At 37.9% G+C, this 284,015-nt stretch overlaps 3 protein-coding genes across 8 annotated transcripts; 1 reads left to right on the top strand and 2 right to left on the bottom strand.

Moving 5' to 3' along the window:
- Window positions 1-13,038: 13,038 nt before the first annotated feature.
- Window positions 13,039-22,543, bottom strand: LOC127658547 (vesicle-trafficking protein SEC22a-like). 2 transcript variants are annotated; one of them, XM_052147893.1, is made up of 7 exons: window positions 22,366-22,543; window positions 21,558-21,762; window positions 20,309-20,472; window positions 19,157-19,336; window positions 17,136-17,254; window positions 16,712-16,777; window positions 13,039-14,788 (listed from the first exon to the last, which is right to left on the bottom strand). In XM_052147893.1, the coding sequence occupies exons 2-7, from the start codon at window positions 21,737-21,739 to the stop codon at window positions 14,588-14,590; spliced, it is 912 nt and encodes a 303-aa protein (XP_052003853.1). In that variant the 5' UTR covers window positions 21,740-21,762; window positions 22,366-22,543; the 3' UTR covers window positions 13,039-14,587. The 2 variants fall into 2 exon arrangements, with proteins under 2 accessions (XP_052003853.1, XP_052003854.1); XM_052147894.1 differs by having other exon boundaries at window positions 19,163-19,336.
- A 7,448-nt stretch (window positions 22,544-29,991) lies between these two features.
- LOC127658541 (protein disulfide-isomerase A5-like) lies at window positions 29,992-89,592 on the bottom strand. Its single transcript, XM_052147883.1, has 17 exons — window positions 89,520-89,592; window positions 83,993-84,119; window positions 80,172-80,259; window positions 71,496-71,579; window positions 71,319-71,364; window positions 67,477-67,569; window positions 66,809-66,869; window positions 63,714-63,781; window positions 59,443-59,534; window positions 55,847-55,918; window positions 53,879-54,015; window positions 50,638-50,708; window positions 45,474-45,637; window positions 44,048-44,178; window positions 40,526-40,596; window positions 33,987-34,121; window positions 29,992-32,840 (listed from the first exon to the last, which is right to left on the bottom strand). Exons 1-17 carry the CDS (start codon window positions 89,583-89,585, stop codon window positions 32,760-32,762), a joined length of 1,587 nt encoding a protein of 528 aa, XP_052003843.1. The 5' UTR covers window positions 89,586-89,592; the 3' UTR covers window positions 29,992-32,759.
- An 8,838-nt stretch (window positions 89,593-98,430) lies between these two features.
- On the top strand, window positions 98,431-280,991 carry LOC127658534 (semaphorin-5B-like). 5 transcript variants are annotated; one of them, XM_052147866.1, is made up of 23 exons: window positions 98,446-98,541; window positions 126,922-126,993; window positions 176,693-176,933; window positions 192,382-192,481; window positions 192,953-192,998; window positions 213,953-214,015; window positions 216,411-216,509; window positions 216,907-217,120; window positions 234,984-235,269; window positions 244,134-244,269; window positions 244,655-244,862; window positions 245,389-245,596; window positions 256,328-256,445; window positions 256,684-256,865; window positions 258,506-258,649; window positions 259,526-259,673; window positions 261,405-261,630; window positions 263,662-263,874; window positions 266,205-266,375; window positions 270,260-270,394; window positions 272,412-272,456; window positions 275,129-275,334; window positions 277,872-280,990. In XM_052147866.1, exons 3-23 carry the CDS (start codon window positions 176,747-176,749, stop codon window positions 278,046-278,048), a joined length of 3,312 nt encoding a protein of 1,103 aa, XP_052003826.1. In that variant the 5' UTR covers window positions 98,446-98,541; window positions 126,922-126,993; window positions 176,693-176,746; the 3' UTR covers window positions 278,049-280,990. The 5 variants fall into 5 exon arrangements, with proteins under 5 accessions (XP_052003829.1, XP_052003826.1, XP_052003827.1 ...); XM_052147867.1 differs by having other exon boundaries at window positions 126,922-126,997; XM_052147869.1 differs by lacking the exon at window positions 126,922-126,993 and having other exon boundaries at window positions 98,431-98,541.
- Window positions 280,992-284,015: the final 3,024 nt, after the last annotated feature.

Below are 284,015 nucleotides of genomic sequence, written 5' to 3'. Positions count from 1 at the left end.
TGTTTTTGGTATCCTGTGAAATGCACTACAATGTAATTCCAAGCTGACAATGGATTTGCAGAAAGGGAAATAGCAAACGAGTGTTTCAGAACAGCCACAGTCGTTTAAAGCTTGGCAAACACATGTGCAAACATTGATTTGCGCATTATGTTTAGGGTGCATGGATGAGTTTGGTCCCTCTATGGCAGGATTATTTAATGCCGGTCCTGTAGGGAAACCTTCCTGCATAGTGTAGTTCCAACCCTGATTCAACACACCTTCCTGTAATATTCAAGTAATTATTAAGACCTATAATAGCTGGTTCAGGTGGGATTGTTAAGGGTTGAAGCTAAACTCAGCAGAATTTTGACCTTTCAGAACTGTAGTTGAAATGCCTTGCTCCAGGGAAATGTTTTCTGTTATACCATATTCTTTGCCATTTTTGCAATGCAGCTCGACCAGCTTTCCATTCTCGCGCAATTCGGTCTGATGGTCCGACACAATGAATGTCCATTTTCTCCAATGAGGCCTATATATATATATATATATATATATATATATATAATACAGTGAAGAAAATAAGTATTTGAACACCCTGCTATTTTGCAAGTTCTCCCACTTAGAAATCATGGAGGGGTCTGAAATTGTCATCGTAGGTGCATGTCCACTGTGAGAGACATAATCTAAAAAAAAAATCCAGAAATCACAATGTATGATTTTTTAACTATTTATTTGTATGATACAGCTGCAAATAAGTATTTGAACACCTGAGAAAATCAATGTTAATATTTGGTACAGTAGCCTTTGTTTGCAATTACAGAGGTCAAACGTTTCCTGTAGTTTTTCACCAGGTTTGCACACACTGCAGGAGGGATTTTGGCCCACTCCTCCACACAGATCTTCTCTAGATCAGTCAGGTTTCTGGGCTGTTGCTGAGAAACACGGAGTTTGAGCTCCCTCCAAAGATTCTCTATTGGGTTTAGGTCTGGAGACTGGCTAGGCCACGCCAGAACCTTGATATGCTTCTTACAGAGCCACTCCTTGGTTATCCTGGATGTGTGCTTCGGGTCATTGTCATGTTGGAAGACCAAGCCTCGACCCATCTTCAATGCTCTAACTGAGGGAAGGAGGTTGTTCCCCAAAATCTCGCAATACATTGTCCCGGTCATCCTCTCCTTAATACAGTGCAGTCGCCCTGTCCCATGTGCAGAAAAACACCCCTAAAGCATGATGCTACCACCCCCATGCTTCACAGTAGGGATGGTGTTCTTGGGATGGTACTCATCATTCTTCTTCCTCCAAACACGGTTAGTGGAATTATGACCAAAAAGTTCTATTTTGGTCTCACCTGACCACATAACTTTCTCCCATGACTCCTCTGGATCATCCAAATGGTCATTGGCAAACTTAAGACGGGCCTTGACATGTGCTGGTTTAAGCAGGGGAACCTTCCGTGCCATGCATGATTTCAAACCATGACGTCTTAGTGTATTACCAACAGTAACCTTGGAAACGGTGGTCCCAGCTCTTTTCAGGTCATTGACCAGCTCCTCCCGTGTAGTTCTGGGCTGATTTCTCAACTTTCTTAGGATCATTGAGACCCCACGAGGTGAGATCTTGCATGGGCCCCCAGTCCGAGGGAGATTGACAGTCATGTTTAGCTTCTTCCATTTTCTAATGATTGCTCCAACAGTGGACCTTTTTTCACCAAGCTGCTTGGCAATTTCCCCGTAGCCCTTTCCAGCCTTGTGGAGGTGTACAATTTTGTCTCTAGTGTCTTTGGACAGCTCTTTGGTCTTGGCCATGTTAGTAGTTGGATTCTTACTGATTGTATGGGGTGGACAGGTGTCTTTATGCAGCTAACGACCTCAAACAGGTGCATTTAATTTAGGATAATAAATGGAGTGGAGGTGGACATTTTAAAGGCAGACTAACAGGTCTTTGAGGGTCAGAATTCTAGCTGATAGACAGGTGTTCAAATACTTATTTGCAGCTGTATCATGCAAATAAATAGTTAAAAAATCATACATTGTGATTTCTGGATTTTTTTTTTTAGATTATGTCTCTCACAGTGGACATGCATCTACGATGACAATTTCAGACCCCTCCATGATTTCCAAGTGGGAGAACTTGCAAAATAGCAGGGTGTTCAAATACTTATTTTCCTCACTGTATATATACAAAACTCCAAAATAAAAATATATACAAAACAAAACTCTTGGAGTATGGCTATATATATATATATATATAGCCATACTCCAAGAGTTTTGTTTTAATTATTGTTTCAGATCTTCAGTGTAATAATGGAACATTCAGATAGGATTACAATATAATGTGTAATCAGCATTTTCCAAGCCTGTCTCAAACATATGCTATCAAACATTAAACTCAACTATTTGTTCCTGTTATCATTTCTCAAATCTTGGACCCAGTTGGGCTTCCAGATTCACCACAGACTTTACTTTCCCCAGCGCTATTTTCTTGCCAATGATTTTAAAATAAAACCTGGTTGAATGTTTATGTTATTCATGTCACGATATATACATGTTTTTTTTTTTTTTTTGCTAGGTGAGGTAGGTGCACTATGAATCCCTAAGTTATAATATCCCTATATTCCTTGTCATCCAAATGAAGAAAATACTGAGGTAAAAGATTTATACTTATTACCATGTTGAGTACTGATGCTTATTATTCGAGTGGTTGAAATTTACGATTCACTAGAGCTACTTCTTGGGTTGTCTTTGCTTATATGCCATGTCAAAACTCAATGCCTTTTTTTTTTTTTACATCCAAATAAACCACTACAATATTTAACTTGTTCTGAATTCAATTAGTTATAATTTTTACTGTACTAAAATGTATCTTTTTTTATTCTGAAATAAGATATTTATGCAATAAGGCACTCAAGGCCATGCTGTATTGTAAATATCGTCACGGCCAAATGGCTTTATGCACTACTTGAAGCGAATGAACCAAACCAACCAGCTCCAAGGGGAATCACAACATTTATCAAATTTGATTTGAAGCAAAAAAATATTAGAAAATTTGATTGCAAAATATTTTTATATATAAGGACCAGTAAGTTTGAGGGTGAAGGGAGAGGACTCCACAGTATGTCATAGGAGTGGGTGGTCACAATTGGGCATGTTTTGCGGGCTTTGTTGGCCGTGGTTGTCTGATTGGTAAACCTTTCTCTGCTGGACCATGGGTAATGTAGTTGTTCACCAGGAATCAATTCTACTATCAAACACGATTATTAAACAAAAATAAAAGTTGAAATTACGCAGACTGATGGCTACAACGGAAGTATATAACATTGATAAACAACCTCAGTGCTCATGGTAGATCTGCCTTTAAAAGTTTATAAGTTACAAGTATTTTATAAGATTACAAGTATGATTTTTACTTCCGGAACCTGCTGTTGCGCTCAAATGGCACAGCCTCGAGTGCCTCATTGCTTTTATAAAATGGCCACCACATACTAAAAATATTAAGGACAACAATGTTCATTAAAATGTTATATTTTCTAAGTGAAATCATTACACTTAATCCTATCACCAGAAAATAAAGTCCCTGACAGTAAACAGAACAGTCAACAAAACAGAATAACTGTCAGCTATGCACAGTTTGCAGTAATCGACTATAATGGCGTTGTAATATATGTATATTGAATTGCGATTTTTCTTTACTTATTTTTATTACTGCTTTTATGTAGGCTACATACCGAGTTGTGATTGTAGTTAACGAATTATAACCGCCTTTACGTTGCAAAAATAGTAACAGATAGCGAGTTATACAGTAGGCCTATGTTTAATATATATATATATAATTATATAAATGTATATAATATATAAGTTAATTACATTATTACGATGTATAAGTGATGATTTTATAGTACACGAGATTATTAACCCAAAAATGGTGATGTTGGGAAGACTGTTAGCCTCTGTTTCCAGGCGATATCCCTTACCATTGCTTCCATAAACATTTTATTTATTTCATTTAATTATCCTATTGCCTCTTGGTGCAGCGTAAATTCAGTGATGTTGCTTTAAATGTCCAGAGGGTGGCAGCAATGCGCTTTCAATTTTCGCCATTAGTTATTCAATTCATTCCTTACCTCATTGTGCTTGATTCTCGAGCTTGCACTGCTTTTCATTGTTCTGACAGATCATTATAGTCAAAGGCATTTATAACCAAAGACATTTTTTTTTCCTTACACATTTTGTCAGCTGCTTATTTGACCATAAAGACAGCTGTCCTCACACAATCATTTGGACAAAAATCTTTTGTATTAATTATATTTTTTAATATATTTTTTTATGTCTTGTTAAAAGCAATGTAGTAGGGGGAAGAAAAGAAACCCCATAGTGAGCCTGTCTGGCCACCCAAGCATGTTATAATTCGCATAATTTCAGTACACTTTCCCCACTGCCAAACCTGACCTTTTTTTGTTATCTTCTAAAATGTGCCCATGAAATACCCCATGAGGTAAGAGAACCGTTTGATTGCACTCGAATTTAGTCACAGCATGTGTCCGATCCGGTCAGTTTGACTCAAGTATAGCGGTTTTATGAAGCATTAAAGAAAGGGCATTGTGCTGGGCGTGAGAATGGCATCTAATTGACATTAGAACAGCCTTAAAGGCCAAATGGTTTGGGTTTGATCCAGCAGTCAAAAGGTTAGCAAGACCTGAGGCGACTCACAATATAACACAAATCAAAGGAACAAAAACTCAACATAATTTCTCACCCTGACATACATCACACTGTACTATGTAGCGATACATTTAGATCAGCAGTGAACAAAATCACAAGCTGGAAAAAATAACCAATTATAAAAGAGATGTCGGAAATGTACAGACTTGGACTTTTTCTCCACTACCTAAAGTACAAATAGGCCTAAATGGGCTGTGAATTTCGCATATACACACACAAGCATACAATGCCTCCCCTGGAACATTAGATTTATTATGGTCATGCTTCTCTGAGCACAACAAATGACTTTAATAACCAACATCATCATCACTAACACCGTCTTAATCAGCATGGTTGCAACGCTTCCGATTTGAGAATAGAATGCACCAAAAAAATACTGTACAAACTATAGATTATATCCCCTAAACCTAACCCCTAAACTTTACAAGCTGTTTTCCTCATGGGTACCGACAAAATGTCCCCACAACATCAAAAATTTCGGGTTTTACTATCCTTATGGTGACATTTGGTCCCCACAAAGTGATAAATACATGCTCACACACATACTCAAACAATCATATTTCAAAACATGATCATTTTCTGCACTCATTCTGACCCTCTTTCAGAAACGCTCTGTTTTGGTGCTGCTTCTCCTTTAAGACTTGAGATTGAACGCCCACTGTTGTGGAGGCAGTCAGATGCAAATGACAACAATAATGTGACATCACAATGTTGAGGAAGTAGAGAATGTCTTTTTGGCAGCTTGGTTTCAACAAATGCTCTTTTTGCTGCGAGGTGGAGGTTTTGAATTACAGTATGTCTTGTAGCACAATAAACTCTTACATGTCAAAAGATAAAGGAAAGTTTTATTCCACATGTCATGACTCCTTTAACTTTTTCATATACATCAGGAAGACCGGGGCTAGTTGTCACTCTTTGTAATGTACACCACTAATTATTTCTCAGAGTTCAAGTAAAGATATTGTAAAGGACCCTATATCTCCCTATCTCTGAAATGGGCCATCACCTTTACCTCCAGCCATAGAGGGCGGTGTGGTCATGGAACACTTGAGAGGTTTTTGCAAAAAGGGGACTGTGAAACTATAGCTTTAAAAAAGGTTTCTTTCTACCTCTTAGCTCCTGGCTGATGAAGGGCACAAGCTCTTACTGTAGCATCTACGGTGAGATGTGTAATATTTGTTTGTTTACTTTCATTTAGCTCTTACGGTGTTTCTGAGAATAAAATTCTTTAAACATCAGTACTTGAGAGTAATCCGCATCTGTTCAGCCGGGAATGCTACAATAAGAGCTTGTGCCCCATTGATTGGTGTCAATTTCCTTTAGAGCATTTTTCAGTTCGTTCTTGGCTCCTACAAAGTTGGTGCCTTGGTCGCATTTGATTTGGCGCACTGCTCCTCGTAATGCAACAAAACAGCGCAGGCCATTGATGAAGGCATCTGTAGACATGTCATTTAGCATTTCTATATGAATAGCTCTGGAGCTGAAACATGTGAAGATGAGGCTGTACCTTTTATGTTCCTTCCGTCCCTGTTTAGTGACAAAGGGACCAAAGCAGTCCATACCGCAGTACGTGAATGGTGGGGATGGATTTGTACGCTCTGAGGGAAGGTCTGCCATTCTTTGTTCTTCTGTTGGTCTCCTGAGCTTACGACATGTCACACAGTGACGCACATGGGATGCTACTGCTCGGCTCATTCCTGGAATCCAGTAGCCTTGTGATCTGATCTCATTTACTGTGAGGCCCTTTCCTTGGTGCTTGACATTATCATGACATTGAGAGATTATCATCTTTGTTATGTTGTGATCTTTGGGCATGACAACTGGGTGTTTGACTGAACTGGGTAAGAGCGCATCGCAAAGTCTTCCTCCCACCTTGAGTACTCCTTCCTGATCCAGGAAGGCATCAAGATGATACAGCTTGCTGCGAGGTGACAGCTGGGTCCCCTTTCTCAACTTGATCTCCCCTGGATAAGTGTTTCTTTGCAAGTCCTTAATGATGATGCGTTCAGCATCTTCTCGTTCAGCTACCGTACTGTGACTGCTGAACTTATCCCCTTTGGCTCGGCGAATGAGGCGAGCCACAGCTTGGACAGCTGCAGAAAATGAAGACAGCTTTGTCAAGCGGTCTGAGAGGCACTGATGCTTGACTTCTGTTGTTTCTGCACTCAGTGTCTGAGCCTGTCTCACTTCAGGATCTCCAATTGCTAGTGCTGTTATGTCAATATCCGCAACAGGAGGTATATCCTTCTTCCATAAGAATTCTGGCCCTGTCAACCAATTGGATGTAAGAATCTCACCAGCATTTAAACCTCTTGATGCGTGGTCAGCAGGGTTTTCATTGGTGGGAACATATCTCCACTGTTGAGAAGTAGTGCTGAGATGTACAGGTGAAACTCGAAAAATTAGAATATCGTGCAAAAGTTCATTAATTTCAGTAATTCAACTTAAAAGGTGAAACAAATATATTATATAGACTCATTATAAGCAAAGTAAGATATTTCAAGCCTTTATTTGATATAATTTTGATGATTATGGCTTACAGCTTATGAAACCCCAAATTCAGAATCTCAGAAAATTTGAATATTGTGAAAAGGTTCAGTATTGTAGGCTCAAAGTGTCACACTCTAATCAGCTAAACACCTGCAAAGGGTTCCTGAGCCTTTAAATGGTCTCTCAGTCTGGTTCAGTTGAATTCACAATCATGGGGAAGACTGCTGACCTGACAGTTGTGCAGAAAACCATCATTGACACCCTCCACAAGGAGGGAAAGCCTCAAAAGGTAATTGCAAAAGAAGTTGGATGTTCTCAAAGTGCTGTATCAAAGCACATTAATATAAAGTTAAGTGGAAGGGAAAAGTGTGGAAGAAAAAGGTGCACAAGCAACAGGGATGACCGTAGCCTGGAGAGGATTGTCAGGAAAAGGCCATTCAAATGTGTGGGGAGCTTCACAAGGAGTGGACTGAGGCTGCAGTTACTGCATCAAGAGCCACCACACACAGACGGGTCCAGGACATGGGCTTCAAATGTCAAACGTCTTACCTGGGCTAAAGAAAAAAGAACTGGTCTGTTGCTCAGTGGTCCAAAGTCCTCTTTTCTGATGAGAGCAAATTTTGCATCTCATTTGGAAACCAAGGTCCCAGAGTCTGGAGGAAGAATGGAGAGGCACACAATCCAAGATGCTTGAAGTCCAGTGTGAAGTTTCCACAGTCTGTGTTGGTTTGGGGAGCCATGTCATCGGCTGGTGTTGGTCCACTGTGCTTTATTAAGTCCAGAGTCAACGCAGCCATCTACCGGGACATTTTAGAGCACTTCATGCTTCCTTCAGCAGACAAGCTTTATGGAGATGCTGACTTCATTTTCCAGCAGGACTTGGCACCTGCCCACACTGCCAAAAGTACCAAAACCTGGTTCAATGACCATGGTATTACTGTGCTTGATTGGCCAGGAAACTCGCCTGACCTGAACCCCATAGAGAATCTATGGGGCATTGCCAAGAGAAAGATGAGAGACATGAGACCAAACAATGCAGAAGAGCTGAAGGCCGCTATTGAAGCATCTTGGTCTTCCATAACACCTCAGCAGTGCCGCATTGAGGCAGTAATTAATGCAAAAGGGGCCCAAACCAAGTACCGAGTACATATGCATGATTATACTTTTCAGAGGGCCGACATTTCTGTATTTAAAATCCTTTTTTTTTATTGATTTCATGTAATATTCTAATTTTCTGAGATTCTGAATTTGGGGTTTTCATAAGCTGTAAGCCATAATCATCAAAATTATATCAAATAAAGGCTTGAAATATCTTACTTTGCTTGTAATGAGTCTATATAATATATTATTTTCACCTTTTAAGTTGAATTACTGAAATTAATGAACTTTTGCACGATATTCTAATTTTTCGAGTTTCACCTGTATCTTCTGCACTCTGTTCACTACGAACGTGTGAAAGCGGCGTGCTTCATTGTTAATGTATCCCAAAACCACTTGGGAGTCGGTCCAGAAGTGCTCTTCTATGTCTGCATATTCCAGCTCCTGTTTAAGCATATTGCTCATGGCAACTGAGACGACAGCAGCTGTGAGTTCGAGCCTAGGAATAGTCTGAACCTTAATGGGAGCAACTCTAGATTTACCTACAACCAGAGCACAATGAATGTTTCCTTCTTCGTTGGTTAGTCTCAAATAGGAACACTGGCCATATCCGCTGTTGCTGGCATCAGAGAAGTGATGAAGTTCTCTTTTGATGACCTTTCCAAAGTTTGCAGGCACATAGCAGCGGGGTATACTGATTTTTTCCAAGTTCTCAAGATCAGCTTTCCAATGTTCCCAACTTGGCTGTAATTCTTTGAGAAGGGGGTCATCCCAGCCTGTTCCGTTTCTGCACATTTCCTGAAGCACTAATTTTCCACTGAGCAGGAAAGGAGCAATAAAGCCCAGTGGATCATACAGAGATGCAACTATGGATAGTATGCCACGGCGTGTTGCTGGCTGGTCTTTGAGGTCAACAGAGAATCTAAATCTGTCAAGATCAACATGCCAGTGAATCCCTAAAGCTCTTTCTACAGGTGTTTCATCGAAGTTGAGGTCAAGAGCTTTTACTTCAATGGCTCGTTCAGAAATTGGAATGCTATCCAGGACAACTCTGTCATTTGAAATAAACTTGTGTAGTCTAAGACCACCTGAGGCACACAGTTGTCGAGCTTCTCTTGCTACCTGAACAGCTTCTTCTGTGCTGGCTACACTGGTGACACTGTCATCTACATAAAAGTCTGTTGTGATGAATTTTGAGCCAAGAGGATACATACACTCATTCTCCTTAGCAAGGTGTTTCAGACCATAGTTGGCGCATCCAGGTGATGAGGTTGCACCAAAAAGATGGACCTTCATGCGGTAATCTTGAGGGTGTAAAGCGAAGTCGCCATTTTTCCACCAGAGAAAAAGAAGATAGTTTCGATCTGCTTCTTCCACATGAAATTGGTGAAACATCTTTTCAACGTCGCACATAAGGGCAACGGGATGTTGTCTGAATCTTAAAAGAACACCAGCCAGCTTATTCATTAAATCTGGACCTTGGAGCAAGTGATCATTGAGGCTGGTTCCCTGGTACTTGGCGGAGCAGTCAAAGACAACACGGAGCTTGTCTGGCTTCTTAGGATGATACACCCCATGGTGAGGGATGTACCACTTCTCTCCATCCTTTCCTTCATCAGGCACTTCTTCCGCGTCACCTCTCTGAATGACCTCTTCCATAAAACTCACATAGTGTTCCTTATACCTTTTATCTTTCAGCAATTTCCTTTTAAGATGATTGAGCCTTACAATGGCAAGCTGCTTATTGTTAAGGAAGTGAGGTCTCTCTTTGAAGGGAAGAGGCATCTCGTAATGCCCCTGGTCATTCCTTTTTATGCCTTGCTGCAGTTTGGTCAAGAAGAGGATGTCATCCTGTGACACAGTTTTATTATCTTCACCAGCGTCTTTTAAGTCAGACTCCAATACCTTAATAAAATCTGCTGGAGTTACTGGAGGGAGCTCTTTAATGCTGACTCTATGACAGATGGTGTTGAAGCTTTGTGATTCATGGTGTGAAGACAAGCGACCAACAATGCTCCATCCTAGGTCTGTATGGATTGCATAAGGTTCATCTTCTCCACCTAATATCACCTGTTTTGATGCCAAAGCCTTTGGACAGCTGTAGCCTATCAGGAGACCAACCTCACAATCCTGCAGAGGTGGAATTTTGTCCACTATTGTAGAGAGATGCTTCCAGTGTCGTGCTGTGTCACAAGTAGGGATGTGAGTGCGGTTCACTGGAATGGAGTCCTTAGTATAGGCAGGGGGCAGGTTGAGGACAACAGAGGAGCTGTATCCTCTTACTTTGAGACCTGACACCCTTTCACTCGGCATGACAATATCCTTTGCAGTCATGGTTGTCAACTTCAATCTCACAGGACACGAGTCAGCTTGTAGCTTGTTGCTTAGCTCTCGATTGACAAACACAGTATCATTCTGGGTGTCAAGGAGTGCATAAACAAGTTTTTCAGAGCCTGGATTCCTCTCGGTTGATACCCACACTGGCACGATCATTGAAGTATTGGTGGATGGCTCACCATTATGTACTTTGAGACGTAGTAGTAGTTGTCTCTGTGTCATCTTGGTTTGAGACTAGTGCAGAGTTTATTTTCTTTCTGTAATTTTCATCATGTAGACACGTTGGATGTCTACCACTACAGGTGTCACAGGATAGACGGTGACTGCAGTCTTTTGCTCTGTGGCCTAGTTTCATGCAACCATAGCAGAGTTTGCTCTCCTTCACATATTTCCGTTTCTCTTCTAATGATTTTGCCACAAATTTAGTACAATTGTGAATCATATGCTTGATGTCTTTGCAGAAGAGACATATTTTAAAATTTCCTTTATTTGGCTTTTGTTTGTTGTCGTAATTTTGTTTGATTTCCGTAGCTGTTTGGATGTGAAAGACGTTAGCTCTGTTCCTTTTGCCGTCCTTAAGGTTCCATTTTTCCGAAGTGGGGTCAGAAGCACGAAGAGCGTTGAAGGAGGTGACTGGATTACAAGTAATCTCTGCTTCCATTGACATGAAGGTCACAAAATCTATAAGCTTTGGAAAGTCATGACTCTCAATCAGTGTCTGCGTGACCTGATGGTTCCACCGTGCTGCTGCCCAATCTGGTAATTTGAGTACCAGTTTCTGATTTTCATCACAATCATTTAGTATTTCAAGTCCCTTGACATGAGGCATAGCTTGATGACATGCATTCAAGAAATCAGAGAATACTCTGAAACCTTCAGAATCTTTAGGCTGAATCTTAGGCCATTTGGCTAGTTTTTCTCTAAATGCCTGCTGTATGACAAATGGCTGTCCATACCATTGGTTCAGTTTGTTCCATGCATCATTATAGGCCTCATCATCAGTCCTGTAGAAGATGCCATCAAGAGACTTACGAGCTGGTCCACCAACATACCTTTTTAAATAGTGCAGCTTGTCAGAAGAAGAAATGGCCTTTCCACCAATGAGCGACACAAATGCAGCCTTCCACTCAATGAACTGGATAGGATCACCATTGAACACAGGTAGTTCTGTTGTAGGCAGCCTGTTCAGGGCTATGCTATCTTGGACAGCTTGAGCAAGATACGATATATCAGATTTTGGCAGTGAGGATGTTGCTGTGATGTTGGTAGGACATTGGATGGGAAATGGAAGCACATGCTGCTGAGCCGTTATGCTTACATCCTGCTTTTCCCCTGTATTCGTGTCTGAATAATGAATGCTGAATTCCTGAGCCATTTCTTGATCATAGGCCTGCAGTCTGGCTCTAGCTGCTTTTAGATCCTTCTCTGCCTTTAGTTTTTCCAATTCACACCTTCGAGCTTCAATTTCTTGTACAATTGAGTATTCAGCTTCTTTGGCTGCTAATTCAGCTGCTGCATCTGCCCGCTTGGCTGCAATGGACATAGCTGTAGACCTTGATAATGTTGTGCGTGAAACTGTGGATCTGTAGACAGAGCAAGCATAATCGTGATGGAGTAACTCACGAAGGCTGTGTTTTACATTTTCTTGGTCAAAGTCCTCAAGGCATGCCATTCTTTCAAAAATGATCTTCGAAATATCTTTCGTCACAGCTTCACAAGTATCAATTCTGCGTCTTGTGTCACTGGATGGAGCGAGGTAATCTCTAATTTCTAGGTAGATGTGCATGACATCATCTCTTCCCTTCTCAAGTGCATTAATAAGTGCTACCAGTTGGCACTCACTAACGTCTGTTTTTAGCTCTTCCCTTGTGTTGCGAGCCCGGTCCTTCCATTGTTCGTACAACTGAATCAATCTGTTCTCCTTTTTCAGGGCCTCCTCCTTTTTATATGCACGCATCTTCTCTGTGGGGTTCCGTTGTCGACCAGAACGGTGAAGCTCCACCTCTTCCATTCCATTATGAGGCGCCTCCACCTGCTGGTCTTGGTCGTTATTTTCAGAAGCATCCATTTTCTTTACAGGAGTGCCACAGATTAGATAATCACATCAAGTCCTTTGATTGTCATTAGACAGCTTTCAGATGTGTGATAGGACAGATGAGGTGAAGCGGTTGTTCCTCTGGGTGAAGCTCTTACTAGTCTAGTGGTCGGACGATATGGGTTTTTCATTGGCCAATAACAATATCTAGAGAGCAGGATGGCTGATATAATTGCTGATAGACAATGCATTTTAACAGCAGCAAATAAGATGTACCCAAACAAAATAAGTGAACCTTATGCAATATTTACTCAAATTTGCATAAACTTTAAAAGAAGAATCACTGAAACTGAAAATCTTTATTATCCATTGACATATCTATTGGTAGATTTTGGAACCGACACAAAGGAAAGTTAACCATTTTAATCAGCCAAGCAAACAATGTTATCAGCAGATGCAGATAATTGCAAAATGGCAAGATATCAGCTTATTAATTAGCCTGGCCGATATATCGGTTTATCACTAATATTAACCTTAAAAGTCTTGGCAACCCCCAAAAAATAAATAAAATAAAAACTTACTGAATATTTCACCATAAAAAAAAATATATCTAATGTTCCAAATTACCAAAAATGTCTCTGTGCTGTTTGTTCTGTTAATGTGAATATAAAGGTGTGGTGTGCTTTTAAAGAAGCAGGCACATTCATACAAATTCAAGATTTTTACTGTCAGTTTCAAAAATGAAACACACACTGGGCCAAATAGTAGCATACTACAGCTGAGCGAGAGAGAGAGTTTCTGAGGTGTCTGACATGCTCTATTTGCATTGCAAAGATGCATAGTTAAATATTTTATCATCCCTGACACAGTTTGAAATATAAGAATGTGTGTACATCTTGTGAGGAACTTATTTGGCCCATAATCTATCAATTTGAACAAGCTGTTATTTCCACTGTGAAAACCTGTGTAAACCTGCATTACCACCCAGGGTTGCATTTCCCAAAAGCATCGTAAGCCTAAGTAGATCGTAGAAACCATTGGCAGCAATAACTTCTACGATCAACTTAAGCTTTTGGGAAACGCTGCCCTGGTGTATAGAAACAGAACACCACAAGACTCATTAATTCTTACATACTGTTGCAGGTTTATCAAAATTCTACTCTACAGTGAACAGACCCATTGACAATAGGCAGCTGATACTCATTGTGGCAAAAAAGGAGTCTGTATACTAGTGTGATTTCATTTCCCTAAGAAACTGTGTGTATTAATTTGCAGGTAGCACACCTGCAGGCAGCATGGACAAGACTGTTTTGCTTTCAGGCAGAGACAGCTGACTAATGACCATGACAATACAATGACTCTGAACTGAGCCATATGTGTGAAAACATATGGCAAAATAAAGCCATCAATGCTTGTTTGTGTGAGTTTAAGACAGATGGAAATCCAACGCTGTTGATTTCCAAGTACCAGTATATAGGTAGCTTTAAAAAAATTAAAAATAAAACGTGTCATATGCATTGGCTTTAACAATCAAAATGGAGCAAAAAAATTGTACATCGTGTAAAAAAAAAAAAAAAAGACATCTTAAGTCCTGATGTCAATTTAAACACAAATATCATATTACATTTGAACATCTAAATTATTTGCTAATGATTTGCTTCAATATTTCATACATTAATCTAATCATGTGAACTTATAAAGTCACTGTTATGATCTTTTGCTTTGACAAGAACATACGTTTTTCATCATTGACTTGAAATGGGTGCGAAACCATGAAAACGAACAATATCAAAACTCAGCAATCAATCTGAAACCCTGCTTCAAAATCCATAGTACTATTTTCCTCAATGGGATTGGGACAGAGTTAGGTTGTGGATAAAAGTGTAAAACTGTTTGGCTGTGTTGTGTGGTCTTGAAACAGTTCATGTGGTCAAACGTTGTAGTCAGGTGCTTTGCCCTGTGGTCGCCTCAGGTGGATCTGCAGTGTAAAGAACGCTCCCACCGTAACGTGAAAGAGGATCTGCCATATGTTACGGAGTTCATACAGATACATGTTACACAGGCAGATCATGGCAAAGGCCAGGGATGACTTGATGTTCCTCCATACAGAGAAGTAGGCAAACATATAACACTACATACAGAAAGAGAAAAAAAAAGAGGAAAGCCGTTGCATAATTATAGCAATAGAAATAATAAAACTAAACATAAGCAACGAAATAGATTTTTACATTTAACGAAGTAAACGTGAGTGGTGCTTGCCCATACAAAACTTTCATGCCACTAAGATTCTAGAGAGTTGTGGTTGTCAAAATGTTGCTACTGTATAGGAACTTCTGACCAATAACACTGTGACTTTTGCAGTCAATGTTTTTTCATTATTTTATAGAGACTGCTCAAAGGTTAGTTTCTGTCAGAATAACTATTTGAGCGGATCATAACTACTAAACAGTTGCATTTATAGAAATATCATGAATTTTTAAAGATTATTAATTTCCATGAACTTTCAAGGCCTGGAAACCACCATGTTTTCATTTGCTGATGGGTCAATGACGTGATGCTGAGTTTTATTTATTTTTTGTCTGGATCTAAAAAGTTATATTAAATACAAATTGTATATTTTATATTCTATAAAAGTTATTTATAAACACATAAAAATACATTGCACACAAAACATTTATAAAAAAAAAAAAAAAAAAAAAGAATCTGCAGCAATTTATTTTTCCAGTTATGTTTTAAAATATGTCTACTAAATAAAAGTAAAAAAAAAATAGAAATATATTATTGATTTAGTGTTCATTAACATGTATTGGCGGTGCAGGGATAGTATTTTAATACTTGTTATATGACGGTTAGACCACTTAAAGGGATAGTTCACCTAAAAATGAAAATTCTCCCATCATTTACTCACCCTTTCTTTCTTCTGCTGAATAATAATAAAAAAAGACCCTTTTAGTATAAATACTCCTCCCTGCCCTGTTAGTGGCGATATGCATGAAGAATGGGAACTGCCAAGACAAAATTAGTATGTGAAAGTGTAAGTAGAGATTATAGTACAAAATTATTTAAATATTGATCTGTTTCTCACCCACACTTATCACATTGCTTCTGAAGACTTGGATTTACCACTGGAGTCATATGGATTACTTTTATGCTGCCTTATGTGCTTTTTGAGCTTCAAGCTTTTGGTACCCATTCACTTGCATCGTATGGATTTACAGAGCTGAAATATTCTTCTAAAAATCTTTGTTTGTGTTCAGCAGAAGAAAGTAAGTCATACAAATCTGGGATGGTATGGGAGTAAATGAGAGGATTTTTTTGCATTAACTATTCCTCCGAAAATCCTATTAAGTTTTCAAAATTTTATGAAACCAAGATGGACACAAAAAATACATTTCTGAGAACTTAAAATTTTTTAAACAAGATTTAAAAAGATTTTTCATTTTTATCACTTTATACAATCTTATGTCAAAGGTTTTACATGACTGTGGAAACTCTGGGCGAATTATGATCGAAAATGATCATCCCTATTGCCCTACTCACTCTGAACAACAGAGCTTTTAACGTGGATACTCTGAAGGGAGCATGGCATTACTGTATGATATGTCTAGATATGGCTCGGTTCCCTCCTTCAATGTTGTCTATGGGATTTTCTTTGCCTCTTTATCATCTGTTCGGCAAAACTAATGCATAAGTCTGACTGCTTAGAAAAGTATAATGATATCATTCTTATCTTAACTCAAATCATGTATTTATAAAGCACATAAAAAACAAAAAAAAAACAAAAAAAAACAACAGAAGTTGAACCAAAATCATCTGCTAGTCACAGCTTTGTAGGACCAGTTACATGCTTAAGTTTAATTAAAACAAAGTTTATGACCAATAACAGTAGTGGGGCTTACATCAACAATATAAACTTGTTTTTCAAATTTTCCTGATTTTTGTTTTACAAGACAGTGGTAAATGTGTGATATATTAGCATTGGTTGGTGAGACACAGAGCAGAGGAAATGAAGGCTGGCAGGCTGAGAGTAACTCACAATCTGACTGCAGCTTACCTGATACAAACAGGCCGCAGTCCCCAGGAAAAAAGCAATTACGTAATTAAAGTCTTCATTGTCTTTCTGCAGATGGAGCAGAAAAAGAGGAAAGACAGGGTGCTGTGTTAAGGAGTGCACAAATTATAATAAGAAGCCCTGCATTATAACGGACAATGAATTACAAAGAGAGACAGAATGTAATGACACTTATCAGAGCAATATACAAAGCAATGCAAAACAACCCATTACATCTGCAGTAAGTGCACAGTCTGACAAAATTATTCACGAGTTGTAGCTACTATCCATCAGTTCTAACTTAATACATTACAATGGCTCTGTTACAATTAAAAGTAATGTTCAGTCCGATGTGTTAATCAATAAAGCACAAAATAAATAATGCTGGGCAATGCCAGCATTACTATTAGTGAATGACTGAGCTAACCTGTAATATGCTTTCTATCGCATGGACTCCCCGCAGCAAATTGAGAGTGCCGCACAGGACACTTAGGACGCAGGCGACGATACCTGGCAGTGTAACCGGCTCCAGCATTTGATTAGGAGCTGCAGGGATAAAAGAAAGGTACAGTCAAACAGCAGCAAAATTACTATAACATGGTGCGTGCCCATGCAGAACTCCATGCCACAACGCTATGGTGAGGATGACTGCTAAAGAAATGCTTTTCAGTTGCTAGGGTGTTCAGAGTGTTTTTTTAGTGGGTTGCTTACAAGTACAAGTCAAAATAGCCACCCCAAAGTCTGTATGATATTCTGGTGCCTAGATATGGCTCAGTCGGGTCCCTCCTTCATTGCAAGTTTATAGGATTTATATGCCTGCCAGGAAATCGAAAGTCCAATCACTTGTATCAAATGTAATGGCACCAGAAATATCTTTTTTTTATTAAGGGGCAATTTATGTCACTGGATTTGATTTTAAGGGGCTTTTTTTTGTTTTTACCTTTGAGGACATGTTTTATTTCCCTAACCATTTAAATCTGTCTAATCCGTTGATTTAAATTTGATCAATTAATTAAATACAAACTCTCAAGATTAGGAATGTATTAACTCTTACCCCAATAATTCAATCAACGTCAACTCATATTGTCTGCCATAATTTGTATAACAAGGACTATAATAGAATATTAAAGGAATAGTTCACCAAAAAATGTACACTCATTTACTCACCCTTATGCGATCCCAGATGTGAATAACTTTCTTTCATTTGCTGAACTCAAATGAAGATTTTTAGAAGAATATTTCAGCTCTCTAGGTCCATTCAATGCAAGTGAATGGGTGCCAAAATTTTGAAGCTACAAAAATCACATAAATCGGCATACAAGTAATCCATTAGACTCCAGTGGTTAAATCCATGACTTCAGAAGAGATATGATAGGTGTGGGTGAGAAACAGGTCAGTATTTAAGTAAATTCTTAGTAGAAATTCTCCAAACTACTCTTTCAAACTTCACATTCTTTTTTGGGATTCGTAAAACATTTGGCACCCATTCACTTGTATTGTGTGGACCTACTGAGCTGAAATATTCTTCTAAAAATCATAATTTGTGTTCCGCACAAGAAAGTCATATACATCTGGGATGGCATGAGGGTGAATAAATGATGATAAACTACCCCTTTAAGAACTAGATCGGATGTTACAAATACAAAAACAGAAGAATTAATTACAATGGAATGTTTTGCCCTCACATTTTGAACTTCTGGGGCATTTCTGATAAGATTTTTTGCCCAGAGCCCCCTTTATTTCATATCTTGAATACCCACCTCTCCAGAACCAGCTGTATGATTTGAGTATCATTCACTTCAATCATACAAACGGTGCGAGACGAGTTACCTGTCAAAATGTAATACTTACAATGAGGGGTTTGTTCAAATTCCCAGCGTGAAGTATGAGCAATAATAAGCACCACTAATTATATGCCTGCTATCTATAGAGCTAAAGCGTTTGTTTTTAATATTTTATTTTTTTCTAAAGGGCGAGTGCCAATTTAATTAAGCATGCCATTAACTTTGAGTCAAACATCTGAATTATTTAGTTTAGAAATGTTTACACATGCACCTTCACTTCAATGGGCAAACAAGCTCCTACACAAGCACAACAGTCAATAAATCCATGAAGGGGGAAATAATGACAGCTACAAAGACTTTTATGCTGTGCTTACATACAAGAAAACAATACCTGTACACAAGTACCTGATCAAAAGTAAACACTGAATGTTGTGAGTTCTTTCAACAAACCTCAAAAGAGGCAAGCAAGTTTCATTTTTTTTTGGGCCAGACACAAACCTGTGGAAATACCACTGTTCAAGGTATCAGGATCATGGGTGCTAAATGCTGTGCCACAAGCTCTCTGATGGACAACAACTTGAACTAGAATGAATACCACTTTCAAGATGTTCTACCTCTTCAACACAAGGAAGTGTACATGTCATGGTCAGAGTGTGTTCCTTACCTATACCTTTATATTTAGACTGCTTGTTTTGTGAGAAGCCGTTGATCGATCCAATGTCCTCCGGGGAGAGCTGATAAGGAGGCCGGAGCTTAATCTCAGTCTGCATGTCAGCCAGATTAATCTTGGTGGAGAGGGAACGTGGGCTATTGTAACGTTGCTTGGTTTTCCGGATGAAGTTATCTGTCAAAATCACAGAAATGGCAGGCAAACTAAATGAATCGTAATTTCTGGGCCTGCTTTGACTGAGGTTTTGTGTAAGCAAGCAGGATTCTGAACAAAATGTTGAGCTGCCTTGCTGTCTCCTATCTACATAAGCGGTTACTTTATAAGACTTCATCTAGACACTCTAGCACTCGAAAAGTGCACAGGAGGCACGACAAACACTCATCATTGAATTAGAGTTTGATGATAGCAGGTTGCCAAGATAACAAAACTATACACATATAAGAACAAAAAAATACAAATATAGGATAGTACAGTGCCATCTTTATTTATTTAGTGCAAAATCTTGAATGGAATATTTAACCAAGCTTGCCCCAATGGACATTGGGTATTGTCTTTTTTGCAAAGGGCAAATATAATGCTGCCTTAGAACATTTTGCCTAAATTCTATGGCAGTATAATTATGCAGCCTAATGCTTGGAACAGCCTTTGCATCGGGCGCATGCCAATGTTGCTTAAAACATAATTTACGCCAGTATGCATGCACAGATGTGAGTGCTTGGGCAACGGACGGCCTAGTTGAGCAAGCATAACGCATGTTCTTGAGTTCCTGTGGCAGTAACAAACCATAGTACTCGAGTAGGCGATAGAGTTATCTATAAAAGTCTGTGCCATTAAACTAGATGTGTCATTATTCAGGTAGTTGCTATAAAATATTTACTTACTCTGCAATATTCTATTCAAATAATTGCCCTGGCATGACTGTAATTTACTTAAATAATAAAACTCACCATAGAAGCAGACAGTTCACACTAATGTCTGCTATAGCACCCCTTGCAGCAATGTTAAGAATGCAATGCATACTTGCATTGTGTTATGAATTGCGTTCAGACGCACCTTGGAACGCAATGCATGAAATCGAATTGGCGTAGATAGAAGCATACTTGCGAAAAGTATGATTCGGCTTTAAGACTACAGACAAAATCTCACCAAACTCAATGAAGGAGAAAGGCCTCAAAGCACTGTTGATCCTCTTGGTGTCATATGTGACAATGAACTCTCTCTGAAGCTCATCAAGGAAGCTGAAGGCCAGGACATTGGGATAGTTCTCTGTGCAGACCATCAAATACCCGACTCCAAGAGAGCTTGTGAAACTGTGGAAAGCAAGACAATTCATAATTTACATTATGGCAATCACATCAATAATCCAATAAGCGCCAGTTTCTCATGAATACAATTTATGTCTGATGAAAAAAATTATTATATTTATCATATAATATTATTACTTTTCACCGATGTCTTAGCCAAAACTGAAAACCGGGACATTTGCCACTTAGGACAGAGTCTGTGAAAGCTTGCAGCATTGAACCTCAAAATTTCATTTGACTCCACGACCAAATTGTTTAAAATAGCCCTTCACACTCTGTTTAACACATACTCTCTGGATCTGTATGTTTACTAAGTTCCTTTTGAAGAGATTTCGATTTCTCTTTGAGGACAGTTTATTAACTCGCCTCTGAAAACTGGAAACTTTGTCATTGTCTCTCCATGTTAATGTCTGTTTGCAGAGATGAAACAATCAATCGAGAGAAGTTGTTTCTGCCAGCTTCTGAAGTTGGGAGTGATGAATAGGCGCAGTCTGGTAAGCCAGGCTATGAAATGGTCACCCCAGGGTCTCTTAATGCAATGCATTTGAATTAAACTTCACTTAAGGGAACTTTACATTTGACTCTATGCATTATGACATGCACTATATTCCATACAAAACTATCCTATAGCTGTAAAAGACTTGTAATATAGCACAAGTCAAATGGACAACTTTTATCGTTTTTTATTTTTGGAGTTTGACATCCAGGTCACTGTATGCTTTCATTCTGCAGAAAAGAGCAGTGTAAACATTCTGCCTGACATCTCCTTTTGTATAGCACAGAAGTCATATGGGTTTGGAACAACATGATGGTGAGTAAATGAGGACAGAATTTGTTTAATTATATTGAAGTTATTAAAGGGAAAGAGCAAAAAGCATGGTTCATGATGTCTGATTGCATTAGCGATTCAAAATTTGTGTGTTTCAAATAAAAATGCAGCTGTTCACCTGCTTTGCTCACAGCAGACCAGCAGAATCAAAATACCTTCACTGCATTGTTGCACTACAAATACTGAATTTTGTTTTCAGTAGTATTGTGTAACATTGCCACATTTGTCCATATACCCTTAGGTCCATACAATGATAACTCACTTGATGTTATACAGGCTAGATCTGAGTGAGCAGCGATCTGGAAACAGGCTGAGTTTTTTGGATAGACCCTTGAGATGTTTCTTAGTCTCCTGAAGTCCTTTATCCTGTTCATGGTCCGTGGAGGCAGAGAGAGGCAGACCGTCCCTCACTCTCACCACAGAGGCAAACAGAACCATAGACATGCTATACAAAGCTCAATGGATACCTGAATGACAAAAGAATATCAATCGATTAATTACTTATAATACCAGTTCTTACCACTCAGTGTTTAGTGCTTTCAAAATAGCCCTTGATTCAGTAAAACCTAATGTTTTTTTAAACATTTTATAAATATCACCAAGACCAATTTCTAGTTGATGAAATAATTTAGAGCCAAGCATATCTAAAATACATTTTCTATGAGATAAGGTTTATTAATTTCCATGAGAATTTTAAAAGGAAAAACAAAAATGGAAATTAAAAATCAAGCATGTGACACTATTTTAAATATCTAAGCTCTCCTCATTCAATTCTATTACAATAAACTCTTTACAGACTAATATTCTCACGATATCTGCAGCAGTTAGCTAAGCTAATAACATTAGCACATTTGCTGACAGCAAACCATCACATCGGTGGATTATCTTATTCACAGACCAAAAGCAAATATGTATTTATAGCGGTTTATAAGTTTGATTAAACGTGGAATCCCTGAAACTATTGTAATAATAAGCAATGATGTGGAGAAGATACCACTGCTGCTACCTTAGCAAGCCCTTCAGCTTAGCTTTAAATGAATGTATGCATCACCATTGCTTGCTGTACATACCTACTACTGACATGAGCCCGTTTAAAAGATACTGAGACATAATAATCCTTTCGTGTTACTTTGCAAATATACTGTTATATTTAGCAAATGGCATCGCTGTGCTCTTCCTGCAGATCTAATAATGGGTTTGCTTAAGTTCGACACAGTTTCGGCTCAATTCGACTTCGCGTCGTATCAGTTCGGCTCAGAATCGGCTGTGTGAGTCTCGGTGACGGAGGTGACGTGCCTAGAGGAAATGCTGGCGGTCACTTTAAATTGAGCGTCATCAAACAACCAATTTTACATACGTCAATCAAATATTTTTTATAATACACGTTGAACTTTCTCTTACATATCAGTAATGAAGAAGTGCATGGTAAACCTGTTAAATTAGTTTATCAAATGATTACATTCACAAAATAAAATTAGCACATAAAGCCTTGGCATATGAATGCTATTTTGCATTATAGGCCATATAATTTATATAGAAATCCTTTATCACAAAAACTAAAGATGCTGTTTATTTCAAAATCTGGAGAAAAGCTTCAGAAAAGTGTCAACATTTGTACATTGTGTTTTAGGTTATGAAGATTGCACAAATTGCACATTAATAATTAACATATTTAACCGTTTTCATGCCATTAAATGGCTTCTTCTCTTGTCCAAAGGAAATAACATTTCATACTAAAAACCAATGATAATGGTTTGAATCCACATGCTTTAAAAAATTATACTGTTTTTGCAGAAATCAAGCTCCTTAGTTGTTTTTATATAGTTTTATAATGCATTTGTGATTGGAATTGAATAATTCAATTCCAATCACAAATTTGAATAATTCAAATTTAGCTTATATATGCCTTGGCTAAAAATACAGGAATAGAAAAATATACATAGGGAGGGAGAAAAGAAATAAAACTGCAATTGAGAGACAAAAATTGAGACCATTTAATTTTACACCTTGCTTAACAACCACAGCCTTGAAATTTAAGCACAGAAACCACAAAATTCACAAACATCACAATTTTCTAGCTCTTTCTGTGTCAAGCACAGTAATGCGTTGACACACCATGATTCTTGATAAATGAATCTTCAACTTCATCCATCACTCACAGCTCTGAATACCATGTTTTACAAGGATGAAACTGAGAGCTCTTCAGATTAAAGTGACCTCCTGGCAACATGCACTTCACAGCAGCACGAGCCATGCATTAAAGTCTAATGTCCATGGCATAGACAGTTTGATGAATAACTGGCAGTCTAAATCTATGTTTTTAGTGGAGGATTGCCAGGGTGACTAGTTTGTGGATGCTATCATTCATACTGACAGGATATAGTCGGCTGACTCAAGCATTGGTTGTACCTCTGAAAGGAGCTGCAGGAGCATATGGAGGTGAAAAAATGGAGTGGGTTGGGTACAGGGGATAAAGACATTTTATTTTAATAAAATAAACATTCAATAAATGTTCTTTCTAAATTTCTGGGTACAAGCTGCAGGATATATCTGGTGTCAGGTAACACATTTATATTTAGTATCCTGATATCATTTTAAGATTTCAGACATGCACATATTTTGGTGGCATTGACTTGTCCAAAGGAATTTGAAATAACATGAAGGGCCCACATATGAATAAAAAAAAATCGACCAACAGTGGGTTAGGTACAGGGTAATAAAGACGTCACTCTCTAGGAAATGCTGCCTGTTCAATTTGTCATTCCTCCCTTAAGCACTCCTGTTATGACTGATCCCATATTCTCGGTAATATCAATTTTACAGATGAATGAAACTAACAGCAGAATTATCATGCATTTGAAGGGTCACTAAACTCACCGCACAGGGGTGTAAAAAAAAAAGAATAACAAAGGAAAAATGTCCAGTTCTTTTCATCAAATCCAATAAATGCTCAAAGGCACAATTTTTACTGCCGAGAAAACATTTTTTTTTTCCACTTTTACTACCACGTCTATGAAACAAGGAGAAAATGAGTTTGTATGGATTTCTTGCAAGTGCCACACATCATTTTGATTACTGCTTTCAGAGCATGAGTGGAGGCGAGTCTTTATTTCTCCAGTAAAGATAATGGGTGTGTATTTATGCCATTGACTTCTGATACTGCAAAATTTATCCCACTGACTTGAATTATTGAATATTTCCCTGGGCACTTTATTTTCCATCAAAAGGTGAAACAATGCTCTGCAGAAATGCAAGTGTTTCTGTAGCTCAACTGGTAGAAACTCTAAGGCTTAGAAACACTAAGTTTGGTTCCTAGGGAATGCATGCACTGACAAAAAAATCTATAGTTGAACACATGTCGCTTCAAATAAAAGCATCTGCTAAATGCATTAATGTAAATGTAAAACAACAAACCTTGAATCTTGTCCAACCCTGGTCAGTCTCAAATAAATAAATCAATAATCAAGCAATTTCCGTATCAACGCGAGTAGCATATCTTATCTCCGCCTAGCACTTATTCTGTGCTGGTTTGCCCTGCCGAGCAATGAATCTGCGAAGGGCTAGTAAAAAGGTATCCATGTCCATTGAATTGGGGAGGTCCAAATGAACTGCACGTGTCGTTAAACACTTAAAAATCACCCCCAACTTTTATCATTACGTCTGCCAATCTTAGCAATGAATGGCCTGAAGCAATCAACACCTATTGAGAAGAAAGGTGGGCAGAAGACACGTAGGCGAGCCGATGGCAAATCTGCCATTTGAGGAACTTTAGGCTGTGCTCTCCATCTATGACACTCTTGGCAGTGAAGTCGGTAATCCACCTGAAGTTGGTAATGGCCTGTCAACCCCTAAAGATCCAATAATGAAGCATATTAGGAATATATCATGAATTCAACAAATAGTCTCTCAGAGCAAGGATGTAACAGACGTTCGTCATTGACTTTGATTAAAAGTACTGAAGCAGGGTGATGAGAGTTGAGTACAATGGGGTGAATCTCAAAACCACTAATCTGCAGCAACTGCCATAGCCTTCCACCTACTCTAATAAGACCTGTTGTTTGATCCACCTCTGGAGCTAGATCACTAATTCTACTACTGAAAGGAACTGATTGACCTGCCGTAAGAGAAGAGAGCTCTTCTAGGAAGCTCTGCGCTTAGCAAGCTCTACAGAGTGTAGCTTCCGCTTCACAGTAACTGTTAGTCAGCCGAGTCCGATTTGGCTCTGCCGCCCCATGACGTTGGTGACGTACAGCTTTGACTAGTTCTTTCCATGAAGCGAACTGATTTGCATCTGGAATATCAGTCTGTGGCGACACAGATGCTAAACTACAGAATGTCAGACTTTTAAGATAATTGGATTTAGGTAGCAGTGTGTGGTCTTATCTGAACATTTTGAAAGGAAGGATGGACTTTTCCTCCATCTACTGGGTTTAGTAAGCTCTAGAAACATCTTAACACATGTCAAATCATCAGCCGGATTGTTTAGGGAGTCGACATAATCGCCATGATCGTATTTCTAAAACACGAGTGCCGACAAATACCTTAAACCGGCATGAATCTGACTATAACCATTCTAGAACAGTTGTAGAATCCGTCCATGTGTGGTCTGTTGTAAGATAGATGACAATTCTGTCTGGATCAATCTCGCCAGCTGTGCTCCAGCTAGTGCTGCACACAACTCCAAGCATAAATGGTCTGCACTTATATAGGGCTTTTTTAACCTTAGTGGTTTTCAAAGCGCTTTACACTGTGAACACATTCACCCATTCACACACACCAATGACGGCAGAGCTGCCATGCAAGGTGCAAGCCTGCCATTGGGAGCAACTTGGGGTTCAGTGTCTTGCCCAAGGACACTTCGGCATGTGGAGTTGTGTGGGCCAGGAATCGAACCACCAACCCTGCGATTATGCATGGCATGGTCTGTTGACGTTTAGGGGCCATTTTCGATCTGGCCATGATGAATGAAACATTAGTGACCCTCTCGTGAGTTGTAGAGAGGTATGCTACTGCTCCATATGCCCTCTTTGACGCATCACAGGAAAACATGAAGGTGTTGTTCAATCCCTGATTTATCCATCACTTCAGGGACATAGCAACGTAGGATCAATACCACACTGGGATGAAGTAATTAGCTCTCCCATTCGTTCCAAGACTCACGCAGATCTGCAGAGAGATGTGAATCATACCAGTCTCTTCTCTTAGAGCATAACTGCTATATTAGAATCTTGGCCCTAGTCATGCAAGGCATGATAAAACCCAAAGGGTCGTATTGACTCGCAAGTACTCTATAAACTGCACGCATTGTCATTGTTGAATGCTTGAAAGGTCGGCACCTGTAACCTATAGTATCTGTCCCACAATTCCAACAAAATGCTAGTGTGGGTTCTCAAGTGTCACCCCCATTGTGTTCTAACCATAGTTCCATGTACTGGGATCTAACATCTGGTGGTAACAAAATCATCCATTCTAGTCTTAGCTGCTGCAGCTGGAGGGAGACTCTCCAGGCAATTATCAACAATTGAAATTATAGACATAGGATTTGACTGACTGGATGAGATCAGGAGTTCTGTGTGGATGCTCTTTGATGTGCTCTGTAATGCATAGATGGCACAGCAAGGGCAACTGGTTGTTCCGAACAACAGCACCTGCCATTCGTATATTTTCGTTGGGATCTCTTGTTGCAAATCCTGCCATAAAAATCTTAATAAGGGTCTGTCTTCAGGTAACAGGCGAACCCAATGAAACATACCTCTGATGTCTCCACTGATTGCAACTTGGTGTTTTGGAAATCGCAAAAGGACCCCAAGGAGGGACGGTCCAAGGTTTGGTCCTGGCAAGAGCTGCTCATTGAGGGAAGTACCCTTGTATACGAAGGAACAATTGAACACTATACGTGCCTTCTCGTTATGGTAGACAAGATGATGTGGTAGATCCCAAGATTCATCTGATTCATTAGCAGTTTCAGCTGTGATCTCTTTCACATTTCCTGCTTGATTAGTTTAACTATCTCCCCTTGATATGTGGCTGCCCTTTGCGGCTGATCTATGAGTCTCTTTTCCGTACTACAGAGATTAGCTAGCACTGAATCCTGAGGAGCTCTCAGTTTGGGGGAATCTGTAGAGTAGACCGTAAGATAGGTGTGGCATAACGATGAACTCCATCGACTAGCACCCTACAGGTTTTGCTCTCTAGGATCTTAATAGACTCTTGGTCCTGTCTAGAATGAGTCAACAGCTGAACCAAGCAGTAACTAAACCAAGCAGTAACATGGACAGAACATTCTTGGATGACTGCAGTGAAATTCATCTTAAGTGGGCATATCTGCGTTGAAGAGCTTAGACTGGGTAGCTATGCTCTGCTAGATCTAAACCATCAGCAGTGAAGGCATTCTGGATTCTGTATCTGACTCTTATAGTACACCTCGAAAGTGACAACTGAGCCAGCGAGAAACGTGATATCAGGACAGATAGTACCTAATGCTAGAGTTTCTTCTTTACCTTTTAGCTGAAGCTGTCGTGCAGCAGCAGGTAACAGCATGGTACACTCTGTGCCATCATCCAGTATTGCAAAGGTCTCAATTGTTATGTCTTTATTGTGCAGGAGCACAGGTAGAACTTTCAATAACACTCGACTTGAGGGAATTGAAGGTGTAAGATAGATCCGACTGTTCAATGCATTGGTTGGTTTAACTTTGTCTCGCTGTTTAGCGACTCCATGAAGGACTTGAAGATGTATCGCTCCACAGATTCCACATGGTTTCTTTAGAGTACAATCCTCTGGACAGTGGGAACGGCTGCATTTCTAGCATCAATCTCCCTCTGCTATTCATTGCATGAGGCTGTCTGTAGATTGACATTTCATTTCTTTGCATTGCATTATGTAATGCTCTTTGCTGCGGCAGAACAAACAATGCACTTTGGATTTTCTTAGTTTTTTTGGGCAATTTAGCATTCTGGGGTTCAACACCATGATTGACTGAAGTACCTTGTCCTTTAGGTCGAGTTGGAGCCTTCCCATAAATCGAGTTGGAAGCTCTCTCCTTCTGATAACATTCAACTAGTCTACTGGATAGACCCTGTTGTTGCGCTTTACCTTGCAGCCAACCAGAAAAGTCTTGAAGGTTATACGGGTTGAGGCTGGAGACATTCAACTTGCCTTGCAGCTGTAAGAACTCAGTAAAATGATCTCTGAGATACTTCGGGAGTTTGCCAAGTAGGCTGTCTACATGTGAACAACAATTGAGCTCAATGTCTGATGATTTGATGTAACATTCATGTACATAGTATGGTACACAATAAGTTACATGCCACAGTTTAATATTTGGGTTAAGGGATTTTGAAAAACATCTAACCACAAATATGAGCAATAGTAATACAGATACTACAGCCTTGATCATCTTAAAATTTTGCAAGAAGTATTATGTTCACTTAGGAGGTGAAGGATAACAATATTTTTGAGAAATTTCATTCAGCTTTTAGAGAAAACCATAATACAGAAACTGGTCTTCTTAGCGTGACTAATTGATGGAGAGTGCTCCATTTTAGTGTTGCTTGATTTAACTGCAGCATTTGATACAGTTGATCATTCAGTTTTGATTAATACATTGAAGAGATGAGTGGGAATATCTGGGGTGGGTTTAGACTAGTTTGTTTCCTATTTGTTGAATAGTTAATTTGTAGTATCTGTTGGAGATGAGATGTCCTCCTCTTCAACATTAAATTGTGTTGTTCCGCAAGGATCCCTACTAGGGCCAATATTGTTTTCTTTGTATATGTTACCTCTTGGTTCTGTGATTCGCAAATACTACATACATTTGCAATACTATGACCTACAGTTATTCTTGTAATTGAATTCCAATGATCTGTCTAGTTTAAATGTTTTTCATGAGTGTTTATCAGATATAAAAAAATTGATCCCGAATATTCAGTAGGTGGTGAGAAATTCGGCCATCTAATTTGACACAAATTTTTATTTTGAATACCACGTCAGTTAGTTCAATCATGTTTTTATCAGTTAAGGAACATTTCCTAGTTGAGACAGGTTTTGAGTTTTAAGGATACAGAGAAGCTTATTCATGCTTTTATTTAGTCTCACCTAGATTATTGAAATGCACTGTTTAAACTTTAAATCAAAGCACTTTAGCATGACTACGATCAGTGCAAAATGCTGCGGCCAGACTTTTGACACAAACTAGGTCTTTTATTCTTATTACTTTAGTTTTAGCTTCTTTGCATTGGTTTCATTTTAGGGTTGATTTCAAGATTTTATTAATTACATTTAAGGCATTACATGGTTAGTTAGCAGAACTTTTAAGACCATATGAAACAGTTAGATCTTTTTGTCATGAACTGTTGACTGTTCCAAGGTCCAGATATAAAGGAAAAGATGATAGAGCTTTTGTAGTGAAGGCTCCACAATTATGGTACAGCTTGGCCTGGAACATTATATCTGCTGAATCGGTGTCTGTTTTTAGATCTTGTAAAATTGAATTTACTACTTAATAAAACACAAGGTAAAAACTAAAATTTACAAAGTGTATTTCTATTTTATGTTTTGCAAAGCACTTTGAGCTGAATTGCTAAAAGGTGCTATATAAATTTTGTTATTATTATTATTACTACGCTTGCAAATAGGATGCAATATTTGCATAATGTTAGTTGTGTGCTCTGAATAATTTTGACAATGGTTCTTGGAAATGTATGCCTTTATTTTGCATTGTGCTCATCAATGCATCAAAACTTTACATATGGCTGGGCACAAAAAAATAACAAATAAAATAAAAATAAAAATCAACAAAAGTGAAAGTGATTTCTTGGCATCATTGTGGTAGCTCCCACAATCCATGGACCTTTGGGATTAGACAAAGCAGAATTTCCTATAATAGAATAAATCAGTGAAACCACATGAAGGCCCCTGACCACTCATCTATTGATGGAAATGCCAATGCACAAATGAACCATGTCTCTACAGCAGTGGCAGGTAGTGAGACAAATCTGTACAAGTGTTCATTTAAATGTTGTTTTGGACCATTGCTTATCACGGATTAGATTGTACCCTTTCCCTTAATGGGAACGTTTTACATTTGGCTATGTGATATGAAATGTGATCCCTTAAAGGGATAGTTTACCCCCCCCCAAAAAAAACAATAATTCGGTCATCATTTACCCACCTTCATGTCTGACTTCCACTGAACACAAAAGAAAATGTTACGCAGCAGTGAGTGACAGCCTCAGTCACCATTATTGCATCTTTTTCCTTACAATGAAAGTGAATGATGACTGAGACTGTCAGTCCCTAACATTCTACTTTGCGTTCCACTGAAGAAAAAGTCATATGGGTTCAAAATAACATGAGGGTGAGTAAATGATATCAGAATTTTCAATAGTGACTAAACTATCCGTTAAAACTTTAAACCATCATCTTGCATATACTTGACATCTATGCCTTAGAGTTCCTTGGCTCATCATGTTTTATTCAGTACTTCTTGCCACAAATTTTGCAAGGCAATGTAAACAGAATAAAAGCTTCAATGATTTTTGTGTTCCATCTCCCAAAGACACATGTAAACATTTCATAATTTGGTGATGTGAATAGTGAACACCCATCAGAACTGCAATTACAATGTGCGTGAGCTCTCTTCAATTGTGTTTCGGCATCCCTGAGAAACTCATTTATAATGAAATGGACCAATTCTCTGAATTATACAACAAAAGTTCAGCTACAAGACCATTAAATATGTATAGTGCCTAGAGCAGGGGGTTTTCTACACAGTATTTCAGTTGCCACAGAGATAATGGTAAAGGTTTTGGTATCAGGAATAATGCCAACACCTGGTTTGGAGGCATCCAGCAAAACTGTTAAATAAGCATCATTCAAATATACCTTAAAGGAATAGTTCCACCAAAATTTTAATTCTGTTGTACTCACCATCATGTTCCAAGCACATATACATTTCTTCCTTCTGTGGCACACAAAAGTAGATTTTGAGCAAACTGTAGGGACTGACAGCCATAGTCACCATTCACTTTTATTGCACATTTTTCATACAATAATAGTGAATGGTGACTAAAGCTAACATTCTGCCTAACATCTTGTTTTTTATAAAGTATAGTTAACGATAACAGCATTTAAAATGTTTGAGTGGTCTATCACTTTGAATAAGCCATCTCCATCCAGCATAAATGGAGGTACTATGTCTGATGAGTTATGCTGTATGGTTCCCATTATCACTTATAGTTCCAATTCCAGGGCTTATAACACGGTGTCTTAATCATGTGCGATGCGACAAGTTTCCAGTGGCAAACAATTGGTTTGTACGCTCTGTATGGTAAAATGCTAGTTCGTTTGTGATTGTGTCACGTTGGGCTAAATAAAATCACAGCCAATCAGAACATTGGCATAAGACGTTTAATATGCATTTATGTGGAGAACGATTTTAGAACAATGAGATTTTACTATGGCCGTGCCGAACGATTGACAAAATGTCTTGTTGTTCGGTGCCGGTTGCAGCAGTTGAGGATAAAATCTCTGATTCAAACTACTTTTATGGCTTTATAGCATTGCATCTGTCTAGGACTAGGCATAAAGAGTGTTAAATGCGTATTAAATATCTAGAATGGTGTTGTAATTCAGGAATGGGAGGATACAGCAGAAGTCATAGACTATATTACCAGACTACACATACAAACCAGACAAGAATTTGGTGCATGATTTTCAACATACGTGGAACATTCATTTACAAAAGAACACAAAAGGAACCAGAATTGCAGTCGTCGTTTTTGGAAACATAAATATTTTGATCTAAAATGTTTTGTTTTTTTTGGCATTTTCCTGGTTTGTAATTTTATTCTGTCACAACCTAAAATGAAACATAAGACAAGGAAAAGAAAAACTACTTGCTTGAATACATGTTCTTGTATTTTCTCTGCTGTATTTTGGCCCTACTATTTGCCCATAATATTGTCAAAGATGCACTGCACGGTTTGGACAACACAGTTATCCAAATATTTAAGGCCACAAAGTTGAGCAACAACAACTTTCTCCAAAATAAAATACAAAAATATTTGCAGATACAACTGAACATATGATCCCTCCTCACTGGAAACGGAATGATGACAATGCATCCTGGCAATAACTGGCTTTCTCCACAAAGACCAGCCACCCAACACATGTACGGGCCCCTAGGGCATGAGGGCCCAGTATTGCATAGATTTCACATGTAGATTTCAGTAACTGAAGTCACAGTATTTGGACAATTTCACAAAACAAAAAAATATGCAAAGTCATAAATGGTCAGATGGTTGTACAGTGGTATTCCAAACATAAGGGCACAGCTGTATAAAAAAAAAAATAATAAAAATAGCCTTTTTAGCTGAGGTTTTCAAGTCAGTGCTGGGATGTTCCTGCCCAAGTCACAGTGCAATGATAGGCTCCTCCCACGTACAAGACCATACCCCCACAATTAGAGCTCCTCCTTCCGTTTGCCAACTTTCTCCTGGTCTCGGCCCCTGAGATTTCGCATGAAGCCTGTGAAACCAGCTTCCTGCAGGGTGTTAAGTGTATGCAATGAGAAATTACTTGCATAACAGTTCACCAATTATTTTTTTTTACAGTGGCACTAAAATGTATTTGGACACTTAAGGCACACTTAAAGGGGTTCACCCGAAAATGAAAATTCTCTCATCATTTACTCACCCTCATGCCAATCTAGATGTGTATGATTTCCTTTCCTCTGCAGAACACAAATGAAGATTTTTAAGAAGACTATTTCAGCTCTGTAGGTCCAAACAATGCAAGTGAATGGTGACCAGAACTCAGAAGGTTTAAAAAGGAAAAAGGCAGCATAAAAGTAATTCATATGACTCCAGTGGTTTAATCAATGTCTTCTGAAGCGATATAATAGGTGTGGGTGAGAAACAGATCAATATTTAATTCATTTTTATTTTTACTATCAATCTCTACATTTGACCAGCCCCAATCTATAGCTGGCTGAATGCGAAAGTGTAGATTTTCAGTAAAAATAACTTAAATATTGATCCGTATCTCACCTAAACCTATCATATCTCTTCTGAAGACATGGATTTAACCACTGGAGTTTTATGGATTACTTTTATGCTGCATTTATGTCCCTTTTGGACCTTCAAAGTTCTGGTCACCTTTGACTTACATTGTATTGCCCTACAGAGCTGAGATATTCTTCTAAAAATGTTTGTGTTCTGCTGAAGAGAGTCATACAAATCTGAGATAATATGAGGGGAACAAATTATGAGACCATTTTCATTTTTGGGTGAACTATCTCTTTAAACATCCATGAAAGTCATTGGATTACATAATACATCAAAGCCAGTGGTATTTGCAAACATGATGATAGACTTTTTCTAACTAATTTGCCTTAATTAATTACTTTTGAAATTAATGTTACACCCAACAGGTTGCAAAATATATTGTACTATATCTATGAAGTCAGTTCCCCTCAAGTTTACACAGGTGTCCAAACAGAGTAACTACAGGTGTTGTTCAGTAGGTTTGATGACCAGAAAGAGTCCAAATATATATTCTATATAAAAAAATATGTTTTGTTTGAAAAGTGTGCTTGTGCTATCTTTAAAATAAATGCAAGTGAATTCAATAAGTGTCCCAACAGGGCCACTGTTTTACATAGAGATACTTTTCATGAAATAACACTTACACCTCTTTCTCCATTATACTTCTCACTGAATTTGCCATAGTTGTAATAGTTGAATGTTGGGTAGCCTTCAACCCCTTCCTGTTTACACAACTCATGGTTCTGTCCCTTTGTGCAGTCGACTGCAACATATGCGATCTGAAATAAATGAAAGAATGATTCATTTGACATGAAACTCAGCTATTTCATAGACAAACAACCATTAAAAATACTGAGATAATACAGGTGGTAATTTGATATGTATGATGCAGTATGGTGCAGTCAGTTTGTATAAAAAAAAAAAAAAAACATCCCATATTCGTGCACCATGGTATTTAAATGGTACTTCAAAGAAAACCATTGTAAATGTCCAAAACATGGTAACAGGTACTTGTTTTGTTAAAGTGCCCATCCATCCCTGTCCATCTGGATGTGGTGAGGAATTATGCTTTCTGATCGTAACCATGTTGTTTATGCTCCTAAACTCCTATTAAGACAGCCAAGCTCTGGGGAAGATTTACTCTCCCAAGAGAAAGCTGTATATATATGAACGAATCAAGCACAGTACAACTCCTTTGAGATGTATTGTATAGTGTTGGATGAATAGAGCGATACTGCAAATCTCTATTGGGGTGGTTTACAGAGACTTAATACATTACTCAATAATCCACAAGACTGCATGGCAGTGTATTTGAATCTTCCTAATGACTATTGTCTTTTGTGTATAAAACTTCCTCTGATATGGCAAAAGAATCAAAAAGTGACAATGGCAATGTAACAGTTCGGGAAAGGACGATGCAGGAACCGGAGTAACAAACAACAACACTTTAATTGACACAAACGCTGAACTGAAAACATAATGACACATCATCGAACGCACACAGAGAAGCCACGTACGTCTCTCTCACTCTCCCTCTCTCTCTCTTTCTTTCTTCCTCCCTGGCATCTACAGCTCTTCCCTCATCTCTCTCATGCTGATTAGGCAACTCAGCACCAGGACGTGCATCCTCAGGACCCGGCTATACCCATACCGACCAGTCCTGTTACACTGAGCCAGGCAGTTTTAAGCACCAAAGTTTTTCTTTGCCCTTTTTGGAGTAAACTTTTTCATGTGTGAAAACATAACTTTGAAATCTAACAGCTTTGTCACCGATTGAGATGTTTCACTCGCTGCATCACTGTGTCCTGAATTTAGCCTGCTTTTTTTCTCTATGGTAAATGAAAAATGAGTAATACGTCGCTGTCGAGGGAGGCCATTGAAAGCAGGGAAGGACAGAGAGAGAGGGGAGAAAAAAACAAAAAGAAATCGCATACACCACAGCATAAAAACAAGAACAGAGATTTATATCATGCCTGATATTGCATGGTGGCAGTTAGGGAAACATAAACAAATGAACCATAAATGTCTCTTGGCGGATGGGATATTTCACTCATTTTGCTTTTAGTTCTGCTACAAAGAAGATGCTGTCAAGGTGTAACAATTGTATTTAAGCCCCGTTTACCTGTGTTCATTGCAGTATATCATTCAAAGATGAAAATGAATCGCCCTGTCTCCTCACGGCGAACGGTTTGACGGGATACTATCACATCAGTTCAGTCAAATTCTAGTTACAGGAATAAATCTAGTGAAATGATCATGTGGTATTCTCACTCTTGAGATATGAAATCAGAACTGACCCTATTTCACTTCAAATGTAAATTCCTAGTTTTAGTGTAATTCATTGGTGTGCGCTATTCCTAAAAAAAAAAAAAAGATGTTTGTCTTCATAATCTTTTATCTAAAATTAATAACTTGCTCCACTCTGAAACTACTTTCCTTTTCTGCTTATTTCCCTCATCTTACTTTTCAACCCCTTCAACCACCTGGCTTCTGCTATGTAACGAACACGTTCACACAGGAAATCGATATGCTGCTTTCAAAAATACATGTACCCTGAAATTTCCCACATTCTCCCGAATTACTGCCAAGCGGCATCCCCTATCAGACATTTTTGCATCAAACATGCATCAATTCAGATATTTTCCTGTGGTGTTACTGACAGCGCTTTGTGAGAGCAATCTCTGAGACATGGGTTCTGGTCCCTTGGAAACCAGAAATCAATTGTGTACACACCGCAACACGGGTTTGGGAACCAGGAAATAATCCCGTTCACATAAAGAATGGTAAGCATGATTCAGAGGTAAAATTTTTACTTCAAAATGACATATTTATCTCACTGACGGTTAGGTTTAGGATTGGCCGTATGGATAATAAAATATGATTCCTGTTGACTGGATTTCATTATTTACAACTAAAAGTACAGCTCGCTTTTGGCGCCACCCAGAGAATATTTCACCTCAACACTTCCAGCTTCGGCCACTCGGGGCAGTTTGAATTCTGGTAAGGACAGACCGACTTCAGCAGCAGAACTTTTGACCTTCTATTACCCAATTCACAATCTGATCAGTCTGATGCATCACCCACTTTACATGATTCAATCAGTCCCACTAAATGTTTCCCCCCCTCAAATATCCCTGATGTTGCTGATGTAGGCCTCTACAATTAATCAGAAGTGATCTTCAGAGATTACAGGGTTTCACTGGAGGTTGACATGAATCTGACTTGATTATTCAGTCTTCCACTACACTGAAAGGAGAAAATGGAAAGGAAAGAGATTGTTTATTCAAAGATTGCCGGCCAGATCTGGTATTGATCCTCATGTGTTGGTGGAATACCCTGTTGGCACTTGACTGATCTTTCTATAACCTCACCAATAAGTGGATGTAAGCAACACAAGAAGCATGGCCTGTGAGGATACTCTGGATCTTGTGCTTACAGAGGGTGGTTTATGAGATGGATGGGGTTAAAAAAGTAATTCACAAAGGCACCCTGGATCTTTCTCAGAGAGTAATTATCAACCTTACAGAGAAAGAGACCAAGTCGGTGCACAAATGAAATTAAACAGCCAGCAAGCTCATGCATATTGCAGAAGAGACGGAAATACTTATTTTTTCTTTGTATTTGGTGGTATTAAAATGATATTTCACTATTACTTAATTTAGTCACACTTTTGTTGCTAGGCAGAATTGTAGTCTCAGTCATCCTTCAATGTCATTGTATGAAAAAGCAGCAATGAATGTGAATGGTGACTGAATGGTGACTGACTAACTAAAAAAAAGAAAAGGTCATACGAGTTTGGAACAACATGAGGAGGACTAAACGATGACAGAATTTCAATTGTTGGGTGAACTAAGCCTTAAGAGGTAAACCTGATAAGAACAACTGAACCAATACATGGCTTCACAACATTAGCCATTGCATGTTTCACTATTGGGGCATCTTCCATGTCACTGATTCTTGAGATAAGGGACACAACAAGTTTTAAAATCGCAGTTTTTATTTTTTAACTCCCAGTTATTTGAAATGGATATAATTTATTTGTAGACAAAGGTCTCAGCTAAAGTACCATGTTAGGGAGCAGGTTTTTATAAAAACGTTTTTTTTTTTCTGAAAATGGGCATATATTCACTTCATAACTTACATCTTACTGTAATTTGTGACAGCTTTGTCAGACACACTAAAAAGCCATTTTAATTTGATCCATCCAACAACAGTGTAAAGTCTTTATCTAATAATGGTGTTCAGTAGGAGTTAAGTGATAAAATAATTTTTTTTTTCTGTTTTCACACTATTCTGAAAATTCTGTTGACAAAATGTAATATTTTTCCATCTTAACCATGTGCTGTACACTGGAGACATTTCATTTTTTTCCTCAGTTAAAGCTGCCTCTATAACCTAATCTAAAATGCCAAAATTATTCCACAATTCTCAACAGAAATTATCACAATGGGATGACGGTGTTGACATGTTGAGCGCAGAGATAACTATGTGTCCTACTGTTGCAGCCACCATGAGCAGGAAGTGGGAAATGGGTACTCAGAGTTTAGCTGACCATGACATTGTCTGATTTACTCAGGATACATTTTGTTTTACAAAATATCTGATGGAATTGACACAAAGTGAGGAAACAACTTTAATAGGCAGTTTTTTTTAATGGACAATATCATTTAAAGTTTACTTTATGTATTGTTTGATATCTTACAGATCCCTACCTTTCATTTGATATTTATATTTATGAATTTGTTGCATTTTTAAAAACTTTGTTTGGCAGTTTAACATTGTGACATCTTGAGGACAGGTTAAATTGCATGAGCTTCCAAGTATAGAGCATGAATTTAAAAAAACTCCAATGAAATTATTTAAAAATATATGTAATGAATGCCCTGATAATACACATTTTCTTTAGATTTAACTTTAAATTGTATTATTTAACTTTAATTTGTATTATTATGAATTTCTTTGACTTGTTTATGTAGGGCATGTTTTGGCCCCAATCTTAAAACTCACAACAAAATTGTTAATTATTGGGCAGAGGCAATGGAGTGCAAAGACGCTTTACATTAAGAATGAAAGAAATTTTGTTCTAAGCCCTGCACTGGTAGAAGGTCATTTACCATGTTTACTAATCCACCAAACAGAACAGAAATGAGCACTAATGAGAACAGAGGATCAACAGTGGAACCAGAGGGAGAATATTGTGAAACCAGGACCACAAACCTTTTTTTATGATCTAAACAAAGCATGATGTACTGTATATTCCTTGTTTGAGTGTGTCAGTCAAATCACTTTTTCTTTTTTTTTTTTTACATATCAAAACAGCAAGACCTGATTCTTACAAACTTGATCCAAATCATATTTGTGCATAGTTTGAAATGCAATTAAAATCAGATTATTTGGAAATCCAAACGATCAGAAAGAGTGTTTCATATTTGGGAAATAACGTTCTATACAAAGCCCAGTTGGTGCCTACAGAAGCCTGAACTCCATCATTTTCTAACCACTTAAGATATTATACATGTGGGTAAAATAGCTATGAATATGGATTAAAAATTTATGTTTTGAAGTGGCCGAACATTTGGAGAAACCAGCAGATGGAGCTTTTCGAACAGAACTTTCATTTTTCAGACAAGCAATAGCTGGTTTTAATAATATCTTTAAGGGCGTTAGCAAAATCCAGCAAAAAAAAAAAAAAAAAAAAGAAAAGGTCTCTGGCTCCATTCTGATCTTGGCAAGGTGATTTTCCAAATGCTGTTAATCTGTTTAAGCGATTATGCATGCATTTAAACCAAAGAGCTATTGGGAGAGTAAAGCAGGCTGACGTTGTGCCTGATGAATTTTAGACATTCGCAAACAACAATTCGACATCTCTGTTTTGCGGCTAGTGATAAATGCCTGCAGTTAAAGAAGACAAGTGCAAGTCAAGTGTTTTAACGGGGCCTCTGAGGATTCAAAAGAGAAACAGCTATTTTCAGAAGGTTATTTGGAACAGTGAAAGTTTCAGAGAAAGGTTAAAATTTATATTTGAGAGGGAGTGAAGGATGAACATGTTATTACTCTGGAAGAGAGATGTGTCAGAAGTACGGCGAGAAAAAGTAGAAACATCGGCACCCGTTAAAGTGAAAGCACAGTGCAAATTTAAAAGTTACACTGATGAAACAAATTGCCAAGGCAACATCATTTGCTACACGCTACTATATATAGACTCTGACTTAAGCTGACTTTCTCGATGAACAACTGCTTTACATGTCATTCAGAGGCAGCTCTACTTAAAAAGAAAAAAACAAGACAATTATCTAGAAATCCCCAGAGAAAAATAGATAGATTTGGAAAGTGGTAAAGGCTTGAATCAGACAACCAAAGCCAACATCAACAGAGAGCACAGAGACTGTGACAGTAAATATCTTGCAAATGTTCTGGAGGCGGAAAAAAAAATATTACAAGAACATCCTCAGTTCAACACAAGTTAAGCTCTATTGACAGCATTTGCGGCATAATGTTGATAACCACAAGAAATAATTTCGAGTCATCCCTTCCTTTTTTACAAACACCAAAAACGAGGTTACAGTGAGGCACTTACAATGGAAGTGAATGGAGCCAATTTTTGGAGGATTTAAAATGGCAGAAACGTGATGCTTTTTATTTTTATAAAAGAACTTACAAGAATAATTCTGTTTTAACTTGTGTATTATTTGAGCAGTAAAGTTGTTTAAACCATCGCTTTTATGTTCATTTTAAGGTTTTAGGCTTGAGAGCGTTGTGTCATCATGGAAACAATGTTGTAAAATGGATTAAATGTACACAGAAGAGGTAAGTAATTGTATTACACTAAAACAATGTGAATATGAATATTGATCACATCTTGGTTTTGTTGCTCTAATTTTGTTGAGTATTTTAACATTTACGGACTGGGCCCAATTCTCTTCTATTTTAAGATTTTTGCAGGTTTTTTTTAAAGAAAAAGTGTGATGAGTTAAAAATTGTTTTGTAGTAAACAACATTTTCCCACAGATGATGTAAATTAAGCTTAACTTATATTGAACCCAAAATATTGCTTTACATTCTGGTTTGTCTGAAAACTGTCTATATGAGCGATAGCTTCATTGTGCTTGAAAGAACCAGGAAGTCACAATTTGAGAATGTTTGTTTTCTAGAAAGACATCTCCATAATGGGCTTGGGCTTTACCTTGCGGTCCTCTTTAAATAGCTCGGCTGCTGTCGTGAGATGAGGGACAGCGTTCTTGCAATGAGGGCACCCTGGAGAAAACAGTAATATATGATTATTCATCAAGCTGTCTCACCTCATAATACCCACAACAAAATGCAAGAGTTGATATAATCACAGCATGCACAAATGGATAAATATCCATTGATATGGATCAGGTGGTAGAACGGGTTGGCGGTTCGATTCCTGACCCACATGACTCCACATGCCGAAGTGTCCTTGGGCAAGACACTGAACTCCAAGTTGCTCCCAATGTCAGGCTAGCGCCTTGCATGGCAGCTCTGCCGTCATTGGTGTGTGAGTGTGTGTGTGAATGGGTAAATGAGTCACGGTGTAAAGCGCTTTGAAAACTGCTAAGGTTAAAATAAGCGCTATATAAGTGCAGACCATTTAAAGCCAAATAGCAGGAAACAATGACTGAATTCTACAAAATACAAAGATATTTCTAACACAACAATACCTTTTGACAAACAACACACACATATCCCATCACTGCCAGTCAATAACAGGTTTAAAAGGCATGGGAAAGGACCAAATTAATCTAAACAGTGAGTCAAATGTCGCTTTATTCTTCTTATAGACAGACCAACTGGGTTTTTCTGAGGCAATGTATGACCATCAAACTCTGCAGAAGATGATGGCATCGGTGTCTTCAAAACTCCTAAATGTTTATTTGCAACATGTTCTTGCAAGGTGGTTTTGATACAATTCATTCTTATGAATTATGCAAGAAATCTGCTGATAAATGCTTGTAAAGACACGGCTTCCATCGAATAAACAGCTACCTAAAACTAAAAACCTGCCAAATGCTACACAACCGTTTCCTTTATTGCGCTAGTTTAGGTTGTCATGCAACCTTGTTTGCACACTGCGAGATTTTAAATTGAAGTAATGCCAGAAATTAATGATAGATAATGGCGCAGTCCTAATGAGCAGGGCAGCAAACAAAGGGATGTTTGTGTAAGGAACAAGGCTTCCAATTTAAGAAGCACAAGGATCATTATAAATAATGGAGCATAAAGTTGCGCACCCTCCTTTTGGCTCATGTTGCCATTATATGGCGAGTAGAAAGGCTGGGCAGACCTCCAGACTCGTGCAAGGTCAATGTGAATCTGTCATAGTGCCCAGTCAGATACTCTAATCAAGAACTCCAATTGTGTGTAAAAGAAGTTCTTAAAATAACAGCAAATAATCATTTTTCATTTTAAGAAAGAAGAAATTTTGTCTCAAGAGGATTTATCGGCTGGTGTGTCAAGCCCAACTCTGCGGCGCCGAATAATGTTTCCTCCAATTAATTTTAGTTCATGCCGAGCAAAACATTGCATTGATCAGATCCAATATTATAATCATTTATTTATTTTCACATTTATAAGATTAAATTATTTGCCTTTTCCTTGTATATTTTTGAGTCTGCCTTCTATGCCGTTTTCTGTCTGTGCGAAAGCAAGATCAAGGAACATTGCTGTCAAACAGTGAAGATGTTTAAAATCGCACTGGAGGTGTCTAGATTTGACACTGACATTAGGGATTGGTGGCTTATGAGAACTGAAGTCCTTAAGTCAGCTTGATACCCTCTGCTAAGAACATCTTGTTTCAGCTATTAAGCTCACTTTAGAGCAATACCACTATTATTAGGGTAGCTAGGTGTTAAATAAATCTTCAGCATGCAAAGACCCTGCTGTATAATTAACAAAGTTGCTTTTACAGTGGTGAGAGCTGCTCACTTTCCTGCTAATGTAATGGTGCCTTTCATCAGAAAGCATTATGGGAATGAGATAAAATAAAAAATTGTCAACAAAAATTCAGTTGTCGAATAGTCGTTTGATCTCATTTAACGTAACATGAGATCACATTAAACTGTAATGATGCCATGCGAGAGCAGCACTGCAGATCGCGCCTGACTGAGGAGAGGAAAGATTATACAGATCACAGTACAGATCTAAACCTTTCATACAGCTTCAGCTGATGTAGATCACAAAGTATGAGGGAATTATAAAAATTTAAAAAATTAAAAAATAAGTACATTCAGAAGCACTCTCGTTGTGGAATAAGCGGAGCTCTTTAAAGGAAACACCCCGGCGTTACATCTTAAATGCAGTTATATTTAATGTGTTACAGCTTTATTAATGTTCAATAATACAGAAGCAGATTAACTATATATAGCTATAAACTCTGAAACTGGCATTTCTCTGTGTGGTCAGTGCCTCTTCTATGAGTCACATGAAGTGTCCCAATCTGAGGGGGAGAGATTTAAACTGCACCCAGCTGAAGCACACTCTGTCATATGGACGCTCATCCCTCGAGCGCGGACGATTAATGCAGCTAGATTATAACGTGATGACTTGTGACTTATTGAATCATAATATATGTCACTGTGCATTTCTTCTCGTGAAGACAATTGGCAATAAGCAGCTTTATCAATAAGAGAGAGTTTGATTTTTAGTGAGTTAAAGATGGATTGAAGTGAACAGAAAGGTGAGAAAGGTAGTGTTCACCCCATTATACACTGCAACAATATACATTTATGATTTGATTTTGTTTTGGTTGTTTTCCAATATATATAAAATTAAACTCTTTAAAACAACCTACATTTAATTTAGCAGATTTTCTGAAAGTAGAAAAATAATAATATTAAAAATGCAAATATTTTAAAATATCAAAAAATCCTTTAAAAAAAAGCTGCATTCACCTGAAAAGTAACATATAAGATATTTAGACTTGCTTTTAGAGAATAGATCTTGAATATAAGTATATTTTGTCTTTACTGCACTCACAGAAATATAACCATGTCAAAACAATACACGAATATATACAAAATACACTTACTGTGTATTTAAGATACATTCACTTAAAGCAAGTCTAAATATCTTAAATGTTGCTTCTCAAGTGAATGTATTTAGTTTTTTTTTAGACAATTTTAAATGGAAAACAAGAGAAGAAAAACTTGATAACAATAGGATTTTTTTGTAGTGAATTTCTTTACTGAATTAAAGTTAATAAAAATAATTTTTTATTTTTCCCCATTAATTCAGTGAATGTCATTTAGAGGTATTTTTAAAAGATGATTTTGTCCTCTTTATTAGTTAGTAAGCACATTTAATCCAACCTTTTAAATCGGGCCACAAGCTGACTAATTGGTTAAGAGCTAATAATCCATCTTTGCAATAATCGGCAAATAGCGTTTTGAGAGAACGTGGCAGGCTTCACTTGTCTTCACAGTGTGATCACACAAATTCCCTCAAAAGGATCAGAACAGTAAGGCTTAGACAGGGAGAACAGAGTGTGATCAAATTACAGCTGAATGAGCATCCAGGGTAGCTCTACACCACTTGGATTCCCACACACAGACAATAATGGTGCTCTAGGAAGCAACACATTTTGATTTATTTCCCTGTAATTTTCTAGAAAGACTGAGAAATGACTGGATCCATCTGTTGAGACAGACAGTACAGCTGACGTATTGTCTAATAACAAACAGCTTACATGGAGCATAGAACATGACCAAGGCATGTTTCTTCTTTTTCAGAGATTCCCTGAAATCTTCAGCTCCCAAGTGGCTCACGCTGGACGGTATCTCCTCCCACGACTTCTCTGGAGGAGGTGGGGCCTGGGGACTGAAGGTGAGAGAGAAAAAGAGAGAGACTCACAGCGATTAAACACGTGATGCTGAGGTCCCCACAATTTAAGTTCACATTTAAACATTTCTGAATTTCATTGCATAATTAAAATATCCAACCAAGTGGCGTCTGGATTTTTCTCAGAACTAACTTCACTTTTTTGCAATTCATTTTCAACAACCAGTCATTTGAATGTTTCTATGAAGTCGGTTTTCCTTAAGATCACACAAATGTCCTTGAACAGTAACATACTGGATGTGTAGGTCATCACATTATATATGGACATGTTACACTGAACGAGTTGGCCAGAACATTTCCAAATACTTTGACTGCCTCAACTTAAACTTGTGTTTGTGAAATGTTTCGCAAAAAAAGTGTGTGCGCAATTTTCTTTAAAATTAATTGCAGCTCATTTTTACATTTTGTTATCGAATACCACAGCAAAAAATATGAAAATAAACAATCCTTTGTTTAAAAGGTAAATGTTAATATTTATATTAACAAATTAAAACAATGCAGCCTTCAAGGATTTCTCAAAACTACTGTAAATATTGTTGTTTGATTAACACAGCAAGACATAATGCACAGATCAAATAATTGGACAAACAATCAGTTTTTGTCCTGTCTGTTTCCTGCCGTTGAAGTGTTATTTCATGCATTAATCCCGCATTGCAGAAATACCATTTTGTTTTGCATTTTTTGGTGTCATTTTGCCACTTATTTAAAGAGACAGTAAAAAGACGACAGCAAAAGTTAGGGGCGAAGAGAGGGAAACGGGATTGATGATATAAAGACAACTCACGAAAACAAGGGTCAACATTATGAAGCACATGTGCACAATGAAAGACCACAGCCCAAACGGAAATTAAAGCAATAATTCTGTGAGTCCACTTTACCTTGTGCCAAAAATACCCCAACCCGAGGTAAAATCACTATAACGCACAGCCTCAAATGGCTTATTGCTTTTATCAAATCACAGCAATATAAAAAAAAAGATACCAATCTTCAGTAAATGTAAAGGTGCACTCAGAATATTTTTCAATATTTTTTTCAAATAATTAATGTTTCAAAGTTTAATATAATGTACATTCACTTAAGACACACTCCAGTCCAATCAGAATGAAAGAATACAGAAATGAGAAGCACAAACCAATTTTGACAAATTGTACAAATTGAGAAATATAAATAAATCCCAGGATTCAATAAATCCAGACACACCGACGGTTTGTCCTTGACAGACAGACAAACAAACAAACATCAGTATAGAGAAGACTGATAGAGAGCTAACTCACTTCTGCAGCCACTCGATGATCTTGTCTTTGCTGCGGAGCTGTGGAAGTGTGTACTTCTCTTCTCCCTTTTCAAAGTACTTCACTGTTGGGAATCCTGAGATTTTAAAGCGCTCTCCTATGGACTTGTGAATGGTGGTGTCCATTGCTGCCAATACACCTGGGCTCTGAATGCATACACATAAACATAAATGTAAGGCTCTGTTTACGTTCAGCATAAAATGTGTAATGTGTAGGCTCATCTCAAAACAACTTAAAATAACAGACCCAAGACTTTTTGTGGATCCAAGGCCAACTGTTATCAATGTGGCTGATTTACTGAGTAGAGATATAAATTTTTTGAGGATAAGATTGCATTTCTGAAATGTTAAATACCATCATAAGTTTGGACACACATGACTAAATTTATGTTTCTCATGATCTTAAAGGAATATTCTGGGTTCAAAGCTTAAATCGACTACACAATAAATAATTTTGAATTGACTTAGAACATTTAGAGTCAAGGTTACAGTGTGGTACTTAAAATGGAAGTAAATGAGGCCAATTTTATCAATTTACTTGAGCAGTAAAGTTGCTGTTTTTGCGGGATTATAGGGTTTCCAGCAAATACAGATTGGCCTCATTCACTTCCATTGCAAGTGCCTCACTGTAACCCAGATTTTTTACTTTATTTTAAGAAAAAGCGTAACAGATCAAAATGGATTTTTGTGGTAATCAATATTTTGCCACAAATGTTGTCGAATTAGTTCAACTTGTATTGAACCCAGAATATTCCTTAACCTCTAAAAGCTACTACTTAAATGCTTTAAAATTTAGTTTTGTAAGCAAATATAACTTGTCCCTGCATTTTAATTTGCTAAGAAATAAAATGACAATTTAGAATTTTAGAACTAAAATTGTATTTATTTATTTATTTTAAATGGATGAGTTAGAGCAAATAGTGAAGGAAAAGCAGCCAACAAGTGCCCAGCATTCCCTTAGATTGAATGTATCCTTCAACATGGTTTAAAAAGCATCGCAGGTGGACACCTCATGAAGTCAGTTAATCGTGTATTGTTCGGGAAACACCTATTTTTAGCATTCTGTTATGTGCCATTAGTGGTACATTAATCACACGTATCATCCTTTATAACAAAAATGCAGTCTGCAATACAGCAGCCAATATGTCTCTGGCCTTTTTTTCTATTTATTTTTTAAGAGATTATTGAGTAGAATAAACAGCTTGAAAAAAGCTGGATTTTCTTTTTAAATGGGACTTAATTTAAGTGGAAGTAAACCATAAAAAGGTCAGGAGCAGAGAAAACATCTGCAGGAGCAGGTAGGTGGCTGGGAACAGGAGGTGAAAATCAGTCCCGCACAGACGTCTAGTGCCTCGCCAATTAGAGATGCTCATTTTTAACCCAATCACTCTCCAAAAACTTTCTAGCAATTATGAAACTCATTAAGAGTTTCAAATGTCCCTGCACCGCTTAATTAAAACCTTGAGGCTGCATTAATTGGAGAACAAAACGAGTTGCCATTTTAATATTGATCGAGTACTATGTTTGAGAAGACCTCCTGCAGGTGGAGGAGATGAGATGTGTAATTATTAAACTCTCAGGAGAGGAGATCAGGGACGCAGACATAAAGTGTCTCTATGTCACATTCTAACTTCGTATTTAAAAAACGCTTTCTGTATATTCACAACCTAACTTAAACCTCTAATGCACGATTCCCACAACAGTGGAGAGATCTTTAAAGGCCATTTACCTACTCAGGGTGTGATGTTACATCCAAACCACATGGGTGATTACCTTTGACACTCATTCATAATTCTATATGACTGTCATCATTATATACCATTGTATAGTTTATGACAACACACACTGGCGGCCAGAAGTTTGGAATAGTTTCGGAAGGAAATTGTTACTTTAATTCACCAAAGTGGCATTCAACTGATCACAAAGTATAGTCAGGACAAAAAAAAAAAAAGAAGAAATTTGATCAAGTCTAGACAGGCCCCATTTCCAGCAGCCATCACTCCAACACCTTATCCTTGAGTAATCATGCTAAATTGCAAATTTGGTACTAGAAAGTAACATGCCATTATATCAAACACAGTTGAAAGCTATTTGATTCATTAAATGAAGCTTAACATTGTCTTTGTGTTTATTTTGAGTTGCCACAATATGCAATAGACTGGCATGTCTTAAGGTCAATATTAGGTCAAAAATGCCAAAACCTTTCTCTAGAAACTCACCAGTCAATCAATATTTTGAGGAATGAAGGCTATACAATGCTTGAAATTACTAAAAACTGATGATGTCATACAAAGGTGTACATACTACTGTCTTCAAAGGCAAAGGACAACTGGCTCTAACAAGGACAGAAAGAGATGTGGAAGGCCAGATGTACAACTAAACAAGAGGATAAGTACATCAGAGTCTCTAGTTTGAGAAATAGACGCCTCACACTTCCTCAGCTGACAGCTTCATTGAATTCTACCCGCTCAACAGCAGTTTCATTTACAACGAAAAACAAAAAGAAAAGGTTAAAGTTGGCAAGGAAACAGATATTGGACAACAGATTATTGGAAAAGACTGTTATGGATCTTAACCCCATTGAGATTTTGTGGGATCAGTTAGCTGTAAGGTGCGTAAGAAGTGCCTGACAAGACAGCCACATCTATGTCAAGTGCTACAGGAAGTGTGGGGTGAAATGTCACCTGAGTATCTGGACAAACTGACAGCTAGAATGCCACGGATCTGCAAAGCTGTCATTGCTGCACGTGATGAGAACTCTTTTTTTCAAATTGTAATAGTAATTTTTTACATTATTAATGTATATACATTGTGATCAGTTGAATGCCACTTTGGTGAATTAAAGTAACAATTTTTTCCATAAGAGCAAACTCTGCACATTATTACAAACATTTGACCGTCAATATAAATTTCAAGTTAGCACTACTCGAGCACCAAAATACCTCTAGAATATCTTTCTAAATCTTTTATTCCAGACTGTCCAGACAGCATGATCTTCGCTAACATACAAATTGCCATTTGCAATTTACAACTCGGGGGAGATTGGGAATGATTATATAAACATTAAAGGGATATTTCAATAAAACAATACAAATTCTGTCATCATTTACTATCCATCATGTTGTTCCAAACCTGTATAACTTTCTTCCAAACAACACAAAAGCAGATGTGAATGGTGACCAAGGCTAACATTCTGCCAAACATCCTCTTTTGAATTCCATGGAAGAAGAAAAAAAGTAGGTTTGGAACAACATGTGGGTGAGTAAATGATGACAATTTTCATTTATGGGTGAACTATCCCTTTAAAATATTTTTCCCTTTATGAATGAATAGTTCATGCATCAGATGGTAAAAGACATTCAATTAATCATTAAAGTTGTAGAGACAACATGCAGTCTGCATCTGCAAAGTATTTTGATTAAATGAAAGTGTAATTATTTGGCACAGCTGTGTTTTCACAATTATATAGCTGCAGAATGGATTGTCATTATGACCGTTTCCTCAGCTTACACTCAATTAATTCCCTCTATTTGTACACATCTGTCAGTGGGAAACCTTAAAGCTATGATGAGAATCTTGGTCATTATCCCAAACAAAAGATTTGTGTTCGAGTTTGTGGGCACCAACTCCTCAGGTGGTAAATAATCTATGAACAGACATCTATCACTGACCCTGTATCTGTGAGCCTATTAGAAGTGTATGTGTAAGAGTAAATCGACCAGCACTTCACAACCAATACACAAATGCATCTCATTAAAGTAATGCCACCACATTTCAAGGGCACAATTGAGACATAAGCATGGCCACTTGAATTTCTCCAGCATCCACTTACAAAATGTCACGTTCATAATGTCCTACATTTTTTTATGCACATTTTAATACCCTTTTCCCAACTCTCAGCAAGATGCAAATTGTAAATTCTTTAAAGAAAAATCTTGCCATGCAGGCCCCCCTCATTCAAATGTGTTGGGGCCGTGAGCAAACAGAATGAGAAAAATAAATGACTTCAGCTCTCTCAAGGGAGAAGGTGTGAGGACTAGAGGATGTATTAGATAATGCATAACGTGCTGTTTTTGAACTCTGGGAAGAGCATCACTCCAAGCGGCTCCAAGCTGAAGGCAACAGGGACAGCAGAGGAAAAGGGATGAGATAATTACTCCAACTATGAGGCTCTGGTGACTTTGTTGGCCTGCAGCTCTGGACCAGAGAGGAGAGCTAACACAGCGGACACACCCATAAAAGGAGAACCAAACCACTTATTCACACAACATGGTCAGAGTTTTTTGTGAATTGTATGGAAGAAGTCTCATATTGTAACTCTTCAGGGCCAAACACATAACATATCATTTAGAACTGGAAATATTGGATCATAAGTTGCAGTAGTGTCAAGCGTTATTTTCGGATTTGCCCCAGGGTGATTTTAAATTGTCTCGAGTGATGGACAATTACAATTTGCTTATTTTTATCAAGGCAATTCCACAGACATTTTACAAGGAATGCCTCAGAGTGACAATTTCACACTTGGAACCATTTCATTATGGTGAAGTGTGTATTATTTGTAAAAAAATACTTTCTCCTCTGCCAACGTAATATGCAGAGACAACTTTAATTATTTCATTGGCAGATTGATTTCCCCAAATAGTGTGAAAACTGTGGCTCTGTGGTGCCCTTAAAGTGTTCATGACATGTTTTTGTTTTTTTACTATTATTTTAATATGTTCCTTGAGGTTCACTTATAATTTCAGTAAAGGTTTTGCATATTTATTTGTAAAATGTGATAATTTTCCCCATCATTCTGAACCTCTTTCAGAAACACTCGGTTTTGGTACTACTTCTCCTTTAAAACTCGACAGTAAATGCCCACTGTTATGATCATCTATCTTCTCTTGACTGACCTGTTCTCCTCTAGCCATCTTTATGCTCACTGTTACTGGGTGGGACTATGGAAGTTATAAGGTAAAACTTTGTGTCTATTTTGCAATGTTTAAAACCCTTCTGCAGAATTACTCAGATTCCTCAGAATCAGTTCACAAAATGCCATCTGGGCCTGGATGTTAGATTTATGTGAAACACATCTAACATATGAAATATACAGTACGAGTATTATAAAATTCACATTTTTCAGAGTGAAGTAAGAGGGAACTCACATCTGGGTCTTCGTTGAGGATCTCCGCAGCTTCATCATACTCTGGCTTCATCTTCTTACAGTGGCCACACCCTGAGAACCATAGCAACAAAACAAGGAAGGTCAGGCATAGAAAATAATAATTTAAATAATTCAAAACATAAATACTTCAAATACTATAAGCAAATCCTGCTCGAAACACTGCTAATTTGTACGCTCACTCCAAGTTCAGTCAGTCAGTCAGTCCTGAAACTTGATAAACTTGATAGGCTGGGGATCATTAAATCTTTGCTGGTGATGGTCATACAATTTTTTTTTTATTAATGATTATCATATGATTTAATGATAAAGTATTAACTTTTCTATTTATTAAAAAAAAAAAATCTGGATTTTTCTCCCCTTTTCCCCCAATTTGGAATGTCCAACTCCCAATGTGCACTAGGTTCTCGTGGTGGCGTAGTGACTCGCCTCAATCCGGATGGCAGAGGACGAATCTCAGTTACCTCTCTTTCCTGCATCGGAAAGAGAGACATGACATTTCAGGCCATTCTTTAGATGGAAATATGTGATTGCAATTAAAGCTCACATTGATCGATCAGTTAGCTCAAATAGAAATAAAAAAAAAAAAAATGAATAAAGATTAGATCCAATTATTGCGATCAAGTGATTATGTACAGTGATGATTCCTGTAAACAGCTGTACTTTTTGATTTCCACTGGTCAGGGTGGTTGTTGTCAGCTGGTCAGACTCCAAGTCTAGCAGGTCTACCAGCTTAACAAGATGAACCCCAGCTTGGCCATGGTAGAAAACCAGTTAGACCAGCCAAACAAGCTTAATGAAGTTAAAACCAGCATACCACCTAAGGCTGGTTTAACTTGTTTTTTGGTATTATGTTTTAGATTGACACTGTATGAAAACAGTTTTTCAACTCAATATCCTGGTGTCGGTGACTAAAATAATCAGAAACAACATTCATCTGCGACAGCATGTAATGAGAAAGTGTCCAAAGAGTTTCTAATTCTACACTTGTTACATAATCAAAATGGCTGTTTCAGTAAAAATACGCCAGAGATAACTAAGCCAAGTGTAGATTCATTATGTATTTATTAGGGTGGCTTGACAAAGCCAACAATGTTATTCTAAAGACATGGTTTTAGTTTTTTTTTTTTTTAATCCCTACACCATGACTAAAATTTCTGACTGTAAGATGAAAGCTTTCAGTCTACATCCACCAAACTTCAAACACTGGATGCTATGACTTTGGCAACTGATCAGAATCATGGTTTTTCCACAGCAGACAAAAACTCCCCAAAATCCAATAGACTAACTTAAATAGAATGTTCAAATGGGCCAAGACCTTAAAATTTTTCAAAAATGCAAAATGTAAACAAGGCCTTTAATCTGCTTTAACAGGAGAACAGCAGTTACATAAATAATCAAACCAATCTGTCTGGCACCAACAATCATCTATGCAATTGCCTAATGAGCCAATCATTTGGTAGCAGTGCAGTGGATAAAAACATACAGATACAGGTTTGGAGCTTCAGTTAATATTCACATAAACCATCAGAATGGGGGAAAAAATTGTATCTCAATGATTTGGACCGTGGCATGATTGTTGGTGCCAGATGGGCTGGTTTGAGTATTTCTGTAACTGCTGATCTACTGGGATTTTCACACACAACAGTCTCGAATTTACTCCAAATGGTGCCAAAAACAAAAAAACATCCAGTGAGCAGCAGTTCTGTGGATGGAAATGCCTTGTTGATGAGAGAGGTCCACAGAGAATGGCCAGACTGGTTCAAACTGACAAAGTATATGGTATCTCAGATAACTGATCTGTACAATTGTGATTAGAAGAACATCATCTCAGAATGATATTCTGAGATGCAGGTTGGCACAGTTTTGGGACCTACACAAAATTAGGCAGGTGGTTTTAATGTAGCTGATCTGTGTAAAAACGCAAGTCCCAAGATACTGAAATACTACTGACACCCTTGTATCAACCAATCTGTGTAAGATAGATTCATTTGAGAATAAAATTGACAAAAAAACATCAAACAGCGCACATTGTATGATACAAGTGCAGTTCATATAAGATAAACAGATGGACAAAATGTTCTCAGTGTTTCTTGAAAAGTTTCTTTGCTGCTTTAGAAAATCCATTTGTAACTTTGTCTGCTCTTACAAATAGTACAGTGATCGTCATACCATGGCATTGATTTATTATTACAATTTCAAGTACCATGGTATTTACATAAAAACTTCAAAGAATACCACAGCTCTATCATGGTGCATGACCAAATAACATGGAGTTAGCATGGCAAGGGGCCGTTCACACAATAGCTCTTGCATTTAGTCAACGCTATTTTTTTTACCTTCATACATTTTCACCAGATGGACAATTTCAGACGCAACGGAGCGTTCCGTGCCATGTTAAGTCAGAATTAGTTATAGATCAGTGGATCAGTCATTATAAAATAATGGACCAATCAGATGAATGTAGGGGCGGATAAGCACCTTTAGTTTGATTGTGTACTGTACATTAGCAATGGTATGTAGGACTTAAAAACATACCCTTCTGTCAATTCCGCTATGATCCATCTAGCTGTGTTTAAGGCAAAAACATCCAGTGTGAACAGTCTGCTACCATGTTCCAAAACACCAAGGTGATCTAGTGACTGTGATTTTGCCAAGGATGATGTGTTCTTGGGTCCTTTGTTGGTTCTAGAATAAAATTCCTCTCAAACAAACCTAGGCCTAACCTAATCATTAACTACCCCGAAAATCAGAGGTACATTTGTGTTGTTCAAGTTCCAACCCAAGCTTTAAGCCTTCTGTACATAGGCGTAGAAATTGCATCTCCAATATTTGTCCTTGTTTTACTACGATCTCTGATCAAGTTTGTTTGCTGGCTACCATGGCAGCAGTCTTGTTTGCCTGCAAACTTGTTCAAATCTGGCACAGGCACAGGCCAAAACATAAACAGAAATTCCGGCCTGTAATGGACACTTCAAAGTAGAATATTCTGGCTGTAGCATTGTTATTGGAGAAGCCAGTAGTTCAACTTAGCATGTTTCCTAATTCTCTAATGACATATTATGGTAATTTTATGATTTAGTCCAGTAAAAATATTACATATAGCACCTTATACCTTAACCCAAATTCTAAAATCTGATCGGTTAATAGGAATGTTGTTCCAGGACCAACAAAGATGTTCATCCTTGAACATGTCCTACATGTGTTGTGTTGCTGCTACTCACAGGGAGCATAGAACATGACCAGGACTGAAGGATGCTCCTCCAGGAAGGTATCAAAGGACTCATCCGTCAGATGGAAGACGGCTGAGTCTGACTCTGACCAGGGCACCTCTGGAGTTTTAGGCTGTGGAGGCTGGGGACTGCCACAACATATTAAAACTTCTCCATTAGTCTTTACATCTTTGTTGTCTTAGAATTTCATGCACAGTCTGAAACAGCTTCAGTATATGACTCAAAGCTTTCCAATGGCTAAAGCAAGATACCAAAGCTTCGAGTTGGACAATGCCCGTTCATATTCACACCACTGGTTTCAGCTCACTGCATCTGGTGGAGAACGGTCACACCCGTATGAGTGAAGAGAGCTGCTTTGAGCCAGAGAAAAAAATGGGCTCAAACTCAGACTGCAGGCCCATGAACAGCCCACAATTTGTTCATAGACAGTCTGACGTATAATGCACACAAAAATGGCTGCATGAATTGGCCAGTTACAATCTGATTGGCTTGAAATTTCCAGAAGCCAGGAGGCATAATATTTTACCAGTCCACCAAGAAACAAAGTCATTTTTATGAAGTAACGTGCAGCTAAATTTGAAGATGAAAAAAAAAAAAAAAACTGGATTTGCCAACGTTTGCAATTAGTGGCATCAAATCTTTGATAGAAAGCAGAAGCATACATTCCACTTTCTGAGCTATGTACAGTGTGAGAAATAATCCATACTTTTTACTTTTGGACAGATTAATTTTTATCCAAAAATCTGTAAACATTTGTTTACAGCCATTTGCAGATTGAAATTGCCTCCATAATATTTGAGTTTATTCCACACTGGTCTCTTATCAATTTAAGATTTACCATTTTTCTAAATGGTACATAAAAGTAAAAACACAAAATGTGATTTGTCTCTTTACAAGATGGTCAAAAAAATCTCTTCCTGTCAACTAGACCAGGCTTTATGCCTGTAGTAAAACTACCAACAATCAAATATATTGTCAAAGTTATTAATTCAAAACCTTATCAATACAAATATTACCAAGTACATTGCAAGGCTTGGTACATAACTATAACATTTTATTTTGGTCTAAACAACAATCAACTGTTGTTCTGCCCCAGACTTTTAAAATAAAGCACTAGCAGTGTCAGTGAAAAACTTGATTTTGTGATATTGGAGGACTGCCACAATAACACTGCATGGCTGTAAATTACATGTGGCATTGCATGCACAGTCCTAGTAATGAAACCACAACAACGTCTACATAGACTGTACAGAACAGTATATTTCTTTCAATCTGTTGGTTGCTGTTAAAAAGAGAGCTTAAAGCCTCATCACATCTCTGTTAGGAGACACAGAGGATTGTTTGCATCCAGTGTTTTACAGCACATATCATCTTGAAAGAGGTGTAGTTCACCCAAAATAGAAATTTCTGTCATAATTTATTTAACTTTGTGTCACTTCAAACCTGTATGCTGATATTTTTCCATGGAACACAAAATGAGAAATAATTCAAGAATATTTATGCAGTTCTTGCCATACAATGACAGTTCATAGTGACCAGGTCTGTCAAAAAGCCAAATAAAAGTAGTCAATTTGACTTGTCCACTATATTCCAACTCTACAGAAGTCATGCGCTTTGCTTTGTGTGAGATTCGGACCAAATTAGAAGATTATTCAATAATAATCTTTACCAGAGCCGAAGATCCCGCCTATGCCGCATTATGTCCAGAATTTCAAAATTATGCAATTTTTGTCCTTATTTGTAGCTTTATAGCCCCTGTTCATGATGATAAACTATGCATGATTCTTCAAAAGTTGCTCTTTTTGCATTCACTGAAAAATTACAGCATATGTTTGTAAGAATGAATGAAAAGAGAGTTTTTGAGGTTGTGCATGTCTGTTTGCCATAAGGAATGAAAATGCATCTACAAATGTTGAGGTTTTAAATAAGTGCAACTTATTGGGAGATTCAATTACTCACTTTTTCAACCAGTCAGCGATGTCTTTGGAGGTGGCTCCATAATTCTCGTAATTATGCAAGAACTTTCCCTTTCTTTCAGAAAAAAAAAAAGAACAGAAAAGACAAAATTACGTTAATCTTAAACTGTCTGTGGAAATGTAAATCTCATAATTTGTGCAACAATTATAATACAGTATGTTAAAATAGACATGATTTTAGAAATGCATTTTAAAAGCTGTGGCCTTGTGATTTGTGCACGTGCTTCAGACACGTTGAGCTGTGGTGCTCGTATGGTTGACGCAGGTTTGATTCTGGCCCATGTCGTCTCCCAATCCTATTCCCATTCTGTCTCCTCATGATTTCCTGTCCTCTCTCAACATTCACTATTGAAAAGTGGCTACATTCCCCACAAGTTATTAAAACAGAAGGCTTATGTTAAAGCTGTTAGTATTGATTTTTAAAAATGTACTTCATATCTTCTTGCTCTACAGCTTAGCATGCTAAATGGGATATGACGATGTTAATTCACGCTTATTTTCCCAACACAAATTGCACCAGGCAGCTTAGGATATTTGTACTGACACACCAAAGCACTGAATTACAAACAACCTCCAAGACCGCTGTTCGCCTCTTGCCATCCAAGATAAACATTTTAAATGAGCGTTGGACTCAAAGCTAATTAAGCCATTTGGCCCAGGGCTCTGAACGCAATCAAAGACCCCAGCTAACAGCCTTTGTGCTCTTTGCTAATCCATACAACCACAAGTAGACAAGATCACTAATACACAGAAATGTGTATTTATTCAGCTTTGTGCAGGAGACAGCTTCATGCACTGGAAACTTCATCAGTTTTTAACTGATCTGCTCATATTCTGTGACTGAAAGTAATCTGCTGCAAGTGAGAGAGCTAAGCTGACACGCTGCCAATGGACAGCCATTTGTAACTGTCACTAATCAGTACGGATCCACAATTGTTGTGGCAACCTAACCCAAAAATAAATAAATAAATAAATCATGCCCATCAAACAGAATAATTACTTTAGTGGCAGACTGCAGCTTGATATTCAAGTCTGAGAAAGTCATGCAGAACTTTCACATTTGACCTTTAACATCCATACAGGGTGATCAGGGTAAGGTTTCAAGAGTTTTGTCAGTACATACTTCACTTTACATAGTCACGGCATGTTGACATCAGGAATACTGAAGATATTCTTTGAATTCATGTGCATGTATACGGTTCTTCAGTGTTGCACGAGATGCATATGGAAGTCTTAACATTATTAATTTAAACTAGAATCAATCTAGAGTAGAATCTAGAATTAATTGAATAGAAATTAATGTTGAATTTACAAATGCAATGAACCCCAAATAGGTGAGTTCAAATGGTGCCAGTCCAAGCTGTTATCTGGACAGCTCACCTATATGCTTTTACATTAAATCAGTGCTTATTATTTTTTTTCTCCCAATTTGGAATGCCCAATTCCCAATGTGCTATAAAGTCCTCGTGGTCACATAGTGATTCGCCTCAATCCGGGTGGCTGAGGACGAATCCCAGTTGCCTCCGCGTCTGAGACCGGCAACCAGCGCATCTTATCACGTGGCTTGTTGAGCGCGTTGCCATGAAGACATAGCGCTTGTGGAGGCTTCACGCCATCCAACGCTCAACTCATGCATGTTTAGAGGGAAGATTGTGTGCAAGATGAAGGAGGAGGAGGCAGGGAATAAAGCTATTTTGCCTAATTCAGACAGATCATGGCAGAATTGTGCACTGACCCATTAAACAAAAATCGCAATGTTTTTACACTCCATTCATAGTCTGATACTGGAGACTTTACACACCAATGGGACCTTCAGTAATTCATATGCAAATACAACTTTTCTTTTCATTGTTATTTATTGTTTGGCACCTAGATCTCAATCACCACGTCCTTGCGGTCACCTTTGTGGGCTACTGAAATATAAACTAGTTCAAGGGAGTATTGATGAGGCGGAGTGCTGTAAAATATTTTTTGGGTGAAGGGCTGTATTTAATTAACCTTTCAGTAATTAATTCAGAAATGATGGAGATATTAGCACTGAAGAGAGGCTGAATATGCACAGCGCCATTCACAAATCTAAATGAGCAGGCAAAATACTTTGGACTGATTGGACCACACAAAGAAGGCAGATTAAAATTTGATTATAAAATGAAAAGCCTATGATAAATCATTCATTTTGCTAGGGCTACTAGTGCAATAGCATTAATATATCAACTGTGAATAAGATGGACACAGTGGCCCTTAATTGGACTGGAGAGTAAGTAGGCACCCTTCTGATACATCCTTCCTAGTCCGAGTTGCCTTCAAACCATGTGTGTTCATGATTGTGCATCCCATAAAAAAAATCTTAAAATAATTTTATAATAGAGAGTAGGAGTGGACACTTCATATTGTACAAAAGGACTATCCCATTGCCATGTCATTTTGACCGACCACTGTGTTAGTGAAGAATTTCAATTTAAATGGTAATGACGCATGGCATATCATATAATGCAGAACTTGCTTATTTTTAATACAGCAAAAGCAAAATAGTGGAGAGAAGTGTAAGCTGTGACAGTTTTTCACATTGTCCTCTAGGAAAGGAGAAATGAGAAGGATATAATTAATACACTTAATTATATTTCAGGATGTCCGTTATGAATTGAAATTAGCAAACAGCATCTATAGGGTAAAATAAATATGATTTCTCAAAAGAAAAAGTTGTTCAGTGATCCAACTTGCCCCTTTTAATGGGGTAAGCTCTGACATGTCATTGGGGAATATATGAACTCACTGACGTCCTGGAGCTGCACGTGCATTTGATATATTTACTTATTAAACACAGCCTTTTGTGATTCACAGAGCTATCGCATGTTTTCAAGTGGCTTTGAATAAAATGCACGAGTCATATGAACTACTTTAATTGTGTTTATATGGGTCTTTTATGTAATTTTTTTGAGCTTGACAGTAACGAACATGACTAACAGACAGCATCGGATTTGGATTGGGCTTGTCGGACCGATACCCGATCTCAGACTCCATAGTCTACGCTTTAAGCTAAATCCTCCCCACACAAAATAAACAGCCAAACCAAAAATGTAAATACTCACCAGGGAAGAAGGTGAATGGAAGGACGAGCCCCCACTTGTGACACTCAAATGGTGTCCCATAGCGTTCATAAAAGCAGCATGTCATTCCCCTCAGGGAAGCATGTTTACTTACATAACTGGTTATATGTAATTATATGTATTTATTTATTATATGTAAAAATTAACCAAGAATAATACATTCTTTAAAGATATTGTTCATTGTTAGTTCATGTTAGCTATTGCATTAATATATTAATACCCTTATAAAGGTTTCCTAAATAATTTAATCATGTACAATTTAATATTAGAGTCTTATTTTTTTCACATTATTCACATTTTCTTTTTTGAACAAGATTTTTTATTTAGGATAACATTTTCCTAAACCAGCTAGGAAAATGTTTCATAATCAGAATATTTTTTTTTACCCCACTCAATTTAGCCCATTTTATACAATTCTTCAAATGGTGTCCTTGTTTTGTGTGTTAGAGTTAAGAATCAAGGCAAAACTCACTCAAAGTAGCAGAAGGTTGGGTAGCCCTTGACGCTGAACTCCTGTTTGAGTCCGTCAAACTCCGCTGGGTGCACGTTCATCCCCGCCAGCACCTACGCCAAAGGCAATGGATTAAACTCAATACAAAAATCCCAGTCTACTAACTAAAACACAGGAAAATTAAGATGAATGGCCACATCAGTGTGTAAGCTGAAAGCTCATCGCTAGAGATGGCATTCAGCGAAGTGGGACAGGGTAAACACCCAGCTCTCGGATGAAATTGCGTAGTTTTACCTGACGTATAAATCCCATCCCGACAACAATTTCAACTCACCTTGATTTTGGGTTAATTAATTTAAAGGTATATTTACTTACCCTCATGTCTATTCAAACTTGTTTGACTTTTTTTCTCCCTTGTGGAACACAAAAGTTAAAGTTTTGAAGAATATCCTGGCCACTCTTTTAATAAAGTGAATGAGGACTGGGACTGTAAAACTTTATAAAAAAAAAAAAATAATAAAAAAAAGCAACATTAAAATCATCAAGGGTCCATATGACTTGTGTGCTATATTCCAAGTCTTCTGAATCCAAAAGTCAGGATTCACTAAACATCCTGACATCTACCCCTAGGCTCTGCTCCTTCAATAATTCAATAAATTCAGTTTGCAAACCTGGTCAAATCTGGGAAACGTGTTGGTTCATGTTATTTATTTTAAAGTCCAATAAAGTTTTTCACTGCAAGTATTGTTGTATTCCTCTGCTCCAAATATTCATTCACAAATCTGATTGACTTGGTTCCTGAGTTAAACTTACTGACTCAAGTCGCAGCGGTTAACTGCTCACTGGAGGGGAAAATGATCAGTGAATAATGACTTCAATTTCAGAATGCTCCTCACAAAATCGGTATCAAATTACTACAGAAGACTTGTATGATAAGAGGTATGACCCAATTTGATGTTGTTTTTATGTCATTTTGTAGCTTGCCAGCCCTAGTCTTCATTCACTTTCATTACATGGAAAAAGTGGACAGGGCTTTCTTCAATCTTTTCTGTTCCATGGAAAAAAGAAAGCCAAACCTGTTTCAACCAACATGAGGGCAAATAAATGACGACAGAATTTTCATTTTGGGGAAACTATTCCTGCAGACACCTTTTACTTGGTGCTTAACCCTCTGGGGTCGACGGATGCGCCAGTGCGTCCTGCTGGATCGGCATTACAGTGGAAACAACATAAAATTCTCCGTCATTTTGGGGCATACAGATAAGTTAAGACATCATTAGAGACTATAAAGGGTCTACCTTCATTTGTGTACACTCACAATAACAACACAACCTTGTGCTTTTGTAAAATAAAGAAAATAAAAAGGGTGAGCTGTCAGCAGTCTCTGGGTTTGAGAGCATATATCTGAAAAACATCTCAAAAAAATTCCTGAAACTCCGCAAATACTTCTCACACAAACATGAAACATAGGTCTAACGAAAGCTTAAAATGTCTACTTTTAAATAAAACAATTCAAATTTAAAACAAATATTCTCCTGCAATGTAATATGTATGAAACAAAGTGATGTACAGTTTCTCCTGGCTCAGCTAATTATCTCTAATGTGATCACACCCACAGGCAGAGGGCGCCATTCATACGCTAATGTGCTGAGACGATCAATGCAAATGGTAAACGCCCCCGACAGTGCCATAAAAACAAAGTACATTCATTTTTCTGCATGTTTGAAAGACAGCACGATACACAAGTGAGAAAACTCCTGTATAGTGACAGAGTTAACATGTCTCCTCAGGTGTGAATTACAATCAATATTCATGAAAGTTCACGCCTCCTCGCATATGACCTTTCTAACATTAAGTGTCTCTATATTGTTTTGTATGAATGAGTGATCAGGATGGCTTTCACATCATTTTGTAGCAAAAACTCTAGGCTACAAGATCCAGTTCTCAAAAGACTTGTGGACAAATATTTAGTATGTGTTATATGACCTTATTTCAGTGACTTAAAAATTTAGTTTTTTCAAAAACCATGAATAAACGCTATTTTCTCAAAAATACAAACATGTACACACGTACACACATGTTGATCACATATTATTGTAGCCCAGTTTGTGCTGAATACAGTGTTATCAGACTTTAGCCATTAATGTGTTTTTAAGCAACTGATAAAAGCACAAATGTCAAGGCATGTCAAAACTTCTCCAGGGCCCAAAACACCCTCAGACCCCAGAGGGTTAAAAACATCTCAAAAGTAACTTCATCCATTCCAATAGTTTATCACACTGCTAACAGGAAAAAAAAGAGCATATGGCCTTATTTCAAACAGCACAGTTATGACAGTCCATTTTTGATGATGAATTCCAAAATAAATGCATATTATCTGAGTGTGTCACAAATTGTCTCCAGCACCTTCCGTCAGATTGGTGAAAAATGTGCAGACGAACTCTGCTTACCGGCGATTCCCTCCCAAATCCATCAACGTTACTGCAGCATTATCAGCTTCTCCCACACATACGTGGAAATTCAGAACAGAGGATGCAGCAAATCTACTCATGTCACGTCCATACCAGCATGTAATCTATTCATTATGCAAATCACTACATTAACAGATTATTTACTAGCCCTTGGTGGTGCCCACTCATCAGTCCAAGGTTAGACAAAGAAATACTGCTTAAAGGGATAGATCACGCAAAAGTTCAAATTAATTTACTCCCAGATATGCATGAAGTGTACGACTTACTTTCTTTTGCATAACACAAATTATGATTTTCAGAAGAATATTCTGCTCTGAAGGTCCAATAATGTAAGTGAATAGTGGCCAGAACTCAGAATCTTCAGAAATCGCATAAGGTTAGCATAAAAGTAATCCATAAGACTCTAGTTGTTAATCCATGCCTTCAGAATCAATGTGATAAGTGTGGGTGAGAAACCGATCAATGATTAAGTCCTTTTTTCTTATAAATGTATACCTTTGGCCGGCCCGACCAGTAAGTGGCACTATGCATGTAGAATGCAAAGAATGTGGAAGTGAAAGTGAATATTTATAGTAAAAAAAAAAAAAGGACTTAAATATTGACTGTTTCTCATACACACCTTTTTATATCATTTCTAAAAACACATATTTAACCACTGGAGGCCTATGGATTACTACCACTGGAAGTTGTTTACTTGTCCTTTATGCATTTATGCTGATTTTTTAAGATGTTTCAAGTTCTGGCCACCATTCTCTTGCATTGGATCTGCAAAGCTGAAAAAATCTTTGTGTTCTGAGAGGAAATTGATGGGTGAGTAATTGATGAGATAATTTTCATTTTTGGGTGAACTATCCCTTTAAACAGAAGAAGCAGTTCTTCATCTCGCTGTATGTGAGGAAACAAAAGCAAGAAAAAAATTTCTTCCAGTGGCATGATCTGTCTATAATGATGATTTCAAATACCTTTCCAGTTGTTTGTTATGACTGGATAAGGATTTTCAAGATTGATTTAAATTTAGACCAATTTGCTAATCATTCAGGCCAATTTGTGAACTATTCACTCACAAATGGGTGAAAATGTGTCTCCCTCAACACTAATTCAATATCTAGTCAGTGAAATATTTTAGAGCAGAGCACAACAAGAACTAGAAATTTGTATGACTTTTCCCAAGCCTGGAAAACAACTTTAAAATGACCAGATATTTCCAGCTTTTCCATGACCATGGGAGCCCTGAATATGAGAACCTTTCTGTGGTTCCAGCTGTGTGATACTGACTGATGTTCTTTTTATTTTTGTATCTTCCATTTTGACAACACATCCTCTTTGAAATTCACAAAGGGGTTTTTACAGACTTTTGATTTTTATTTCAACAGTTTCAGTTCGAATGAAAGTCAAGCAAGGATCTGTGTGCGTGTACTTCAGTGAACACTGAGATTGGAGAGAGAAAAAACGAAGGTCTGAGAGTGAAAAATGTGCAGTGAAGAACAGTGTCTCGCAACAGTGTGCATAGAGATATTGAGCTGAGCTGGCATATAATCTATATTTGACCACAGACTTCAACAGCAGGAAGCACATCCAATAACTGTACTATGAAATCAGCAAAGTGCTTTTAAGCAAAATTGCTTCTCGCTCTAATGAGGGGAACTAAATGTTCTGTCAAAAAGGGACATCAATAGTTTTGCAAAACATCCCACCTGTTAAGTAATTCACCAAGTGTACCAGATACAGAAACAACACACATTGTTGAGATATGGACTGAAATTAAAACATGGAAATAAGAGAATCAATAGGCCATGTGAACACCTCAGACATGCTACTTACATATTTCCCTTTTGTCTCAGTGGCAGCTTGCTGAAAAATGGGCTGCATCCTTTTACACACGCCACACCCTGCATATAAGAGAGATCAATGTCAGAATGTCAATTACCTGTTGCTTTGCAAAGATTTTCTGAGTGCATTTGGTGCATTTCTATGGTTAGAGTGTTTTGGGGGTTTACTGGCCCAAGTCCCTATATGGCTTGGAACCCTGTGTAGGGTTAGGGGTTTGTTCAAACTTAAACAGTGTTGTTTACCTTAGCTAGCACCACTAATAAATAAACATGTCTGCAGGTTGAGTTTAACCCAAGAAACATAGATTCTATTCAGTTAAAACTGTCTGAAAACTGAGTTGGGATATGCAAGTAGTCTGACAGGACTGCCAGGAGGTTCCATGTTTCTGTACAAGATTTCTAAACAAGACTTCATCTGATTCCTGATCTATGGGACTGATTATTGTTGTTCCTCCGAGCACTACATAAGGAACCATGACAAAGATGAATGAGAGATTGAGAGATGCATGCGATAGACTTTCAGAATTTAAACCCTTGCTCATGTCACAATGAAAGAAGTTGGACCTTTAAAGGAGACCTATTATGCCCCTTTTTACAAGATGTAATATAAGTCTCAGGTGTCCTCAGAATGTGTCTGTGAAGTTTCAGCTAAAAATGCCCCACGGATCATTTATTATACCATGTTATAAATGCCTCTTTTTGGGTGGAATCAAAAACACGCTTATTTTGTTCGAGTCTCTTTAAATGCAAATGAGCTGCTGCTCCTCGCCCCCTTTCCTGAAGAGGGCTGTGCCTGCACAGCTCCTTGAGATGTTTCTACAACTTGATTGGAGTCCACCTGTGGTAAATTCAGTTGATTGGACAGGATTTGGAAAGGCACACACATCTATATAAGTTCCCACAGTTAACAGTGCATGTCAGAGAACAAACCAAGCCATGAAGTCCAAGGAATTGTCTATAGACCTCCAAGACAGGATTTTATCGAGGCACAGATCTGGGGAAAGGTACAGAAACATTTCTGCAGCATTGAAGGTCCCAATGAGCACAGTGGCCTCCATCATCCGTAAATGGAAGAAGTTTGGAACCACCAGGACTCTTCCTAGAGCTGGCTGCCCAGCCAAACTGAGCGATCGGGGGAGAAGGGCCTTAGTCGGGGAGGTGACCAAGAACCTGATGGTCCCTCTGACAGAGCTCCAGCGCTTCTCTGAGGAGAGAGGAGAACAACCATCTCTGCAGCACTCCACCAATCAAGCCTGTATGGTAGAGTGGCCAGACGGAAGCCACTCCTCAGTAAAAGGCACATGATAGCCCTCCTGGAGTTTGCCAAAAGGTACCTGAAGGACTTTCAGACCACGAGAAACAAAATTCTCTGGTCTGATGAAACAAAGATTTAACTCTTTGGCTTGAATAGCAAGCGTCATGTCTGGAGGAAACCAGGCACCGCTCATCACCTGGCCAATACCATCCCTACAGTGAAGTATGGTGGTTGCAGCATCATGCTGTGGGGATGTTTTTCAGCGGCAGGGACTGGGAGACTAGTCAGGATCGAGGGAAAGATGAATGCAGCAATGTACAGTTACATCATTGATGAAAACCTGCTCCAGAGCGCTCTGGACCTCAGACTGGGGTGAAGGTTCATCTTCCAACAGGACAACGACCCCGACCCTAAGCACACAGGCAAGATAAAGGTGTGGCTGCGGGACTAATCTGTGAATGTCCTTGAGTGGCCCACCCAGAGCCCAGACTTGAACCTGATTGAATATCTCTGGAGAGATCTGATAATGGCTATGCACCAATGCTCTCCATCCAACCTGATGGAGCTTGAGAGGTCCTGCAAAGAAGAATGAGAGAAACTGCCCAAAAATAGGTGTGCCAAGCTTGTAGCATCATACTCAAAAAGACTTGAGGCTGTAAAGGCTGTAAATTGGTGCCAAAGGTGCTTCAACAAAGTATTGAGCAAAGGCTGTGAATACTTATGTACATGTCATTTCTTTTTTATTTTAATTTTTAAGATTTCAAACAAACTTCTTTCACCTTGTCATTATGGGGTATTGTTTGTAGATTTAGGAAAATAATTAATTTAATCTATTGCTGTTACATAACAAAATGTGGAAAAAGTGAACCGCTGTGAATACTTTCCGGATACACTGTATATATGTATGTATATCTGGTCTCCGTGAATACAATCAGAGACAATGGTAACTTTAGCTGCATTAGCCATGGAGTCAGCTAACAAGCACATTCAGAAAGGCAATTTGGAAATATTCACAAAATATAAAGTGCGATACTTACATCTTCAGGATATAAAGCTGGAACGTGAACAGTTGGTACTGATCCATGCTTTAGAATCAACTTTTTTGGAAATCCTGGTTTATATTGACACTCATTCACAAAGCAATCCAGTGTAAAATGATTTGCACAAACTTATACACATTTTTGTATGTTTTGGGGCACATTTCCTTCAAAAACTAAATTTGTCCACTTCGTCTTCAGTGGCTCTGATGCCAGGAGTGCATGAAGACACTTATGTTCACTTTTACAGCCAACAATAGAACACTTATGAAGCTTACGAATCTGAGACATTTCACACACAGTTCTTCTCCCTGTATCTGGTCCAGCGTGGAAAACAATGCGGACTGTGTGTAGATCACACAGGGGAGGATCTATGATAATAGGGTGGAGTCAGTCACCAGTCGTGGGCGAGGCCTGCTCAAACTTTACGTCACTTTAGAGCAGAAATGAAAACCATTAATTTGAACACACTGTTTTTGATTAATAGAAATATAAGAAAGAGGAGTGGGTGGACTTTTAACATTGTAATGTGGTTGTGTAAACACACTGCCGACTCACATTATGTACAAACACCATGTAAAAGTGAATTTTGCATAATAGGTCCCCTTTAAATTACATCATACCCCTACTGCATTCACATCCGTAATTGATTCGGATGCACACGACCATACAAAATGTACTTGCTAGGACCTTCATCCAAAGAAATTAATGTACAACAGGTTTCATATGACACATTTTATATGATTGCACATGGTTTACATCATATAAAGTATCGAGAGGCTGAAGATGACTCACATGGGGCGTAAAACATCATGAGGATGGGGCGCTCCTCTCTTTTCAGTAGCTTTCTGAAGTCCTATGGGCCAACAGCACAATTAAATTTGTATAGATAAAATATAAAGCTTGTTTGTTGCTGCTGCATTGTTATGCAGCTGTACGGCAGCAATGAGTCAAATACTCTAAGAGTTGAGTGGGGATAACCATATCCCTAATTTTACCCTGCTTTACTATTAAGATTTTATTACAATACTTTATAACTGTATTATAGCAAAAAAATGCAATACCATGATGTGTTTTTTTTTTTTTATTGAAATCAGCATATAACAAATACTACTGTGATGTATAAATACTTTACAACAATATACTAATTTTTGTTAATAAAGTTATGTCATGAAAATAATGTCACAATGCAAAAACCCTAAACAGTTAAGCAAAATATCTTTCTTTTGATTTGGGGTGAAATATGAACAAAACATCACGAGATTTACACTTTTTTCCTCTGTACAGCACAGGATGTCTGAAAACTTGTGGATTTGCAGGTAGGTTTAGTCTCTGGAGTCAGAAGAATAGGCCGGCTTTTCTCAGCTACACGCTTTTGTTCAATGTGAAGTTCCCACACCTGATAAATACTCAGAGCAGAAAGATGATCTTCACTGCACTGATCTTTAGAGAGTGATACTCACCTTCTCTGTCTCGATGTGAACAATGTCTTTAGCCTCAGGGTTCTCCTCCCACAGGGGGGCACCAACAGGGTCTTTTAGAAATGCCACCATGGACTAAAAACAGTGAAACAATTGATGAAGAATTAGAGAAACATTGCAAAGATTTCATTAAAGAATATCTGTACTGTAAATTTGTCAACTTTTACAGAGATACACTGCCACTACTGTATCTATTACAAATGAATAGAAATCATCATGTGATTAGAGATATGGATCTAATAGTACTAGGATAACAGGTTTTCAGATGTACTTTGGTACTAGTACTAAAATAAAATACCACTCTTTCTACAGTAGGGCATTTACATTTATGCATTTGGCTTTTTTTCTAAGCAATTTACAGTGCATTCAAGGTATACATTTTAATTTGATCTATATATCATTGTTTTAGCAATAAATGTGTTCCCTGGGAATTAACCCTTCGCTAAGCTCCACCCCCCTTGTTTATGTTCGCTCGCTCTGACAAGCTCTGCAGAACTCCCCATAGGAATGAATAGGAGATTTCCGTGAATGACATGGTTTTTGCCAAAATATTCTCAAACAGAATGATTATTAATCTTAGGTGGTTTGAAATGAAGAGTCACATTGTAAGGCAGATTTATCTGTCATTTTTTGAACCACAAATCGTTAAATTACACATTAATTTGATTGAAACTGCAGAGACTATGAATCAGAATAAAGAAAAAGGATTATCAGTCACTTGAATAGAAAAAAGCATCATTTGATAGCTATTACATGCTATTTTCGTGGATTTTTTTCATTAACTTGAATACTTTGGTACATGGGAAAAAAATGGAAAAGCAATGTTTACTTCATTGAGAAATGCTTAAAGGTACATGTCATTTAAAGTTTAAATAGTTGATACAAAATTGAAAATTCTTCATTATTTTTCACCCTAATACCATCCCAGTGGTGTAGGACTTTCTATCTCCTGCAGAACACAAACAAAAAATGTTAGAAGAATAAGTCGGCTCTGTAGGTACATAAAAATAAGTAATTCACATGACTCCATTAGTTTAATCCATGTCTTCTGAAGCGCTCTAATCTGTTTTGGGTGAGAACAGATCAAATTAAACTCCTCTTTCACTGTACATCTTGGCTTTGCAGTCTCTAGGCACAATCATGATTTCAAGCTCAATTACACTTCCTAGTGCCTGACACATGCGCAAAGCGCTAGATGGTGCTAGGAAGAGTAATCGAGCTTGAAATCATATTTGCCAAGGGAACTGCTGATGTCAAGATTTAGAGTTATATTTTGGTCTGTTCTTATCAAAAAATCAACTGGATCACTTCAGAAGACATGGATTACACCACTGGAGTCGTGCGGATTACTTTTATGCTACCTCTATGTGCTTTTTGGAGATTCAAAGTTTTGGTCCCCATTCACTTGCATTGTATGGACCTACAGGAGCTGAAATATTCTTATACAAATATTTGTTTGTGTTCTGCAGAGGAAAGTCATTCATTCACATCTAGGATTGCATGAGGGGGAGTAAATGATATTGAGAGAATTTTCATTTTTGGGTGAACAATTCCTTAAACTCTTTTTAAATAAAGGAGTATGTACTGTACATTAGCATATTTGTTTTTGCTGTGGTTTCAGAATTAGTATCAAGAATTGTGAATTTGCACTGCTATTGGTATACGCTACTGAAATTTTGTTATTGTGACAAATGACAATCCTACACTAAATTATTTCAAACTTACTATAAGCACGAGCAAGTGTAACTCTAAACAGAGAGCAAAGAGAATTATCCCCAATGAAAACTCTGTTGCACACCTTTATCTCTTGCACAATTCCACTAATTTATCTACTAATCTATCAATCCTTAGTAAGGAACTAAGCACTCGCCTGACATTAAGAGCTTCTAGGCTTTACTTCAAAACCAGGGGAAAATGAAGAGCAATATGTGACTTAACAGCAGGTGCATTTAATAAGAGCGCTCCATTTTTTCCACACCAGTGGTGCCAGTGAACATGTCTCATCACTGACTCATCATCCAGCAGAGCTCAGCTCATTCATTTTTAACATATTCACATTAGAGCTACCCTCTTTGCAGAGCCATTCATCAACGCCTCGTCAGATTTGGATGTAAGTGAGCTGAGAAGCAAATGGAGAATGAGGTAGGTGTGAGAAACCAATGAGTGACATGTCTGATTCGTATACTCAAGTTCCAAGGGCTTCTGACTCTGGTGCTTGACGTTGAGTAGTATGAAGTAACAGTCATGGGAAAACAGTGGATAATGAGCAAGTAAATAACAACACAGAGCGAAGCATTCACTAACAGACAGCAATACGTTCTGTTGTGAAACAACCTGAAATAATTGTTCAGTGGTGAACACGCAAGCTACTGTGAACAAGCTTCTTACACATGATCGTGTAAGGGATGTCAAGATTTTCAATGCAAAATGACCTCAATTTCGCTTTGCTTCACACCAAAACAAATCATATGCCTTCTTTGGGTTTTGAATATGATGCACAAGCCACATGGACTACTTTAATGATACTTTTATATACTGGGCTCTATACTGGGACCAACTTTATTTTCCCTTTATATGCTCCCTCTAGGCTCGATTTTTGAGAAATTTGGGATTCAGTATCACCTGTATGCGGATGATTCTCAAATTTACTTACCACTGAAACATGGCCATAGATGTGCCATTCAGTCTCTTCGTGCATGTTTGGCCGAAGTTAAGTGTTGGCTTTCGGATAACTTTCTCCAATTAAATGAGGATAAGACCGAGATGATTTTATTTGGAAATAAGGGCTGTGTGGATGATGACTGCCTGGGGTTGTTTCCTGGGAAAAAATTGGCTAGCGTGAGGAACCTTGGTGTCATTTTTGACTCTGAGCTTAAATTTGACCGGCAAATCAATGCTGTCGTTAAGAACAGTTTTTTCCATCTTAGATCAGTTTCTAAATTGAAATCTATCCTTTCTTTTGACGATATGGAGAAGGTTGTTCATGCCTTTGTGTCATCCCATTTGGATTATTGTAATGTATTGTATCTGGGTGTGAGTCAGGCTTCTCTCTTTCAGCTTGCAGCTCGTTCAGAATTCAGCTGCCAGACTTTTAACGGGCACTAAGAAGAGAGAGCACATTACTCGGTTTTAATTAAATTACATTGGTTACCCATACGATACAGAATCCAATACAAAGCTTTGTTGTATGTTTTTAAGTCTCTGCATGGCCTAGCACCTGAGTATGTTACTGATTTAATCAGCCGCTGTCAATCAAGTAGATCTCTGCGCTCTAACGATCAATTGCTTCTCATGGTTCCGCGATCATGTTTAAGATGTAAAGGTGATCGGGCATTCTCTGTTGCAGCTCCTAGGCTCTGGAATGACCTTCCTCTGTCTGTAAAAACGTGTCCTTCATTGGGTGCTTTTCAGAGTGCGCTTAAAACTTACTTGTTCACTTTAGCTTTTGATAATGCTTTGTAAGTTTTTTTGTCATATGTTTGCATTGTTTTTATGTTTTTGTTTTTACTTTTATACCTTCTGTACAGCACTTTGGTTCCACTTGTGGTTTTGAAAGTGCTCTATAAATAAAGTTGAGTTGAGTTGAGTTGAGTTTTGGGTCTTTTCTTTTTAAGCTAAATCTTATGCCACTGCTAGCAGATGACAGAATACAAAGCAACATAAATTCACTGTTTGACAAGGCACAAAATCCGAATGTTATGTACTGAAATTGCCAAACCAAAATCCATGTCTAACAAAGAAATATTGATGAACTGAATTCTGAAAGACACTGTGATTTTTGCCAAAATATAACTCTTATCAAAATGCAATTTTCTGAGAAATACCTTAAATGTGGCTGGTCTGTTGTATTCTGTGTGGAAGTTCCCATCCCTGAAAGCAACACAATAATGAGAGATAAATGTTTGAGCATGCTGTAGGCTTGCAGTTCTCAACAACAATTCAATAAGACCTTCAACAACCATCCTTACATTGATTTCAAAAGAGAGAGAGATTGTTCTTACTTATAATGGAGGATCTCCACTCCTTTGGTTTTCGAGCTAGGATCTACCTTTACTTTTTTACAGAGTTTGCGGCCTTCTGAATCTCTGAAAAATATATATCATATTTTTTGTTAGAAGATTCTGAAATATTCAATCACACAAAATAATCACATAAATATTAAAACCTCTAAAACAATCAGTCATGGCAAAAATCATGGTTGGGCAATTCAGAATTTAAAAATAGTCTCCCTTTCTTTTCCAGATATGTAACTGGAATTGACAAGGACTCACAGGAGGCCGAATTGGATTTTGTTCTGGAATTAAATGAAGAGGAATTTACTGAATTGCATTTAAGAGCATTCGGAGTAATAAAGTGCTCTTCCACCATTGCCCATAAAATGTATGTCAATTCATTCAATAAAATGAGATATATTTCAATTGAATAATTTGGTAAACCTTTACAATAAGGTTCCTTTTGTTAACATTAGTTAATGCATTAGGTATCATGAACAATTAACAATATATTTTTACAGCATTAATTAATATTAATGTTAATTATTAAAAATACAATTGTTCAGTTCATTGTTAGTTCATAGTGCATTAACTAATGTTAACTAAAACAACTTTTGATTATAAAAATGTATAAGTTTTAATTAACATTAACTATGACTAAAAAAAATGCTGTTGAAGTATTGTCCATTGTTAGCTAATGTACCTAATGTTAACAAATGGAACCTTATTGAAAAGTGTTACCAATAATTAAAAAATCGATGGCCTATCATTAATTAATAAGAGTTAATGTTTCTGTAAATTCCCCATATGTTGTGTGTATGATAACATGTTTATGGGTAATTCAATCTAAATAAAATCTAAAATATTATTCAAAAATATACTTAAGGCAGATTTTCTTCCTCAAATTCAAATTTCAATTCTTCATCCGGTTTGCCACCTCAAATCAAATTTAGGATTTAAGTTCTAATTCACGTTTCAATTTGGAATGGCACACAACCCTGGTCAAAATGCAAACTCCAGAACAAAATACACCAACCGTGTTCTATATGGTCTGCAAGTAAAATCAATTAATTTGATTTAATTTGTGCAAACGCTGAGGCAAAAGCAAACATTAAGTCATAGCAAATTATTCTCAACAAGGATTATAATCATGTTATTCTATTATAAAACGACTCCTCAAGGGGCATTTGTCATGCAAATTGATGCAGCCAAAAACTTCAAGTGATAAAATTAATGTCCTAAGACATTAAATAAATAGCTGTAGCAGCAAAACATGACAGCTCATGGAAAGCGACAGATGACCACTGCAATAAGCTAATGTAAGGGCCATGTTTTAGATTTGGCAAACTCTGTCATTCTCTTCCTTGAGGACAATATGTTCAGTTGCCTTTTCTTCAGTGTATTATACATAAACTATTTCGTTAATTCAGAGCAACAAGCAGGGTCCAAAAATAACTTTATACCACACCTGTCAATGTCGGGTGAATAGACAAAATGTATCAGACATGAATCTTTGTTACGACCATGAAAATGTATTTTCATTATTTTTTTTATTCTAAGAATGTCCCTATGAATGTCCCTTGCGTATTAGTGACAAATAGCGCTGTTGTTTTTTTGCTAATTTATATACAAGTCTCATACAAACTGCATTGTCACAAAAACGTGAAGACAAATTGTGATTTTTCTCATCATATTTTAATTTTGGTGTCCTAATGTAAAGAATATTTCACATTTTGGTAGAGACATCGCCTGTCTGTTTACTTGTGAACATGCATGCGTAATAAGCCCTGTTGACTCATGCAGCGTGATGATCTCATTGATGATCAAAAGATCTCCTTCATTTGGAATGAGAGCTGGCGACATGAGAAACAGCGACTGTTGGCAACTAGCAGTGTGTGAATGCAGCAATTTGAGATAAGTTTAACTTTCTGTAAATGAGGAGCGACTTTTGGCATTCACTACCAATAAGAGTGAAGACAGTGTCAGTGGAACAAAATCTAAAGTTTTGGTGTGATTTCACCACATATAATAAAAAATTATGCATGGAAAAGAAATTGTCAGCAGTCTGAGTGAGTTTGATTCATACATTGATTCATACTTCATCTTGTTGATGATATGATGCAATAAGCGCCATAGCAGCTTAAATAAAAAAACTCTCTCCACCACAATGTACAATTTTCGCAAACAAAATGTGAATTCCTTGTCAAATTATAATGATATCTTAGCTTTACCTGCAATATGTCTCATCTGTGATCAGATTTTCAAAAGATATGGCCAGATGTGCGGTCCACCAAAACATTGCGTGCCCAAATATTAGGCAAATTGTATTCCTCAGGATTAATGTTATTGTTGAACAAACACAATGCTCCCAGTCCAATCCAAAATGTCATTGAACCTCAAACCTGAATGTTTAACAAAGAAAAAGTGAGTTTTGTCTTTCTCAGGGGAATGTTTAAGTGTACAAAATTATTAGGCAACTATATTACAAAGATAATTTCTCCCAACTCAATTGCTTTCTCTCAATATTTAAGAGAAGGTACAACAAATAAGTAACACAAAATTACAATTAAATATAATTTTTGGCCTTTCAAAAATATTCAGTTACCAATATAGCCACCCTTCTTTCAATAACTGCCATGAGCCTTCCATCCATGGAGTCTGTCAGTTTCTTGATCTCTTCACGATCAACTTTCGCTGAAGCAGCAACCACAGCCTCCCAAATTCTGTACAAAGTGGTGTATTGTCTTCCCTCACTGTAAATCTCATGTTTGAGAAGGGCCCACAAGTTCTCAGTAGGATTTAAGTCAGGTGAGGAAGGGGGCCCATGTCATTATTTGGGCATCTTTGAGGCCCTTGCTGGCTGGCCAAGCAGTGGAGTACTTGGATGTATGTGATGGAGCATTGTCCTGCATAAAGATCATGACCTTCTTGAATGCGGAGGACTTCTTCCTGTACCACTGCTTGAAGAAAGTACTTTCCAGAAACTGGCAGTAGGTTTGAGAGTTGAGGTTCAGTCCATCTTCAACTCGAAAAGGTCCAACTACCTCATCCTTAATGATAGCAGCCCATACCAGTACACCTCCTCCACCTTGCTGGCACCTGACTCGAAGTGGTGCCCGGTGTCTATTAGTGATCCAGCCACGGGCCCATCTGGTCCATCAAGAGTAACTCTCATTTCATCGGTCCATAAAATCTTTGAAAAATCTTCATGCATTTCTTTGCCCAATTTTGATGCTTCAACTTCTGAATATATTCAGTGATGGTTGTTTCATACAGTTATATTTGGAATCCATAAATATTATAATTTGTAAACAAATATTAATATTATAATAGTGATATATATACATAGTAATATCTCAGTCATATATACCTTTAACTTTTAAACCCTCATGCTTTTATTTTGACATTCTAAACTCTCCAGGAAATCCTGTAAATATGTCTGTTTGTAGGCAAGTTCACAGTAGTTTAATTAGCTTCTTATTCAAATTCTGGTAAAATATACCTCCAGTGTTTTTCTAAATGCATATTATAAGTGAAGTGTACTATTGAGCATCTACATCTGAGATGTTCGTGAGTAGCGCTCAAATATTGTACACCGTGGAAGGCTAAAAATAGCCACGAGTGTGGTGGCTTTGAATAAAATGCACGAGTCATATGAACTACTTTGTGTTTTTATGGTTCTTTTATGTCATTTTTTGAGCTTGACAGTAACGAACATGACTAACACACAGTATCGTATTTGGATCAGTCTCGTCAGGCCAATACCCGATCCGTCTAAAAGCTTCAGTATCAGAGTCGATACCGATCCAGGTATCGGATCAGTTCATCCCTATTCTGGAATATGGTAGCATTGGAGGATAATGGGTTCCTTGTAGTTTCACGTTTAATTGTTCTCAAGTCTTTTGCAGTTAATTTGAGCCTTTTCTTCTCCATGCGTTTTTTGTGCCCCAGTTGACAATTCGCAACAAATCTTTTGAATGTCCGGTGGTCACACCTCAATAGTTTAGCAATATCAAGAGTGTGCATCCGTCTGAAAGGCAATTTACAATATTTGACTTTTCAGTTAAATCTCTTTTTTGGCCCATTTTGCCTGAAGTATTGAAGCTGCCTAATAATTATGCCCACCTTGATATGAGGTGTTAGTCACTTTCACCGCACCCTCCCCCATTACACAAATAAATACCACCTGAAAATGATTGAATCCAATAAGCATTCAAATTTATATGGTTTGGAGCTGGCAAATGTGCAAGGAAATAATGATACTATCAGAATACTCACTTGCCTAATAATTGGGCATGCAGTGTAATATAGAGTGACAGCAGTAGGAATGCCCACTAGCCACAAACAATACAGAGACTAGTGAGATTAAGCAATACTGTCACTGCATGTGTGAACGGGACAATAGCTGGACCAGCCAGAATATTTTTTCCTGTGATTTGAGCTGAAGCGGCACAAAATATGGTACCAAATTTATTTGCTCATAATCTTGGGCAACTGTTCTGGAGATTTTGGTCTTTCCCCCTTCAAATAGATAGGAGCAGTACTTATATGATTAGAAAATAGCTGCCTGGAGGTGTTACGAATATTAACCCTGAACGGTCTTTGAAATCACTAACATCAGCAAGGTTCTTACAATTTAATATACAATTAGAATTAATTCTTGCACCTCTTAATACTTACACTCTATCTTCACACTTACACTTCTCTTCATATACAGAACTTGAGAACAGAAAGAGCTCATGATTACCTGATTCCTGTCACTGTACATACGCCCACATCCCACCACGGGAGCCAGATCTCTCTATTGTAATGGTTCCCTTCTCTTGAGAGATAATGAGCATGGAGATGTATTACATAAGGACGAATAGGAGCAGAGAGGACTCAGAAGAGTACTAAAGCCCCATTCTAATGGAAATTCAAAGAGAAGGAATTCAACTATGCTTCTGACAGCACCCCTCCCATCCCTCAAAGGTAGACGAGACGGCATCATTAACGTTATGCATACCCCACATGGTGCCTTCATGGGTGGACCAAGAGAGATGAGGTGGAGAGCAGAGCTCATTCTGTCAGGTAGGAAACTCAATTAGCCATTCTGACACAGGATCACATATTGGCAACTCTCCGAGTACACATAGGTAGACATGCACCTATTATAGCTTCCTCAGCCACTACGACAGGACTCTACACTCCTAATGAGAGGAATGTTCATTGTCTTCAAGTGTCGTAAGCCATTCTAGAGCAAGGTAGAGGATAATGGGTCAAGTCACCAGTTTAACTTGTATAGGGGTCATAAGGGCTCAAAATCAACATCAGATTTTCACGGTATGATAACAGTCTCAGAAAATATCACGGTTTCACTGTATAACACAATTACTATTATCAGTGAAAACAGAAGGGTTATTTATTTATTTTTTGAGCAAACACTTTATTATAATTGAAACTTGAAACCATTTATTTTATTGATGTATAAAAAAAAAAAGTCTCCCTTTTGAGAATAAAATAAATAGAAAAAATAAGAAAGCAAACAGAATTATAATAAACAGAATTATAAACATGATAAAAAATAGCATGTAAAAATAACATGTTATATAACTAAAGCATGTTAGTTTACATGTTAGCATAGCATGTTAAATTAAATGAAAAATAACATCAGCTGTATGAGCTTTTAAAGTAATGTCCAATGATTATTAACAGTTAACATATACTGTAGATGCGCGACAGCGAGGGCAGACTGCTGCTGTCTGTACCTTTATCTCACTGGTTCTCAACTGGTTTTGCTTCAGGAAACAAGCCTTGACCTGCCATAGATTAAACATAACCTGCATTTAATGTATCCTGGGTTGCATTTACATTTATGTTGTATAGTTTTGTTCGTGGTTTTCCCAGTTCTAGGACATGCATCAAGTGACGATATTTTTGTTGTTGATGTCAAAATCTACAGGAAGTTTTAAAAATTGAAGAGCATATTTACTTATATGGGCCCATTATTATCCCGTTTGTTGCCTAATATTACATATTTAAGCACATATTACACAGACGGAAAGGCTCCTCATTACCATGCTAGTCTTAAATAATAGTAATAATAATAATAATAATAATAATAAATAAATGTATTTATGAAAAATAAAATACTAGCTGAAACACATCTTGAAAAGTTAACTACAAATGACACTGTTGATAAAAAATGAGGTCTAATAGATTCTACCTTTAGATTATTTCATATGAAACTATAACCATCCATCCATCCATCCATCTTAAACCGCTTATCCGAAGTCGGGTCGTGGGGGCAGCTGCTCCAGCAGGGGGCCCCAAACTTCCCTATCCCGAGCCACATTTACCAGCTTTGACTGGGGGACCCCGAGGCATTCCCAGGCCAGTGTGGAGATGTAAACTCTCCACCTAATCCTGGGTCTTCCGAGGCCTCCTCCCAGCTGGACGTGCCTGAAGCAACTCCCTAGGGAGGCGGCCAGGGGGCATCCTTACCAGATGCCCAAACCACATCAACTGACTCCTTTCGACGCAAAGGAGCAGCGGCTCTACTCCGAGCTCCTCACGGATGACTGAGCTCCTCACCCTATCTCTAAGGGAGAAGCCCGCCACCCTTCTGAGGAAGCCCATTTCGGCCGCTTGTACTCGCGACCTAGTTCTTTCGGTCATGACTGAAACTATAACATTTTGTCAAAATATAACATGCAAAATCCTGAAACAATTTTGTAAAGGTGATGTGTAATTTTTATTTATTTTTGGCGCATAGCACAGTGTTGCTCTTTTCCTCATGCTGTTTGGCATGTCAGGGCTGCTACTATTTGAGAGGTTTGAATTGACAATCTCCGTAACACTTTAACCTAGAAAAGTCTCACTAGAATTGAAATTGGTCACATCAGTTTTGATGTCTGCGCTCCGCAATATCGAGGGAAGCCCAGTTGTTGAACGCGCACGCCAGAGAGAAGAGCAGATCATTAGCGCGAGCTCGTTACACTATAAATAGTCGATCACTTGTGCGGCCACTGAAATATCTTGAATGGGAGAAGTTACCATGGCATTGTTATTTCCCTGCTGTCTGCGACCCAGTCCGAATAGGCCAGTTGAGAAACACTGCTTTAAAAATCACACTCATGTCAGACCCCCTCCCCTCGCTTCTCTCTGATATCTACTGCATGTGTGGGTGTGGCGCAAGTTGACGAGTCTGATAGACAGTCGAGAAGGAAAGGAGATGCGCACGCGCATGTGAGAATCTCTGTCCGGTTGCATTTTTTTCTCAATACCATAGATAAGCAAATGTACATGGTATGATAACCGTCAATTTTCAAACCGTGGTATACTGTGAAACCGGTATACCGCTGCAACCCTAATGACGATCAGCCTATAAACCCACCCACGTTGAGGCTGCACTAAACTGCAGTGGAAAAGAAAGCTCAGAAAAGTAAAGCGAGTCGAGCCGAGCCATAACGTGCAGTGGAAAAGTGCCAAAAGAGTCTTTCTATAAAGCAAGAAAGATAAATGCACAAGAGCAAAAAAGCATGAGAGAAAAAGCAAGAAAACACAAGAGAGCAAGCAAGAAAGTAAGAAATAGAGAAAGAATTAAAAAATTAAAGAAATATAGCTACCAAAATTCAGCGGGAGAAAGACGGTCATCTCGGAATTCACCCCCGAAAATACGGAATTTCACCTGATGACGTTCATGTGGGGTTCAAAATTTTAAAATTAGTAGTATTTCACAAGGGAACCCCTCTGGCTTAGGAAAATAAATTTGACTTGGCTACACAACAGCTTAGATTTTCTATTGCCTGCCACATACAAGCCACATCGCAGTAATCACCCAGTCAAAAACAAATAATTGAGAGGCAAGCATTGGCTGATAATAATTTCTGTGATATCTATCCTCAAAGCACAGGCAGAGGATGCAGAGCAAGGACAGGTGCATTTTGATGCAATGCCACAGTGTAAGCCAGTAAGAAAACCAAAGATCTCCATAGACATTGAGGGTGATAGCATCAAGGGTTTCTTTTATGAAACATAGGCCCACTTGGCCCACCCGGTCACAGTGAAGATGAAGAAGGATAGATATTACTATTCCTAAACACCAAAAGATACACTAAAGATGCTATTGTTCCAATTGGTAGTCTCATTCATTCTTGAGAACAACAACAAAAATAGATAAGTTTTTACATTTACATTCATTTTTAACAGTGCAACATTAATAAAAGGCAGTCCATTATTATTAAAATAATTGAAAATAAATATAATAGTAAAAACAAAATGTATGCAGTACCTCTTAAAGAAGTAAAGTTAAAGTTTCCTCATAGGCAGTTTTTTTTTTTCAGCCTTGGCTAGACACTCAAATGAAGTTTAATACCAGTATGAAGTGGTATTTTTGCTCAGTTGTATATATTCCATTGGATGTAAATCCTGTACTCTATATTAAGAGTCGTATTATTAGACAAGCTTTATTCTGAAACATCCTCTCAAGATAACTATATTAATGCATAGTTGGCACATTGGTCAAGAACTGTGTTTAATCACAAGGTACATAATATATAATTAGAAAACCATTGAAAATTAAGCAATACCAAGAAAGTTGGTTGTGAAGTCGATTGCCTCATCCTCAAAGTAGACAGAGTACATTTACACACTAGCGGTGACTTGCTCAAATATTCAAGGACTATATAATGGATTGAGACTCACCCACAGTTGACCCAGGCGATGGTACCCTGACCTTTCACAGCCTGAGCAACATCTGACAGCAGCTTCAGATGAGCATCTCCAGATGTAGCTGAGGACACAAAGAACACACACATATGAAATCCGCTCATACAGACAATGCTTGGCCAAGTCTTTTTACATGAGAGCTGTGTCACTCAGCATGTTCACATGTACATATTTTCGTCAGTCTGAATCAATTCAATCTGACTGCAGAGAACAACTTTATAGTTTATACAATATGTACCCAATAAATGTAAATGTAAAAAAAATTATTCTAATTATTCTACTTCTACTTCAGAGTGGTGAGTGGCGTAGTGGGCAAAAGCACATAACCGGTACTCAGAAGGTCGCTGGATCGATCCCCACAGCCACCACCATTATCCTTGAGCAAGGCACTTAACTCCAGGTTGCTCGAGGGGGATTGTCCCTGTAATAAGTGCACTGTAAGTCGATTTGGATAAAAGCATCTGGCAAATGCAAAAATGTAAATAAAATGTTCGGATTTGTGGAGGTGGCTTTAAAATGGAATACATAGAAAATAAGTGAATGGCCAACTAAATTGCCTTCATCAGCCAAATAAAAAAAAGACGCAGTTCATTCAAGATTGACTACAAAGACTTTTACTAATTAATCTTACAGTTCATACAAAATAATTTTGTTTAAACATTGGCCCCAAACACGTACTTCATTGACTAATTCAAACCATGACTTGTACTGCACATAAATTACTAATATTGGCCTTATATTCATTCTGCTAAGCCAGAGGGGAACTGGCCCCAAAGTGAGCCTTGTTTCTTCCAAGGATATTTTTTCTCCATTAACCACAATCTTATGGAGTTTTTTTGTTCCTTGCCAAAGTCCCCTTTGGCTTGCTCAATTGGGGTCTAAATGCAAATATTATTTAGGCACAATATATCACACTCACATTTTTATCAAACCACACAATGATTACTCTAAGACAGTACAGCTTTATTTTCTGTTATACCATAATTTTCTGTAAAGCTGCTTTGAAACTATGTCTGTTGTAAAAAAAATGTAACGCACCATAATAAGAAAGATTCCTGAGAAATGCAAGCTTGTAGTACCACCTGTTTACTCCAGAGGACAGTAAGTAAAATTTCAGCTGTATGAGCAACGCACAGTTTATATAGTGAAGAAAACACTTCAGTAGGAAGAACAACGCAAACGTACGTTACATTCTTAATCAAATTAATTACATGGTGTCCAGATTAAAAATAAGGGATCTCAAGATGTGTTTAAAGATAGAGTATTAAACTATATTTAACTTGAAACAGTGAAATAAATTGTATGTTTATGATGCGACGCACCCGAGACACTACACAAGCATGTCTGATGCAGGTGTAGATTGACGGGCTTAAACAAGCTCTCATAATAAATCTCCAACTGATTGACAAATTCACTTGTGAAATGGATTGCTGTGAACTGTATGCCAATGATTGTCTTATGATCAATAATATGGTAGTAAACAATACATCGTATTCTAAAGCCGCTTTTTGTATTGTCTTATCAATTATGAACTCTTCTGCTAAAAGAATGTAATGCATTTTAATTATCTGAATATATATATATATATATATATATATATATATATATATATATATATATATATATATATATTTATATTTAAAGATAACTATGTATAATTATATATTGACATATGTATAATCTTTATATATTGAATTATTGTTATATGAGGGGCTTTCTCAGCAAATATTTGTATACACGATTAATCGCGATTAATTAATAGCGACACCATGTCATTAATTCTATAAAAAAAATTTATCGATTGACAGCCCTAATATGTAGAAATATTGATGATTTATGTGTCACTTGATTCATCAATATGATTAATAATTTTCCATTTATATAAAAGTGTCACTAGAAATATGCCAGACATTCAACAAGGACGCAATTAATGCATACAAAAAAATGTATGTCCATTTTTCTATTCCTCTAATTAATTGCCTACAGCCCATTTGCACTACCAAATTCTTATGAATGAGCTGTTTTGTTTATATCGCTGGTGCTTGTGGGAAATGGACTACATAATAGTACGCTGACAGTGCAATAACCGGAGAAGAACCTCCAGATTAAATTGCACCTGACCCAGTCAATTAACAATTTGCATGCAAATTTTTGCCAAACCCACTTGCATCTAGACGTAGCGCATACTTGCACGAAAATACCAAAACTTAATGGACATGCCCACTAATTTAGTGATCATACTGCACGGTAAGCGCTCTTAAAATAGGGCCCTGCATTTCAAAATGACACTAAACAACAAAGAATGACATTGATTCTATTACATATTTCCATCAGTCTTTTTTGAATAATTCTATTAAATCAAAGGTTTTATGATTTATATGAAATGAGTTGATCTGAGACTTAAGCCAATATCACACTCCAGCTCATTTGATTGATATGAAAGGTGTTTTACTAACTTGAGTTACATAAAAAGCCATCTGCTCTAGAGCTGTATATCAATGTTGGGTCAAACTGAAAAGGCTAAAATCATCAATTCCAAACAAACAAATATAATAAAAAAATGTGAAGTGAATGTTGTTCTTAATTTTTACAAGTTCTACAGCCTTACTAAGACAATAGCTGTTGGTGGTAATCATGTTGATGATGAAAGTATTAAGCAAAAACTCAGATCAGAACACGCTGTGAAAGTACCAAGTGTGAAAACAACCAGAATGTTCCACAAGGTTCCAGATTTATAAATTTCTGACAGTCTGGGGTTTCCTACCACATAATATTCCAAGAGGCTGCAGTGGAGTATGCAGATTTTGAATCCATATTCTGATTTTAATTTACTCATATTGGTGAAGATCAGAGGGACAATAATTTCAGGGAACATTTAAATTTTCTGATGTGACAAATAATGTGAGGCAACACAATTACAGCCAATTTGATAATTTTCGATATTTAATATACAGTTTTTGGGGCAGATTTCAGGGCAAATGAGATTTCACAGGGGGCAGAATAATCCAGCACAATGGCACATAAAAAAATATGGGAAAAACAAAAACATCCTGTCACTTGTAAGTGGTTAGCACAAAGGTTGTGATACATGCAAGATATCCATTTTTTAGTTTAACATGCCACCATTGATTAGGACATGGTGTACAGGAACTATCACAACTATTGCACTGAGGACGCTTCTAATAGGAAAGAAATCAGGGAGAGCATGCAAACTGTGCGCTGGACTGCTTCACTGGATAATTAGAGCTAGTCTGCCATCAATCAAATGCAATGTTCGATACATAGTCTGATCCAATGACCTCCCATGGTCAAAATTGGTTGTGAATTATGAAACAAATAAATCTGAACAACTAGGCCATGAGAGGCTCTTCCCATCCATTGTGGGAGGTGTAGATTGTTTATGGACCGTTCAACCATACCATACCCGTATATAGTGCGTTTGCTTGCTGGCTCAGCTAATAACAGTGAGGAGTTATGCAAATGAATTTGCGGTGTAATGTAAAGGGGTTGATTTTCCTAATGGCTGTGAGAGACGCGTTGCTTAGATTTTAGGGTGTTGCAGTTTTTATGTGCTTTTGTACATAGCCATAAAATGTATATTATCACAGCCAATAAGCATAGCATGTAGCTTAAATATTCCAAGAGGCTGCTGTGGTGTATGCGGAAGTGGAATATCCAAAGATGCCAACATAATGAATGTTTTCATGATGTCGCTGTATCTTTCAGCTGCTAAAGTTGTAACGCATTTATTCCATTGGTAACACAATAGTCCTGAGATAACAGAGAGAGAGACTAACCTGACTTAGTGTAGAGGACAAGAACATTAGTCCTGGTCCTGAGAAGTTTCTTAAAATCCTTGTGGTCATTGACTTTCTCTATGAGTGGAGACACCTTCACTGCCTGCAGGGTGGACAACACTGCAACCTGTGAAGGAGAGAGAGAGAGAGAGAGAGAGAGAGAGAAAGAGAGAAAGAGAGACTGATATTCAAATTTTTCACTGTCAAGGCCAAATATATCATGTGGTTTAAGACAACATCGCCAAATGAGGAACAATATAAATTCTGTGCTTTTGTGAAATCACAACAGTGTTTCCAACCGTGATAAAATAGTGAAGTAAAGATAACGGCTATTACAGAGCCAGCGTATCATATAAATAGTTACATCACAGCAATATGCCCCTTTCTCACTCTTCTACTGATCGGTACATCAATTGGAAAGGAGCACAGCGACGTCAGGTTGCAAATCTATGGTAGACATTGTTTGGCCAAAAAACAGGAAATAAACTTCAAAAGTGCCAAACATGGCCTTTTTGTAAGCATCAAATTAATACATTTTGAATGTAATAATTTATAATAATTTTTTTAATGAATTAAATATAGATAATTTATTATTTGTTAATTAATAATTGTATTAATTTAACAATTTGTGTTTTGTTTACATTTTATATATATATATATATTTATTATTATTTTTTAATTGTATCATATAAAACAAAATAAGAAATAATGACTTAATGATAACTTCATAAATTAAAAATAAACAATGATATTAACTGTAATAAATTAATAATGCATTACTTAATGTATTAATAACTTTATAAATTGAACAATGAGTATTAAAATTTTACAACTGTGTAATTTTAAAATTAAAATAAGAAATAATTAATGAATGATAATTTTTTTATATATTAAAAATAAATAAATTACTAAATTAAACAGAGGTATATTAAACAAATGTGATTTTTTTTTAATTATTATTATTATTATTATTTTATATGTTCAATGGCTGCAATATGCACTACTTACTATATGTATTGCACTATCATCATAGTGGCTGCAACACATATCTAACAAAAGTGGCCTTATAGTTTCTGAAATTGTACTCTTATGTGAGGCTTATGTGTTGCCCTGCAGTGGGAGAAAATGCTCTCTCTCGCTCGCTCTGTTACACTCTCAATCACTCTTCCCAGCAGAGACATGCGATTTGGAGTTTGGATGGAGCTGAGGAGATAAGGCGACAACAGATAAAGCTGCTGTCATTTAAAGAAGAGGAAAATAAAGAGCAGACAGGCCATGACACACAAAAAGAGACAGTGACCCGGCTCTTATCATCTCCCAGTCACATGCTCGATGGGCAAAGACCACAATGAGGGGAAATGATGTTGTCTTATGTTCTAGATAAGACAGTTTAAATGTTATTATTTGCACAATAATCTAAAAATATATTTTGCCCATCTGGATATCTTCTGATAGCTGATTGAAAAGTTTTGTGATAGTCTTTAGAGTTCTACATTTTGTATACGAGGCATTGCAGCAGAATTTAAAAAAGTAGAGATGGTAATGCACACATAAATGAAGGGTTACGTGTAGGACCACTAGCATATGCAAACAAAATTTCTAAAATAATGAATGTTTTAAAACATGTTTCCCCGAACACACCGCCCATCCACCATTGGTCAAAATACAGATAGCACTGTCTCAAACTAACACCACTGGTTGAGCCAATTTTGCTATCTTGGAGGGCCAACGGTGGAGAAACAGGGAGAACATTCTCTCTCTGAAATGATTGTGAAAGTATTGTGGCAGTGTGAAGATGACAGTCAGGCCTTATTAAAGTACTGAAAGGCTTGTGGGACCTGAGAATCACACCTCCTCTTACTTTAGCCATGGTGATAGAGACTGTGATGCATACACTGTGATGTACTATAAGAGCAATGCCAGAGCAACTCACTGAAATGTTTGAGGGGATCATATTTGTGAAGTCTTAAGTTTTCTTTACAAAATCTAAAAAACATTCCCTGCCTCTGGCGTCTGACGATCGCATAACTCTGAGTAGGGCATCAATTTGGCAAGTGCAGGCCCTGCTTCTCCCCATTCATTTTAAAATTACCTTAGAACCTATAAAAGTATAAAACTACACAGTCAGATAGGACAAAGAAGAATACAAAAGACATTATAAAGGAGGCGTTGTTGGTATTTTTTTCTTAAACAACCCATCTAGAAAACTAAAATCTACAGTTCAATCACAGAGATAACCGTAGCTTTCAAACTTCATTCAGAGACAAAAGAGATAGTGTTCAATGTCTAGTCACATCAGGTTTCGGACCCTATTTGGTGCACCACCTATTCTTCAAACATTCTGTCCAGAGCTAATAGTCGACCAATAGAACAAGCCCATTACTCTCTGGCAATCATCATGTCCTGTACCTGTTACAAAGACTTCCATTTGGCTTTCAATGAGCAGTAGTCTTCAACATGGGCATTATCCTACCAATGACGCCACTTTCACAAAACTGTCACTGTTATTATCATCCGCCGAACAGCAACGGGAGACAGGCTTGATCGTTTCCTGTCGATCAATGCAAAGTGAATAGAACAGGTTGGAAAAACCACATGCTGTGCGTGGCACTATTTCATCTGCTGAGCTGCTATGGCTCTAAAGAGTGAGAAGAACATGCAGGGAAGGAACAGGATTACGGAGGAACATATTTTCTGAACATTCCTAGCTCAGTCTGTTTGTTGCTGCTTTCTTTCTAAATCTATTTCTTCTTTCCCTAAAAACTTACTACTCAAAATTAAGAAAATCAACACCACAAACTGTGATTTCAAAGAAAAATGTGACACTCCAAAGTGCTACAAGACATTTGGAGACAGAGTAGAGCACTGTTGGCAAACTTTATTGCAGGTTATGTAATGCAGTACATCAAAATCTATTAAATTATCATGTTTTCATTTCATCAGGACAACAGCTGACATTAAAGGTTATAGTTCACCAAAAAATTAAAAGGTTAGATAAGGTTCCCACACCTTTTGACCAATGAATTTCCATGATAGTTCCATTACTTTTTTCAATTGTTCAGGATGATGGATAAGGATTTTCTTTTTTTTTATATATATAATTTTAGAGAGATTGCACTCATAAAGAGCCATTTCTATCCAATGAAATTTTTAGAACAGAGAACAACTAGGACAAATATATTCACTATATAAATGTAAATAACTTTTTGAGATTTAACAAATTTCCATTACTTTTTCAAGCCTGGAAATCCCTAAAATAAAATTTGTGAATAATCACTTAAATTTCTGTCTGCTTTGGTGAACTATTCCTTTAACAATAGATCATTAGGACCATTCAGAATTCCTCTCCTTCAATCACTTGTGTTGGAATAAAAGGGATATTTCACCCAAAAATGTAATTAATGCATTATTTACTGACACTCAATCCATGTCTTTTGATTGAACTGGTTCTCACCTACACCTATCATATAGCTTCTGAAGACATGGATTAAACGACTGAAGTCGTATGGATTAATTTTATGCTACCTTTATGTCCTATTTGGAGCTTCAAAGTTCTGGCCACCATTTAATTGCTTTAAATGGACCTACAGAACTGAGATGTTCCTCTTAAAATTTTTGTTTTTGTTATGTAGAAGAAAGAATGTCATACACACCTGGGATGGCATGAGAGTGAATAAATGATGAAAGAATTTTCTTTTTTGGATGAACTATCCCTTTAGTACAAAACCCCCTAACCAAAGAGTTTGATGTCCAGTATTTTGTCTTTGAATGTCAATGATAGGTAGTGGTCCTCAAATTAATCTTCCACTCAAGAACACCCTTTTTTTATTTGACCCTGCTGACATGTTTGGCACAATATGGGTAACATTATAACACAAATATTATCTTTCATATGCAAAGCAAAAACACTGCTCGGCAGTAGTAGTCATTTAGCATGTGCATTGCTCCCGACATCACAAATCTGCTTTATAAATAGCATCTCATTTCCACTTTTAGAGCCTCACTGATTCATCAAAAACAGAAGCGCTTTTAGTCAAACACCCTCCTTCATCCTTCTGAGCCAAACAACGCAGGGGGCTTCGGCTCTGCAAAGCTGACGTTGGTTATTCACAAATACAAGGAAATGAGTCTACGACAGAATGCTGAATGAAGCAGTGAATCTTTTGGTTAAATTATTATTTCTGTCATCTACTCACACTCATGTTGTTTCAGACACATATGACGTTCTTTTTTCTGCAGAACACATCAGGAGATGTAAGGCAGAATGAAATTTTAAGTCACCATTCACTTACATTGCATGAAGAAAAATGCCTTGAAGGTGAATGGTGACTGAGGCTTTCATTCTGCTCAACATTTCCTTTTGTTGACCATGCAAATTATTTGGGAATGGAACAATATGATGGGTGGCCTACAGAGTGGAGTAGGTTGAGTCATTAAAAGTTTACTGTACAAGGTGCACAGATATGCCACCAATGCAAACTCCATGCACAGTGCTGGACCAGGCAATGGTTGTTGTGGGACAGAGCACTTTGCAGGGGTGACTCTAATCAAGATTAAGAGCTTTATAAACTGCTCTGACAAGCGGGAGTGTTTGAGGGAGCACAGATAGCAGAGAGCGGTTTCACTTCCCCCGCCCAACCACCACAAACTCCTTACAGTTCAGGAGAGTACCTTTGTTTGCGGTGGCAGGCGCAAAACAGGATGTGAAACAGGAAAGCTCCTGCATAATGAGATTTGCCTGACATGGCGGCTCAGCTAATAGAGTATTATGTTGAGGACATATTTATTCACAAAGATTTTGTGAATTCATGGAACAGGGTTGATGCACTTTAAATAGCAGCTAATGAAGTGAGGTTAATTAACTACTGACTATTGCAAGCTTATTTCTGTCATGCTAAGCACAGAAAAAAACATTTGAACTCTGATCAAGGTTAAAAACCACACCAATTCCAAAGTGCAAGATATATATTTATAAAAAAGAGAAGCACAATGTTATCAGATGCAAGGTTTGATATCTTTTTGAGTTGAGTCCATCAGTGATGCTGGAACCTGTCAACCACTTGCGCATTCTGTACTGCAGTGTAAATACGACTGCTACTATAATTCAAGAGCACCTCTAACATGGCACACTCATTGACACCAAAATGCACTAAATAAGTGGCATGCAACATTTCAACGGAGCATTCACGAAGACACATTTCCTGCCATAGGATTGAATCAGTTTTGACATTTTGGCAATGCATATGTGAAGTATACAGTTGCATTATATGCATGATCCAGCCAAAAAAAAACAAGACATGAGAACTATGATGAATGAGACTGAATGATCCGATTGATCTTCAGTGTATCTCGCTCCCTCTCTTTCTGCCTCTTCTGCTGTCAACTTTGAGCTACTGCAGCAAGAGAGATAGACGATCAATCCCTTTTCTTTCGTTTTCGTCTTACGTATAATGCAGAATACCGTCCCGATACGCCACATTCATATTAATGATTGTATATACCCATGAGTTTATTTAAAAATACTCACCAACGACAAGAACAAGAACATTTCGCTATGTCTCAAACGTCTCCCGTGTCGGTTCCAAGAAGCCATGATGCCGCTGCCACGTCTGGCCACGCAAGCGCAATCCATATTCCTCAAAACCCCTGGAGAACGCAATGCATCTTAGGAAATGTAGTTTCTTAGGAAATGTAGTTTTTGGGGAGCGACATGGCTCGCCGTCATATACACCTTTTAATTTTGCATTCGAATATGTTGGACCTCAAGCTCAAGCTAATAATATTTTTCAACAATGTTGAACCGTGGTAAGAAGACACTTCTGATAATATCTCTGAACTAAACAAATAGACTAAGCCACGATCTGTCCGTGTGTTACAGTGATTTTACCAAGTAAGTGAGGTTTTGGGCGTGGCAAAACTGCAACAGCAAAATAATACAAAACGTTAAAACAATAAATAGTCACATTTATTATTATATGATTAGAATTAACAACTCGTACACCACATAAAATGGTGCAGTAGTTTAAGGGATAGTTCACCCAAAAATGAATATTATCTAATCATTTACTCAACCTCATGCCATCTGTCTATGACTTTCTTTCTTCAGAACACAAATTAAGATTTTTAGAAGAATATATCTGCTCTGTAAGTCCATTCAATGTAAGTGATGGGGTGCCAAAATGTTGACACTCCAAAAAGTACATAAAAGCAGCATAAAAGTAACACATACAACTCCAGTGATTTAATCCATGACTTCAGAATTGATAGGACAGGTGTGGGTGAGAAACAGATCAATATTTAAGTCCAGTAGGTGGCGATGTGCATGAAGAATGTGAATCACCAAAAACAGAAGAAGAATAAAGTGAAAGTTAAAGTGGAGATTGACTGAGCAGGGAGGAGCATTAGTAAAAAAGGAATTAAATATTGATCTGTTTCTCACCACATCTATCATATTGCTTCTGAAGGCATGGATTAAACCACTGGAGGCACATGGATTAGACTACTTTTATGCTGATTTATGTGATTTGTGGAGCTTATATATTTTAGCACCAATTCACTTTCATTGTATGGACCAAAAGAGCTGAGAAATCATTCTAAAAATCTTCATTTGTATTCTGCTGAAGAAAGAAAGTCATACACATCCCGGATGGCATACGGGTGACTAAATGATGAGAGAATTGTCATTTTTGGGTGAATTATTCCTTTGAATCCTGATGTGGCCCCTGTACCAAACCACTGCTCTACGCCCACTATTGTGCAGGACATAACACACCAAGTGACCCTGCTTTTTTAGTGGGTTTTTATTTTTTTTATACAAATTTTTTGCATTTCATGCATTGTTTTGAACATGTTTTATGCACAACAATAACACTATGTCTGCATTAAGAGAAATTTAGACCCTACACATAAACTGATTTTAATGTAGTTGTTTCATACATTATGATATTGAAAATAACTTTCATCTGTTCATTTCTGTAATCATGACACCCTTTTATTTTTATTTTTTTAAATCAGATTCATTTAGTGTTTACAGTATCATAGATAAGTGATGTATTTTAAAAGTTGTCAATCACAAACACCTATAAAATACATATATTTTTGATTCTTTCTGGCAAACAGCCATGAAAAGGAATGTAAATTAGCATATGTGTGCTAAATTTTTAAATAGCAGCATAGAGTTTTTATTATAAAGGGGAATTGCTTTTGCAACCAGGTACTCAATACTCACTACTCATGAATACTTTTAAATGTAAAAACTATTTTACTCTTACTTGAGTCGATTTTAGGGCAGGTACTTTTACTCTACTCAAACTAGAATTTTTTATGATGTAACAGTACTTTTACTTGAGTATTAGTTTTCAGTATTACATTTACATTTACGCATTTGGCAGACGCTTTTATCCAAAGCGACTTAGTGCACTTATTACAGGGACAATCCCCCAGAGCAACCTGAGTTAAGTGCCTTGCTCAAGGACACAATGATGTGGCCATGGGGATCGAACCAGCAACCTTCTGATTAATAGTTATGTGCTTTAGCCCACTACACCACCACCACTCCTAGTATTATTTCCACCCCTGACTACATCACAATTCCAGTGGGTCAGAAGTTAAAACTACACTAAGTTTACTGTGCCTTTAATCAGCTTAGAAAATTCCAGAAAATTATGTCAAGCCTTTAGACAGTTAGCCAATTAGCTTCTGAAAGGAGGCATACCTGTGGATATATTTTAAGGCCTACCTTCAAACTTAGTGTCTCTTTGTTTGATATCATGGGAAATAGGTCTGAAATGATTAGTCAATGTTATCGACAAAAAATTTGGACACACATTTTCATTGTCGAATAGTCAATTTATCTAATTTAACGTAACATGAGATCACATTAAATTCTAATGATGATGGGTGAGGAGAGGATGAATTACACAGCTCACAATCCAGATGCACTCTAAACTTTCCAAACAGCTTCAGCTTGTGTAGATCGCAACATATGAGGGAATTATAATGTAAAAACACAAAATAAGTACAGAAGCACTCTCGTTGTGTAATATGTGGAGCTGGAGCTGCCTCTCCGTTGAATTAAAACTTGCATGTTGAGAGTCTTTAAAGGAAACACCCCGGTGTTAAATCTTAAATGCAGTTATATTTAATGTGTTATGGCTTTATTAAAGTTTAAATAATATGGAATCAGATCATGTAAAAAACTATAAACTCAGAAACTTGCATTTCTCTGTGCGGTCAGTGCCTCTTCTATGAGTTGCACAAATGTCCCTATCTAAGGGGGAGAGATTGAAACTGCACCCAACTGAGACATACTCTGTCGCAGGGATGCTCGTCCCTCGAGCGTGAACGCTTAACGCAGCTAGATTATGTGATGGCTCACATTTATTATGATTCAGTAAGTTGCGTCACTGTGCATTTCTTATCGTGAAGAAAATTGCCAATACGCAGCTTTATTAAGAGAGAGTTTGTAATTTTGGGAGTTAAAGATGGATTGAAGTGAACAGAAATTTGAGACAGGGTAGTCTTCGCTCCGTTATACATTGCAACAAAATGCGTTTTTTTATTTACTTTTGCTTGTTTTCCAATATAAATATCTAAAACTAATTTAAAACTATGTACATTTTCTTTAACAGCTATACTGCAGAAGAAAAAAATATGAGAATGTTGAATATATTAAAAATACAAATATTTTAAAATATCTAAAAATCCTTTAAAAATAGATCTGAGAAGCAGCATTTAGACTTGCTTTTAGTGAATAGATCTTGAATACATAAATATTTTTTCTTTACTGCACTCGCACAAGTATAACCAAGTGAAAAAACACTTGTATACAAAATACACTAAGATATATTTAAGACACATTCTCTTAAAGCAAGTCTAAATATATTATGTTGCTTCTAAAGTAAATGTATCTTGTTTTATTGATTTTTAGACAATTTAAAATGGAAAACAAGACAAAAACCCTTGATACCAATAGGATTTTTGCAGTGAATTTCTTTACGGAATTAAACTTAAAAGTATTTTTTTTTCCCTTTAATTCAGTGAATGTCATTTAGAGGTATTTTTGAAAGATGATTTTGTCCTTATTGTTGTTAAACAAGTTTAAAACAACCTTAAGTCGGAGCTGATTAATCTTTGCAATAATAGCTGAATAGTCGAATAATAGTTCTAATAAGTCATTAGATTAATCGATTATCAATATAATCATTAGTTGTAGTCCTAATGTGAAAAATCAAAAGGAATAAAAAAGGGCAAGGCTTGCAAGCCGAAGAACACCATCCCAACCATGAAGCATGGGGGTGGCAGCATCATGTTGTGGGGGTGGTTTGCTGCAGGAGGCACTGGTGCACTTCACAAAATAGATGACATCATGAAGGAGAATTGTGGATATAAAAGCAACATCAAGACATCAGCCAGGAAGTTAAAGCTTGGCTGCAAAAGGGTCTTCCAAATGGACAATGACCCAAAGCATAAGTAATGAGCCAACTGATAGATAGCTGTGCAATGTGTATAAACCTCACTCTTCTGACCTCAAGAAGTGCATTAGCGAGTGATGCTAGAGGCTGTAGCCTTTAGCCTCCTTGTTAGCATACCTGCCTCCCATGCCAGAGACACAGGTTCAAGTCCCGTCCAGAGCACGTAGAACAGGAGCATCACACCTACCTCTAAAGTCGTGGCAAAATGGCTTAAGGACAACTGACAAAGCGTGTGCGAGCAATGAGGCCTACAATCCTGACTAAAAAAGTAAAAAGTAGTTCTGTCTGGAGGAATGGGCCAAAATTCCAGCAACTTATTGTGAGAAGCTTGTGGAAGGCTACCCATTGTAACATAGCTGCTGGCACTGGCAGTGATGAAGACGTAAAGATGGAGAACCCAAGTGCAGTTTATTTACATGCATGAAAACCCTAACTCAATACATGAACATGGCTTGACTTAAACAACTACATTCACATTCAATACTTGACAATGGCAAACATGAGGCTTAAATACATGACATGGGAGAACAAGACAAACAAGTTAACCAATGAACAGACAGAACTATAAACAAGATAAGACTAATAAACTTAAACCAATGACAAACTAGAACTGATAAGGAGTAAAGACTATAAACACAAGAACATGGGACAGAAACAGGGAAAACATGACATGGACTGGAACTAAACTTTTCAAAATAAGATAGCATACACATTAAATATTACATATCACAAAGTTCTGTAGGGAGCTGGGGGGGGGCTCCGCGGTCATCTACATTGGCAGAGACCCATAGACGACCTCTGTGGTCATGTACATGAGCAGACGTTAACTCCCCCACGGTGAATGTGGAATGGTCAGCAGGATGGGGTCGATATATTGAGCGAGAGTGAGGGTACGCTTACCGCCTGGCATCAGAGAAGAGATGGGCTCAATAATTCCAAATTGGAAACGGTCCTTGTGGGCCAACTCATTAAAATACACCTGGCTGGCCAGATCACAGAAGTTCTCTACTCAATCCTCCAGGGGACGTTACCCCTGACGTAAGCAGAGAAGCTGAACTGCTGGGATCATTTTGGGGTGGTCAAGTAGCTCCTGGCACTGGCAAGACATGAAGATGGAGAACCCAAGTGCAGTTTATTTACATACATGAAAACCCTAACTCAATACATAAACTAAAAAAATTATATATTTGCCATAACCATGGCTTGACACAAACAACTACATTCACATTAAATACTTGACAATGGCAAACATGAGGCTTAAATACATGACATGGGAGAACAAGACAAACAAGTTAACCAATGAACAGACAGAACTAGTAACAAGATAACAAGACTAATAAACTTAAACCAATGACAATCTAGAACTGATAAGGAGTAACAAGACAATAAAACAATGAACACAACACACATGAACATGGAGGGAAACAAGAGTCACATGACATGAACAGGAACTAAACTTTTCAAAATAAAGACATGAAATACATGAACACACACATTAAACATTACACCCATTTTCCCATTATGTCAAGCAAAGAGGCACTGAGTTTTAGTTAGTTAGGCCTTAAAATACATCCACAGGTACACTGTGCACCTCTTATCAGAAGCTAATTGGCTAACTGTCTAAAGGCTTGACATCATTTTCTGACATTTTCCAAGCTGCTTAAAGGCACAGTTAACAAAGTGTATGTAAATGTCTGACCTTCTGACCCACTGGAATTGGGATATAGTTCATTAAATGTGAAATTACTTCTGTCATGTATAAAATAGATGTTCTAAACGACTTGCAAAAACTATAGTTTACTAATATTAAATATGTGGAGTGGTTAAAAAATTTGTTTTCAATTATTTAACCTAAGTGTATGTAAACTTCTGACTTCAACTGTGCATGTAGTGCCACCACCTGGATGTGACAGTGGTCCCTACACTCTTTTGAATTTGTTGGGTCAGAAGTCACTGTTTTTTTTGCAACCTTTATTTACACAATAGACCATGTTTGATAGGTTGGACAGGCTATTTATAAATCTTTACACTAATGAAAATGAAACTGTAGCTACTCAATAAATATTCTTTGCTGTTTCAAAATACACTTTAGTAGTTGCAATATTGCTTACTTTGTTCTTATAACTAACTATCTCTATAGTGAATATGTCAGTATCGGGCACTTTAGTTTGCTACTTCGCTCCCAAGATTCTAATATTCTTCACTAACAAATAAGTACCATGGTTGGTAATACCATAATATTATTTAACATATAATCACACACACACACACACACACACACACATATATATATATATATACACACACACACACACACACACACACACACACACACACACACACACACAACCCCAATTCTGAAAAAGTTTATATATTTGCTTATAAAAACAAAAAGGAGTGATTTGTAAATTATATTCACCTTTTGCTATATTGAAAGCATTATGACTAAACATTATATGATGTTTTACCCTGTGAATTTCATTGTGTTTTTTTAATATACATTGATTCCAATTCAGATGATCGCAACACTCTCCAAAAAAGTTGGGAATGTCGAGTGTTTACCACTGTGAAACAACAACATTTCTTCAACACATATTACGCATTTATGCACTGAAGACACAAGTTTGTGAAGTTTAAAAAGTGGAATTTTCCCACATTCATCCATTATGCAGGTCTTCATCTGTACAATTATATTGGGTCTTCATTGCCATATTGTGCACTTCCTAATGCACCTCAAATTCTCAACTGGAGATGGTCAGGACTGCAGGCAGGGCTGCTCCAAAATTCATACATATCTGTCTGCATTAATGGTGCCCTTATAGATGTGCAAGTTACCCATGCCATGGGTTCTGACACACCCCTGACCCATACAGACACTGCTTTTTGGACCTGATGCTGATAACAGCTCGGATGGTCCTTTTCATCTTTGGCCCGGATAACACAATGGCTGTGTTTTTCAAAATCTATTTGAAATGTGGACTCATCGGACCTAAAAACACGGTTCCAATGTTCTACTTTTCATCTAAGATGAGACCGAGCCAGGAGAAGTCTGCAACGCTTCTGGACAGTGTTGATGTATTGCTTCTGCTTTGCATAGTAAAGTCTTAACTTGCACCTGTGGATGCAGCGGCGAGTGGTGTTGACAAACAAAGGTTTACTATAGTAATCCCAAGCCCATGTTCATGTTCATGATATCCATTACAGGTGAATTATATTTTTTAAGACCGCGACATCTGGGGGATCAGAGATCACACGCATTCGTGATTTGTATGAGATTTTTTTTACCAGATTCCTTGTATCTTTTAACTATATTGTGCACTGTAGAGGGTGAAATGGCCAAAATAGAAAGATGCCCGGGGTCCCTGCTCATCTGCGTGACCATGCCTTAGGCATGCTGCATGGAGGCATGAAGACTGCAGATGTGGCCAGGGCAATAAATAGCAATGTCCATACTGTGAGACGCCGAAGACAGAAAAATATATAATTGTGCCGCCATATTAATTTATTTCATTATAAAAATAAAATGTAATAATAAATTTTTTTTTAGAAATTGGATCAAATAATAAAGAAAAGAGATGGAAAAATAGATTCAATACTATATGATGCAAACATGGGGTGATGGGGTAATGCAAACCACATATACACTCACCTAAAGGATTGTTAGGAACACCATACTAATACTGTGTTTGCCCCCCTTTCGCATTCAGAACTGCCTTAATTCTACATGGCATTGATTCAACAAGGTGCTGAAAGCATTCTTTAGAAATGTTGGCCCATATTGATAGGATAGCATCTTGCAGTTGATGGAGATTTGTGGGATGCACATCCAGGGCACGAAACTCTCGTTCCACCACATCCCAAAGATGCTCTATTGGGTTGAGATCTGGTGACTGTGGGGGCCATTTTAGTACAGTGAACTCATTGTCATGTTCAAGAAACCAATTTGAAATGATTCGAGCTTTGTGACATGGTGCATTATCCTGCTGGAAGTAGCCATCAGAGGATGGGTACATGGTGGCCATAAAGGGATGGACATGGTCAGAAACAATGCTCAGGTAGGCCGTTCAGGTTGGCTTCACAAATGCTTTGCTGCATACCTCGGTTGTAACGAGTGGTTATTTCAGGCAAAGTTGCTCTTCTATCAGCTTGAATCAGTCGGCCCATTCTCCTCTGACCTCTAGCATCAACAAGGCATTTTCGCCCACAGGACTGCCGCATACTGGATGTTTTTCCCTTTTCACACCATTCTATGTAAACCCTAGAAATGGTTGTGCGTGAAAATCCCAGTAACTGAGCAGATTGTGAAATACTCAGACCGGCCCGTCTGGCACCAACAACCATGCCACGCTCAAAATTGCTTAAATCACCTTTCTTTCCCATTCTGACATTCAGTTTGGAGTTCAGGAGATTGTCTTGACCAGGACCACACCCCTAAATGCATTAAAGCAACTGCCATGTGATTGGTTGATTAGATAATTGCATTAATGAGAAGTTGAACAGGTGTTCCTAATAATCCTTTAGGTGAGTGTATATATATAATAAGGAATGATTGTTTCAAAACTTTTGACACACACTCACACACACTGTGTGTATGTGTATATATAATATAATATTGTCATATTTGGAAACATTGTGATATCCAACTTCAAACAGTTAATTAATTGCCATGGTACCTTACAAACTCCAGGAACAGACTATCCAGGCTGGCTATAGGGGTGTTGCTGACTGTCGAGACAATGTCGTATTGATCATTTGAAATAGTTTACTAGAAAAGTTTCTGGTATAGAAATGTATTTATGAAGTAAAAAGGAGCCTCATCGGCTATTGCAGCATTTGAGCCAACTATTTGAGGTGGCGCTTTAGTACAGTGTTTGCACCCCTATTCGTTTGAATTTCAGCTGCCTTCTGTAGTATCCTCCTCTTTCCAGCACAGCGCAGTAAAGCAGCTGCAGGTCGATCGCTGAAGTCATTCACAGAAAAGGGATACTGCACAGGAGAGATACACAAAGCGGAGACTGCGGTTTATGCGTTACGTTTTATATACAACAGTTTACTCCTGCGGAAGGACATCAAAAGGTAAAAACAAAATTCTAAATGCAATTGTCGGAGCCACCTGTGCGTCTAGTTATTATGATAGAATCCGCCCGAATGTTCTTTGATATTGTGAAGTACTTTTAGAACTTTTGTTGTCCAAAGTTATGTGGCCAAATCATAAAATACTTTGGCAATTCGTAGCTCAGACTGGAGATGTGATTTGGCAAGTGTGATGCCCGTGAGTCCATCATTTTGGTGTATATATTATTCATTCATATATTTCAGCGATTTACTGGGTTTGTGTGATTCACTCAATTTCGTTAAGACATTTTGAGAAAATAAAAATATAGGTTCTAGTTTCAATTTTATTCACTTTGCTTTTATAGACCAAATGGTTGGCACTTATAATATAACTGATTTATAAGAGCATTTTCTCTCTAAATTGTGATAACATGACCGGTACTGGGAGTGTTGTATTTTACAGTCTAAGAAACGTAAATAATATATAGTCGGTGTGAATATGCTATATGAACAGAGTAGGCTACTCAGTACAGTAGACTGGATTTCTACATTTCTTTATCCTGACTTGGATTTACTCGCAGCTCACGTTCTGTCCAGGATCCGAGGAATTTTGCTTAAGGATTGAAATATTCACAATCGCAAACTACCAATCAAATACTGTTTCACTCTCCAGTTTAATCGTGTTGCATACTGGGATTTATGTCTAGAAGGTCAATTTTGCTTTCGACCAAAAACCATCGTTTGCAGAGGGTTTGTGAAAAAAAAAAAAAAAAACTCAAAGAACGTGGAAGGAACGATTTAACGTTATCTAAGCGACAAATAACCTTGTGTTTTTGCGAAACTTTATTTCACAGAAAAGTAGCCAATCAAAAGAAAAGATAGCAATTAAAAATTGATAGGCCTATAGCCTATATATAATTTATTTTTTTATAGATTTTAGTTTAATAAGACAGCTAATTATAGTGAATGTATGTCAATATATATGACGGTCATATTCAGCGAATTAAAGAAAAGTGTTGTTTTCTGTTATTCTATTACATATGCACACATCAGCAGACAGTTCTCTGATATTTTAGGACACGTTGTAGCTAAGACCTTTAATATTGGTCAAAACATATTATTTATATGACTCACTTGATAACACTTCGTGAATAATAAGCTGCTAGACAGTTTTATCTCGTTCATTTGCCGCCTTTTACATATTTTCAAAAAGTTATAATCTGTGCCGTGTTTTTGTTAGACACATCGGTTTGTTACTCAACTGTCTATCCTGCAGTTTAAAAATCTGTCCGTTTTGAAGCTTGATCATGCTAGTTTTCTTTTGCCACGATGCGTTTGAATCGAAATGATGACATTTGATGTTTGTGCAGATCAATTTTGCTTGTGCAGGTGCACAAAACACAGACTGCAGCGCTGGTTCAATAACGGTAGGGGGCAGTGTCGAGTCTTGTAGCCGCTGTACAATGACAAAAGCAATGGCTCATGTTAGGCCAGAAAAGCCAATGCAAGAAAATGTTCCTGTTGGTCTAACACAGTTTAAATCAGGGTTTCTCGATCCTGGAGAGCTGCCTTCCTGTAGAGTTTAGCTATAACTCTGAACAAACATGCTTGACGCAGCTAATCATTGTAATTTGGTTCACTTTAAATGTACAGTCTATAGGTGTGTTGGAGTATGGTTGGAACTAACCCATGCAGGGTTATCATTCCTTTTTCATAAAAACTTTGATTAAAATTAAATTTAAACCTTGATTTGACATTGTTGGCTCAGTAGGCATAATTGATTGTTCACTTTGATGTCAAAGTGAACAAGCTTTAGTAGATCAGTATGTGTAAGTTTATACGCTCTCCTAGGGCAGCACCACACTTTGGCATACAGTATACCTTTACGACTGATCATAGTTTGGAAAATGCTTTACCTTGTCTATTGCTGCTTCATTACTGGCAAAGTAGACTTGAAAGTAAAATAATTATGGATCCAGGTGCAGTATTCGCTAAAGAAACATGCATTGGTCCGGTGGGAAACATGGATAGAGCTTGCTTTGAAATTGCTTTGAATTTTGTATAGACCCAATTTCTTCCTTGATTAAGGTAAAGTTAAAAATAAAACTATAATCTTTTATCTCCTATTATTTTAACCTGAGACCTCATTGTCTTTTATTTAATGTGAGAGTTAATTAGGTCTGCTGAATGATGTGTAGCTTTAGTGTCCTCGGGGCGGCTCTGAGATATATTTCCTATGGCTTAACCATTCACTTATTCTAGCCTGGCACCGTCCATCCACTTAATCTTATTCAAACACCACTCACCGTGATGCACCGATCAGCTACAACATTAAAACCCACCTGCCTTATATTATTTAGGTCCCCATCGTGCTGCTAAAACAGTGCCAACCTGCCTCTAAGAATTGCATTCCTAGATGCTGTTCTTCTCAGCTCAATTTTACAGCGTGGTTATCTAAGTTACCGTATACTTTGTCAGATTCAAACCAGTCTGGCTATTCTCTGTTGACCTCTCTCATCATCCAGGCATTTCCGTCTACAGAGCTGCTGCTCACTGGATGTTTTTTGTTTTTGGCATTCTGAGTAAATCCTAGAGACTGTTGTGTGTGAATATCCCAGGAGGTCAGCAGTTACAGAAATACTCTAACCAGCCCATCTGGCACCAACAATCATGCAACAGTCCAAATCACTGAGATCACATTTTTCCACATTCTGATGGTTGATGTGAATGTTAACTGAAGCTCTTGACCCATGTCTGCATGATATTATGCACTGCTGCCACATAACTGGCTGATTAGATAATCACAAGGATGATTGTGGTGACAATTGTGGTGAGAAAAGTAGAATTTCAGAATGATATTCTGAGATAAAGGTTTGAGCTGTTTTGGCTGTACAAGGGGGGCACAATATTAGGCAGGTGGTTTTAATGTTGTGGCTGATCTTTATATTTACCTTGATGCCTCTTGGAACAGCATATATATGTTGAATTTGTTTAGCCAAGACTCTCTTGAAGTGCAATCACGCACATGACTCAAGCATGTCTATTGTTTATTAATGATGTTGATGGTTCCCATAGGTGCATGTTTTCAGCATCAAGTCCAAGAGAAGAAAAAAGAAAATCTAAAGGGGGTCCTTATAGTCATATTATGACTCACTCGCAAGGGCCTGACACTCCACAGTAGATTGTCATCATTCATGTGGGATGAAGGATTTTAAGTCCGGATCTATTGTGTTTGTTTACGACCGCCTGAGGCTACTTGTGAACGTCTCTCTCAACCAAAGAGTTCATTTGTTTACAGGTCCACTAAAGGCTTTTGTGAATGAGTATTAATATTCATATAGCCCCCCCCACCACCACCACCATTACTGCTTGTGCCGGTTGATTAATTTGTTTTCGTAGTGCATGAGGCCTCTTTTCACATGTAAAGTAGGTTTTCTTCTATAATGATGTTATGAGATCTTGTCAGTTTAAAACAAGTCTGCGCAGTAAAGACTCTTTGAAAGCGCTCATTAAGTACTCTCAAGTCCATGTCTGGGCATCGGCTACAAGCATCCATAGTGATTGACTTCTATAGAAACAAAACCTGATAACAAAAGGGGATCAGATCAATTGCATCTGATATCAGCATAAATAATTTTTAATTTTTGTTAACCGAGTAGCCCTTATCAAAGATTCTGTGGTGCAAATATTTAAGATGTGCCATCTGAATTATTTCTGATGCTGAGCCATCGTTTGAGAGCGGACAGGGTAAATAAAAGTTTAATGGGACAGAACTTGATCTGTCTGGCAGTAGATATGACTGTGGGGAATAGAGTGACAATGCCAAGTGTACTTCTGCCCTTTAGCAGGTTTAGTGATGTAACTGAGCTTAAAGACAAGTCATAGACTCTAGGTGTAAAGCCAGCAAACTTGGAAAAAGTTCCCTTTGAGGTTTCTGTCTGCTGATAATACAGTTTTAAACCTTAAAGAGACAGTTCACCCAAAAATAATTTGCTCACCCTCTTGTTCTATATGGATTTTTTAATTCCATGGAACACAATAGGAGATGTTAGGCAGTGTGTTAATCTCAGCCACCGTTTACATTGATAATATTTTCCATACATTGAAAGAGAATAAAGACTGAGGCTGTCATTGAACTTGTGCTTCTGTGTTCCATCATACAAGTATTGAACAACATGAGAGTGAGTAATGACAGAATTTAAATTTTCTAGTGAACTATCCCTTTAATTTTGCACTATGTAAAAGCATTTTAATATATTTTCACTTCGTAGGGCACCCAAATATTGCCTTGATTAATTATCCAAATTATATAATCCATAATAGCTAAATTGCTAATGTTACAGCTAATGTGCATGCGTGCCTGACTGTCTAAGTAAAGTAAGTTAAAGACCCATCCATGAGTCAACATTCGGTTTCTACAAAACCCTCTTTCTTATCACTTTTTAACATTTGGGGGAGAAACGGCATGGTTAGCTCTTTCATGTGAATCTTGATCCATGAAAACGTCAGTCTAGCAGTCAGTCCTTTGTGTTTCAAAGCACTTTAGAAAAGTGTAAGGTAACTGAGTGGGTCCCAGCCCTGCTCGCAGCTCGTAAACTAACCTGTCTGACCTGACACTTTGCTCAAGTCTTTTTACCACATTTACAGACAGGTTCACAGACAGCCTTTTCTCTGAGGGATAGCTCACCCAAAAATGAAAATTCTGTCATAATTTCTTCACCCATACATTGTTCCAAATAGGGCTGAAACATTAGCACGTTATCGACAACGGCGACAATAAAAAAAAATGTTGACAAAAATGTTCATTATCGAATAGTCGTTTGATCTCATTTAGCGTAACATGAGATCACATTAAACTCAAACGATGGTGCACGAGTGCAGCACTGCAGATCGCGGCTGACTGAGGAGAGGAAGAATTACACAGATCACAGTCCAGATGCACTCTAAACTTTCCAAACAGCTTCAGCTTATGTAGATTGCAAAGTACAAGGGAATTATACAAAAATAACTAAAGTCAATACAGAAGCACTCTCGTGGAATAAGTGGAGTCGGAGCTCTTTAAAGGAAACACCCCTGTGTTACATCTTAAATGCAGTTTTAATGCGTTATAGCTTTATTAAAGTTAAAATAATATGGTAGCAGGTCATGTAATAAACTACAAACTCTGAAACTGGCATTTCTCTGTGCAATCAGTGCCTCTTCTTTGAGTTGTGCGAATGCCCTGATCTAAGGAGGAGAGATTGAAACTGCACCCGGCTGATGCACAGTCGTGGGGACGCATTTACAGGGTCTTTAAAAGGGAAGGATCTTGTGATGTTCTCTATTTTGATGCCTTGATTGGTGTGAATTGCCTCTTAATGAATACCTTCATTACTATTCTTGCTATCAAGGGGTAGAACAGAAGGAGTTTGGTGGTTGTTGGCTTCTTCACAAGAATACTGTAGGAACGTCCTTCTAGCTTTTGTTTGTCAAGGGGGAAGGGATATGTGGTGGGATGAATTAAATGTAGTATTCCAAAATGGGGGCGGGTAATCTTTCTTTTCATTCAGTTTTGACAAACCATGGGTGCACATTGTTTTCAAATGTACAACTGCCCATCTGAATGTCTGAAACCTGGTGTAGATGGATGGCTGCACACTACTGTGATATGTAATCTGTGATATGGCTGAGCTACTTACTGTCTGCAGCCCTAATTGATATTCGATGTGATTGAAGGCACTCAAATTGGGTCTTGTCAACAAGGTTTTTTTTTAGAATGTCTTACAGAGAGATGACAGCTGAAATAATGAAACAAATAATTAAGCCCTGGAACCGACAATTATGTCTTATGTTGTCATGGAGATGTTTCTACACAAATGAAGCGAAACACATTGCTCACTCTTGTGGCTTCTAATTAAATGAATGCTATACTTTGTTAATCGTACTGTTTCCACAATTGAAAAATGACTGCCTTAGCAGGCTGAAAGTTCTTGTCAACTTCTGAAGTGACTCAAACGGATGGCAAAATGTCTTTAATAAATATAAAAGTGTCTAGGTACTGTATGTTTCTTTTCTAATTCATTGGTTGTATGTTTCTTCAAGATCTCACTTGTTTGTTTGTCATTTGTCATAGTGAATAGTGTCTTGTGGTGCTTGTCATTTAATATTTGTAAAGCTGGTTTTCTCCACCCTGCATTCAAAGGAAGGATGCAGTTGTGTTTAAGCAGACGTGAAGGCATGCATCTTTCCTTCGGTATTGTTCACTCGGAGGCTTCAATAAGGAGACGGGGAAAAGGGTTGGGACCAAAATGCTCCCACAGTTGATTTGCCCATTGTGGGGGAGGAACACTATTCCCATTGATGGTGTTGTTGGTGAAGCCCCCAAAAGCTGGAAAAAAGGGGGCCCATTCAATGCAATGGGTGACCTTGCACAGCTATGGGAGATGGGTGTTAGTGCTTTTGTAGAGCATGGTGGGAACATTGTCCCCGTTCTAGTGATTTAATACCCCAGATCCAAGACACTTTGCTATCTCTGGTGTTTATATCACAAGTGTAAAAGAGAATTCCGTTGAGTTCTATCATAGAGAGACACAAACTCATTCCTCTCTGGCAGAAAAAGGTGAATGACTATTTTGTGGTCATAAGATCTGTGCTGCCTTATAGATAGTCCAGCATCAGTGTCTGGGAGTATGCTATTTATGTAAATTTGTTAGTTGCGTGACATAGGCTGGGTGATTTAATCGTATATCGACGATATCTTACAAAGAACTGATGTCGATTGCGACACTCAGTTGACTGACGATTAACGACTATCTGGAAATGGCAAAACCATGGATCTGGGAAGTCGGCAAATATATTAATCGGTAGCCCTGGTTGTGAAACTAACACCTACCACCACCAAATGCGATGAGGCTGAATCCAGTTCAGAAGCTCCTTGTCCAAATGTATTTCAAGTGCAGTTAATTTTGCTCATCTACCCACAACAGGCAGGCGACCTGACCTAACATGCATTGTGAACGTAACTCTGTAGGATAAGTAATCTATATCTTTGTATTAAAGAAACAAAGATGAAAGTAAGAAATCATAAAATAATACAAGACACGTTCACCTTGAACCTGATGTAGTTTTCTTTTCTTTAGGCAGCATTAACTGTATAAACAAAACGCAATGCAAACAAAAATTAGATAAGAACACACATGTAGCAGCATTATATTGGGAACACAAGGAATTGATTAGGCTTTATTATTATTATCTTTACATTTATAATTGTCTTTATTTATTAATCCGTTGGCTATTTGTAATTTTCCACCTGTTGTCGTTGATGGATATTGCGTGATGGCAATTGCAGCCTTTGGAGATGGTGAATGTTTAGATATGGGGAGGTGGTTATATATAAGATTGATTTTTTTTTTTTAAATTTTTTTTTTTTGATCACTTCGTTATTTTAATTGCTTTTTTCGTTTAGTTCAAAGAGCAATTTGAATTTAGAAATGTCTTTTTGTTTATGTTTTTCATGTTTAAATAAATTACTAAAATTTTTAAAGCAAAATCAATAAAAGAAAAATCAAATCACCGACCCTCGGCTCTCACGTGTTGTAGAGATGAGGCAAGAGAGCGGGATCAAAGTGCAGCTATACTTTAATTGACAATGACAAGGTGAGGATACACAGAAGATGATGACTTGGGCTACAAAACAAGACAGTCATTAAGTTTACATAAACTATGCAACAACAAACAAGAACTGACAATGATGGAACTGAACAAGGTATAAAAACACAAGGTGCTGATGAGGGAATGGAGAGCAGGTGGCTGTAATGAGGAACAGATGGCAGTGATGAGAGCAGTACATTCTGGGAAAGCGTAGTCCGGGGGAAACGGAAGACAAGGGACGAAAACTATTTCAAAATAAGAGTCCTTGGAAACACGTTGACAGTGACCGTGATATTGGCAGGGCGGTTGACTATATAATCATATAACACAATATTTTTTTATTATAACATTTTTTGCATATCACCCTAGACAGTTGTTTTTTTTTTTTTTTTTTTTTTTTCTTCGCTTTTCCAGTAAGAAGCTGTGGTTTTATATTGTATAATATTGCACACTATGAGCTAAGGTAATAATAATACACGCTCCCCTAGAGTGTCTATCTTTCTCTGTCCTATGTACCATTGAGAAGTCTGATTCATTTATTGAATCGTTTCATACAGATGTTCATTTACATGAACTGGTTGAAAACAGAACTGGCTGAAAACAGACCAATCACACTCTTTGGCAACAATGGGTTGTAAGTTCTACTACTGAAATTGGTCTGTAATTACCAAAATGTGATTCACTGCACCCAGTGGCTGAAGCTGTAAGTTTTGTTGAATGTGTGGGCACATGTGAGCTCCAGTATCTGGATGAGATGTCTACAATATTGCTCTAAAAACAAGTTATATTTTAGATGTTACATTTAGCCTACTAGATTCTGCATATATTTAAAATAACACCCCCTTAAATCCCTTCAATGTACTTTAGTTAGCTACTCTTTATTAGAAGCTTGTAGTGTGGTTAATTACTTTTAGCTTGATTTCAGTTTATTTACTTTAAATTATGATTTGCTTGTAGCTTGGAAAGCAACAGATCCAAAGAAGCTTCACCAACACTGTTCAGCATATCTCGTTGGCTGCACCACTTAGAAATAATAAAGAATCCGAGTAGATCTACGAGCAACAAGATTATGCTACTGTTATTGTCTGCCATTGACAAAGTCAATGCTCAACGCTTTACTATGAGAGTGCTGAGATGCAAGGGAAACAATGTTTAACTAGACTAGAGATTCAAATTGAGTTATTGACTTTTCTAGTTCAGTTAATGTCTAATTGAAATATGTGAATCTTTTCATACTGCGTATAAAATTACACATGTGGATTGACCACTGTCACTCATTGTTGATGACAATCCATTGAGAATCTTAAATCAGTTGTGCCAACACTGGATTATTTTTTTATCACAACCTCTAAAAGCAACAGAGAAATCAATTTCATTCAGCTTGGCTCAATAAAAAGAGAGGTTATTTAGTTTCACAATTCTTTCATCTTCTGGCAGACAGTCATTTTCAGAACTGTATGAACTCTGTTATTGAATTTTGATAGGTAATTTGAAAAGGGCATAATAGGCCTGAGCGTTTCCAAAATGTGGATGTGAATGGAATGCCTTTCTGATTCAGAATGACCATGTAAATGCTGGCTGTAAAATGAGATATTAATTGCTCTTTGCTTTCAGTCACTTTTGAATACAGCAAAAAGAATGGACAAAAGGCCTCGGAATGGAAAAAGCCGCCAGAGTCACTTATCAGGTGCTTTTAAGATGCATACTGTGGTTCGAACTTCTTATCTCTCTGAACTGATCTTCCTCTTGGGGCCTCGGCTCAGTTTCAGACATTTTCTCCAATATAAAGATCTCAGTCTAACAGCTAGGCCTATGTCAAGTAAGTTCAGACCACATTCATGTTCTGGTTGTAATATTGTAGGCCAACCCTGTCCATTCCATAGCACTTGCTAATACACTAACAAAAACTTTATTTATGGTCTTGAATGTGCAGTGTGATTGGAGGCCATTTCTATAGGGATAAGAATTAGCTCACTGTTGAGGCACTAAGGTCTGTCTCAAATGCATCGACAGACCAAAACCTTGTTTCACAGTGATTAATGTCAATCCATATCAACACAGAAGATCTAGGGGCCATACTGTCCTGACGATTAATGCTAATCCTGCATTCATCAGTGGACAGACATGTTTGTTTATTCTTAGTTATGTTTGATATTGATGCAGTTTATAAAATGTGTTGGAAATCTGGAGGCTTGGCTAGTTTCTCAGCAAGCAAAAAGAGGTTGGGGGGAAAAAAAAAGCTCTTTTGTGTGAAGACAATAATCTAATGTTGCCATGTCATTTTAAGCGATTGGCTTCTCGCCATGTGTTCTTAAACGAAAAGCGCTCACATCTGTGAATGGCAGGTGGAGTAGTGGTTAGTGCTCAACCAGATCTGGTGTAAATTGTTTTTTCTATGAAATTACAATAATTGTGGGCAAAGAAGATACATGAGCTTTCTAAGAGGTGACCTATCCCCAATTTCAATTTTATGTCCTTGCAAGGTAATGAGTAATGTCGGGATCTGAATATTATCTTTGAGTTGGTATGGTTTTCTGCTTAACAGCTTTTCCTAAAACACTTTTGAGATCACCTGTAATGAGGATTTATGGGCAAAATCCATCAACATTGATGGATGACTTTGTTCTTGGTTTACCATTAGTCAAGTATGGCTTACAAAAATAACCCATTTGAAAATTAATTCCAGTTAATTCCTTCAGTTGTCACTTTACTGCTTTTCTTTTTTGCTCAAGGCATTTGTGTTGAGCCACATATTGCTTCAACAAAACATGCCACGGTGTTGCAAAATATTAATTTATGATAATTGGATGCCACTCGCTGAATTGTACATACATCATAGTGAGGCTACATGACAACAGTGTAGCACACTATCGCTTGAAACATTTGTCGTTGTATACTGCATTCCATTTATTTTTAAATTTTTTTAAGTAAACGTGAAATGGTTTTCGCAACCCATTTTAGTTCTGTAATTTGATATTTGAAACCGAATATTCAATTAAAATATAAAAATATAACTTGATGCTCTCCATTGAGAATTGATTGGATTGTGATAAGTATTCCTAGATGACACGTGGCTGTACATAGGAGAATTTGGTGAAATCAGTTGAAAAGAGAAGGCATTACAGAGGCGGAGCAAGTTAATTCATCTAAATGAAAGATTCCAAACACATACATTTTTTTTTTTTTTTGGAACCAATGAATCATTCACAGGACAACAAGGAATGTGTATTAAAGGGATAGTTCACCCAAAAATGAAAATTCTCTCATCTTTCACTCACCCTCATGCCATTCCAGATCTGTATGATTCCCACTACAAAACACAAATTATGATTTTTTTAGAAGAATATCTCAGCTCTGTAGGCCCATACAATGCAAGTGAAGGAGTGCCAAAATGTTGACACTCCAAAAAGCACATAAATGCATTAGTGTTTCAGTAGTCTGTACGATATCAGAGAAATTTCACTGTTCTCGATACCAGTTTTGATACCACAGCAAAAATATGCTAATATGATAATGACACACCAGTTGAGTTATTTTTTATAATTTAATAATTATTTGAATAATTATTATTTTCCAGAACATTTTAAAGTTTAATTTAATTTCATCATCAAAATGGTGTCTTGGCAATTAATTCTTAAAACTTTTAACAAGTGAAAGTAAAACTTTTCATTTTTGCTTGCTTAATTACTATATTATTATTACTGCAGTGAATATAACATTTTACTATAAAGTTGTAATATATTTCCATCACAATTTCTTCAATTTCAGGCATCTAACTTTTATTATAAATCTTGCTTTTATTATGATGAGTGTTTTTTGCCAGAAGCTTCACTTGTCTGTATAAACGGTTTGCATCACAGTGCAGTGTGATCATTGAAGACTTTAAGTCATGTCTGAAATCTCATCTCTTTTCACTGGCCTTTGAGTCTGTCTGACAAATGAAATGTAGGACACAGTTTTGAAGTGTTTGTGTTTTAGACTACTGGTGTTTGTGTATGTGGTATTTTTGAAATGTTATGTTTAAAATGTTATTACTTTGAAGCACTTTGGTCAACTCTGTTGTTTTAAATGCTAAATAAATAAAGTTTAGATGGAATGAAAGCACATGCTGTGATTTAATTATGTAAATATATAGTCTACATGTTATACACACTTTACAGTGGATTGGTGCTTTTCTCTGTCATCTGATACAACGTGAAAGATTCTCAGTGTCTGTGGAGTTTCCAGTGTATGAGTGGTCAGATTTATACATTAATTTAAATTAGGCAACTCATCACCACTAAGATTGCAGCCTTCAGCTGTTTAATAAAAACACACTAGGACGTCACCACTTTAATTTGAGTGTAAAAGGAGGAGCACGCATTCAAAATAAGCCTGTGAGCATTTTAAAGCTGTTGTGTGTCAGTCATATATTGTGCACTGTTACCGGACAGAGACGGTGCCCGGTACTGCAAAAACACTGGTATCATTAAATCTTTTTTAGTACCGGTATTTTTGACAACATTAAAAGGCATAAAAGCATCATCCAGTGTTTTAATCTATATCTTCAGAAGTGATAAGTTTGGTGTTGGTGAGGAAAATATCAGATGAAATAAAGTCCTTCACAGTAAATGATGAGAGAATTTACATTTTTGGGTGAACTACTCCTTTAAGAAAGTAAATGCGGTCCATTTTTATTTGACATTATAGTAGTAGGCAGTGCAAAATTTACAGTATGCATAAAGCAATATACTAGAATTCCATTCCAAACATAGCAAATGTCAGGATAAACAGGGGAACCAGAGTAATGCAAAAACTAATCACGGTAGTGATCACACTTGTTACCGGTACATTAATCATACACAAGAATCCAGATGCTTTGGGATTTTCCTACACTTCCTGTAAAATTAATTTCCTTGTAATAAAAAATGCCAATTATTACTGCCCCTTACCTCATTAATTTGCAACCTTAAGTGCAACTTGCCACAACTCACTGTCCACCCTGACTAGCTTCTCATCTTTAGGGAAGGTGGCAAGCACAGCAACACATCCAACAAAAAGAAGTGCCACACTAGCACACTTGTGTAAATCAGGATAGCAAAATGTTGGATTTTTTAAAGTAAAATATGTCTGCTTTCAGACCTCCCCTTGAAACAGTGGAGTGCTATGCCTTGCACAAGGGCCCCATTGAAAGCATCCCAAGAGGGGTGTTGTTAAGGTTTTGGGGGGGGGGGGCACAGACCTGCAAGCCAATGCATTCTGAAATTCAAAGGTCCATGGAGATGAAGAAAGGACCCTCTGGGACAGCAGTGGATAACGGGTTCAGTCAATCAGTAAATCCAGGCAATATGTTTCTAGAGGACAATGAACCAGAAAAAGAATAAAAAATCAATATGGTGAGTGAAATGTATTGTAGGACCTTCAGACCCATCTTGTTATTGAATTTTTCTTTATGATTAAAGGAAATGCTGAAAAACATATGAAATGGTTTCATCTTTCCATTTATTCGATCTCTAAGATGGGATAAAAGGATAAGAGAGTATGGTAGAATCTGTCATGTTTATGTGGGCATGACATATTGATAGGATATTGGTCAAAGCGAACTAGATCTGCAACTATACTGCTGCTGCAGAACAATAGTAGACTTGCTGCTGCTAGAACATGATATACACCGACACTGAGTTAACCATGTGAACATTCTGCTGCCACAACACATTTAGAAAAACACAAGACTTTGCTGCTTCAAAATTAGACATAAATACAATCCCCATGTAGCAGATCTACTGTAGATATGTGGAGGTGGAGGGTTTTAGAGAACTCTTGCAGCTCATTCTTGTATACTGAGATAATTGACATGTTTGACCAAGAGAGAGTATACAAAATGTTTGGTTTCTTAGTTACATATCAAAGGACCTATCAGCTTATGTCATGTCAGCCATCACATTGACGTATTACATGTGAGAGAGCTGAATGTCTGTGAATGTTGAATTAACTGTGAATGTTCATGCATCATTCACAGTTAAATGCCTGAACTCTGCTATTTAACTTCGTTAGGGTATACATTTATATTTGCACTTATTTAAAGAAATGTTCCTGGTTCAATACAAGTTAAGCTAAACCGACAGCACTTACAAAAATGGCACTTACAATGAAAGTAAATATGGCCAGTACACAAACATTAAAATTCACTTCGTTTTAAAAGTAAGCAAAGTAAGATGTAAACATTCAACATGTTAATATGATTTTAGTGTGATAAATCAGGGATTTACCCAGAGACAAACTGGCCTTCGGGAGAACCGGGTTGGCCGGCCACGAATTTGGGCCGCAATATGCCAACGTTGGCCCCGATAAGCTGAAGGGCTGCGAAATGGTGACGCAAATGCAGAATGTGACAGCACATTGCTACAACCCTGACCACTCAAGACAACTTGACACCGCTGTGTGTCACTATAATATTCTGTGTGTATTTTAACATTTATGGACCGGCTTCTTTCACTTCCAATTCAAGTGTCTGACTGTAACCTCGGTTTTTGCCTTTCTTTTAAGTTAAGTATTATTGGGGGCCTAGGTAGCTCAGCGAGTATTGATGCTGACTCCCACCCCTGAAGTCGCAAGTTTGAATCCAGGGCATGCTAAGTGACTCCAGCCAGGTCTATTAAGCAACCAAATTGCCCCATTTGCTAGGGAGGGTAGAGTCACATGAGGTAACCACCTCGTTGTCGTGATTAGTGGTTCTTGCTCTCAATGGGGCAGGAGAGCAGCATGAGCCTCCACGCGCTGGGAGTCTCCGCTGTGTCATGCACAGTGAGCCACGTGATAAGATGTGTGGATTGATGGTCTCAGAAGCGAGGCAACTGAGACTTGCACCACCCAATTGAGGTGAGTAACCATGCCACCATGAGGACCTACTAAGTAGTGGGAATTGGGCCTTCCAATTTGGGAAAAAAGGGGATTGTCACGAACCCCGCTCCCTCGCGCCGCCCCTTCGAGCTTCCTCACACATGCACACTATCTCCCTTCTCACACACGCGCACTCCATCGTGCTTACTCGCTCGTTCCGCCCCCTTCGAGTTCTGACGCTCGCATTGCTCGCTCGAGCCCTCACGCCCACTATGCTTCCCCTAGCTCTCTTGCTCATAAACTATCTCCTCCCTCTGGCGCACTCGCCTCAATCAGCCTGAACATTATGACCACCTGCACTCACGCACTTCCAATCCCTACACATTAGTTTCACCTGCACTCGTCTCGTCACCTTCATTGTTCACACCTGCACTCGCCCCTATATAACTCACTATCCTTTCGTTTGTTTGGGGTTGGTTATTGTATTTAGTTCCCCGTGTCTTGACCCCCGCTAGTCTCACCTAGTTTTGACCTCCCTACTCGTTACCTTTTTAGCTTGCCAGCTCCCTAGTTGTTAACTGTTTTCCCGTCCTCTACCCTCTTGTTATTGTTATTCTGATTACCCCGGCTTCGACCCCCTTGCTTTCCGTGACCACTCTATTTGCTATTGCCCTTTTGTTATATCCTCGTTCCCCGGCTCTCGACTCTACGCTTTCCCTGACCATTCTCCACCTGGATTTTCCTTACTGTACCTTCGCCTGCTCTTTATTTAATAAAAGCAGTTTGTTGACTTACATTGTGACTGTCTCATCTTGTGTGTGTGTGTGTGTCCGGGTTACAGAATAACCAACCACATACCGTTGACAGTCACAATGCCCCGCGCTAAGGATTCGCACAGCTCACTAGAGCGGAGATACACATCGCATTCAGCGTGAGGAGCTACTATTTGGAAACTCGACCAAGCGCTCGCGGCCCAGGGGCAGCAGGTATGTACTATGTCTGGTTTATTTCACCCTGTCTCACCTGTGTCTGCCCCTGAGCCCGTCGATGCTCTCCACGCATCCGCGAGCGGCGTATGCTCTTCATCCCCGGAGAGGTTTTATGGCTCTTCGGACGCTGACCAAGGGTTTTCTATGCAGGGCAGCGGTTGTGTGGCGCATAACCCCGCCCTTGACATTGTAGAGCCAGCGGCCCGACTATTGGTGTTGCGTCAGGGGAGTCAACCCTTGGAGGTTTTTGTGACTGACTTTTGTGCCCTGGCTAACCAGGTGAATTTTGATGAGGTGGCTCTGAAAGACATTTTTCGATGTGGACTGAATGAGCCGACCTCATCATTCATGCCAGGTGGTGGTTGCTCCCTCAACCTGGCTCAGTTTATTGACTTCGCCCTACTGTACGCTGGTTCCTCGTTTTCTGTGGGGGAGGTAGACACTGAACCAGCGCTCCACACCAAGGCCCCCGTCTTGAAGCCTACCACGGCCCCCGTCTTGAAGCCTACCACGGCCCCGTCTTGAAGCCTTACACGGCCCCAGTCTCGAAGCCTGTGCCCAGCCGGCCCAGCCGCGAGTCAACGCCCATGCCTGCCACGGCCAGAGAGCCAGCGCCCATGCTCGCCACGGCCAACGAGCCAGCGCTTATGCCCGCCACGGCCAACGAGCCAGCGCCCATGCCCGCCACGGCCAACGAGCCAGCGCCCATGCCCGCCACGGCCAACGAGCCAGCGCCCATGCCTGCCACTGCCAAAGAGCCAGCGCCCATGCCCGCCACGGCCAACGAGCCAGCGCCCATGTCTGCCACGGTCAGCGAGCCAGCGCCTGTAGCCTCGACCGCCCCAGAGCCAGCACCTGTAGCCTCGACCGTCCCCATGGCCACATTCCCTGTTGGCCGAAGACGTCAGAGAAGGAAGAGGGCCCCTTCTCCCCAGTCTCGTCTTGTGCTCAAGACCGCAGAGGTTCCCCCAGAGTCTTCCACGGCTCTGCCGGGTTTTGCTCCGCCCCAGAGTCTTCCACGGCTCTGCCGGGTTCTGCTCTGCCCCCAGAGTCTTCCACGGCTCTGCCGGGTTCTGCTCCGCCCCAGAGTCTTCCACGGCTCTGCCGGGTTCTGCTCCGCCCCCAGAGTCTTCCACGGCTCTGCCGGGTTCTGCTCCGCCCCAGAGTCTTCCACGGCTCTGCCGGGTTCTGCTCCGCCCCAGAGTCTTCCACGGCTCTGCCGGGTTCTGCTCCGCCCCCAGAGTCTTCCACGGCTCTGCCGGGTTCTGCTCCGCCCCCAGAGTCTTCCACGGCTCTGCCGGGTTCTGCTCCGCCCCAGAGTCTTCCACGGCTCTGCCGGGTTCTGCTCCGCCCTCAGAGTCTTCCACGGCTCTGCCGGGTTCTGCTCCGCCCTCAGAGTCTTCCACGGCTCTGCAGACCTCTGCTCCGCCCTCAGAGTCTTCCACGGCTCTACAGACCTCTGCTCCGCCCTCAGAGTCTTCCACGACTCTGCCGGCCTCTGCTCCACTCTCAGAGTCCACCACGGCTCTGTCGGCCTCTGCTCGCCCCTCAGAGCCCTCCCGGGCTCCGCCTCACGAGCCTCCCAGGGCCCCTCCTCTCGAGCCTCCCAGGGCCCCTCCTCACGAGCCTCCCAGGGCTCCTCCTCACGAGCCTCCCAGAGCTGTACCGTTCAAGTCCCTCAGGGCCCCCCTCCTTCCAAGCCTCTCACGGCTTCGCCCCTCGAGTCTCTCAGGGCTCCATCCCTCGAGTCTTTCATGGCTCCACCCCTCAAGCCTCTCACGGCTTTGCCTCTCGAGTCTTTCAGGGCTCCATCCCTCGAGTCTTTCATGGCTCCACCCCATAAGCCTCTCACGGCTTCGCCTCTCGAGTCTCTCAGGGCTCCTCCGCCTCCCAGGGCTTCCCCTCTCGAGTCTTTCATGGCTCCACCCATCCAGCCTCTCACGGCTTCGCCTCTCGAGTCTCTCAGGGCTCCTCCGCCTCTCAGGGCTCCGCCCCTCGAGTCTTTCATGGCTCCACCCCTCAAGCCTCTCACGGCTGCCTCTCGAGTCTCTCAGGGCTCCTCCGCCTCTCAGGCTCCGCCCTCGAGTCTTTCATGGCTCCACCCCTCAAGCCTCTCACGGCTCGCCTCTCGAGTCTCTCAGGGCTCCTCCCCTCTCAAGCCTCTCAGGGCTCCCCTCTCGAGTCTTTCAGGGCTCCTCCTCCTCTCAAGCCTCTCCGGGCTCGTCTCTCGAGTCTTTCATGGCTCCCCCTCAAGCCTCTCGAGCCTTCCAGGGCTCGGCCACTAGAGGCTCCTATGGCTCTGCCTCCCGAGCCTCCTACGGCTCCCCTCCAGAGCCTTCCACGGCTCCACCTCCCGAGCCTCCTATGGCTCCCCTCCAGAGCCTCCTACGGCTCCACCTCCCGAGCCTCTCATGGCTCTGCTCCCAAAGACTCCAGAGCTTCCTAGGGCTCCGCCTCTTGAGCCTTCCACGGCTCCACCTCCCGAGCCTCCTACGGCTCCCCCTCCAGAGCCTCCTATGGCTCCACCTCCCGAGCCTCTCATGGCTCTGCTCCCAAAGACTCCAGAGCCTCCTAGGGCTCCGCCTCTCGAGCCTTCCATGGCTCCACCACCTGAGCCTCCTACGGCTCTGCTCCCTAAGACTCCAGAGCCTTCTAGAGATTCGCCTCCCGAGCCTCCTGCGGCTCCGCCTCCCAAGCCTCCTACGGTGCCACCTCCCCCGGCTCTGCCTCCAGAGCCTTCCAGGCCTTCCCCCCTAAAGCCTCCTTCGGCTCCACCTCCAGAGCCTTCCAGGCCTTCGCCCCTAAAGCCTCCTTCGGCTCCACCTCCAGCGCCTTCCAAGCCTTCGCCCCTAAAGCCTCCTTCGGCTCCACCTCCAGCGCCTTCCAGGCCTTCGCCCCTAAAGCCTCCCTCAGCTCCACCTCCAGAGCCTTCCAGACCTCCTGACCCAGTCTCTGCCCTATGGCTGCCCCCTAGACCTCCCGACCACCCGCCTGTCCACTATGTTCCCCCTGACCTTGCCTTGAACTGCCCATTGACCCCCATGGACTGTTTCATTTCCCTTTTGTGCCTTCTGCCCCCGCGAGCTTACACGCTCGTTCTGTCCCCTCGAGCTCACACGCTCGTTCTGTTCCCTCGTGCTCCTCGCAGCCGAGCGCGGCCGTCAGGAGCTGTCCTATTCAGAGGGGGGAGTACTGTCACAAACCCCGCACCCTCGCTCCGCCCCTTCGAGCTTCCTCACACACGCACACTATCTCCCTTCTCACACACGCGCACTCCCTCGTGCTTACTCGCTCGTTCTGCCCCCTTCGAGTTCTGACGCTCGCATTGCTCGCTCGAGCCCTCACGCCCACTATGCTTCCCCTAGCTCTCTTGCTCGTAAACTATCTCCTCTGGCGCACTCGCCTCAATCAGCCTGAACATTATGACCACCTGCACTCACGCACTTCCAATCCCCACACATTAGTTTCACCTGCACTCGTCTCGTCACCTTCATTGTTCACACCTGCACTCGCCCCTATATAACTCACTATCCTTTCGTTTGTTTGGGGTTGGTTATTGTATTTAGTTCCCCGTGTCTTGACCCCCGCTAGTCTCACCTAGTTTTGACCTCCCTACTCGTTACCTTTTTAGCTTGCCAGCTCCCTAGTTGTTAACTGTTTTCCCGTCCTCTACCCTCTTGTTATTGTTATTCTGATTACCCGGCTCGACCCCCTTGCTTTCCGTGACCACTCTATTTGCTATTGCCCTTTTGTTATATCCTCGTTCCCGGCTCTCGACTCTACGCTTTCCCTGACCATTCTCCACCTGGATTTTCCTTACTGTACCTTCGCCTGCTCTTTATTTAATAAAAGCAGTTTGTTGACTTACATTGTGACTGTCTCATCTTGTGTGTGTGTGTCCGGGTTACAGGGATACAATTTTTTTAAATAAAAAGTATTATTAATTTTATATAAACTATTAGTGACTTTTTATTGTTGTTGTGGTAATTAACATTGGCACAAATGCTGTCAATGAGCTTAACTTGTTCTAAACCAGGAATATTCCTTTTAATTTTATGGGAATGAAACAGAGGCTGTGGTTTCGAAAATTAGACATCATACTGAACCTTAGAATTGTACAATGTATTGAACTCAGGGTTCTCAAACGTTCTGACCAATGCATTTCAATGTCTTTTCAAGTCATTTGTGATAACTGGATAAGGATTTTATACAATTATTTTCTTGAGATTGCCCCCAAATATAAATGTCTTAAATTAAATAATTAAATATTTTGGAACCAGGTTTAACTAGAAAAAATTTTTTCATTATAGAAATTTCCATGACTTTTCCTTGACTTCATTAGATTTTTTTATTATTATTATTCTTTTTTTATTTCCAAGACATTTACATTTATGCATTTGGCAGACACTTTTATCCAAAGCGACTTACAGTGCACTTATTACAGGGACAATCCCCCCGGAGCAATCTAGTGGAGTTAAGTGCCTTGCTCAAGGACACAATGGGGGTGGCTGCGGGGATCGAACCAGTGACCTTCTGATTAACAGTTATGTGCTTTAGCCCACTGCGCCACCACCAATCCACCATGACTCTTTCAGGCCTGGAAAATCACATCATTTTTGCTTAAAATTTTATATGGCGTTTACCCTATGATCTATGCACAATAAGAAGCATTTTTACATATGCAGTCCCCTCGCTTTCTCCAGGCCAATATTTTTGGATAGATGTAAGCCTTAAACATCATGAACTGAGAAATCTCCTTCAGAGAGCAACATCAGTGCTCAAAGTTTTGAGAATTTTCAATACTGGTAGAGTTGAAGCCTTCCTTAACTTTAACACCTTCATGGGAAAGATGCTTAAAGTTTACATAATATCTGATGTCTGTACCCCCTGTGGTACAAGTCCCAATTCAGATGGTCTAGGGAAGTCTGCTCAGTCTATTAATATCCAGAGTTGATTCTTAGAGGTTTAGATCCATTGCTGAGCCAACGTCACATGCTTACCCCCCACCTACACATATCCCTCTTACTGTTAACAGTAAACACATCTTTACATTTTAGCTGGCGTCATACCCTGCAGCCCTCAGCAGTTTACAAATGCATGCTCCTTTTTTATTAGGGTTTGGAAAATGACAAAACTGCTGCCAATGTGCTGTGAGTGGAATAAACAAGACATAAAATAGAAGCTTGTTAGCGTAGACGGCCAATTTGTTCTGTATTATGCTGTGTTTAGACTTCTGCTTTCTCCTCCCCTCTCTTTCTCCTGTAAGGTGCTGTCATTGTTAACAGAAGTAAATTCAATGCCAACATCAAATATGGCTTTATTCTCACATCCCTTGTTGAGAGATATTTACAGTGTCAGAATAAGCAAAGTAGGTGTCTGTGGTCTTAAATTGATGGGAAGCCATTAACAGTCCCTTAAGTTACTCTTGGTTAATGAATGGGATATATAGGGCTTTGAGAGACTTTGAGATTTAATAACCAGCAACAGCCCCAAGTGACTCAGCATTAAAACATTTCAAGTGCTTTATAGAAACATTATCATTATTGTACTGTGAGCATTTGTTAACAGTCACAGGGTTGATAGTGAAGTGTTGACAGCTAAATTACTTCTGGTTGAACATCAGATCAGCTGTCAGAGTTGTTTCAGCTGTGACACAAATACTTTATTTCCCATTTTCAAACACAAGCTCAGGATGACAGCGGTTCCCTACTGAAAAGACCATTCAGGCTGGTTAATGTTGGTCAGTCCTTGTTTTTTGTTGCCAGTTTATCAGGTGGACCAGTATAGTCAAGTAGTTCATCAGCAAATCTTAGCTGTTCGGCCAAAGAAGATGGATAAGCTATTTAAGAAGCTTTTTGAATACACGGCTTCCCCAGCAGGGCATTCACAAAGGAATCATTCTTGAATTCATAAATAGCAGTGGAATGCAGGAGTATTGAGGCGGGTTTTTAAAGTTTGAACTGTTTAACTATATATGTTAATGCTCTTGGCCAGGACCATTGTCGGGTTGGCACATAGTCCCAGCTCTGTGATGCTATGGCCTACTCCTTTGTAATTTAAGTGGTGTGAAACTGAAGTGATGAAATTTAACAGAAGCTAGTTAACGTTGCTGATGTACACTACATACTCGATACACTTAATCCCCAACATTAATTTAATTTATCAATTGTTTTAAAACTGACTGAACTGTATTTGGCTTGACACTTCTTAAAAATATGCTGCTCATGGTGTAAGGTGCTGAATAAACAGCGAAGAGGGGCCAACAGCCAAAGACATCCATCTAGCACTTTTGTGTAGATGAACAATTAAAAACATAAATGCAGATGGAATGAGTGAACACACCCTAGATGGCCAGCCCCTTATGCTAGTCTTTTCAGCTGCATTAATGTTGAAAATTAATGATAATGATAATTCCATCATTTACTCACCTTCATGATGTTCCAAACCTGGATGACTTTCTTCCATGGAATTAAAAATGAGATATTACGATCAATGACAGCCTCCATCACCATTCACTGTCATTACATATTTTTTCCATGTTGTGAAAGTGAATAGTGACTGAGGCTGTCAGTCCCTAAGATTCTACCTAACATCTCCTTTTGTGCTGCCAAGACAAAAGAAGGTCACATGGGTTTGGAACAACATGAGTGTGAGTAAATTATATTTACATATAATTTTTTGGGTGTACTATCACTTTAACAGTGGCCCATGCAAGACATGTCACATATTCAAAGCCTAATTTCCCTGTTCTCAATCACTATATCTGAATGCGTTGCTTTATCTATTTTAGATCTCCTCTGCTAATGAGTGCTAGTCCTCACAGACATTTATCTGTAAGTGTACGTTTGATCCTTCGTCAATTATCTCTCCTCTTTACGTCTGCCCTCTGAAGTCTTAATTATGACACTGACAGAGATGCTGCAGCTCAGACCCCCCTCCCTGCTGCAGACTCCTGCCACACCGATCAAGTGCACTCTACTGGTTCACCCGCTCACTGTGATGGGAAAGTAGGCAAGGAAAAAAGCAGTGTTCGATGTAGAAACCAGCCAGAGGTTATTGCAACATGTAGCTGAGAGGGGACATGAGCTAACCCAGGTTCTCTAAACAACATGGCAGAGGTCCAGTGTAATTTTGTCATAGTGCTGCAAATGTTTATTTTTCTCACTGTTTCACAAATGCTTTACACCTAAAATATTTGTGAAATTATACACTCGCATGAAACGAAGACTCCCAGAAGATGATGAAGATGCCCAGAAAAATCATGTTGAGACCACATGACCTGCTATATACATGGTCAGCACTTAATCCTGGTAACCAGACATTGACCCTTTCAGTCAATATGATCACACAGAAATTCAAAATGTTGCTACAAAATGTTCCGGTACCCTCACATCGACCCCATTCTGCCAAGTTACTGCGCCATCTCCCATCAGACATCAAATGTACAGTATTTATCTGTTCCTGTGATGCTACTGATGGTGTGTTACGTAAGCAGCCTCAGAGACTCAGGTTCTAATCCCGTGGAAACCAGGAAGTAATCATGTTCACATAATCAATGATGAGCGTTATTAGGAGGTTGCAATTAGGTTCGGCAAATCATTTAGACTAAGCTCACAGTAACATAAAAAATATTCTTATTTTATTTTCAGGATATTCCTGTAATGGTGCTCTTTTTCTCACCACGCACAAGAAACCCTGAATTCAATACAATACGCAATATTTAATTAAAGAAAAGTCAGCAAGCCTGTGTTTTCCTTTATATATTTGTTTCATCATATTTTAATTTATACTACACCTATTCCTGTATAGGAGTTTGTTTGGAATATAATCGTAGCAAAATGCATGTGCAAATTTAAAGACGCAAGATATTTATGCAACAGCGCTCTTTACTCATCTCACATAAAACACAGGTTCTGTATTCTTGAAAATGCATTAACCATATGTAATGAACATAATAAAACAGTTATACCAAATTAGATAAATAAAGCATTAAATATATTCATCGTTTGTACAAAAGCGCCGTTTCAGTCTCGGTGTGAAAAGATATGTAGTCGACAGTTAGTCACGCAAATTCATCGCGGATTTGGTGTGAACAGGCCTCAAGACCGCTGTAATATCGGCCAGTTAAGCACAAGCAAAAAAAAATATTACATAAAGCACTGTTAACTCACTGGCCTCTTCGTATATGTGTAGAATGATTGTATTGATGTTACTTGCTACTACTGATAGATAATTAAGGTATTAAATTAATTTTAAAGCAACTGAATATCAGTCACATTTTTTTTTTTTTTTTAGGTTTAATCTGATTTTATTTAACTCCAAAGCAATTTAATCAGCCAGGCAGTTGCTTAAATGAACTCCTTTGAGTATTAAATGTATTAGATTAAACTTTTATTGAGTACCTAGAGAGAGCTCATTTATTCCAGCCCACAAAACTTGTAAGATTTAAAAGAGACTATACAGACATATTCAGAAATGATATGTAGATAAAAAAGAATAACAGACTCGCATTAGGTTGGTAAAGGGAGTGTTTGATTTTATGCCCTGACAATTTGAATAAGATAGTTAGGTTGCCCATTCAGGGGTTATTTGTTTTCTGTAATGATCTCATTAAAGTGAGACGTTTACACTGAATTGTTAATTACCCTGTTGTCCATGAGGAGAGGGAGCACGTTCGGTGGCTTTGTGATTCATCTGACTAGAAGTAATTACTCACTGGATTGGCACTTCATCCATTGACTTTTAATTCAGTTTCATTATAGAAAAGTTCCAGTGTGTTCATTAGCTTCAGATCTCTGACAATCAGATGAGGGAAGTTTTTTATAAACTGAAAGAGGTGAACTTTTGATTGCACCAAGAGTGCTGTAGAAGCTCGGCGGTGATCTGCAGTGTGCTTTTGATGTCTCGGATGTTTGATGTTGTGTGCATTGTTCGCAGAAAAAAGTTGGAGACTACAATACAGAAATTGTATTTAGCCATTCACAGTATAGCTCATGAAATTGCAGTGCACTTTACTGTGAAATTCTGGTTTGTCTGCCTCACTTTATGTGGCCATGCAATCTTTTATATCGGATGTCTGTTCAGATTTCACCACAGAACAGAGTGCTCTCTGTCAAGAATTACCTTAAATTTCTCAGTCACATGTATTACTTAAATTTTCTCTTAAGATATGCTATATTTACATCTTGATGACCTACTCTGGAGTGTCTTATGTAATTTAAATGTGTCATATGTTATAGGAATGTATTAGCATTTTCCTCAGAAGTGATTGTGTGATGTGTTCTATTAATACAGTATGCAGTATATATAGCATCGGATAATGTTACATTTCTCAAGTTAGGTAATATAGCATACAATATCAGTATTATTATATATCTGCTAAGTTGTTGACATATGTTGACAGTAAGTTGTCTAATGTGTTGACAAAGAATCGAGTCAAGTTGTAGTGCCATTCCAGGCCTCTCACATTCATTCATTCATTCAGTGGTGAATGTTGGCAGATCCACTGTGGGAGGCGCAATTATTGCTGCTCTGGTCTGTCTGTCTGCAGTCACACCGGACCACCGACCCAGCACATTGGCTACTGACCCAAGAGGTTCTCTCGCCTTACTGTCCCTCAGCCTTTCACTGGCCACCTTTTGTGTGGCTCTATCATACTCGGCCTCCTGCTTACTACGTGCAATTGACACAGACAATGGCTATGTTCACATTACAGGCCAAAATGCTCCGTTCTGTTTTTTCCTCGGATTCAATCCTTTTGCTGTTTGTGAATAACCCATATCTGTCATCAGTGTGAACAACCAGTTGCCCAGACTGGAACTACATGAGCACATTTACAAAAATAATAACATTGTGAGCATCGGTGTCGATACAGTCAAATGTCGATATATAGTAATACTTTTTCTTACTATATTGTATTGATACTTTAGAACCATTTATCGATATTTATATTCTATCTGTGCAATCACATCATGTACAGCATTTCAACAAAGAGGTGGCAGGTTGTCTACATAAGGGCAAAGTCTAAAAGCAGTGCCCCAAAGTGCATTAATTTCTATGAGGCGCAAGAGAGCCTCAAACTAATCTCTATTATGATTGGATCAGAATGTGAGCCCACTTTGAACATTTTTCATAACAAATCTGTTTGCCGCACTTTAAAAACAAATTACGTTTAATAGGGGCCTTTGGCCCCTGCAACAGGGGGGCTTTTTACCCCAAATACCATTCTTTCACTTATTGGAGAGTTATTGAAAACATTTTGATTTAAAGACCTTAAACAAAACAAAAATATATATATATTCATTTCAGGGATTTTTTTTAGCTACTTAAATTTGCAGCATTTTAATAAAATATAGAAAATTTGATAAAACTGCCTCAATGAACCTTTAGACATTACACGCAATTATCTCATGGAACAGGAACATATTGCAGTGCACAGTGACAAACAGCTGTTTAGGAAAGTGCTGTGGTAGATTTTGTTGTTATTTAGTGTTTTGAGAGAAAATAAAACCAATGGAGCCTTTTTCCCCATGGAGCTTTTAGCCCTGTTTTACCCTATAGTGGTGAAGTGTAGCACAAGGTCTTTTTGCTGCGTGTTAAAGTAAAATTCAATGACAAATTTTTGCCACCGTTTTTACAAACATAACATCAAGTCCCAAACTCATGCTATTGAATTACCCAGTGTTGTTGTGTCAGGTGTTTCGGCATGCCCACACAAAAAGAGCAATGCTTTGATAGCCTCACAGTTTTTACAGTTTTTGGGAAGTCAGGTAACAAATGGCTTAATTATAGCAGTCTCTGCACATTAGGGATAGAAGTCATTTTAACACTGGAATAATAACACGCATCACCTTTAATTAAACTTACTAAACTTTACTAAAGCTTAATAAAAATATGTTTTTGTGCTCGGATGTTTAGGTATTAGCACAACTATGATAGGATTTGTTTTAAGCTAACTATAGTAAAATCTAATTTAATAGCAACCACATCTGTTTTACCTTTTCCATTTGGCTCTAGAAGGCTCTATAAGTTGACACCACTGTGAAAGATATGGAAAGAGGGGCATAATCAGTTTACCAAGTCGTGACCAAATAAAAATTTTGAGATCAAACTTCAGCCTTCCTTAGACCCTCCTTCCCACCTTCAGCAGGATTCTGAATCTGTATCTTGCCAGACTTTCTTAATCTCAGGCCCTTGGGATCTTGTTGGAGCCTGTTAGCAAATGTTTATCCCACAGCGAACACCTGGCTGTTTGGAGAGTACTGCCACCCCCCCCAATCCCTCGAGCTGCAACATGCTTAGGAGCAAGCCGAAACATCATATTCCTACCACAGTGAGCAGTTCGTCGCACTGCACATGGTGATTTGCATAAGCCTCATTTAGTAATCCTTTAATTAATCATTTTTCCAGGGATTATTTCCAGCTGTGAAAAAGCATTAAATAGTAAAGCTTTGAATGGTAACCTTAAACTTGATATTACCCAAAGAGACCCTTGAACAACGATTATTGAATATCATTCACCACAACAACACCTACATTCTGAGGGATTGTTAATGGATTGATATAATGGCCCTTTAATGGCATTCCAGGGAAAATATTTCAGGCATTGAACACATTTCAAGATGAAGTGATTTTATTCTGGGTTAAAATTTTTATTTTGCTTTCAGATTCTGTACAGTGAAAATTAGTCCATATAATTTACCACGTTCCGGATCATGGTCCCGCCAGGCCTCGCAGCGCACATCACTTAATGAATCAAAAACAGTTATACTTCTCAATCAGAGCAGTTTCTGAATTGATCTTACTGATGCTTAATTACTGTTATGGAATTGGAATCATTAAATTCCCAACGATTCCATCCTTGGTGATGAGGGCCCTAGTAGGGGTTGAAGGTTTGGAGGCCCCTGGCAGTCCTAGGCCCCTAGGCACCTGGGCCCTGCTTGCTGCTCATCTGCATGTGTCTTAATAAGGACACAAAAAATTAGGTAACGATAGGAAAGGCAAGAAAAAAATATAGGATCTTGCAGAAGGGTTTTTATTAGAAGACTGGCCACCTGTGCAATCTAGCTATACTGTGGTTGCTAGGCCTGTGGCTGTCTTCCTTTCAGTGACCTTTTTAAGGCAGTTACTCTCAGTGGTTGTTAATTGATTTATTGAACATGGCCTTGGCACTCTAGTCAGTCAGATTATAGGAGCAGGGGTTCGTCGAAGAGCTTCATTATTTACTCCTTAATTACTCTGCCCTCGTCTCTCCTGCTCTCTCTCTCTCTCTCTCTCTCTCTCTCTGGACTATACAATGCCGACTAACCTTTTCTAGAGACAAGGAGAGTGCAAAGCCTGGTGCCCGGTTGGCAGAAGCTTAAGAAGTGGGGCCGTCTCTTTGCTCTACCCAATTTTAATTAAGTCCTGCTTTGTTCTTATCAGTAGAGACAGATGTTTTGTAAGATGTGGGATGTTGTAGGTGCATTTTTAGGGGGATGGATGTTCAGAACAGTCCTGTACAGTACAAGTCATGTTAAGAAAGTCAGTACAATCACAAAATAATAAATGCAATTAGATGCACCCCAACGCCTATTTTATGGAAAAAATAGGGTTATTTTCCATTTCCAATTCCATTTCGTGCTGCCAGTAGTGTGGACAAATGCTTCACCTTTAAATTTATTATTCAACATATTTATTACAATCATTACTTAAAATGTCAGGGGCCACAAGTACTGTAAATAATTTAGGTTTTAAAGGTTCAGCATACAAAAAAGATTGGGAATCTCAGTTTAGAAGCTGTGGCTGGTACGCTTTATGTGCCATTTCCAGTTCTCCTTTTCAACTGCATTCCAGGGTCTCACTTTCGATTCCACTGAGAGTGTTAGTGGTTTGTTTATGTGTGTTGGGATAACACATTGTACCTTCTCTATCTTGCTCCACTAAATAAAAGCCTTCTGTGCTTCCTCTTTTTCTCTCTCTAAAGGCTACAGAAGGATTGCTATCTGTTTCTACAGCAGCCTTGCATACTAGAGGATGACGTGCTCGTGATGCCCCTGTAAGTAGGTTTCTCCTTCTTTTCCACTCTCTATAAGACATCATTATTCCAACACAACATACAACAGAGTGAATGTGGCAGTATCGCACCTTAAGATATTGCACAGTCAAAAATTTACATTTAGGGCATGTTTTGTTTGTGGAACCTGAGAAAGACTAATCTCTCCCCTGCTAAAAAAACATAAACCATAAACCAGCCTTTGATGATTTGCTGGTCTGAGTTGATTTAGGCTGTTCAACCTGATCTCCCAGCCAAGTATGCTTTCAGCTGATTTAGGTGGTCATTGGTCCAGCCTCACCAGCTGACAAGTGCCTTCAACCTCTCTAAGACCAGCAAACCAGACCAACCTGACCAGGCTGAGAGAGCTTGGGCCGGTTTAATCAATTATTATTATTAAAAAAAAATTTGTAGCATGGTCAGTTCTACCGCACTGATGATGCACTTAAAATCAAGTTAAAGAACTTCAGTCTTCATGGAGAAGGTGTATGAGGTTTTCCTCCTCTTCTTTTTCATACTCTCTTTTTGTCTTTTTGTTTTGGTCACCCCTCCACTCCTCACTCTCTACTTCTCTGTGGCTGTGGACAAAGTCAGGGAGTCTTTCAAGTCAGATCTCTTTATTCTATGTCAGAAATTGAGTGTTTTGAAAAGGACCGTTCTGGCAGAGAGAAAAGGTCTGAAACATTCATTGCAGCCATTTATGGAGCAGCATAGCCTGGGGCTCTTTCCCCCTCCTCAAAGAAACTATAGGAGATGCTGACATATTTAATTGGCTGTTTGAAAGCTAATTAAAGCTTGTACGTTGATGTGTTTTGACAAATCACAAGGGCATTTTTTCATGTTCAGCTCCTCTGAAAATACATTTTGTAAGTCTGCAAAATCTGTTGACATAAAAAAAAAACCTTACTGAATATGATTTCTGGATTTTCACCTTTGTGGGTTTTGTAATTGTAGAATGAAGATATAGTTCTTTGGCTGCTTCCAAGATAAAATAATTCCCAAGAATCTAATAAAATAAAATAAAAATCAGGTGACCTTTGTATTTTTTACATTGTATTTTACTTTTGAGTTGATGATTCAACTCAAATGGTGATTCTCATTAGATTTCCCTTTGTGTAGTACTGTATTTTATTATATACTACAGTTAAAAATGTAACATAACACAATGTTTGTTCATTTAAATCAACATCAGTTAATGACAGTACAACACATACTACCATACTTTAAAATGTAAGTGAGGAAGGAACACAGCCACTTAGGAGGCTATAGTTTTTGCCCTGGTCTTCTGGCAGAATACAGGCAGGAGGCAGGACTCAGTTCAAGACTTTACTGAATTTTAGTTCAACAGCACAGACATGCATCAGACCACAATGATGCTCAATACAAGTGGGTGAGTCCATGCACAGAGATAGACATATTAGTTGAATCTCAGTTACAGTTGTGCATAGGATGTAAAGATTTATTTTTGGAGATCTATGTGTGGCTTTCTCAAATGTACGCACACTGTTATTAGTAAATGCCACAAAAGCACCACTGCAACTGGAACACTGTTCATCCACAGGACGTAACCATCTTTCTGTCACAAGTAAACCTTTTTCTGTGTCATGCACAATTCTGTAATGAAAGTCCGACCACTGCCACAAGATAGCACATTTAAGTTGCTTTGTAACAATTATGGTAATAAAAATTGGTGGAGGGGTACTTAATTGTTATGAAGACAAAGTCACAATGCAAACAAATTTTAATAGTCCATTTTTAAATAGGAAATATGTTCTATTATTTGGGTGGAGTTGAAAGGGTGTTTTTTTTAATTGTCCTTCCTCCCCAGAGGAACACATTGGTTGTCTGGTTATTGAAGATAATGAACTGCCAGGCACCTGGATGTCTGGAGCACTAATGCTACTTTTCCACTTAACCTATTATGTGAAGGGCCACAGCCAGGGTTCCAAGCCTCTAAATATTGCATTTCCTCCCCCCTGATTCAATATGTATTTTCATGCTTACTCTGCATTGCACCTTCTCCTTAAAGATTATTCCACGAGTGACCTAATCCCCACTACAGTAAATTACCTAATTTTTCAGCTTCAGAATTTGGTCTCAATCATTGTGCTTTCTTGGAAGAAGCTTCTTTTTGTTTGTTTATGGTCTTCTGTGCCCATTTAGTGCGGTCAGGAGCTGTTTGCGTTGTTTGAATTTTCACCCACTGTTGTTTGCAGACATTCGGTTTGGGATGACAATGAGCCGGAAGAAAGCAAGCCCTTTTACGAAATGAATAGAGTAGGAACTAGAATGGGACTCCTCATCTGCAAGCTCACTTGTAAGGGTCTGTTTCCCCCTCGGCCGAATTAAAGACGTGCCATTATGCTTGGCAAATTACTACGCGGCCTTTGTGGTCCTGCCATGGTACATTAGTGTGCCTTAAGATGGTCTAGCTGTGCCCATTCACCTACAAAGAGTGGGTTCCCTTGGCAGATCCTTGGCTGGTCACACAGAGGAGCCATTCACACCAGGCAGAGGGAGCCATACGGTAGAGAGCTCAGCCACAAGGCAGCCATGACAAACTTTCACTAAAGTATTGATTAATGAACAATAATTTCCTGATATACAAGCCAATTAAGAAGTTGGCTTTGACAACAGTTCAAAGAGAGATTCAGAACATCTGCGTTTAGTTGAAAGTCTTTATGAAACCAGCCATGCTCAAGATGTTTTCTGTCTCTATTGAGGTAAAGAGGTGGAATTGCTTGTTTTGATTCTTGCTTTGTGGATCTTGGTATTTGGGGGTGGAGTAATATTGTAGATGGACTCAATTACAATGAGAAGAATTGAGGTGCCTCCCAATGGATTCTTACCACACATTATTTTGCTGAAGATTTAGGAAGTAGGAAGTATGACAATTAATCAAGCGCAGTGTTTTAATGGCTCTCATTTGCTTGCTGTAATCGCATACATCTTAATGCAACGCTGGATGTTCTTTCTTTGTAATGACAGGATGCAACTGTTTACAGCTACACAGAATGTTCCTCCTTGACGCAACCTCATAAATCAACCAAATTAAACAACTTGCCTGCAAGCTTTACACACTTGTTATTGTATGTCACATACTCTGAAAGTACAACATTCTTGTGAGGGATCCTAGCAGGAGATCTTGCGAAAGTATGAGGGAGCTGGAGTTGACTTCTCGAAAACTGTTGCTGTTTTCTTCGAACTTCATATAGTCTTGCTTCCTCTCTTGCCGTAAATTAGCAACAGGGAGTGATGATGGGGCGCAAGAGCCTATAAATCGTGTATTGCTTTGAGGGTCATTAAGCCATGTGGTCTGGGCCTGCTGGATCTTTTATCATCCACTCTGGATCAGCAGCCATAAAACGGTGGCTAACTTTGTGTGTTTATTTCCCCATAACAAAAGATTAGCTGTCTACAGCTCATGAGTTCAGTTAATGCTCCTTGGGGCTGGAGTGGCCACAAAAACATAAATCTACTCCCCAATTTCTGTTCCTTTCTCATTGCGTACACCTTTCTCTGTCTTTCTATCTCTGTCTATCTCTCTTTTATCTTTTCCTCTGTCTTAATGAAGCCATCTGCTTTCATTGTTTTAGGTTGCCTATTATAACAGGGGTAATATTTGGCTTTAATTCAGTAGAGCATGTGATTGTGTCTGTTACACATACTAATTCCAAAAATGGATGCGTTGTCCGTATTTAAGGTGAAGTGTGAATTTTTTTTCAATAATTAAATACTTCTTTGTTTCCCAACTTAATATGCAGAAACAACTATTAGTGAAAATTCATAGGGTTGATTCCCCCACAACGTGTAAACCCTGTGGATCTGTGGTGCTTTTGAATCATTGTCCTGTTTGTTTGAATGTCCTGACTAGTCCATTAGCAACATTGGCTTTACCAATGACATGAGTTTAGAGTGGAACTATCTATTTTGCAGACCAATGGAAATAGAAAAAGTGTTTGGGAAACCTGTTTGAAAACAATTCCATTTGGTGACACTAGTGGTGCTGAAATTACACAGTTCACCTTTAAATTAAATGTGATGTAACTCAGGTGACTTTGGTGATATTTATGAACCTGTTTATGCACACGTTTTATCGGGTTCAGTGTAGCAATCACTCCAAGCTTGTGAAATGTTTTCAGAAATGTATGTAGATGTCTGCCAAAGAAAAGAGTTGAGAAATGCATCCAGTGGAAGCCGCCCAGTATGATTTGCTGCTGTGCGGAGGGGAGCTTGATCATAACTCACAAGTTCAACTCTAGAGAGCTAGATTTTTTTTCTGTTAGAGAAAAGATTTCAGCCTCTCGGAAGATAATCCAATGTACAATTTACGTCTTTTTGAAAGACTTGTGCTGTATTATCGTTGAAGTTCTTGTGCTTGTAAAATGTTTTTTATTTTAAAACAATGAAGTAGTCAGCCACTCAAGGGGCCACCCCCAAAATGTAAAGGTATGATTGGCCATAGTCTTAAGTCAGATTTTGGACCTGCAATAAACTGATTAGTCAGACAGCTATTAGCACCAACACTGTACATGCTGACTTGCAGTCTGGGGATACTTTCTGTTTGAAGAGGATTAGAAGGCATACACACAGGATGCATTCTTCCGATCAAAAACAGCTGGGTGGAATGTAGCTGAATGGAACAGACCGCAGGGGTCTCAAGATGTGTTTGTAAAAGTTTAATTGTTTTGAACTTGCCACACCATCATAAAAACAAGATGTGATGCAATTATCAAAGTCTTCCACATGATGCCATTATAAGGAATGTTGGCTATTCTTAACATTTTGTTTATAAAAGATCGAAACTAGCCATCAATTACTTACACAATCCTGTTTTTCTGCTTAATGATACAGGAGGGGGATTAGAGCAACCAGTTGCTCCTTTACCCAATTATAGACCTGGCCTCTCCTGTATGTTGTGATCCTGCTTTTGGAAAGCATCCAGTGGATTACTTCTCTTTGATAATGATGAAAAAAGTAGGAAGCAGCAAGAGACAATGGGCTGTATCCTGTTATTTTATTATCCTAATGAAACTTCCACTAAGGATCCCTTTTAATGTCAGATAAGAGGTAAAAACTGGAATTTAAATAAGTGAATTATTCTTCCCATTTACAGTCCACTTCATGATTTGTGCCTCTCTCAGGTACACCTGAAGTACAATGCTTCTAATTAACACCGTCTCTACATGCATTCAACCTATATTCAGATTAGAGTGGGAAATGGAATATTTTCCACCTCTGTCACCTGTAGCTCTCACAATTTGTATGAAAGGAGCTCATTGAGGCATTACTTTCAGAAATTAGAATGATAATGAATTATCCCAGTGGTTGTCATGAAGCCCCATTAGTTGAGATGAAGAGTTCTAAAGGAGACTGCGCCTTTCCTGAATCAACATTTTTTTTCCCCCGCTTTTTGAAGTAGGCAACCACAGACACTGCTTACAGGCAGGACATGTCTATTTCTGTGAAGTTAGCTTGAACTGGAAAGGGAGGTAGATGGAGATGATGGGATCTGAGGGCATTTCTTCCTTTGTTCCTGAAGTGTGGCACACTCAAGCAGATCTTTTGTGCTTGGAGACAAGGAATGCAATGCATCTGACAACATTAAAATTGCAGAAGATATATGCAATTTTCTGAAATAATTTTAAGAAAGCATCAAGTGAAGTTTTCCATTTTTTTTTAAAGGTGATGTGTGTACATTTTCTGATGTTTAAATACTTTCTCATGTCCCAGTTTATTATGCAGTGCAAACTATAATTAGGCCATTCTTTAGTTGATTCATCCCAAAAATCCAAACAATGTGACTGACTATCAAAACAATGCTATCAAACATAATTTTGCCTGATGAAGACCTAATTGCTCGAAACATCACTTTGTTCAAACATCTATTCCCCTTTTCTGCATTTGTTATGTTTTATCTTGCACCTTTACCCAACTTGGGTTAGGATGTGTACAATCTAGCACTTTTGAACTATGAAGTTAAACGTTAAAGTAGACTATACAATAATACTCATAAAAAGTGCATGTCTAGAACATTTAAAGCAAGAAATACAACAGAGTGTTTTTTATTTTATTTGAATTACATTGGCCCTGATTATTCATGATTAACATAAATGGGTGTAGTTTGAATTTCATCCTATTAAAGCAGTAACTTTATGCAGTTTAGATAAACCCTTCAGCAGTCATTTGTTCCTATTTAGATCCAATCAGCATCTAAAATGTCAATAAAAAAAAATCACAAGTCATTATGTAGTTCTTTGAACAAAATGTAAGGTTGGAGTTTTAAAAAGTTGACTTCTGATTCTGAAACTGATGTGATTTTTATTTACTTATGTATTTTTTTTGTGCATGTTTTTTAGGTGTTAGCTTAAAAAATATAATGTATTTTTAATATATTAAACTGCATAGTGTAGCCCAGTGGTTCTCAACTAGGGGACTGGGGCCCACAAGTGTGCCTCATCAAACTTCCAAGGGGGCATCAAGAGTACTTAAAATTATTCAAAATAAATTATAGTAAAATAACTTCATTAGAAACTGCTAAGAAATCCAGATTATAATGAACTGACTGAATTTCTCACTATTTTCACATTATTCCTTTCCGACCATTTTTTGAGTGTGTGAGGCCTGTGAATATTGTCTTGGCTAGTGGGGGGCTTTGAAGTCAAAAAGGTTTTTGACTGGTATAGACTGTTAGATTTGACTATCTCTCTTTATTTTTTATTTATTGGAAAGGGTTACTGGAAATAGATTTTGAATGTAAAAATCTATTTCATACTATAAAAAGGCAATTAAAGAAGTCATAAAATTGGGGAAAATGAACATGATTATCCCTGAGATATAGCCGAAAGTTCATTTTAAGGATCTTAAGGACGAGCACAGAGAATAAGACCTTTTAATTGTCATTTGTGCTGTACTGACGAATATTACTTGGATCATCTAAATGACAAATACATCTAAAATAACTAGAAATAAATCAGAACTTTAAAAAAAATCAGAAACCTGAAATGACTTGAAGTGCAGGGGCATCCACATTGTCAAGTGTGCTGTGGAAAATGATCAAATTCCACAAAATAAATAAATGCATAAAACAAATATTATTTCAGAGATCCAAACTCCTCACCTTTCAAGAGAAACCATTTTTAAACCATAATCACTTTTGTGATTGTGATGAGCAATGATTAATGTGCAAAAGTGACAGATATTTATACGTGTTAAGGGTTTTTCACATGATTCGCATCAGCACTGCAGAATACATTGAAGTCTATTACATGACGTCACACCAAAGTGTTTTTCACACACAAGTTTTTGCTTCACCAGTAATGTCTTTGCTAGTACTAAGCAACAAGGAATATTTAAAAACCTTAATATTTAAAAAATTTGTGAAGAGACATTGAATGTCTCATAATTTATTTTAATTAAATATTGAACTAATTGAAATTCACTAAGAAAACGCTTTGACCTAAACATAAACGAGTCATTTTATTACTTTCTGCTATCAAAGCAACTGCAAGCTTTATCACTTCCAAATATGTGTTTAAATGTTTACTGTGCACACCTCCCACTTTTTTACATGGCGAGATTGTAAAATCGACCCTCTGTGATGCTTTCTGCAAATCATGTCATGTGGAGGGTGATGTGGCAATGACGCTCAACTCAACTCATGCGCTTTACAATGAAGAAAGAACTTTACTGAAACTCAAAATTATTAGACTAATATTGTTGTCTTTTTGGATGAAAAATAATGCTCAGACTGCAGGAAGATTATAGATCTGCTTTGTTCTTTTAATGCTTAAACACTATAAAGTCTCTTGGTAGATTTCAGTCATGAATGACTCAAAACGATTCAGTGACTCACTCATAGCACCTAAGATGCTCATTTGTCACCATCTAGTGATATTTCCAGAAGGGGTCACTGAACAGAAGCAAGCCTCACCAAAATACTCTTTATTTTGCAGCTAATTCTGCACAATTGTAAAATTTAATAAACTGGAGTCACTAAAATAGCTGGAATTGGTGCTTAAAACAAATATCCCCAGAAGAAATGTTTGTGAACTAGTGATTGTCTTAACTTTTTTGCCCCTCATAAGTTTGCATCCCTGTATTTTGTTGTGGTATTGCTAGAACAAATCTACAAATTTGAAAAGAAGCATTTTTAGAACTCTTGCCACCTGTGACCTCACACAGCATAGCCTACCTATGTGACTTGTATTTTTTGCATTGTCGATTTTCAAACATTACAAGTAAATATGCTACTAAGATGGACAGAAAACATGGACAAGTTCTTGAAAAGGAAAAATATTGATGATGGTTAGCCTATGTGGGATAGTGGTGTGCCATAGAATGTTTTAGTTGTAAAAAGTGTGCCTTGGTAGAATTTTTTTTGGGAAACACTGCCTTAAGTTTGTAGGATTTGTGTGAGCTACAAAGTTCAGAAATTGTACGCTGCTTGGTTTTTATCATTTTTAAACATTAACTGTACTTCCTTCCAACTATTTTGTATAAAAATTTTGAAATTGCTTGATATGCGAATAATCTCTTCAAATTTGCTTAAAATTAAATGCACTTGGCAGAGGCGGATTTTCTAGAGATTTGCATTTGTTAAAATGTGCATTAAGGTGATGGAAACTGTTTATTCACCAAACGATAATGTTTTGACCATTTGTGCGCATATTATGAGTGTGCGATTGCTTGATGTTACTAGCCCAATTGAAAGGTCCGACCATGGCACACAATTCTTTGAACAAAGCCATTGACATTCGGAAATGTTTAACCCACAGCTGGTCATTAAAGTGGGTCCTCGCAATCCACTAGAAAAGTTTTGAGCACGGGCACTATCAGGTATATGCGGAGGCTGGTGGCATGTGGGCATTGCAGCCCATTTCAGCCCTCTTTTTATATCAGATATAATACTTATTTTGCAGCATTTAATAAAACAAGGTACAATTGCTCCAATCCTACAAATAAAATTCTCCCTGAAGGAGATCATTCAGCTGCCCCATCATGACAAGGCAGGCTCCCTCAAGATAATGCGATAGATAGATCAAGATATTGGGTATTGAGATGTATTTTCCTTTGTCTAATTTTTAGACATGCACATAAAAATTCAGATGGCAACCCATGTATTGATAAATGAGAGGCTGTCACGAAACGTTATAACATTCTCCTTGTCAACTCCAGATTAACATCCAAACAAATATGTCGTTTGCCCCCCTATCACTTTCTTTCAAAAATAATTACAGTTTCGCTATTGGTTTGAAATGTCTGACTGCCTTTTTTCATTTGATTTTTTTCTGATATATTTTATGTAATGTGTAATATAATTTAGTTACTTTAGTGTGATATTTTTTCCAATGCATTTTAACATAAAAATGTTAAAGTAATGTAACAGAATTCATATTGAAATGTTGGTAATATTAGGGTACACACTGCTGAGGTGGACCAAAAATCCTTTAAAAATAGCAAACTGATGTCTGCTTCGAGCTTAGAAAAGTAAAGGTCAAAGCATAATTTTAACAAGCTTTTCCCATTCTTCCCATATATAAAGAATGTTATTCGGTTATCAGTAGTTCTTCTCTTTATTTCCTGGTACAATGCCTAGTCATGCTTCACAACTTCTGTAACAAGAAATCTTGCTGTGAAATCACATACCAATTAAAAAGGAAGCTGATGATATTTTCCCCCTTCTTAATTAAGCTGAACTATAATAACTTCTTGTGATGTACTTTCCATCTAAGTTACAGTAGCAGCAGCAGCAGCAGCAGTTAAAACTGATCTTATTCCTTGCCAAATTAATTGTTTTTTGTTCTCAGCTGTAAATATGTCAGAAATGACTAACCCCTTGCATGAAATGCTGCATGAAAACATACGCTGAGAAGCTGGAAAACAAGTTTTCAGCTAACGACCCTGCATCAGTGTGGAGTGGCATGAAACGACAATTTACAGGACTCCTATCCCCAACCCTGTGGTGGACCAACAACTGGCTGACGAATTGAATGTGTTCTACTGCAGATTTGAAAGGCCCGATCTCACACACCACACCCACTCTGACCTTAACTGCACACAAACCCCAACGCCTCCTGCAACTCTCCTCCTCCACACTTCTGTTACTAAACCTGCACTTAAGATCTGTGAAGATGATGTGAGCGAGTCCTTTTCTGCATATCTCAGCACTGATTTGTGGTCCATTCTGCATAATGTGGCGGCTTGACCGGATGACCCACCAGCCTGCTCGGTTCTCCCGATGGCCTGTCCTCCGCCCCTGATTGGCCCCAAAGTGCGTCGGCCAACCGGGAAAATGCCTGGTATGCCAGATTACCAGTCCAGCCCTGCGTCAGGCACAGGATCAGTTTTTGCCCTCAGGCTATCCATCTAATAAACAGTTAAATTGCCCCATTGAGCAATAACTATCCTTAACTATTATTAACTAAGACATCCTTGTATGTGTAAGCATACTTGGTAATAAAGCTGATTCTGAGTCTCCAAAGGATTATTGATTCACAAAGAGGGTTATTCCTCTGTGAAAGATCATAAAAGGGATATTTCACCCAAAAATTATAACTTATCCTCATATCAACCTCATATAATATGTGTGTATATGTGTATATACACTCACCTAAAGGATTATTAGGAACACCATATTAATACTGTGTTTGACCCCCTTTCGCCTTCAGAACTGCCTTAATTCTACGTGGCATTGATTCAACAAGGTGCTGAAAGCATTCTTTAGAAATGTTGGCCCATATTGATAGGATAGCATCTTGCAGTTGATGGAGATTTGTGGGATGCACATCCAGGGCACGAAGCTCCCGTCCGACAACATCCCAAAGATGCTCTATTGAATTGAGATCTGGTGACTGTGGGGGCCATTTTAGTACAGTGAACTCATTGTCATGTTCAAGAAACCAATTTGAAATGATTTGAGTTTTGTGACATGGTGCATTATCCTGCTGGAAGTAGCCATCAGAGGATGGGTACATGGTGGCCATAAAGGGATGGACATGGTCAGAAACAATGCTCAGGTAGGCTGTGGCATTTAAACGATGCCCAATTGGCACTAAGGGGCCTAAAGTGTGCCAAGAAAACATCCCCCACACCATTACACCACCACCACCAGCCTGCACAGTGGTAACAAGGCATGATGGATCCATGTTCTCATTCTGTTTATGCCAAATTCTGACTCTACCATCTGAATGTCTCAACAGAAATCGAGACTCATCAGACCAGGCAACATTTTTCCAGTCTTCAACTGTCCAATTTTGGTGAGCTCTTGCAAATTGTAGCCTCTTTTTCCTATTTGTAGTGGAGATGAGTGGTACCCGGTGGGGTCGTCTGCTGTTGTAGCCCATCCGCCTCAAGGTTGTGCGTGTTGTGGCTTCACAAATGCTTTGCTGCATACCTCGGTTGTAACGAGTGGTTATTTCAGGCAAAGTTGCTCTTCTATCAGTTTGAATCAGTCGGCCCAGTCTCCTCTGACCTCTAGCATCAACAAGGCATTTTTGCCCACAGGACTGCCACATACTGGATGTTTTTCCCTTTTCACACCATTCTTTGTAAACCCTAGAAATGGTTGTGCGTGAAAATCCCAGTAACTGAGCAGATTGTGAAATACTCAGACCGGCCCGTCTGGCACCAACAACCATGCCACGCTCAAAATTGCTTAAATCACCTTTCTTTCCCATTCTGACATTCAGTTTGGAGTTCAGGAGATTGTCTTGACCAGGACCACACCCCTAAATGCATTGAAGCAACTGCCATGTGATTGGTTGATTAGATAATTGCATTAATGAGAAATTGAACAGGTGTTCCTAATAATCCTTTAGGTGAGTGTATTTATATCTATGTATATCGGAGATAAGCTGTGCTATGTTATTTTTATTTTTTTATTTGTGTGTGTGTGTGTTAATATATATGTACATATTATTTTATTTTGCTCGAAATAAACTTCAAGCAATATAATTACAAACCCATATGATTTACAAAACAAAATGATAATTTTATTTTTTTTTTTCAGAAAGCCTCAGTCATCATTCACTTTTATTGTATGGAAAAAAGATGCGTAGAAACTGAATGGTAACTGAGATAAACATTCAGCAGATCTCCTTTTGTTTTCCATGATGGAAGAAAGAAAGTCATATGTGTTTAGATCAACATGAAGTTGAGTGAATGATGACATGTTTTTCATTTTTGTGTGAACTATCCCTTTAAGATGCTATTTTCAAGTCATCTCACTGTAAAATTGCATTAAAACCCCAAGGACAATACCATAATGACAATTATGTCTTTGACTACAATAGTCTGTTGGTTGTCATGAGTGTATGTACAATTTGGAACTGACAGCTGCTTAAGGCAGATAAACATTCCTTAATGTTCTTCACAGCTGAATGAACCTCACAGTTGGGTGGTTCTCCACAAACCACTTGCTTGCTATTACAAACTCCCTATTAATTGTCCTGCCCATATGTTTCTATGCCGCTTGTCTTTCTCTTATGCATTTTCTTCATTTGGCTGAGCAAAAGAGATCTGTCCAGACTATGTAAATCCTTTGACAATGTACCCGTCTGACTGTTTTGATTTAACTGCCTCGTAAAAACCTCCTTCACACAAAGCAACCTCCAAGAGACTCAGTAATTCCTGCTTCAGGGGAATGCATACCCCACAATACTTCCTCCTAAAACTCTGTAAAATATGACCCTATCTGGAGAGCCGTCGTTCACCTTAAACGCTTTAGCCCGTCTCTTCACTGTGTTGACACTACTGCTGAGAAAGGGATTGATTCCATGTGTTAGTGGTTAGTGGTGAACCTCAAACTGTCATGCGAGTGTGTGTGTGTGTGGGATGCCACAGCCACTATCATGAAGACTGTGCCTGTAAGTCCAAAGGAAACAATTAAAGCGAGCAAAAATTAACAGAAACGGTCAAATAAAACGCTCTCGGCAGCTATTTTTCTATTGAAACAAGGGGCATGCAAGAGCAGCTCCTATCTACATGAATGGGGTAAGCCTGAAATCTCAGAAACAGTTGGTCAAGATTACGATGTGTCTTTTTAGGTGCGTCTTTACCTAACAACTTTACACTAAAATATAATTTTCCCAGCTTGTATAGCTAATGCACATTCGCGTTCTCAAGTTGATTTGAAAGGTGATGTCTGAATCTAAAACAAACAAAATAGTCCAGCCTGCAACAATAGCGATAAATTAATCAATTACAGCATAGCCTATTTGCATTTATGTAACATAGAAGCCTGTACACTTAGTAAACATGCATCGCCATATCAAAAGCTCTTCAATTCCAACAACACATTTTATGGTGTTTGTATGGTGTTTTAGTATTATGAGATGTTTTATTATAAAACTTGTTCTTTTTCCAATTATTAACTACTGACTGGGTTGTCTTGTATTGTGGTGTGGACATTGTTTTTGTCTATTTCTGTGTCTCAGGTTATAAAAAAAGTGTGCACCCCTATGAAAATGAACCCCCTCATCCCACCCATTGCAATTTTTGCATTTTTTTATTAGATGATTCATAAGAGAAATATTGAGAAATACAAAAGAAGTGGAATAATAAAGATGTTAATCTCATCCAAAAAAAATGGATGAGATAAAGGAGGATGAATGAGGTCATGGGTCACTAAAGACTGAGGTATGCATTTAAGGTTTAATAGTTTTCATATTTAACTTCCAAGGGCCGAGGCAAATGTGAAAGACAAATCACTTTAGTTTATACTTTGTAGACTGTTAGCACCATTTTTATTACGGCAAAATGAAATTATACAGTATCAACGTTCTTCAATTGTGTATTGTACCAACTTTGGAGTCCTTTTGACAGCTTGAGTAGCTATTTTACCCACAGGATTGCCAACATTACTTGAAATGGGAAATATTAGAAAATGCAATATTGTTTTAGCTCCTCCAATGTCTGGCACTCAATGTGCTGCCCCCAAGTAATCCTGTTACGGTTTTCATTTTGGAGATTGCAACAAGAGCGTGTGAATACAATCACTAAATATGACAGAGTTTTGTCTTTCACCATATTTTCTACAAATGAATTGTGCAATCCAGTCCATTTTGCAATGAACTACCTCATGCAAGGGGCTATCTACTACCTTACTTTGATGTTTGTAATGAGTAAGAGGTTTGCAGACCTTTGGGAAACGCACAGTAAATGGTTTCTGCTAACTCGGCAGGAGCATTATTATCCTCTCCAGAACTTCTGAGTCATGCTCCCAGCTGACATATAATGATGAATAACTAACCTTTCCAAAGTGACCATCTACGATGTTTCCTTTACGACAAAGTGAAATGTTGTGGGCCTTATTTCAGTGGCAGACCCTTCATTAACAATCTTATCTTCATTAGTAGTGCTTGTAGTATAAGGGCCCTATTTTAACAGCGCTTTGAGATTTTTGACATGCAAAGTCAGAGGACATGGCCAAGTTTTAAGTCAAGGTGCAAGTGGGTTGGCAAAATCTTGCGTGCAAAGCTTTGGATGTTGGATGGGTCAAATTGAATTCTAATATTTTGTTTTTCCAGTTATTGGACTGTCTACATCCTGTTATAAATTCCATTTCCAGTGTTGATTTATCTGAAGACAGCCCATTAATAAGAGTGTGGTATTATAAATGGGCTGTATGTAATGCATCTCCTGCTCTGTGACTGTATTGTCGCATTATAAACACATTATATACCATAAAAAACACATTGATTTCTATAACAATAGATTCGTTATGAAAAATTTTCAAAGTGGACTCATATTGACTGATCCAATCACAATGGAGATTTATTTGTTTATAGAATACTTGAGATGTTATGAAATACCAAATTTTATTGAAATTAACAGAACCCTTTCTCGTTATCAAGCCAACCCCTTTCTGAAGTGGTTATTTTGAAGAAGATTTATCTTAATTTTGTTACTCAAAAAAAGCATCTTGCTGTCTCAAAAGTGCCTAAACTGAAAATGTTTGCCCAGTGATGATGTTCCTATATTTACAGTATAATATATCATTATAACACCCCTGGGGCATTTTACCACAAATGTGTGAGCCTTTCACCCCAAGTGTGGGGTAAAAGGCTCCCTCATCACATTTCTTTGAAAATGTCATTTAATCAAAACAACCTGCCGTTATTATTTCTTTTCACATAAATTATATTGTGAACGACTCAATGTACTGTTTACTCGACAGCTGCTGTCCTGGGATCAGTGTACAGTTTACTCAAGAACTGTAGGCTGGATCATCTTCATACGTTGATAAAATGGTAATACAATCAAGTCATAAACATATTTCCAGTATGTTTTATTTGTTCCACTTTCTGTTGTTCAGAAAAATACACCTGAAACATACATTGTTTGCATAGCGCTACAACTAGTGCGATCACAAAAATAGAGCCCTTAGTGTTAAAGGAATATTTTACCAAAAAATGTAAATTCTCTCATAATATACTCACACTAATGTCATTCACAAACATTATGACTTTCTTATGTCAAATACAAAAAGAAGGATTTTAATGAACTTTACATGCAACGGACTTCAAGATTTTCCACTGAAAAACTACTTTTACTTTCAGTAAATTCAAATCATTCAGAATACTTGGAATATGATTTATGATTCACTTGGACTACTTTTATGATACTTTCGGGTCCTTTTTAAGCTTTAAAGTAAGTACATATAAACTGCTGTTGCATTGAGAAGATACACCAAAATTCATAAAATTTGTCCTTTTTGTATTACTTATTAAAAAGTAAGTCATACAAGTTTGGAACCAGTAAATTATAAATTATAACATTTTTGGGTGAAATATTTCTTACCTAACCATAAGTGTTAAACTCGGCGCACATGTCATCCCATATCCTTTGTGTTATGGACATGAATGATACCTAACAATTTTGTGACTTATTGTGGAGAGGTGTATTGCTACTTTTCAAAGCAATCTGACTTACAATTTTAACCTGGCTGATGAAAAAATGGACTTACATTTTAAAAAGAGATTAGGGGTGTGCTCTTTTGACTTGACTTATTCCAGACAACAACCATCAAGAACACTTAGGCAATTACATAGCAATGTTTAGGCAATCCACCAAAATATTTTTGCCTAGTGGTGCTGAGTTGTGCACAGGCAATCACCACTCACATTCAAAAACCTTGCAAGTTATTTAAACAATAGATTTTCTTTTTAGTATTCACCAACACATTAAAGGCTCGCTTATGTGGTGCTGTCTGCCATGCTCCTCTACTATCTGGAAGAAGATTTTATTAAAGTCATGTCCCCTGGTAGGCTGCTGGTTATAACTAATGAAAGCTCTTAGACTAAATTTAATAAGCAGGCCTTCGAGGCTGAAGTTTTGAGTCTCTGCGTGCCCACAGCTTCATGCTCATCCCTGATCAATATGGCCTGACAGAGCGATTAGCAAAGTCAAGTGTCCATGCTTTATTGTCATGTCACCTACCTGCCTCCCAAGTCTGTTGGCCAAAACTGACATCCATCGTAACTTTGCCATATTCCATCAAAATGCTTTAGATTAATGAAGTCCCTGTAGCTCAACTGATAGAGCATAGCAAAACCAAGGTCGTGGGTTCACATCCCACTCATACTGATAAATGTATACCGTGACTGGATAAAAATGTCTTCCAAATGAATAAATGTAAACAAACTGCACTTAAAATGCTACAGAGACATAAGTGGGAGGAGACAGACCACTTATAGAAAAATAAATAGGAGAAATTGTAATGCTAAATATTGCAGATATAGTAATGAATGTCCTGTTAAAAGAGCCATTTGCCTTTTTGATAAAGTTGGTTCACTCTAGAACACGATTGCTGTACCAGTCTGAAAAATTATTATTTTAGCATGATTTGAGCAACATTTATGACTTGACTTGAAAAATTTTATTGAAACCTAATCTTGACAAACAGTTCGGAGATTTCATTCTTTCCCCATTTACAGATGGGAGATGTACTTGTGTGCCTTTTCGAAAATAGCTGCCTGGGAGTGTTACTAAGATGGCTGCTTAGTGACCTGACTTGTATTAAAGGGACTTTGTCTACTCTCAGGCTAGACTGCATATCATTTCAAATTAATACTGAACGTTAGCTTTTGCATTTGACTTATTGCTTTGAAAAATACTGTGTTTGTCTTTTGTTCTGAGTTGAACATGAGGAGATTGTGGAAGTTTACTACTACTCAGTTTTAACCATATTAGTAGTATTAACCAGCTTCTGTTATAGAGACAAGAACAAGTCTATTGTGAATTTTTGTGGCTTTACACATTAGCTCCCAAAGTCTAATAATGACTCAGCCCCTCTCTATCATTCTTTTCATGCAGAAAGATATTTTACTCAAAACCAATTTTCTCAAGTTTATTCCAGTACAGATATCTGCACAGTGCACGCTTCCTGTCATTACTGTTTTTGAGAATCATTATTTTTAGACTGAGCAGCCTTCTAGTTTCTTTATCCTAACTGCAATACTATAAACTCCCTTGCACTCAAGATCTACTTGGGCTTTCTAAGCTATGTGAATATAGCCTGTCTATTGACCAGTTAAATCCTGCACCAAAAATCCTGCATCATTTACTACTTGTGATTTTTCATCTCCTATGATCCATTGCCTCCTCTCTAGCTCTCTATGGTAAATGATCCATAATTGAATTAACTCTGGTTTTTCTCCCTTATTCCTCATTTCCGTACACTAAAGAAAAGTTCAATCTCATCTAAAACCAATTTGAAGTCATTTAAAAGTTTTAATAATTTGTTCCACTGCACTTAATGTTCACTCCTTTCTGTTGAATAAATTGGTGTAGTTAGCTTTTACTCAGTAATTTTGTCTATAGCTCTTTCACTGTTTATTTTATTATTTCATTATCGTTTTTACACCTGATACAAAAATAAATTGTAAATAAGTTTCATTGGTCAGGGTCTTATCACATTTGCAGTGTATTGTATTCTGGACTATATAACAAACCCACCTACTCACGAAAAACATAATTATAATAATTTGAAGTATATTCTGTGTTAAATATAATTTCAGTGCTATCGTACTGTATGAAAAATACAATTGCAATGCTGAGAAAATATGTTTGTAAATACAAACGTTAACACGTGTACAGTATTGCACTTACAATAGAGGTCTTAATAACATAGTTTAAATAGTATTTAATCCAGAATATTACTTTAAAATCATCAAAAAAAGTAAAACTCTTGGGCAAAGTTTTGATGCTGAGCTTTAAGCGTTGCTGAAACAAACAAAATACCACCGAAGAAAATTAGCAACGTAGTTGAGGAAGAGTTGGAGGTGATCAGAAAATTCTTAAACTTCATGTCGGATGAGTTGAGCAAAATCGCTAAACAACAAGCCATGCTACTTGATCTGATGGATGAAGTTAAACCATTGAAGAACCTTGTGAAAGAAAAGGATAAGAACATTGAAGGATTAGAGAGAAGGATTGATGATCTGGAACAATAAAATACAATACAAGAATGGATTATTTAATTATAAGTGGATTGGAAACAAAACACCGAACTTATGCTAGTACTGTGGCTGGAGATGAAGTCGGTGAAGGTGTCCTGCCAGAGGAACTACAAACTCTGGAAAAACAAGTAATAAAGTTCTTTGAAAGTAAGAATATGAACATTCAGAGCAATAACGTTGTGGCCTGTTATACCCTTCCCCGAAAGAACAGCGGAACGGAGCCTGCCATAGTTGTTCAGTTTGTGAACCGGAAGCACAAAACCGAGCTACTGAGGGAGACAAAGAAGTTGAAGGGTTCAGGGGTGTATCTGAATGAACATCTTACAAAAAAGAACGCTGAAATCGCTAGACGCGCACAAATTCTGAGGAAACAGAACAAGATACAAGCTACATTGACAAGAAATAGCTGTTGTGATGATACGGCTAAATGGAACACCCGAAGAAGCCAAAGTACTCACAATAAGAGAACTTAAAGAATTGGAACAGTATGGATAAGGTATTGTACATTTTTGCTCCCTGGTATTGTAAACATGGATACTTTTTTGTTTCTGAAAAACAAGGACTGTGGATTGTGGTTACAAGTGAGGACTGTGTGGAGGAATATACATTGGGACTCACAAGGATCACCATAAAAATAAATGACAGACTTTAAGTATTTTTTGTTCCCATTTATGGATATTGATGATTGGGAGTTTGTTAATATTCATAAGGACTGTGTCTGACCATTTACAATAATGTAAATAATAATTGTGAGTATTATACAGAAGAACAATTTAAATGGAATGTGAAAATGGAGGGTGCATTATCAATAATACATTTTAATAGTAGAAGCCTTTATAGAAACTTCATACAAATTAAGGATTATTTGTGCCAGTTTAACAAGTTTAATGTGATTGCTGTGTCAGAGAAAGAACAAGAGGTAGAATTGGAAGGATATAGGTTGTTTACGATTAACAGAGTTAATAAAAACGGAGGAGTCACTCTGTATGTTGATACAGCATTAAGTTGCAGTTTGATTAAAAGAAGGTCAAAATATATTGGAATGCTTAACCATAGAAATCGACATTGAAAGATCTAAAAATATAATTATTAGTTGTGTGTGTATAGAACACCAGGAACTTGTATTGATACATTTGAAAAAATGGAATGAGAACAAGGTACAAGGTTTGTTAAATCCAAATGGACATAAGAGGATAACAGATTTTATTAATGTATAGTAAAAGCCTATTTCCTGTGATTACAAAACAAAGCAGAATAACAACAGACACTGCTCTACATTGAGCTCTACAGATAGATAATATATATTCAAATTAAATTGGATGAAAAATAGTAGGAGGGTTATTTATAAATTATATGACTGATCATCTTCCAGTTTTTGCAATCTTTCAAATATTAAAAAATTAAACATGATGAAATAGGACAAATATTTATAAAATGATTCAACATAGAACTCCAGAAACCATTGCTGCCCTTGGGGAGGACTTAAGGAAAAAAACCTGGAGTGTGGTTTATGTAAATAAAGATCCTAATAGAGCCTATGATGCTTTTTTGACCATACTAATTGGGCAATAGGGAAAACATTGTTTGTCAAAGAAAGTTTTAAAGACGCACAACAATGATAAGCCATGGATTACTAAGGGAATAGTGAAGGCATGTAAAAAGAAGAATGCATTATATAGGAAATGTATCATACCAAGAACAAAACAAGCTGAAAACAAATATAAGATATATATATATATATATATATATATATATATACAGTGAGGAAAATAAGTATTTGAACACCCTGCTATTTTGCAAGTTCTCCCACTTGGAAATCATGGAGGGGTCTGAAATTGCCATCGTGAGGTGCATGTCCACTGTGAGAGACATAATCTAAAAAAAATCCAGAAATCACAATGTATGATTTTTTAACTACTTATTTGTATGATACAGCTGCAAATAAGTATTTGAACACCTGTCTATCAGCTAGAATTCTGACCCTCAAAGACCTGTTAGTCTGCCTTTAAAATGTCCACCTCCACTCCATTTATTATCCTAAATTAGATGCACCTGTTTGAGGTCGTTAGCTGCATAAAGACACCTGTCCACCCCATACAATCAGTAAGAATCCAACTACTAACATGGCCAAGACCAAAGAGCTGTCCAAAGACACTAGAGACAAAATTGTACACCTCCACGAGGCTGGAAAGGGCTACGGGAAATTGCCAAGCAGCTTGGTGAAAAAAGGTCCACTGTTGGAGCAATCATTAGAAAATGGAAGAAGCTAAACATGACTGTCAATCTCCCTGGGACTGGGGCTCCATGCAAGATCTCACCTCGTGGGGTCTCAATGATCCTAAGAAAGGTGAGAAATCAGCCCAGAACTACACTGGAGGAGCTGGTCAATGACCTGAAAAGAGCTGGGACCACCGTTTCCAAGGTTACTGTTGGTAATACACTAAGACGTCATGGTTTGAAATCATGCATGGCACGGAAGGTTCCTCTGCTTAAACCAGCACGTCAAGGCCCGTCTTAAGTTTGCCAATGACCATTTGGATGATCCAGAGGAGTCATGGGAGAAAGTCATGTGGTCAGATGAGACCAAAATAGAACTTTTTGGTCATAATTCCACTAACCGTGTTTGGAGGAAGAAGAATGATGAGTACCATCCCAAGAACACCATCCCTACTGTGAAGCATGGGGGTGGTAGCATCATGCTTTGGGGGTGTTTTTCTGCACATGGGACAGGGCTGACTGCACTGTATTAAGGAGAGGATGACTGGGGCCATGTATTGCGAGATTTTGGGGAACAACCTCCTTCCCTCAGTTAGAGCATTGAAGATGGGTCGAGGCTGGGTCTTCCAACATGACAATGACCCGAAGCACACAGCCAGGATAACCAAGGAGTGGCTCTGTAAGAAGCATATCAAGGTTCTGGCGTGGCCTAGCCAGTCTCCAGACCTAAACCCAATAGAGAATCTTTGGAGGGAGCTCAAACTCCGTGTTTCTCAGCGACAGCCCAGAAACCTGACTGATCTAGAGAAGATCTGTGTGGAGGAGTGGGCCAAAATCCCTCCTGCAGTGTGTGCAAACCTGGTGAAAAACTACAGGAAACGTTTGACCTCTGTAATTGCAAACAAAGGCTACTGTACCAAATATTAACATTGATTTTCTCAGGTGTTCAAATACTTATTTGCAGCTGTATCATACAAATAAATAGTTAAAAAATCATACATTGTGATTTCTGGATTTTTTTTTTAGATTATGTCTCTCACAGTGGACATGCACCTACGATGACAGTTTCATACCCCTCCATGATTTCTAAGTGGGAGAACTTGCAAAATAGCAGGGTGTTCAAATACTTATTTTCCTCACTGTATATATATATATATATATATATATATATATATATATATATATATATACACACAAATAATTGAATAAGTATTATAAGATTAATACTCAAGCAACATGGAAATACTTAACAGTATAATTAAAAAAAGTAGAATATCCAAATAATTTTGTAAATGATGATACAAAAAACATAAAACATAAATTAAGTGAATGATATTGTCAATAAATGTAATTAGTATTTTGTAAATATTGGATGTAAGTTATCTAAAGAGATTGTAGAACAGAGAACTGGGGATAGGGTAGATGAAGTGAATATTCCTAGTAACATCCAATCAATATACTTTAGGGGAGCTGAAGAAAAGGAAATACTTGACATTGTTAATAATTGTAAGAATAAAACTTCTACTGATTGTAATGACATTGAAATGTCATTATTAAAAAACATTATAGAATATATTGTAAAACCATTTACATATATCTGTAATCAGTCCTTTTTAACAGGTATATTTCTGAGTAATATGAAAATAGCAAAAGTTATTCCTATTTTTAAAAGTGGAGATTACAGACCAATTTCTCTGCTTTCCTAGTTTTCAAAAATCTTAGAGAAATTATTTGTATGTAGGCTTGATAATTTTATAGATAAACACAATTTATTGAGCAATCATCAGTATGGCTTTAGAGCTAATAGGTCAACCTCAATGGCGGTGATGGAACTGGTAGAAGAGATTTCCACTGCTTTGGATAATAATGACTATACTGTGTTGATCACATAATAATAACTTTGACACTATTGATCACAGCTTATTAATGATGAAACTGGAGATCTATGGTATAAGAGGAAAAGCCTTCTCTTGGTTAAGAAGTTACCTTGCTGATAGATATCAATTTGTACAAATAATTCATGTTAAATCAGAATTAATGAAAGTCACTTGTGGGGTTCCACAAGGTTCGGTGCTAGGTCCAAAATTGTTTGTACTTTCTATAAATGATATATGCAGAGTGTCTAATGTATAAAAAACTGTCCTGTTTGCAGATGACACATTTATGTTGTTCCGGTAAAAATTTGGAACAGCTTCTGAATACAGTGGAAATCAAATTGATAGTCTTAAAAAAATGGTTTGATGATAATAGACTTTCATTGAATTTAAGTAAAACAAAGTTCATAATATTTAGTAATCGGCAATGTATTACTAAAACTAAAATTAGAATTAATAATGAGGAAATGGAAAGAGTGTATGAAAATACATTTCTGGGTGTTCTAATAGATCATAAATTAAGTTGGAAACCACATATAAATAATGTAAAAAAAAAATTGTCTAAATCCATTGCAATATTAAATAGAACAAAACATATTTTGAATGAAAACTCATTATATATATTGTATTGTTTGCTCATAGTTCCATACATTACTTATTGTGTGGAGGTATGGGGTCATGCATATATTCGGATTTTATATGTGTTACAGAATAGAGCAATAAGAAATGTAAAAAGGGTAGGCACAATAAGCAAAGGCTTCAGCCTACACCTTTTTCAGTTGTTATGTATATTTACATTTATTATGGAAAATTGTATTTGAGGACCGAAATAAATTGTTTTTAATTGAATTTTTTTAATTTAATTATACGAAGTAAAAATGCAATAAAGACAAATGTTTGTGTAAATTGATTTCTCCTGCTCATTTCCATTCAAATGGCATTTTACCGATAAAATGGTGTGCGTCATGATGTCATTCTTAAAAAAATAATAATAAACTTTTTTTTTTTTTTTTTAAACTGCCCTTGAGCCGTTTCCATATGGAATTTTGTTTATATTGCAAATTGTGTACCTTTCCTGTCCCAGATGTCCCCACATGTGTGTAAAATGGAGAGAGTATTGAGATAATTTATTCAAATTGGCCAGCTTACTGTTTAATTTCATATAATTGCAATAGACTAGCAGGAAATATCAGAAGAGGGTGTCAAAATGGAGAAGCTCGTCTTTACCGATATGTTGTGAAACATGGGGATGCGGTGTCCGAACAACACATAAAAACCTCAACACTCCTCCTCACTCCTGTTCAAATCACAAATCACTTGTTGTTTTTTCATTTTTCTAACCAAAAGAAAATGCTCTTTTTCTTCTACATGTGTAAATAAACACTGGATAGCATGAAGAGCTTGAGAAACACTGCATTAGTCCTTTTTTTTTTCAAGGAAATGTTGGAATTTACATTAAAACTCTGTCCAAACTTGGAATGTGTGTGAGAATTTCAGTGTCTTTTATATTAATTTTGGAATAATATGACCTCATATAGCTCAGCAATTTATAAATGTATCTGTATCTTTACACATGTTATGATTTATTTTTCTCCCTTCATATCTCCTTTCCCCTTTGTCTATTTTTATCTGTGTATTAATTATTTTGTCACTTTTGTTAAATCCCCTTAGAGATGAATTTTATTTGTCTTTTTGTTTTCTGTTCCGAAAACTTGTCTGTTATTGCAATACAATGAAAAAAAAAGTGTGTATTCTCTTTGGACAACATCAATTTCAGACACTCGGAGAACTTGAACAACTATAAAATAAGACTTACAGGCTGGACAGTGCAGATTCACTGTTTTTTGTTGTTGTTGTTTTTACCAGCATGTCAATCGCACTGTATTAATCTAAAATGGGGTTGTTTTTTTATTGGGACTTTTGGTAAAATATGCCGCAATTTTTACCCGCTCTGGAATGCGCAGTCCATAAAAAGTCTTGAAAAACGTTAATGTTTGCGTAAATGCTATTTTTCTCGACAATATAGTTTAACAGAGTTTCCAAACTAGTTTTTCATGACAAATGATGTGTCGACATAGGATTTATGCGCTAAACTTAAATTGAAAAATATTGTGTCGACACTTAATTTGCATTTCCATCAGCTTTATTTTGATGCGCTAAAACTTTTTCCGGAAAAAAATCATTGGGTGGAAAAGTAGTTATTGACGTAATGCGTGTAGTCATGAAATAAGAGACCTTTTACGTGAGAAATCCTTTTACAAGTGGTCACTGGACACTGGTGTTAATACGGCAGCAATCTTTCTTGGCTGACCACTTATGATTGGATCACCTGAGATGGTCAACTTATTTCGAGGGATGGATTTGAGTCACTAGTTGGATGTGACATTTTGTTTACAGTTCTCTCATCCATCAAAAGTGACAACACTCAGAAAGCCTCCATAAAGTATAGCACGCACGCACGCACACATGTTGGGTTTCCATGTTTTATGGGGACTTTCCATAGACGTAATGGTTTTTATACTTTACAAACTTTATATTCTATCCCCTACCCCTAAACCTAACCCTCACAGAAAACTTTCAGCATTTTTACATAATTTAGTTTAATTATAAGCTGTTTTCCTCACGGGAACTGACAAATTGTCCCCACAATGTCAAATATTTCGGGTTTTACTACTATACTATTTTTATATACTATAAATACCACCCCCCTGCCCAAAACACACACACACACACTCAAGTAGTTATTACTTATTACTTCTTATAACTTCTTATAACGTGCACAGGATACATAAGTGTCTGTAGATTATTGTGAATGCCGCTCTACCTTACGCTGAAATTGAAAAGCTTGACTGAGGCATCCAAAGGAGACATAGCTATTAGATTCACACCGAAGCATCTCTTCATTTTCCGTCATCACATCTATTAGCCCGTTGGTTATTCTCTCTGGAGATGACCTGCAAAGAGGGCTTATTGGGGATTTATTTATTCACTTTTGGAGCCTCAAATTGTTTAGCCTGAAAACTTCAAGGTTGCAACCTCTGAATTCCAGCAAGCTTTTGATTACAAGAGCTTTGCTGTGTCTTGTTTTTATTCTTTGCTAGCACAGAATTATTGATGGTAAAAGGTGTTGTATGTGTTGTGTTTGAGTTTGTGTGGAGTGGTTTAGACAGGGTTCCTGACTGAATCCAGTCATCCTCTGTTTATTGGTGACCCCAGGATGACCGAAGAGCTTCTAATTCCCTTGCGAATGTGAATGCCCACCTTCCAGCTTCTCATGATGGGATCAAGGCTGAGGTGGTGTCTTCTTAATAACACAGAACCTGGGCCTCCCATTCATTATTGCTTCTCACCTTCAGTGCCCCAGATAATTAGCTATAAACAATCAGATACTGTAGGAGACACATATGTGTTTTATGCAATTACATCCAACAAGCAGGACCTCTACACATGTGGCTGTGTTTTTGACAGACCCATTTAGACACCATTTAATTTGCCGATACAGGCTGGTTTACGCTGGTTATTGCTAGTGTAGTTAGATAAAGGTACCTGTGGCAGGGGTGGAGGGCGGGGCCGGGTCGTGATTCTACACACCCGGTCCCTTATCAGGCTAATCAAGCCTCCGAGTGGGATAAAGGCCGACTGCGGAGGATTGTGCGGGAGAGAGAGATCGTTTACGGACATGTCCGTCATGTGTGTGTTTGTCTTAAGTTTCTCATTAAAATACTATTTACATCATCAAGCCGGTTCTCGCCGCCTCCTTTCAATTGAACTACGTTACAGTTTCCTTTAAAGGGTGATTAAATGAAGACGGAACTTTGAATCCCTAAACCATCTCAAACTGAGGACCAGCATTGAAAACTCAATATATGCTGGTCTTTTTTGTAAATAAGTGTAAAAAGCGTGGAATAATTACAAGCTTGGATGCTGCTATGTTGTTGGTATATCTGTGTCCTTTATATACCCGTAGGTCTGTTGTGTCTTGTGTGCAACTGATAAGATTTCCTCACTGCCCAGTTGGCTGGATCTCTTTTGAAGTCACTTGCAATCAATTTACTCATCAATTAAAGTGTCTCTAGCCCCTGTCAGGGTTTGTTTTGTGTCTGTTGAGTTCATTAGAACAGCGTTCCATTTGCTGTTCTTGAGAACAGTTAATTAGAGTGTATTGTCAACACTGATGCTTTAGAATCAGGTTCAGTTCTTTCAGAATGCCACTTTATTGTGACAGGCTCATGTGGAAATGGATCTTGCTACTTTTAAGTAGACTTTAAACACAAGTTACAACAAACCAATTCTTGAAAGGGTCAGAGAGCGATCATGTGAATTTTATGGCCTGCAACAGAGCTTGAGTGGGGTTATCAGTAAACATTGTTCTCTAATCAGGTTTTATAGCAGAACACTAAAACATTTTAGCTCGGTTTTGTCCTTCAAGCTGTGAGATAGTTAGTGTCTCATTCACATCTCTATACCGCAGTCAGCAGCTTATGACTTTTTGACCTGAAACTCTTCACTTAGGAGCTGCGCTTTATTAATAGACACCCCTGCTAAAGGCACGCCGGTGTATAATTGGAGGACGGGCACATTTTTGCAAGCACATCAGAAGTTCTAACCCTGGCTTTTGTGCTGACGCTCATCCATGTCCATCATCTCGTTGTCCCTGGAAAAATCTGCATCTGATTCTTTGCCCCCTGAACTGTTGGGGTCAACACTACTGCACTATTATCATTCCGTGAAAGATTTACACCACATTCATTATATACAATAATCGTTTAACAGTGTACCAACCAGATAAGATTCTAGTGACAAGCAATATGTCTGTCCACACTAAATTCGATAATGCTACGCAAAGTGGCAATTAAAGACCATCGAAACATATATGTTTAAAGGGTCATGAAACTCCCTCATTCAGCACAGTTCAGTTCTCACCACAGTTTTGAAAATTTGGAGAAAAGTGGCCGTGGTACTTATTTCGGAGATGGAGCACTTGTATTAAAATGAATGGCAGAAATTGGAACGCCCATTATGGTGGGTGTAGAAAATAAAGTCCTGTCTTACAGGTAAAAGAGCCTATAACCTTTTAGATTCAGGCATTGCCTGTCAGACAACTCCAGAATGTGCATGTGCATTAGCTGGACCAACCTGAAAAATAGCTAGTTTTTCTGTGATTAAGATTAATTTATGAGACTTTTATGGTCAGATTTTACTGGTGATTTGAAATATGTTCTAAATCATAATCTTGATCAACCTTTTTGAAGATTTCACTTTTTCCCCAATAGATAGGAGCTGTTCTTTTATGTTGCTTGTTTCAATAGATATTAGCTACCCTGGAGAGTTCAGTTTTTTTACTTAAATGTATTTAACTGTATCAAAGCTTCCCACAAATGCACACTGTAATACACAATAACTTGCAAAAATACAGTATACACCATTGTGTAAGCTCACAATACAATCCACAGGTCATTTTATATCTGCAATTTCAATGCACACATCTGTGCCATTTTAAAATATATAATCCACTTTTTCATCTTTATAACAGTCTCAGAAGTTACTAATCCGCAACGATGATTAACAATAAGTGCATCAACCGGCAGCCAGTGGAGAGAGACAAAGAGTGGTGTAACATGCGCTCTCTTTGGTTCATTAAAGACCAGATGTGCTGCTGCATTCTGGATCATTTGCAGAGGTCTAATTGCACATGCAGGAAGGCCTGATGTGCAATTAGAGTTACAGTAGTCCAGTCTAGTTATGACAAGTGACTGAACAAGCAGTTGTGTGGCATGTTCAGAGAGGAAAGGTCTTATTTTCCTGATATTGTAGAGTGTAAACCTACATGATCTTGCAGTCTTTGAGATGTGGTCTGTGAAATTTAGCTTGTTATCGATGGTTACCCCTAGATTTCTGACTATTTTGGAAGGTGATACTGTAGTTGAACCCAGCTGCACGGTGATGTTGTGTTCAACAGCAGGGTTGGCTGGAAAGACGAGGAGTTCGGTGTTGGCTGGGTTGAGTTGCAGGTGGTGTTCCTTCATCCATGCAGAGATGTCTGCCAGACAGGCAGCGATTCGAGCAGTCACTGTGGTGTCGTTGGTCTGAAAAGACAAGTAGAGTTACATGTTGTCGGCGTAGCAGTGGTAAGAGAAACCATGTGACTGAATGATGGGTCCCAGTGATGTTGTGTATATGGAGAAGAGAAGTGGCCCAAGCACTGATCCCTGAGGTACCCCAGTAAGTAACTGATGTGGCTTGGATACCTCACCTCTCCTGGCTACCTTGAAGGACCTATCTGAGAGATAGAAGGTCAACCAGTCCAGCACAGTTCCTCTGATGTCCAGAGTAGAGAGGTTGGAGAGAAGGATTTGATGGTTGACTGTGTCAAATGCTGCAGAAAGGTCCAGCAGAATCAGAACGGATTATTTGGATTCAGCTTTTGCATGTCTCAGCGACTGCAGGGCAGTCTCGTTGGAGTGTCCACTTTTGAAGCCTGACTGATTGTCATCCAGCAGCTTGTTCTAGATCTGCTGGATGATTGCTTATTGATGAAGAGAATGACACTGTCAGCTTTGCATTGAAATAGATGAATTTCCCTCGTAGTTTTAGATCATCCAATTTTATATTAGCGACTAACGCCTCTGATTGGCAGAGAAAGTGCCTGTCTCATGCATAATATCTATGGAAACCAATGATGTGTATGTGCTTAAATCTGGTGTAAATCTAATGCATACACGTCATATTCTTGTGATATTTTCTCAATGTTGATTTCAAACCAGGAAGTAGAAGATGCCTAAATCAAGCACTTTCCTCTTGAAATTAAAATTAATATTTAGAATCATTGTCTTACATAATGGTCAACACATACAAATCTGTTAATATCTGTAAAAACATGTTATTAGTGAAACCTTAAATGCACAGTTATGAGGAGCAGGAGTTGAATTGAATATAAAGTAAGATTATTTGTTATGGACATTTCTCTCTTTATAGTTTGAATTTTGACCTTGTAGTAATGATTACAGGATCACCTACAGTACAATACAGTGCAGTACTGCCTTCGAATTTGGGTTAATTGAGGTATCTTAGGAGACCGTATAATTAAGATGCCCACCCTTTTCACAGTCTTTGCATTGGGAGCACACCTCTGGTACATTAAAATACTGCCTCCATTGGCCAAGTATTTCTCTTCTGAAAAATTCACTTCTTTCTCACTTAAAAAAAATAGATGAAAATGATAGCAATATCATTTTAGAATCCTGCAGGCATTTAATGCATTATGTAAATACATTTTTTAAAGCGTTTCAATACACTCAGGGGATAACAGTTACAGTTAATTTGTGTGGTGGATCTGAAAGACCACCCCCCTTATCCCACCAACTGAGTTAATGTCTGTGTGTATAGGAAAGGGAACAACATTTCACTGCATCACTTCAGTTTCCCTTTTCTCTCATGACTTTGTCTTTTATTACAGTTTGAGAATTATTATCTGTTGGAGCTGTGGCTTGGTTATGAGCTGGTGTTCACCATTTTTCACCCCATAATTTCAAGAAAGCCAGAAATATTAAGAGAAATATTGGCTTTCTTTTAAAAACCTTGTGACTATAGCTGCCTTGTTACCTATTGCCTACATAGGCAGCATCATTCTAAGGCATCATTCTAACCTGATGAATAACTGACGACTCTGCATACCACACAAATAGCGCTCACTGGAGACTCGACTTACTATTTATTAAAATAGATTTCGAGATTAGCATGTTTGCTAAGCTAATGGTGTGATGCTATAATAAGCATAACATACATAGCACACACAAGTACTGGGTAAAATAATCAATTTTAATTACACTGAACTTCTTTTTATGAATTTTTTCAGAATTAATGAAATTCAAGTTTATTTTATTAACAGTTTGTATTTATTATTTTTCTCTCTCTCTCTCTCATTTCTTTTGGCATCTTTGATTTATTTTGGCCACTGAGCTTGTCGTAATAAATTCTTGAATTGCCTTCTCTGTGAATGATACATGTTATGCCGCCTTTTAATTTGGGTAAAACTTGGTACAATTTGGAACAGCCTTCACAATGTGCATGTGCTTATGATGCCTTAAAACACTGCCTCCGTAGGCAGCTCACTTGGTTTTTGAACAGGGAAAATATTGATTATTCCACTATGCATTCTGCTCTAATAGCTTAACAACACAAAAAATACATCAATACAACACTACAGTCAATATTTGAACATGTATACACCAGTTGTGAGTGAACTGCCATAGGAGAGATGGCTTGAGGTAGCTTTGGGATCAACCAGATAGGGCTCACCTATCACAGCCAGACCTCTTTCAACCTGTTGAAAGTTGAACCAATGAATTATCAACTAACATAACATACTGCAAACTACAAAGAGGTGATGTGAGCTCAGTATGCAATCTGATCGTGTCAGTGAGCACAGACAGTCAAGATGATGTGTAACCCCAGGCTATCTGTGATAGACTCATACAGAGTTACAGGCCGGTGGGCAATTGGAGAACGGTGTGGATACTGGAGAAGGCTGGACATGGCCAGACTGTGAAGACATGATACAGGTTGACATGAGTTCAGATTGTAGGATGGCCCTCTAGCTGCCTGCTTAGACTGAGTCTGACCACCCACATGATTCTCCAGTTCGGTTTAGGCCACAGTCCATTTAAGACAAGAGTGATTGAAACCGCCAATGAGGGGGTAAGTACAGGTTCTGCATAGAGGTGGGAAAAAATATCGATATGTTAAAATATGATGATATTTTTCCTTGTAATATTGTATCGGTATTTGCATGCCAAACATTCATATTCTTTTTTACATATTTCCACATTAATAATGTGGTGAAGGGAAAAAATTTTTATTTTTGCCAAATCGATCTAGAAATTTAACAGTCCCTTAGAAGTTACAGTTATCATGCTTTACACATTATCACCCTCCCTTAATCTATCATGATTTTACAGAATTAACATTAATTGAGGTATTTTGACAATTATAAAATAGGCTAATCTTTTAGGTAAATTCAACTAAAAGTTTGTGTATTGAAACTGTTGTAATGAATTATGTTTTTAAAGTGTTTAGGCTACTATTGTATTTATAAATACTATAATACATTTTTAGAAAGACCAGCTACATTGACCTAACCACAGAAACAGGGAGCCATTATGGTCTAATGTTTATGGCTTTGCATTGTACATAGATATTAGGACATATTTTGGACTTGTTTTTGTAAAATAGCACTTTTATATTAATTTAACAATGCATTTGATGATTTGGAAGCAGTCCGATGAAGACGAATGAGAAACATTGAGTGAAATATCACAATATATCATATGTGCACAGTTCACCAAAAGAGATTCTAATTCTAAAAAATAAAAAAAATCTTGCTTACATTGAACACAAAAGCAAATGTCAGAGAAAATGGTATCCTCAGTCATTTCGTTTAATTGTACCCCCCACCCCCCATGCAATGACAATAAAAAAAAAATGCCCACTATGGAGTGGATTCTTTTCTAAATCAAGGTGACCCAGTGAATGCTGGGTATTAGATTGTGTTTTGTAATCAACTGGTCTTTATTCTTTATGAAAAGTCAAGAGACAGTCTCCACAGGCTGTTCAAAATCACACTTATCACTTAATGTACGTCATATGCCGTGAACCTCCTCTTAACAGCCTTGATTAGAGTGTCGGAGGCGTACATCAGTACCCTGTAATTGCCGAGCTAAATGTAGGGTACTTCTTTTCTGAATCAGCATCTCTCCATGACCCTCATTCAAGCAGCAAACTAACAAAACATGCAGAATCACTGCATATTGTCTCCCTTTCTTGGAGCTGGTCTGTCATATAGACCGATAACTCAATTATCAACTTTTTGCATTTAGTCAGAACAACATATTTAAATTAAATGCCTGCACTTACAATCAAGCTGTGCTTTTAATGGAGTTTGTGGAACTTTAAGGACTGTTGAGGTTTTGTGCTTTTCAAAGAAACTCCCAACAGCAGAGCTATGGCGAGTCAGGCTCTTTGAAGAGGCACTTCAGGGGTGAAATGGCTGAGCTGATCACAACCAGCATCGCTTCGCTGCTCTCCTCAGCTCGTGTTGATTACTCTCTTACCCTGCCAGACACCAGTAGCCCAATTGGCCCTCACCAAATGGAACTGTCTCACCGCTATGACAAATGCTTGTGTTAAGTGTGTGTGTGTGTGTGTGTGCTTTTTGTTCCCATACGTGACTTTATATTTGGACCTACTGAGAAAAGCTACATGGCAGAAATGAAAGGAACCACTCTAAAGTAGTGGATCTCAATTGGTTTTAAAATGGATATCAAGTGGCAACCTAGCACTAGAATTGTTTTCTATTTTCTCTTATATGGGGATAGTTCTTTCAGTATTTACTGAGCTTGTGGTTCCAAACTTGTTCAGAATGTAAAATGAGAAAAATATTTATAGATTTATTTTATCATGTCAAGTTCATATGATGCGGTATAATAGCCGATTCTGTCTAAATTGTACTTTTTTTATATATTCATACAATAACACAATATGAAAACTTCAGAGATTACATACCTAGTTTGGAACAACATTGAGTGAGTAAATTATAATTTTGGATGAACTATTCCTTTTAAATCAAACATTGAATTTAATGACTTTGAACTAAATATACCTGACAATATAAAAATCTTTTTACATGACAATGACAATTTTGAAAATGCATAAACAATAGCAGAAGTTTGATTTACAGAGCCTAATTCATGGGACAAACACTGGGCTAAACATTGTATCACTGACTGCATTTACATGCACTTAAGCGGTTTATTCCAGGGGTTTTGCAGAAAGCTGTATTCTGAAACATCATGTCAACTAGAATGCTGGTTTCCTTATGTAACCACATTAGCAAAGTTCTTACAGGTTTTTGAGGAGTGTGCATGTGTGTGGAAACGACCTGATAACAAACGTCAATGGATGGAGCTCAACAACATGCCAACACAGCAGAAAGAATTCAGCATTTCTGGAAGTACATTGGGAAAATCACATACACTATAAACTATACCAATTTATACACACCAAAGTAAAATATAGATGTTCACTCACATTAGAAAATATGCATTCAAGTACATTAGTGGAATTCTGGAGATATACATAAGAGGGAAACACCATTATTGCAGCTTAGTGCCACTGCAGGTCACAATAGAAAGTGAAGGAAACAAACATGGCAACAACTCTGGAATATTTAAAGTGAAAAAAATAACAGAATAAAATATTGAAGTCTTCCTTGAATCCCATGTTTGTTATTTACACAAGCTTTGTGGGGAAAAGCTGCTTACTGACCGAGCTGTATGTATATGTAGTAAAGAGAAAGGTGTAAACTCAGCTCATGTAAATGTAAATACCGATTTCCTTAAGCAGCTTTCTTGCAATAAATGGCTTTCTGTGTAAGTAATATTGCAGAATGACAGACTAATATGACCAAAGTTATGATAGTGATAATTATTTTAAAGGACGCATTGCTTTTGATTAAAAACTAAGGAAATAGGAAGCTTTTTTCGCCTCCTTTTTAAAAGTTGATAAGCCTATTTATTTGACTTTTCTTACTATGCACGATTATGTAGTTAGTTGCATTTTATTATTTACCTTTAGCATTGTTTTTCCCTCCCCTCTGTGATCCAATCAAAACAAACCAGTTGCTCATGGTCAAAAGCCAAGAGAAAAAAACATGTTTGAAACCTGGTTTGAGTTGTACAGCTCTCACATTTTATTTAATTAATTATTTATTATATTTATACTGCAACATATACACAAGGAAGTACATAGCAGGAAATATGTAGAAAAGGACATTGCAGTAGATATGCATGCATCATGTATAACAAATACAATACAGAGTGTGAAATACAAATACAAGATTAATAGCCACAACAAGTGAGATGATTGTAGTCTTTTAGTATGTTAAAGTGTACATAAAGTGTAAATGCAAATCTGGATGGTTTAAATTATAGGTCTACAAACCCCCCATAAGGGGGCAATTCTTCCCATAAGGCCTGCACCCCTGAGTCTTCTCTTTACTGTTGTACATGAAACTGGAGTTGAGCGGGTAGAATTCAATGAAGCTGTCAGCTGAGGACGTGAGGCGTCTATTTCTCAAACTAAAGACTCTAATCTTATACTACGTACTTATCCTCTTGTTTAGTCCATTGTCTTTGAATAATATAGTGTACATATTTGTATGAAATCTTTTTGGCAATTTCAAGCATTGTGTATAGCCTTCATTCCTCAAAATAATGATTGAAGGTAACTGAAGAGTTTCTATAGAAAGCGGTTTATTTTGTTGTTGTTGCCATTTTTGACCTTATATTGACCATAAGACATGCCAGTCTATTGCATACTGTGGCAACTCAAAAACAAACACAAAGACAATGTTAAGCTTCATTTAACGAAACAAATAGCTTTCAACTGTGTTTTGATATAATGGAAAGTGATTTTCTAGTACCAAATTATTACTTTACCATGATTACTCAAGGATAAGGTGTTGGAGTGATGGCTGCTGGAAATGGTGCCTGTCTAGATTTGAGCAAATATTACTTTTTTTTCAAAAAGAGATGGTGCTGTTTTTTACATCAGTAATGTCCTGACTATACTTCGGTGAAATAAAGTACCAATTTCCTTCCGAAACAGCAAAATCTTTACATTATTCCAAACTTTTGGCTGCCAGTGTATAGATGCACACAAACATTCATACTCCGACAAATCCTGCCCAAAAGCCCGCTGTTCAGCTCATACACATGAAGTTGTAATCTCTATTGTTGCAACCTAATTTCATCCTATCCACGTTGACATGCAGACAACAAGCTTTTATTGAAGTAGCGTAATACTCCCACATATCCACAAGCTCAGAGAATCAGTCAAACAAGCCGATACACTCAAGACACCCACATGCTTTCTCAACGGTCGCTGCACTCTTTGTGCTGGAATCCCAGATAAGTGTGAAATTGCACCGTTATAGACGCCAACCTGTCCTGAAGGCACGAAAACCCTATCTGATATGTCCCATGCCATGGATGGAGCTTTGATATGCTATCAGATGCATTCCTGGACATGCCTGGAGTCTCTGCCCATTGACCAAGTCTGACTATCTTTTCTCTAAGGTTAACGTACAAAGTACATTCCTGAAGACAGATTCACAGTGATTTAACGTACACGCTCATGCGTGAGACGAGCAACTTAAATCTGTGATTTCCATGACCTGCTCCTCACCCTGATACCATATGGGGTCCTTAATGAAGCTCTTTTCCATTTATTAAGCTCTATCCCATTCCCCTGCCTAAAGGGCCTCCTTTGTCCCTCTTTTGGTCCTGGTAGGGCACACTGGATCAGGCATTAAAGAGATTTGGTGTTACTCTGCCTTTTAAGAATTAGATATACTCAATGCAACTCTGACCATCCTGAACCCAGATTTGGGGCACGGAGTGAGTGGAGTCGCAATTTTAGGACCAGAGTTGATGGTTAGCCTTTTATCCCTTTTGAAGCAGTGAAGCGCCACCCCTCACCTGTCAATCAACCGCTGCGCTAAAACAAGAGTTTAAACTTGCCGGATACGAGGGGCTTTAAAAAAAAAAAACAGCAGATCAGAAAATTTTAAAAAGCAGATTCACACACAACCATGAGAACTTTACAGATCTTCTTCAGTGTCTGAAATCAACATGAAGGGACACTTATTAGAAGCATGAATATCTGCCCAGGTTAGCACAGGCAATCCACTATAAGAACAGATAATTCTGCTCTAAATTTTACATTTGTGCTTGGATTAAATTTCAGCTGCATCTAGGAGAAATGGCGCATGTTCTGTCATGCAGTAACACACTGACATAGTGATTGTATTTCGTCATGAAACCTTGTCCCTTCCCTCCAAGTCCAGACACAAGTGGTAACCAGAAGACGCATTGAAATGACCAGGTGTAAACAGCGATGTGTCTCACCTGACCACATGTGATCGGTTCACCTGAGACGCATCTTAATAGAAAAATAGAACATTCTGTTGTTCTAAACCTGTAGGACATGCTTTCTTCTGTGGAAAATAAAAGGGAGAGATTTTGAAGAATGTATTGTCACCAGTGTTGGGTGTAATGCATTACTAAGTAATTACTGTAACTAAATTACCATTTCCTTGAAAAAGTAAAGTAAGGCATTAGTCTTAAACTGTCATAGTTACTTCTAATGTAATTGCATTAAATACAGTATAGACTACAGAACAATTCAGTATGACACAATAGTAAATTTAAAATACAATTTTATATCTAATGTTAAAAAGTTTTTTTTTTTTTTCGAATTTTACACTGCTAACTTAAATTCTTTGGCCAGTTCAAGAATAATTTATTTTATTTTATATGATAAATTTGAAAGAATTAATAGAACAGTTTCATGTCTATCCTTGTATTTTTCATCTGGTCGAGGTTTTAGAAAGTAATTAATAATAAGTAATGTAATTACTTTTCTGTCAGTGTAATTAGTACAGTAATCTAATTACACTTTATATGATGTAATTAGTAGTTAGTAATCAATTAATTTTTTAGAGTAACTTACCAATACTTATTTTTACTCTTCTTTCATGCAATTACAAATTTGGGGATTGGAGTTTTCAAGCTAAAAAGACAAAAGCATCAATGCATTGACGAGATCTGCTCGCAGAGGTTAACAGCTCACTGAAGGGGATTATTATCAGTGAATAACAACTTGAATTTCAGTCTCTTACTCACATAAAATTATTGAATGACTTCTGAAGGCTTGCAATATATATAATAGCTTATAAACTTATAAACTACTTTTTTTTTTTTTGCATTTGTCAAAATTTGTCCTTTTGTATTCCATGGATGAAAAGAAGTCATAGAGGTTTTGAACAATTTGAGCAGTGCTGGGAAAGTAACTATAAAAAAGTAATTAATTACTGTACTAATTACTGAGAAGTAATTGCATTGCTTATTACTAATTACTTTCTGAAACCCTTATCAACTTCAACCAGATGAAAAAATACAAGGATAGACATTAAACTGTTCTTTTAATTCTTTCAAATAAATCATATAAAATCAAATAGAATATTCATGAACTGGCCAAAGATTTTAAGGGGGCTGCATTAAATTAGAAAACATACATTTTAACATTGGATGTTAAATTTCTGTTTTAAATTCGCTATTGTTTTATATAGAATTGTTCTATAGTCTATACCGTATTTAACACCATTACATCAGAAGTAACTGTAATTAAATTACTGAAAAATTAAGAGTAATCCCATACTTTTTTCAATGAAAGTAATTTAATTACAGTAACTACTTAGTAATGCATTACACCCAACACTGGATTTGAGTGTGGGTTGTGAAAATTGTCACGTTTGGGTGACATATTCCTTTAATACTTTCACAAACTTATTAGACATTCGGGCTGCGAGGAATCTGTTTTTCATTTGTTTGCCTTCTCCCTCCAGCTGGTCCTTAAAAATGATGTAAAGGGAAAATGACAAGTGTGAAATTCTTACAATTTGTCCTCCCAGAAACTAATTTAATTTGATGACAATGAGCTGACAGTGTGCCATTTACTCTGTGGATCTCCTTTTTGTATATTCAGCCTAATTGACAAACAAGTGTTTCTTAACCTTCCACTGCAAACGAGACCTCCCTGTCCTAAGTAGCTTTGTGCTCTACTAATTCTCATTAATATTCCAGCAGTGTTGAAGTTAATGACAAGGTTATAATGCGCCATCTAAATGACGGATTCTTCATACATTTGGTATTTATAAGGACTAATGAGTGCACACAAGACGCTAAATCTGGAGAAAAGTGGTAATCAACTTGCCTGTTTACTCCAGAAATTACTGGAGGTAACATGACCCCCCCTTAATCCTAAATTACTGTTGAAATTTGGATTTGTTGTTTATTTTTCAACATCTACTGTGAATACGTCAATAGAACCAAACACAACTGCATTTTGATTTGAAGTACCTTGTTGTCCATGCACAGCTTGTGTAGAAGGTATATAAAGTGTGATGGTTCAAATAGACTTATCAACTGGTGTACTGTATGTTATTCTATGTAGTACATATACAGTATTTGCACGGCTATTAGGACTGTTGTATGTCATTTATATGCGAGATAGGATGTTCCAAGCTTCTTGGAGAATTTTACACATTCCATGCATCCATCGGTCCACCCCCCCAGCCCCCCAAAACTTTTTGTCTTCCAGTCACCCACCTTCAAACAGTAATGCAGATAGTCAAGCATTGTGGTTGTGGTTTATGTTGTTGATTTAAGTTTTTATCCTATAGAATCAACAGCTCTGTGTTTCTTCCCAGTGTTCTCTCAGAGCTGAAGACCTAGTATACTTTTGTTCATCTTACTGTCAGATGGGCTGCTCAGTCAGTACTTGAGAAACTGCTTTTGACATCTTACAATCTGCTCCCATCCAGATCCTCAGGCTCAGTGCATTTGTCGCTCACTGACAGATCTTGATTCCCCCATCTGACATCACTGTCAATTGATGAGGAGTTAAATGAAGAAACGCAGCTCATTAAAAGAGTTCGTGTTTGCTCTTTGGCAATACCTGCTCCCTTGTCTCAGAGGGGGCCTGTCTGTGGCAAACAGATCTGCAGCTTCGTTTGCAATTTTCCGACAGTGTTAACGACTTGTTCATTAGCCTGGTCTGTTTCCATGGAAACATGCAGGGGGCTTTGGTAAGGGGGAGAAGCCTACTGGGCACATGTTATCCTGTCTGATCTGGGTGATATTGACAGAAGCGCACTGTGCTTTCATTAGTAATAAGTTCCTTAAGCCAATTGCACACTGTCCACAGTTAATTGAGTGTCCACTCAGACTGTCCACTATACCCATGAATCTAGTGAAGTGTCCCAGATGGGGATTTTTTTCCCCCCACATCCAAATAGCTGGTATATAGATGCACACAAATTGCATATTTTAAGTAGTGCTATCAACAGGGCTGAGAAACTAAATACTTGTGGAACCAGTGTTTTTCAACCATTACAGTTGTATGTGCTTTAGTAATATTCCAGATAGTAGTGGTATTTGGTTTAACTTGGTTGTGAAGCAGCATTTGCGGCTCAGACTCTGCCTTGGTAACGGCATTCATCTGAAGCAGTACTGCAATCAGGGCAGTTCAAACAAGACGCTAGAGAGAGCGCAACAAAATGGAACAGAACACAGAGATCTCATAATGCATTCCTTTCATAAAACTCTTTTAAACTTGACACAGTTTTTGTTTTAAATGCATTGCTTATGCTGCAAGACTCTAATAAGCAAGATGCAACGACCAAAGGCCTCCATGGCTCCAAGTCATCATCAGTGCTCAGCACACAACTTAAACTCCAATGTATATTTTTTACATTCTGATGTACATTTATGTATTAAATTCAACAAATGTTTGTATTTTCAAATTTAATTTGACAGCCTTAAAAGGATAGTTCACCCAAAAATGAAAATTCTCTAATCATTTACTCAAGCTCATGCCATCCCATATGTGTATGACTTACTTTCTTCTGTAGAACACAAATTAAGATTTTTAGAAGATATATATCAGCTCTTATGGTCCTTATAATGCAAGTGAATGGTGACCAGAACTCAAAAGGTCCAAATATGACATTAGGTCATAAAAGTAATCCAAATGACTCCAGTGGTTAAATCCATATCTTCTGAAGTGATATGATGGGTTTGGGTGAGAAACAGACCAATTTTACTATCAATTTCCACTTTTAAACAGCCCCAACCAGTAGGTGGCTGAATGTGAAATGAAAGTCACTTCCAAACCAGAATGTGGAAGTGAAAGTGTAGATTTACAGTTAAAAAATGACTTAAATATTGATCGGTTTCTCACCCACACCTATCATATTGCTTCAGAAGATATGGATTTTACCACTTGAGTCTTATGGATTACTTTTATGCTGCCTTTTGGACCTTCTGGGTTCTGGTCACCATTCACTTGCATTGTGAGGATTAACAGCACTCAAGTTTTCTTTTAAAGGAATAATTCACACAAAAATTAAAATTCACTCATCATTTACTCACCCTTATGCCATCCCAGATGTTGTATGACTTTCTTTCATCTGCTGAATCAAATGAAGATTTTTAGAAGAATTACTCATCTCTGTTTGCACATAAGTCAGCATAAAAGTAATTCATAAGACTCCAGTGGTTAAATCAATATTTTCAGAAGTGGTATGATAGGTGTTTCAGGGTTGTGTAGGGAAGAGGCGAGAGAGTCAGGATCCAAATGCAGGATTTTTTTTCTCTCTACCCAATTTGGAATGCCCAATTCCCAATGCGCTCTAAGTCCATGTGGTGGCGTAATGACTCACCTCAATCCGGGTGCCGGAGGACGTCTCAGTTGCCTCGGCGTTTGAGATCATCAATCCATGAATCTTTTCACGTGGCTTGTTGAACACGGAGACATATCGTGTATGGTCTTCATGCTATTCTCCATGCCATCCACGCACAACTCACCACGCGCCTCACAGAGAGCAAGAACCACATTATAGTGACCACAAGGAGGTTACCCCATGTGACTCTACCATCCCTACCAACCGGGCCAATTCGGTTGCTTAGGAGACTTGGCTGGAGTCACTCGGCATGCCCTGGATTCGAAATCGCAACTCCAGGGGTGGTAGTCAGCGTCCCAGGACCCCAGAAACGCAGACATTTTAATTATAAATAAACATAAGTGAAAACAACTCTGATGGAATCTTATGAAGAAGATAGCACAAACATAAAAGCAATATAATGGTTAACAAAGTGCTACATTCCAACATACCAACGGACCGACAAAGGAACCAGGAACATGAGTGTATACATACACGAGAGCTAACAAGATGACGAGGAACTCCTGTGATACAATTAGGCCAAGGATCTGAAGACAGAGACAATGGAAGAAAACAAAGGAACTTTCAAACTAAGGGTCCTTGTAAATTTCGAATTAAGAGTCCTTAGGGAAAAACATAATGATGTGATGTGACAATGTGATAATGTGTGGGTGAGAAACAGATCACTTTCACATTCTTCTTGTGTTTTTTGGAGATTCACACTCTTCATGCATATCGCTTCCTACTGGGCAGGGAGAAGTCTTTAAAGAATTTAAAGACTTGAATATTGATCTGTTTCTCACCCACACCTATCAAATCCCTTCTGATGTTATGGATTAAAACACTGGAGTCATATGGATTACGTTTATGCTGCCTTTATGTGCTTTTTGGAGTGTCAAAATGTTGGCACCCATTCACTTGCATTGTATACAGAGGTGAGATATTCTTCTAAAAATCTGTGTTCTGCAGAATAAAGAAAGTCAAACACATCTGAGATGGCATGAGGGTGAGTAATTGGTGAGAATTTTCATTTTTGGTGAAAATGAAACGACTAACGACTAGTCAACTAATAGGTCAAAGGAAGCCCTGGATAAGTTGGCTCACTGGACCCTGGGATGTTTTAGATGCATCCAAAAGCAGCTAGACAGAATGCGAAAGAATGAAAAAGAATTCAGGGGTCTCGAGGTATGTTTTAAATAATTGGAAAATATTTTACCTCACATGGCATCTTAACACAATTCTGATGGTGGGATGCTCAAAAACAGTGTGAAATGTGACACAATGGCTAATGATGTCCATCTGGATGTGCAGAGATGTAGCTGTGGCGCTTGAAATGGGATGAATTTAAGCATACATTCACTTGTAAAATGTAGAAAAAAATCTTGATAAACTAGTCTATCTCAATAATCTTTGAATGACTAGTTGGCTTGTCGACCATTGTGACCCATACTAGCTTCCTTTGCTTGATGTTTCTTGTAAGACTTTCGTGAGTGTACTGCATTCAGCAAATGAGAACTGGTGCCAACTCGACCCACACTCCAAGGTCTTTTGAGAAGTGCCACCAGCTGTTTCCAGCCTTAATTTGTTTGTGTGGGTGGTGCTTGTGTAAATGTATGTCTGTGTAGATCCTTAACATCTTTGCTGTTTGGGATTGGGACTAATTAGCTCACAGCTGTTGGCTTAATGTTAGGAGGCAAGTGGCTAACAACTGCTTTAGAACTTCACACGTAAATGCTTGCTTGTGTGAATTAGCTTTTTATGTGTTGATTTTTCCCAAGCTTGTCTCTTGGGTCCAGACTCAACTATTTCCCATCGCATCTGCACTTCGTCTTGAATTCAACATCAGTGGAAGATTTTTTTATTTTTTTTTTGCTGTGGATCTGCAGCAAGAATCAGATCCCAAGCCAGAAGTGTGTGCATGTCCTCCCTGTCTCCATGAATAAGATGTTGATCTTTGGCTACAGACAGAAAGATGAGCATGCTCTCAATCCTGTTGAGATCAGAACATACTCTTTCTCTAAGGCTTTATTCACACTGCAGATAAATCAAATTTGTTTTCTGGTTTCTGACATTGTCATTTTGTAAGTAATCAAATCAGATCAGTTTGATCAAACTGTGTTTTTAATGTCCAGTAAATCTGTACTGGTTAACCATATAAATTTATTAGGCCACAGGTTTACATGTAATTGTAACTCTTTCTCTTCAGGTTTATATAAAATTATTAGGGCTGTCAATCGATAACATTTTTTAATCAAATTAATTACATGGTGTCCCGATTAATTAATCGCATATAAAAATATTTGCTGAGAAAGCCCCTCATATAACAATAACTCAATGTATAATGATTATACATATTTATATCATTATATAATTATACATAGTTGTCTTTAAATATAAAAACATTACATATATATATATATATATATAATAAATAAAATATATTCAGATAATTAAAATGCATTACATTCTTAATCATTAATAAGACAATACAAAAAGTGGCTTTAGAATACAATGTATTGTTTACTACCATATTATTGATCATAAGACAATCATTGGCATACAGTTCACAGCAATCCATTTCACAAGTGAATTTGTCAATCAGCTGGAGATTTATTATGAGGGACAGTCAATTTACACCTGCATCAGGCATTTAAAAAAAACTTTTTTTTATTAATGCTTACAAAACTTCTAGAGCCAAGAGGTATATTAAAACAAACAACAACAAAAAGGAAAATAAATAAATAAACAGTTTAATAAAAATATCAAATTGTTTACATATTTCAATAGACTTTACAGCTTTCTTGTTACTCAAATTGAAAATTGTTCTTAGGTATTCCTGAACCTCTGAATTAAAAATGAAATCTAATGGTTTATAACCACCATACTTACATTGATGAATACTAAACTTTGCCAACAAAAGCAGAACATTAATCAAATAATATTCCTTATGAAGAGACATGTCATAGCTAAAAAAAACGAATAAAATGTTTTCAAAACAAAGTTGAAAGCTGGGAATAATATGATCTCTAACAATCTTGCAGAAATCAGACCAAAAACAAGTCGAGTAGGGACAACTCCAAAATAAATTTAATGTTTCCTCCTGCAGACCACAAAATGTACAGAATATATCGACATCACAATTAAAACTCTCTACAAGTAAATCATTAGTGAGGTAGTACTTATAAATAAGTTTGAAGAAAATTTATTTGATTTTATTCATGATTACATATTTATGGGTAATTTCCAAATTTTGCACCATCTCAATCCAGCGTCAGACATGCTTGTGTAGTGTATCGGGTGCGTTGCATCATAAACATAAAATGTTTAGGCCACTGTGTCAAGTTAAATATAGTTTAATACTCAATCTTTTAAACACATCTTGAGATCCCTTAGTTCGCATTTGCACTCCTTCAAGTGTTTTGAACGCAAGAACGTAACACATGTTGTTCTGCTGCTCAAGGGCGTTTTTCTTCACTGTATAAACTGCACGTTGCTCATCCAGCTGCAATTTCACTTACTGCCCTCTGGAGTAAATGGGTGGTACTACAAGCTTTCATTTCTCAGGACTCTTCTTTATTATGGTCCGGGGGAAGTGCGATTAATTGCGTACATTTTTTTTAACACGTTATTTTTGTAAAATGAATCATGCTGAATTAACGCGTTAAACCGACAGACCTAATAATTATTTATAGTGAAAATAAGGATATATGAAAAAAATATACACTTAATACAAATTTAAATATTTTTGGACATAAAATTTTACATATTACTTTTGGCTTTAGTATGACAATATACTGTGTAAAGCCAATGATTTAATTTGGCTAACATGTTTTCTTTATAATATCACACTTTTTTCTTCGCACAGTAATATTTTGTATAAAGGTCCTTTATTTGGGGTCTTTGGCGTCAAAACGTTTGAAAACCCCTGTCTTATGTCCATACTAATATATTTTCGGTTGAAAAAGATTTTTTTTTAAATGTTTTGTTTTCCAATGTGGAATTAAGCATTTTCTAAACTCTCAAAAGTTGAAACGCTTGGTGGAAAACGCAGTTCTATTATGAATGAGAGACATAAACATAGTAAAATAGAGGCCATATTTTATTTCACATACTTTTGTTGTCCCATCAGTTGCACCATTCAATACTTAGTGAATGTGAGCATACTGTATGAGCACAAATGAACTGTAGACACTGTTGTGCTGCATGTATGACAGTACAGTCATGTCATGTCCTGAATAACTAAATAGCTACTTGAAATCCAATCTGACCATATAGACTGTTATGCATCAACTAAAGTTATATTTTAATCTGATTTCACAACACATGGAAATGTGTTGGATTCGTTTTGTGAAAATTTGGATTTCATGATGTTGTTTTTTGCTGTTCAGACTACAGTACAAGTAACTAAACAGATCTGAGTTGGATAAAACTTTTTTCTTTTTTGGTGCCTGCCTAAACAGTTTTATTTATGATTATGGCATTATGGAAAACACAGTGGTTTGTTCTCCATTGCTCTTAAATTCTACAAAGCTGACAACACTGCCTTTACACTTACTCCAATACATCCATAATAACATAACATAATATAACCTAATAACATAACCACTTTATAACCATTTTTTTGCCAGAGCGAGTACAGCATGCATGGTGTTGCTGTGTTTTTCTGTAACATTTGCATCGTTGAGGTTACATTTGCAAGGGAAAGGTTCATGACACATGGTCTGCTGAAATTTTCACTTTGTTCCTCAAGTCATCAAGAATGATTTTTTTTTATGTTTACCCAGTTGTGGGATATTTCCTCCTAAATATGGTGTACCTTGAATAATCATGGCTAGCACAGATAGTTGCCTGTATAGCAATCCAGTTGCCACATTTATTTGCCTAATTAGTTACCCACTGTTGCGAGAGCGATAATTGAGTAGGCATCATGGTAATTCAGCAAAAGCAAACTAATAATTTGTTATTGATTTCCCCATTTAATTGTGAAACTGAAAATGTGCCCCTGGTGCTTCACGATAGATTGCATGGATTCATTCTTTTTTTAAAAGCACTTAAATGATATTGCATGCCACAATATTAACTTAGGCACTGCAAGGAAGGTGATGATGTACTGCTTGCGTCTGTGTGGCTATAAAACCATACATCATATCCACAGTGAAATGGCATTAACGTAGGAGGTACACAACCTTGAGTGCTTTATTTCAGAAGTTTATGGATTATTAGCTGTGTGACTATGGCCATGTACACATTGCAGTTTTGGGAGTGTCAAACCACATTTAAATATGGGAATTAATCCCCTAAATTATGGTTCCAAGAGCCATTCAGTTAAGCCATGATTCAACAAATCTCCTTTGTTTACTCCTACTGATAAAAAAACTTAATTAGCAATTTATTAACAAATTATAGTTTGACCAATTGCATTTGTTCTTTATATATATATATATATATATATATATATATATAAATTATATTCCCTTTTCTCCCCAATTTGGAATGCCCAATTCCCACTACTTGGTAGGTCCTTGTGGTGGTGCAGTTACTCAATCCGGGTGGAAGAGGAAAAGTCTCAGTTGCCTCCGCTTCTGAGACAGTCAATCCACGCATCTTATCACATGGCTCGCTGTGCATGACACTACCGAGACTCACAGCATGTGGAGGCTCACTCTACTCTCCACTATCCACACACAACTCACCACGCGGCCCATTGAGTGTGAGAACCCTAAATCGCGACCATGAGGAGGTTACCCCATGTGACTCTACCCTCTCTAGCAGCGGGACCAAATTGGTTGCTTAGGAGACCTGGCTGGAGTCACTCAGCTTGCCCTGGATTCAATCTCGTGACTCCAGGGGTGGTTGTCACGCTGACTCTTATGACAGCAATGCTCACTGAGCTACTCAGGCCCCCTGCATTGGTTCTTTATTATGGTTTATATTTTCTCCACCAGTTAAGAGTGCTGTTAAACTCTTGTTTTGTTGAAGGCTCAAATTTTGAGAAATGGTGCTTAATCTTGCTAATGGTTTCCTTAAGTATACAAGATTTCCAGTGTGTCATCGAAATGTGAGTGAACAATTAAAGATTGGTCTCCTAGGTGCACAATTTTGCTCATTGAAGACTGTCAGTCCCCCTTTAATTCCTATGTCATATGAGCATACGCTGTGTGTGAGGTAGATTGACAGGCAGCTTTGTGTTGAAAGCGCAGTGGTTGAGCTAAGTGCTGCGTGCTGTAATATGACTGCACTGCACTTGGAGTAAAGATGGAGATGTCATGCCTTCCATCACCTCTAATAAGATCAACTGTGATATTAAAACTCCTCCGCATATGAAGGAGACGGAAGTGCCTGAGCGCTTAAGGGGTGTTATGCTAATCGAGCCAAGCCACCACTTACTACCAGGAACTTTTAACAACAGCACCCCACACCCCGTTTCCTACCCCTGTTTCCCAGTGCCAGTCAGCAGAATTACTGCATGTTTTTCACCTCCATATAATAACACTAATTGTCTTGATTCAGAAGCTTTTTAGCTTGCTAAATAGCTTTACTTTCACAAAAGAGCTCTTCTAAAGAGTTCCTCTAAATTTACAGTATATAGTCAGTATACGGTTTAAAGGAATAGTTCACCCAAAGATTCAGTCACTTACTCACCCATACAGTCACCTGTATGACTTTCTTTCTTCAATGGAACATAAAAGGAGATGTTTTGCAGTATGTTAGTCTCAGTTACTGTTTACTTTCAGTGCATATTGTTATAGCTAATGGTGACTGAGGCTGTAATTCTGCCTAGCATCTCCTTTTGTTTTTCAAAAAAGAAAATGTTTGGAACGACATGAGGGTAAGCGATGACAGAATTATATTTGCTGTTGGGGTCAATATAGTTGGTACAATCCTCCAACAATAGCCACTTTGCAATGCCTGCATTACATTCATATGCAAAACATTCACGGCTGAAGTTTGCTGCACAAATTGTTCAGTTCAGACTGAAATTATCAGGGACCTTGGGAAAAAAAGTAGACCTCAGCCATATAATTAGCCAATACTTGGGAATGTCAATAAATATAGATTTTTAAGTAAGTTAATTTACATGATATATGCCGATTAATTAATTCGCAAATATCCCATATATAAATATTGGTAGAGAAAGGCCCCCAAAGAACAATAATTCAATATACTGTATAATGATGAAATAATTATACAAAAAATTATATTTTTCATAATTAAAAGTATTATAAATATATTAGATAATTAAAATGTAATACACTGTTGTGGCAAACGAGTAAAGCATTGATGAGATAATACAAACAGTGATTGTATACAGTTGATTTCCATATAAAGCCTTTTGAACATAGGCCTTTTATTGTCCTGCATTCCACAATAATCTGTCTGAGATATATTTATGTTACAGCATTACAATTAAAGACTTGTTATTGTACATATGTGTCAGACAGATGCTTTTGGAGTTTCACAGTTTTGTTGCATTGCTTCATAAACACAGCAGTTTTAAGTCACTGTGTCAAGTTAAACATAGTTTGAAACATAGAATAACACATCCAGAGTCCAGAGAAGCCTGAGTGTAGTTTATTGTCTATACCAGACCGTAATTTAAAAGGTAACTAAACACCTGCTCAGAGTCTGACTCCACCCACTAGAAATATTTGAAAATGCTGGAAAAGTGGGCAGACCCCGGCGGGGATAGAGGGAACGAACCGAGTGCGGGGCTGAGCGGGGGTGGGCACCTGAGACTCGTAGTGACGGATTAATTGACAGCTGCTGTCAGACTCTATGTTATTATTATTCCTCACACGGTCGCAAGACGACATGTACATGAATCTGGCGTGGTGAGCTGGAACCTGCTTACGTCAGCTGTCACCGCTTACGTCACGAAGTACCGCAACAGCCAATAGGAAAATTCAACTGCAGTAGCCACCGTTCAACCTGAAGAGGGCAGCACTCAGACGTTTTTACACCATATATTGTACAATTAAAACACTTTATACACAAATGTCAAAAAAATTACTTGAATCAATGACCAGTACCAATAAAGCCCCATGCTTACAGATCATTAACTAAAAAAAGTTGGTTTAGGGTTTAGTTACCCTTTAAGTTGTTATTTGCTGAAATCAAATTAAATCAGTTATAAAGTCCATAAACAGTACTGAAATCCAATATGGCGTCTACTTTGATAGCATCAAATCTCATTGGTTCTTACATGTCTATGTCATAACGTCATATCGCAATCTCATTTTTGTGACTAGCTGGATCATGTTGCTGGATACAGAATATGCACTGGATTAAAATATGAATATGAATTTTAAAACAGAAGTGTTCATTGGTTTATTATTTAGTATTAGTTCATTCTATTTATTGATTACAAAATGTTGTCTTATTAGAACATCATTGAATTCAAATGTTTATTGCTATTTTGTAGCCATCTGCCACCCTGCACTGTAGATATCAGCATCGACATTGGCCATTTAAAAAGTCATTGGTAAACCCTAGTGGTACATAGTGGCTAAATTTAAAAAAATATTTAAATATATGACCTTATTGCATTGTCTTTCTGCTTATACAAATTTGATGTGTTGTCATAAAGTTAAGCAGTAGTCATTTTTCTCATCAATAGTTCTGTGCTTTTGCACAATATGATTAGAATTGATCTTTCTTCTTTCTCTTTACCTCTCTCTCTCTCTCTCTCTCTCTCTCTCTCTCTCTTTATCTCAAAGTCAGAAGAAAATTATGGAAACAGCTGTAAAGAGGATTACAATATTGAAGAAAATAGCATATTTAGTGTGAATCTCTCTCTTTCCTCCAAACAGGTGCATTCCAAAGGCCCACCTTGGCAGCTAGAGGAGAGGTCGGCCTCCGTCACCATGACAGTGTTGCCTCTGGACGTGGCTTCCCTGGCTGTGTCCGGCCTTATCCTCTGTTTCATCACTCTTCCATTTCCTGTTACATTATCCCAGAAGGCCCCTGTGCCCACAGAGCCTGTCCCAACCCCAGCACCGCACACAAGGTCAGAGTGTTCCCGCTTAGAGCACCCCATCGTCTCTATTCAAGGTAAATACTGATGTCTCTCACAAACACAATACTCCCACTATATTATGGCAATATTTTTACTCTCTAGGGACCTGTTATTGCACACTTGTCAGTCTCCAGCAGCTATATGACCTTAATAAACATTGGCAATGGTTTTCTAGGCTAACCCTGAACTATTTAAAACTGACAAAGCACTTTTGAAAGGTAGCATATAAACATTGTCAAGTCAAGTCAAGTCAATTTTATTTGTATAGCGCCTTTCACAACACACATCGTTTCAAAGCAGCTTTACAGAATATTAGCATTAACAGACGATAAGAACTGTAATGTCTATAAAGTCGATTAATCATCATTGTGTAATTAGATAAAATACAAATTTTAATAGTGTTTATAAATAATTAAATGATAATTGTATTAATAACCCCAGTGAGCAAGCTGTAGGCGACTGTGGCAAGGAACACAAAACTCCATAAGATGTAGATTAATGGAGAAAAATAACCTTGGGAGAAACCAGACTCACTGTGGGGGCCAGTTCCTCTCTGGCTAACATCATGAATATAATGTATATATTACATATGTATAGTTAAAATCATGGTTTAAAATTATTAAACTAAGTGATAAGGGTCATTGATTAAACATAGATTGTGTTTGAACTGTAAGATTAATGACCAAAGTCTTTGAAGTCCATCTTGATTAATTGCAGAAGTTCACAGATGCAATTGTCCTTGTTAATTGGCTGATGAAGGCTTTTGTTGGCAATTGTTAGTCTAAGCATTTCATTTCAGGATCGTAGTCCATAAATAGACCGAGGTGATGCAGGTTGGAGTTGGCATAATTTCATCCTCTGAAGTCCGTCATTATAGATTGAAGTGATGTTTGGCTGGCACCGGCTGCATTTAGTCATCATCATTCTGCGACATGTAGCAGTGGAGTCCAACATGAAGCAGGAAAGGTGCTGGATCCAGCCGGTTCTGGTGACCTCAGGATAGGAGTCCCGAGGTTGAGACAGGGAAACAAATAAAAAGATGTAAGCGTAGATGCCATTGAATTTATTGCAGAGTTAGAGATCATGCTCAATGTTTCTGGTTTCTGGTTCCGGCAGACCCAACTAAAGCAGCCTAATTGTGGGATAAATTAGGTGTATGCCTGGCTAAATAGATGAGTCTTTAGTCTAGACTTAAACTGAGAGAGTGTGTCTGCATCTCGAACAGTGTTTGGGAGACTATTCCATAGTTTAGGAGCCAAATATGAAAAGGATCTTCCTCCTTTAGTGGATTTTGATATTCTAGGAACTATTAATAGGCCAGAATTTTGCAATCTTAATGAACGTGTTGGAATATAGCGTGTTAGAACATCACTTAAGTACTGCGGAGCTAGACCATTCAAAGCTTTGTACGTAGTTAACAGAATTTTAAAATCAATACGGAATTTTTTTTACGGAATCAATTTTTTACGGAATCAATTTAACAGGTAGCCAATGTAACGATGATAAAATGGGGCTAATATGATCATATTTCTTGGTTCTCGTCAGCACTCTGGCTGCTGCATTTTGAACCAATTGAAGTTTATTTATTGATCTTGCTGGAAATCCTCCCAGTAATGCATTACAATAATCTAGTCTTGAGGTCATGAACGCATGAATTAGATTTTCGGCATCAGCAACCGAGAGCATATGCCTTAATTTAGCAATATTTCTTAGGTGGAAGAATGCTGTTCTACAAACATTTGTAATTTGATTTTCAAAGGACAGATTGGTATCAAATATAACACCTAAGTTCTTTGCTGTTGAAGATGATGTAACAGTACATCCATCTAGAGTCAAATTATATTTTAGTGGCTTATTTTTAGAGTTTTTGGTCCAATAATTAGAACCTCTGTTTTGTCAGAATTGAGTAGAAGGAAATTTCTGGCCATCCAATCTTTTATTTCATTGATACACTCTGCTAATTTTGAGAATTGTGAAATCTCATCAGGTTTTGAAGAAATATAAAGTTGTGTATCGTCAGCATAGCAGTGGAAACTTATTCCACGATTCCTGATAATATCTCCCAGGGGAAGCATATACATGGAGAAAAGCAGAGGCCCTAAAACTGATCCCTGTGGCACTCCATACTTTACTTTTGTTTGGTTTGACAATTCCTCATTTAAATAGACAAAGTGGTAGCGGTCTGCTAAATATGACCTAAACCATGCTAATGCCACTCCACAAATTCCAACATAATTCTCCAGCCTATTCAAGAGAATGTTGTGATCTATCGTGTCGAATGCAGCACTAAGATCTAAAAGCACTAGAAGAGAAATGCAGCCGCGATCAGATGATAAGAGCAAGTCATTTGTAACTCTGATAAGTGCAGTCTCTGTACTGTGATGAGGCCTAAATCCTGATTGAAATTCTTCATATATACTATTTCTCTGTAGAAATGAACATATTTGGGAGGATACTACCTTTTCTAGTATTTTTGACTTAAACGGGAGATTTGAAATCGGTCTATAATTAGCAAGTTCTCCAGGATCAAGTTGTGGCTTCTTAATTAGTGGTTTGATAATTGCCATTTTAAAGTTTCTTGGGACATGTCCTAAGCATAGCGAGGAGTTAATGATATTAAGAAGAGGTTCTGATATTACAGGAGATACCTCTTTTAAGAGCTTAGTTGGTATAGGATCTAACAAACAAGTTGTGGCTTTTGATGTTTCGATAAGTTTTGTTAGCTCTTCATGACCTATGATAGCGAAGGATTGAAGTTGCACATGAGGGAAATTATTCGACACTGTTTTCTGAGGTGCTATGACAGATGATTGCATAATTCCAATTTTATTTCTGATTATTTCAATTTTATCTGTAAAGAAATTCATGAAGTCATTACTCTTGAGCTGTGACGTAATATCTGGTTCGGTTGAGGCTTTATTCCTAACCAATTTAGCCACAGTACTGAATAAACATCTAGGATTGTTGTGGTTATTTTCTATGAGTTTACTAAAATATGCTGACCTGGCAGCTTTGAGTGCGTGTTTGTAGCTACAGACACTATCCTTCCATGCACCCTGAAATACTTCTAATTTTGTATTTTTCCACATGCGCTCCATTTTCCGAGCTGCTCTCTTGAGAGCATGAGTGTGATCATTGTACCATGGTGCAGGGCTTATTTCTTTAATTTTCTTTAATCGAAGTGGGGCGACAACATCAAGGGTGCTAGAGAAGACTGCATTTAAATTTTTTGTTATTTCATCAAGTTCTTCTGGGCTTTGGGGTTTATTGAGTATATGAGATAGATCTGGAAGAGTATTAGTGAAGTGATCTTTAGTGGTCGAAAGAATAGTTCTACCTGAACGATAGCGTGGTGTAGATTGAGTAACATCAGCTGATTGCAGCATGCAAGATACGAGGTAATCATCCGAGATGTCATCGCTCTGCTGCAGAATTTCTGTATTATCAACATCAACTCCATATGAAAGAATTAAATCTAGCGTATGATTATGGCGATGAGTTGGTCCTGTTACATTTTGTCTGACTCAAAGAGAGTTGAGAATATCGATAAATGCTAATCCCAATGTATCATTTTCATTATCTATGTGAATGTTGAAGTCACCAACAATTAAGGCTCTATCTACAGTAACTACAAGATCTGATAAAAAATTTGCAAATTCACTAAGGAAATCTGAATAAGGCCCGGCTGACAAACATTGTCAGCCGTCCCTCTACACACCTCAGTCAGTTTTAATTGCTGATAAACAGCTATTTAATTCTTGTTTTGCAGGAGTGTGGTCAGGCACGTCCACAACCATTTATACTCCACTGCTTAGGATTAAAGGAATAGTTCACTTATAAAGGACAACTTTGAATAATCAATTTCGAGTGAATAAAGCTACATTTTGAGTCTTTTGAAGTTATATGATAATTTTGTTTGAGAAACAGACAAAAATGTAAGTCTAGTGTAGGCCTATACTTACTTTTCCTGTGTGCCTTTACACCTCACACAAAGTTGATCACTCTATCCTTTAAAAGTATGCTATTTTGACCATGAGACCGCATGGACCCATTTGATGTACCTGCTTTATGAATGATTTGTAATATTCTTTAGTTCAGTCAACACCAGGCACATGTGCAGGCGAAACACAGATACACGGACTGTCAGTGTGTTTAGAAAAACTTGGCTGCACGTGGACGGTGCAATGTGCATCACATGCACTTTGCGAGACATAGCGGAAAGCGAAAAACCGTAGTATACCATGACCATATTCTTAACATGTCATTCTTAATACTGAGTTTGAGAACCTTCTCCTCTGCTACAGCTATCAAATGTTATTCTCCTTCAAAATGACACACTGTATTCGATTATGTTGCCTGCAATAACTTGTGACATGGTATTACTCGTCGAAAGTGCCATATTTGAATTTGACCTTGAGTGCTAATGAGATTTGTGAGCTCATTCTGAGGAACTGAATTTAAATTTCGGTACGTGCCTCAAAGTTATCACATGAATTCTAGTAGATAGTATAATACTGATATCTAGTATTATACTTTTACTGATACCTTTATTTATATATATATATATATATATATATATATATATATATATATATATATATATATATATATATATATAATATATTATAATTTAAATTTGAGCTTTACAGCCAAGATCATCATATGGAAATCAGCAGTGTGTACATTCTTCAAAATTTCTTCTTTTGTGTTCCACTGAAGAAAAATAATAATAACAGTATTTGAGTTTATAATGACATGAAGGTGAATAAATGAAAGCATCATTATTTTTTTATTTTTTTTCCCAGTGCCCAGTGTGTCTGGGGTGCTTGCGTGATGTTGTTTTTCACTATCTATGTTAGACAGGCATAGACTGCACATCTGTATGTATATATTTTTTTTAAAATTCTGTTTATCTTCTTCATGGGACATCCACACATCTCAGACATAGCTGGAGTGTACTGATGATGGCAAGCTTTGATGGAAATGCTGTGGAGCTCAAGAGATAAACGTCTTTCATTTCATCAAGATTTCTATCCTCCTGTATCTCAGCACACAAAGTAAACAGAATGTGCAGCCATACCTTCACATCGCTTATAAAATCTTTCTCGCATCCGACGAACAAAGGTGTTTCCTGCACTGAGAACAGATTTATTTAGATAACAGAGTGTATTTGTATTGAAAATGACCTGTTGACAATTGTCTTGGTGCAGAAATGCTTCATTTGTTCTACTTTCTGAAGGACATGACAAAGATTGGAGAATAATGCCTCGTGGGAAACAAAAGGAATTGATGACCAGGGGGCTCTATATTATATATTAAATCTACCTGGACATTAGGGCAGCCATGACTCATATAGACATTGCCTAGGGCTAGTTCCATTTATTGCTACCAAATATACTCTAAATTGTCATTTGTTTGCATTGTTATCAAAGCAACTGGATTTTTCTTTCTTTCGAGGGTGTTGAAATAGGACTAGAATTACAGATGTCCTGGTTCACTAAGCTGAAATACAGTACAATTTGCGAAAAAGCAGTAAAAAACTGGATAAGCAAGTTAATATCTTTTTGGTCCTCTCTAGCAAGGTGACATTTTCATTTTTTGGTCTTGGTATCCAATTCTCTTCAGTAATTTTAGCACTTCAAAGAAAAGCCATGCTGGCAGCGCTTTCTTGAAAAGTGCTGCTCAACAATTGGTTTTGCATTGCAAGCTAGCACACCTTAAAATAATTTTTTTTATGTGTACTCAGTGGAATGGAAGTCGCATAGTACACCTTAATACCTTCTTTTATGCTGAAGCAGTGGTATGGAAGTCCTGGAACAATGAAAGTGTTGGCTGAACTTGAGATTAGGCTCTTTGAAGGATGAGAGTTTTTTAATTGGCACGACTCAGTGGAGTTACATAAAGCGTATTGAGGGGCCCCTATATCTGATCTCTGACAAGGTCCACAGATTCACACGTTTTTGAATCATTCTAACGCTAAACATGGAAATGATTCTCTTTTAAGATGGTTGAGCATGGTAGAGCATGACCACCTTGGTGGGCCTCATTCTACTTGCTAAAACCCTTCTGTAGCTTAGGTCTAACAACCTTAAGAAGTGCAGTGGAGGTTCTGATTTGTAGAAATTTTGATTTGGTAACCTAAACAAATTATTACAATAATTTTACAGTACTTCTTAACATTTGTCATATCATATATTTGCCCTGAGGACAACTGGTTGTTTTAGTGTAGATTTCTTGCTTTCAAACATAAATTTTAAATGACCATCTCCACACATTTTGTACCTTAAAGGGGACCTATAAATTCACTTTTATATGGTGTTTGAACATAAATGTGTGTTGGCAGTGTGTGTAAACAACCACCCTATAATGATAAAAATCCACCCAGTCCTTTTTTTTAATCCCCATTAATCATAAGCACTGTCTCCGAACAAGCCGTTTGCAGATTCTGTAAAAAGTGACGTCACTTTGTACAGGCCCTGCCCACGACTCTTGATGGACACTGCCACACTTGTACTTTAATTAATAAGTGAAAATTACATTCAACATGTTTGTTAGTTGTTATGCCAACTGAAAAAAAACGTCTTCTATTTTTGGTGATTAGAAACAATAGTATCTTTCCTACTTTCTCCACATTACTCCACTTCGACAGTGATTACCAAGTTGCTTACCTCGATAGGGTATTGTTGGCATGTCAATGTTTTTTCCTGGTTGACTTCGGAAGGTTGCGAAAGTTTTAAACAAGCTTTTTTTTTTTTGCAGTGTAGTTTCAATAGGAATGGAGAAACTTTGAATCTTCAAGTACATTAGCCTACACTTTAAAATGTTTTATTCCAAAATATCAAGGCAATTTAGATTTTGCATGATAAGACTACCACTTAAGGATCACAGCTCCATTACTATTGCTCTGTGGTTAAATAATGCCACATTGAAAGCAACTTGATACTTTTTTCCTTTCAGAAAATGGCCTTATTTTTTCATCCCTGGTTATACGTGACAATCGAAAATCATGGCAAGCATCTGTAAACCAGCAGTAGCGAAAGCATGCTGGTACTGCAAAGCTTTTCAGATGAGTTTAGATATCTGGGGACATCATGTGATTGGATTTTTTTTTTTTGTCCGTTTGTCATATACTGTTTTATAATCTTCAGTGTCAGTGTGTAATCCAATGTTATTATGACTAAGCTTGCACAACCACACCTGCATTCAGAGTCTATCTACATGGATGTCAATATATCACTACAAAAACATTTATGCTGAGATGAGAAATTCCAGGCCTTAGGAAACAGCTGACCAGATTTTATTGTCATAAAATTTCAACATTTAATCGTTACTTGGGTAGCTTGGCACATTTGCAGGCAACATAGACCTTGAAAACAGCACAATTTAAGAGCTAATGTTGGGTATGTTTTGTCTTTGCAGGTCTATTGCCAGAAACATAATGCAAAGCCTTAACCTGTTAGGCTACAATTACAGTAATCTGTCCCAAGAGGAGCGGTGCCACAGGGCCATTGTCTACCTTCTACTCATTGTAATTGGCTTGAGATTGTTTGTCACGTCTGTAGAACATGTTCAGAAACCAATCTCTAGCAGGTAATAGTGCTGTTGTTTAAGCACCGGACCCATTTAAAGGGCCCTTGAGAAATACAAAAAACAATGTCGTTCTTTAACTTCAGCCCTTTCGCTGTCTCCCTACACCTAATTTGTTTGTGACATCAGAGGTTCCGATGCCTGAACAGTTTTGTCACGTTGTTGGGCCCTCTGACAACACAGAAGCAGAATTTAGTGGCTGCTTATCCTCAAGTGAGTCTAACCTTGGGCTTCAATTGAAACGCAAGGTTTACATTTGCTGACTGTGAATGAAATGGAACTTGGTAAGTGGTTTGTACAGATAGCAGCGGCCCCTGTGTCTAGCTCCAACTTCCTCACTCTTCTGCTTGCCCTTTCCCATCCATTGTGGACACAAGACATTCTACGCTTGAATGGACATTTGAAATTGCCAGCGCTGAATGTTCCTCTCATTGGCTTTGTGGAACGTGCTTTTTCAGACCTTTGCCTGACTGAAATGGCCCTCGATTTATGGCCTTATCCCTCGAGTGCCTTTACTCTGCTCGTCCTCTCCTGTTGTGCCATGGCATTTCTTGGGGTGCCCATTGTCTTCCTATTTTTATATTCAGAGTCTGGGTAAGAGGATTTGGATTCCTGAAGCACTCTCTACTCATGCGTAGACCACAGGTTCTCTGGGGACACAACTGCATGGAAATCACACCGCAGGCATGGAGAAAGAGATCAGGAGGCTAAACAAAGGCAAATTCGGACTGTGCTTGGATAAACTGCTGTCTGCATCTTCCGATAAGATTCTCTGAGCTCTGATGAGAGATGCGCTAATCTTTTGAGAGGAGAAAATCAGGGGTATCCCTTGGGCAGTTTTCAGATGGTACTGAAAGATCTTGCTTTGTTAAATTCAAATAAAAATATTAGTGTTGTCAAAAGACTAAAACAATTAAAAGCAATTAATATTGTGATTTTTATTTTATTATTATTAATAACTCAAAGGAACCTGATGCTGTTAATGCAATTAAGTTTTAGTTACATTGCAAGGAAAGGAAGCAAACAATACATAAACGTTTTGTAAATATGTGTCGACAACACTTGTATTTGAACATACTGTATGTGCATTATGGACAGAGGTAGATTTCTGCAACTCGTCTCACTCACACTTTTACTTGTCTCACTCACACACAGTAATACACTCTTTCCAATTTGCATATGTCTCACCTAATCAAGACAGTATCAAACTAAAATAAATTATAAGATAGCAGGTTTCTCGAACAGCATTTCACCGAAGGTGACATTACCTGATGAGTGTGAATTTGCTGGGCCGCCTTGAGTCAATGGTCATCTATATTCACTTTCTCATATTGATTCAGGATAGGACTGCTGCTGATGTGCAATTGGATTAGTTTCACCTTGTTTCTTTTGTGAAGTATTTCTCAATGACAACGTTTATCCCTCATACTCATAGTGCATAGAAATTTTGGCCAATTCACTCCCTGTCCACTTTTCAGAAATAAATTAGTTGTCTCAGTATTTAGTGATTAGCTTAATGACCAACAGTAATATAATAATTATTTTATTTACATAATAAATGGGTCAATGATTAAAAAGACAAAAATTAGGACAATGTCAAAAATAAATTCACTATCCATGATCAAACTCTTTAAGGATTATGGTTAATGGCTTCTCATTTGCATAATGCTGTACAGTATAGTGTTATTGTGTTGTGTTTTGTAAAATTTTAATGATCTGTTTTACTTTATATGCAAATATATATATATATGCATATATATATATATATATATATATATATATAGAATATAAAACATAAATTCACTTGGTAGAGTATGATCCTGATATAGCACACAGAAAAAAAGGTAAATAAAAAATAGGTAATAAAAAAAACCTTATAATAACTTCTCACTTCTCATCAACAGCTTCTCAATTTTGGGGGAAATGATTCAGCCTCATATACAGTACAGTTGAAATGTTAATGATGCAAATAAAGTAACAGTCAGAGTCTGGATCATAGCGCATATTAATTATTCTAATTGAATTGTCTTACACATTGCCATACACATTTTGACTAATTTAAATAAGCTTTCAGCAACAATTGAGAGTTTAGCACTCTCCGCTCTGTTTGACACATTTTACCATTTCTAAATCTATTCTGCAGATTTACCCTCAAAATGGAAATACATTTTTAGGAGTTAAACAATGGCAGTCACTTCAATACCTGCAGCATGGCCCAAATCACCCCTTCTGTCTTGCTCTCTGCATGTGGCATAAAGAGCCAGTCACTTCTACATTTGTTTGGACAAAAAACAATAAGAATGATGATTTATGTCTTGTGGAGCCTCTAAAATGCAGGCTTTTAAACCTGTTCTTTTCTCCTTGATCTAGTGGCTAACACATTAAACTCTTCCAGTATGTGTTTGGGGACAGAACGTAATAATCGTCCATCAACTCTTTTCTGGACCAGCCCTCATATTTAGCCCTTTTTATTGTTTATGGATTGCTGGGCAGCAGGCAGACTTGATGACGTGTGGAACATGTCCAGTCATATAAAACTACCTTTAGAGAGGGATAGAAGTCCATCAGACAGGGCGATTTACAGTCAATAATCCTGTAAGAGGCTATTCACACAGGATGCGTTTCTGCATCCATCTGTGCAGTTTTTTCTTTTATTTTTCGGATTTTTCTTCTTTTTTTTAATCGTTTTTCCACATTCATGACTGTTGTGCCACTGTCATGCATGGCACCCCATTAAATCCTGTTCTCCTTGGGAAGTTGTTTGTAATGTTTGATCAGAAGTGTCATGTGTTACTAATTCCTTTTTTGCTTATCAAATAAAAATAGTGATCAGTAAATACAGTAGTACCGTATCCATTTGCCATATAGCTTGTTATTCAGTGTTTTGATTTAGTGACGTGAAGTACATGTGCTTAATGTGTTAGCTTTGTATGATGATTTATTAGCTTGCTAATACATTTGATTTTTGATAATTAGATTTTTGGAAGAATGCATCCTTTGTGAGCTGTCCCTAAGAGATGAAAAAAAAAAAATCTTCAAACAGGTTCAACCAGTGGTCCAGCCACATTTTGTTGATTTTCTTTGCTAGCTTTTTCTAGCTTTGCCTGATTTTTAACTGTGTTATGATTTGGGCTGACTCTGGTCTGCAGTGTTAAGCTTTGCGTGTCTGAAGCACAGTGGTGGGGCCAGATGACTCAGAGGTTATCATAAGAGCCCACCAGCCCACAGAATACATGTTGTATGTCAGTGCATCTCTGCTATGCTCTGTTTATGAAGCATGCACACAGTACTCGTCCAGATAGGAGTGTGGAGACTCACTCTAGTTCAAGCTCCATGGGTTGGAACAGGGTTGTAGCCCACCCTACAAAAGCAATGCACCCTAACTGGAGTAGTTACAGTCTTTTCTATGAGGACACAGACTGCAGGCAACCATGCAGAGAATGGTTGTAGTATTATCAGGAGATTTGTGTATGGAACATATATCATATCTGGGTTTCAGTTATGCTAACCCCCTTTGCATGCGTTTTTGCTACCCATGAATAAATTGTTCATTTTTGTGGCTTTTAGCAAACTTTTCTTGCTTGAAAAGTTGGCCTACTTTGTCATTTTATACATGCTATCTCTGTTTACTGACTTGTGCATTTCAGGGTGTAAAAAGGGGGGTAAAGGTCCTGTCAAACTTTAATTACAATTTTCTGTTGTAGGCTAACAAGCAAAAAAATCACTGTGAAATGTTACATTTTAGCCTACTTCATCTTACATCAGTGGATCCATCCATTGGCTCAAATAACTTTGATTTGATTAATCTCAGTGATGAGTCTTTTTAATCTGTTCACCAAAAAGATTCGTTCAGATTACTTAACTGATTCTCCAGTAGATGGAACCAAATGACCGTCTTTTATGCTTTGAACAAGGAAAAAGACGATTATTCAGTAATTCACGACTGGAAAAAGTCTAATGATCTTTTATTAAAATTTGCGTCTCAACAATTCTAATAAGAGACTTCAGCACTGCGGAGTGTTTAAGCAACATAGGCCTGCGCATTTCCCCACAAATGTCAACAAAGCATATTTATCATACTGTGAACTGCTGAGCATGTCTTTAATGAAGCTATACAAAAACAGACAATACTAGCCTAGAAAATAAATATGAGTTTCAATAAAGTCTGTATGCCATTGTAATAAGTTGTTTATCACTCAATTTTATTCATAATTCATCCCAGATGTGTATGACTTTCTTCTGCAGAATGCAACAAACAAAGATTTTTAGAAGAATATTTGAATTCTGTTGGTCCATTCAATGCAAGTGAATAGTGACCAGAACTCAGAAGGTCCAGACAGCACATAAAGGCATCATAAAAGTAATCAATATAACTCTAGTGGTTAAATCCCTTCCTGAAGCGATATGATAGGTGTTGGTCAGAAACAAATAAATACCCTTTTTCTATAAAGTTTCCTCCCTGTCCAGTAGGTGGTGATATGCATGAAGAATGCAAATCACCAAAAACCAAAGAATATGAAGGTTAAAATTAAAATTGATAGTTAAAATGTTATTACATTTTGATCTGTTTCTCACCCACACTTATCATATAGATTCTGAAGATATGGATTAAAACACTAGAGTCGTATGGATTACTTTTATGCTGCCTTCATGTGCTGTTTAGATCTTCTTATCTCTGATTACCATTCACTTGCTTTGTGAGGACCTACAGAGCTGAGATATTCATTCTTTGTTTGTGTTCTGCTGAATAAAGAAAGTCATATGCATCTGGGTTCAGCGAAGTCACAGCCTAAATTTTCAACATAGCAGAGTGGAGTTTTTAAATGCAACTACTTTATCACTTACCGCTTTAGTCACATACATTTATGTATATCAGTAACCATTTGATGCATATTGTACATTTTCACACAGAGAAAATAGCATGTATTTGACCAAATCAGCAAGCTGACTAACATGTATTATGGTGTCAAAATAAGAGGATTCTTTCTGGCAACAAAGCTCTTGAGTGTCACATACACATAATTACGACTTCAGAATTGTGTAGTAGGATAATTCTGGTAGCACTTGAAGGCAGCATTAAATAGCTTTTTTAAGTGGCACTGATATAACTTAAGTCTCCGTCTCATATGTTTGCTCATCATTTTAAACAAGTTTGTCAGAAGTACTGTTCATTTCTTTATTTGTAAAATGTTTTAAGTTGAAATGTATTTTATATTTTTTATGTATACTGTATAACATGCAAATATTCATTATATTTATGAATAGATTAACATTATGTAAACCATCAGATGCAAACCTGAACCCTAACCTTCAAAAAATAATCTTTGTCATTGAGGTGCAGCTGACAAAGGTTGGGTACCCCTGTATTATGTTATATTCTGTGAGCTGTCTCACTCCTGACCTACAGTAATGGATCAATAAACTCCATAAGCTTCAAGATTGTGCTGCTTTTTATTATTTATATAAAGAATAAGACAAAGGCTCCTTCTTTGTCCTCCCCAGTCATTAATCACTGTCTGTTTGGTTGCTGTTTCTTGATGTACTATATTCAATATGATTCTCTATCATTCTCTTTGAACACGTTCTGTCAGAGACATCAAAGGCCATAATCACACTCCAAACATGAGTGAGAGGGATGCTGTGGTTGCATTGTAACTTGTGGATGTGATAGGACTACAGAACAGATTGTGTTTATTGCCCTGTCATTATTTTTCCATAAAGATTGCCAGTCACTTTAAAAAGTCTTTTAATATATTGATTTAGTGGCATGGTGGTGGCTTTTCTCTGTCTTTTCCAGATATTTGCCTGTGAATTTTATGAAAACTCTTTACATTCATGAAGTTTGTGTTCCCAGTATGACAGATTGTTTTGGTGACCCCAACATCTGGATGACTCCATCTCCCATGACAGATATTGACTTTATGAAGTGGTATTTATGAAAGTCTTGTTAATGGAAAACAGTGTTTCTGCAGTATTGACCTGTGATGTGAGAATATTGCAGCTGTGTTTGTGTGACATTTGTGTGCACCTGTAGATCTGTGATGAAAAACAAAACTTTTCTTTTACAGTAGATTGTGCAGGACATTGGGAATCCTGCCTGAAAATATCAGCTTAAACCACCTTGAATTTCTAGACTGGTTTTTGCTGGTTAGTGCTGGTTTTGTGCTTGCCTAGCTTGTGGACCAGCATGGCCAAAATGTTCACCACCAAAACAAATTATTTACCAACATAGTCTTTCTGATGAAGCTGGTTGACCTTTCTGGGGACCAGCATGAATTTCCATGGTTGTCCAGGCTGTTTGGTGCTGGTCTAGCTGGTGGACCAGCATAGCCAAAATGTTCACCACCAAAACATAGTTGGTGAGCTGTTTGGCCAGCATGGTCTTTCAGATGAAGCTGGTTGACTTTGCGGAAAAGTAGAAAAGACTAGGACTAGGCTGGCCAAGATGTTTTCTACCAAAACATGACCTAGTTGACCTTATTGGATTTAGACCAGCTTAGACCAGCATATATTTAAATTTTTGCTGGTTAGTGCTGGTTCAATGCTGGCCCAGCTATAGTGGACCAGCAAAGCCAAGATGCTCACCAGCAAAACTTCGATAGTGAACTGTTCCGCCAGCATGGTCGAATCAGGTTGAACTTAATGGTTAAAATTGTTAACATCATATAATAGTAAAGCAGCCATGCTGGGTAGTGAGTATTATACCATGATTTTGGGGCCCCCCTGCAGCTGCAGGCCCTGGGGCTTAAGCCCTGGTAAGCACATGCATTAATGTGGCCCTGGCCGTAAGTATCTGCCAGGGCAAATTGTTGTGATTTCCGAAAATTTGTATCAAACAGCGCTTTTATGTTCTGAGATTCCTTGGTAAGCAGAGCTTTGAAGTGTCATGTTAAATTAGGTTCAGCACTTCAGATTAGGCCAAGCTAGCTTTATGCCTAATTGTTACCCTGGTCCTCCTCACATGGTCCCTGGATAGTCATGGGAAGAATGTACTTTCATTTTCTTTGCTTAGTGACTCTAATGTGACTTAGTGACTTTCCATGGTAGAACTCTACTGGTTAATCCATATGTTAGACTAAACCAGTGGTTCTCAACTGGTTGGTCACAACCCAGAATTGCGTTGCAGGTCTGTTCTGATAGGAACATGAAAGGCAGGCAAAGAGCAATGCTAAATGATAATTATAAAATACAACTAACCAGATAATTGTGCTTAATTAGAATAATAAAAAATAGGCTTATTAACTTTTAAAAGAGAAGAGAAATGCCCATTTCTTTTGTTGTTGATGTCAAATCTGTGTGTCCATTGTCCAATCAACCTCTGTATGTTGCTATTTTGGTGCAAATTTATCACGTCACATGGTGCCGTCTTGCTATATTAATCATGTCTTGAAAAATGATAATGAAAATATAATTTTATTAATTCATTTTATAATGAAAATATGAGCCAGACTTCATTAAATATGGGTTGAAATGAGGATAAACATAGTAAGTGAATTTGCAGTGAATTATTGGCTGCCAAGAGCATGAAGCTATCATAATTAAGAGACATTTAGAATCAAAACTGTCAAACTATAAAATAAAAAACAAAGCTGTTGAGTTTTCATGAATATTACCATGAACAGCTTTTGAATTCAATACTTTAGTATGATAGATCATTTTGCATCTGTGTTAGGTCATCACTTGGTGTTCAATCTAAAATAGGGGTCCTGAAGTAAAACAAGTTGAGATCCACATGACTAAACCATCAGTTATAGATTTTACTATTGTATACTTACATGTCAGAATTTTCAAGGTTTGTCAAACGCAATGGCTTGATGAAAGCCGTGAGGTCAAATATCTCATAATCAAATATCTGACTATATTACTAATGTACCAACATTTGCTTCTCTTTTACAGCACTAAGCCCATTGATCTCCACTTTCTCCCACCCTGGTGTTAGGGACTACTCCCAGCTTACCATTGATCTCACCCGGAATGAACTTATAGTGGGAGCGAGGTAAAAATTTTACATTTAAAATTTGAGCACAATATTTGGCATAGATATCTCATATGATCTGGCCAAAGCCGGGATCGTTGCATGAACTTGATCAATATGTAAACACAAGTTTGTTTTAATCACAGTGTGGTCCAAAAGTATTAAAACCACATTGACAATTTGGGATTATTTTAATTTAAGCCTGGAAATAAACTGAATTTTTTAGGATTTGGAATCATTTACAACAAAGTTATGTAAAATGAAGAAAAAAGATGATTGACTATTTCTAGATCACTAATCAAATGGAAGCAAATTTGTAATTTTGACCATTTTAACCATTTTTACAAAAGGACAGTTTTGCTTGCTTCCATGAAAATCTTCCATGAAAGCACATATTTATCATCATAGCATATTGATGTGTATATTTTCATTGTATCTCTAGTGGTTTAATGATATAAAACCTTTTTTGCATTCTCTTTCATTTCTACACAGAAACTACCTCTTCAGATTGAATTTAAGCAACATTTCACTAATTCAGGTAAGAAGCAGGCCTGCACTCTGTGTATTAATGGTCATGCCTAAATCATGATTTCTGGCTGATCTTTTTTCTGTAACTTTGGCTTTGGCTCTCTGTCAGACCTTTGGCTGTCACGGAGCTCTGGCTTATAGCTGTTCATCCTGAAATTAGTGATTCAGCTCCCAAAGTCATCTGGAAAGGCTTCAAAGGCCTTCATTTCCCAGCATAGATAGAGCAAAGTTGGTGTCCTTTGTGAAAGTAGTGTTTTTACTCTGGATTGGTGCTGCAACCACTTTGAGTTCTCAGAAGGTCAGCCAGGGCTGTCTGAGGTCTAAATAAAGCAATAAAATGAGAGCGTGGCAGCTTCCCCACCTGTTGCCGTGGATACATATCAGGTTGATTCCTCTAAAATCTCTGTGCCGTGTCTGATATATATGTCAGATATTTATTGAATGATCTTGCAGACTATTCGTAATGTTTCATGCATGACACAGCTTGTAGTGAAGGCTGAATAAAATGTACTTGAGAGTGCCAACGCACTACTGCTTGCAGAACAAAAAGAAACTCAATAAGTTACTATTTCTACTCAATTCACATATTCCCATGTCTGCAGCAGCTGTTTTGTTTCAATGATGTTGCTAAATTTGTTTGCGGTTTTCTCAGCCATCCCAGTGGAGAAGATTATGTGCAATTTCATTTTGTTGCACCTCACTGTCGCCTGAGTAGCTCTCTCTTACTCTCCTGGGTGATCCCAAACCGGGAATAAACAAGCGCAATCTTTCTTCATTTGGACTAACTGGAGCATCAAAAGTGGAGGCAGGATTCAAATTGATGAGCAGCACCTTGCCAGCCTTTGAAGGAAAGTGTCTGTGCCTAAACGGCAAACAGAGGGAGAACAGAAGAATTGCATTAGGATATGCTAGAGGTTGAGGAAGTGTGTAGGAAAAATCAGCTGGAAGGATTTATGCATTTTAGATTTCCATCAGACTGAATTGAGTCATCTTTACCTAAATGTACATATTATGAATTAAGCATATAATTTAAAGTATTTAATTGAACTAGCATCACACTTATGCTTAGTTTATAATAATGTAGATTATTTAAAGATTACTCAGTTTAGTTTAATAGGATTTTGGCAGCTAATTGAAATGTGTAAATCTTCAAAAACTGAGTTTAATTGAATTTGCAAAACAATGGTGCTTGAATTGTAATCAAAACACCAATTACAACATTTATTGTTTCTACAATAATGCCCAAAAATGGACCTGGTCAACTCTGTATTGCAATCCACTGCTGATGTTCAAAAAATGAAAATCAATCAAGTTGCCCAAAATACATTTCCATTACCCAGAGGTTACTTTCCCTTTTATTTCATTACTGTCTTAGAGACACAACTGAGATGTTAAAGATATCTTATTTGTGACTTTTCTTTCTTAAGGTCACCTAAAAATAAAGAATCTACCCCTTTAATGTAGCAACAATGACAGCAGTAAAAGTGTGATCATGTTTAGTTTCAATTTAGTTAGATTTCAGCACCTATATATCATGTCTTGCAGCTGGAGATTCCACTATGTTTCATTTTTTTCCTTGACAAAAGCCATTGTGATTGTGCAGACTGATGTCTGTATAGTATCTTTTCACATTCATTTATTCATATTACATCACACATTCTCTCTCGTATTCATCTACCTCACTGAACTTCTGTCCACACTTTGTTCCTCTTCCACCTGTGTTCCACCTCTCACCGTCTACTTTTGTCCCTCTCCTCACACCATTAGAGATCTTTCTGCCAGGAGTGTAATAAGACTGACAGAAAGCCAGCTCATCTCAGAAATGTATGTGTTGGTGCCAAACATGCAGGCATTGGCAGTTGAGAGCAGGAGCTCAGGCAAGCTTTTCCAGCTTCACCCGAATGGGAAGGGGTAAAAGAAAATATCTGATTTCTGCCCTTTGAAGGCCTGTCTGAATTATGCACAGCACTAACCCTTGGGTCCACACCTTCTGCCCTTGTTTCTGTGTGAATGTATGAATGTGGGAAAGTTGCCATTGCCAGCTAGAACGTAACTCAGGACTTTGAAAAGTGTCAAATTGATTTGAGTGAGTCTGTGGTGACACACAGGTTCTTATTAGTGATGCTTGGCAAGCATTACTTTTACTTTTATTCATACTTAATTTTTAGAAACTATTGTTCAAATTTACACTCCATGTTTTTCCAAAGCTGTATGACTTTTTTTTTTTCTTAGAACACATTTTTTTTTTAATCCCATTGATTTCATGGATTGATGGAGGGACCCGAAAAATAACTATGGACTAGAATATTATAGAGACTTGGGGGTGGACCTTGTTGACTTGGGCTTGTAAGAAACCATCCAGAACACCATAGCAACAGTATAACAATGCCCTAGTAACATGTCAGTGAGTTTGGCGCAGGCAAGCATCACTCACATTTTCATCTGAAAATGTAAAAATATATTTTAAAGTGCATTCCTTAGCCCTGAAGCAATTTACATTTATTATTACCATGTTTTCATCACTTCCGCCATCATCAAAGTATTGAGAGGGTTATTTGTGGATCCCGAGACAGAATTCAGGATGAGATCAATCCATGGTGCTCATGCCCCCTGTGTAGCTGCGTGTGCCAAGAGCACCAGAGAAACTGATGCATGAGGCAGCAGAATTTCACTGCTTCCGCCACATGGGGGGCCAGCCGTTTCATGAGATCAGGAACATCTGATGTTGGTGTCTCTATGGGGGCACAATGGAGTAGCTTAAGGCACTGTGATTGAATTCCACCCACATACTGATCTCCTTCCATGCCTTCTTGGGACTCCTACACATTATAAGTAGGTCCAATTACATGAGCAATAGAACAGAATCTCAGAAAGCAGTTTCTGTCAACTTCTATTTTCTACTCATCTGTTGATCCTGTCTTTTTGTGTACTTTTGCCCGAATGGATCGGATTAGCTGATTCACCTCTGCCTTTATCAGTTTACAAGGTGGGATGAACCTCCTTTTATGGCAATAGCTCTGTTCTAAAACCGAGTGAGCTGCCTCACTGCTTATAACAGTACCTACAAAGGCAGCTGCCTTCTTAGGCGGCATCCTAATTGTCATGGAACCTCAGTAGTTATCAATTTTGAGTACTATAAACAGGCGTCAACTTTGCACATCACACAAGTAACATTCCGCATGAGAGACTCAATTTGCAATTGAATTTCAGTTTGAATTGATTTGATTTTGTAGTTTGACATTAGCATATTGCTATGCTAACAGTACAATGATACTCTAATTGCATAGCACTCACAAATATTGGGTAAAAGAGTCAACTTTAAATTACACTAAACTATTTTTTATTGAGACTTTGAGCATTGAATTAAATACTATTCTGGATTTATAAATCTGTTACCTTGTCTGGCATTTATATTTTCACTGAGGTTATTTCAAATGATTTTGGTTACAAAATAAAGTTTACATTCAATGCTGCTTTAGAATTTGGCCAAAACTAGGTTTATTACCTTTGTAGACAACATACCTTAAGTTGCCTACCTTTTGGAACAGCCTTTGTGTAGGATTTGTGATAATGTTGTGCCTGAATTTCCATGTTGGATTATGCTGGTTTTTGCTGGTTTGGGGCTGCTGTAGCAGGAGGACCAACAAAATCATGTGTGGTGATGTGTGCATGGCTGAGCGACGTCTGTGGAGAGCGAGGCCAGGAGAGGAAACAACGGTAAGGATTGACATATGTGGGAAATCCTCTCTAACAGCTATTTTGTGTTGCAGTGAGAGCTGGAGAGGGATAAAAGGGCAGTCCAGAATGTCGGGGGGCATTTATGTGTTGTGCTGAAAAGCAAACCATTGTTGTAGACTGAAAAGTGTATGACTATAAAAGATTTATGTTGGATTGTTTGCCCGGCTCCCGCTTCCTCCTTCATAAAAGAGCAAGACATGTGTCACATTCTGCTTGTAAAACAGGTCGACCCAGCATGGTCTTTCTTTCTATACTGAGGACCAGCTTCCAAAACTCAACATGTGCTGATGATTGGCATATGAGCATACGAGGGGGTAACTGTCATGTCTGACTAATGTATTGCTCAATATAATTAGGATAATGACAGTCTATTCTCAAAGGCTGCATTAATCTATTTTGCTCATGGATATTAATTTACATTATGGCTCTATCTGATGTGAAACTGGATGTTCATGCACTTTACCCTCAAATAAACACCAAAAGCAATCTAATCTAAATGTGTTTGTGAAATCAAGTAATAATTCCTCCATTTTTATAGGCATGATGTATAGGGCAGAGTTTCGAAGGATGAGGTACAGAAGGTCTCGAAACAGAGCAAAGCTTAGATCTGTCACTTAATAGGTGCTGGATTGACTTAATTACATTCTGGAGATAGAACCAGACCAGAAGCTTGAACCCAAGGTGTCTTAGAAGTGGTATGATGTTATGCATCGAGATGAAGAGCTATGGGAGAGTAGTAATTCACTATACGAATGAGATAAAGGCCCTGATTTGACAGGTCTGGAATGTAAACAGGCTAGGCATGTAGGAGTGAGTTTGTTTGAGGAATCTGCCTCTGTCTATCACAAGTCGCCATCATTCCTTTCCTTCGTCCATTGCACTCGCTTGCGTGCAACCACACTCTCATAACACCAGTCTCCCTCCTCCTCTTAATGGAATCTTAAGTGTCACAACACCCTGTTCTGTCTTTGTTGTTGTTTGTTTTTTATGTGATGAGAGTATAGTGAATGATAGAAATTGATAGTCTGAAAGATAGTTCAGGATATGAATTTAATGCCAGAATATGCATTTAATGCCACTGAGAATTTCACAGAAAACAACAGCCACTGTTCAGTCTGAAAGTCGATGCATGGACCAAACTGAACTTTGAGAGAGTGCTTGATGTATTGTCTTTTTTTCATTTAAGACACTTGTATATGGATGAATTTACTAGCAGCTAGTTTATGTTTAGGCTGTCATTTCTCATGCATTAGAAGTAAGATACTTTAAGAATGTAACATCTTTAGTGCTGCTTGCTGCTATTGCTCATACATAGCTCAAGACTGGTTGCTCACTGAAGCTAAGCAGGGTTGAGCCTGGTCAGTAACTGGATGGGAGACCACCTGGGGAAAGGTTGCTGCTGGAAGAGGTATTAGGTAGGCCAGCATTGGGTGCTCTTTTCCAGCAGATAATCAGCACACAATTGTGCATCTTTCATTTGACCAAAAATATAAAAGGGATGGATTAGGGATGAATAATGTATTTTATGTATGAGTGTATAAGTACTTATAGAAGATTAAATAAATTACCAGCAATACAGGTAAATACAATTGGAGAGATTATTAAAACAGTCACAGGCTTCCTTCTTGTACTATTTTAGTGTATTCCACAAGACCAAGATAAGAGCAGTCGAGATTAGCCTTTCTTTGTGCAGCTTCACAATGTACAACTTAGAGAATTCTCTTGAAATAGGGTCATGCCTTATAGACTTTTTCTTTTGTATCACCATTTCATGTGACATTACATACAATGTTCACTTGTGGTTATCGAGATTCTGTAAAGGGTGAGAAAAGATTCGGGAACATCATACACAATCCTTTGGACACTTTTCTATCAAAGAAAAGGTCAATTGTCATGTTCTGACAATCAAATTGTAAAGTCTCATTACAAGGACTGTATAAAGTCTTGTAACATAAAGGCATGGCTGCTCACAAATTCTCCCATATCAATGACACTAATCTTCAGGGATAGAATGGCCATAGGGAACACTGGGACTGTCGATACCAAATTTATAATATAATGAAAATGTATGAAAAAAATGATAAGGGACAAAAACTTTTCTATTGAACGTTTTTTTTTGATAGATTCGGTGTGGTCACCCATGATTTGAACCCAGGTCTCTGTAATTTCCTTGTGAGATCCTTACATTTCCACCATTTATACATTTCACACTGTTTTTGGTGTGATTTGCTGTAATTGTGCTGCTTTTCAATGGAAAACAGTTTAAGCCACATAGAGGTGAACTAGGAAAATCCACTATATTTCAAAAAGATAATGCCCAGTAATTTATATTATATATACACAGCATGTAATACATATAGTGCTGTGGGTTTTGAATCGTGGGCTGTTTCTAGCTCTAGTCTATCCCTGTTTCACTTTATATACAGGATCCACATCCTTTTGCACTGAAAGTACATATTAAAGCTCTTGCCAGTCTATTTCCCAAATGTAAACATCTGAAACATAACCGTTCACACAGACAAGACAGAGGTCTCTGCCCTTATTCAACAGACAATAGAGACTGCTCTGAGCCGTTACCGCTTCCGCTGCTTTGGACCGAGGCCCCTGTGGTCTAGAGGTGACTGCTCTTCTCAACTGCAACCAATAAAACAGGAAGTACCAGACATGAACAAATAACAGCAGGGAATTAGAACTGTTTAGATTCTGCTCTGGTTCAATTTTGCTTTGAAATATGTTCAATGTACACAAATACTCTGCGGTGATTACGAAACAGCATCCAGCTCAACAGATGGGAATGCATGGGCATAATAATGGCGGCTGGTCGCATTTATTCTAATTATCTGACAGAAGCTTGTAGGATCACGGCAGGGGCAATGCGTCATACTCCGTTATTCATATTTCAGCTCTCGTGGGTAAACTGGGGCTCAGGAAGAGGATCCTCTAGAGTAGAGATCAAAATGAAGAAAAGCCACATTAAGCATCTCCTGTATGATATTAGGTCTCAGTGGTCGCCTAAGGTGCAAATTTCAGCTCTCTGATTTCAGAGTTCGGTGAATCTTTGCTGATTTCCATCATCTCACTCATGATTAATGTCCCTCTGCAATTTGCCCAGATTTAATTATTGATGCGGTCTTTGTCACTGGTCGGCTAATTTGTGACATATAGACACTGAGAAACAGAGAGACTGCAGCAATGAAACTCAGTAGGAAATGTCTCTTTGCTTTAGAAGAAAAGAAGACAAATGAATGCAGTTGTCTTGCAGCAGGCTATCTAGGGATTTCATCTTTGCCTATTTGTTTGGTTTTGGTTTTAACAATGTGACATTGTAAGGGAGCTGAAACCTTGATTGGAAAAATACCAGACTGATAACACGACCCCATTTGGCTGCAGCTGGAAGTGGCGTTGAACATTTTGGCATGTGTGAGCTCTACAGCTGTGGTTTAGCTGTAAATAATGCAATACAGAATGCACATTTAATCAACAAAACGCCCTAACCTAAACCCTAAACCTAACTGTCAGTGTAGTAAAAATGTAATCCCAGATGGAAAATACAATTTCTCATTGTGCTCATCATTGATAATGTAAATGTGATTTTCTGGTTTCCATGGGACTAGAAACTGTATTTGGAGTTGGATAAACCCTGTTTATTCCCTAACACTGGCGTGGTGTGCCTCAGTCGGCCATTGCTCTCTCCTTGGGAGTTTTGTTGCTAGCTGTTCGCTCAGGAGGTCTTTCTAAAATTAAAGTCATCACTTACATCCACCTGCGATGGACTGGCGACCTGTCCAGGGTGTCCCCCGCCTTTCGCCCAATGTTAGCTGGGATAGGCTCCAGCCCCCCGCGACCCTGTACACAGGATAAGCGGTTGACGATGGATGGATGGATGGACTTACATCCACAAGCAATATGGTGCATACATTGCTTTTCACCCACTACATTAAGAACTGACCTGTTGCTACATTTCTCATCCAGTTCTCTCTCTCTTTCTCTGTTGTTCTAACCTCAAGTAAATGCGTTTAGAAGGCACAGCTGTGAATCTTGAAAGGACTCCTGATTTGCTTGCCCCTTCTTTAGCTGAGCACACACACGCCTCTAGACAAAACCATGCATTAGCCTTATTCAGGCCTGCAGAGAGGAGCATACTCCCCCATGCCACACTGCCTTTTCTAATCGGCTGTTGAATATGGGGCTGGGAGAAAAGGCCATTCTGGAATGTGAAGAGACAGAAACTTTATTCTATTTTTTAATGTTCAATTTAGCATTTACATCTGTCTAGATAAACATTTGTCCTTGTTTAGATTTGATTTTCATTCCATTTCTGTTAGTTTTACTTAAGTATTTTGGTAATTATTTGTTATTTTTTAACCAACTGAATAATATTTTAAAAATATTTATTAAGCTTGGTTCATGTTTTACAGTAACACTAGTGTATACTATTAGTTAACATTAGTTAATTCTATATGAACTAGTAGTTTGATTAGGAGTACTTCGATAAATGACAATAATCATAGGAATAAATAAAAATTACATTAACCAAAATTGATAAGCTCTTTAAAAAAAATCACTGTTTATTTTGAATTCTTGATACCTTTTGTCAAGTGTTAACAATTTTTTCAGTGTTTTCTGGTTTCAGTTTAGTTTTTCTATATATTTGTTATAGTTTTCATTTTGGTTCAGGTTTAGTATTTTATAGCAAAAACCTAAACCTTAACAATAATACAATTATAATTAATGTTAATGTGTTAACTGCTAACATTGTGAAATGTTCACTATGTTAAATTATTCACTAGTTAGTTATCACTAACTAACTAGTGGTATTTTCTTGTATAATGAAAGCGGATGGTAACGTTTTCTAATATTATAGTATACTGTGTCTTAAAACAATAATAATGTTTACAATAATAACAGTGGTGAGATAGAGATGGTTGTGCTGGATCCAGGGAAAATGTGTGTGCTGTAGGCATAGGTGGAGATGCTCGAGTGCATATCTGCACCCTCTTGTGTAACGTTCAGTGTTCTTGGACAATGAGGCAGAGGTATTGAGAGTCATGTCACATACTAGAGGGCGGTGATAAATGGTGATGGGGCCGCTTGAATAGGGCACCCTGTTAAAGGACGAAACAGGGAGGTGCCTTTGGTTGGCTATTGAAGCCTGCAGACCTTGAAGATCTGCCAATGAGATGGAAAGCCTAGCTGCTCCAGCCAGCACGTTGGGGGCGAATCCATCGTACTTTAATCAGGGACCTCCTTGATGAGTATGCAGATGACTTTTTCCCTCCCAAACCAGTGGAGTTTTGGAGGAAAGGGAGTGTTTATGCAAACTCTCGGCCTAATAACTGCATTGTGAAAAATCATTTTCTTAATCAATATTATTGTCTTGTTTTCCAATAATAATATCAAAACATGCTTAAAACAAGATCAATTTACTTTACTTTAGTTTCTTAACCCATTGGCAAAAAGTTTTTTCTTCAAAATATAAACTTTACAGTTTTTTATCAAGAACAAAATTATTTGTCAATGGGATAAGAAAAATAAACTTTTAAGAATGTTTAGGTATTTTTACGTTACAACAAGAATTACTTGATTTTGAGCATGTATCCTAAAACATTTTGCAAATTTGTTTAACTTAATATGGGGTACAGATGAAACAAAAGCAACTCTGGGTTTTTGTTTTTAATGGTTAACTAGACCCCTTATTTAGTACTCTCAAATAAGTGGGAATGGAAAGTCAAGGAAAAATCACGTGAAAGTGATATAAATGTATAGGTGGGAGGACCTACATAGATATTTCTTTACTGAAAAATTAAAAAATAATAATTTTTCATACTATATTGTTGAAAGAATAATGTTTAATTGTCTAAAAGGAAAAGTACCTTATGGCAAGCAGCAAGCACCCTAAGCACACTTGCAGTGCCCCATGAAACACTCTTCATTTCTAACATTAGTAATGTGCCACTGAGACAATAGCCTTATATCTGGAAGCACACTGCTTGCAAAAAATGTGTCTCCACCAGTCTGCCATCTCTTGTGCTCTTATTAGCATTGCCTCAATACTTGCAGTAAATAGAATGCCTTTTCTAGCCCAGCGTTGCCTCTCTGCCTCACCAATTTATGTATAAATAAATCCCAAATATTTTATCCCTCCATGAAATATTCATTATACCATTTCATGAGGAAGCCAGGGGCAGAGCACTTGGTGTCACTGACATTATTAGAACAGATGAAGTTTGAGTAATTATGCCACAAATAGTCGTGATTTTGGAGTTTGTTCACATATACGATGTGGTGGCCTCATTAAACGAGTAAGATCCAATTGCAGAGCCACATTAGACTGCACATACCTCTGTGTGATTTTCTCTTTGGTAGCTTTGGAGGCAAAAATTATGCTCTCAACATCCTCTGTGCCCTTCAGTGAGTTTTACAGCTACTCCAAATGAAAATAAAATACATTTTAGAATACTTTATAGTGCATCTTTTGTTATTAAAGCATCATAGAGATCTTGGTGAAATTGTCATTTATCTTTCTTAGCTTAAGTACTTTTGTAGAAGATTGCAGCAATATCTAAATCGAAGTGAAGGCCCTTTCATGACTAAGTTAGTGCTGTAGCGCACTTCTCAATGCAAGAGTCTTGACGTTTGACTGGTGAATTGTTTTATGAACATCCCATAAAAATATTTGGAGATAACATGATGGAAGGACGACTTTTATATCAAGACAGCGAGAATCGAAAGCACTAAACAGTGAAAATATGTACAGTATTTGAACTTTTGACAGAACAATTCATACCAATCACCAAAAAAGGACTCATCTCTGGATGAATGCTCTTGGTGAATTTAATGGTGAATATGAATAAGTCCAAAAACTGAGGCACCAAAAATGTGGCCGTCATCTCTTGTTGCTTTTTATTCTAAAAGACAAAGCAAATTCATTGTGTGAAAATCAGCAACGTTGGGGCAACGTTGAACCTTTCGTTTAAAATAATATATCATGCATATTGTATGGTAAATCATAGTAAATCAATTAATTATTAAACTTGGATGGTAACGGCAGATTGTGTGGAGGTTGCTAGTTCATTCCACCACAGAGGAGCAGAGAAAGTGAATGATCGTGAAATAGACTTTGAGCCTCTTTATGATGGGACCACCAAACATCGCGCATTCATAGACCGCAGAGAGTGAGTTGGAGAACAGACCTGAAGAGGTGAATTGAAGAAAGAGGGTGCGGATCTATTGGCTGTCCTGAAAGCCAGAGTCAACAATTTGAATTTAATGGGGGCAGCTACAGGTAGCCAGTGGAGTGAAATCGAGAGTGTGGTGACATGATCCTTTTTGGCTGATTGAAGACCAGCTGCATTGCTGCATTCTGGACCATCTGCAGTGGCTTAATTGTATTAGCTGGGAGGCCAACCAACAGAGTATTGCAGTAGTCCAGTCTTGAAATGACCAGAGCTTGGGCCAGTTGCTGTGTAGCATATTCAATCAGGAAAGATCTGATTTACCTGATGTTGTGAAGTGCAAATCTGCAAGACCGGGCAGCTGATTAGATATGTGCAGTGAAATTTAGCTGGTCATCTACCACCACTCCTAGGTTCTGGGCTTTTCTGGTTGGTGTTAGTGTAGTGATATATGACTCAAACCATTCAAGTGCAGGTCCTGTGATGCCCAGGTCAGAGAGGGTGGCAGGAGGATCATGTGGTTCACTGTGTCGAAGGCAGCAGACAATTCAAGGAGGACGAGGACGGATGATTTGGATTTGGCTCTCGCCAGTCGCAGGGTTTCACCTACTGACAAGGAGGCAGTCTCTGTTGAGTGTCCTTTTTTGAAGCCAGACTGATGTCTGTTGAGTAGGTTGTTCTGTGAGAGAAAAGGAGACAACTGTTTGAATATGACCCTCTCAAGAGTTTTAGACTGGAAGGGTAGGAGAGAGACCGTTCAGTAGTTGTCGACTACTGTGGGGTTATGTGTTGGTTTTTTAAGCAGTGGGGTTACTCAAGCCTGCTTGAATGTATTGGGAAATATTCCAGTTGTGAGAGATGTGTTGAAATTGTATGTGAGTGTGGGTAAGATTGATGCAGAAGCAGCTTGCATAAGATGGGAGGGGATAGGGTCAAGTGGACAGGTGGTAGTATGGTTAGAAAGAAGCACTTTGGAGACCTCAGTCTTGGAGAGAGGAGAAGAGGAGGAGGAACGCAGAGGATGGGATTTTGGAAGAGAGTAGCTGTGGGTGTTAGGTATAGAGAACTGGCTGCTGATGCTCACTATCTTGTCAGTAAAAAATTTGGCAAAGTCATTTTCAGTCCAGAAAATATGTGTATTGAATGTCCATTTTTCTAGTTTCCTCTGCTCTTAAAATAGCCACTAGATATTGCTAGTGTGTAGTAAGGGGCCATTTAGATCGAATGTGTTCCTGTGCTAACAAATGGAACAGAACGCAGGTGTCTCAAGCCACATTTTTTAAGTTGTTTTTCTTTTTAACATAACATAACATGGCATCTAAAATACTTAGCGATCATGTGCAAGATGCTGAAAAATACAGTGAGACATGGCACAATCTTCAAAGACATCACAGCACATGTTTACTTGTAAAACAGTGCAGACTCATTGAAAAACAAGTTTGGTGTGAACGGCCCCTAAACTTGCCCGCAAGCCATTTGTGAAAGAATCGTTCTTTTGGACCATGGATGGTTCAAAACAACCCACAAATATGTCTCACAGTTTCATTAGCGTATGGTCCGTGTCAGAATGATTTAAAATATATATATATATATCCAGTAATCACAAATGCCTGGAAATATCATGGAAAAGTCATACAATTTTGTTGGTCATAAAGGGAGGGAACCCTGGTAATTGTTGTCAGCACTTCGAAAGTTCAGCTGTGAATTGGTTTAAAATGTTAAATCATTTAAATTTTAAATGCTGTCTCACAACACTTGAGCACTGAGGGTAATGCTAAACCCTTACAAAAAAATAGCTGCAGTTCAAATGACCACACTTGTACTGCAGTACTGAAAACTGCAGGAACACTGTGTCCAAATTACCACACTCGTACTGCAATACTGAAAACTGCAGGAATACGGTGTCCAAATTACCACACTTGTACTGCAGTACTGAAAACTGCAGGAATACTGTGTCCAAATGACCAACCACACTTGTACTGCAGTTCTGAAAACTGCAGGAATACTGTGTCCAAATGACCAACCACACTTGTACTGCAGTTCTGAAAACTGCAGGAATACGGTGTCCAAATTACCACACTTGTACTGCAGTACTGAAAACTGCAGGAATACGGTGTCCAAATTACCACACTTGTACTGCAGTTCTGAAAACTGCAGGAATACTGTGTCCAATTTACCACAATTGTACTGCAGTACTGAAAACTGCTGGAATACTGCATCCAAATTACCACACTTGTACTGCAGTTCTGAAAACTGCAGGAAAACTGTGTCCAAATTATCACACTTGTACTGCAGTACTGAAAACTGCAGGAATACGGTGTCCAAATTACCACACTTGTACTGCAGTACTGAAAACTGCAGGAATACTGTGTCCAAATGACCACACTTGTACTGCAGTTCTGAAAACTGCAGGAATACTGCATCCAAATTACCACAATTGTACTGCAGTTCTGAAAACTGCAGGAAAACTGTGTCCAACTTACCACAATTGTACTGCAGTACTGAAAACTGCAGGAATACTTTGTCCAAATTACCAAACTTTCACTGCAGAACTGAAAACTGCAGGAAAACTGCGTCCAAATTAGTAATACAAATATTACATGTGACTGATCATGTGAGAAGCAAATTTCCAGGTTTGTGTGGGCCAAACTCACTTTTCCACCGTGAATTAATTGTTTTTTCGAATGTATGACTTTTATCACAGAGGAGCCATGCAAATTTTGTTTCACAGACATTAATCTGAGAACATTAACTGTCCAAATAGGGCTTTGTTTTGCTTTTAGTGCTAATACTGCCCTCATAATTATACTTCATCTGAATAGTCCGGTAAGACAGAAGTGCAACGAGATGCAGAGAAAATGCTGGCTGCTTCACTCCACCGAGTTGTGTGAATGAGTCTTTAGTTTGCTGCGTCTGCATTTGTTTTGTACAAAAAATTACCATTAAGAGGTCCTTTCTCCATCACTTTGATGCTGTGTGTTTGTTTGTGGTGTGTGCGTCACTGTGTAAGGTCTCCCCGGTTACATCGCAAAGGTTCCACCCAATTGCAACTGGTGTTTAGGTAGATCTCACACAGAATAAAATGGTAATAATATTAATCACATTAAAAAAAAATTGTAATCCCATTTTTTACTACATAGATTGCAGTAATACATTTTTGTAAGGGAAGCTGATGCTTCATACATTAGAGTTCAATGCATTGGGTAACACTGATCCAAGACATATGAAATAGTCGTTCAAAACCCATATGACTTTTCTTTCCCCCTGTTGCACACAAAAGGATTCGTCAGAACAGTTAGGAGATGTATTACTTTTTATGGCTGAACGATCCCTTTAAATGTCTAAACAAAAAAATTCCACAGGATCATTCACACACTAAATTAACTAGCAGTTACGTCATTATCTCTGCATGCTTTTAATCTTTATTACCTCATTCACTTTGGCATAACGCTTGTCAAAGGTAATTTATCATTCAAAAGTTTAAACCTCCCACCAGAGAAAGGCTCCTCAGTCACCATCCGCCATTGCCTGCTGGATACTGGCCCCCCAACGGTGGCAACGTTTCCAGTTTCACATTCAAGTCTTTGCCAAACATGGCATACAGTGTGCTTTTCACAGCCCGCCTCTTCAGAATGGTCTTTGGGAATAACATTGGTGGGCTGGCATTGTTCCAGTGTGGTGTAAAGAGAGGAGCTGCCGTGGCTAAGGTCAGGGTTAAGCTGACGGATTCTTCCAGAAAACGGGCTCACAGACAAGATGTTAATGACCTGAACGATGACTCACAGCTTAGGCATCCATCACAAACATGCCTGAAACACACATGAATGCACAAACAAATAAGCTCACCCACAAGATCTATTTAGCAGTGTGTGTCGCTCCATCTTACCTGACAGCTTTGGCTTTGAGAACTACATTGACGAGCAAGAAGTTTGTAGCTAAATGTAAAATAAAATTAAAATTAAATATTCAGTTCACCCCAAGATAAAAATTCTGTTATTATTAATGCTCATTCATGTCATTCCAAACCAGTTTGACTTTCTTCTGTGGAACACTAATGGCGACAGGCGCCATATAACACCAAAAATCAAAGTTAATCAAACATTTTATATCTCATACTCAAAGTGTGCCAGTTTTGATGTCTGTGATTCCATTGGTTTCTGTGTGTTTTCTAGCTGAGCACAATTACGCAGAGATTTGGACCCATATTTCGGTCCGTTTCTCACACAAAGCTATCATCTATCATATGGCTTTAGAAGACTTGGAAATAAGCCTAAAGGGAAAGTTCACCAAAAAATGAAAATTCTCTCATCATTCACTCACCCTCATGCATGTCAGATGTATGACTTTCTTTCTTCTGCATAACACAAATTACGATTTTTAGAAGAATACAGTCAGGTCCATAAATATTGGGACATCAACACAATTCTAATCTTTTTGGCTCTATACACCAGCACAATGGATTTGAAATGAAACAAACTAGATGTGCGTTAACTGCAGACTTTCAGCTTTAATTTGAGGGTATTTACATTCAAATCAGGTGAACGGTGTAGGAATTACAACAGTTTGTATATCTGCCTCCCACTTTTTAAGGGACCAAAAGTAATGGGACAGATTAACAATCATAAATCAAACTTTCACTTTTTAATACTTGGTTGGAAATCCTTTGCAGTCAATTACAGCCTGAAGTCTGGAACGCATAGACATCACCAGACGCTGGGTTTCATCCCTGGTGATGCTCTGCCAGGCCTCTACTGCAACTGTCTTCAGTTCCTGCTTGTTCTTGGGGCATTTTCCCTTCAGTTTTGTCTTCAGCAAGTGAAATGCATGCTCAATCGGATTCAGGTCAGGTGATTGACTTGGCCATTGCATAACATTCCACTTCTTTCCCTTAAAAAACTCTTTGGTTGCTTTCGCAGTATGCTTCGGGTCATTGTCCATCTGTACTGTGCAGCGCCGTCCAATGAGTTCTGAAGCATTTGGCTGAATATGAGCAGATAATATTGCCCGAAACACTTCAGAATTCATCCTGCTGCTTTTGTCAGCAGTCACATCATCAATAAATACAAGAGAACCAGTTCCATTAGCAGCCATACATGCCCACGCCATGACACTACCACCACCATGCTTCACTGATGAGGTGGTATGCTTTGGATCATGAGCAGTTCCTTTCCTTCTCCATACTTTTCTCTTCCCATCACTCTGGTACAATTTGATCTTTGTCTCATCTGTCCATAGGATGTTGTTCCAGAACTGTGAAGGCTTTTTTAGATGTTGTTTGGCAAACTCTAATCTGGCCTTCCTGTTTTTGAGGCTCACCAATGGTTTACATCTTGTGGTGAACCATCTGTATTCACTCTGGTGAAGTCTTCTCTTGATTGTTGACTTTGACTTTGTTTTCACCAGGGAAAGAATTCTTCGGTCATCCACCACAGTTGTTTTCCGTGGTCTTCCGGGTCTTTTGGTGTTGCTGAGCTCACCGGTGCATTCTTTCTTTTTAAGAATGTTCCAAACAGTTGATTTGGCCACACCTAATGTTTTTATTATCTCTCTGATGGGTTTGTTTTGATTTTTCAGCCTAATGATGGCTTGCTTCTCTGATAGTAACAGCTCTTTGGATCTCATATTGAGAGTTGACAGCAACAGATTCCAAATGCAAATAGCACACTTGAAATGAACTCTGGACCTTTTATCTGCTCCTTGTAAATGGGATAATGAGGGAATAACACACACCTGGCCATGGAACAGCTGAGCAGCCAATTGTCCCATTACTTTTGGTCCCTTAAAAAGTGGGAGGCACATATACAAACTGTTGTAATTCCTACACCGTTCACCTGATTTGGATGTAAATACCCTCAAATTAAAGCTGAAAGTCTGCAGTTAAAGCACATCTTGTTCGTTTCATTTCAAATCCATTGTGGTGGTGTATAGAGCCAAAAAGATTAGAATTGTGTCGATGTCCCAATATTTATGGACTTGACTGTATATCAGCTCTTTTGGTCCATACAATTCAAGTGATTGGGTGCCAAAATTTTGACACTCCAAAAATCACAAAGGCAGCATAAAAGTAATCCATATGACTCCAATGGTTAAATCCATATCTTCTGAAGTGATCATATAGATGTTGTTGAGAAACCGATACATTTTGAAGTCCTATTTTACTATAAATTCTCCTCCCTGCCCAGTGGCGATATGCACAAAGAATGCAAATTAGCGAAACCAAAGAAAAATGTGGAAGTGAAAGTGAATGTGGACATTTATTGCAAAAAGGACTAAAATATTGACTTAAATATGAGAATTTTAATTTTGGGGTGAACTATTCATTTAATAGTTATTTGGACTACTTTTTGGTGGTGCATTTATTTATTTTTGTAGCTCGATTTTTCCCTATTCATTTTTATGTATTTTCCTTTTGGTTCAGCCTGGCAGATATTAATTTCTTTCTTTGTGTGAAGAGTGAGAATGGGCATTTATTGTCTTGACTTCACCTTCTGCCCAATCTTATTGAATCTTTAGTATCTTTAATGACCTAAGCATAGCGACTTTACCAGGTATATTTTTATTGGTTTGGGAAAAATTTAATTGAATGATTTGCTTTAGAATCATCAGTCTCTCTCAAGCATACTTACTTTGTGTATGTTGGTAGCCATTCACAGATGTATTTTTGTAATCAATTTGTGTTTCTCTTCTTACCAGTTTTGCCATCTGTGATGGTCATGGCCAAGAATTTGGCAGGACAGGGAATAAGGCAATGACACAATGAAGAATTTTATTTCTCCTCAACAAAATCAGCATTCAAGTCATCAGTCTTAAGAAAAAATATCAAGGCAAATCAAATAAACAAGGCTTCCAGTTTATAACTCTCTTCCTGGTTAATAAAGTAACAAACAATGAAGAATACATAAAAATAAAATATCACAAAATCAAACAATATCGACCAATAAGTCAGTAGCCCATGATGGTTACGGACTAACAGACAACTGTGCTGAACTGTGCCGCCGCCTTTTGTTTTTTGGTGTCTCACATTCCACGTCCATGACTCCACCTACTGGGCTGTTTGTGCAATCTTTATCATTTTGTTATAACAACTACAGGTGGTTTAAAAAATTACTTGAAAATGAATGTTACAACAATAAATGCATCCAAAAGCTGTCAATGCCTAAAACTTTACACCAGATGAAATACATGAGGCTACATTAACATAATTCTCCGTCATTTGCCTATTTTTATTGAAACACTGACGGATAATTGATACGTCCTCCAAATCTGCAGATTTTTAAATGAAACCTAGGGAGACCATACGTCCTCTTTTCACGTATATGTACTCTTTTTTGGACCTTAAAAATTTTCTGGTTGGATTCAGATTCCCAGATTTGTCCGTTTTCCTATTGAAGTGCTTTCTATCATCATTATCATACATTGTGTGTAAAAAAAAGATACCGGTGAAATATAGCACACCATAAATGTGAATTCTCTTTCTGCATGCTGAATGTCTATGTGTCTGTCTCTCTTTCACACACACAACATGTGCAGAAAGTGTGAGAGCCCAGAGAACTTCACTCTTTAGAACTTTACCATGTAAACTTATTCAGTGATTGCCGTCGAAAGCGTCCATACAGATATTTTTTGTGAGAAAGGTATTTACGTTAAGTAAACAGGGAGTGTTCCATCGTTTTTGACTGTTGTTAGTGATTATTTCGATGCTTGGTAATGTGATTAAGTTGCGAACCGGAAGTCTGTAGCATCCACGTTGGGAGTATGTGCTAAGCATAATGGGTAATTTTGCCGCCTGTGAAAATCATGGATAGGTGAGGGGAAAGCAAGGCAGGTAATTTAGGAAACAGAAGGATAAATGAAAGGAATTAATACATCCTCTAACAGCACATATTCCTCAAGAGCCTCTGATGATCGGCATCACCAGCAACATTTGTCTAGCTCTAGTGTACAATAACAACACCGCACTGGAAGTGCGGAGCATTTGAGTGGATGTAGCTCGCCATAATGGCGCCGCCCATTGAGAAGTCAGGAAAAAGGTGGATAAATATACATTGTGGACTCTACCAAACACAAATTAAAGGTAAGGATCAAAATAACGATTTACTCAAATAACCCCAAACATAACCTCACGTTTTAATCAACATACAAACAGAATTATAACTGTCATAATAAAATAAATCAACTTCCTAAATTACTAAGACAAATAGATAATGAATTAACTGTGAAGAAAAAAAATGCCCCCTCCAGTTCTGAACATAATGGCACAGTCCAATTTCTCTGGCCCAGCATAAAGGTGGAGCTAAAACCCTTTGTTTGTTGAATCGTTGAATGTGGCTATTCAATCCATGATTCAGAGTTACACGTAACTTGGGTAAATTCACTTTAAAACCGCAGGAATATGCAAGAAGTGTGTACGCTTCTATAAGCATCTTTGATGTTCTTAATAAACCGTTATAAAGACGTATTGTCCTGTGTGCTTATTTCACCTGTTATTCATGTTTTAAATATACTTTAATTACAAAAAGACAACCACGTTAAACTATCAATTATTTATACATTGGTAAAGACAAATAATATGTGCGGTGTGCTACACATCATCACACCATCTAATCTTCCTCCAGGTTCATAACTTTTGTCGTTGAATTATGGTTCAGCTGCATTAGCCAATGCCCACTTGTAAACCACAGCATTGCAGATCATGTGTGAGAGAGAATTGTGCTATTGATACACTAAACCAATTACCACCAGGTTTCATCTGTGGTTACTGGTTTAGTGTACGTGAGTGCATGAATGTTACACTTATATAGTGCTTTTCTGATGCTACGCTCAAAGCGCTTTACATAGAGAACAGTTGGTTCCCCTCAACCACCACCAGTGTGAGGCATCCACCTAGGTGATGTGACAGCAGGCATAGTGTGCCAGCACGCTCCGCACACTGTTGGTGGTGTGGAGAGAGTAGAGTGGTACAACCAATTAATGGATGGGCAAAATTAGGAGGCCAGTACAAGGACCAAGACACTTGGGTTACACCCCTACTCTATAATGAGAAGTGCCCTGGGAGTTTTTTATGACCACAGAGCGTTAGGACAATGCTTTAACTTTTCATTTTTACAGTATAATGTGACATATACTGGGGCATTTGGACCCACATAGACCGCAGGGTGAGTGCCCCTTGCCACCAATTTCAGCAGCAACTTTAGTTTTTCCAAGGTTGTGTCCTATTTAGGTGTGGACCGGTCTCAACCCTGCTAAACTTCATTGGCCCAAATGGCTCTTTGAAGAATGCTGTTGATATGGTTTCTCACATTTACTGTTTCCTTCAAATATGACAGATCTTCTTTTCAATACAATGGCAGTTGATGGCGCTTCACTTATAGTTAAATGGACTCAATAGTATCATAAAAGTTGTCCAGGCGGTTTGTGCATCATATTCAAATTCTTATGAAGTTTTGATAAGAAACCACCCGAAATTAAAGTCATTAAGTTTGTTTGTTTTGGATAGGTCATACAGATTTAGAAAAACATGAGGTTTATTAAATTATGACTTAATTTTAAGGTTAACTATTCTTTTAATATCTGATACCAATGAGATTGCAGGGACTACACCTCAAGCTGTGTGGTGCTGGTGGTAGCTTTGTGCTTACAACCAAATCATTTGTGAATATGTGTGTGGCTGTGCATATGCCCACCTGAAGAAAGTGGGATTTTGGTTTCTAAGCACTGCCTCTATTATTGTTGGCTGGACACGCAGCTCCAAAGGGAGGGGTGGGGGGGAGACAAGGTCACTGTGCTTCAATGAGGCTAGGCGATGGCATTTACATGCAAATTGCATCTGGTCTTCCAACTGTCTAGTTACCTCACCCTTTTAAGCCGCTGCCCCACTTATCATTCTGTTTACACAATAAACACCACAGTAAGGTTAATGTATTTTGATGCATCTAGCTAAATTCAGTATTATCATCAACAGTTGTATAACCTGGCTTCTGCTGTACTACAAACACTGGGTAACTTTGAATAGCTGCAAGTCACTTTTTGTTGTTTTATTTTGGTTTCCAAGGCAACGGAATGGGGCCCAGACGAAGACACCAGGAGGTCCTGTCAAAGCAAAGGAAAGACGGAGGTAACTTTAAACCCCCAGGTTCTCTGTTGAATAGGTACATTTCTTTCAAAAAGCTGACAAGCCATTGGCTAGAGGGTTGGGTATTGTTGAGGTTTGTGGGAGGGCAATACGTTCAGCTTACTTATTCAGTCATTTTAAAGCCCAGAGGTCAGTATTTCTTTTTTTGAGCAGATAATTTGTGAAAATGAAAGGCAAAATTACAAATCTGATTTCACATTAGCTAGCTGATTAAAGAAAAAGTTTGATAATTTGAATGAAATTCACATAAATGAGCTTACCTCTTTAGATTGTCAGGCCTTATATATGCACTCCTAACCTCATTTTTTCTAGTTTTTCTCTCTTTTGGAGTGTAAGGGACATGAAAGTCAATAGAAAAGTCATGTAAATAAATAAAATCTTAAGTCATTTAAGTTATGGAAATTTCTATAGTGAATAGTTATAGTGATTCTATTGTATAATTCTATTGTGAAGTTTTTCTAGTTATGCTCCAGTCTAAAATATTTCATAGACTAGAATTCCTATAAATAACCGAAAAATGGTGGAAAAGTGGATTTAACTTGTATTGAAAACTAATGTTGAAGCTGTCAACCTTTCTTTGAAAAATCGCAAAAAACAGTGGTAGGAGAATGGAAGAATAAAAAAACTGGATGGAACCAGGGAGTTTTTTCCTACATATCTGGGAGGATGTAAACAACAGGAGTTGCCTGATATTTCCGTCACTATGGTTACAGGCATTAAATCAAAGCTATCACCTGTAATAGAAGGGGATTGCATTTGTTTTCATATTCATGTGATATTATTTGATCCGTTCCTGTCTACTCCTGCATGCTGAACTCCGTCGCACATGTTAATAAATATGGTTCTCAATCTCAAACACTGACTGTGTGTAAACATCCAATGAGTAGCAGTTCTCATCTTAAGTGAATAGCACAAGCCACTGTTTGTTCATTAGCTGTTAATTTATGCAATGCAGCTTTCTACCTCACAGAGATGAAGGTGCTTATCACATCCCATCTTGTTTAAACACTTTTACAGTTAACTGCCCAGACAAAAAGATGTAGTCACAGAAGGGAATACTTTTGCTTTGTAATAGTACAAATTAGTGTTGTCAAAAATATCGATATTTCGATAAATATCGATACTGAAATATCTGAACGGTACCAATACTAATTTCCCTAAGTATCGATACTATCCGAGCTGTCACTTTCACTTCTCTCCAAAGGCGCGTTGACAAACACCACACACACTCGCACTCCTCTCATTCGCTCTGGTTAAATAGCAAAAGTGAAGTGAATGTAAAGATGGCGAGTGCATGCGGCGCCCCCGCGACCAGTTTTGTTTGATAAAGAACACAGCAGGAGTGCTATCTGGAAAAATTTTTGATATGAAGCCAGACATCCCAAGCCTCCCGGAAGTTCCGGGAGTCTCCCGCATATTGATAGCTTCTCCCTGATGCCCGCAATTTAGTTCAAATCTCCCGGAATCTATAGCGCACATGCGAGACAGAACATACTGCACGCATAACATAGATAGCGCGCACACAACATACATAGCGCGTGCACGGCAGAGAGGGAGAGAGCGAGAGACCTTATGAAAGCTAGTCAAACCCCCCCCCCTTGACGTTTAAGTATCTTTTGTTGACATTGAGATTGGATTTGATTTGACTTGGAAATACAAAAGATTGCACTTTTTATTTACTTGCACTTTATTGGTTTTTGAATGTATGGCAATCTGAGAGGCTTTTGAACAAGTGCAATACCTCAGGACATTTTGTTCATGTAAAATATACCTCATTGTCATGTTCTAGACAGTTCTACCCTCTTAATATTGTGGCAGTTTTTTTCTCTGTGGTATCGAAAATGGTATCGAATATCGATATTTTTCAAGGTATCGTATCGAAGTTAGAAATTCTAGTATCGTGACAACACTAGTACAAATGAAAGCTGAAGTCATATCACTCTTTGGTGGAGCATAAGTGCTCCCACAGGAAACACCTTTCCAGTATGGATGAGACTCAACCGAAAACATATTTGTGTGGACATGACCTTAGAATGATGAAGATGCCACTGAATTAACTGAAGATTAGTTTTATTTTTCTGATTTATAATTTTATAGGATCCTTTTTAATTCTTAAATGATTTTTGTTTGAGCCCATGAAAATGCAAAAACACCACAATCGCTGAATTAAACATGCAAGATAGTAAGGATTTGTGACAACAATAGAGCATACTACTTTTTTAAATGTTTAGTGTTGCTTGCTTCTTCACATACATTTTTTATTTATTTACGTTGTACAGCATATCTTGTGCAGTATGCTGTTAGCTATATGCTAGTTTTCCGAACACATTCAATACTGTCATACTGACACTCAGAGGTGTTACATCTCTTTCTCCAGGTGGAGTGTCAAAACTACATCCGAGTGTTGCTTGTCAACAAGACAGAGGTGATCACATGCGGCACCAATGCCTTCCAGCCTCTTTGCATCACCAGAGAGGTAGGCATCTAGTATGACTGCTATCCTCATTGCTAAATGCTTATATGCTTAGCATAGTTGTTTAAAATTATTACTGTTAAAGGGATAATTTATCGCAAAATGAAAATCCTGTCATTATTTGTACACCATTATTTTGTTTCAAACACATTTCACTATGTATCCATAGAATACAAACGGAGATGCTAGACAGAATGTTTTTGTCTGTTTCCATTCATTTTATTTTAGAGGGGGTAAAAATGCATTGAAAGTGAATGGTGACTGAGGCTGTAATTCTGCCTAGCATACCATTTGTGTTCCTCTTAAGAAAGTCAAATGAGTTCGGAACAATATTAGTGTGAGTAAATGATGACAGAGTTTATCACTTTAAAATGTGTGAGATACTGTCTCTCTCTCTCAGGTAGGGAACATGAGCAGAGTGTTAGAGAGGGTGAACGGAGTGGCCCGCTGCCCCTATGACCCCCGTCATAACTCGACCGCTGTGGTGACTGAAAGCGGAGAACTGTACGCCGCCACGGTCATCGATTTCTCTGGCCGGGACCCTGTCATATACCGCAGCCTAGGAGGAATGGCCCCGCTGCGGACCGCCCAGTACAACTCCAAATGGCTTAATGGTAAATAAATCTCATCATCTGATGTCAGATAGCCTAATATTTTAGAGTTTGCTTCAAACGTTTCAATGTATCTCTTGCTGCACTGTCTTATTAATTTGAATTAAAATTTCTGAATGTTTGTCTTTTTCTTCAAATGCAAAAAGTGATGATGAGATATTATAGAATTTTATATCTCCTGCTTCTCAAATTATTCTGTAAAAAAAAAAAAAATTAAAGACCCTGGTAAGCTCATGTGTCTCCTCCAGAGTTTCAGAAGTGATGTCAATCAGGGCTGGACTGGCTGGACTTGCTGTCCTTTTCTGCATATCGCGGCGCCGTTCTGTAGTCTGTTCTGAATAACACATTGGCTCATTTCTTCACGCCACATTCGCTCTGTTCTCCCTATGGCCAGTCCGCACTGATCGGCCCCAAAGTGCGTCGGCCCACTGGAAAAATGCCCAGTATGTCAGATTACCAGTCCAGCCCTGATGTCAACAATGTCACAGATTGTGTTCAGATCTTCCCAGATTTAGTCTTCAATCAAAAATATGAGATTTCAAAATGAACTCAAATATTTGTCATAAAATACTTCCAAGGCCAAATTATCTGAGTAACTATACTCTCCACATAAATTTTGGAATGTTATAGGGTACAACAGGAATGTTGTACCCTATGTTGTTTCCTTATGGAAATTTTGCTTTTTTCTGGTCACAAAAAGATGTGTTTTATTAAATATTGATAGTGAAACATAATTTGTGTAAAATAAATAATAACGGAAGGTTGTTTCAATTAACATTCAGTTAAAAAAAAAAGTGATTACCCCACACTTTTGGTAAAAGGCTCTCTCACTTGGGGTAAAAGGTCCCTATAGGGGGTTTAAAGTGATATAATGTAGATACCAGGGCAATAGTTATTGTGCACATTTTGTCAACTAATGCAACTAATTTTGAAACAACAAGATGCTTTTTTGTGTAACAAATTAAGATGGTGCTTACACAAAATAACTCCTCAACCATTTCCTGTTAATTCTAAACACATTTGGCATTTTATTACATCTCAAGTGTTCTATAAACTAATCTCTATTATGATTGGATAAGTCAATGTGAGCACACTTTAAACATTTTTAACTACAAATATATTCACCCCACTTAAAAAAAAAAAAAAAGTTAAATAGTGGCCTTTAGCCCCAGCAACAGGGGGGATTTTATCCCAAATTCTATCCTTTTACTTATTGGACAGTTATTGAAAAAAATATTATTTAGTGACTGAAAATTATGAAAAGTATTTTATCTAAAAATAAATGTGTTAATTTCAGGGATTTTCTTTAGCCACATACATTTGCAACATTTAAAAAATTTACGAAATCAAATTGCCTCACAATCAACCTTTAGGCACCACACTCAAAGATCTCATAGATCAGGATAATTGTCCAGTGAATAGTGACAAACAGGTGTTTCAGAAAGTGCTCTGGTAGTATTTGTTGCTCTTTAGTGTTTTGGGAGAAAATCAAACCAACGGAGCCTTTTATCCGCAGAGCCTTTAGCCCTGTTGTACCCTACTCTTAATCCCCTAAGGAACTTTAGGAGAATCATCTGAGAAAATTAATTGATACATAAATGAGCCATAACTGAGAACTCCAAGAAGTGTTCTTTTATTGCGAAGCAACCTCTTAGCAATAAAATTTGAGTCACTACATTTATATTCTGGGACCTCTCCTGTGTTCATTTTATTCTGCAAGTGTTCCTACATGGTAACTTCCCTGATGACTTCTATATCTGTCTGAGATTGTCCTTCAGCAAAAGTGGGTACAGCATTGCAACACTTTCGTAATCACATCTTCCATGTTTACAACAGATTTTTAGAATAATCCCATCTTGTCAAGAGAAAATCTAGTCACACACACAGACACAATCTAAACATAGTCAAAAGGTGTCAATAATCTCCCAGCTGCTGACACTGTGCCTTTTCCTATTGAAAATGTATTCAGACATCAATACAAAAAGAATAAGAAACTTCTGGAGTCAGACTTGTAATTCATACAGGCTCCACTGAGGTGTAATTGAGTATTTGAGATGGTGATACAAACTAAGGGGTTGTGGAATTAGAGAGAGGTTATGGAGGCTAAAGTTCGGGCTTGGAGTCTTGGATAGAGTGGACCAACCTATTGACACCCAGCTGTGTAATTATTGCCACATGGCAGAGAGAGGATGAAATTGCAGCTGTAATGCTTCATGTCACCCAGTCGGACTGCACACTTAGTTCCACTGTAGGTCCACACTTGAGGGAGAGAAAGAAAGGCAAAGAGTGAGAGAGAGGCAGAGAAAGAGAGAGGGTATGATCATTGAGGCATTCAGTTTTGCCTGCAGTCTATGAACATTGACCATATGTGAATGCAAACACAGAACAAGCAACCTTAATGGGTCATACCATGGAATAAGTTAAGATTTACTTTTTACCTTTTTGAGCTTTTGAAATTACAAAGTTCAATATACTACGAAAGCATACTGTTACTTTCAGAACTCAAAATTTCGACCCCAGCCCTAAAAGTCAATTTATTGAAATTATGTAGAGAAAATGCCTTGTTTTAAATAGTGTAATTTGTGACATTATTCCTAAATACCATGCAGAACATGCAAAGAGGTTTGCTAATCATAACACAGGTTATTAACATTGAAAACATTGATCTTAAAGAAACAGTAGCAAAACATTCTACTTTGCCATTTAAATGAAGTAGTTGAAGTTCTGTCATGTCATTTAATCACCCACATCTTGTTCCAAACCCGTTTGGTTTTCTCTCTTATGCTGAACCCCCTTCCGTGTTTTCAATACAATGGCAGTTGATAGTGACTCACTTTGAAACTTTAAAAAGGACCTTAAAGTATTGTAAAAGTAGTCCTTGAGGCTTGTGCTTTAAATTCCAAGTCTTCTGAAGGCATACAAAACAAGCTTTTAATCATTTAAACCAGTGGTTTTCAAACCCTGTGGGTCGCCAGTGATTTAAAATAAAAAAAATAAAATAAAATAATTCGTTTTTTAATAATATTAATATTAATAATAATAGCTTTGATTAGAAGTACGCTAAAAAAAAACTAAAAAAAAACATTCAAATTCATGCAAAATAAATAATCCACATGTCACCTGACCGGCTGACCGACCTACTCGTAGCCCTAGGCAACACAAAACAAAACAAAAAACCTTGTGCGCAGTGTTGTTGATATGCTGCCATTTTATTTTATTTTCCCATGAGATGATGAAAATATTCGGTACCGTGAAATTAGTAGCCCGTAATGAATTTATTTTATGCTGAACATGAGCAAACCAAAGTCAAAAACCATTTATGATTTTTTCACAAGAAAAAGAGGGTCAGAGACCGAGACCCCTTTAAATGAAGCAGCAGAAAATGCGGTCAACCATCAAACCCTGCCGCGAACAGCGGAGATCAGCAGGGAAGATAATGAAGGCGATGCATGTCAACAGAGTAGCAGTACTTTCCCAGCAAAGAAAAAGCAGAAACCCGGAGTAAGGCCACACATTTCAGATCAATATATTTGTTTTCCTTAAAATTGTAATTAACACTAACTTTATTATCATTTGAATTATAAATATGTTTGCTTTTAAACTGTGTGATTTTGGTTGGGTGACAGTTGTAGGTTAAGTTTGACAAGAGTTTACAGTTTGACAAAAGCACAATGTTGTGTTTTATTGCGAGTGCACAAATATAAATAAACACTTTGTCATACAGGACATCATTCAAACTGCAAAGTGACAAAGTATGCTTTTGTTTGCAGTGCCGCGCCTCACACATACACACACACACCATTCCAGGCTTGACATCGCAGCCTATTCATTATAGCCGAAATAAAATATGATAATAAAATAGTCAACTAATATAAAAATCACACTGCTCTGTTAAAATAGTCAGTAGTAGGCCTACAATTCGTAGCCTACTATTCAGCGTAAGCACGTACCGCTCCACGTGATGTTTCCAAGCACATTTTTGCGCATGTGAAAAGGATGATTTTTTTCCTGTTGATATTGCAACGTGATTCTAATGAGAGAGTTACGTGAGCATAATGCCCCTTACTTTTACTTTCGCTTTAAATTATTTCGTTTTGGCTTGTTTAAAGTTATTATTATTTTTAATTCTTGTTCTGTTCTGTATATAATGAATATTACATTTAAAGAGTTTGTTGTGGAATATGTTTTGTGTATTTTTTAAGCATGCAGCAAACGATAGGCTATTAATTGGTTAACATTCCTGTATGTAGGCCTATAGCTTGATCAAATTATTTCAGAATCGACTTTGCGTTCCAATCGCGTCAAGGATCAGCAAGTGCACGTGCATCATCAAAAGTGGTTAAAAAAAAAGTGTTTTTTGTTCTGCGCACAAGCCTATGGGTCGCGTCAAAAAAAAAAAAAAAAAAAAAGGGTCCCTCTTGAAAAAGTTTGAAAACCACTGATTTAAACAATGCAGGTTCTCACATGCGTGCCACTGTAAACAAGCTTCTCTCATAGAGCTCATGAACGTTTTCACTGAATTGTTTTTGGTGTTGTTTCTCAGCAATCCTTCATTTAATTCTATGAGACACAGAGAGAGAGCGAGAGAGAGAGAGAGAGAATTTGAATTTTCAAAATCCATTTATTACAAAATTTAAAACATCGTCCAGTCAATTAACACATTGTTAAAATAAAATCAGAACAGACAAGACAAAATTATCTTAAAAGGGTTGAAAAATATAGGTTGTCATCAATAATCTCACACAAAGTCCCCTTATTACACCAGATCTGATCAAAAGAAACAAGATCCTTCATGGCTTTAAAGTATCGAAAATCAATTAAAATTCTAGATTTCACTGAATAGAAAAACACTGCCTCTAAATTATAGCTTGTGTCTCATTCAATTTTATGTTTTCTGGTACTATAAATTGCCATTTTAGCTTGGCCTAGCAAAAAGTTCAAAAGTTGACACCGGAACCTGTGTCTCCAGACGTATTTAAAGCCACAAATAAAAACTCTTAACAGAAAATGTTTCACCAAAACAAACAAATAAATTCTGTAGTACAATAAACAAAATGTCTAAAACATTGCATAAATGCATGGAACACAGTCTCTCTCTGCAAACATAAAGGACAACCATGACTAACACAGGGTTTAAAACTGAAATAAAAGCATTAACTGCAACTGCCCCATGTAGTATTCTCCACTGTAAATCGCTTATTTTCTTAGTTAATGGTGACTTGTACAGAGCTCTCCATTCTGGGTTTATGCCCTCTCCCATCTGTAGGATGGTACGCCAGGGAGTATCCACTTTATTGTCTAAAAAACTTTTATTCAAAGATTTAACACAACTTTTATACAAGGCTTTTCCAGAAGCCGGCTCTAAACCCAATAGTGACACATTTTCAGAATACAAAAAAACACCTTTGCACTCTTCTAAATTAGGTGATAACAGCAGATTAGGAAAATGATCCCCGCAGTTCGGAATGATGGATCCCTCAGAATAGTCCTCCAGCAGTTTACACTCTTCCGTAGTAAGAGCAGACCTCCACTTTTCAAGGAGTTTAGCTACTACACATGTTGATCGAACGCCCAGATGTTCAGCTACCAGATCAACATTCTTAAAGTCTGTTCCCGCTATCCGTACTAGATGTCCAAGAGATATTACACCAGAACGGAGTAAAATTCCTTCAAGTGCTGGGAAAGGTCCTTTACTTGATATGTCCAAGCGTGAACCATGAATCAAAGGTTCTTGTAACGTCCAGTATAAGGAACCTGCATTATCCAGTTTTTGCACAAAGTCCAAACTTTAAAAAAATTACGATAAAAACTGGGTAACTTGGACAAGTCCATCTTTTTAGGGTTCAACCAGAACAAAGACTTGTCCAGGCCTAATCCTTCAAAATTCTGCAGAATTGCGAAAGCTATTGATTTCCAGCTTGAGTCCACTGGTCCAGTTAAAAGTCTCTGTGCAAATTGGAGTCGGAAAGCTGCTATTCTGCTCTGTAAATGTATAAGTCCATGCCCTCCCTCTTCCTTGGGCAAATACAGAACAGCTTTTGGAACCCAGTGCAGCTTGTCCCAAAAAAAATCTATTAAAATTGACTGAATTTTTAACAAAAGACCTAGTGGAGGATCAACACAAATTAAGCGATGCCAGAGAGAAGATGCTACCAGGTTATTAATAATCAATGTACGCCCTCTAGAAGACATTTTGGGAAGTAAATACTTCCATTTGTCGAGGCGACCTTTTACTTTTTCAACAACCCCTTCAAAGTTTTTTTGTACAGTCATTTCACTCCCAAAAACACTCCAAGGTATTTAAAACCTACCTTAGTCCAGGTTAAACCATCTGGGAGGTTTGGTTCTCCACTTAACCAGTTCCCAACCAGTATGGCTTTACTTTTAGACCAGTTTACCTTAGCAGAAGAACACATTTTAAACTCTTTTAATATTTTAAGCAACAAATCCACATCTCAGAAGGGTCTGACAACAAGGCTCCAGCTTCTGAGCGTAAGGCATGAATAAACCTTCTCTGCCCATTTTTTTTCTCCAAATTAAAGAAGAATTTTGAGGGTGCATCCATCAATTCTACACTCTGAAAACGTGATCTGACCAGAGCTCCTTGTGTGACTGTGTCTAGAAGATTTAATTTTCCAGCTAAATTTTCTTTTTATGAATATTTCCAAAATGGGTCAAATTTCCTGTACTATCAGCAATCTCTTGAAGTTCTAATAATTCTTTCTCTATAATTTTCATTGAACAGGTTATGTCTCTCGTGAAGTTGCAAGTATATTGCTGGCACAACTGCTTAATCTGTACTTTTGCAATGTCCCACCACTGCTGTAAGGACTTAAAAGAGGATTTTGTAGTTCTAATAATATTCCAAAATTCTTTAAAAATATCCTTAAAATGGTTGTCACATAAATTATTATTAAAATGCCAGTAAGCACTTTTTGGTTTAATGGAGCTCAAAGACACAACACACTGTATGAAGCTATGATCAGAAAAGCTTACTGGAACAATTGAACAGCTTCTGAAAAAACTAAACTGGTGTTTGAAACCATAAAACCTATCTAATCTTGCTAAAGAAATTAAGTTATCATAAGCATGAGCCCATGTATATTGCCTCTGATTACCATGAAAATTTCTCCAAACATCAACAATCTCATGTGATTTCAATAGCTGAATGAGCCGCTTTTGTGAAAGCATATGCGGTTCAACATGATTTCGATCTAAAATGTGCTCAGTGCAATTAAAATCCCCTCCTAAAAATAATAAATCATCAGAACTGCAATGACATAAAACATCACTCAGTGTATTTAGAAAAATCATTCTTTCTAATGCATTATTTGGGACATACACACAAATAAAAACAAAAGAACGATTTTCATAGGAAGCTATAACTTTTAAAAGTCTACCTTTTATAATTTCATCTACCTGATAAGAACAGGGAATAAATTTCTTAGAGAATAAAATGGCAACTCCACCACTAATTGTGGTCAAATGACTTAGAACAGATAAACCATCAAATTCTCTTGCCCAATCAGAAGAATTTAATACATCAGTATGCATTTCTTGAGCAAACAAAACATCAATTTTTTTTCTGTTTTGTAATCTCAAATAAATGAAATCTTTTCCTTATATCCCTTGCCCCATTTATATTTAGAGAAGAAACACAAAATTCTCCCATAAATGTGAAGAGAAATAACCATAGTAGATACAGCCGAAAGAGAACACACAGTGAAAGATTATATTTACACATTATCTTTACTAACATTTAGTCCAGGTTGTACATTCAGTTTAACAAGAATTTTCTTCAGACGATACACTTCTTGATTAGTGAAACCTCCATCACTCCTGAAAGCCTTTACTTTTTCAATAAACTGTAATACGTCTGGGAAATATTCATCAACACGAACTTTTCTCGCATTTTTTGTCACTTTAAGAAAAGACTTTATGTCTTCTGCACTGTAAGACCGGCTGGGGAATCCACTCTGAGGTAAACTACATAATACACTAACGTTAGATTCAGAAGAATCGCTCTCACCCTCTGTATCAGTCTGACTCTGACTCATGCTACAATCATCTATTCTTTTCGCCTGTTTACCAACATCATGACGTTGTTTTAGTCTCCTCTTTTGAGGCGCTTTAAAGGCACAATTTTCCAAATCAATCACAGAACAGCGATCCCCCTCTATACCGGCTAAAAATTGCTCAAAAGCAGCGGCAGAGCCGTCACTGTTCTGCGACTCGTACACATGACCGCTCACCGCGGATACTTCCACCTCCTCCGCCTCAGCGGCACCTACACTCTCCCCTTCAGTAGTCTTATCTACCAGCACAACTTCTTTTGCTCTTTCAGTGTTTGTTGCTGCTAACGTTACCGAATTTTGAGCCATACTTGTTCCAGGCACCTCAGCATCAATAGGTAATACAGCGGCAACATTCTGCATTTCCTCATCACGAACAACGTTATTTTCCTCACCATCAACTGGTAGAGGATTCTTATTAGTCACATTCAATTTGACTGGACAAGCGCGGATAAGATGACCTGTTTCACCACAACCGAAACATTTCATAGTATTTGTTGTGGCGAAAATGACATAGTTAAAGTCGTCATGACGAAAATTTAGAGACAGATCTAATTCGTCCAGGTTGTCTTGAAGAACCATATAGACATAACGCCTAAATGACACAATATGCTTCAAAAGTGGTGACTTGCACCCAATTGGAATCATTTTTATGGGAGAAACCAATTTACCATAACGAGAAAGCATTCTGGTCAACATTTCGTTTGAAATAAAAGGCGGCACATTAGAAAGAGTCACTTTTTTAGAAGGAGTAGAACGAGGAAGCACTTGGGTAAAAATACCATTAAGCACTACTCCAATTTCTACCAACTGGTTCGCTAATTCAATTGTCTTCACAAACACAACAATAGCGCTGTTCATGCGAGACGCAGACAGAATGTTCTCAGGCCCAATCACTTCTCCTACAGCCAGGCTACAGTCTTCTATACTAACCGCTGAGTCTATTTTCGCACCATGACGGCGCGTCAAAAAATCAAACTTCCCGCTACCCGGGCCAGCCATGCTCCCAGTACAAAAAACCGGGAGCTGGCGCCCTAGGACAATTAAACACCTCCTTACCCCCCGAATAAATAAAAAACAATCCCTAAAATTAAATCTCCAAAAGAAACAAACAATACAAAAAGATAGAAAAATAGATCACTCGTACCTGACACACACGCCAAACACTCAGCTCACACTCAGCGCTCCGCCCACTCACTCAGCACATGCGCAGAGAGAGAGAGAGAGGTGGAAATTATTATTTAAACTAAATTATGGCTGTTTTTGCTGCAAAAGCCTTTACATCAAACATACAGTAATAAGCATACTGGAGGGGGGGCCAAGATGGCGGCATGAGAGGTGGATGCTTTTGCTGATGCTCCTGCCTCACTCAATATTGAATTCATCATTTCTTCAGTTGAGTACGTAATTTAATCAATTTTGGCAATGCAACCTGAGGTACTATGTCATTAGAAACATTTTGGCCTGATTCTTTTGTGAAAATGCCGAAACCAGCGAAGAAACTCAAGAAAAAGGATCTACCTGCAGACGCAGCTAGCGAGGATTCCCACACGAGCGACGATGTTGGCCAGCTTGATCCAGCGTTATCCAGGGCGCTACAGGAGATGACTGAGAAAATCACAAAGGTGATTGACGATAAACTGGGGTCGCTTGCGCAGACTATCCAAGCCCATTCGCAACAACTTGAGCAAACGACGGGCAGACTTAATGAAGCCGAGAACAGAATTGCTGAGGCCGAGTCGTCAGTCGATACAGCGAACGCTCGGCTTCAGTCTCTCGCGCGTCAAGTTTCGTCACTCGCCAAACACCTGGATGATATAGAAAATCGAGGTCGGAGGAAAAATCTACGCATCATTGGCCTTCCTGAAAATGCTGAAGGAACTAATCCGACCGCATTTCTTCAGTCTTGGATCCCAGAGTTCCTCGGCATCGAAACAAAGTCGGAGATGCTTAAACTGGAGAGAGCTCATCGCATCTCCATGCCGAAAGCTGACGCCAGGGGTAGGCCTCGTCCGCTTATTGTTCGCTTCCACAACTTTCAGGATAAACAGCGGGTTGTGGATGCCAGCAGATGTGAGGCACAAAAAAGAGATCTGATATACAACGGCTGTAAAATATCGTTCTATCAGGATTTTTCCGCTGCTGTTCAACGCAAACGGAAGGAGTTCTGTGCGGTGCGGCAAAAGCTACAGCAGATGGGAGCTCAGTATGTCATGCTTTACCCAGCTAAACTCCGAGTTACCATCGGTAAAGCTACTAAAGTCTGTGAGTCCCCTGAAGAAGTTCTGGCCTTTATTGACTTGACATAGTGAACATTTTCTGTTGAATGGATACCTGATGGTCTTAGGTAGGCTTACACAGTTTTATGGACCGTTTCGTTTACCGCCTGCCTCAGTGGTATGTTGAAAAAGTAATGTTAACTTAGTCCTGTTTGATTTCGTACTCTCTAAATTGTCAGTGAGTGAGACAGGTTGCGTTAAAGTGCATGGTTACTTAAGTTGTTTAGTGTGTGCTTATCAGCCATACTCTCTTTGAGAGCCTATTGCGCTGAACAGCGCTTTATTGTTGCGCATCGTTCCCCTTGTTATGGGGGAAATACCCCTCGTAAATGTATTGTTCATTGTTTTGTTTTTGTTTTTTTATGTATTTGTTATAATGTTCACTGTTGAAGTTTGGGCAGGCTCTTTTTCATTTGAGTACTTAATTTGTTACTTTATAAAAAGGGAGGAGCAGTTCCATATCTTTGTATTTGCTCTATTCATTAATATTTGCTCTATATATTAATGTTGGGTAGTAAACTAAGAATATGTACTTGGAATGTCAGGGGTTTGCATGGAACACTGAAATTAAGGAGGGTAATGTCTATTCTTGTTAAGGAAAAGGTAGATATTGCTCTACTACAGGAAACACATTTGGATGATGAGGCACATTTAAAGTTAAAACACAATTGGATTGGCCAAATCTTTTTTTCATCATTCACAACTAGTAGTAGAGGGGTTGCTATACTGATTAATAAGAACATCCCCTTTAATGTTGTAAAGAGTGACAAAGACCGATTTGGTAGATATGTTTATCTTAATGGGGTTCTGTATGGGGAAGAGGTGTCGTTGCTAAATGTGTATTTTCCTCCAAACTTTTCCCCTGAATTTCTCACGTCAACCCTTGCTAAATTCTCTGTATATCCCTCTGAAACACTTATAATTGGAGGGGATTTTAATTGCCTGATGAACCCTTTGATGGACAAATGGCCTGTTAGAAATCCCTCTCATACTAAGCAGTCAAAGACATTAGTAGCTATCTGTGAAGAACTAGACTATTTGGATGTTTGGCGAACTTTAAACCCCACAAAAAGGGACTTTACCTTCTATTCTGCCCCACACAAATGTCACACAAGAATTGACTATTTTTTCATTAATAAGCTGTTTTTGCAATCGATCGCTGGCTGTGAGTTGGGTAACATTTTAGTATCAGATCATGCTGCTGTATATTTAGATATATTAGTTCAGGGAGTCCCACAACGAACAAAAAGATGGCATTTTAACACTAGCTTACTTAAGGATACGGCTTTTCTCTCTTTTTTTTGTACAGAACTCAAAATATTTCTTTCAATTAACTCCACTGACTCAGTTAGCCCATCTTTAGTATGGGAAACTTGCAAAGCATATATTAGAGGGCTGACTATTTCATACTCATCTAGCAAGCGACACAGACAATTGGCAAAGCAGAAACTTCTTGAAACTGAACTTGATAATGCTAAAAAGGAATTTAATGCAACATCAGACTCTAAAATACTTGAAAGAATATCTAACCTTAGGACCTCTTTGGATTTGTTGTTAACACAAAAAGCTAATACAAATGTTTTATTTTCTAAGCAGAAATTGTATTTTAGAAATATGTAACAATTTATGTAACAATTAATTACCTCTGTGTTGGACACATCTGGCAAACAACATTTTGATAATCCTTCAATTAATGATGTGTTCAGGGAATTTTATTCAGATTTATACAAATCTGAGCAATGTGTTGACGGTGCAGAACGAATGTATTCCTTTTTAACAATTTACCCTTGAAAACTCTCCCACAAGCTTATAGGGACCTTCTTGATGCCCCAGTTAGTAGAGAAGAGGCTATGCAAGCACTTCAGAGTCTCCAGGCCGGTAAAGCACCGGGCCCGGATGGCATAGGTTCTGAATTATATAAGGAATTCCATTATGTCCTGCTGGATCCCCTTCTTGAGATGTTGAACCACTCTTTTGAATTAGGATTGTTGCCCGATTCACTAAGAGACGCTGACATCTCATTGATTTTAAAAAAAGGGAAAGATCCAGAGGATTGTGGATCTTATAGGCCGATAGCTCTGCTCAGTTCTGATTTGAAACTGCTATCCAAAATACTTGCACTCAGATTAGAGCAAGTATTGCCAATATTAGTCTGTGAGGACCAGACTGGTTTCATTAAAGGAAGGAGTTCTAGCCACAACGTCAGAAGGCTTTTAAACATAATTAATATCTCACAGAATCAAAAACTTGACACTTTAGTTATTTCATTAGATGCCGAAAAGGCATTTGATCGTGTTGAGTGGCCCTACTTATTTTATACTTTGCAGAAATTTGGGTTTGGGGACAAGTTCTTGAGGTGGGTGCAGCTGCTCTATAATAAACCTTCATCTGCCATCATCACTAATGGCATCAGATCTAAAACATTTCTTCTGGGTAGGGGTACCAGGCAGGGCTGCCCACTTTCGCCATTATTGTTTGCCCTTGCTGTTGAACCCTTGGCAGAAGCCATAAGACATGATTCATTGATTAGAGGGGTTACATTAAGTGACAGACAACACAAGATTTCACTTTATGCAGACGATATTCTGCTATTTTTGTCGGATGCAAATACATCAGTTCCACAACTGGTTGATGTTATACACTTCTTTGGAGAATTTTCTAGTTATAAGATTAATTTGACAAAATCTGTTGCTTTACCATTGGGCAGTCTCACCTCAGAAACACAAATGCTCGCCTCTTTCCCTGTTAAATATTCCATGTCAGGTTTTACTTACCTAGGTCTTCATATAACCCCAACATTCCAACATTTATTTAAAAGTAACTTTGCTCCTCTTTTAAAAAAAATTCATAATGATTTGCAGAGGTGGAATGCTCTTCCCTTATCTTTTTTGGGAAGAATTTCTATAATCAAAATGAACATTTTACCTCGTTTAATATACCCTTTAATGATGCTGCCTATTTTACTTTCTAGCAAGGTTATTAAGGAGCTTAATGGATGGCTTTCTTGTTTTATATGGAGTAAAAGGAAACCAAAACTGAAGATGAGCAAACTACAGCTCCCTAGTCATAAGGGTGGTCTAGATGTTCCCAATATCAGATTGTATCAGCTGGCGTGTCAGCTTCGTTTTGTGGCGGACTGGTTGAAGAATGATCCAGGTTCTATTTGGCTTGATCTTGAAGCCTCACAATCTCTGTGCCCTCTTCAGAATCTTTTGTTTGTTGTCAATCCTAAAAAGTTAAAAGTTCTATATGATAGCCCAATCATACGGAACACTCTTAAAGCTTGGGCACAGTCGCGCAAGCTAGAGGGTAGGTTTAATTTGACATCAGCTCTTACACCAATTCAGAATAACCCAGATTTTCCTCCTGGTACTGATGACTCTGGGTTTAACTTCTGGAATTCTTTAGGTATTGTGAGGCTGAAAGATATATTTGAGGGTTCGTCACTTCTGTCTTTTGAACAGCTGTCTGCTAAATTTAATCTGCCAAGACATCATTTCTTTAGGTACTTGCAGCTAAGGGACTTCATTGGAAAAAAGACCACTTTGAATATTGATCATTCTAGGACTGAAATTGAGAAAATACTACAAGAAGACACGAGACAAAAAAAAATATCTCATATTTATGTTACACTGAGTTTGACTCTCCCAGGAGACACAGATAATCTTAGACAGATGTGGGAAAGTGATTTTGCAGTAAATATCTCCAGAGAGGATTGGGATTTAGTCTGGGATCACGCTAAAAGAATATCAGTGTGTAACAGAGCACGTGCTATTCAATTCAAAGTAATACGTCGGCTACATATCACCCCTTATATTAGAAATAAAATGGACCCCATACTTTCCCCCAATTGCTCAAAATGCAAAATATCAGTTGGTAATTATATTCACTGTATTTGGTCTTGTCACAAAATTCTGTTGTTTTGGAAGAAAATAGCAGACCACATTGGCAATATTCTGGGAATGATAATTGATGTTGATCCTTGTTCATTTATTCTAGGTCTGCCGGCTGGTATTATTTTGAATAAATATCATGAAAGACTTTTTAGAATTTTAACTTTTGCTGCAAGAAAGAACATTTTGAAGTTTTGGATAAGCGAAAAAACTCCTTCAATTAAAAAATGGCATAACCTTGTGAAAGAGCTCATCCCAGTGGAATTTTTAACATGTATATTACATTCTTCAACAGACGTATTCAAACGGATATGGACACCCTATTTGGACTATGTTTCTCTCACTTTGGACGATTGCTTACATTCTTCTTGAAATCTGTTGTGTTGGCTTAAAACGGGAAGCCTATTCCTGTGAATGTTTATGTATCTTCCTTTGTAACCTATCTTTTTATTTTATTGAGAATTGATTTGAGAATTGTGCATTTAAGGTCTGCCTGAACTGTTGTTCTGTTTTTTATTTATTTATGTTATTTATTTATTTATTTATTTATTTTTTGTGTTGTTCGTTCTGTATAAAAAGGGAAAAAGAATAAAAAAAAATTAAAAAAAATAAGCATACTGGAATAATCTTTACCCAAACAAAGGCTTTATCCTGTACCTCATAATTAATTTTCCTATACAGTTTGTACCTGCTCCCAATTCTCATTATTTCCCAACTGAACACTTTCTTTATTAAAGGAATTTTCCAAGATCAGTACAAGTTATGCTCTGTCAGCAGCATTTGTAGCATAATGTTGATTACCACAAAAAAATATATTTTGATTCATGACTCGTTTATTAAAAAATATCAAAGATCGCAATTAAATATGGCACTTACAATGGAAGTGAATGTGGCCAAGTTTCAAAAGTATTGCCGTGAGAAGTAAATATGATACATGTTCATGTGATTTTAATGTAATAAAATTGCTAACTAACTTTGTGTAAAGTTATATCCAATAATTTTATAACTTCCTTGTCTTGACGAGGTAACACATGTAACCCTTTAATTTAGAAAACACTGTGACTGTTAAATACCTCATTTTATTCCACTAAAAACATGTTAACATGTACTGTATTATGTTTACTGCTGAAAACAGTGTGTATTATAATGTTCATGAACTGGCCCAATTTACATTCATTGTAAATGCCTTACTTTATTTTTTGCTGTTTTTAAATAAACGAGGTACGAGTTGAAATTATTATTATTTTGTAAACAACATTATGGCTCAAATGCTGTCAGTTGAGCTAAACGTGTTTTAAAATAGAACATTCCTTAAATAAAATGTCTTGTACCTCAGGGGTCCGGAATTGAATCCATCTGGACTGTTTTTGGACCGTACATGGGAGGTGTTGACTGAATGTTTTTTAGCACTGCTCTTGTGTGGGGTAAAACCCGAAATGAGATATGATGGTGTTTTAGCAAAACTCTGATTCAATGAGAAATGTCATCATCGCCTACTGTGTGCCTATTAGCACATGACTCTCTCCACTGAAGCATATCGAGACTCTTAATTCACTTCCCAGCTGGGTGCTTTTCCTGACTGTGGCCAACAAAAAAACACACACACACGGATGCATGCATGCGCACGTGCACACACACAAACTGTAAATGAGCAATTTTCCAAGATGATAACTGGATGGTACTTGTTCAATTAAACCCGCAACATGATTGAGTCATGTGACAGCAATCTAGCACACCACTGTTTGAGATGTTTCCCGTTGAAAAATGCCTTCTGTTTCACTTAATGGTTTTATACAATAGTTGGCAGTATACAGTGTATGGGTGTTTCTTCAGCTTCATACACTTTGGACTTTAGAATGTAAAGAGTTTTTGAAACACTTAAAAACTCTTTTTATATTTTTTGATTAATAGAATTAAGTAAAGGAAATTACATTTCTAATAGATTACTACTTGCTAAGGATATATTTAGAACTAAGATTTCATGCATCCTAAATTCACACAATTAAATATTATTTTTGCTTTTGTTTTTTTGTTTTTTACCAAATAACAGCTTGAACAGAAATTATGCCCAATAAAAATATTCTGCTGACAAGTAATATTTAGCTTGCTTTTTCTTTGTTTTCTTCAAACATCACTTATCTCATATTTCATTTTAAGCATGCTCTCCACTGACTCTTTTGTTGACTTGATAAACTTTTACTGTATTTGATCAAAAGTCAACATACAGTAAAAGTGCCCACAGTTGAGACACCTATAGTCTCCTATAGACACCTGCAGTATTCAGGAATAGTGAGCCAGTATTCCATCCCAAACATACATAGCCCAAAGAAAAGAAGAAGGAAAATACTGATTGTCATGTCCAGTCCCTCAACAAACAAACACACTCACACTCATCCAAGTCCTGCTTATTCAAAATGACTTGATTAATTCATGCAGTTTTCTCTGAGAAATAATTATTGTAGCATTGAAGGCATCAGCATTAGTATTCACTATGTTTCCCTGACCAATGTTTTCACCCTGATCTGCCTGGAAATGTAGTTATGATGTCTTCTGCAAACTGCAAGCTGAAGCATTCATGTTTGATTACAATAAGCAGCACCCTGTGTCATCACCTCTGGACAGAGAATCAAATCTCGGAGAGTCACACTCAGTTAGGCCATGTGCAGACTGCAAAGCGACAACCGTTATACAGTATGTTGTTTTCACCATACCAGTACAATGTAGTTTTTAGCATTAATACAGAACCATTTGTTCCTCAGTTTCTACAAGATAATCCTTTTTGGATTTCATGCAGATACTCACTTTTTCTCACATTGATGCTGAGTTTTTTCTAGGCATCTAGTTGTTTCTGTGTCTTATACCCGCTGAGATTTTGTATTAGTGTTTAAAATTGAATCAAAAAGCAGGTATTTGTATTGATGCCTCTCTTGTGCTTCACATCATAACTGTAATCTCATTCTCTTAAACTGCTGTGATGGCCCCAGCAATGATTGTGGTGAATCTCTACACCATGCATTAATGGATTTGGCTGTTGGCTGTGGAATAGACAGGCCTTGGGGAAGGACATAATTTAGATTGTGTAATATTAACTTTGACTAATGCAATCCAGACCAATGCCATCTGGACTAATGGGACTTCTTTTTTATTTAGAACCTAAAACTTTTGCATGCTGCATACAAACACGATTTTCTCTTCCAATCCGAATGCATATACGTACACTGCTTGTCAAGAAGTATGTGGACACCCAACCCATATGAGCTTATTGAACATTTCAAAATTAGGGCATCAACCCCTTCTTTTGCGGCTATAACAGATTTCCACTAGATGTTGGAACATTGCTGTGGGGATTTACTCCCATTCTGACACGAGCATCAGTGAGGTTGTGCAATGTGGCCTGGCTTGCACCCGAAGGTGTTCAACAGGGTTCAGGTCTGAACTTTGTGCTGAACAGTCAAGCTTTCCAATTGCAGACTTGGTAAACCATTTATTTTTGGCCCTCACACAGGGGGATTTTCATGCTTGAACAGAGTAGAAGAGAAAAGAGTCCTGTCATAGATCGGCCCATTTAACATGGTTATCCAAGGTCTTAAGTCATGCTTTTCTGTTTTCCATTTTCCTCTAGAACCTCACTTCATCTCTGCTTATGACGTGGGTCTTTTTACCTTCTTCTTCTTGAGAGAAAATGCTGTGGAGCATGATTGCGGTAAGACAGTGTACTCACGGGTGGCACGGGTCTGCAAGAATGACATAGGAGGTCGTTTCCTGCTGGAGGACACATGGACCACCTTTACCAAGGCCCGGCTCAACTGCTCACGTTCGGGAGAGATCCCCTTTTACTACAATGAGCTACAAAGCACCTTCTACCTGCCTGAACAAGACCTCATCTATGGCATCTTTACCACCCATGTGTAAGATTTTAGTCACCTTCTTCAATCCCAGCTCGAGTGTTGTGTATTGGATTAGCCTATACAGTATGTGCTTAGAAAGTGTTTTCTAAGAAAGCCTAAGGTTGTCTTCCAGCCTGACCAGATTCGTTAGGCTGATCTGTTTTTATGGTTTTAGAGGGTTTTGGCACATGCCAGCTGTTCAGACTTGGAAACCAGTTGGTGGATGACCAGCTTAACCAGCCAAACAAGAGCTTGGTCAATCTGGGAGACCATTTAGACCACAATAAACCAGCTAAGACACACTTTAGGCTGGTTTAAGATGCTTAGTTTTAATACAGAAGCTCATGGTTTGTAAACCCAAATAGCTGTGAATATAATTTCTAGGCACTATTAATAATTTGGATTGAACTTTCACTGTGCTAACCCCTAACTGTAACCCTAGCCCTAATGAACACAATTTACATTTGTTTAAATGTCTTTTAAATGAGTTTATTATAAGAAACAAAGCATATGCCAAGAACATAAAGTTAAATGTAAGTTGCAACTAATATTTCAGTAGAGGTACAGCTATCACAGACTTTTCAAGAAACTCTCTTTTTCTGTCCTGTGTTCTGGCTGTGCTTTAAATATATTTTCATGCCCTGCATACTTTACAGTTTACACTTCAAACTGCATATTATGCTTTAAAACTAATTTAGAATACATGATGCATTACGCAACAATAAATATATCATTTATTTTTCTACCTAATCTTGCAACTTTGTATCACAGCACAACTTTTGTTGTCACATTCCTCATTTTAAATCGATTTGCATAAATGTTTCAACTAAATAAATTAATGTCAATTTAAAGGTACTCTAAAGAGTTGGTGCACAATACATGCTTTGACAAAAATGCAGCATAATGCCAAGGCAAGCATAATTACTACTATTGCTCAACACTTAAAGTTAGGGATCTACACAAACTCCTAAGCCCAAGTATTAAACTTTTGTAAGTGATTCATCCTGCAATGTTTGTTCTACAGACATGAGTTGTACCTCATTGCATGGCTTCTGTCTCAAAATAAAAATCACAATATTTATTCTAATTATTCAGGGAAAGGGATGCTAGTAAAGTTTTACGTTATGTCAAGATTTACGTTATGTCACTCCATTGTTTTTCAGAGGGTTAATGTTAATTTTGAGATAGACCTCTTTTCAATCAAAGGAGAAAATCTCTCTCTCTCTCTCTCTCTCTCTCTCTCTCTCTCTCTCTCTCTCTCTCTCTCTTTTTTTTTTTTTTTGTCTGTCTTTTCCTGTCCCCTTCAACTCACAGCCCCAGTAGGAACAGATATAATAATGAAATCAGAACAACAGAGTCTCCATCTGTCTGTGGTAAATTGAACACCTTAAAGTAACCCTCCCTGCGATTTGGGGCATGAAAAAATGGAGGATGGGCATGGGAAGGGTACAACGAGAGGCAAAACATGAGAGAGCTGCCAAAAGTGGCAGAGATTGTTGTGAGTAGGTTTTTTCTAAAATGTTTATGAATGGAGTTGGCAGTGTGATTGTTTGCTTTTTACTGAGCTGGCTGTAGAGGTGAAAACAGTATTGTATATATCCTCAAAATGAGCTTACTGCCAGTAGAGTCATTTCTATTTGTCTGTATCTGTTGAGTTTCTGTATAATTGATCGTGTTACCCACTACGGCCAATACTTCTCTTCACCTCCACATATGCACAGCTGTGACCGCACATCCTTTGAGTCCTGTATTAATGTGGCAAATTTCATGGCAACCGTAAACAGCCTACAGTAAAATTAATGAACTATATTACTAGTAAGAATTATATCTATTATTATTGATTAATTGAACTGTTAATTGAGCATTGGGGATTTTTATCATATTGTCATTGCTCCTGTTTTATAAAAGCAATAAGCCACATTAAGCAATACGTTTAATCACTACTTCTCATTATTTTACTGTAAGTCAAAGACATTTGAGGCTATACCACTGTTATAGCATATTCACATTAACATATGGCCTCACATGGCTTCGTGTTTAATAAAACAGCAATAACAGCAATATCATAAAAGACACAAATGAATAAATATTAAATATATCATTAAATAAAATTAACATTTACGAATAACTACATTTACAATAAATTTACATTTATTATTTTTGATTATTGGAACAATCGGTTCTTCTGCCAAGTAATATAGTTCCTTAGTCTGTAGGCTGTTAAGGTAATATTTCACATTAATATATATCTATTAAAATACCCTTGAATGTGAGGACACAAGTGTGCATTTATCAGTATTACACAAAGATGTCTGTTTAGAGTCTGAACTATATGTTTTTAATGAACATTTTTGTATTTGGAGAGATAAAAGTTATAAGGAATGTTTTGTGCGGATACATTTCAATGTGTTTGCAAGAGATTTATTCTTTATTTTAACAGCTTTATTCATCTTCTTTTTAATGTAAGTTGTGATGGAATAGTTATTGCTCTCATGTCTGTCAATCACCATCATGTTAACTGGGCGGAACAGACATTTTGGCAGTTAATATGGTGGCAGACAACCTCTCTAGAAACAGATCCGTAGGTGTGAATGAATTTATCTATTTTGAGTATGCATACTTTCATGCCTGAATTACAACAAACACAGAATAACAAACCAAGAGTATCTCTTTGCCCACTGTGATGCAGCAAGACAAAATCCACCTTGAAATTAGTTTTTTGTCGCCTGTAGCAAGAATCTGCGCTCTTAGTTTATTCCGGCCATATTTCTTTCACATAAAAGTGTGGAGGTGCTAGTATTAAAGGGTGTTGCTTGCTGTTATTTTTCATCTGGTGTGAAACGTAAAAAGCTGTGCTGCAGAGTTGTAAAAAATGTCCTTTTTCCAACTTATTTTTCATCAAAGTACTTACAAAATTCTCTTTTGCCCAGAACCGTGCTTCACCCTTGTGAAAAACAGCACACTTAAAGTTTATTGATCATATGCTGTATTTGAAATCCTAAAATGCCTTTTTATAAAGTGTTTTTTCAGGTATTGTAATTGAATACTTTAGGATGTGAGGAAATGCACTGCATACATGCATCTGAACATACTTAAGCACACTTTCAAAAAATACAATGATAATGTCAATATAATATTATAATTTACATTTGAGTGTTCTACAATTTAAATTGTATTTTAAATAATCTTTTTTATATTGTTTTAATAATGTGTAATCAAATTAATTAGCTTTTGCTCTACCATTTATCAGATTTAAGTTAATCTAACAACATACCTAAAATATATTTCAAGTGCATTACATGTTATGTTACATAAATACACACTTCTGTGTTACTGAAGTGTGTTATACAACTCAAAAGTTGAACATGCTTCATTTAAGATATACTGTAACCAATGTAGTAGTTGTTGAACAATAAGTTGTTCCAAAAAAATTATGTAGACACTAAAGTATGAAATATAAACTGAAAGTATGTAGACTGGAAATATCTTTGGATAATCTTGACTCAGTCCCCGCTTTTTGGTTTTCTGCTGCGATGCAGTTAATGTATTTCCCCCCTTTTTATCCTAGAGATATCCTACTTTTGATCTTTAACTTCATTGACCTCTTGGATGACTTCAAATCACCCTATGTTATTTGCCATATTGTGTATGCTGTCACCATATCACAACATGACTACATCTAAATAACCATGTGATCTGTATGTGTCGCTTGGATAGCTCTGTTGTCATCTGCTCTCACAGTGAGAACACTTCATTCCCATATGTTGAGTGTTATACTGTCATGGGATTTGCTATTGTAGGTGACTTTTCTAAGGGATTTACTGGACCAAACTGTGTACTTTGCCTTTCATCACCTCTACAGCTTCTAAAATTCCACCGTCATCTGTGGAAAAAGTCATCTGCACCAGCAACTTAAACATCACAGTGACTTTGCTTTGGTATGCATAATTCAGCCAGAGAGTGCATTTATAAGATAAAGTACTTTTTAACTTGACGCAACGTAAAAAAATAAATAAATGCAGTGCTTTTTCGTAAGATACTGAACAATGAACAAATATGTCTATGTAGCACAAGTTTACATAGGAAAACGATATTAAAATGGTGTAGATGGGTGCAAAAATGTGTTCGGTGTGAATGGCCCTGGTTAAAGCTGATTTAGTTGAACTCTGAGTCTGGCCAAGCTGGTTTCAGCTAGTTTAGGTGGTCAGCCTGCCGGTCTCCAAGTCTGTCCAGCTGAAATGTGTCCAAAACCCCTTTTAAAACCATCAAAACAGACCAGCCTAACCAGTTTGTTCAGGCTGGGAGACTACCTAACCACCCTGGGCTGGTTTAAGCAGGGACACAAAAAACACTCTATTCACTCATTTGTACTCCTAAGATATCTTAGGTTCACTTTCACACTCTTACTTTTAGTGGAACTTAGGCTAGTATTCATATACAGAAGCTCTGAAACACTGTAACCCAGGTTCACTTCCCCAACAATCAGTGTAGTACATGTAATCTTCTTGAGCCTTAGAGCTGTGATTCCTCCTTTGTATTTGCAAGAGAACACTTATCCTAACTGCTGTTCTCCATCATTATTTTTGTCTGGTGCACGAAAGAGCAGAGCTAATACGTCAAGATGAACACATTCTGTTCAACATTTTATTCACAGTCCTGGGGCTCTCAACAAAACATGGAATTTCAAAGGCTGAGCGAGAATTTTGTACCCATCAGTCTTTTGGAAGACATTACCTCTGTTCCAAAACCAGAGGTGGAAAGTAACTAATTACAACTACTCTCATTACAGTATATGAGTAATTTTATTTTTTTACATTTTCAACTTTATGTATAAATGTATAATAGTACTTTTTCTTGAGTTGATTAAAAAGTATTCAGCTTCACTACAGTTATTTTTCACCGCAATTACGAAGTACAAAAAAATATATAATATTTGAAGAAAGTTATAAATGCCAAATCTGTTTATAAATTAAAACACGCTGTGTGTGGCACAACGGAAGCCAGCAGGGCACAGCATCATGAGCACAGCAACTTGCATAAACTGCTGCCGGTGTCCTCTCTTCTCTAGCTTCTTTAAGACTTTCTGCCCTGTCACTATAAAATAACTGTAAGACTCTGATTCTGATCAAACTTAACTTGTTTTTAAGGTAGGCAATGTTTTAACTGTCAAACATGTAGTTTGACATATATGTGGGGATATCTTTTTTACTTGCCACTATATGTCTAAAACTTTTAAATACTGTAGAAAGATACAATGCCAGGTCCGGTTCCTCGCACCATCGCGCGCACAGGCGGTCTCCCTTATCCGCATCAGTTCGGCATTGTATTCCTGCGTTAAATTCCGTAACTGTCTGCCCCTCTTGTTCAAAATAAACTGTCCTAGCGGGTAACTCTCACACATGGGGCTGTACTGTAATTCCCTGCCCTGTGCTGCTGTTTATCTGTCTGAAAAGCCTCACCTGCTAGAGGCCAAAAGTGCACAAGGGATGGTTGTTGCATAAAGAAGGTATGAAAAATCATAAATGTAACCAAATGCTTAAATCGTTCATTAAGACTTTATTATTAAAATTAGACATTTTAGAGAAATTAAGAATGTTACAAATTGCTATTTCTGTTTAAATAAATGTTGTATTCTTAAAATGTTCTTTTTGTCCAAGAATCCTCTTGCAGCAATGCAGGTCTTTGGCATTTAGAAGCTGCTAGTTTAGGACCTGTGAGGAGTCTAGTTTCTCAAAGTAGAGACTACGATTTACTTGTCTTTTTGTTGCGCATCTGGTTTGCTTACTTCCCTCTCTCTCCTGGTTAGAGATTCTTTTATCAAAACAGTAACGCATGGAATAGCCTTCATCTCTCTAAAACAATAGACTTTAGGTGAAAATAGAATTTCAGGTGAAATTTTGTTTTTTTTGCCAATTTTCAAACCAATATTTGACTTGCAAGTGTAAAACAACTTATAAGAACTCATTACATTATCAAATGTGGACAAAACCAATGTATTGTAATTTCAGCATATTGTTCATTTGGCAAGTAGTCTTGAAATAGGGCATATAATGTAGTCAGACGTTCATTAATTACAAAAGAAATACACCTACAGAGCTCGGACACATACCGGAGGTGGATTTCAGCTGTTCAGCGATTTATTTACTCTTGCATAATTACATAATTTCAATGCAAACCAATATTTTATGTCTATGTTTTTATTTATTTGGTTAGTGTAATAAGGCGGATAATGTTCTGTCAGCCGGTTGGTATTGCAAAATAAACCCTGACAGTGAGATCAGGACCTCAACGTTAATTATTTTAACTATATGACAGCCCTAATATTTTATATTTTAAGTTTCTGCTTTATAGGTTTAACAATGCAAACTTTAAATCTTTTAAATGATCTGTTTGGAAATATTGCCTTTGAATGTATTTGCTTATGTAAGCAGTAGGCAGCGAGGCAGCTAACTAAATATTGGAACAGAGCAATTGTTTCCTTTCTCTACAGAGGTAAAACCTCAAGAAAACCATGTAGTGCCTAATACAATTCAAGAGCCTTGCCATACATTGATGGGATGAAAGAGAAAAATAACTTGAATGTGAGCTAATTGGCTCTTCTGTCAGAGCCTGGTCAGATGGGCATATCAAACTCACTCTGTCTACTCTGTCCTCATAGCCTAATGCAGGCATAGTTTTTCATCTGTGTACTAGCCTTTTGAGCTGCACTTCCAAGAGCTTCTCTCTTTACCATGCTAACTTTACATGTTGAACCCTACATGTGTAGTCCCCAGAGAGGAGCTGTATAACCAATCCTGAATTGACTCAAAGACTTCAGTCCATAGCTCACCAGGCCTCATAACAAGAGCCCGAGCCAGGCAGCAGACTCTGGCAGGGTGAGACACCCCTCCTGGAGCTCTGCCTGAGGGCCCATCTGTCTGTGGCATTACCGCCAGTTATTGCTGCTCATTTAAATTTGGTCCCCGCGGCACACACTCAATATGAATCTGACATAATATAGCTCCCCTGTTTCAATGTATGATCCTCTCATTCACTTTGCAAGACCCTGTGCTTTTTCCCATTGTGTGTAACCCCAGCTGATAATACCAGCTCAGACCAAAAAATGGAAATTTCCATTCTGGTCTAGTGCTGTTTTTGCTGGTGGCCAAGCATATGTTCACCAGCCAATTGGTCTGTTCAACTGCACATGGTTTCATTTCTTTTCAGTTTTTTATGTTGTTGTTGAACTGTACATACAGTTTATTCTGATCTCTTATATTTACAGATATTCTCTTTTCCTATATTTAATGTGAAGACTTCTAACTGCCTTTAAGCCTATCTGCCTGCAAACCCAAAACGCAGTAATGCATTTTATCAAACTGAGCAGGTAAACTTGCGTGGCAATATGCTGATAAGAATACAAATTCAGCCTTTAAAAAAAAAAAAAACTGCATTTATTTTGGACCAGAAATTATCAAGTTATTCTTGGCTTTTGATATCAAAATGTAAACTGGTATGCGCATACTGGATAAGCCAGTAAGAACCCTGGTAAAGGTGTTTAAATGTAAATGTGCATGTGTCGATCGGTCAATCAAAAGCGACCTTACCTTGATTAAGGATAACTGGTTAAGGCTCATTATGCATAATCATGTGAGAACGTGCATGTAAACACGCCCAGTGCATCAAACTTGAGATTTTTCTCAACTTTTCTCAGATTTACATAAATGTGAGACTATTTCACAACCCACATTTGGCTGGATAATCAAAAAAATGATTAAAGCCATTTATCTCAGTTTCAATGTTGGCATAGTCACTGTGTTTCTGCCTTTATTGGGCAGCGAAGCGCACCTTTTTCAATCTTTGAGCTTGATCTTTCAAGGGACCAGCACCTAAAACAGAAAATATGCTAGTGACCATGCTGGCCTTTTCAGCAGGCACCCTTGACATAACGCAACATGACCTCATCTGAATAACCATGTGATCAAGAGTACTCTACTGTACTGTTTTTATGCTACTGTAGTCACCTGTTCTTACAGTGAGAATACTTCTATTCCTTATGCTGAGTGGCTTACAAAGCACGTCATGGGACTTGTTAGTTTAGGTGACTTGTTAGGTGACACTGCCTGGCCGACTGAACACTCAGGGGAACTTTTTTAAGATGTACAGGACCAGAGTCTGTCCTTTCTTTGGCCTGCACCTCAACACCCATGAAACTGGATTGTCATCTGTGCAAAAGAAGGTTGTTGTTCAACATAAGTCTTGTAACCACCCAATCCATTCACTGCAGAGCTCCCCATCTCTCCTGCTGACAGCTTCCTTTGGTCTGGGATTGACTCTGGGCCACCTGTAACACACATCTGTGGAGTTAATTGATTTGCAGTGCATTTGAGAATATTTCATGACAGAAGAAGCTAACAAGATCCTCTTGGCTGAACCGATTATGAATTCGTATTTTTGTCTTAAGAATGTAGATAGTTCTTAGTCAAAAGAAAACATCTTACAGCATGTTCTAACCAGGTGCATCACGATTAAGAGAGGTTTTGTCCTAAACAGCCCATCAATGAGTGACAGGACATTTTGTCGGTTGCTTGATTTTTATTTCTTTGGCGTTGTGCTGGGTAGCCACACCCACAGAGAAATAGTTACAAAATTCCATAATCAAACATCTTCTCATTGTGGTGTGTTGTGCTCAACCACATAAATATCTCATGGCCCTGTCCAAACCCACTGTGTTTTGATTACAAATCAGTTCACTACCACAATTTGTAGAAAACCATTTGTTGGCATTTGTCTAGTTGATAAATCATGCAAGCTTGCTTTATTCCTTTATGATTAAATTTGTTTAAATCAATAGTGATTCATTTGTAAAAATTCTTTTTTTCTTTATTTCTTTCATTCTTTCACAGGAACAGCATTGCTGCCTCTGCAGTTTGCGCATACAACCTTAGTGCGATCACACAGGCTTTCAACGGGCCCTTCCGCTCCCAAGAGAACCCTCGTTCCACCTGGTTGCCCACCCCAAACCCCATCCCCAACTTCCAGGTGCACCATTCCCCCCGAATCCCTTTTATATTTGGTTCTCTGTGTGTGACTGAAGCAAACAACCAATGTATAAATTCCATCAGCCTGACGCTGTTAGAGTAATTGCTCAATAGCAGCTGGGTGTACCTGCATGCATCATCATTCACTGTTATTGTCTACTTTCCTATAAAGTGACACAGTCAAAGTTCTCAAACAGCTTTTTTTTTCTTCTTTTTGTTTTCCGTGGGCTTATATTTGCACTGCTCTGCTGTCCTTGACACTAATTAAAGAAGCACTGATTTTTTTGTGTGTGTGTGCTTATTACTAAACTAATAAATTAATAAATAAATGAATATAATTTTTGAAAAATACCCCTTTAATGACTCTTACCCTTATGACTTATCAGTGTGGGACCATAGATGAAGAAGGGCCCAATGAGGGATTGACAGAACGCAGTCTACAGGATGCCCAGCGGCTCTTCCTCATGAACGATGTGGTCCAGCCAGTTTCTGTGGACCCGCTAGTGTGGCAGGATGATGTGCGATTCTCCAAGTTGGTCGTTGACATTGTACAGGGCCAGGATACTTTGCACCATGTCATGTACATAGGCACAGGTAACTAGACATTTAGGAAGTAAACTATGTGTCAGCACAGCCCCTGTTTATGTCAGAGCTTGGTATATAGCAATATATCAAAACAGCATCCTAATAAGTAAATTAATACAGAATGGCAAAAATTATTTTCTTAATCAGAACTTAGGACTTGTTTTCCAGTAAAAATATCTAAACATCCTTAAAACATGATAAATATAATTGGGAAGCAAAATTGTGTAAGGTAATAAGGTAAGATCATTGGCAAAATTGACCACATTTTCTTAGATTATGCTTAATACCAAAAGTAAATAAATAAACCTCCAGTGTGGTAAACGTCATTTAATACTGTATTCTCTGAAAACTAGTTTTAAAATATTTTAAGTTAAGTTCAATTCATTTATTTAATTATTCAATTAAATGTATCTTATTGTAAAGATGGAATGGAAAAATAATATTCAGAAAATGGGCAGAGTGAGTTGTTGATTCAGATTGCTCTCTTTGTACAAAAACAAAAATCTTGTAAATGCCTTCTGTTTTGACTTTTCAGAGTATGGAACTATTCTTAAGGCCCTGGCAACCACAAATAAGAGCCTGCAAGGTTGTTACTTGGAGGAGATGCAACTCTTCCCTCCTGGTACGCGGGAGCCAATCCTTAGCCTTCAGATTCTCCATGGCGACAGGACTCTTTTTGTGGGCTTGAATGACAAAGTGCTAAAGATCCCACTGGCAAGATGCACCAGCTACAAAACAGAACTGTGAGTGCCATATTTAATCTGCAAATTATGCACAGAAGTGCAAATGCAAACAACCTCGGGACATGCATGCATGTTCAATCAAGATTTAGATGCATAGTAAAAAAAAATATATATTTTTCACAATATTTAAGTATAACAATATTTAACCTTGCAATACTTAATCAAAATGATTTCTTTTTAACCATAATACAAACTCAGAACAACTGAGGTTCTCTGTAAAGATATTTAATACAGTTAGACTTCATAGGTTTGTGTGGTGTGATAAAACATGGAACCAAGGACGCTGTTCCTTTGTCACATAGATATCAATATATTATCATATCACCAGGTCTCTGCTAGGCTACTTATAGTTCCCCTAAAAATTATGCTCTGATGTTTTTGTGCTGCTAAGGGGTTCATTTGGTGTTATTTCTCCTGTTCGTGCACATCCCCAAAAATTATTGACCTAGGAAAACTCTTGACCTAGGAGGCTTGTGGATGAGCATTGATGAGGGTGTTATTTGGAAGTGAAGTTCTTTATTTATTTTCCTCAATGATCTCGCTTTAAAATGACATTGCGCATAGTATAAACACAGACTTTGTTCAACCTATGCTTTAGTTCATTCGGGAGGAAAAATTGTGCATCTTCTTCCATTGTATAAATTAGGCTTAATTGTCAGACATTTGCAGGTATTTAGACAACTTCATGCATATGCATTCCAGGCCCTTTTTTGATTTGAGGAACAATGCATGCTTTCTCATTAAACTAAAGGTGTTTGATGACATCAGCCTAGCTTCAGGTGTATGAATGGCCTCTTTCACTTTGGTAAGAGCTCTTGTTACAGAACCTTTGCTGAATTATACCCTTGATCTGTCATTAGGGGAAAAAAGTCCTCCTCACGGGTGAGTGAAGCAGTAAGAGGACCGCCGTCTGACAGCCCTTTTGCATTTTATCAAAGCTCTCCATCAACTGTCCACTCCACACGATGGGGTGGGGACGAAAGTCAGGCTCAATTTGCTAGAGGGACACAGTGCTCTGTCCGCTCTCTAAGCCCCATGCATGAAGGTGAAGGAGCTAGTGTGTGTCTGGATGAGTAAGGAAGAGGGGTTAAAAGGAAAGAGGAAGGGTGCCATTTCAAGTGAATGATTTTCTGTGAGGGCAAACAGATTTGACTCCAAGCAGGTGATTAGTCAGCGCTTTGATTTCACCTCTCAATACGTGTGCACACACTCTCTCACACACAGAAGCATACACAAGGGCGCATGCTGAAGGCTGAGGGTGTTGCATACTAAGTATGGTGTGGGTGAGATGTGAGAGATGGAGCGGAAGCGGACGTAGCCCTATTTAAAACTCAGCGGGGAGGAACAATCACACAGGGCTCCAAGGGCAGACCTCTGAAGAGAGTCCTTAATCCAGAATTTCCCTTTGATTTCCTCCAGACCTAGTGCACAGCTAGTTAGAACCACATTCACCTTCAAACACAATACAGCAGCGCACCTGAGACATTTTATTTATACATCTCATGAATTCGAAATTGGCATTTTGTGGCTTTTAGTCCATGTCTTTTAGCTTTGAGGCATCTGTATGCTTGTGCACTCCTAAAAGTGGACAAAATAAAGTTTTAGCTAATCAACACATTTAAAGCTGCACTACGTAACTTTGTGCTCTCTAGCGACATTTGTGGTTGTAACTTAAAATTGCAAGCACTTTCACTTGTATCTGCACTGCTTGTCTGCACGGATGAATCTCATGATTTGAGCTAATGTGTACATCGTCTTAGTGTGATTATGACTGGGAGATATTTGTGTCATTGAGTAATATCATGCAATTTTCATTTTGATATTATGGTATATGATTAAACATTTAAAACTGAAACATTACTTACTTCGATGAAGATAAACAACACTCTTATTTAAAGATTTTGTATTGAAAAAGAAAGTCATGAACATCTGGAATGGCATGAGGGTGAGTAAATGAGAGAATTTTCATTTTTGGTTGAATTGTCCCTTTAATTCAGTGTCCAATATTTTAGCACTGACAAGACCAGTAATGTTCTATGGCTACACTAGACTTACAACTGTTTGTTATAAAAGCAACCTAAAGAAAAAGTTTCTGTAGGTCAAATACAAATAAGTCTGTGAGATGGCATCAGTGATGTAAGGGACAAATTCTTGCCCTTGTCATGAGGAATCAAATCAGCGATTACTTAAAAAAAAAAAAAAAAAAAGAATAGCAGGCTTTTGAAAATTTAATGACTCGTCATTCCTTTGCAGCTTTTTATTGCTGAAAAAGAGATGAAAAGAAAGCTCCCAAAGTCTCGCCAGTCATGCCTTTGGAGAACTGTATATTAATGACTGAAAGGAAATTGGCCCCTTGTTGGTGGCTCTGTCTCACGAGCAGTGTTAAAATTAAGTTTGATCCCTCTAAACTCTGCTTTCTGCTAATGTTCATGGGCATTAGCCTCTCCTTTAAAAATAAAAATTTGCTTTGATCAGCCAGCTGATCGCTTGACAGGAGCTATAAATGGGCCAAATGTCTGAGCCAGATCGATAAACTTCAGCCCACCTTAGCACCCATTATAGACAGCGATTCTGATTCAAGCTAGAAATGAATGTGGATGTTGGAATGAGCTGGGTCATTCGTAAAGACACATGGCAGAGACTTCAACAAGGCCAAGCATCGAGAATGTGGGTGGGATTAAGGTACCTGCTATACCTGTGATAGATTGGACACTTGTCAGTATTTACTGTATGTTTTTCAATCTTTGATCTGAAGGTCAGATCTTATGCAGTCAGATCTTATTTTTGGGTCATCCAAAAGTGAAAAGTGCCATCATTTAATCATCCTCACGTCCCAAACCCATATGTCTCTTTCATACGTCTGGCGCGGTTACTCACCTCAATCCGAGTGATGGAGGACAAGTCTAAATTGCCTCCTTCTGAGACAGTCAATCCGTGGATCTTATCACGTGGCTCGCTGTGCTTGACACCGCAGAGACTCACAGCACTGGAGAACCATGTGACTCTACCCTCCCTTGCAACTGGGCCAATTTGGTTGCTTAGGAGACCTGGCTGGAGTCACTCAGCATGCCCTGGATTCGAACTCGTGACTCCAGGGGTGGAAGTCAGCGTCAGTACTCGCTGAGCTACCCAGACCCCCACCTAATTAGACTCTTAATAGAGTAGTGATTTGGAGCTGCACAGTTGGTGTTGACATGTTTGAGGATGTGTTGATGTTTAGATGATGTCTTGGAGCGATATTGTATCAGGTTAAAAATGTCTTTGTAACGTTCAATGATGGGAGGGAAAGGAGGTCACAGGAAACTTGGGACTTCATCTCAAAGGTATAACTTAAATGAAACAAAATCAAAATAGCTTTTCAGCATCACACTCATTAGGTCACATTAGTACAGTCTCTTTCAGACGGATTGCTCTCTCTCTCCGCCTCGTCTCTGGCGTGGTCCCCTTTTTATCGCTCTCCCCAGTGCATACTGCAATCAGAAACAGGTGTTAGACATTATAGCGCTCAGGTGTGGGCACCCTTACCGCTTTCTCTCTCGCCAGACAAACGCTTGACCACGCCTCTGCCGCCATAGTCTTCTCCAGTAACTTCCATAGGCAGAGCATACCGTAAACTGCCCAACGCATGCTTTGCTAAAAAAAAACACTAATGTGTTTTACAGCTTTTCTTTCCCAGAGTTTCTGATGGGGCAGTTGAAGTTTTCCCATGTGCCCATGTCTACAGAAGTGCTTTATTTCTCAAGAACACCAAGCTTAGATCTTCAGTTACATCAGGGAGAAATATGGGATGAAGGTATCCATTTGTTGTAGGATTTTTGTTGTAGCACTCTATACATGTTTCAGTTTTTGCAGCACTGCTTTTGTGAGTGATGGGGTGTGGGGCTAGGCAAAATAGCTAAAAAAAAATACAATATTTTAAGCCTTTTGACAATATACATACAGTATATACAGCCTATATTTTAAAATAATTTAATCCGTCATTTCAACCAAACAAGAATGGTTTCCAAGTACAGAAGATTCAAAATGTTTAAAGCATGAACTAAAACAAAAAATATCTTGGTAAAAAATATGCAAGGCATGTTCATGTTTTCCAAATGTTCTACAATAAATTATCACAAGGAATGGTAATATTTGATTATTTTCATATGATTTCATGCACAAATGTAACAAAACATAGAAAAACACAGCAATATTTACCTACATATAATGTTTTAATCTATTCATCAAAGGAAATTAATTGTGCTTACCAACTCTAAGTTGAAGTCTGACACTCTTTAATCTTTGCATTGCTGTCAAACTCATGAGAAAATGACAAATCGTGAAAATAGACTGGCAATCTCTTTAGTAAACGTAATGAGATTAAAATGTATTAAAATCACAAAAGTCACATTATTAATTAATTTTATATCACCACCAAAATCAGTGAGAATATATTCAAAATAGTCAATATATTGCCCAGCCCTAGTGGGGTGTATTTGTCAGAGCTCAGTTGGAAAATAGAAGGTTGCCAGTTTGTTTCTCGCAATGAGTGAATCATCAACCATCACCATTGTGTGCTTTAAAGGCACTCAACCCTAGATTTTTCCGCAATTGTCCCTGTAATACATCATGGTGCCGTTCCAGGGTGACATCATGAAATTCCACTGGCCCTGGTGATGTGGAGATAAATCGAGATTCTAAAGACTCTCAGTCCTTTACCTGCAGCTGAGCCCTTATCACCAGCCTGTGAGAAATTCTCATCTAAGAGGCCCAGTCTGACCTAAGCAATTTACAACTCTTGTTGCCACCAGCTTGTCAACATAATGCTTAAAAACCCAGAGTTTGTGAGCTTGTTTGAGCACTTTGCCTTGCACTTGAATATCTGAAGAGAGAGGAGAGAAAGGCAGAGAAAGCAATCAGAAGGTGAGAACATTTCTTACCAGTGGCTTTTAACAGACTGTACACTGGCAGAGTCCCAAAATTGAAGCCATTTTTCTCATGTTCATTCTCCCGTTCTTGACTTAGACAGGCAATATGTCTCAAACCCAGCTGTCCTGATCTTCTGACAAATAGCATCTTTTCTTCTCCTCAGATGAAGCCATTAAAGGATCGGACTGACCAACTTATCTCTCTCTCTTTAAGCTAAGCTGTTAGTATTGGGCTTGTGCTGAAATTTCCTCAAGCTGAACTGTATGGCATCAGTTTGACTCTGTCCTCCTGCAGAAAGAATAAACGCTATTAAAGGGGTCATATCACGAGGAATCAAATTTTCCTTGATCTTTTGTGATAAAATAGTTTGATTTACTATGAAAACATACTGTAACTTTCAGAACTCAAAACTGTCTCTCCAGTCCAAAATGATCATTTATTAAGACAATGAGTAAACGATAACAGCAAACTGTGTGAAAGTCCGCCAAACATTGTGTTGTTCTTGGCTGTGTAGCACCAGTATCGGTTCTGGCTTACTTTGTGCCCTAGGCGAGATCCAACGTGGCGCACCCCTTAATATCAACAACAACATGAGAAACAGATCAGTATTTAAGTCCTTTTTAGACTCTAAATCTCCACTTTCACATCTGAAAATCACATTTTGATGCCTGCTTAGCTTCACTTTCACGTCTGAATGTGTAAGTGGATATTTAGAGTAAAAAGGGCCTTAAATATTGATCGCTTTCTCACCCACATCTATCATGTTGCTTCTGAAGATATAGATTTAACCACTGGAGTCTTATGGATTACTTTTATATGCTTTTTGGAGCTTCAAGTTCTGGCCAACATTCACTTGCATTTTACAGAGAGCTGAAATATTCTTCTAAAAATATTCATTTGTATTCTGCAAAAGAAAGAAAGCCATGTTTCTGGAATGGCATGAGGGTGAATAAATGATGAGAGAATTTTCATTTTTGGGTGAACTATCCCTTTAAATAACTAGACAATGAATATAGAAATTAATTAACTCAGGAACAACTCGGGGCACATTTCCCCCATCGCGATCTTGTATGCTGGTGGCACGATTTGCCGCATCTTTCTCCATCATGAGCCGGGGCAGGGCCGCACATTTCGGGGCACCTTTTCCACATCCCGATCTTGTGAGCTTTGTGGGGGAGAGAGCCAGTGGGGATTTCTTTAAGACTGCAAGGGAAGCTCAGCTTCCCCTATAATGTCAAAAAAATAATGGTCAAATATGTACTATTGTGTAAACAATTTATTGACTAAAAATGCGTTAGAACACGTTCATCTCGAAGACGAGTTCGTTCAGAATCAGCTACATTTCATATAGCAGGTCGGCTGACTCGATTTACTTCCCATACATTCCCGTAGCGTCAGTGCATTTCCCTGTTGAAGCCGAGCGTCCATTGACTTCAATGGGGCTGCTCTGAACAGTTTTTTCAGTGCTCCGAAAATAGACGGTCATTGGATAAATGCTGCGATTATGTCCCGCCCACGGACGCTCAGCGTCTCTGGGGGTGAATGAGGAGTGGGCTGGCCCGGACTCCGGGCTTCCGCGTGATGATTGGAGGATCTGTCGAAAGACTGCATCTCCTTTTGATTGACAGCGAATCTGTACTATAAGAAGTCACTGAAGCTATTTCGCGCTCAGTCCCATCGCGGATTTCTCAAGTGTAGTCGAAAGACAAACTGCTGCAACCTATTTCTTTATATTTGTTTGGCTGAAATTGCTAGTCAATTTGCATAATACATTTCACACAATTATACACCACATTCCTTGTTTCAGTTTTACCAAGTTTAATATATTTTGTTTTAGAGCGTTCGTTCGTTCGTTCGTTCATTCATTCATTCATACAGTAGGCTAGGCTAGCGTCGTACGGGTGAAACTGCGCACGATGGCAGACGGTGCTAATATTGTCGACCTGATTTTGGCGAAGCCATTTGAATGTCTTCCTTACGAGGAAAAAATTTGAATTAAACAGCAGGGCAGATCAACACCTAAGATTGATTTAGTGCAAAAAATAGGGTAAATAAGTTTATAATGTAGGCCAAAAATGAGCTTCCCCTCTTTGAAAGACCAGCAGCCGCCACTGGAGAGAGCGTTGCTCCCCTAGGCGGCAACCTATATCGCCTATGCCAGGATCTGCTACTGTGTAGCACCAACAACTCTGAGTGTCTTTCCAAATAATCCAAAGTGAAATGGCTGAAGTTTATTTGTAACAAATCGTAACAAAGTCCCTGATGCTATTTCTTAATTCATATGCAAATGTGTTGATTAAATAGCAGCAAAAAACATCCAGTTTGATTGTTTGATTGGTCAGAGAAGGTGGAAAATGATCCTGAAAAACTAAATGATGGCACAAAAAAAGTTTACTTACATTATAAGTAGGGCTTTGATTCGATACAAAATTGTAACAAATGAATTGGAAGGTTTTCTGTGATTAATCGCGATTAGCTTGGTACATGAAAACACATTTTAATGTAATGAAACAAACATTCAAATATAATAATAAATATTTTTACTTCATACTTTGTCTCAAAGAATTCGATTAGTCAAAATGTATTTAAATTATTTAGTATAAATGTTCAGTTTTTTGCATAGACATTTTTCAGGTATAAATCTTTGATTACAAGTATATGTTTGTATGCTGTAATTAAACATTTGGAAAAATCTTTAGGTGTTTTCCAGTGGACGTTTTTAAATAATAGGATCAAGCTTTATTGTCAAGATAAATTCAATAATTGTGTTAGTCAACTATCAATCACTTAAATTAACGTGTTAAATTTCCCAGCCATAATTATAAGCTTACCGATTTTTTTAGCTATTATGATCTATTTCACAGTGAATATTAGAGGTAAAACATTAATTATATGGTACATGCCTAAAGGTCAATAATAACAGTGTTTATATACATGTGTGACAGTAGACAAAACTTGGTTTTGTTGATTTTGAGCATAGTTCATAGTGTCTATAAAACACAAACCCTGGCCCTCGTTTACAATGGAAAGGTCATGAATTGCTATTATATGGATAGCAATAACTATTTGCCTCTGTTCATCTTTTTTTAAAGGCCTATAAAACAGACAGTATTTTTACAGCCCTCCCAATGACTTTAAAACATCCATTTAAAGGAAGGGGTGAAAGAAAGATTTATCTTGTTCTGTCTGTTGCCTCGCCACATTGTTTTATGTTACTGTGTTTTTTGCACTACTTAAACTTTTACAAGCAATGTTTTGTGGCTTTACTCCGGAGGTAGTGCGCTGTGAGGAAATTAAGTTAAATTATACAGCCACATGAGTTGTGTCAGCTAGTGTTACTTTTGCTTTAGCCATCACTCTCTCACACCTCTGCCACACACACACTTTCTCCTTGAATTAAGGTGCAATTATATGAACAGGCCCACAAGTGCACTAATTTATTTTTTTACAACAGGCTATTTTTATAATAGATAAGCGATGTGACTGGGTAGAAGGCTAGACCGCAGAGTTTTTCTGCTGTAGTTGTCCTTTTCTTTCAGAGAGAGTGCTCAGCTTTATTTTTTCAGTCTGAGAAAGTCTCTCTCTCTCTCTCTCTCTCTCTCTCTCTCTCTCTCTCGACTATAAGTTGTAAAGCTCAGTAGAAAAGAAATACCTTTAGGAGGCCATTAATTGTGTTCTTTTTTTTTTTGCTCAGTAGGTCAGCTGGCAGAGGCCAGAGAGCTGTCGGGTCCTGGCAATGCCCCAGGGCTATGTCCATGTCTCCTGAGCTCATCAGTAAAACAGGCTACTGCTGAAACGCCAACCAGAATGTCAAATCAGCATTCCTTTCACACCGCCACATTTTCATAGTCTTAAGAGATTACATGGACGGCTGGCTTTCACTGCCTTTGCTTCACAGGAGTGGATCTTTCTACTGTAATTAATTAAATCACAGCAATCCTTTGGTTTAAATGGGTAGTGCTCGCAGGTCAGTGCCCTGAGGGCTTGTCTTTTTGCCCCCGGTAACTGGGGCTAATTGCCCCTTAGATTTGCACAAGGAAGATATCATTATTCTTTCCACTCTCACAAGCTTTTAATTGGCTAGAGTCATTTATTACTACAGTTACTTGCTTTAACCACATTGCTGCACTGAACACGTTAAGAGAATGTCAACAATTTCTGTGTTTTTTCTCTCTTTTTATCTGTTGCATTTTAACCATGGAAAGTGTTTTAGCACTCAGCCGGTTTTGGCTGCACGTTGCATGTTGAACTCAGCAGAAAATTGTGAAAATGCACTTTAAACCTATTTACCAAACTTTTTGCAATATAAGCTTTTATGAAGCAATACAAAATAATGAAGTGAACGGATTACCCATTTTTAAATAAAGACACCTGCAGTGCTTGATGCGCATGCAGTGACAGGCTGCACTTTCTTTTCAGAAAGTCTGGCTGAACCCAGAATATTGAAGTGCAAAGTACAGCTAATGCTCTGCACTTTGGGGTTTGGACTCAGTGTGTATTAATTACCATTGGGATGCAAATGTGATCCCCCTCCTCATGTAAATTAAATTCCATGGAGATTACATTTATTACAGTTCTTAAAGGCCTACTACTAATAACCACTTCATAATTTATGGCTGTTATTTAAGGAAACACTCAATGTGGTAACCCAGAAATAGAGTCATAGTTCTGTTATGCTGCAGAAATGTTGCCAGTGTGAAAGCTCCTGCTGTTACAGTTGCGCTGCTGTTACGATTATGTGCTGCAGATGCAAGATGTGTGAATAAGCTCAGCTGTAAGGTCTAAATTACTTTTTCAATAGATGCAAATCATATACGGTGATAAACCTTACATTTTATGTCTTACGAAACCTGGCACATTCACAAAACGCCCAAGAACCAATGAAGTTTGCATGCAGTTTCTTCCCCTCAATTGATTTTATTAAAAGGGATGAAAAAAAAACAGCTTGTACAGATCACAAAATATCTCCATTTGTGTTCCATAAAAATAGAATATAGGTATTGAACAACATAAGGGTCATTAGATAAATCAGAATTTTAATTTGTGTGTTTTGCATTCAAGAGAGGTTTACAGGTAAATGCAACTGTTAAATGTAAACAGAAGAGAGGTTTAAACCATTGGAGTGGTTTAGCACTCAGCCCGGCTCCAGCTCTCTCCTCTGCAAGAATTAGTCTTGGCACTCCACACTGTATCAACACCCTGTGTGTTTCCTCAACCTTGAGGCTGGAGTGCCAGTGCCACTCAAACAAACTGATACGCTTGTGCCAAAAAATAAGCCTTTTAAGTTAAAGGGAAGGTGGTGAGTCTGGTGCTTACTAACACACTGCCCCAATCCATTTATCCATCCATTCATCCATAGGTTGTTACTATTTTTACATCCAGTGTGTGTGTATGTGTGTGTATATATATGGACTGTGTGTGTGTGTGTGTGTGTGTGTGTGTGTGTGTGTATATATATATATATATATATATATATACACATACATACATACATATATATATATATATATGAAACAACACAGTACAAAATACACTATATATTTAATGTTATAGAATGTGGTCCTTGTTTCCTGAAATCAATGGTATTTCAATGGTATTTTTATGTATCTGTGTGTGTGTGTGTGTGTGTGTGTGTGTGTGTTTGTATCTATCTATCCTTCCATCTATCCATCCATCATCTGCCCTCTGCACAGGTCTGTGTGGAAGCAATATCAGAAGTGCACAACCAAGCACAGAAGCAGCTCAGAGGGAACTCCCCTCCCCCAACCCATATTTCTTTCTGTCGCTCACTTTTTGTTTTTCACTCTTTCTTTTACATTTTAGGATGTGTTTGGATGCCAGAGACCCATACTGTGGCTGGGACCGAAAGCAGCGCCGTTGCACCACTATAGAGGACAGCTCCAACATGAGCCAGTGGTTCCAGAACATCACTGCATGCCCTGTAAGAACTGGAGTCCACCACAGTCTCTGCTCCATGCATGACTGAAGTTTAGACACCTGTCCATTGTCTCCATGGCACTTCCACTGCAGCTTTGAAATCTCTCTTGCGTGAAGGCTGCTATGCTGCATGATTGATGACATCACTTTGAGGCATCTGCTTTGTGGTCATAATTTTTTAGGGTTGCTATTCTGTATGCACTCAACCTTCAAATTCAGACACATTTTCTCATTCATTCCAGCTGAGAAATCAAACCGCAGATGGCGCATATGGGCCCTGGGCTCCATGGCAACCCTGTAGCCACAATGATAGCGAAGGCACCAGTACGTGTCTTTGTCGATCACGGGTTTGTGATAGCCCAACTCCTCGCTGTGGAGGTAAAAGCTGCGAGGGTCCCACCATTGAGGTTTCCAACTGTTCAAGGCAAGTATTTTTGCTCAACCAAGTGTACAATGTAAAAAGTGAAAGAATACCCCATGAAATTGCTTGGCGAGTACAGTTTTATTTCGTGTGTTTGTGCATTTCCCATTGAAACAGGATGTTTGGGCAGGCATATTGAAGGGGGTTGTTCCTTTTCTTAAAATAGCCAATAGTCTTTAGATACTGTACATCTAGAGAGCATTTGATTGGACAACAATCTATGCATTGTAGGATGAGTCATTAATAGTTCTGTTTGGTTTCCCAGAAGAGATTTTAAGTTTTAAATTCTTATTTTTAAGCATATAATTTAAATGAATGGGGTCTTTCATTTTAAACATTAATTTGAAAGTAATTTCCTTTCCCATGCCAAAAATAAACAATACAGTAATATACGATTAGTTAAAACAAAAATGTAGGCAGTTGTGTCCATATGCTTTACTTCCTCTAAAACATATTTAAACAATATTTTTTCCAGTTCTTATGTAATTATTATATGTTTCATGACCTCATATTAATTGAGAGACCACATGGAATATTTGTTCTTTTACCATTTTTTTAACCAAGTGACTCACAACACAGTACCATTTTAATAAGAACCAGTAAAGGAAATAAAAAATATTTTTTTTTTTTTGGGAAAACTTAATGGTTCAAATGGTGAACACTTTTCCTTTACATATACAGAATGTACATTTTAACCTACAATCTCTTTTTAATAAAAAAAAAAAATGGACAGGTTATATTCCAACTATCCATTCATAGAGATAAAAGGAAGGGTGTGTAATTAAATAATGAACATAGTAACATTATTTATGAAGACAGAAGGTTTGCTACTGTAACATTTTTGTGTGTTCTTGTTTCATGTTTAGATTCGTGCTTATTCCTGTTTTCAGGTCTTTTATTTTGAAATTAGTTCACTTCTAGTTATGTGATCTCCTGTTTCCCTCATGTACAGTATGTGTGTCTTGTTCTCATTGGTTTAATGTCTTGTTAACTTGTAATCAGTCTTGTCTTTTCATTGGTTCATGTTTTAGTAGTCTTGTTATCTTGTTATTAGTTTAGTCTTTTTAAGTCTTGCACATATCCTTGTATTTAAGCCCTCATGTTCGCTATAGTCCTTGGTCGAGTATTATTGGTGTAATGTTGTTTGGAACGTTAAAGTCAAGTCATACTCTAATTCTAGTTTATGTTCTGGTTTATATTCTTTTTTGTTTTTCTTTGGATTCACCTTTTTTGGATTTATTGCACTCATAAATAAACTGCACTTGTGTTCTTCACTTTATCTTCGTCTCATCCTGTCTTCAGTCAGCCTGCCCAAACGTTACAGCTACATTTATGTAGCATTTCTACAAATCACCTTTATGTCTACAGTACAATCACTCAAGACTACATTCAAGGTGCTGAAACTGAATAGAGTTTTTTACAGGAATTGGCAGTTCTCTCATCACGAGAAGCACTGCAGGATAAGAGCACTTTATCATATTGAGAATGTTTGAGTTCCCTACCAAAGCTTTTCACTTCTTCCATCACACCATATTAGCCTTATCAAATATGTCAGTGCTGCTGCATAAAAAAACTATTTCTATACACCAAATGAGAAAATGCACATCAATTCTCGCTAATCCTCTGCATTTTCTTTACTGCAGGAATGGAGGATGGACACCCTGGTCGTCCTGGGGCCATTGCAGCACAAGCTGTGAGATTGGGTTTGAAGTTCGCCAGCGATCCTGTAACAATCCTTCGCCCAGGCATGGAGGCCGAGTGTGTGTGGGTCAAAGCAGAGAACAAAGGTAAGAAAAGCATGTGAAAATACAATAATTATTGTAATAACACATCCTTCAATTATTTCATTCAGATTCAATTATATAAAACAGAATCTAGACATGATGCACTTTCACACAATTATTTATCTTCCCTGGAAAGTGTACTTTCTTTTAAAGGGTCATATAATTATTTACTCCCTGAGGTTCATTCCTAATTTTAGTTAAGATGTTTTTTCACCAAAACCCATCATAATTTAGTTTATCATGGCCATTCCTACCCTCTCTTTAACACTTATTATTATTATTATTACTATTATTATTTAACAGCAGTTTTTCCTAACGTTTCTTTTTGCTGCTGTGCCTTTAAATGCCCTCTTCTCATGTGGAATGAGTAACACTTTACAAACTTACACACTAGGTGTGGGTTTGGTGTCAGGTCAAATAAAATGTGCAGAGCTGTAGGTGCTACACACAGCCAGAAACAGTACAAGCTTGAAGGACTTTCTTTTTACTTTACTCTCATTTTTAGTTCTTCTGGTGTAGAAATAAACCTATCTATCCTTCCTTCTTATTACTTCCCTGTGACTGGCCGTGAAAAGTTTCTAAAAACATGTTTAGGCATCATTGCCATTCATTAATATATTATGTCTCGCGTAAGTAGACAATGGATTTTCCAACAAGACGTTTGTCCAGCTTAATTTTAATAAATTAACTGGTGAGGGAGTTTTGAGTTATTCAAGTTACAGTATGTTTTCACAGTGCATTAAACTCTTTTGTTTCAAAACATCACAGAAAATTGGATTTCTCAAGATATGACCCCATTAGGTTAACAAACCTATTCAATTGAGGGCATACAGAGTTTAACCCTTTATATCAATAAAATGTATTCTGTCTGCTCACAAGATTCTGCAATGAGAAGGTTTCATGCCCCCAGCCCATCTTCTGGTCATCCTGGTCGCCCTGGTCTAAGTGCAGTGCGGAGTGTGGGGGAGGGGTGCACTCTCGCTCCAGGAACTGTGAGAATGGAAATAGCTGTCCAGGTTGTGCGCTTGTGAGTACACACAGTTGTACACCACAGACACTATAGCACTGATGCCTCCTGCTCAGCCATGATAACCCAGCAACTCTGCTCCCAGAGAGATATGTCTGTTTAAGAGTGGAGCTCATTCAGAATTTAGGCACTCTAACACAATGCACACTGCTTCATTTTTTAGACCTACAGTTCAAAGAATGTTGCAGATATTATTTTTTGTTTAAGTACAGAAATATTGCTATTTGTTACCATGTTACCATTTAATGGTAATTTAAAAGGATTACTAGACTCAGATCGAGAAAAATCAATCAATCAATTGGAACAGCATTCAGTTTCTGTAAAGATGCTCCTATTCTCTTACTTTTAAATCGTACTGTTATTATTTCTCTCAAATTATGCTCTCCAACTCTCTCAAGAGCTGCAATTAATTCAAATCTAACCGGCTTAATTAGGACTCAAATTAACGTTCCTTGTAAAGAACTGTAACAACGCCCTGGGTGTCTAGCAAGGAGCCATTAAATTTGATTAACTGTTTGCGGTGATGGCACATGAATGCTGGCCCATGGAGCTTCATGTGTATCTTAGAAAGGAGTATTGAACGCCATTCAGAATTGAATTGGGAACACATTTTAAATTATAATTTAATTCCTGAATTTAAATTGTGGCAACAAACAGGATGCAATTTGAAATTCAAATTTGACTTGTAGTAAAATTAATTACAATTAATTTCTAATAAATTTAATAACTGCTGTAAGTGTAATAATACATCTATATTTTTTTATATAAAAAATGTATAGTTTGATAAGGAATGACCAAAGTATTGCTATGCAACTCTGTGTGGCACGAGCTGATAGGTTCTTTGACTTGTTATCCGTTAGACAATCGGCACACTCACATGTGACATGTTAAGCCAATCGGCTCGCATGTTGTTCTGATTGGTCTTGTGACTTGTTATTGGGTAGCCAATCAACTTGAGTCTCTCTTTGTCTAACATTTAAATGACTCTGGATTTCTTCAAAATATCATACCCACATTAACATGCTAAATCTTTCCCAGAGTTGCCATGATGGAACTGTACATTATGAATTACTAATTACTTGGTGTCACACACAAAACAAATTGGGTATTTCCAGAAACATTCGATGATTTAAATGATTAGAGTTTGAAATGCCACCAACAGAAATTTATATATTTTTTTTTATTATAGTTCATAATTAACTTTCTAATAGACCATTGTGAAAACACATTTATTACTACCCTTGGGGTAGTATGGGTGTGAGTATAGGTCGAGATAATATAAAATCAAAAGATTCAAATATTAATGTTTAAAATATTTATTTTTATGTTACTGGAAAGTAATGTGGTGGTCATTTTGTGGAGCTGTTTGGCAAAATTAAAATGTGTTTTGATGGCTGTATTTAATGTTCATTATAATTCCGGTACAGTATTGTAATGTTTTTTTTTTGTTTTTTTTATATTTTGAATCAGTTGAGAAAAAATGCAGTCTACATATCATGGAATAAATAAGCATAATTAGCCTAAATGAATGAGTAAATTATTCATGTTTTGCCAAATTAATTAAAAAAAAATACTGTGATGAATTTCATAATTGCTGTTCAAAGGGACTAAATGCTTAAATTCTGTGTTTTGCCCAAACCTGTTTGGAAGTGAAGTGGCTGTCCTGTGAAGTTATGATAGATTTCATCAGGGTTTCAGATTTTTCTCTTATCAATCATCTCCCCATTGCAGGAGTACCAGGCATGTAACTTGGAGTCCTGTCCAGAGGTACGCCGAAACACCCCATGGACTCCCTGGATACCATTGAACTTCACCCAGGGAGGGGCACGGCAGGAGCAAAGGTTACGCTACATATGCCGGGCTCAACTGGCTGACCCTCATGAGCTCCAGCTGGGCAAACGCAAGGTGGAGACGCGCTTCTGTCCAAATGATGGGACGGTAACCTGCGAAACAGACTGTGAGTGTATAGATTATTTTTGTACATGCACCTAAATGAGCATTAAGTGTAACTGCAACCTACTCTGAAAGGATACAGAGACACATTGTGGGAAAAGAGGGGCATATTGACACATTATTCCAATGAGCAGCTCTTTATTTCAACTCTCTAGAGACTTACTTTCCACAAAAGCAATCCAAACGGCACTGCAGCTGAGTGCTAAATTGCTAATTCTTCACAGGCCATTCACAGACCTGACTTTAGTAGAATACAGAGTGGTATGTGGGTGTTATACATTGTCTCCATTTCCAGGCTTGAAATGCTGAGTTTTTATATAATAATAATAAAGTATACTTTGTTTTATTAAAACACCTTTAAAAGTACAGTAGCTTCTGAAGGTGCTTTATGAAGTAAAAACAAGAAATATTTGCAATATAAACATGTTTATTAAAAATAACATTAATAATACAAAATAAATGCAAAAAATATTTTCTGCATAAAAGATAAAAATAAATACGATTGGATTTAGAGAATCGGTGCCTCTCTTATATCACATGGTAGCGAGTTCCAAAATTTTGGGGTGTAAGAACCAATTCCGTCCCTCCATGAAACAAAACAAGACTGATCAAATTAGTCAATGTTTCCTGAGTGGACGTAGTGTTTATATGCATGTACTGTAAATATGAAGCATTCTGTTTTTAGCCGATAATGCAACCGTTCAGGGTCATAGTTCAGTAAATGCTTACTTTATGCATGTCTGCCGCCACATTGATTAACTGTAACTCCCTGTCTGAACTCATGGGAGGTCAACTACTCGACAGTGCACATAGAATGCATTAGGAGTAACAGTGTGTCAGAATTCACCTTGTGTAGGTTGCTGTGACCAAAATGTTCTGTCACAAAAGTTGTAAAACATAGCATGACATGGTGTCTTAGCTAACCTTGATTAACTCAGGAAAAGGTCACTCTTGGAAATGGCATTCCAATAAATTTAAGACTAAAAGAGTCACTGGGCTATAAACAGTTTTGTGAGAAACAAAATTATACAAGACATTATGTCTGTCACCCTGTAAAACTGTCTATGTATTAGTAGATTTATTTAGTAGCCTTGCCCAAGTAGCAACCTAGATTTGAGCTCCGTGGACATTTGAATCCCAAGTTGGGTAAAATGATCAATGTTTAGCTATTTGCAGGAAGTGATTACCATGGATTGCAGGTTCAAAAGTTAAATTATTCAAAAAGAGTGTTTGTTGGTTTCTTTAGTTTTTGCAGAAGTATGAACTCAGAACCAGTAGAACTTCAACCACAAGACATCTTTCTCAAACTGTCTCAATCTATTTCCCATTGGGTATTTGTGGTGTCCATGAACCATGATCATCTTGGAATTATCTGGATCACAATTGTCTCATCTAACCACACTTTTGATAAAGTCTGATCCACTTTGCAGCTTGTTCTGGCCAAGAACTGCAAATTTAGACAAGACAACATGCGAAGTGACCCAGCACAGTTTGCTTTGTTTTTGGATTAAACTGAAATAGTTAATATCACAATAATAGACCAGCGTGGTAAAAAAATCTTTCAAATGGCAAAAACTGTTGGTCTGTGCCTGACTGTACTAAAAACAACAAAGAAACTGGTGGAAATGTGTGTATACTTGGTGTTTTCCTACTTATTACTTAGTAATAAGTGTAATCATCCTAAACGAATAAGTGGGAATTATTTCAAAGATATTACTACGGAATATACAGTTCTGCTTGGAGATATTTCATTTATTAGCTACTAATTGCCTCTGACAAAACGTACTATCTTTCAAAGGTTTGATGCAACAAACATGGCAGTCTTTTGCAAATCCAGTAACTAATCACACCTTTTTTTCCAAATGGACTGGTGCAGTCTGACTACCAAAGTTGAATAAATCCAGCCAAATATATTGGAACTGCCCATTTTTACCCAGCTCTTTTTTGTTTATGTGTGCATTAGGCATTAGACGGTCAATAACAGACCGTGTGCTGTAACATGTCACAGTAATATATGGATTGTATGTGTTTGCAGCTATGGTTGAGGAGCTTCTCAGGATGCCTGGTGTTCGACTAACTGGCTCTGGCTGGTCATCCTGGGAGATGTGGTCAACTTGCACTCAGGATTGTGCCAAAGGCTACCGCACTCGCAAACGCACCTGCACCAGCGCAGAGGGCAAAAGTGCTCCCACCGCTTGCAGGGGCTCTCCAGCAGAATACCAGGACTGCAATCCTCAGCCCTGTCCAGGTAACAAATGCTAATATAGACTCACATACAGACAAAATAGGATTGCAAACACAAGCAGATGTACATTCTCATAGTTAAGGGTTTGTCAGAATTTTCTGACTCACCCACCCAGAATATGTCAACCCAATGTATCCTCAAAGATTATATAAAAGGTTGTTGTTTTTAAATACATAAAAAAACCTATAGAACCACTTTAGAAATTTAGAAATGGCATTTACTAATACAGTTCATTTAGAAATACAGTATACATAAAATACTATGTGTTGTACATATTAGTCCACAGACCCCCTGCAGTACCTTTAAAGATCCCCAGTTGAAAATCACAGACACACAAATACTCACATGAATAGACTCGCACATACCAACATATGCTCATAATCAAGGTAGTTGCTCATCATGACGGTAAAGCCTCTGTGTCCATTAGTCTGTGTGAAGTGTATTGCTGATTTCATTAGCTAATGGAGAGCTGAGAAGCCCCATAGGGACCTGCTGTGTTCCAAACAAATTTGATCTCAAGGTTAAACCAAAATCTCTTTCCTGTTTTAGAAATCACAAGATCTTAGAATGATATTTCCAGTTACCACCAGTTAATGGTGTTTTCCTACTTTACAGGTGAAGTGTGTAATGTAGTGGCATTAAACTGAATTGCAAAAATATCGTAATTTTTTTAATTTTTTGTAAAAATTGTGATAGATGCTTCACAAAATGTGCTGCCCCATTGCAAGGTTATTTTGGTTGGGTACCAGGCATTACTATTTGATTTGCTAGGTTGTCTCCAAAAAACTGCCTGTGTTCACACTCTTCTTGTGAACAAAAATGTACATATTGCTTACTTGCATTATAGTAATCTCTGCACTTTAATTATCTAAAAATTACACACTTCACCTTTAAATGATCCCATACAGAAATAAATCACCTTGTAAGTTCTCAACAGAAAGTTATGAGTTTCTTTAGACATGACACTTGCCAGTGCAATGTTCGCTTTAATCTCTTTGAGAGTGTAACAGATTACCTTCGGCCAAAGCATTCGCTTTGCTTTTTTCCACTTAAACAGAAAGGGAGAAAAATAACAGGGAGGAAGGGGGGGGGGGGGCAGACATGGATTAAACCACAACTCTTACATCAGCCACATCTGCAACCATTTTAATCATCATTTTGACCCCAGTCCACCACCCGACAAGTAGCCGGACCCAACGTGATTGCGATGGGTCTGACTTCAAAGATCAGTCATGCCCCAGTACACACATGCTAATCTACTGGTGTTAAATAATGCTTTGTGGAGACAGAGCCAACCCTAACCCTCTCCACCATCAGTCTGATGAGACATACTGCAGAGAGGATGGTGTCAGGAATTTCAACTGAAAAGCTTTTTATCCTGGTCAGTGTAAACAACCCTGTTGAAAAGACCAGCTTTGGTGGCAAACCAGCACATGTTATTTTGAATGCTGGTGTACCTACTTAGAATAAAAAATAAACATTTTAAACCAGCCTTAGGTGGTTTAAGCTGGTTTTAGCTGATTTAAGCCGGTCAGCCTGGCCGAGCTGATCTAGCTAGTCTCCCAGGCTGTTCAAACTGGTGCCCAGCTGGTTTAACTGTTCAGCAAGTTGGTCTCTCAGCTTGACCACCTTAAAAGTACCCAAAACCCTTTTAAAACTAACAGACCAGCCTGACCAGGCTGAAAGACAAACTGAGATCAGTTAACCACCATAGACTGATTCAAACTATTAAATAGCGCTAGGCTATTTAACTAGCTTAACCAGCTAGACTTGTTGGTTAAACGGCTTCAGCAGACAGACCACATTGGTCAACTAGCTTCTCCAACTTTCTTCCAAGTTTTGCTGGTGAAAAGGAAGGCAATGCTTGTCTACCAGCTATGTCAGCATCAAACCAGGACTAGCAAGCAGAAACCCAGCTTGGAACAGCATGGAGGTTCAAGCCGGTCTTTTTAGCAGGGAAAGCCAAGGGAGCGAACAGCTGGCCTTTGCTGTAACAACAAGTCTCGAGTGTTAGGAAAGGAGCTACAGTAAATGGGTCAAATAAGCTGTTTGAAGCTCCGTGTCTCGAACTCTGGATCTCCATCACATCCCATAACAGATGTTTGCTTGCCTTGTCTGCCTTGTGAGAATTTCCAATCATGTCCCTGTTTTGGTTATTTTTGTGTGTTTGCCTGTTTGATTGATGCTGTTTGTGTTTGTATGTCATGTTTGCATCGTCGTTTGTGCTGCATTCGTTTATCTGATGCTTGTATGATTGTGCTTCCCTGCTTGCCTGATTGTTTTGTGTTTGTCTTTGTATGTCGTATTTGTTTGTTTGTGTTTGGTTTGTGCAGTTAAGGGTGCCTGGTCTTGCTGGTCATCATGGTCACAATGTTCAATGCACTGTGGAGGCGGGCACTACCAACGAACGCGCACATGCACCAGTCCCGCCCCTGCCAATGGAGGGGACATCTGCATCGGCCTGCATACAGAGGAGGCACTTTGCAACACGCACACCTGTGATGGTAAGATCAACTCGAATCCAGGACCACGGATGGAATAAAGAATATTTTAGTGTTGTATCACTATCAAATGTGGTCCTAAAAACACACAATGGGTCTCATTCACTAACTGTGTGTATGGCATATGGAATGTGTTAAGACAAAAAAAATTGGGATACTTTATGTTTGCAGAATGTGGCAAATGGCTGTACTGGAGACATTGCACAATGTCTGGGTGTGTTTTATTATTATTCATTATTAATTGCAGGCATGTGCTCGCTTATATAGAACTATTCAGAGTCATCAATATTCGATTGATAGTATGAACAAACATCCTGAATATGTCCATACACACCTTTTACATTTAATAGGCCATACATTTTGTGTGAGAACCTTTTATGCACACGAGTATGCCACTTGTACACAGCTATTAGTAAATGATACCCAACTCTACCTCTGTAGGTATACACAAGATACTGTCATCTATCCATCAACACCCAACATTCAGAAACATGCAATTCTCAACACTGGTGTGGCATAGACTAACTGATCATTATTGCATGGTTTCAAACCTGTCAGTCACTCTCTCTATACAGCATAAACAAATTCCTCAGAGACATAGAGGGGCTTCTGGGGTCCTCCAGACTGCAGATGGAACCTTATGTGAGCTGTGTGCATATGGAAGTATAAGCATCTGTGTGCAGACTGTGGCACTGCAAAGCTCTGTTGTCACAATCTGTTGTATGCTGTGTACAATCATTGCCTCAGTCTCTCCCTTTAAAAAATCAGCTGTTGCTATAAGACTAAACTCAAATATTTATAAAGGGTGGCAATCTGTGAATCACATACATAAATTGCAATTTTCCCCAAAAAGCCCTGCAGCTTCAACAAATACTGTGCGACTCCCATATTGCCATTGACTCTCTGATCGACGCAATTTTCTCCTGAAATGTTTTAAACATCCCTTTGTTCCCTTTGTTCTAGAATCTGATATAAAACCTCAAACCAAGCTTTCAAGTGTTCAGTTATTAAAGAACATGAACTACCTCTAAATGATTCCTTTATGAAGGTTTTGTTCAGTCTGATGTTAAAAGCAAACTCTTTTATTTTTTATTTTTTACTACAATTGAGAAGTAAAAAGTGTGTGTGGGGGGGTGCTGATCTTCTCTCTCTATCTATCTATACACGCACACACACACACACACACACAGGCGGCCAAAAGTTTGGAATAATGTACAGACTTTAAAAAGTCATTTTTTATTAAATCTAGACCAACACCTCATCCTTGAGTATTCATGTTAATTTGGTACTAGAAAATCATTTGCCATTATATCAAAGACAGCTGAAAGCTATTTGGTTTGTGAAATGAAGCTTAACATTGTCTTTGTGTTTGTTTTTGAGTTGCCACAGTATGCAATAGACTGGCAAGTCTTATGGATAAAAATGGCAAAAAAGAAACGGCTTTCTCTAAAAACTCGCCAGTAAATCATTGTGTTGAGCAATGAAGGCTATAATGCTTGAAACTGACATAAAAATGAAAGATTTCATACAAATGTTTACACTACAGTCTTCAAAGGCAATGGACAACTGGCTCTAACAAGGACAGAAAGAGATGTGGAAGGCCCAGATGTACAAATAAACAAGAGGATAAGTACATCAGAGTCTTTAGTTTGAGAAATAGACACCTCACATGTCCTCCGCTGATAGCTTCATTGAATCCTACCCGCTCAACACCAGTTTCATTTACAACAGTAAAGAGAAGACTCAGGGGTGTGGGACTTATGGGAAGAATTGCAAAGAAAAAGCCACTTTTGAAACAGAAAAATCTAAATAAAAGGTTAGAGTTGGCAAAGAAACACAGACATCGGACAACAGATAATTGGAAAAGAGTGTTATGGATCTCAACCCCATCGAGCTTTGTTGGGATCAGCTAGACTGTAAGGTGCATGAGAAGTGCCCGACAAGACAGCCACTTCTATGTCAAGTGCTGCAGGAAGTATCTGAACAAACTGACAGCTAGAATGCCACGGATCTGCAAAGCTGTCATTTTTGTACGTGGAGGATTTTTTTTATGAGAAATCTTTGAAGTAGTTTAAGACGTTCTGAAAATTATTTTCAATTTGCAATAGTACCTTTTCACGATATTAATGTCCTGATTATACATTATGATCAGATGAATGCCACTTTGGTGAATAAAAGTACCAATTTCTTTTTGGCCGCCAGTGTATATCATTTCTTGTTGTAAGCATTAACCCTCCACAATAGTTTTTTTTTTATTTCTCTGAAAACAAGACTTTGTGTCCTATGTCTGCTTCTCAAGTATTTTTTTCTTGTTTTAAGGAATTTTAGATATTTTTATTTAACAGAAAATAAGACAAAAATACTCTAATGCTGCGTTCACACCGGACCCGAATAGCGCGTCAAATTCGCGCCTACCGCGTCTAGTTATACGCTTGACCACTGTGAATCCATTCGCGCGTCAAGAGCGAAATTGACGCGCATAAAAAACAAAAGTTTGAAGCGAAATTTACGCGCGTGACGTGCGTCGGAGGCGAAATCCGATGAAACTCCGTGGGGGCAAAACCCGTTGACGGCCATCTTTTTACAAGATGGCTGATGTTGATCGAGCATTCGTGGAGAGAGTCACCGCTCTGTATTTGCTCTGGAGAGCAGAACAGCGGCGTATGGGTCGTCGTCACCGTACTTGGGTCCACCAGACCCTCCGGAGGCGTTCCCAGTTCGGCGAATTTCATCATTTGCTCCAGGAGCTGCGCCTGGATGACGGCCGCTTTCAGCGGTACTTCCGCTTGTCCCGCGCCCAGTTTGATGGCCTGTTGTCCCGCAATTTCAATAAAACTGTAAACCGTCGCTCTGAGTTTGCATGTTTTGATGTCCACATGTTCTTGTTCAAGAAATTACAGTGACTGTAGCATTTCTATCGTAAAGAAGTGGACAAATATTAAAGATTAATTTATATTTACAACTTACCAGGTTGCCCAATCTCCTCACTGACCCTCTTCCAAGCGAGGTCCTTTTTGTTCCTGTCTCTGTAAAAATATGAAGTGGAATCGTACAATTCTGGGTGACTGCTTACAGCAAGAATTAATTTTTCCTCCATAAGTTAGCTGTCAGTGATTTTGGAATGAAAGATTCCGAGCGGGAGTTTACGTCACTTTACCTCCTGAGTGACAGCAGGCAGCTAGGCTCCTGATTGGTTAACGCGGCGCGAATTGACGCCAAAGTTCAGATTTTTCAACTCGGGCGGCAGACGCGAATTTGCGTCAAACGCGTGAATGCACTATGGAACGCCAGGCAGTTCAAATATACGCGAATTGTTGTTATGATTGTTTTTAAACACTTCTGCTCAGCCTCTTGTCTACTACAATTCAGACAAACGGATACCTGTAGTCCCACCCCAAAGTGACGCCATTGGTTGAGCCAGAAGTTGCTTAAGTAAAATAAATCAAGATAGATGTAACAGTTGTTTCGACTGCCTTACATAAATTTCCAATATGGCATGATATGCACTGGGACTTGTTGCTACTGATAATAAAGTCTTTTGGATCTTCGACTCGCATTCGGTGCCTGTCGGGACCCTTTATGAGTGAAAAATTCTTGTTATGCTCTGAGAAAACTGTAAGATTGAATATGGTCTAGACAAGCATCTAAAAAGCTGAAACATGAAAAGGAATTGGCACGTTTGTAGATTAGATTTTCCCAGCAAACAAATACATTTTGAATCAAAGTGAAATTCTTGGTACACTTGCTCTGAAAGTGTCTCATTTGCGAGGCTGTGATTATATTTGCCTCCCCGTGTGTTTAATTGTGGTGTTTGTTTCATGTGCATGGGTGGGCCGTTGAGTCGGCAGTTCAGATTAGTTTGTGTTTGTGACCGTTTCTGTGTGCAGGTGGGTGGATGGCCTGGTCAGTGTGGTCTGAATGTGATGACTCTGGCCTGCAGCTACGCAGTCGAAAGTGTGGGGTTCAAGCCACGCCATGTTTGGGAAACAGCACTCAACACCGAGACTGCAATGAGATCCCAGGTGAGAAAGAGCTATGTAGACACACACTCTCATGGCTTGTTCACACAAACAGCAACTGTACCGGTTGATGGTAGACGTTTCTGCTGGTATATGCCCTAACCTTATTTACTGTGCTGTGTAACTGGCCATAACTTTTGAGATATAGTCAGATATAGAATATAGAGTATAGTCAGTAAAAATAAGATGTTGTTTTATTTTGACAGAAGTCTTGTTTTCCTACTCTGAAAAATTTACATTATGCAGGGAAAAGTCTTTGCATTTAAATTGCATCAATGCATAATACATTTTATCATTAAGATGATGAATAATAATCCAAGCATGAATCAAACTCTCAGAATGCCAACATTTCTGACATGATTTTCAATGCATCACTTTTATTATATCCTCTATGTGGGCAAAGAAAAATTAGACAGTACTGTGAAATCACTCACAGCACCTTTTTCTCAGTCTTTGCTACAATCAACTACAGTATCTCACAGGTGTCGGATCAAGTACCTCGCACCTATTGGTTGTCGCTGCATCACTGCTCATTTGCATAAATGTAAACATTTCGCTAGACATGCCTACATCACATAGCCAATGTGCGACAAACTGTGTCGCTCATGTAGCTGGAAACCATCATTGAAAATCAATAACTTCAGGTCGCTTTGTCACTGCAGATTGCTGTATGTGTGAACTCCCATTCAAACACTTGCACACATTCTGTATATATATATTCATTCCCTGTCTGACTATTCCATCATGAAGCAAAGTATTTCCCAGTTGCAATGTTTCTATTATTAAATAAACATGCACTTTTAAACCCCGTCAAACCTGCTGTTGTTTTAATAGATTGAATGTAATATGTATACTGGCAGTTATTCATTACTCCGGATGGTGGAGGTGAAGTGTTTAAAGTGAAGAACTGAATGCTCCCAGCCTGCAAGAACACGAGTTATCGGAACAGAATACCAAGTGAATCAGGCACTCTAATTAATATTAATGTTATGCCACAAGGCAGTCTCACATCCAATATCTCTCATTTTGGGAAACGGGCTCCAAATCCTAAGGTGTCTCAGATGATGAGGAGATCAAGGAGAATTGTGCATCTCAATCAAAACATTCCACCCTCCCCCTCTGCGTCCATCTACACTCTTTGTAGAGATTTGAGATAGAGCCTTAAAAGCTAGAATAGGGGTGGTATTGGAGCACCTTAAACTAATATTGCAGCTGTGAGAAATGCCATTCCTATTGAAATGCATTATCTTCAACCAAAATGGAATATTTACTCTAAACAGTGTTATGATCATTGACAAAAACTACATTGAAACGTTTCCTTTAATGAATAAAAAAATTAACCTTATTGGGAAAAACTGAAACTACACTAACATGCATTTGTGTTACTCCAAAATGAACTAAAATAAAAAAATTACCATGAATAAATTAGAGTTTTTAGTACTGTATAAAATGTGAAACCTTTTACAACTAGATGGCCTTGAGCAGTGGTGTAAATTGGATCTTATGGGCCCAAGAGCAAAAACCTTTCGGGCCTCTTCCTTGGGAATCCTCGACCATTTTTCATCACCTGTCAGGCCTGCAGACATTTTTATGGTTCCTTTTGGTCAACTATCGTGGGCCCCCTGTCACCGTAGGCCCTAGGGCAGCTGCATACACTGCCCTACCATGCCCCTGTTTTTAATGATAACATGTTAACTTTGACTGGTATTAAATAATTCTTTTTTTTTTTTACTCTGGGTATTGAGTACTTAATGGAAGCAAGGCAGTAATCATTTTTATCACTTTCATGCACCTCAGCCTACATACGTTGGTGTCATTTCCTGTAATTTATCATTCACTCCTGCCCTGCAGATCCCTAAGGGATAAAACAGGAGACCATCTACTCACTGTTCTGATCAACAGCTCTTTACATTGCCTCAGTTCCACAGAGTTGAGAGCGGAGTGTGATAAGGTGGGCAGTGATTTAGGTTTTGACTCTAATTTATAACAATTCCTAACTATGTATCTTTTCTGTCCACAGCAATTCTCCCAGCGTCTAGCTATGACAAGGACCAGCAGTGTGGGGGTAAGTGCCTTGACAGCTGCGTTTGCTGGTGATGAAACCCCAATGTGTTTTTAACATGTTTATGGCAGATCTGTGGATGCATGCTTGTGTGCGCTTACGCATGTGCACTCTTGTGATTGCATGAAGACATGTAGCGATATGCTGCTTGTTTATTGTTTCACGTCAGCTCCTTTTCATCCACAACTCAGGAAGAACTGGAATTGCTTCAGGTGCGCTAAACGCATAAAGAGCCAGTATGGGGTGATGGGAGAGAGTAGAGGTGAGGTATGAGGTAGAAGTAGGTAATCTCCATGGTTGAAACCGTTGATCTTCAGTTGACATGGTTTTTCATGCATTGTGCCCTGCAGCGTCTGCCGCTCCCCCATGCAGCGTTGCTCCCGTTCCACTGCACACACCTTCAGATGAAATATACATGAGGGGGCACAGTGGTGCTCTTTAGGTTGCAGATCCATGCCACACCAGGCAATGGCTGTCCTCAGATATGGTTCCTCAGTGCCAGCTTGGTGCTCCTCCAAGTGGCAGTCTGAATTACCATGGTCACGCTCTAGCAGTGGTGAACTGCAAAAAAACATGTTTTTAATTAAAGTTCTTTATCAGTTTTTTGGTCTTGTTTCCCAGTAAAAAATATCGAAACATCCTTTAGACAAGGTGAATGTACTTGAAATGTAAAATTGTAAAAAAGTTAGCAAATTGTTTTGTTTGTTTGTTTGTTTTAAGCATAAACATCACAAAATATTAAAAAAAAAAATTAAAAGCTGTGTGCCAATGGGGTAAGAAAAATAAATTGACACTAAAACAAGACCAACATTTCTATATCTAACACCTCCCTTAAAAACAAATCTAGAGTTGTTGCAGACTTGCTGTAAATTTGCCACTCATTATTGTCACATGCAAATGTGCTTTGTGGCAAACTCTTCATTGTCACCAAAGGTTTGCTGCAGGTTCACCACTTCCAGTTAAGAGATACAAACTTCTGCCAAACATTTGCGGTGAATAGGAAGCTCATTTGCTTGTGAAAATAATGAGTGACAAATTTGTTTAGAACTTTTAAAACTACATCATCAGACTTGAATGTGACTTCTAATGTGATCTCATGAGAACTCGTATGTACATTTACGTAAAGTGTGGTTCTAGCAAACGTGCACCGAAACGTACAATATTGACATATTGACTGCATGTAAACCTCATCATTTGACATATTAACACCTATAGAAATGTATAGAAATGTTTGTGTGCTGTTTGAATCGATGACTTAATCAGTTAAATACATTTCATGTATTATCAATGAGATTAGTTAAATGCCATCACATATATTGAATGCAGTTGACATTATAATATGACATTTTAACAGTTCCTTTCAGTTCTGCTGCCCTATACAATGTTTTAAAGGATTAAATCACTTTAACAAAGACTAAACTTTAAAATGTTAAAAATAATGAAAAAATAATTGTTTAATCATTTATTAAACATAACATTTTATTTTTGTTTGCCATGGGACACAAAAGGAGTTTTCAGAATATGCCAAAAAACTAAATAAACCACAAAAAGCACCATAAAACAATAATAAATGAATCCATACATTTTGTTAGCTATAATCCAAATCTTTAGACTGCTTTCTGTGAAAAACAGACCCAAATTCAAGCCTTTTATTCAATGATCTCAGACTCCAGGGAGGCCTGGGTAGCTGAGCAAGTATTGACACTGACTACCACCCCTAGAGTCATGAGTTTGAATCCAGGGCCTGCTGAGGGATCATTAAAATCATTTAAAGTTTTAGATGCTTTCAAATTTCCATATTGTACGTTTTAGTGTCTATTCAAACGTAAAAACGTACTTTTAATGTCACAAATATTAACGTACAAATAGCTACTTTACATAAAACATGTTTTTCCAACTGTCAAAAATTCAAATGTAAGCAAACCCACAAAAAGGCATATAATGTTTAAGTTGCGCTCTCTCTCTCTCTCTCTCTCTCTCTCTCTCTCTCTCTCTCCCCCAACTTAGTGGATGTTGGAGTCTGAATGCTCAAACAAACAGCAATGTCTTGATGGCACCACAGAGCCACAATGTATACATTTTGGTACAATGAATTTACGTATGGCTTATAATTGACTCTAAATACTTACCTGGGATAGGAAAAAGTATTGTAACATCAAAAAATTACAAAAAACAGCTTTATTATCTTATGTGATTTGCTTTCAATTAAATGTGTTTTGTTTTAAGGATGTTTAGATATTTTTCTGGAAAACAAGAGAATAATACTGATTTTATCAGTGTGGTCCTTTGAGAGAGCACTGTCCAATTAGAGCAGTGCAGTATGGGAGTATGACGTTCACTGTATTCAGTCACAATTCACACTCATTACGGGTCAGGCAGCAGGACGCCTGGTCCATCACACTGTCTAGCTAATCACAGCACTGTCCCTGGGTACTGCATCATTCAGCCAGACACTCTCTAGCACCTGCCTTCTGCTGGATGATGGCTACGGACATGTAGAGCTAATGATGAAGGACGCAATGGTGCCAAATCATTCCGGTTCCACTGACAAGGATGACTCTTTCTCATTATTCAAAAAAGCTAATTTAGTCAAAGGTCTTGCTGAGAGTGACAACATATTACAGTAATTTACAGACAAATTGGTACTGTAACTCTGGCTTCTCTTGTTGCATCAGGGTTCACTCTCCTGCACCTGATAGCTACTGGCGTGTCATGTTTCCTGGGTGCGGGTCTGCTGTCCTTCCTAGTGTATGTGTACTGCCAGCGGTTCCACAAGCCCTCGCAGGAGTCTGCCGTCATCCACCCCACCACTCCCAACCACCTCAACTACAAGGGCAACACCACACCAAAGAATGAGAAATACACACCTATGGAGTTCAAGGTCAGTGATTCCACCCTGTTTGTCGCATCCACTTCAGTGGGTGAACTCCATCATTCTCTCAGGGTCATATTTTAACAGCTCTCTTTAAAGGAATATTAGGGATTCAATACCAGTTCAATACTCAATTGACAGAATTTGTGGCAAAATGTTACTTACCACAAAAATGTATTTTGACTTGTCCCTCCTTTTCTTAGCAACAATCTGGGTTACAGTGATAGTATTACAATGGAAGTGAAGGGGGGCCAATTTTTGAATGTTAAAATCAAGATGCAAACAATGTGTGTTCAGATGAACTCCTGTATAAGTCCTAAATGCATTCCATCAGCTCGCAGAGGCTATTCTAGTCATATGACTAATGAGCATATGCATACAGTTGGTTTTACCACAAATAACAATGTAAATGACAGACGAGCTAGTGAAAAAAACATTCAAAGAGCAGAAAAAGTTGTAAGCAGTTGAGAAACCACACTTTGTGAGCAAAGACCCTTTTGTTATGTCCAAAATGAGCAGCACTGGATAACTGATAGTTTGGAGATTACCGCTGGTTTCCCTCTCCCTGTTGCTGCTTGTTTAGCCGCCGCTTCTGGCTGCTTGCAGTTCATGGCATACATGTCTTTATTAATGGGCTCCATTAGCCTGTTTAAGCAGCAGCCGCTCAGCGGCCTCCCACAGCTGCTTGTGACTGATCGTCGAGCTCATCCAATTAGTTTGGCTTGGCTCGCTCTTCCTCCACCTCATGTCCTTGCGGTGACACCTGCGCAAGCCTTTTGCCACATTTTCAATCGATCTTCTGCATGCCCACTACTCACTCTAAACTCATTACAAGAATCAGGACTCAGGCAGTGTGAGTGGATCTGTTCAAGAAAAAAGTGGCCACCGCAAAAGGCTGTTGTTCAAGCCTGTATCGGTGGGTTCCCAATAGGGCTGGGCGATTTAAAAAAAATAAATACAAAAAATAAAGATAGAGATAAATATATATATATATATATATATATATATATATATATATATATATATATATATATCTTGATATTTTTCATCAGTTAGACTTTTTTCAATATATATCTCCATTAATGTATTTTCACTGAAATGGCTTAAAAAGCCATTTTTTTAAATTAGAGGAACCATCACTTCAGTCAAGCAGCAATTGTCGGCAAGAATAGATTGCAAAACTTGAAATGGAAACCGTTCTAATGACATGCTCTTTAGGAAACCTAGAAATGTGTTATTCACCGATATGAAATTCCTGGGTCGATAACGGTAACCGATAAATTCACAACTCATCATGGCCGATACCGGTACTTTTATTTGCATTTAATCATAGCTAATTAATTAAAAATGTAAACAAAATAGCGATAATCGTATAATTATTATTATTTATTTTCATTTATCCGCCAATAATATATAAGCCGTCAGTATATTGGTACCAATGCATTAAAAGTAAAACCATCGCACTGCTCACTGTGTTGCTTAATTTCATATCTCCAGCAAAATCATATTGTGAATATTTGATAAATCCTTTAGCCCTTGATCCCAAGGCACATCAGTCCACAGACGGCTATGTGATATGAATTGTGTCGGATAGAGGGTCTCTGACTGATGGGTGTTTGAAGAAGCATCCGTTGAGAGCCACACCGTAATCACTATGAATATTCTGATTCCACACAGGCCAGAGATGGAAGCTGTGTGATACCTCGACTCTTTTTATCAAAAGATTCCACAGTCAGGAAAATGTAATTTGCTATCTTAACAGCAGACAAACATTCCCTTCACTGACACTCAATGACACTTGGATAAAAAAGCATTTTTCATCTGTCTTGTTTGAACTGAAAATGGAGATCTCACACCCTGTGGAGTGCTATTGTTTGGCAGGCATTGAAAACTAAAATTGTTGCTCAGCAGCTCTTGGCCAGAGTGAGTCAAATCAATCTTGTACTCATACCTTCACTCCAACAGTCACAGCTGCAGCTGTTTTTAGAGTTAGACAGATTCTTTTTTTCTCAGGAGCTGTACATTTCACACACACACACACACACACACACACACACACACACACACACACACACACACACACACACATACACTCTACTAGGCTCTACTGTATGTTGCTACGGCAGTTACCTAGCCCGATGCGCACATCTCCAAAAACTATGCGTCGTGTCTTATGCAGACCACAACAGCCGTGATTGATCTGCTTTGTAACCAGAGATCCACCACCAGGATGATTAAAAAGATATCTGAGATAGCTTCGCATTTTCTCCAAGATTCTATTAAAGCAATATTCCAGGTGTAAATTACGTTAAGTTTAATTGACAGCATTTGTGGCTACTATATGATAGTTCCTTAAATGAATGCATTCTGAGGTAACAGATGTGAACCTGATGTGTTTCATGTTTCCTGAAGGTGTGAGATCTATTTGAATGCTTCCAACTTTCTCATATTCTGTTCTTTGTAGTTCTCAAGGTCATGAAAGGTTTTGAGACAGTGTGCTTGGAGGTCAGTCTTTTTCATTTCACTTTCTTATTTCTTATCTATAGACTCTGAATAAGAACAATTTGTTGCCAGATGAGAGGACCAACTACTTCCCTTCCCCACTTCAACAGACAAACGTGTACACCACCACATACTACCCCACAGCGCTGGGAAAATATGACTTCCGCCCTGACTCCTCCCCGTCTCCGTGCAGAACCTATAACCACAACAGCAACAGCTGAGACACGTATCTAATACATAGCTTTATCGCCATGGTGACAAGGCTGCTCCGGACATCACCTCCTAAACCCTTCATTTTCCCCACCCACACACACACTCTCTGCACCTGAGTGATGAGGAAAAAGTCTGATGCTTTTCTCCAACATTCCAACTGATTTTTCCCCTACTCTCTCCCCAGAGGACCATGTCACCTAAGTCATGCCTTATGGTGTTTGATGAAGACCAGTGTTTTTAAATGGCACTTTCTAAAAGAATGAACAATAATTGTGTAGCTACACAGACTTTGTTGCATTGCTATCTTGATTGATCTTTGCAGATCTCCAGTAACTGGAAGGATGTTCTGCTGATGCTTCAGGTGGGAAGCCAAAACTGCTCTGGCTCTTGTCTGACTTCTTTTACTGAAATCACATACCACTCCAATAATATCTATTACAGGAATGTACTTTGGCACACAGTGGCTGCCTTCTCTTCTGTTCAAAATAGATGAAAACCAGACAATGAGAGCAATCGATGCTGACATTATTAGGTTTGGTTGGAACTGCAGAGTTGTCATACCTTTGGATGCAAATCAAAGGATTTCCCACTGACTTCTAACCTTTAAAGAAACACCTATACAACTTTCTGAGGAGAATTCACAAGAGGACGAGTCCAAAATCAATGCATCTCCTAAGTGGATAATTCGGAACAAGTCTGTAACCAAGCTGCAACAAAAAAGAGCTTAAAAATAGGCTCTTTAGGAATGTTATTGTACTGTGCTTCACAGGGGAACCTTTGGGATCTTTCAGAATGGACTCTTTCCAGAATGGATAAATAGCTTTCAGTTGACGCATAGCACGCAAAATTGTAATACAAAAAGAATGGTCAAAACTAGAAAATGCCATTTCTTTTAAAAAAATTTTTACCTGCGATTGCATGGAAATTGAGAAATATTGCATCGACATGGAAAATGCTTAGGTCTAAAGCAAAAATGTTCTACGAAGCAACTGTATGTCTTGGTGGTCATATTAAATATGACTGGATTCAAACCCAGACGGACTATATTTTATAATGAAGAACAATTTAGGTAATGCTGATAGCTTGGTACTTGTTTTCTATGGTTATTTTAAAGAGGGAATTATTTGGCTGTTGTTTTGACAAATGCTGTTGGATAGTTGGACAATAGAGTTTATTTAAGATATGAGTTCAAACGTTGACAGTGCTGAATACTGAATATGAAAAGGTTTCGATCACTTCATATATTATTTTCCACTGTTTCCAGATGGTGTATTCCTAACTAACACTGCATTTATCAGAAATATGGGGGGATTCATACTCCATTATATGAAGCATCATATATTCATAAAATTGCCAGAAGAGTCAAATTGCAGCAAGATCGATGGATCCCTGTCTTTGTCATTTCGAACAATATGATAATTCTGAACAATAATGTGTGCAGCACCATGTGCTTAAAGGAATAGTTTACCTAAAAATGAAAATACTGTATTATTTACTCATCCACCCACACAAAAGGAGATGTCTGGCAGAATGTTGGCCTCAGTCACCATTCACTTTCATTGCATCTTTTTTCTATACAATGAAAGTGAATGGTGACTGTGGCTTTCAGTCCTTTTGTGTTCCACTCAGAATGTCTCCCATCAGCATCAATCACACATTCCAGAAGCAATTCTTCATATTCCATATGTAGTTATCAATAAAAGTGATTCCGAAATGGCGACTCATCGGGATATAGTATTTATGGTATGCTTGGTTTCTAAAGGGCATTGAAAAAGTAAATTAAAGCTTTTTTTTTATCATGCTTGTTTAATGAATGCTAAGCCAGCCATGCTTTCAGCTTGGCATGAGTACATAGGTTGTACATAAGTGATGCCCCACCGCGAAAAAGTAACAACACGCAAAAGTTAGTATAATGTATATTGTAAAGTTAACACTGTTTTTTTTAAAGCCTTATAGATGTAAAATAATATGTGCAGCAGCTGTGTAAATATTACCAACCATGGAGACTGTGTGGGGATGGAGCCTTTCAGCTTTTCGTAAGAAGTTTTCATAATTTTACTGCAATGGAGAGAACCGGCTTGTAGACCAACCCTGATTGTTAACATTGAAAATTCTTCATTAGAGTCCCTACAAAACTGTTAGTTGAGAACAGCTAGAACAACCCCCCAACCCCATAATTCATATGAGTTGTAAATTATTAAATGTGTTACACTTCACATGACACTTGGTTCCGATGTTAAAATCTAACATTAATTGAGGCACTTCCATATAATGATCATAATAATCCATAAAAACTCAAATTAATTACTATTTGAAATATATGCTACTGGACTCCATGCTTAGTGCAATTTTAGTTGATTTCCACAGTGGGGTCCAAAAACACTAAGACTAGTGAAAATTCTTCTATTTTGCATTCTTTCTAAAGTTTTAATGAATTTCTTATTATGCTCACCTTTTGTTTTAGTGACAGCATGCACTTGAGCTGGCAAAGCTGAAATCAAGAACAGGTCGAGACTCAAAGCTCATATTCAAAGTTAAAAGTCAAATAAAATTAAATGTGCCTGCCCAGAGAGAATATGTTGGTCAAGCGTGGCTGCTTTGCATGAGTTGGGTTTTGAAAGGAGTATCTCTGCTATTGAACAGGCATGAAGCCAGATGACGCAATGAGGCGCTCCATCCCTGCAAGGCTTGGTGCCCTTCTATGCAACTGACCTGGTGGTTAGATATGCGATGTAGACTGTAATCACTGCCTTTTAGACACTGTGAATTTTTGGTACTCTATATTTTTGTATATTGTACATTGTAAAAGATAATAAACCTTGATGCCAACCCGGTCTAACCTGAGCCAATTCGTACTTTCCCAGTCTGTCTCACACTCCATCAATCTAGGTCACCCAGCTGTCTCCCATAGAGTGAAAGGTAAGCATTTTCAAATTGGCTTATTTTTATATCCAATATCCGGTTTATCACACACTCCCATTTGTATATTTAGGGATTTGCTTGGCAGGCTGAATGAAATTGGATCTAAATGCTAACATACAGTATTTTCTCTTGTGCTAAGAGTACAATAGTCTTTTTGTTTTGTTGTAAAATAGTAAAATAGTCATTTGTCTACAATTTTCAGCCATGACGTCAATTTGTAGTTGAACCCGGAAGGCTAGTTTGCCATGTGTTCCCTCAGGAATTTCCGATGTATTTTGATGTGATGGGGTTTTTCAATTTATGAGTAAATTAAGGTCTGTGGTAAACATTACTTGAAGATACATTTTATTCTACAACATAAATGACACACAGTCATACCTCTAATGTGAATTTTGAAGCTGCTCTGTTCTAAAATGATGTTGTTAACAAGTTGCTAAATAAGGACTACAACTACCACAAGCATGTACATGCCTGACTAAATGGAAAACCGTTGTAGTCCATATCTAGCAACTTGTTGTCTAGCTACATTCAAAATAAAAAGCTTATTTTTGTAGACAGTATTAAGGCTGTTGATTTAGTGCATACATTTAGTATGATTAATTATATATATAATTAAATGGGTTTAAAATGAATTACACAATTGATCATGCCCACTGAAAATCTGTAAATTATGTAATTTTCCTACCGACCATTTTTGTATGTCATAGTCAGCAGGGGGCAGTCAGCACAGAATTTCAAAGTTTCAAACTGCATTTAACCAGATACTATTTAGCATTTAACTTAACACAGTGTCGTAAAAACACTGCGTTTATGGCTACAAATAAAAAAAAACAGTTATAGGCTTATATTTATTGAAATTGAAATAAAACAGACAATATATTGACTTCTAAAACCAATTTTTGTTTTGTCTGCATGTTTAGCTTATTCAGCGCTTGGACAGTGAGAAGTCTCTTGTTATTCTCCTTGCCCTCATTCTGACCCTCTTTTTTGAAAACAGAGTTGATCGATAAGAACTGATGAAATCATGCTGTGATACAACTCTAACTGTTCTTTTTATGTGCGTGTTCAAACGATCAATATTCTAGTTCTAGTAAAAAGAATCTAACTGAATTGTTGTTTCTCCAATCAATTATGACGTGAAACGTGTTTTCTGAACTACTGAAAATTGATTTTACGGTATGTCTCTGTTGTAACCAAGGATGTCTATAATACCTAGAGAGAATTATCCATTTTTGTGTGTGTGTGTGTTTGCGTGCGCGCGTGCGTAATATGTTAAAGAAAATATTTTGTTATAATATAATGTTACTATTTACACTTTGAATCAAAAGTTATAACCAATACATAGACCTACAGTACTGATTGTCTGTATGAAGCAAACTTATCTGAGCCTACCCCTCTGTTAAACAGGGGAATGCTTTGAAAGGCAGGGTAAAGACCTGCCATGGTTCAGCAAGAGGGCTTGGTCATTGCACTGCACAGCAATCATTTCAAAGTGGGTTTTATTGAAGAGCTCAAGGCTCCATCAATCACCCGCTATCTGCTGACAGACTGGCACTGACAGATCACCACCACTGTCCTTCCCTGATAGGCCAGCTGGCATCATGCCAGGACAGAACCGTATGCAGGAGGTATGGCTAGAAGTTGTGGCCCATTAGGGAAGAGGAAGCCCACTGGTCGTGAGAAGCGAGACAGATGCTTTTGAAGCTGGTACTCCAAACCTCATGGAATGAATCTGTGCTGCTGTCAGCACAGAGTCTGCAATAGCAAAGCAATGTGTCTTCACCAGTTTCATAACTTCCATAAAAAAAACCTGGTATTATACAATTGTAATCCTGTCTCATGAACCTCTTTTAGAATCTGTCCCCAGGTCAGTAAAGGAAAAATAAGGATGTCCACAATGATGAAAGAAAAAGTCTAGTAAATATGCTATTTTATGACAGATGGTTTTGATCAATTAATTCTGATTGGATGACAACCACACACTCTGTATAAATGCACCAAGTTTATAAACAGTTTAAAGTTTGGCTAATGAACTACTGGATATTACTTGACAGAAGGAACGTTTATGCGGATTATCATTATTACTAAATGCAACTGGTGTCTTTTATCATATTGCTGTTGCCATTGTTCAATAACGATAATCACTCCAGCAATAGCAATAATCCACTCGAGGCTGCATGTTGTAGTGATTTTTATCACAGTTAAGGGGTGTTCTCATGCAAGATGTAAATAAACCTTGTTTTAAAACAAAATTTACATGACTAAGAACTTGGCACACAAATAGTTTTAATGCCGGATTTATGCATTTTTGGATTATATGTCTTTTATACTATTTATACCATGTTTTGATTTATTGACTAAAAGTGTCAAGTGGTGTAACCATCCAGTAAAAAAAAATAATAAATAAAAAAAAATTGTATACATATCTTAATCACAAGTTTTTAAATACATTTTTAAGGTAAACTATTTTCTTTTGCAAATATCATGAATCCTTGAATCATCATATAAGAGTTATTCCATTTGAAAACCTGAACTAAACAAATTGTGTGATATTTATAAAAGATTTCCTGACCTTAAAAAACAAAAATGAAGGGTCCTTTCTTTAATATAATTTGGTGTTTTATGATCACTTGACAAAACAAAAAGGGTTATTGTGTTTGATATGCAGGACAAAGTAAGTATTAATAAAAGTTAAAAACAAAGCTAATTCACTACTTATTCTTTTCACATTTATGTTTATTAATTTAGCAGACGCTTTTATCCAGAGTGACTTACAAACCAAGGAAGGATGCAATAGAAGCGATTCATCTTAAGGAGACAGGGGTGTAAAGCAGGGGTGTAAAGTAACAAATTACAAATACTCGTGTTATTGTAATTTTGTAGTTTCCCCCAGGAATTGTACTTTAAGTAGTTTTAAAATGTTATACTTTTACTTGAGTATATTTGAAGTGCTGTAACTGTACTTTTATTGTGCTTTTTTCACACCATCTGTGTTCGCTACTTCCCTGTCCTGATTTTATTTTTATCCATCAATGTGATTGTCTAGGGATAGT

The sequence above is a fragment of the Xyrauchen texanus genome, chromosome 18 (genome assembly GCF_025860055.1).
Source record: "Xyrauchen texanus isolate HMW12.3.18 chromosome 18, RBS_HiC_50CHRs, whole genome shotgun sequence".
Taxonomy (NCBI): Eukaryota; Metazoa; Chordata; class Actinopteri; order Cypriniformes; family Catostomidae; genus Xyrauchen; species Xyrauchen texanus.
The sequence above is the reverse complement of the archived record's forward strand: the minus strand, read 5'-3'. Positions and strand labels throughout refer to the sequence as shown.

Excerpts from the sequence above, each read along its gene's own strand:
- LOC127658547 (XM_052147893.1), bottom strand. The coding sequence starts at position 21,739 with ATGTCTATGGTTCTGTTTGCCTCTGTGGTGAGAGTGAGGGACGGTCTG. Across the intron at positions 19,337-20,308 it reads TTTCTCCTTCATTGAGTTTG|ATAACTTCATCCGGAAAACC; the intron begins GTGAGATTTTGT and ends TGATTTTGACAG. Across the intron at positions 17,255-19,156 it reads GTCTAAATATAAAGGTATAG|CTCCTAATCAAATGCTGGAG; the intron begins GTAAGGAACACA and ends TTATCCCTGCAG.
- LOC127658541 (XM_052147883.1), bottom strand. The coding sequence starts at position 89,585 with ATGGCTTCTTGGAACCGACACGGGAGACGTTTGAGACATAGCGAAATG. Across the intron at positions 71,365-71,495 it reads GTGGAGATCCTCCATTATAA|GGATGGGAACTTCCACACAG; the intron begins GTAAGAACAATC and ends TGTTGCTTTCAG. Across the intron at positions 34,122-40,525 it reads TATTTAAAGAGGACCGCAAG|ATCGCATATGTTGCAGTCGA; the intron begins GTAAAGCCCAAG and ends CATTTATTTCAG.
- LOC127658534 (XM_052147869.1), top strand. The coding sequence starts at position 176,747 with ATGACAGTGTTGCCTCTGGACGTGGCTTCCCTGGCTGTGTCCGGCCTT. Across the intron at positions 266,376-270,259 it reads CAACACGCACACCTGTGATG|GTGGGTGGATGGCCTGGTCA; the intron begins GTAAGATCAACT and ends TTCTGTGTGCAG. Across the intron at positions 275,335-277,871 it reads ACACACCTATGGAGTTCAAG|ACTCTGAATAAGAACAATTT; the intron begins GTCAGTGATTCC and ends TCTTATCTATAG.